Genomic DNA, 242567 nt, shown 5'->3' with positions numbered 1-242567 from the left:
TGGCGTAAGCATGGAAAAAAAAAACCCCAAGTTTGCTCTTTCCTTGGAAATTCATGCTGGCGCGGACGACGTGCGGTACCTGCAAACACCGAGCATTGCAGATCCCGTACGGCCGTGGGCGCTGCTCAGGGCAGGACAAGATCCAGCCTTCCCCCATGGAAAACCCTCCCAGGGTCGGCACGGCACCGAGGGGGACGAGGCAGGAGGGCAAAATCCAAACTGGGATGCAGTCAGGTGGGCACTGGGAAGCACTGGGCACCTGGGACTTTTCGTGCTCCCATTTGCGGGGAGCTCCGCGTTGGGCAGGGAAATCTTTTCCAGAAAAAGTGGTTTTGGGTGGATGTCGCAGCTCTGAAGAAGGCAGCGAGGGTCCCGCTGCCTGCTGGGCCCGGCATCTGCCCTCAGGCTGGCGGGGCTGGGCGGGAAGGGGTTAAACAGATTGCCAAGCCCCTCTTTTAATTCCCATCAGGAAAAAAAAAAAAAAACAACAAAAAAAAAACCCAAAAACCAACCCCAACGACAAACCCAATGCAATAATCCAGGAGAACAAATCCATCGCACATAGACGTTCGGAGGCTGCCGAGCGCTTAAACCTGCCAGATGCACGGGAGGGATAAAGCTAAGCGGGGATTAAGGGGGCTCCCCTCGGCGGGACGGCGGCCGGCGGCAAAACCAACCCCCGGAATGGTGGAAAAAGGGTGGAAAAGGCACTAAAAAAAATTGGTTTGCAGCACAATAAAATGCTTCCCGGGCCTCTGTGCCCTGACAGAAACCCGTCCTACGCAACGGGGGTCTTACCCGCTTCTTTAAAACAGTTTTAATTAAACAGCTTTTGGTTGGTTTTTTTTTTTTTTGGGGGGGGGGTGTCCGGCTTTAAGCCACGGGGGTTCTTTGCCCCGCGAGGAAGGCGGCTCCGAGCCCCGCGGGGTTTCCAGGAGCTCTCTGCGTCCCTCCGGGCTCGGCCGGAGCCATTTTAGGTCAGCGATGCCCCAACGAATAAGTTCTGCCAGTAACTGGGGCGTCAGCACAATGGGCCCCGCTGTCGCCTGCGGGGACGGGGACGGGGACGGGGACGGGGACGAACCCCTTCCTGCTCCTGCAGCCGACCTGACGCGCGTTTCCCATACATCCCGCGGCCAGGGGCTGCGGTGCGGAGGGACGTATGGAGGGGATGTATGGAGGGGAGAGGAGGGCTGCGCCCGTGTTTTGTGTGTGAATGTGCGTGGTCGCATGCATGTATGCATGTATGTGTGCATGTATGCGTGCCTCTGTAATTGCACACGCGCCTGGGACTCTGTGTGCGTATGGTGCGCGCGTGTGCATGTGTGCATGCATGCACGTGCCCCAGTATGCCTGTGCATGTGTGTGTGCATGTATGTGTGCCATGTGGTTACACATGTGCATGGGACTGTGTGTATATAGTATGTGCATGTGTGCGTGCATGCCGACGTGCATGCGTCTGCCCGAGTATGCCATGTATGCGCATATGTACCTGTGTGTGCACATGCATCTGTATGCATATATGCTTGTGTCTACGTGTGCGGTGCATACGTACACCGGCACGTGTCCGCTTGTGCACGTGTGTGCATAAGCGTGCACGCACACATCTCTGTACGCCCGCGTGCATGCTCTGTGTGCGCGTGTGCACACGTCTCTACCTGCATGCACGCGTCTGTACCTGAACCCACCCGTCTGTACCTGCACGCACGCGTCTGCACACGCAGGCACCCGCCTGCACGGCCACACGCGTGCAGCTCTGCGGGGCCCGTGCCTGCGTGCGCGTGCCCGCCGACGAGCGGCCCCACGTGCGGCTGCGCGCCCGCCTGCCCGCGCCCGCCGCGGGCTCGCGCCCGCCCCGCCCTCCGCCCTCCCTTCGTCTCCCATTGGCCGGTGCGTCAGTCGGGGGGGCGTGGCCCGGCGGCGGGAGGGCGTGTCGCCCGGCGGTCGGGACGCTGCCATTGGCGGCGGGCGCCTTTGTGTGCCGGCGGAGCGGGCGGCCGCCACTCGCCGCCGCGTCGGAGGGGCCGGCGGGACCGGGCCGGGCCGCGCCGCGCCACAAAGGCCGCAGCATGGTCCTGGTGCACGTCGGCTACCTGGTGCTGCCCGTCTTCGGCTCCGTGCGCAACAGAGGTACCGCGCCGTGCGCGGGGGCCGCGGGTTCGCGTCCCGGGGCCGCTCCGCGCGGGGTTGGGGGGGGGTGTGTGGGCGGGCGGGGGCCGCGGCCGCGGCCGGGCGCGTATGGCTGCGCCCCGCCCGCCCGGCAGGCTCGGCCCGGCAGCAGGATGGCGCTCAGCGTGCCGTCAGGTCGGCGGTTGGGGCGAGCCCGCCTCGCTCCGCGGGCGCGCAGGGCTCCGCGCCCCCCCCTCAGCCCCCCCCCCTTCCCCCAGCAGTGCCCGTTGTGGGCCCCCCACCCCCCCCCTCCACCCCCGGGGCCGCCCCGGCGCCCGCCGCTTGCCCAGCTCCCGCCTGCACCTCCCGTCTGTGCTTCGGTAGATCCATTTTCCTTTTTTATGTTTTAAAATTTTATTTTTATTTTTTAATTTAAACCCACCCACCCACTCCCCCCCCCCCCCCCCGTCTCGCCGTGTAGCGTAGCCACCAGGCCATTTCAGCGTAGCTGTAGACGATAACAGCCATTTTTGTACCTTCATCCTGTTTAGCTGAGTACATTGCACTGTAAATTCCTGTTAAGTGGATTCATTTTGCTGTGGTCGTGGGGCGCAGAGTCTCCGGGGGGGCCAAACGCCCCCAAATTGCGGCCAAAACACCCCATTCTCCCCCCCCTCCCCCCAAAAAAAAATCGGGCAGGAGAAATCCAGGAAACGCAATTGGCCTTAATTCCAAAAATAAAATTGGAAAAGAGTTGGAGAGTAAGATCTGCGGTTAAACGGGGGCTAAAATAACCCCCAAAAGCTGCTGGCCGGCGCTGGCGAGAATCGCCCGCAAAGGGGTGCAGCATCCCTGTCCCCGGCGGCGGTGACACCGCAGCCGACAGCTGTCCCCCGTGGGCGCCCGCCCGCCCAGCCGCTCGCCCGGCCATCCCACGCTCCATCCCGCCCGTCCCATCAGCCACAAGTGTCCCATCCCATTTGCGCACCTCCGACGTGGCGAACAGCCCCCCCTCCCCAAATTTGATTGCGAAAAGAGACGACTGGCAAAATGGTTTTCCATTAAACAGGGATAACATTTTTTTCTGCTGTGCTAAATTACTTCCTGTTCTTATTTTGTGGGTAATTTTCTGTATCGAATATCCTTTGGTTGTGTATCTTCACCTTTTTCTTGTACTAAAACTAAAGCATGGTCTGTATTTTTTTACATTACCTAGTTTCTGATGTAAATCTCTCTGTAGAGACATACCCTGCTGAAATGTAATGTGCTGTAGCCTATACATCTGCTCAGTGTACGCTGCTTTTGTTCTGTTGCCCTTCCATAGCATGGTGGGCCTTGCCTTTTTGTATTGTGTGCATGATGACATTGTTACACACGATTCCACTAATACTAATATACGATCTCTCAATAAAGAAACTAGTTTTCCTATATTAACCTAGTGTGCTTTTTCTATTGCTGTTTTCCCATTTATTGTCGTATCCTGCTGTTTAGATTTTTTTCCTTGCTTTCCCCCATCGTGAGGTTTGAGTGAGTGGATTTTTTTCCCGTAGTGCAGATATGGGGGCTTTTTAATACATTTTTTTTTTTTTTCCTCCTATCCCATATCTACCCTCAGCATTAGTCTGTGTGTACATACTCCCTAGACGCACAGTCCGTATTACTGTTGTGCCGATGCAGAATCCTGTTTTACCGCAGAATAGCAAAAAAAAAAAAAAAGGTGTACAAATCCAAGCGCTCATTATTAATCAAAAAAAAAAAAAAGATATTTGATGAAGGGTCTGCCGCTTATTTCATTCTAGTTACAACATTACACATTCCTTACCAGACTGATACCAAAATGAGAGGGATGACCTCCGGATGGATGGGGGGAATTTTTTTTTTTTTTTTAAACTCTGATTGGGAAGAGGTAAATGAACCTGGAAAAAAAAAAGAAAAATCCCTCTAATCTATTAGCTGTATATTTAAACATATACATATATGCGAGCGCCCTGCCCACCATCTGCTAGGCGAGAAGTTGCTGTGCCTGGGTCCCGGGGCGACTGGCACGCTATAAATATCTTCACTAGACCCCTGCAAGGCAGGGCTCGTTAAACCGTCCCAGCTGCTAATGTTGTAACTACATTTTCCTGCTTGAAGCCTCCAGGCCCACCATCTTCTGAATAACCCCATTTGGTCAAAAGAGCAAACTATGGGGTTGGGAGAAAGTCACCGGGAACCTTAAAATATTGGAAGCAGGGAAGGATGGACAACCAAATTGCGGTCAGCGAGCAATTTTGCTGCAGCTGCAAAGCGATAATAATACCGGTCACCTCTCCTTATTCCTGGGCCAGACCTCCTTTCCCAGGTCTGCAAAATGGTCCTGTAAAACCTCCCAATTTTGGCTTGGATGCCACCAGAAACTGCGGGAAGTCAGGGGCTCCCGAAAGCAGGAGATGGGGCTGGGGCTGGGGTTGGTGGGGGGGGAGCATCTTGTCTTAATTGCATTTCCACAGAAGGTGGGGAGCCGCAGGATTGGTTATTTGTCTTTAATGAGAGGAAGACAAATTCAGCTAAAATTTCAAGAGGAGCCGCTAGCAAAAAAAAAAAACAAAAGCAAGTGGCTCCAGCAACCCGCCCTGCCTTACCCCAGCACCCCTCGAAGAGGCGCATCATTTTGCAAGGCCGTGCCTTTCCACCTCCCTCCTAGCTTTACCCTGAGTTTGGTTGGTTTTGGTTTGTTGTTTTGTTTTTTTTTTTTTTAAACATTTATTTATTATTTCCTTCTCCACATTTCCTCTTCCCGTGTGATCTCGATGACTGTTTGGCCATCCTCTCCCCCCTCCCCGGTATGAGCGCAAGCGGGTTGCCCCCCTGCTCCCCCCTGGATGTAGTGTATGCTGTGGCCCTTTGTTCTCGCTCCATCCTCGCCCCGGGCCAGCGCTGAGCTCCGTGCGTGACACTCGTCCCCGTACGCATCCCGAGGAGGGAGGCTGTGCTTCTCGCTTGCATGAAGGGAGACATGCATGCCTGTTGGGGCTGATCATTTTCCAATGTGATTTTTTTTTTCTTTTCCCCCCCTTCTTTTTTTTTTTTTTTTAATTCAATCCCCACGTCAGACAATGAGATTTGAGTTACGGCATGGAAAAAAAATGAATCCCACCCCCCTACCCCACCCCGAAACCCCGACACGGATAAACCCAGTCCCCTCCAAAACGTACCTCGCGCTACGGACACCTGCCGGCAGCTGCCCCTTTGTTCGGAGCGGCGGATTCACTGCAGCGGGTGTAATAACCCCTGCTCTTCTTCTGCACCTTAGCGCTGATACAGAGCAAAACCCTTTGGTCGATGTACTCTGAGGATACCTTGGTAATCTCATCATACGGAAAGCTGTTGGGTTAATGGCAACTCGTACTAAGCAATTTATCATCCGCATCGTATTTTGACCTTGTTAGAAACACATTTTTACGAGAGGAAACGTTTCCCTCCCCCCCCCTCCACCTCCCAGCCTTATTAGTCAGTAACCACCAGGCTTTCATAGCTCATAATCCATCAAATGCATCCACAATTTAATGACTTAATTCCTTTGACACTCCGAGTCTTGAAAAGCCACCTGGTACAAAGAAAATAATCTTTTTTGATTTTAGCATCGCGGCCTGAGGAAATCCAAGACGAGTCGCGGGCTGGTGGTGCTGCTGTGGGTGTGGAGGCACATGCAGTGACTTCTATAAAGCCTATACATCTCGCCAGCACCAACCCATGGTCCTGGGCTGCTTTAAATAACTTCTTTCAATAACAGGGAGACGGATAATCCCAAACACGAACAAAACGGAGATTCATTTATATAAGGGTTGTGTAAAGGTCTTATACACATCTGCGGGCATTTAGTGATGCCGAATGGGAGCTGGACCGGTCTGTCTCTCACACGGGGTTTGGGGTGTTGTGTCACAATTTCCATCGTTTTTAAGAAAAAGGTAAACAAATGGTGGTCACATTTTGCTCGTATTGGGAATTATCAGCAAAGCCTAATGAAAGCTGATCTGGATTTACCTTGCTTTGTGCGGATCCGGCCCCGTGGAAATGTGTTATTTAAGAACCGGTGAGTTGGTGCCCGAGCGAGAAAGCGAACGCGGCTGCGAAGCTGGGGAGGGCGGATTGGGGGGGTGTTTGCCACAAAACCCAGGAGCTGCCGTGGCCGGGGGGGAACGAGGCGGTGGGGACACGGTGGGGACACAGTCCGGCATCGCTCGGTGCGTCCCGGACCCCAGGACGCTGCCATAACCGCCTCGGGCCTCGCCGGGTCGCCGGTCTCGTGCCGAGTCCTCCTCCGTGAACCTCCTGGAAGGACTGTCCTAGAGTAAGTCTGAGCTTCCTTTTTTGTTGTTGTTGTTTTAAACCCTGCTCGTAATTTGGGGAGTGCCTCGTTAGCTGAAAGGGGAGGATGGAGCACTGCTGGGGCAGGCGCGGGAACCCCGTCCTCTCAAACCTGTAGGAGAACCCCCCCCACGTGCCACGGGGAGCATGTGTGACATCCGAGATCCGGCTCATCCCTCTCCACCGACCAGATGGGTGATGGTTGCAACTGCTGGAGGTGCAGGGGTGGCTGGAGAGGGGAGGATGGCTCTTTCGGGGTGCCTTGTGGGGCACGACACCCGGTAGCGAGGGCATGGGCATCCCCTCCAGCCCGTTTACATGCTGGTTTAAACCTAAACTGTGTGCTGGAGCTGCCTCGTGTCAAAACTGGAAGGTCCTTATCTCTAGAGGTGTTCAAAAAGGGACACAGCAGGTCAGCGGAGAAAAGCCCCACCTTACTCTGGGAACGCTCGTTTCGGGGAGCATTACATAAATATGCCAGAAATGCAAGGGGAGACTTTGCAGAAGGTCTTCTCCTACATCTAGATCATCTTCGATATCCGTAACCTCCAAAACCAGAGTTGGTTTTGCAATTGAGAGAGGTGTGATGGCACCAGCGAATGTCGTGTGACTCTTGGGCACCTCACGGTATTTGGGTGTTTCTGCATAAACCTGCAGCTCCTGGAGTCGGGCGATAGCACAAGGCTTTTCGATTGAAGGGTAGTGTATAAACGCTTCAAGGTGCTGCTCGTGGCAAACGTGGTGCTCAAAACTCGAAGGCAGCTGCAACACTCGGGAGGTTTTCTAGGCAACGCGGTGGTTTAGGAAGGAGAAGGGCAACGGTGGACCTGCAGGCGGGCAGCAAGAGTGGAGCTAAGACCCAGTGGAGAAAATGATAATTTTCTCTCTTTTTGGGTTCAATTTGGGGAGGCAGAGAGATTGGGGTTTCCCAAGCCGTGCCATGCCCGAGAGCAGCTCCGCACAGAATCCCATGGGAGACCCCCCCCGAATTTAATCTTTGCGTGGTCTTGTCTTACTCCTAAACCTTCTTAGGGAGAAACTCAGGTCTTTTGGGAGCGGCTAAATTCTTTAAAATAAAAAAAAAAAAGATCACTTTTCAGCCAGAGCAGCAGATCCTGGTCGTTGCAGGGACCGGGCTCCCATGCCGGAGAGCTGAGCTCGGCAGAGCCGGGACACAGGGAAAGCAAACCCATGTCTGCTCCGTGCCTCCCCACCGCCTTTACTTAACCCTTCCTGCTCCTCCTCTGCTCAGTTTTGCAGTCTCCTGGGACATTTTCTCACCTATTTTCCTGCCTGCTGGTCCTTTACATTTCCCAGCCCCAGCTGGGTTGGGCTGGTTGGCACGTGCTGTGGTGGATCCTTCTTGGTAAGTGTCCTTAACCACTCTCGTTCTCTCTCCCTCCCTTTAAAGGCTGTAAAATGTGCCTGCAGGACAGTTGCACATCTGTGGTTTGTAGGTCTTTAATGAAGATTATCGCTTTGGTTTGAGTGAAAAAGCCCAGCGGGGTCAGGAGCAAAGCAGATGCTGGAAGAAGTGAAGATGCAGGTTATGGGGAGAGGTGATAAGGGGCAGCTTGGTACCCATGGGCTGGGACCCTTCGAAGTGAGGACATGCCTGTGGGGAGATGTTCGGATGAGGATTTTGGTAGCTCGGAGAAGGACCTGGATGTCTCTGTCTCTCGCCCCGCATCCCTGTGCTCCTGGCTGCTCGCAGCGGCTGCCCTGCTTGGAGGTGACACCCCGAGGTGTCATCAGCTTAGACGGAGCCACTGGCCATTGCCGTTTTTCTCTGGGGGGCTCAAGTGATGCTGTGGAGCTGTTACCATGCGTGGCTCCTCCACCTCCTTCCCCAAATGGTACAAGGAGCAGCCGTTTCCCTAAACGAGGAGCAAGCTGAGCCATGGGTACCTTCTGGGACTTCTTTGAAGTCCTTGAGCAGGACTCTGATGGAGCTGGACAGCCTACCAGGCCAGATATCCAGGCACCCAATGCTGGGTTGGGTTAGGAGCTGCTCTAAAAACCTGCTCTCATCTTCTCCAGGCTTAGGGGGGTCTCTAAAAGACATTCAGAAACACAGTCCCTCAGGCACCTGCCATGCTGCGGCTGCTCCCCACGTTGGGTTCCTCCAGTGGAGGGTGGGATTGGGAAATGCCCCCATAGCAAATGTGCCCTCCCCAGCCATGCTTCGTGTTGTATCTCTGGGCTTTCTCATTCTCCTGGTGGCATCTGATTCTTCTTTTGGTCACACTGCTAGCTCAAGATCCTGATATATCCAAAGGGATCTTGGTTTTTTTGGAAGCTGTGGGTGCGTGAGGAGGCACCATTCGTAAGTACTCGCCCAACCAACCTGCTTCCATGATATGTCTGCTTGAAAACTGGGTGTCTACAGAGAAAAGGAAGCTTTCTCCTCTTTTTTTTTTTTTTGATAGCAGAGGAGGTGCCTGTTCTTAGGTAGCCCTGCAGCATTGGGTAGGATCTCATTTGTCTGTGCTCCTCGGGGCAGCTGAGGATGTTTGCCTGGTCCGTTCAAGGGCTGATCATCATCAGCTGGTGGGAGCTGAGACTTAAATAGACTCTCCTGTGAGCTCCAAACCTCAGTGAGGAGCAGCTGGAGTCAAAGTGAGCTGTGTGTTATGTGGTGAAGCTGCCTGGACGTGGGATCGGACACCAAGCTGGAAAGGTCTGAACTTGTTTGTATGTGACTAAATCCAAAATAAGTCCTCAACTTTTAAGAGTTGCTTGGTATTTATGCTGGGATGAGTAAGATGAGAATCTACTTTTTTTTTTATAAAAAGAAGTAATGGGCAGCAAACTGACCACAGTCTAAAGGTATTTTCTTTGCATGAGGGTTTGATGATGCAGTCATCTTTGCAAGACTATCAGCATATTTTCAGCCCTGCTGTGGCATATGCTGGCAACTTTGAGCTTTTTTTTTTTTTTTTTTTTTTTAAAAATCTCAGGCAGGGTCTAAAGGTAATGGGGGTGCTAATGCTTCAGGAGAGGTGTCCGTCAAGCCTGGCAGTTTCCACATCCTCCAGGTGGAAAATACCATGTCTGTAATTTGCCCGGCAGGAAGGGAGCTGTAAATCTCATGCAGATTACCGCCCTTGTTGTTGTGGTTTGCTAAATCCACATTTCTCTTTCTTGTAGCCTGGCCTTTAATATTAATATCTTTAATTTCATTTATAAATTCACTTATCGGCTTTCATTAGTCATCCTGTTAATGATCCCAGGCAAGAAATTTGTCATTTGACGTCAAAAGGCAGATTAAGGGACTTGTAGAGCCTTGGGAAACGGCTTCACGCGGCATTATAGCGGTTGGCATAGGAGGCTAATACTATGTATAATTTGCATCTGCTGCTCAGGGGATGAGTGATTATTTTATACATTTAGAGGAAAACAAGAGCATTTCTTAATCATGAATGGTGTTACATTTCCCGCAAACTCTGCAGTATTATGAATCACTGGGCTATAAACATCTTGTTACCGGCGTGCCTGGTTTTGCATTACCACGGTGGTTAAGCCCTGGAGGGTCGGATCCTGACAGCTCACCTCCTCCTCGGGGGAGGGGGAGTTTACTGCACGAGTGGCTAATTGAAATTAAGATGTTCCCTCAACGCTAGGAGCTGGAAGGGACCGGGAGTGGATTCAGCTTTGCTTGGCCAAAATTGAGCGTCTTTGGTCTCTGCTCTTTCTGGTGGGAGGGTGTTGGTAGGGTTTGGAGATGGACATCTAAGGTGTGAGAACAGGGAGGGGAAAAAAAAAAACCACAATGTTTGCTCAAAACATCTGGAAAAGAGCAGGGTTGGACTGAAAATGGATGAGATGTAGCATCCCCAGGCACCGGTCCATTCAGGCCCGTCACGATGGGGTGTTATAGATGTTAGGAGCAACCAGTGTGTTGGAAGAAGCCTTATCTTGTCCAGCCGTTATTTGTGATATCCCACAAATCTCTGGGGGCTGAGATAAGGAATGAGGAGGCTTTCCACAGAGAGATAAGCGTGACATGAGTGGGCTTGGGGCTTCGAGGCTTTTTTTTTTTGATAGTGAATGTCTCGGTTGCATGCGACCCTATAAAAAAGGATGCCCTCCCACGCTGGCCACCTGCAAAGCCCATCAGCAGCCCTCAACTCCCTCTTCTGGGCAGGGCTTCCTTTGAGATCGATGGGCTGCAGGCAGCTCTCCTTGAGGCTGAACGGAGAAAATCTTCTCCGTCATGTACCAAAAGCACTTACCGAGCTGGTTTTGCTCAGCCCTCCTTGGCCTGAGTGGGAAACGTCTACATGAACCTGAGATAACGGTTGTATCATGTGTCAAGTGCAGCTCTGGAGGTAAGCAACAAACCTGGCCGGGGGCTGCAGATTGACCTACGCCGCCTGGCGTTTTGATTACCGGTGCGTGAATCTGGCCTGGGTGGGAAATGATGGCATGGGTGAATGTGGGTGGGCGGGAGGCAGCCAGAGGTTGCGGGGACGTGGAGCCCCTCAACATCCCATCTGCAAGGGCTGAAGGGTGACCCACAGCCCAGGGAGTGAAATACCTTCTCGCTCTTATCAAAGCACCAGCAAACCCCATTGTCCATCCTTAATCTGTTGCTCAGCTCTCTGCCTGACTCTTTCCTGTGTTAAATTAAGGAGTGGTGGCCAGACTCTTGTCTCTGAGGTCGCTCCTTGAAGCTGTGAGCTGAAAAAAACAACTTATTTGTGACGTAGAGGAATATTGCAGGGAATTGGGCCCCAGAGCGAGGGATGTTGTGTCCCGGCGGCAGCGGGGGGGGATGCACGGGTGAGCGGTGGGTGGTGGACCAGCAGCTCAGCTGATGGCACTTCTATTGACCCGAGCTGCTGGGGACTAGAGCTGCGTGAAAATAAAGATATCTGGTTTTGATGATGATGATTATTTTCTGGTTCACTGGCTGAAAATTTATTTTCCTAGTTTCATATTGTCTTTGAGTTTTTCAGCAAAATGAGAAAGGGGGGGGGGGGGAGGGGGAAGGCTTTTAAATGGTTCATTTGAAGTGAGATGAAATATGCCACAACCCCAGAAGTGAAACGCTATCCTACGGCAGAAAATGAAACAGCATCAACTGGATGCAGCGAATAAAACCAATTCATCATAATCTTTCAGTTGGGGTTTTGGTACAGAAACCTTTCACCTAGATGTAATTTTTTTTCATATCCGAGAGGTGGATTCAGTGTTTTGTACTCACTTGGAAAGCATGCAATGGTCAGGAATAGGCTGTCCCAGTCCTGCCTCTTCTTGTACCGTGAAACCACGTTGTGACTTTAGTGTGTGCAGGAATGGGATTTATTTAATCACCAGAAAATGCTTTAATGCCCGAGATGAGTCTTGGAGAAGCAAAGGTTGTGTTCCCGGTGCGGTAAATGTAGTTGGTCCTTTACCAAATGAGGGAGGTCATGTCAGCCCCTGCCTCTCCTTCCTTCTCACCTCTGTGGGCAACGAGGGTGGGTTTCCAGGCTTGTGAGGACCGGAGGTGGTTTCCAAAATGAAAAGGAGAGCTGAGGTCTCGAATGGGATGTGCAGCCACTGCTTTGCTCCTCACTGGGCTCGTCCACCTGGGTTACTTCAGCCTGCAGGGACAAATAATAACTTCTCCATGGCCTTGTTTGATTTGAGTAGGAAAATCTGCCTGGCACGTGTGATTACAAACTTGCCGGTGGAAATCCTGGGTATTTTGCCAAAGGAGACCATAGAAGTACCCTGGAGATAAGGATGTATCATCTTGCCCTGGGTCATCTGCAAGGAGAGTCCTGCATTGCCAGATCCAGGTGGTGATACCATCCAGGTGCTTCTTCTACAGGGTGCAGGGGTGTCCTGGGGAAGGAAAACATTATCAGGAGGCAGTTACAAGCTTAGAAAAATAGGACATGGACCAAGGGGAAGGGAGGCAAGGTAAATCCCCCTCGTCCCTTGGACAGAAAGGAGTTCCTCTTGAAAGGAGTTGGGGTGCTGTTAGGGAAGCCCAAGCATGTTTGTTAGTGTCCAGTGGGACTCTGTTCTTCCTGCAACAAGCAATTTTGAGCCCCATTAACGAAATCAAGGGCCAGACCTCAACAACATCCAGAAAGCTCATAGCAGTTTTGGGGATATGTTACACTGGTTCCTGCATTCATCCAGACCGTGTGGGACCAGCTGTGCTGAACCCGTCTCCTTGTGCTAGGATTCCTTGTCCTAGGATTCCTTATCCACAGCCCAGCATCTCTCATTGGACCTTTTTCTTTTGGAAACTAAGCAATGAGAGGAAGTCTTATTGGCCTGGGCTGACCCCGATGCTGGCAGACCCAGGCTTAGACCCATCCTCTGGCTCTCTGCAGAGACACAACATTTGCTGCTCTTCAGCCAATGCATGGTGAGGCTGGTTATATGCCAGATGAGAAGTTCTCCTGACCAGCGCTGCTGTTGGTATTACCTACGCTTGATTTCTTCACCTCTCTCTTTTCCCACCATGTTTTTAAATATCTGCTATGTTTTCCCCCATGGGTGTGATGGGTTTGTCCAAATTGCTCCTTCCTTGCACTCGTTCCCCATGCACCAAAGTCTTCCTCGGGGCTGGTGCTGGCTCCGGGGCTCAAACCTGCTGGAAACACTTGAGATGCTCAAGCACCCTGGCCTGATGTGTATTGGTGGAGGGGAGGGTAAGGCACTGCTGTCCATGTGATAGTGTGTCCAGAAGATGAAGGACCTCCTTGGGAGCTCTGTGTGGGCTGAAGGGATGAGGAGGCTGAAGAACAAGTGGTGTCCTCTGGCCGTTTCATCGGGAGCTGGCTGTGATTGATGCTGTAATAACTGGTGTTGGGAACGCAGTGATGGGGAAGTCTAGCTCATAACCGGAGTACTAGCTTTAAAGCATGGTCACATTGGTCATTGGGCCGGGGGAAAGGAGCATCATGGTGTGGTGCTGAGTGGGCTCTCAGTGGACATCCCTCATCTGGCTTCACTTCTAGAAAATATAGCTTTTAGAGGCAGGGGTGGTTTTGATGGATGCTTTGCAGAAAATACCTGTGCAAAAGTGCTACTGCTCTTTCATCACGTTGAAGAGGGAGCACTGGTGCCTCTCCTCTCCCCCATCTCCTGTTTTTGGTGCACCGGCACAACTGGTTGCAGCTTTCTGGGCCCATGATGGGAATGGAGAGGCAGCAAGGGTCCCTTCCCAGTGCCCTGCAATTCAAATAGGAAACGGGGAGATGGACGTGCTTTGTAGAAACCCAACTCACCGGCAGCGTCCCTTGGGGGGAGGTGACATCCCAGCCAGCACGAGAGCCAAAGGGCATCAAAGAGGTGATGGGACCCTCCCGTGAGCCAGGTCCGGGCAGGCGGATGGTGCAGGGGAGGAGTGATGTACCAGGGCACCCAACAACTAACCCTGCTCGGAGCTGCCACCTCTGCAGAGGACTTTGGGGAGTCCCCTTTGAAAGCAGCCCGTTGGAGGTAAGTTTAACAGAGCAAGTTGGCCCCCTGTCCGCTGAACCGAAACGCTCCTCTCCAGCCCATGAATAGACCCAGCTCCTGGTTGCTTTTCTTTTTTTTCAGCATAAAGAACAAGTCCATTCCTAGTGATGCCGTGACGCACGCACTTTCGCATCACGCCAGGGAGCTGGAGCTTTGAGAAAGCCAACAAATACAATGAGACTTTATGATAAAAAAAAAAAAAAAAAAAAAAAAAAGGATAAAAGCCCAGAACACAACAGTAACATGAAAATGCAAAGTGTTTGCCAAGGTACAGACACCAAAAAGCCAGTGAAAAGGTGCTTTGTTCTTATCGATGCCTACCATGAGGGATCTGCCCCCCACATCTCCTGGGGTTTGGGATTGGCTGTGGTGCAGTCCTAAGCTGTAGGAGTTGCTTTCCCTGTGTGTCCATGTGCATACCACCTTCCATGGTGGCTTTCACCTCTGGTGTCCTGCTCTAACCAAAGAGCAGGACTTAAAATTCCTGGCAAATTTGCACCTGTGGGAGAGGTTTTTGTTGAGCTCTGGTGTGGAAGCGCTGGGTGATGGTGAAGGAGGGAGGGCAACACGCAGCGGGAAGCCTGGGAGGCTCTCAGGGCCACGGGTGATGGACCAGAAAGTCAAGGAAAAGCAGCAACGCACAGAGAGATCCCACACCATGGGTTGGGGATGCTCGTCAGTGCGGCTTGGTAACGGTTAGGAGAACTGTGGGTCTCCACTGCATCCAAGCTGGGGATTGGGGGTGGCCGTTGACTGGTTTCCACAAGATTAAGAGAAAAGGAGACCTTTGTCAAGCAAGCTGAGCTGCTCTGAAGGGCTGGGCGCTTTGGTTGAATGAGCCACCGCTTGCCGTTGAGAAAATGGGGCATTTGGGAGTGTGGCAACTCTGCCAAGCTGCACCTGGAAAACCAGGGCATCTCTGCATTTAAAACTACAAGCAGGATAACGCAAGTGGGGCTTTACGCTACCCCGAAACACAGAGAGCAGAAATCCATATACTCCGTTAGAGCAGAAGAATAAATGATGGGATCCCAGGATGAAGTTTGCCGTCCGTACAGCTTTTGTTGTTTCTCTAAGAAAAAATAAGAATGATCCCACTGTAAAATGTCAGAAATCGAGATTCACCCATCCAGCTTTGTGTGTGAGGGTATTCGGGGCTTGGGGACTCCCTGCAGACACCTCTTTGGGGCTAGATGTTTGCAGATCTACCAAATCTTGGGCAACTTCTGAGCCAGCCAGCACCTCCTAATGGGGCTCGGTTTGATTTGCTTGGTCAAAATGCTGCTTCTGAATGGAGGAACAGGATTAGGTGCTTTGTAGTCTGTTTCTCAAAAAGACGGGAGAAATTTTAGAAAAAGCAGCGTGCAGCTCTGCTGGTGTTCTAGAGGCACCAGGCTTTAATTAGCATCACTGAGAACTTCAGATGCCAACTTTAATTCCTTTTTGTTTGTAACTGGGAGCTCTGAGGAGTCAACAGATTTTGTGGTTTGAACAGATGTTCTTTTTTTTTTTTTTTCTTTTTCCCCAGAGCTGGGTTGAATCTGAAATACACCTTTATAATTGCTGCTTTCATCTCTTCTACTTGATATCTGCCAGAACCACTGACCAATGGACATTACATGGGTTAGTGTTATTCATGCTGTATTATTTCAACTCAGGCAGAAGTCTTCTCCTGAATTCAGCGGTTAACGCTGTGAAAAAATCTTGTAATCTTTTTCTGCTTTCTCTAAAGCTTCAGTTACGCTGTGAACTGACAATATAAATGGAAAATGCACATCCAGGATTATTTTCATTCCAGTTTTTGTGTGACGTCTGTGCTCCTCGTGATGCAGAACCGCTCTGCGCTGCACCACTCTGTGCATGTGTGTGCACTTACAAGCACACCCCTTGCAAGGGGAGAGGAGACTTTTCCATGTTCTTGGTGCTTTCAGAGCTGTAATGTGAAGGTGCGTACCCAGCTACCCCAGAAGATGCTCTTTTTTTTTTTCAAGAGCATCTTCCACTGGCTGATAGAGTTGCAGAATAATTCAGCTGGGAAGGGACCTCTGGAGGTCTCCAGCCAAGTCTCCTGCTCAGGGCAGGGCTACCTTCACAGTTATTGAGTGTTGTCTTGCTCAGCCAATCTGGGGTATATTCAAGGATGGAGATGACAGCACCTTGGAGGTGCCTGCTCTCTGGTCAGCAGTCCCTGGGGGTACATCTGCTCCCAGGGCTGTGTGGGCAGGGGTGCAGATGTGCTCTCCCTTGCCATAAAATTCAACATTGGACACTTTGTGTTCATTCTGCACCGGGGTTTTCCCCTCCGAACAAGGGGACTTTCCATGGGCAGGGAGATCCACAGGCACATCTGCATGGGGAAGATCCCAAACCATCATGGATCTGGTCCAAGGCCAAGCAGCTGGGTTATGTCCAACACCCGGAGCAGAACCCGGCTCTCCCCAAAGTGCTGGACATGCTCCTGCTTGCTTAAACGGCACACGTGGGTCTGGGTGGGCAGCGGGCACAACATACTGACCCCCAGCTCCATGGATCCCTGCTCAGACCCTCTGGCCTTCCCTGAGGTTGAGTAAGTGCTTTTGGTCTCCCACCTTCATTTCTCCACCTGTACAATGCAGCAGTGCCCACCCCGCAGGCCACTGGGTATAAAATTCAGGGAACAAGGAAAATGTGGATGATTCTGCTCCTCTGTAGGAGCAGAATCCTGTAAAATTCCTGGGAAAATGTAAATGTGGATGGGGAAAAGTGGATTTCTGGTTTTCATCCTCCTTTCTGTGGTCACTATTGAGGAAATGTATTACAGGAGATGTCTGAAGAATTGTATTTAGCCATAAAAACTTGGTCAGATGCCTCTGCTTTCTTCAGGAAATAGATTTAGAAATTAAACAGAAAGCTGACAAAGCTGAGATTTTTTGGATGAAAATTTAAAACCCTCAACTCTTAGTGCCATAAGAACTATTTGAAGTTGGTTTTAACATTATTTTGTTTTAATCCAGGTGGAGGCTTTTTCTAAGGTCACCCACTGCAGTAGTGGGAAGAGTGACTCAGGCCCCATTTCCTCTATGAAATCTGCTTAAAAATAATGATCTGGGGGAAAACCTGGCTGCTGATGCTAACCGAACGACTTCCTTATCTAGCTGCTCTGATCAATAGGTTTGCTTTCCCCATGTAGCTGATAGATCTTGACTTTTTGAGTCCGACAGCGACTTTTTGCAACGCCAGCTGATACAGGGCCATGGAGACTTGTGGCCACTTCTCAATAGCAAGGGATTTGTCGAAGTAAATCAGATCTGGAGTCGCTGAGAGGGAATTAATGTGAAATGCCTTGATGTTAGTTTTACAGTCGCTTTAATAGGCATAACTACACTATTAAACTGATCTGCCTGTATTTAACTCTTATTTGTACTTGAGTGGAATAAATGTTTTCCTCTAGGAAGGATGAATTTTACAGAGTAAAAGAGCTATTATAAAACTCCCAAATGCCTCAGCAATAACGACCTGACAGCTTGCAGCTTGAAACCCAGACTCCTCATGCTGTGGTAGTGCCTTAAAGTCCTATTTCATCTCCTTCCCCACCTTCTCTTCTCCCTCACCCCAAATACATTCCCAAAATGTCTCTGAAACGACGGTGTTGGGCACACAGCTGGTTAGACCTTGGGTAGTCACACACAACTAAAATCATCATCTTGCTTCAGCAGAGCAACTGACTTCAGTCCAAGTCAGCTTCTTCTCCATGTTGTTGGTTTATGTGGTGGAGAACATCCTCACCTTGATACCCAAATGGGACTTTGATAAATTAAAGCTCTACAAGAAGTTGCAGCTTGTGCTGGTCCGGTGTGGCCATGAGCTGGTTGTGTCCTCAGATTTGGGTTAATTGTGCTAAAGAGTAGGAAAAGTGTTTTCTGAGGTGGTTTGGTTTTTTTAGTGGTAGGTCCCCCTTTGCCCATGGGTGACAGTAGCTATACCACTTTGTTGTAGAAGCAGGGAGAGAAACTGCAAGTGAAATGGGCCACCAGCCGTGGGGCCGTGCCACGAGGGTATGGGCAGATGATGGGGTGGGCACCTACATTGCTTATTTCCCTGCTGTGTTGACCACCAGCTCCTCAAAGCTGCTTCCCAGCTGGGCACAGAGACCAAGGGAGGGCCCAGTGTTGGTGGCTGTTGAGCTGTGAAAAGCAGAAGAAGGGATAGACCCAACAGACTGGGGTGAGCTTATCCAGATCCAATGTCCATGAGTCTAACAGCAGGATCTTGTAACATCTTTAAATCCTCCATTTGTGGCAGGCAGTGGGGTGAAAAAACTTGAATCTTGCTCATAAAGTGAGAGGTGGAAACTGAGACAGAACAACCCTGTTGAAATCTTTCTTGCTTTTGGTGTTTTTTTTTCTTTTCTTTTTTTTTTTCCTCTTCTTGGCTCTATCTTTCAACTGAAGCTTGTGCAGATTTGTCACAGGACAGAAAAACTTAAGCCGTGATTTGTAGAAGATGAATGGGCTTTTAAAATCAATTTTGTGGTCCCCGGTGTCAGTGGGGTGCCAATCATTCTGTGCCGGTGCTGCCCGGTTCCTCTGCCGGTATCATTAGGAGGTGTGGGCAGCATTCGTTACGGGGAGGCTGAGTCTCGCTGCCTGTTAATGGAATTGAGCTGCCTGACCTTAATGTGTGACTGATATTTAATTTGAAGTTTCTCTGGACACCAGCAGGCTGTAACGGAAACAATACAGGCCCAGCGACGCAAAGCCTTAGCCCTGAGAAGAGAGGAAAATAAATTAAATTTAGTAATTAGTAAAAATCCTTGGGGCCTAGAGGTCACACGTGGAACTAAAAAAAGTGTCTTTTTTTTTTTTTTCCACTTTGCAACTGCACGGGTTCCTGGTAATCTCATGTGCCGTGGGGGAGAGCGTGGTATACGGTGTATTTGCCCTGGACTGGTGGGAAATGTTGAGATGGCCCCATTCAGATGGGTGCATCTCCAGCCCCATAGCCATCATCATCACCACCCTCCTGTGCTTCGCTGGGATGCACAGGCCCTGTACCCGCCCAAGACCCTCATCCATGGGGTCTCTCCTGATGCACCCATCGCCCCATTCGGTCCCTCCTTGCAGGTGTGTTACCTGCAGCAATTGGGCTCCCTACAGTCCTTGGGGATGGTCACCTGCTAAAAATCCATCTGGGTGCCCAGAGTGGACGTGATCAGCCCCCATCATGGTGCTCAGTTGCAGTCCTTGCTATGGTGGGAAGTGCGGGCAGCAGGTTGAGAACATCTGTGCAGCTGGGTCACAAGCTGGACCGGGCAGGGGCTGTTTTTCTCCCATCCCACAGGATTTTCAAGGCTGTGGGCGAGGTACAGGCAGGGGGTTCCCAGCATGAGGCTCTTGCAGGAAACACTAAAATTGGAGAACGAGCCCACCATCCCAGCTGTTTGGCAGGGAAAAGCGTGGTCCTTCCATAGTCTGGAGCAGATGAAGATGTCTCTCTGGAGCCATTGATGTCTCAATGGATGGACAATCATTTTGAAAGATGAGTTTCTGGGGGTGGAGGAAAGCTTGAGCCAGTCTGAGATCAATTAACTACTTGTTTAGGACCCCAACGAGGTGGGAAGGCTCAGTCCTGTCGGGCTATGGTCTGCTGTGTGGTTGCATCTGCTCAGCCATTTCTGGATGTCCATTAGGTACATCACCACGTCCTGTATTTGTTTGAAAATCTGGTCTTTTAAAGGCTTCATCTGACATAAAAGTTGCCCAGATGTCTCTCTGGGCCGGTGCAGTGCCAGCTAAAAGGTCAAACTACAATTTCCTAAATGCCTCCTCTAGGGCCATGATGTTGTGAAAGGTGCTCTGTCATCCTTTGGGATGGAAAGGTCTCCACTCCCTAAGATGCAGGATAGACATAGCCAAAGCTGAGCTATCTTACTGTCTGTAAATCTGCTGCCCACCTCCCTGGGGCTGATCCACTGCCCTCCGGGATGAGTCTTCCTGCTCTTGGTCATCTGTGTCTATAGTTTGCAGGACAGAAAATAGCCTGCTGCTGGGGAAAAATGGTTCATGTAAGGCAAAAAAGGGCTATCTAGGGTAGAAACTCAGCCCTGTTGTTGTTCTTTGGTTCATCTTACTGGCAATGGTAACACACTAATAGACGTGGGAGCCCTGGATGGGATCTGTAAATGCCCTGCAAGCATGGGGTGATGTAGGAGACCTTGGGTGGTTGTAGGGGAAAAGGTGGCTTCAGTCCCTGAAGCATCACCAAGGGGCAGTGGGGAAGGGAACGGCATGGCAGCAACCTGCGGTTGTACAAACACCTTTTCATGGGAGATACGCTGAGGAGAGGATCTAGTCCTGGGTCCACCATCCACCACTTCTGCTGCCCAGGACAGCTGTGTCCTCTGCCCAGCTCTCATCTCCTCCTCTGTAAAACAGGGTGCATTAACCAGCCTGGTTCTCACTGCGCTGGGTAAGTGTCCCCCCCGTGCCGTTTAAGTACAGAAACAGCTAATTTGGGTGTACCGTGATTCACCATGGCACGAAAAGTCGGTTTGAAAGCATTGCAGAGGAACCGAAATCAAACAAATTTCAGCTGGTCTCACAAATGAAGCTGAAAGGTCATAACAATATCAAGCAGGAGGTCGTGTACAGCACTGCAAGCCTCTGCTAAATATCAGCCAAAGATTAGTCCATCCTCTCCGAAAGGCCAACAGCTATAAAGGCTCCGAGTTCCTTCTGCTGCACGTTCAAACTCATGGCATCTAAAAATGGCACAAGCTCCCTATGAAAGAGAGATGCAACTTCAGGAACAGCAAATTCAAGGGAAAATGTCAGGCTGGTGAGGTATCCAAAAATGAATTTGGAAAATTCTTAGATTTTTTTTTAAAGCCCAAAGGGACTTGTAGATCATGTGGCTAGTGCTAATTAATTTGGTGTTTTGCCAAACAGCGTCATCCCAGTTTAATCAGCAGCTGTGAAACAGCGTTATCCGTCTGCCAGCCTCCTGTCCTGGCTTCTGGGGATGGCCTCAATGGATGGACAATCATTTTGAAAGATGAGTTTCTGGGACTGGAGGAAAGCTTGAGCCAGTCTGAGATCGATTAACTACTTGTTTAGGCCCCCAACGAGGTGGGAAGGCTCAGTCCTGTTCGGCTATGGTCTGCTGTATGGTTGCATCTGCTCAGCCATTTCTGGATGTCCATTAGGTACATCACCATGTCCTGTATTTGTTTGAAAATCTGGTCTTTTAAAGGCTTCATCCAACAAAAAAGTTGCCTGAGCAGGAATTGTACTAGAGACTAATTTAATCTGGGAATTGCTGAGTCAAAGCATCAGTTTAACCAGGGGGTTAGAGTCTTGTAGAAAGAGCTCAACAAGGCTGCAGGCTTTTCCCTAAGGCCACCAACCTTCTCCTAATAGTATTGTGCTAATTAACTGGCAGATTTCTTGGCTCTTGTGCTGGCATGGGTGGCTGGTCTAACTGGGTCCAGTAATTCTCTCTAGACCAATTTCTGGTGTCTGACACCAGGTCTCCCACAACCTCCAGAGGTCCAAGAGCAGGAGTTTGAGGAGCAGCTGAACCTCACACCCATTAAAACCACTAAAAACCTATACGAGACACCCTGCAAACATGAAATAACCCATCAGCATGAGAGAAATCTCCCCTCATATGTGGCAGGCCGTGACTGATCCTGAAAACATGTAGGTGGATGCATCAGTTAAGCTAAAAAGTGCCTGGTGTGCAGAAAGCCCTGGGGACACATGCTTTCCCTGCCACAGCATCCCCCCTTTCCTCCCTACAGCTGACAGCTCACCTGACTTTGGTCATTGCCACTATTTGTATTTATGGGGTACTTCACCAGCCCTATAAACAACAATTTACAGGTTATTCTGTAACCAAAAACCTCTTCTTTATTTTGTTGTTTCTGTTAAGAGCAGCACCCGCAGCCCCGGGAGCTGAATTCCCTCTGAATACCACTTTTGTTTCTCAACAGCAAGGTTGGCTTTGGAAAGCGAGATAACGGTGGCAGCCTGGTGCTGCTAATGGGCTTCTCCAAGGGGGTCCAGCGGGGCTGAGGGTTGCGTAGCGTCCCCGTACCGGCTGTGCTTGCTGGTTATGCTGAATGGCAGCGTGTAGGTTTCCAAGGTAGATGTAATAAAAACAACATCCACGTGAGAGAGGAGAAATGTTTCTGTCTGAGCGGGCTTGGCAAAACAACTGTCAGGAATGCTAAAAGTCATAACGGGAGGTCAGCTCGGGTCCCAGCCGGGTGGTTTGCTCCTGCGCGTGATGGGAGGAGGCAATTCTTTGAAAGAAAATGGTGAAGGGAGATAAACCCAACTGCCATTGCCTTTGTAACCCTCCCTTCGGGTGTCTTCGGTTTGGCTTGTCCCCTGCTGAGAAGCACTTTCTTCTCCCAGCAGCTCCCCCAGGTCCCTGGTGTTCTCCATCCCACGAGGTGCCCATCATGTCCAACCAAGGGGTTGATGTGGTGTGAGGACTCCAGACCCAGCCCAATTTCCCACCCTGCGATGCTCAGTTTAGCCCTGCCTGAACTAATTTGATGGGGAGCAGACTGCTGGAGGTTGTGTTTTGCTCGAAGGAGAGAGCAGGCTTTGCTGCCGGGGTCTCTCTCCTCCTCCCCTGCATCCTCCTCATCTGCTCAAGCCCCTCATTCCTCCCGCGGCAGCTGGAGAAGACACGAAATCAGGGGTTGCAGGTTTGCATATGGGCCTCCCTTATCACCTGGCTTAGTTAATTCTGGATTTGTTGGTAGTTTCTAGGTCTTTAATATTTACATGGCTTAATCTTTTGGTTCTGCAACAGCTTTTCTGTTTGAGGTAACTGGGATTGCTTCTTTAAACTAGTTTAATTACTGGCACCTTGTTGCCTTTCAATCTAAAAGAAAAAAACGAGCCGTCTATCAACGGCAAGCACAGGGAGCACAGACCCACCACTGCCGTCTTTCCTGCAGACAGATTGGAGCCTGTGTGTTTGCAGTAGACACAACTGGCACCGACCTGATGTTGAGCAAATGCTTCCCAACCATGGACCATGCCTGGTGTTTTCTCCAGAGACCCAGCTGTAGGATTACACCTACAGAGGTGAAAGAGAGGTGGGAAGAGCTTGCTGTGGTTGGAGGTAGCTTTGGATGCAGTGTTGTAATTTATCCGTCAAAAAATTCCTGCAATGACCTCATTGCAGCAGGAGGATGCTTCTGCCGTGGGTGCAATTGCTATGCCATGTCAGAGTAGTTTCACGAGTGACTTCTTGCTGTGACATCTTCTACGTGCTTTATAATGTGGCTTGTGTTGCTCAAGGACAGATGGCCCAAAGTGTACCTGTATATTTGAGAGTTTTTCTTCCGATTCACCACTCCCTCATTCAGCGAGTCACCTGGATCCTGTGCAAATCCATACCATATGTGGGCTATCCCATTCCTGCTGGAGACTGCACATATGCAGGGCTGGTGGCAGGCTGGGACCTTCTGGGACAAGGGGTGGGCTCTGCAGCACAAGCCTCCTGCCTTGCTTCCAGCCAGCAAATTCCCCATATCTGTCTTGCAAGTAATTCTTTGCTGAGTCTGCTGGGATTTAGGGAGGCTGAGATGTGGGACAAGCACGTGGGGAGGATCTGTGCATGCTGTTGGGTTGAAGCCCGGTGCTGAAATGGAGAACTTGGTGGGAGGCTATTTTGGGGGAAAATTTCCAACCCTGTAGTGTTGCCTTCAATCCTCCCTCCCAGCAAATGGGGATGTGGCTCAGTAGGGACGACGGGTGGATCCCCACCACAAGGAAAGGACATTTTCCTAAAGTAACATCTGCATAGTCCTCCTTGGGCCACCTTGCATGACCCTGACCCAACATCAGCCCAGCTCCCCATACCAGTGCAATGTTCCCATACCCAGCAGCCCCCCGCTGCCTCCTGCAAAAAATCCCAGCCCTGCCGATAACGAAGCGTTCAGATAACGGCACCAGCTGGACAGTAGCCCAGCGTCCCACCAGGGACCCTCTGATGACTGGAGCTGACCATATGAACAAAATCACTACTATTTCTCTGCTCCAGCCGAGGTGGACTTCTGAAGGGCGGCCAAGCCCTCAGGCTGGGGGCTTGGGGCGTCTCCTTGGTTTTTGGCCACTGAAAAGTAGCTGGCCTCGATAGAGCAAACTCTATTGAGTTTGGGGTAAATCTGAAAGTGCTAAATCCCAGCGGATAGCTGATAAAAATCAACGCTTGCCCAGGGGCTGGTTAGATAGTGCTGGGCTGCAATAACTGCCTGAATTCTGGAGAAGTGGGATGTCACGGAGGCTGCAATTAAAACAGCAATCCATCCTCAAAATGTTACTGACATTGATTAAAGGGCTTGGGGAATTTTGCTGTGTTTTAGCTCTTGCTGAACATCAGGCTTAATGTGCTAAAGATCGAATAATCCAGGGTTGCGAGTCACCCCCGGAAATCTCGGGCTGCAATGCTGGGTGAAGGACATTGATCCTGTTGAAGAGCGGATATTAAAAAGGCGAGATATTTGAGAAATGGCATTGTGGACTGTTTGTATCTGAAAAAAAACCTGCCGTTATTCAGTATAAAGTGCTTTTCCAAAATTATCGGAAGGTAGGAAAAAAAATCCCACATATTTTTCTTTTCCCATTTCACATGTTTAAGCCAAAAAAAAAAAAAAGCTTATGAGATTTAAGCTATTTATTACCAAATAAAACTGCATCTGGGCTGTGTGCTTCTGTGCCAAGTTTTGGTCTCACGAGAGCACAAACATAGTGAGTTATGAGCCCCTCGAAAGTGAGGTTGATGACGGAAACATTGACTTAGTCTGAATTCTCTCAGGGATGCCAGATGCTTGTTGAGCTATTTCAGAAGCTGGCTGCAGGGAAATGAGATGCTGCCTGCGATGCGGAGCCATACCTGCAGCATCCTACCTGCTTGCTGCTGGGCCACCTGCAGCCCTGCGGGATATTCTTGATGGAATAAGCAGGAACCTGATTTCCTATTCCCATTGTGGTGGAAAAGCGAGTTCCTTGCAATCAGCCTCCTTTGACTTCAGCGGGAGGGGAAAATACCCACAAGCGGGTGGGTTTTCATGCTGGAAGGGACAGCTGTTGTCACCTTTCCATCCCACATCCCAAAATTAATTCTTGCCCAAGTAAGGGGACATCCTTTAGGAAACCATCCAGCCTGGGCTTTATCAGCCCTGGTGCTGAGGAGGGGATTTCGGCTGTGGGTACGTGCTGCCCGGTGTTTCAGCCTATGTTGGCTGCAGGTCAGTCTCGGCCGATGGGTTTTGTCAGGCTCGTTACCAGGTTGATGAGCCTCATCCTGCCCAACCAGTGCAAGGTACCATTTTAGGCTGTGCTCAACCACGGGTTCATCTTTGCTCTTTCTGATGTGGAGATGCAGGTCTCCTCCCTCCGGGGTACGTGCATGGCACCCTTGGGCTCCTCTCCAAGCCTCCTTCTTGGCTTTGGCATCAATATAAGGGGCTTATTGCTCCCAAGTGACCCCACCCCCTGCTTTTTATATAGCAAAGACTTGTGCCTTCAGATGCTGCTGGGGTTCTGGGAGCTCATGGTTTGCTGATTACAAAAAATCACTTTCCCCTCGGATAGCCTGCCACCTGCAAATAGGACCTGTATGGTTATTCTTAGATGGATGACTTTACATTTAGCCCTATAAAATACATATTTCTTGCTGTCTGGGTAGAGTTTTCCCTTATATGTTATTACAGCAGGGCTTAGCAGCACCAACTCATGCCAGGACCTCATGCAGAAATGTAAAGAAAGAGCTATTTCCACATCAAGAAACTGTTTTACTTGTACTTTAAACGCAACTTGCTCTCTCCTGGAGTGACACATCCCTATAAAGTTTGGGATATTAAGTTTAATAGGGAACAGGCTTCCGGGATCTTTGATTTTTTTAGCTACGGACTTTGTATTCATGGAGCATAAAAGGGGAATTGCCAGGATGCGGAGCGTCAGGACTCGAGGTAGCTGGGGTTTTCCCAGACCTGAGTTCAAGTCACTTCAACATAAAGAGCTGCTGAGCTGCCCTGATCCGTGCCACCTTGCTGCTGGCACCCACCACATCTCACGTGGCTTCTCTTCAGCCTTGGTCCTTGGGATGGACCGCGGCCCCGGCCGCTGCCGCGGTGCTGGGAGTGCAAACAGGTCCCTGCACGGCACCTCCGACCAGTGCACAGTGACAGTCTAACCTCCAAAGTCCTTTAGGTTAATTAAATGAAGAGGTCCAGTGGGGACTGGGAACTTGCAGGAGCTCCACATGTGCAAGCCCCCATGCTGAGGGCGGCTCTTGGACCAGGTGGTGAGCTCGTGGGCTCAGGATAGGACCTTATAGTGTTGTACGGGGGACTTGCTAACCTTGTTGCATTCACTACATCCCATGGACCCATCTACCAGGAGTGTTTTTTCTCTCTTTTAAGAGATAATCTTCATTTTTTTTGTACCCTAGCATTTGTAAGACGTTCCCGTCTTCTCTATATTGTCACTTGGAAGAAGTGCCAGCTGCTGAACGGCTTCTGCCTTGTAGGGTGAGGAGGGGCATTTTTTTGGTGTGTTTTTTGAGCTGTCTCTAAAAAAATCAAGAGGGACCCTAGAGTATATTGGCCTCCCTGGGTGGCAGGTACCACACATGCTGCAGTGTTGCCCTCCTGGCCCCGCTGAGGGTCTCGTGCAGCCTGGTGAATGCTATGCACGGCACCTGGCATGTCTCCGCAAGGTTTAGGATGAAATCCAGAAGGTGACCTGCAACATGGGATCAACCGATCCCTTTGCAAGCAGATGTCCCGTGTCCTGATTCTCATCCTTGCCTCCCACGGCTACGAACTCTATTAGCCTTCAGCATTAATAGCGGCACTAACGACACACCCAGCACTTGCCACCTCCCTTTCTTTAATAGCCGGCCTGACTTCTTGTTGCTCCCCAGGGCTGCACTCTCTCCATGAGGCCAGACAGCTGGTTTTGGTGGCACATTTCTGCAGATGCTAGGAGAAACACAACTCGGAACTGTGCTCCGCTGTCAAAAAGTTCTGGCTTTTGGGCTGATTTGCCAGAAAGCCAGCAATGAAGAAAGGCTGGACTGTTTACAGTTGGATTTGATGATCTTAAAGGTCTTTTCTAACCTAAATGATTCTACAACTGTAAAAACGTCCCCCATCTAACCTGATGTGCTGTTCCCAGAAATGGTGAAACACTCCACCCGTTTCCCAAACCCGCCCCCCAAATCCCTGCCACTCTGGAGCTGTGCGGATGTGTTGGGTGGGATCTCCCACCTCTGGGCTTAAGCTGCAGATAAATAAATCAAGCAGGAAAACCCGGCTGGTGATCACAGCCCCATTTGAAACGGGGTAGGGGGAAAATCAATGCATGTAAAATGGAGATGGATGGGATTGATGCAAGGAAACCCCCTCCCCAAACAGCCTCCTCTATGTTTTTAGGACAGGTTTCAAATGCTGCTCTGATCTCTCCCTAGCAGGGAGGTTTAAAGCAGGTCAGATAAACCGTGTCCCAAAAAGCATCTCTCCCCCTTTTGATGATAAGGGGAGAGCAGGATGGAAATCTTGGCTGGAAATCCCTATGGATAGCGGAGACAAGGTATGCGGAGAGGAGAGGGCTGGCACCAACGCCGCTGGTCCTCACCCAAAAGCTGCCGAGGAGGGAGGGGGTGCTGGGTCTGGCACAGGATCGGGGTGCTGTCGCTGCATCCCCACAGCAAGGGGCAGAGCAGTCCCATCCCCTGGGTCTGTGGATAAGCCCTGGCTCCTGCGTGCCCACGGGGTACGGGCGTACCGAAGGGCTCGTCTCCTGTCCGAGCTGCTGCGGCGTGGCATGGGTTGGTGCTGAGCAGATGCAGGTTTGAGATCAGGTGGGGTCATGAAGCCTTTTGCTTAAACAGGGACAAGAGATGAGAGTGTTGGCTCTTCCCATTAATGTCCTCTCCGGAGAAGGGTTAAAGTTGCATTTGGATTTCAGACCCACCAGATCTGGCAGCATTTAGGTGGAGGGTTTCGGTTTGGGCTGTCGCAGAATTAAGAGGCTCGGTGAGCGATGCAGCGCAACGCTCAAGATCCTTCCAGGTCCTTGCAACGTCTAGTTGGGTTTTTCCCCCACGTTTTTGGCTTTTTGCCTGTTTCTGGATGTCCTGCGTATCATTACTGGTAGGAGGGAACTGCTGCAAGCCCTCCAGCCGGTCATTAAGAGCAGTTAAGAGTGTTTTAAGGTATGTGTTGAGCACTTCCAAATGCCTGGGGAGGGCTTTGGACACTGTGAAAGCAAGGAAACATTGGAAACCCAAGTATTGAATTTCCCTTTCCAAACAACTGGCTGCAGCACATCGCTGCCTGTCAAAGTCGAAGGCTCCTGCGTGCACAAGTCAGCACGTTTTTACATTCCCAAGGGCAGGGATAGGGCTCGCTCCAAGTGCTTCCCCGTTGCTCTCTGCAGGCAGAGCCAAGTAATAGACTGCTGTCACATCAGGATTTTTAATTTTTAAACTGAGTATGAATTCCTTCCCCTGGTTAATTTTCCCATTTTCAGGTTGAGGACTAATTCACGTGGATATAACACCCTGCTAGTGATGTATAACCACAAAAAGATGAGCTCTCTTGCCTCCTTTGACCAAAGGGGCCCCTGGCCCCCTCCAACTCCCTTTTCAACTTTTTTTTTTTTTAATTGGGCTAACAGTCCAAACCCTGGAGAAGAGCCGTCGAGCCCAGGCGCCTGCCAATAAACTAAGAAAAGCTCCGATTTTGTTTGCCTTCCCCACTGTAAGGCACGTAAAAGGGGCTTGGGTTACACACAGGAGCTGGCTGAGATGATGGTGAGGGAGAAGGGATGGGTGAGCAAATCAGGGTGCTGGCCCATGGCCAAAGCCCCAATAATTGCCTTGAAATTCAGGTACCGGCCAAACCCTCTCTTGCCCTTGGCAGCGTAGGGGTTTCGCTCGGGCATAAGCCCTGCAAACGGCCGAGCGGCCCAAAAATGTTGGTGAGACCTGAGATGCAACCCCTGCTTTTAGTGCAGGATTTGGGGGTAAGCGATTCTTCTCGGCCATTCATTCTCCATCCTTTCCAATGCCTTCAGACCGAACAGAAACGCAAAAAGTCGCAGAGGGGTTTTGCAACATCTCCAAAGCTGGGTTTCCTCCAGTGCCCTTTCCTGGCACACGCACAGAGCTGGGCTCAAAACCATGAGAAATGGGGTGGTTTGGGGAGAAAGAGCTGGGCTGGGTGGGAAACATCACGCCAGGCTGCTGGGGCCACCCATCCCTCCAGGCATGTGAGAGCCTGGGAGGGGAGGAGTGAAACTGGGACCATTAAATCTCAGAAAACATTTTCTTTCAGCACAGTTTGGTGGGTTGTTTTTTTTTTTTTTTGGTGTGACGATCCAAAAATCATAAATACACCCTCGAATGCCATACATGAGAATAAAGCTATAATTAAAACATAGTGCGAAGTACAAAAGCAAAAAGACGGATTAAGTGTAGCAACGCTGCCGAAGTGTTTCTCCTTCCTCCTCGGAAAATATTGCTGAATTCAACACGTTCCTGTGAAACATCATCTTCGACAAAACTTTTTTTTTCCCCCTGAAGCTAGTGGAAAAGAGTTGCAGGCAAAAAACCCTCAGCCAGCACTGTATAAACAGCCGTCTTTCTCCTGTGATGGGTCCAGGCTGCCCGGCTGTATCCCATCACTGGCTCTCACTGCTCCCCATTCCCACCGCTCAGCTTTGCTTCAGCCCTGACGTAAATATGCTGAGAAACGCTAGTTATATAGTTGTAAGGTTTTTTTTTTGTTGTTGCTGAATGCTGAGTCTAGGCTCTGGAAGGAGTCCCACCTCGGCTTTTTTTGAGTGTATCAGGGCTGGACGTGGTTTCACCCTGTGGCGTGCGGGAGAGGAGATGCTCTGCTCAGTGTTAGGGACCACGGGTGTGTGTACGAGCCTGTGCTCCAGCCACGCCAGCTCGTGTCATTCTGCAATTAATGAGAGGTTTGAATGGGGATCGTGCAATGGGGATTCCAGGGGCAATCTGCAGTCTCCGAGGTCTGTGTTTATGTGTTTTTTGAGCTGAGCTGTGTTTTGCTGTGCCTGCACAGAGGTCCATAGAGGCAGCATGCAAAAAGAGCTGTTGGGTGGCAGTGACCATCAAACCATTAAACGGCGATGGGGGAGCTCATCTCAGCCCTGATCCCCTAAACCCCTTTGCAGCCCTTTTCCATCAAATGTGCAAGACACTGAGAAGGAGGATGATAAACCTCCAAAACCTCATGTTTCTACCCAACCATGCTCCGCCAACCCCCACAGACCAGCTCTTTCCCGCTGCAAGGGCTCCATCCTGACTCGGTTCCTGGCGCTGTACAGCCTGGCCAAGCAAATTAGGCAAATGAAAATGCTCTTTATCCATCATTAACGTGTGCCGGGGCTGCTCCTTGCCCAGGAGCAAGGGGTCTGCTACCCGTTGCATGGCACTAGACATGTGGGACGGCAGGCTGCACCCTGGGCTGGATTTGAGCTGGCTGCCTATTATTTTTGGCACGGTTCTTGCCATTTGCTAAATGAAATGAGAAAGCTGTTGGCGAAGGTGCTGAAAGTGAGACAGATTCCTTCCTGTCTGATAAATTTTTGTGAAATTCTTTCCTCCTCCTCTTCCATCCTCCCTGCCCTGATCTCCTCGCCCTGCAGTTTGCTATCCTAGAACGGGAATCAGACCGCATGATACCTCCCTCTGTGCAAGACCGCTAAATTTTTATGCAGCTGAATGTACGGTGGATTTGGTCTAAGAGTTTATTTTTTGCTTTTTTTATTTTCATTGTCACCCCTCATTTCCTACTAGTAAGTCAATTTAACTCGTTTAATAAGAGTATATTCACAAATAATTCGCAAAGGGTTAACACGTGGCTGACAGCGCCAGGCAATTAGTAGCTTGTTTGTAAGCGCAGTCCTTCTCGGTGTGCCACATGAAGCTGGAGCTGCTCCCACAATTTTAGCCTTTACTTGCTGTATACCATTGGGATGGATCCTAACTTCCCACTGCGTTCCTATCTCCAAGGGGAATTTTAATGCACGTCTAGGGAAATAAGCTGCAGGCGCCTGGGCTATTAAAAGCTTGGCAGGCTCCCTGCAGAGTCCGGTGCGCAGAGAGGCACCTCGGATGGCTCTGGTTTATGGGGTTTATCTGCCATCCCAGGGCAGGAGGAGGGGTTGTGGGGGCTCTAATTAGGGCAAAACGGCCGAGACGGAGCAGCTCCGGCCCCCGGTTCAGCCAATTGCAAGGGGCAGATCTTCCGCGGCCGTAAAATCTGTCAGTGAGTGAAACCAGGGCTCTCCAGGAGCTGCCATCTCCCTCTCCGCCGCGATGGGATGGAGATGTATAAATAGCCCCAGCCTCCCTTCCCACCCCCCCGGCCCCCTCACGCTCGCACGCGGACCGCGAATGCCTCGACAAGCCGGCCAGGTTGCCTTACCCAGGGGAAAAATTCACAGGCATCGCAGGCAGCTTAACAGCATAAGACAGATTTTGTTTTCCTTTCGGAGGCGGCTGTGCTCCCTGGGCTGCAGCTGTCTGCTCGAGATACCTATCCCCAGCACCGGCTCTGGGCCTCATCCTGCATCCCTTACCACTAGCCCGATCGCTTCAAAAATATTGCTGCCACGAGGAAAGGAGGCAGAAATAAATTGGTTTTGTTTTCTGGGTTTTTGTTTTCATACAGCCCATAGCATCCTCTGTCTCTCTGCAGGGTTTACCCAAAGGCTTTGCATCTCTGAGATGGGTCAGTGCTTAATGAGCACACGGATCTCTTGAGCCTTTCTGGGTGAAATATTGGTGGATAGATAAATTTGCATGTGCATATGCATAGTCAAATCCTGACTGATGCTAAAGGAGAATCCCTGGTGACAGAAATCGCCAGTGTCAGACCAGTAAATTTCTGTGACTCAATGTCACATACCAACTTGCAAAAATATATGAACTTGTCATTTATGGGGGCGCGAAGGAATTGGGGACCATTTCTTTTCATGAAAAAAGTCCAGGCTGCTTCAGATAATGTATAGAAACAATAAATATAACTGTAGAACTGAGGTAAAAAAAAAAAAAGAAAAAGCCATGGAAGTGAGAAAGCGGTGGCGAGAGGATGCGATGAGTTTCCCTGCGGGTTTCCGCCGCGTTCGGACCCTGCGTGAGCGAAGGGTGGAAACGGCGCGATGGCGAGCAGCCGAACAGGTTGAGCTATCCACGTGCCTGCATCATCTGTTGGCTTTCTAAAAATGAATTTATACCTCCTCGGTTTGAGACTGCAGCTTGTAACGCCATCTTCCAGCTAAGGGTTTTGCGTAAATAGCTGTTAAGCCATCTTCCCCGCAGGTTTTTTAGCTGAAGATCATCTTCATGGGGCAGGTAGGGAGATGGGGCCACGACATTGCTGAGCTGCGTAGCTGTGGGCGATACAGCAGACCCTCGGCATCACGGCGTGAAGCCGCAGCATCTGTTGCGGTAGCAGAGGTGAGCCAGACCGGTTGGGGCAGCTACTGATCTGCACTCGTATTCTGGCAGCGGCAGGAATTAATGAAGCACCAATTCCCCCACCCCCTGATCCTTGGTGCTGACCTTGGCTTCGGGACGTGATGGAAGAAGTCGAGGGGGAGTAGATGTAGCAGCTATCAGAGCATCACACAAGTCAGGGAGATGTTGCTGGTGCTCACCCAAAGGCACAAGGTGGATGGGGTACCCATGGCCACATGGTCCTACACCATCATGTCATGCTGTAGCTTCTTTTGGGCCAGGCTTGGCCCCAGGCATGTCAGAAGACCATGTAGCTCCTGTTTCCTACCCCACAGATAGCCTGGCTTGCCCAAGACCTGATTCACGTCTCCACAGGATCCCACCTTTGCCTCCATGTGTTAGGGCAAACCTTTAGACTTTTGCAGGGCATTTTTTAGACCTGGATTAGCTGGGCTCGGACATTAGCTGCCTTTGTGGCTTAGCTGAGGCCAGAGGGGTGTAAGGCAACAAGGGTTGTCCAACCTGGGAACTTGGGTGGGTGGGCCGGCTGAGAAAGATAGCAGAGCTTGCAAATGTGTTTGGTCAACAGAAGAGCATGAGGAACTAATATGGAGAGGGAGAGGAAAGGCAAAGAAGGGGGGGAAAAATACCCCCCTGCTCTGCTAAGAAATAAATCAGGTTAGATGCTTGCATTGAGACAGAAGTCTGATCTCAATAACATTTGGCCTGAACCAGTTAATGGGAGACTACACAAAACTGGAGTAAGTTGTCTGCTTTGCTGACACAGACGTGACGTATTCCTCATCTCAGAGCTGCTGATCTGTTGTTGCTCTGAGCTGTCATCATCTGCCACAGCAACAGCATTTAAATGAAAGGAAGAAGCAACAGGGCAAGGAAAGGATTTCTGGCTGGTGGGCAGCCTGACAGTGAGCCTGGAGACATCAGTCCTCCACGGCTCCAGATATGAGCAGCTGGAGCTACTCATGCCACCAGGAGGAGCACATCAATGAGCCTCACACAGCAGGGTGGACATGGGGACACGTGTTTCTAGGTTGGCCTCAGGTCAAAAGCCTCTCAAGGCTGGTGAGGATTGCATTGCCTCTGCAGCAAGGAGACTGGGCTTCCCCCTCCATCTTCAGTTGGAGGAGACAAGTGTTTGCAGCAAAGTCCATTGAAGCTGATGAACTTGTTAGGTGCCTTTGGGGTAGGCCATAGAAAAACATCCAAGATCTGGTTGACCCTTCTTCCTGCAAAATCGAAGTATCCCAATGGAGAAGGATAATCCTGCTGTAGGATGAGGACCAAAACTCTGGAGCCCATTGACTGGGGAGAGGGTCTCTGCCTTGCCAATCCCAGAGCAACATTGCCTTCCTGCAGCCACCACTGAGGCAGGCGGTGGAGAACGTGGCTCATGGAGAATACAATTAGTGGCTTTGGAGCTTGATAGGCACAGCTTCCAACCTCATCATCTTTGCTGCAGTAATGTCCTCAGAGCTTGGCTAATGAAAATGTCAGGCCCTCCCTTGTTCTGGAGAGTAAAAACAAAAGCTGGAGTGGGGTATCTGGACTGGCTTTTACTCATGGATTGCTCTCCACTGTGGCTGACATTACTGTCCAGGCAAAAAGCAGATTAAATCCATGAATCAAATTCTCTTGAAGCATTTTATGGGCAATGCTTGTCGGTTCCAATGCAAATGTGATCTAGGACCAAACTGTGGCTTGGGAAAGAGAAGGAAGATGTGCTAATGGAGTAATCATTAATAGACACCGCTAACGTGGGATCCTCCATTACGTTGAATAGGGGTGAGTGCCTGCGAGCCAGATTCTGGTGTTGGTCATGGTGAGTTATCTGGAGTAAGGCTGCTCAGCTGGTGTCAGCAGGGTGACACTGGATTTACCTTGTGTATGCAAGATCAACACGTGGACTTGGAAAGCAGTCTCCACCAAGGTCCCTTGCGGCTAGGTACGATGAACAGAAGAGGGTAAACTTGAAAATAGATAACTCAGGGATGAAATGTTTTGTTGTGCACTGTTATTTGTTTGCCAGGGCTTTCTGGGGTCCACCAGTACCATGCTTGGCAAGGACTGGCTCTTTGTTGTGCAAGCTGGTGCGGTTATGCCAGCTGTATGATTTGATGACTGCTAATAAGCATAGATTTGCTGAAGTATTCCCCAAAGCCTTTGCTTTGCTGACAAAATCCTCATCAGCAATTGGATTAGTTGTAGGGAATGAACAATTACAACACAAGATAGTGAATTATGTTAAGACAAATTGATGGGTTTTATTTAATCATATGGTCTTGGTCACATCTTGATAGTATTTTTCCTATGGAGGGAAATGCATCATTGCACCAGTAGGTACCAGAAAAAATACTAAAAATTGCTTGTTTTAATTGACTAGTGCCTAAAAATAAGGCAAATTAACTCTCTTTACCAAAAAAAAAGGGTTAGGTTATGTTAGCTCTGCATGGGCCCTGCATGCCTTCCTGTCCAGATATCAGAGATAAAGTTTGCACTTTCTGGACCACAGGGAAGTGTATGACCAAGTTCCTCACAAGGACTGTCTTGGTCTGGGAGGAAAAATTAAAGTCAAAAGCTCCGACAAGGAGATCTGCCCACCCTGTCCTCTCTAGTTCATCATGGCTCTGGCATCAAAGGTCCTGCAGATGTTTCAATAAATCAGACTAAGGCCTCCCAAGATACAGCAAAAGGCTGGAAATTCTTGGCTAAGGCAGCACCGGGCATCAAGAGATGAGAGGGACGCAGAGGATGAGAGACTGGCTTTTTCTGCTGTACTTATGCGCTACAAAATTTGTTCCAGTAAATGTGGGGGAATATCATTAAGCTTCATTGTCCTGTGTCCTCCTAAGCCAGTTTTGTCTGAAATACAACCAAACTGCTGCCCGGTGGCACAGGCAGGTGTGTTTGGGTGTGCAGAGCGATTAGCACTTTAACCTGCTCTAGCACCTTGTCTTCAGGTGCCGTGAAGACCTGGAGGGGTAAAATGGCTCACCCGTGACTTGCCGTAGCTGTTTTCTATTGGGAGGACCCATGGCCATTAGAGGTTGAGCAATTCACCACCAGTCGCTCTGCATGTACCCAGCAAACACAGCAGTTAGGAGGCATCTCCCCACGATTGCGGTGTTGCTCAGCTTGAGCAACGGGCCAGGGCAACACAGGAACCCCATTTCCTTACCCAGCCTTTACCTGTCAGTGGGGTACGGTGAATTGGGGCCAAGCCAACGGCAGCAGATATAACGTGCAGTACCGGGGGACAGGGTACATGGATGGCTCATGGGTCTTGGTTTGCAGCTCCATCGTTGGGGAACAGTGGGTCTGATCCCACCTCCGCTGGTTTTAATTAATAGGGGAGCCGAATCATGCTGTTATCTGACAGGATGAGAAATTATCACCTTAAGAAGTTCTGCTGCTGGTGGCACACGCATTTGTTACCCGCTGCCTCTCTCAGAGGGGTGCTGCAGAGGATTAGTTTGTATTTAAGAGATGCTGTGTGTAATTACTTATGCACTGTTTTGCAAACCATTTGTTTCTGTTAGGTCCTCTCCTATTGTTTCTCTGGCTTTCTTTGTGCATCTCCCATTTCCATACGGACGTGAACAGAAAGCGCTCGGGGCTCCCTGAGCTGCTGTGATGGACTGGCCCTGCTTGCCTGCAGAAGGGAGATGTGAGCAGAAGGGATCTGGGTGAAGAAGGCATCATGGGCACATCTTGCCTGTGTCTTGGGATGACACTCAGTGTCTCTTGGTGCTGTTGATCCTGGATAAAAAAAAAAAAAGAGAGGAGTTTTTAGGAAGATGAGGTGTTCAAAAGACTGCGTATAAGGGTAGGTGTCCTATCCTGGGGCTGGTCCTCAGCAAAGAGGCATCTCTAATAGTCTCACTCAAGTCTCATCTTTCACCTCTGCCTCTCTCCCTAGTTTAAGAGCCAAAATTTTGCTGTGATGCCTGTAAATGTTCCAGGAATGTAGGAATTAACATGCCGGATTGGGCCAAGGGCCCATCCAAGCAAGGATCTTGAGGGAGGTGCAAGCCAGTGCCAGATGTTTTGCAAAAAGCCTCTGCTACGGATATCTTTCACACCTCATTTCTTCCTCATTCCCATCAGTTTCATGGCTGGTCTTATAGCAGTCCGTGTTGTGTTTCCTGCAGCCGCTCTCTCCCTGCATGCAGCTCACGAGGACGGGCTATCGAAGGGTCTCAGCAAATACGTACGGTCTTAATCCCGGCTCTCGGAGGTGGAAGGGGTCTCATTTTCTCACTTGCCTATGAGACCTTTTTAGACAGGCAGAGAAATACCTTGAATTTCATGGAAAGTCAGCAAGCTTTGAAAACTTTGGTGAGCTCATAACCCATGAAAACATATTTTAGAAAACAGATTTTTTTTTTTTTTCCTTTTCTAAAATGTTGAGGTTTTTTCATAGTATCATAGAATGGTTTGGGTTGGAAGGGACCTTTAAAGGCCATCTAGTCCAACCCCCCTGCCGTGGACAGGGACATCTTCAACCAGATCAGGTTGCTCAGAGCCCCGTCCAACCTGACCTTGAATGTTTCCAGGGATGGGGCATCTACCACCTCTCTGGGCAACCTGTGCCAGGGTTTCACCACCCTCACTGTAAACAATTTCTTCCTTGTATCCAGTCTGAATCTCCCCTCTTTTAGTTTAAAACCATTCCCCTTTGTCCTGTCGCTACAGGCCCTGTTAAAACTTTTGTTCTTTTTCTCTTTAAGACAGGCAAACGAAAACAAGCTGAAGCAGTTTTCATCAGTATACACTTCAGTTTGGAGCCAAAAAGTCACTTTGAACTCAAACCCATGTTTTGGTTCCAATGTTTTTTGGAGGAGAAAAACTATTAGTCAAAATCAACATTTTTTCCACGTAATCAGCGTTAACTGACCTGTTCTCTTTTTTTAATCCTTTTGGCAGAGGAGAGAAACATCTGTTTGCCCAATTCTTCCCCTGGATGGGCAACCACTGGGCTGGGGTGCCCCGGCCAGCACTGGCCCCCGTGACAGCCATGCTCTTCTCTTCCAGGTGCTCCTTTTCAAAGATCTCAGCATCCCCATGCTACCTCCTGCCGGCACTTCCACCTGGGTCCCCAGCCTCAGCTCTCCGCCGACTTCACCCTGCCTCACGCGGTGCAGCCCCAGCCGGGGCTGACCCCCCACATGGCCCCCGCGCACCAGCACAGCGGCCCCCTGCACCAGCCCCTGGCGCCGGTGCCAGCCCTGCCCTTCCAGGACGTGGCCGGACCCTCCTTCCTACCTCAGGCGCTTCACCAGCAATACCTCCTCCAGCAGCAGCTCCTCGAGGCACAGCACCGCCGGCTCATGCCCCACCCCAGGTAAGGGGGGCTCACTCTTCCTGAAGGATGCCGAGAAGCTACATCAGCCTCACTTCAGCAAAGTGGCTTCTGCAAAGCCCTGGCAGTACGTGCTAGTAACGTTGGGTTTTCTTCACAAGTTCACCTGTGTACCCCTAGAATGCATCCACCAGAAGGGAAGCTGCAGGGCAGGTTGCACCTGCAGGTGTACCTTTCCCATGGGGATCCACACCATTGCTCATCTAGTATGTCCCAAGGTCACCTATTATTGTCACTCGTAGGAGAATCATGGTGGTAACACCTTGGGGTTGCAGTGAACCTGTCCTGCACAGCAGAGAGAGTGATAGACTGCGTGCACAAGCTACCTCCTCGTAGCTGCTGTTTCAAAACCATGTGAGAGATTGTCCCCACCTGTCCCATCAGGTTTTGCACGTGAAGAGCTTGCTCCTCTGGGTCTATGTAGGCTTCCCAGATCAATGAGGGAATGATGCCGTTGACCTGCAGCACATTCAGTCACGGAAAGCAGCCTAAATTCAGACTGGGCTGACGTCTGCAGAGAGAATTACTGTAACTCAGCAGAGGTGGAAATGGAAGCTTGGCCTTGTCCTGATTGTGTTTCTTGAGAGAGGGGTTTAGATAGCACGTAGGAGAGCAGTGCTTTTTCTGGAAACATATGGAAGCTATTTGTGGGTTGTACCCACGGATCAAGAATCAGAGGATGAGTCTTTGCGATAATGCTTCATTTGGAAAGAATGCTACAGACGGAAAACACTTTCTTTCCATACCCTTTCTGTCTGAAAATTGTGTGTTCTTCTCATCGTCGTTTTGTTTTGCATAAGCTGGATTTTAGGTGGATTTAATGATTAGTTAATAATTGGGTAGCAAATATGTGCGAGGCTGAGGCACTGATGATACAAGTGTTTATCTCTTAGTCATAAGCTGAATTCAAATAAAAGCACAGAGCACAATTCCACGCAGAAGCTGCTTTGGTAAATGCTGTCAGTGTTCCATTTGCAAGTGGGTTGTGGTGTGGAAAAGGGCAGGAACCCCATGCCCGGTCCCACAGCCTGTTTCTGAAAGCACAGCTGCATCAGAGGAGGGTGTCAGAAACCTTACAGATGTGGGGCATGAGGTCCCAGTAATGGGATTCTGGGTCGTGCCTTTAAAAATGAAGCCTCTGAGCTGTGGCTGCATGAAAAATTCTTTATCTAGCAGTTCCCTGCTCCATTTGCTCTAGTGTTTTCCTGTAGATTTACTTTGCGTTGGCTCCACTGGTAAGCAGGGAGCAAGGGGTATGAGTCTGTCTGTAATGCAAATCCTGCTTGTGCATCCACCTTGTCTCTCTCCAAACGTGGACACTGATCAAGCAGCACATGCTCTTCCCCTGAGTAGTTCAAATAAGCAATAATCAGGAGAAGAGACTCAAATCCCTAGAAAAAAACTGGTTATATCTTCTCCCACTTTCCTTTCCCTGCCTGCAAAGGCAGCAGAGCTGGGGAGGAAGGAGCTGGATCCCAGCCTGACTTGTCCATCATCCAGGGACATGTTGGCAAAGGTCAGCAAGGATAAATTCTGCTTTCAGTTACTCCTGAGTGATCCTGTTATGAATGAGGTTCCTCAGGAGTTTATGAACTGCAAGGGAAGGCGAGACAACCTGCAGCTTCTTTATGATGATGGATAACGGCTGAAGCAGGGATAAGTTTTATCTTGTGTCTTGTTTATGGGGCTGACGGTGGAGAAAAAGAAAATAGTGCAAATGGCACAAAACTGCTAAGGAAGAAGTTGTTTGGTTTCCTCTTTTTCTCTCAGTGTTGCCACCAAATAGCATCTCTTGTAAACTGAGTGTATGTGGATGCCGTAGGGGGTGAGAGTGGCGGTCTGCGTTATGTCCGTGGTGACCACGAGTAAATGACATAGCTCTGGATTCCTCTTCCCATCACCCCTGACACCTGCCTGGACTCTTTTCTCTTGGACACATATTCACAAGCCCAAGAGTTTGAGTTATCCCCCAATTTATGGACACGGGCTCGGAGCAGAAGCCATATATAGGCAGTGCCGGCTGCATGGCTAACTCGCTTGCTGGTCTTCTCCTCCTCGCAGGCGGGCTCAAGAGCGCATGTCTGTTCAGCCTCACCGTCTACACCCCAGCTTTGACTTCAGCCACCAACTGCAAACTCCACAACCCATGGGGCCCCAGCCCAGGTATTTAGCCGAAGGCACGGACTGGTAAGTCTTCCATATTTCACTTGCGCGTTGAATGAAGTGTTTAAAAAGTCCTGGGGAGGCTGCAAGGGTTTGGTGAATGTCACCGTGGATCAATGCTTTCATGAAAGCTAATGGTGCAGCTCAACAGATACAATGTGGAGAGTGTGCAATGGGAAAACTCATTTCTGGGAGGGCCATGAGTGCATGCTAAAGCCTTTATGCATGTATATGATAACCTCGAGGCATCAATATTGCCCATAACTCTCCATCCATGGATGTAGAGTGCAGCCAAGCACTTCCAGGGGCTTTTCCTGCTGCAGGGCACAGCCAGGGGCTTTTTCCTGTAGACCAACGTCTCTGCCTGAACTAGATCTTCTGCTGTCCACCAGGCACTCAAAAAACAGCGGCCACAACTTTTTTTGTGGTCTAAATCAGGGAACACGGTGCTGCTTTGCCCGGCAGGATGGAGAGAATGAATTAATAGTTGTTAATCGTTCTCCCTCTGTAGTGTTCGATACCCTGGAAAAGCCAAGCAGGGAGTTGATGGTTTTGTTTTCAGAGCAGGTTTTGAGCTTTTGCACAGTTAATAAGATATGGGGCCCTACTTGGAAGAATAAGAAAATAAAAACATACTTCTGAGTAGCTGATGTTAGCTGAGCAAAGTCCATTCTGTGCACTGAATGGAAAAAAATAGCATGTGAACATGTAATTAGAGACAATCACAATGTATATGCACAAGGGGCCTGAAATAAAATGTTACAGGAAATCTTAATTATGGCATTTCCTAACATCTCAGCGCTTTGCTCTGCAAATGGAGAGTCCTTTCAACACAGGGAGGGGTGTTTTCCCCTCTGGGGTAATAATATACAACCTAAAACATGGCCAGATCCTTCTGCCATTCTCTTCTCAGGTGTTCCCATTACTGGCCCCACTGTGAGCTGAATTTGGCCAGAATGACATTGTTCAGATTAGTTTGCAAAGCCGTTCATGTACCATCTGGATAGAGCCATTCTTTCTGCCTCTCTTTCGGCACAGAGTGTTTAATTATAATCATTAGAAGGATCTGATAAAGCATCACTTTATGTTCCCCTCCTCCTCCCTCCTTTTCCCCCTGGTGTTTCTCCATAGCCTTAAAAAACCCAAGGAGTGGGGATGACAGAAACCATATACCGTGTATATATATTTGGGTGACTCACTTCCCCTTGGGGCGCATGTACCGTTTTGCCCAGCGACAGATATAAAAACTTTCCTCTAATGCGTTACCACCGCATGAGCAGCAGCGACGCTTGCTCGGAGGCAGCGGGTAGTAGGCACTGTCGCGGGAAATAGGGATGGAAGGAAGATCTGAAGGTGATCCGTCATCTCGGACAGCCTGACCTCGATTAAAATGTTCTGGTGGAAAAGAAATAAACTCCCATTTGGTTCCTTAAATCATCTTCTGCATCCGCATTTAGTGACGACCATCCAACCTGTTATCTGGGTCCTTATCTTTCACTTTTTGGTTGTTGGCAGCCTGTGTACCATAGACATCATAGCTCTTGAACCTCGCATCTGAGCATCAAGATGCTGTACAGTTGTCCATGTAGCACAGGCTAGAAGGTGACGGTTGGTTTTGGTTTTCTTCAGCTAATGTGCTCTGCTTATTCACCCACAAACCCTGAGAAAACACCGTTCCATGCAGTATTCTGCTTTGGGCCCTTCTGTAGACCCACAGCATCACTTCAGGAGCCTCAATATCTGATGTTAAGCATCTAGACGCGCCGGTGCAGAAACAGTTCAGCAGTGCTGTTATTGCAATTACTTGTGCAAGTTAATAATGGTCGTTCATCTTTGAGCGATCTCTTCAGTCCTTGATCTCAAAGCACTCTATGGATTATCGCATCTATTTTGTAGAGAGGGAACATGAGAAGGCAAAGAGGAACTGGTCAAGGTCATGTTATCAGGTCAGTGACAGGGCTGGGAATGGACCCAAAGGCTCCCCATTTCCACTTGAGTCTTCCACCCACCTGGGAACAGTCTTCAGCAATTGGATAAATCTCCAAAATTGAAACACGGGAACTGGAAATGCTCGGTCCTGCAGATCTCATCCTGGTTGTGTTCCTGCCGGTCACTTGCTGTGTTTCATCCTCTGCCAGTGGATAGGCAGAGGAGGTGGCTAGCACAGGGCCAGCAAAGATAGTCCTCTCTTTGCTTCAGCTTGCTGAGGGAGGACTTATTGGGGAGTCCTAAAACACTGGAGCTGCTGCCTGGTACATAGGCTGTTCTGGGTAGAGGGTTTCTGCATTTACTGTCCCCTCACGTCCATTATCTGCTGTTGGGTGAACGCAGTTTCACAGCTGCTGGAGAACACGTCCGGGTTGCTCCTAACAAGCCGTGGCACTCGCTGCCGCTGTCCTCCGTGGGGGGGAAGAGAAGTTCGAGGATGAAATGGGAAGCCACCCCTATGCTCTAATTAGCTTAGCTTTGCCAAATGTGAAGACAATGGTTATTAGAGCTCCGGCTTTTGTAATTATGATAAAGTGAATGACGTTCAAAGCACTTGTTTGCTGAGAGACTCTGGCTGGAGAGACAAGGGATCAGCTAATTGGATTATAGATGGAGATGCTGCGTTAGGTCTCCTCCCATCCCCTCCATGCACCATAGGCATGGGGTTGGCAGTTTGTCTCTGCACGTTTGGATTGGGCAGAGCTGCGGCGTTTGCCGGGATTTTGGTCATGTCAAGTCCCGGGATTGAGCTGGGTTGTTTTTCTGGAAGGACAAAGTGCCCAAACTCACCAAGCTGAGCCCCAGCCTGGGTGAAGATCCCACTTTGCTTGCCCGGGCCAGGCTGCGTGCAGGCGAGTGGAGCCATCGGGGATGTCCTGCTTCGTTGGCATTGGCCAGCTGATAGTGTGACACAGTTTTCTACAGCAGTCTCATCCAGAAATTTCTTAAAACCATTATATTTTCTGCACAAACAGCAGTTCTGGGGTTCCCTGCAGCCAGGTTTGGGTGAGGTGCAGTCTCTCCTGTCTCCCTAGGTCCTCCTGTGGCCTGGGCTGGGAGACCTCCAAGGAGAGCACAGGCACGTCAAAAGCCTCCAGTCGGTGCCTAGCTGGCTGCTAGCAACTACCCAGTTCATAGGTGTGTGCACAAGACATTTAGCTGTATTCCTGCAAAATACTCAAGGCAAAATGTAATTGTTTGCAGTGAAGGCAGCACAGGGAGGACCTGGTCTGGCCAGGTTGAGTTACTGAGCCTGGGGATCGATTGGAGCCACCAAAATGTTCTTGCTCTGAAATTAGCAGACTTGACCCCAGCTAAGACACAAACACTAACTGGCATAAAAACAACCCCTCAATCCTTCGTGCTGGCCTGGTGGGCAATTGCCCAAATTGGAGGAACCTCCCTTCCAAGCAGTAGCATCACCCCAGGTTGAGGCACCCACAGCAGCCCAGAGCCCACCTGTGGAAGTTGCCCCATGAGCACGATTTGACTTGCTGTAGACCATGCAGTCAAAGCTGTATCTTCATCCTCGTGCCCACAGGGACCTCAGTGTCGATGCGGGACTGACTCACGCCCAGTTCCAGGTCCGGCCGGTCCCTCAGCCCTATCAGCATTACTTAGCTACACCTCGGATGCACCATTTCCCCAGAAGCACATCCTCGACACAGATGGTAAGTGAAATGCTTTTACCGAGAAATGTTTTATGCATTGTCTGCCAGAAGGCAGTCAAAATAAAGGCTGCTATCTTTCTATCACCTGTCTTCTGCAAATCCCACTTATCTCCGGCCGTGGGAGGGAGTGTCTGAAAGGATAATGTTGCATCATTGCACTCTGGATTAGAGAGAGGAAAGAAGAGCTCAGCTGCTCTGGAAAGATTCGGTCCATCGCATGCAGCACCACGCTCACAAGCTGGTCTGCAAAACCTGGGCAGGTCGTGAGAGACTCGGCAGTTATTACTAATAATATTATTAATACTGGAACAAATTATGGGCTCCCTGCCGTTGGCAGTAGATGACTCCCTTCCCCTGGCTCAGCCTCGAGGACCATCCCTCCTCACAGCATTGCTCTCTACATCTATAAAGGTTTTGCATGACCTGTTGCACGGTGGGGATGGTGTTTGACAAGAAGATGGGCTGACTGGGGTCATTTGCTGGCCCTTCTCCTAGCAGGGTGCTGCATTTGGAGCTGAGCCTTGCTGAGCCACGCTAATCCTTAAAGCATCCTCAGAAATCCCACAAGAGTGTTTTTTCCTCGTGCCCCTGGCACCTGCATACTACAGCAAGGCTTAAAAAAACCAAAGCTTGGATGAAGAGAAACCCACCCATTTAAGAAAAAAAAAAAAAAATCTCTTTTTCAGCTAATCCATGTTGAGAGTTTGGAACTGCAATGTTATAGATGCAACATGAATTATTATAACAGTTTATTCAGAAGAAATGCTAGTTTTTAGTTATCATTTATAGGAGATCTATTTAATTAAACCTTTTTTTTTGGTTATTAAAAGGCTTCCATTGGGGAAGGTGTCGGTCTGCTCTTTCATTTTGAATTTTTAAAGCACTAAATGTAAATCGGGGTACACGAGGGATTTCTATGTACAGGTGGCTTTATTTTTCTCCCTCACTTCTCACAGGTTGTTCACGAAATCAGAAATTACCCTTACCCTCAGCTTCAGTTACTTGCTCTTCAGGGACTGAACCCGAGCAGGCACACATCCGCGGTGCGGGAGAGCTATGAAGTACGTATCTCGAGGACTGGAATTATTATTAAATTTTTAAGTGCTAGGAATCTGTGCAAGCTCTGGCATAAACTTGTAAGACTGTTTTGTGGCATGATGGTTGCGTTGAGTCTTGTAGCAATTTTAGTAATAACTGGAAGGCGAAGGGGTTGAGTGGGTTTGGTAAAAGATGGTTTAGTCCAGGGTACCTGGGCCTGGCTCGGGTTGACTCTGGCTCAATTCATGTCTGTGAACAAAGCGCTCCAGTTCTGCAGGCTTTTGTTTCCCGTCAAACACAGCTTAAATTCCACCCTAATTTCTGAAATATTGGATATCTAGCTGTTTGCCTTGAGCCCTTAGTTACTAGCCCAAGAGCCAGGGCTCAGATTCATCATTAAAGCATGGCTGATTTGGGTTCAATGGACATTTCCACCAAGGAAAAGGCAGGAGGGAGCCTTGGTCCCCAGCAGGTGGGGTGGGATGGTGGGACCTCCTGCTCCAGGAGCAATGCTGATGGTGCTTTGCTGCTGTTCCTGCGCCGCAGGAGCTGCTGCAGCTGGAGGACAGGCTGGGCAGCGTGAGCCGAGGTGCCGTCCAGAACACCATCGAGAGGTTCACCTTCCCCCACAAGTACAAGAAGGTGAGCGCCCCAAAACCACGGCACGGCTGCCAGCCCCTCTCAGTTGGCCAAGGGTTGTGGGCACGGAGCGGACAGAAGGAAGGACTTTGGTGGGTCGCAATCCTCAGGGTTGGCAAACCGGCGCTGTCAATATTCCCCAAAATGGGGGAGGAATGTAAAATCCAGAATTGGTGCTTTAATATCTTGTGGGGCTCCCGGGCTGAAGCGGTGGTGTAGCTCAGCTGGCTGTTTCTCACTTCTAGGCTAGGAAGCTGCGGGCCAAATTTTCAAAAGGGTCTCAACCTTCTCCCACCCAGCGGGTGCAATTTCCCCCCTGTCCGCACCTGGTAAGAAAGTGCACACACCAAGGGGGCTTCGTGCATGCCAACCCACCCCATTCTGCATGCAAGCGGCGCTGCCCGCGCGCCCTGCCGTGAGGGCGCTGGCTCCATGGCGTGGGGGACCTTGTCCTCCCCTCGTTCTGCAAGAGGTGTCTCCTCTGTTGGAGCTGATCTCCTGCCCATAAGGAAATGGGTGCCATGTTTTTGGGTCGTGCTGAATAGAAAATGGGAAAAGTGCTTGTTTGCGTAGTAATTTCACATGTTAGTCATTCCCGGCTGGGCAGTAACAAGTAGGGACGTTACATTGCCCAAGTTGGAAGTGAGTCAACTCCTGCTGCGCTTATCTTTGACCGCATCTCCAATAGATCCAGAAAAATGATATTAATAGGAATTGATGGGCGGGGGAAGAGAAAAGGGGAGAGCTGACAGGCTAAGCACTGCCCCATGGCGCAGCGTGGGGCTGGGCCAGTGGCCAAGCTGGCATGGGGCACAGTGGTTGCCCTTCCTGGCAGTGGTGGCCCCACATGCTTTGGGGTCTCCAGGAGAAGAGTCCAGCAAAGGAGACTATGGGGCCATCCCCACTGCAAGGAGGATGACGAGGTGGTGGGGGGGCTGTGTTACGGCAGCAGAGGACAGGCTGCTCCTTGGGGCACTACCACCAGCCCCACTGCCACCAGCCCCAGGAGGAGATGTGCCAACCAACAGCATGTTGGTGGCATCCTCCCCTCACTGGTTATTTTGGCTGGGCTGGCTGCCCCAAGCTGGAGGATCTGGCTGAGAGACGAAGCTCTTTTTATTTGCCTTCCTGCAACTACCCAGGCTTGGGAGAGCATTAGAAAGTCAAGTCGTAACCAAATTATATCCTTGACCTTGCTGCAGAGAAGACCGCAGGAGGGCAAAGCTGAGCAAGAGGATGGAGAGGAGTCGGACACCGACGAGAAATGCACAATCTGTCTGTCCATGCTTGAAGACGGAGAAGACGTCAGGTATGATCCTTCCATCTGCTCCTCTGCCTCTCGATGCCATCTGAGTTGCGTTTATTGGGATTAATGCTGCCATGCGCTGGTGGGGTTGTCCCTGTTCTTGTCCTGGCAAACTCACTTGGACTGTTGCAGGATCTGGGAAACCAAATGCTATTTAGATGGACATCGGTATGGGCTGTAGGTAGGAAGAGCTCTGCAGCAGCAAGAGGGCCAAGATTTTATAGTATCTCCTGGGTTTGAATCACTTGCTTCAAGGCTGTGCCAATGGGCCAAGTGGCAAGTATCAGAGAAGGATGGGTCCCAAGTCTCACACAGCTATCTGGGGCTCGGGGATGTCAACTACCGAGCTTAACAGATGACCAAAGTACGATAAAAGGGTGTATAGGTGTGATGTCCAGGGGAGTTTAGTTTGTGGCCGGGACGGAGCTGCTTTATTGTAGAATAAGTGAGATTACTCAGCCCGCACGGTCACAGGGAGATGTCCTGAGCCAACAACAAAGCCCCAATTATCCCTCACGGATGTCCCCAGGCCCTTGGCTGGGTCAAACCTCTGCTTGTGACCGAGGATGGGGACAAGCAATTGCAAGGGGCTGAGCTACCTCGGCTGAAGGAGCTGCAGGTGGGAAGTGCAGCTGCACTACCTGGTCCTGCTCCTCACCCTTTAACTGCCTTAAACTATCAAGAAAAACTCTGATCCTCTTGCTGTGCGTCCTTGTGGTTCAGGGTCCCTCTGGCTTGCAAGGGTGAGTGAAGAGGTGACAAAGGTGATGTAGGTGAAAAGCAACCACGTTCCCTGGGCACACCAGACACCCACATAGGAGCGGTGGGGACCCACCTGACTGCTAACGAGTTACAATGATGAAGAACCAAGAGGCTCTGGAGTATAACCTAATATTCCTGAAAGGTTAAAAAGCAGCAGCCAGGGCAATTAATAACTGGAACAGCCCAATTCAGGAGGGTGTGGGGTTTTCTAAAAGGCTTTTATCCAGGGACACCATCTCTGACCTACTGCCCTATGTGAGCTGGCATGGCTGGGGAAGGGTGTAGGACCTAGGCAGCACTGGTGTCACTCCATCAGTGCTTCCCCGTGTTTGAAGCAGCCCCAGCTGCTGCTTTCTGGCTCTTCTTGGTCCCCTGGACCTCCTTCATCCTGACGGGGTGGTACTTCTCTCTCTGCAGGCGGTTGCCCTGTATGCATCTCTTCCACCAAGTGTGCGTGGACCAGTGGTTGGCCACCAGCAAGAAGTGCCCGATCTGCAGGGTGGACATTGAAACACAGCTCGGCTCGGACAGCTGAAAGGACTGGCTGGACACACCATTTTCCTTACCAGGTCGTATGGCCATAAACCCTTGCAGCAAAATTTTTGCCTTCTGAGCCATTTGATTGAGAGGAAAAGTCTGCAGGCACGTTAGTGAGGAGGAGGAGGAGGAGGAGGCGGTACAATATCTAGCGGTAGGAGATATTGCACATACGCAGGGTACGGGCCCGGTGAAAGGGAGCTGGCATTCCCGGAGCTCAGAGACCCCGTGCTGCAGAAGATTTAGTATTGAACATGAAGGAACTAGTTGTGGTAGTCTGGCCTGTCAATCCTGCATTTCATGAGGATTGTATATATACCTCTCGAATACGTAGAAACATGTTAGGGGTCCTTTAGCTATTTCTATGGATGGCAGCTGGAGCATGTTAGCTTAAGAAATGTTGTGTTTGATGCCCTACTCATCTTGTGGTGGACATGTTGCTGTTACCTAATTTGCACCAAATATTTTTTCATAGATTCCTTATTTTGGTGCCTGATTAATATATTGCAGAGGGGGAATAAAGAGGTCAAACTTTCCCACCCTTTGGAGGGGAAGAGGCGAAAAAGCAAAATCCTGTTTACAGTCAGAAGGGTTGCGCTCTTTGCCTCAGCCGCGTGTGCTTCCTTTCCTTGCGTTTACAGTGTGTTGCAAATTTAGAGAAGCTTAAAAAAAATAAAAATTGGGAGTGAAATTAATGAAGCAATAGGGAGAAGCTTCGTTCCTGCTTATCTGCTGGTGCTGGACTCTTTCTGTAGGGGCACAACATCGGAGTAGATTCTGTTTCTTTGCTTTCTGTATCTTAACAAATCAGCTTGGCATATCGAAATCCAAGGAAGGGCTGTCTTCATGATTGCCGTTGTCCATGATGCTTTCTCCTGTGTGCTGTGAGGCCGGTTGGCTTTAGCAGCCACAGCCAGCACTGGTCCAAAATGATGGTTACTGGAGTCGGTGCCTATAGCTGTGCTTTGGAGTATAATAGCGCTGGAGAGGTGCTGGGAGATGTACGCTGCCGACTCCTCTCCCGTGCAAAAGCATCTCTGATAACAGGAAGGGAGAAAACTCGGCACTGCTGAGGCCATGAGGGTTTCGGCGCGGGAGGGGAAGGCCGGTTGGAAGGGGGGTTTGCTGCTTTCTGGAGGGGTTGGGTTGTAACCCTGCCTTCAAGCACGGGCACCCGCACCGGCGAGCGTTTGTATGCAAGTTTCAGGCTGTATCCGTACGGAGAATGGAGTGGTTGTTCAAATGAAACCTAATTGCATTAATGCTCAAAATAGAATTAGGAGGTAGTCCCCAAAGGAGTGAGCTGTTGCGATCCAAGCTCCCCCTGAAATAAAGACCTCAGCACACCAACCATAGGGACCGAGCTGAAAACCCTCTGGGGAACCGGCATTCACAACCAAAAACACTTTTTTTCTTTTTTTTTTTTTAAATACTTTTTCTTTTGCATACTAGGGGAGCAAAAGAAAGATGCCAAGGAGCAAGGGGAATTAGTCAGGAACATTATATATTGAAAATGCTGATATGGTGGGGATGATTTCTGGCTCCCCTGAGCATCGGTTTCGCTGGAGCCAAGCGATGCTCTCCAAGTAGAAACAATGATAAATTACCGTCGGAGAGATCGTGGGATTCCCTTGAGCTGTAATTGGAAAACACCAACCTCAGAGGTACGCCAGGGATATATTTTTTTTTTTTCCCAACTGGAGAGGGGAGGGGAAGAGAGGAGCCCCTCAGGGTGCAAGGATGCAGGAGCCCCTCTCCTGCTGTGCCCATGCAGGTAGGAGGGAGTGGAGGGGGACACATGGTGGCATATAAAGAAGATAGAAGGAAGAAATGTTTTACGGTGAGGGTGGTGAAACGCTGGCACAGGTTGCCCAGAGAGGTGGTAGATGCCCCATCCCTGGAAACATTCAAGGTCAGGTTGGACGGGGCTCTGAGCAACCTGATCTAGTTGAAGATGTCCCTGCTCATGGCAGGGGGGTTGGACGAGATGGCCTTTAAAGGTCCCTTCCAACCCAAACTATTCCATGATTTTATGATATATTTGCCACCCAGCGCAAGCGATGGCTTCTTAAGGGATGTAGCGGTCCCAGCCCCGACCGGAGGGCTGCGGATTCCTTGGGTCGAGGAGTGGTCCATCAATAGCTATGGGGCTTGCTCCAGCAGCAGCAGATTGAAGCAGCATTAAAAATAATACTAATATTACTAATTATATGGACAAGCAAAGCAAGACTTTGCTGGTAAAATACACTGTAAGCCGGTCTGGTCTGTCCAGGCGTGAGCTGGGGGCGAAGCAGGGGGAGGAACGGGGCGATTGGGACCCTGGCTGGGCGGGAAGGGAAGGAGGAGCGCTTCCGAACCGCGCGTTTTCTTAAAGCCTATGCGAAAGTATTACTATTTGCCTAATGAACAAGCACAGTTTTTAAAAAAAACAAAACAAAACAAAAAAAACCTTGGTGAAGAAAAGCACCAAACTCCCGTGGTTTTGTGTGAGTGACTGATCCCGAGGTGCGTGCGAATTTACAGCGTCTGGAGTTGCATCGGTGTGTCAGGTTCCTTTGCGTTTAAATAATTTGTACGAGTAGGTTGCGATAATAGGGTGAGTCTAAAAACAAAATGAAACAAACAACAAAAAATCTCTAGGAACAAAACATTGATAGTTTACAGGGTTTTGTGAGTTTAAATGCCTTATATTTAACAATCATAATTTATGACTAACTTGTAGATATTGTGGGTTCTTATTTAATTATTTTTATAGTTGTTTTTTGCATTTTTAATTATAATTTATTTATTTAGAAATTAATACTAATTTTTTTTATTACTCCTATTACCTCATTTTTGCATTGTTTCTGGGAATGGAATGCTTTGCATGCGTCGGTACTTTAAAAAAAAAAAATTAAACATGGGATGTGGGGGGTAATGCTTATCTTGTCGAAAAAAAAAAAGAGAAAAAAATCAGGGTGTGTGATTACAAACTGTATTACTGTGGTGCTGTTACCTTGGATACATTCCATAAAAATGCAAACCTTTGATTCTGTATGCTGTGACATAGTGGAAAACTGCAATATAGTGACTGTGTTTAGCACATATATATGAATATTATTTGCACTCATAATCAAACTCTGGTGATCCTTTCACTTGTGTCCTTGCGCGTTGAAGGCGATTAACGGCGCTCTGCAAAACCAAAACGTTTCGGTCGATTCCTGCTACCGCCCTGTCCCCGATGCCACCGGTGATGCTACTGCTCTTGCTGCATGTGTTACCCTGCAATAACGCCCGGCGGGCCCCCGCTACAAGGCTGTGCTTGGGGCAATGCATGCATTTAGCACAAGACTCTGCCAACTGCTTCAAAAGCCGAGGAAGGAAGCCCAGGCATGGTGGCTTTCAATTTTTGGTGCCTATCGGTGCTCGGTCTGGCTCTTTTCACCCTCTGTGCATGCACCCAGCTGGCCGCTGCAGGGAGGATGGAGGAGGCAATCGATTGAGCCTGAGCTTGGAGGCAACAAAACCAAGGGGTTCATTGCAATTTATAAGGGTTGACCCCTGGTCTAGCTGAGAGGGACTGGGATGGACGTGGGAGCGATTTGGGATCCCTTTGTAATGCCTGGCCACGAGCATTTGCTATAACCCAGCTGTAAAACATGCACAGGGCGGAACCCTCTTCCTGAAAACCTTCTAGATAGTTTTGTCCCCCCTGTAGAGGTGGGACCTGCACCAGAGCCCTCCTTTCCCTAAGGAGGGAGTCAGCCCCAAGCTGACGTCCCGCTCCTGCAGCGGTGGCCAAGCATCTCCATCCCCATCCCCATCTCCATCCCCATCCCCAGCCACTCTCGCAACGCACTGCCCTTTCCCAAAAGGCTCCTGAATATCAAGTGCTCGAGCCTCGCAAGAGGGTTAGAGCACCTTTGATAATATTTTAAGCTTTAAGCCATAACCGCTCTTGGTCAGCGCAGATGCTTGGCCGTGTATGGACAGAAGTGGGGTTCGATGCATGTGCTCAGCCAGTAGCCGTTTTGGATGCAATTCTCTTTTGGGTTAGAAAGGCACAAAATGACTGTACCTTAATTTTTTTTCTCTTTGTCCCTTCAGGGTGCTGCTCTGCTTTGTTGACTTTGCCTTACCCTGGGTTTAAAACCTGTCTGTGTTTTTTTCCTTGCTGCTCTGTAACACTCCTCCCCTGTAGCCTGGAGCTGCGGTTTTGAGCCGTGCAGGGACAGGGGGTCGGTTGTTCCCCCCCTGCCCCACTGTAAGAGGGATAAGTAAAACAAGGAGCGAGCGAACAAAAATCCCTTCTCCTTTAATGACCCGGGCTGGTGAAAGGATCACCCACATTTTTGTACTCCTACTGCTGTTCTGTTGTGCTGTGCAACATTTTGCTACATAGACTATTTTATAGAAGAAAGCTAGAAAAATATTTATTATTAATATTAAAGCAATAGTGCATTGAAGAAATGAAAAGACATTAGAAATTGTGTAAATGCTTAGATTCACTTTTGGTGGATTTTTTGTACTTTATTTATAACTAATAAAACGAACTGCATTGCTAACTATAAACCTGTGCCACACAGAAGTCACCTGGCAGGGCGATCGCTTGGTCTTTTTTTACCGCTCGTTTCTTGTTTCTTTGGGTGGGAGTCAATTCTTCTTTCGCTGCTTATGCCTTTGGAATTTGATGTGCAAAAGAGACGCTGCTGGGGTATAAAATACTCTGCCCAGAGGCTGTTGGTGCTTGAGCTCCGTGGCAGAGGCGAAGTGAGGCTCTCCACACCGGGCACACCACCGTGCGTGATGTCCCATGGCACCAGTTTTGTGATTAGGTACCAAAATCACTTTCTAGAACCAGGCTGGAAATTGCCTGTTAAAAAGAGATTTCTCCTCTAAACACATCCCACGGTGCCTGTAGGATATCTCTAGCAAGTCCTGCAGAGATAGCGACAGGTCCTCCATCCTCCTGGTGGAGAAGAATCTCCCTGCTGATGGGTCTCCTGTTTAATAACTAAGGAAAAAGAAACTTATTGGGGAAAAAAAAACAACTCCTCCAAACTAATACAGATATATTTAAGGGTATTTTCAATCTTTCTGTTACCTGTTGGAGAATCCAATGGGCCGTACACCCGACTTTGCATCCCACACAGCTCACTTCATAGGTCCTCTTGCACTTTTATTTTTTCCCACATTGAATGGTGCCAGTCTCTCCTCCTACCTACTCTCGATTCAGCTGTTCCTCCTCATGCGTTTCATGTAGAAAGGCTGAGACCGGTCCCCAGCTTTGACTGTGTGATTAGACTAAATAAGCCTTGGAGACAGGCAGCTGCTGATCGTAGAGATTTGGTTCCCATAGCCGAGGGGAATTGCCGGCTCCTCCAGCATCCAACAAAGGCCGCATATGGGATGCACCATATTCAGGCAATATGAAGTTCCCATTACAGGAAGCTTTTACAAATTCAAAAAACAATTTAAAAATGACCTGCTGGTCCAGCTGGGGAAAATCTCAGTTGCTCACTGAGATCTTGCTGATGTCCTTCGAAATGGTAACGGTGCTGAGAGGATTGCTTGAGATGGCAATCAGTTTTCCTTCAAAGCTGCCGCAGCAAACACGCCGCCGCGATCTGATAACAGCCCTGCCGAGCGCGGCGAGCAATAACCGCCGGCTGTGATGGGGAAGGAGAGAGGGGTTGTGCCCACGAAGGTCTAACGCACGGGCCAAGATGCAACATCTTTATTCACTGCGAGTATTCGCTCTCGCAGCAGCTGCCCGGGGTCGGGAAGCTTAGCCCTTATTTGTGTTTAGTAGTATCTAAATCCTCAGCTGGCTCACAGGTTGCAGCTCAGAGCTGTACAACCCCATCAGTAAATATCAATTTTTTGGTGTTTTTTTTTTTTTTAGCGAGGCTTTTTTCTATGTCAAAATGGGCCTCTACACAGAACGATGGGGCCTGGGAGATTATAAGATGGATACTTCACCGTTACTCCGCCTTCATGCGTGTAAGGTCGGTGTAAGTATATGATGCTATTAAAAATGTCTCACCACAATTTCATAGAGATTTTCAAATAATTCTCTGTGTCCTGCAGCAAGAGACAACCAGTGCCCTCTTTAGCATCCAACGCTGCAAAGGGCCCCTTGGTGATACTTGTTTTCACTGGCAGCTTTCATAAACGCAGCACTTCATTGGGCTCCTAAAACGATGGGGACCACGGAGGCGATGGGGTAGCCTGGTTTTGAAGACTCCTGCTGGGTGTCACCATCCTTGTCCTTTGCTCTTGCTTCTCACCTACATTAATGGTTTTGGCTGAAGGCGCGTGCACTAAAACCACACCGATTAAGAAACAAAGAGCAAATAAAAAAGGTAGAGAGTGGCAGGGGATGCAAGAGCTGTGCGTCTGCCCAACAGCTTTGGGGAGCTCTGCCCCAGCAGGCAGATTGCCTGAGCCATGCAAAAGGCACAGCCCTAGGACAATTTTGGCTTTTCTCCTCCTCAGTTCTCTGCTTGGCCAAGAACGTGTTGGTTTTAGCAGCTTAATGCAAATCCAGCCCTTGGAAAAACTCCACTCTTGCTTTATTACTTTTGTAGCATTAGTTGTTGTAGCAACAGAACGACTCCCCAGAGCCAGGGTGGAGTTGAGTTTTGCACAAACAAGGGGCATTTTTGAAGTCTTTTGAAGAAAAAAGCAGAGTTTTTTCATACTTTGCCAACATTGCTTTCCTGGGAGGCAGTGAGGTTGCTGACCCCATATCAGCAAACTCCCTTTTGGTTTTTTTTAGGGCAGCATTGCCTGCAGGTCAGCACAGCTTTTGTGTTGAACATGCCCGTCCAGGGATGGCAGGTGGTTTTGATGGCAACCCAGGTATCTGCAATCCCATCTTTCACCTACGCAGTGATTTGGTGACCCCGAAGATGTTCATTCCTGCTTCAACAGGACCTCAATCCATGGCTGTAGCCGCTTGCTACTTGTGATTACTCCCAGATGTGAGCACAGCTCATATGCAAGGTAACGATTGCTCTTTCCTCCTTGTCCCATGCAGGGATGGCGTGTGGATCGGGAGCTGCCCCGCTGCTCCAGAGGGCTGGAAGCATGGAGCAGTACAGGTCCCACGTGTGTCATGGTGAATTTGCTCAGGGTCTGGCAGGGGTTAAACCGCTGCGATGCAGCGATGCTACAAAACCAGCATCTCTGGCATCTCCGCACCAAGTGGGTGCTGACTGGAGCCAACTGGAAATGCTGGGACTACAGCATTTTAATGGGAAAAACTCCTATTTCACTGCAGCACACATTTGTCTAAAAATGGGACAAATCTATTGACAGGGAGGGTTTTTTCCTAGCCCTAGTAGACTGGGGTGGGAGGGAAAGCAGAGAGATCAAAAGCCTGACCCTTTTATTTTTGTTTCAAAACACCCACGGGGAAAGCGCTGCTTTGCAACGACACTGCACAAGCACAGCAAATGCAAATGCTCCAGACTCTGCTCGTGGGACCCCCTGGATGTCTGGGGAGCCCGAGCCCCATCCCAGCAGGGTCCCAGGGTTACAACACGCCTGCTGACCCCAGCACCCGCTTTCAGCTCTCCTGAGGTCTGTTCTGCTCCTCCTGTGAGCTCCCAGCCCCCGCTCAGTCCTTGCTCAGAGCTCGGTAGCACCAGTCTGGAGTGAGGAGGGAGAAGACAACCAGTAAAGGCTGCTATTATTATTCCCATCAATGAGTAGTTGATCTTTGATGAGGTTGATTACTGGGCTCATTTAAGCAACTTGCTCAGCTCCAAAACCATCAGTTACCATAAAGGTTTCTAAAATGAATTAGTCTGAGCTATTATTTGCGAGCTGGCACAGACAGCCCTGAATAAGCTCAAGTCTCTTTGATGGTGCCTGCTGCGGAAAATAAAGATGCAGCACTTCCCTGGTGTGGCTTTGGTGGGATGCAGCAGTTTCAAACATCCAGGAGCAATCCACAGCACCTGCAATAAGCCCCTAACTCCTGTCTCAGCATCACTAGCCTTTGCTGGGGCCTCCTTTGCCCATGACCAGGCAGGGATTCAGCAGTGGGACAGTCCTGCCTTGTGGGCAGGCACATCCAGGTCACGTCCCAGCAGAAGAGTGCCTCGTCCCAACCCAGGGACTGATGGGGTGGGTGGGCTCTGCTAGTTTAACCCACTCTTAACCCATTTGATTCCCATTTGCACAAAACGCTTGTTTAAAACCAGCTTCTGGAGGCGGAACAACCTCTCCTAGGACACGGGTGGGCCGGGAGGAAGGTCTTCTTCTCATGGCAGCTCAGAGGATGTGTCCTGCTGCTTTGCTCCCTGGGGAGGGAGACAGGGCTCCAGAAGTAATGACTTGCAAACAATTTTTCTGGTTGGTGCCTGTAGCGATGCCAGGAGCTGGGAAGAGCTCATCTACAGGAGCACTGGCTCTTATTGGGGCCGGGAAATCCCTTCTTCACCACAGAAAAAATCAAACCAGCAATCCTTATTAAAAGAAAAAAATTAAAATGAATGGCAGCTGCTCTGAAACAGAGTTGGTATTCAGGCCATATAGGGTAAGATTATCCTGAGACAGCTTTGAATATAGTTAGCACAGCTTCCTCACAGTGGAATTGATTATCTGGTAGGTCTTTTGCTCCGGCTGCTGTAACTGTAGATCTCAGCTCTGGGCAGACCGGATGAATTCAGCCCAAGAGCTGGGTCTGGCTTGTGGGGGGAAAGCCCATGGGTGGAAAACGCCACCCAGATCCCACCCCCTGAGACCTGGCCGGGTGGATAACGGGTCGTTCCCAACCTCCCTGCGGAAAGCCCTGCTGTGCCCACTGCTTTCGATGCGGTGCCTTCTGGAGGTGTGCGCGCGTGTGTAGGGACATGCAGCATTCACAGTTGTCAGAGGTGGGAAAAACTGGGATCTCCAAGCTCAATTTTCTTAAATATATTGGCTCAATTCTCTTATCCTCTTTACTCATCTAAAAGGGGAGCCCATCAGTGGTGGAGGTCAGAGGGCTTTCCCAGCCCTGGCAGGGCAGAGCACTGAAAGCAGAAGATGGCATCTGAGCTGTTAAAGGATAGTTTATGGCTCTGCTAGTTGTGACTTTTAATCATAAATAAGCGAGAAATGTATTCATTCACAATTTTATACGCGCTTTAAAAAAAGCAGTATTACTTTTACAAAATGTTAACCCAGCAAGTACCTCTTGCTACTAAAAATCTTTCAATATAAAAGGCAACGTTTTAAAAAGTAAAATGCAATATAAAACGATTTAATAAGAAAAATGCGCATGCAGAAGGGACATGGTGTAGTGGGCATGGTGGTGTTGGGTTGACGGTTGGACTCGATGATCTTAGAGGTCTTTTCCAACCTTAATGATTCTATGATTCTATAAAACCCTCCTGCAGCCCTGCCCTCCTCAGTACCTAGGAAAAAGCTCCCTCCAGATTAACCCATCGCCCCGGTTTTCATCCAGCCACTTCCCGCAGGGAAATATGGTGGTCACGCCGGTCGCCGAGTTGGTGATCTCCACCCGTTCCACCAGCCAGCCCGGGGCCAGACCGCTGTTGTCGTGCTCAATCCGGACTTTTTTTAGCTCCCCCATGTCCAGGGTTTCCAGGTAAAACCTGTTGGTTTTCCCCCGCTCAAAGAGATTCCGGAACTTTTGCTTCAGCGCTCGCTTTCCCGAGTCCCCGTTCAACCCGAAGATGGTGATGAACACGTTGGCATCGGTCCCCGCGCCCTTTTCAAAGCCTGTGACCACGATGGTCTCGTATTTGACTGGCACCAAGCTCCGGGCTTTGCTGGCGAAGCTCTCGGTGACCTTGGCACACTCAAAGACTTTGTAGTCCCGTCTCTTGTAACGCAGAGGGATTTTCACATTGCACCTGAAAAAGTATCTGCCGAAGGAAAATTAGCAGCATGTATCGTATGGATCTGCCCATTTATTGGGCAAATGTTATGGACTGGGCATGCTACTAAATTACCCAATATTAATGCTGTTTCAGTACTTTTCCATATATGCGCTAGCCCTAGAGTTTCTCTCTAGAAAGACGGCCGTGATTGAACATTGCAACTGCAACTGGAAAACCCAACATCTCCCTAGACAGCCACAGACACCCTGAACATGGGAGGGCTGGTGTGGGAACTTGTCACCTCTTTTGCCTGCGCAATGGCATGTCCATTTACAGACCCACCGAGGCAGGACGAGCAATCAGCCCCAGCGCTGCTGAGTATAACTGGTCTGAGAGCAGGGAGGTCTGCAATTATCCCCACTGATGGTACGGGTAAGGTTGGGCTAGGAACTAGGAAAAAGGGAATGGGAAAGATGGGGGGAGGAGGAGGTTTAAATCCGCCCCCCCCTTCCCTCATCTAGATCATCCAGCTCATCCTTAACAAGCAAAAAAAAAAAAAAAAAGCATCGAGCAGAGAAATGATGGGTACCAGATGCCGAAAGCCCTTGGCTCTGCAGTGCTGCCTCTGGTGATGTGCAGGGAGCACATATAGCACATCCATAAATTACCGCATACCTGGCACCCGGCCAGAGGCTGGAGCACTCTGCTTTTAATGATGTATTTCATTTCCAATGATGCAGATCATTTCCAAATGAGTTTTTTTTCCCCCTTCTCTGCCTTCACCAAACTGCAGCAGGTTCTCTTGGAGGGAGCGTAGCTGGATTGCCGTGCGTACGCGTAAAATAAACACCTGGAGGAAGGGTTACTGCGATTCCGGCCAGTACAGTGCTTCTTAAGCACTTCCAACACTTTCGACATTTTCTGCAGCCAAAGTAAAGCACTCCTTTCTCTGGAAAGAAGCTTTGTAAATGAGAAATTCTGGTGGTAGCAAAATTTTAGGCTCAGGGACAGAAAAACTGCATGAGAGTGGGGTGGAGGGGTTGCCTGATGCTGCAGTTTTATTTCCTGGGATACGTAATATCTCATGGTGTGGAATTATAACTCCACGAGGGGCAAGAAGAAAAAAGATGACCTTTCCAGCCCTTGGATTTGCAAGAAAAAGCTTCTAAATACAGCCCTTTCACATACTAAGATCTACTACTAAAAGGCAAAAATCCCAGTATAATTCAAAACACTGCAGCAATCTCATAACTCTTTTAATTTGGTCTTTGGCTTGACTGGGTGGGGTTTTTTGGATGTTTGGGATCGGGAATACCTGAAGCAAAAGCTTGCTTTCACGGTGCAATCTGCTGCAGTTGATCGTTTGCAGATCAAACACCCCTGTGAAGTGCTGCGTCTGCAGAGCTGGAGCCCTGCTTCAGTGCAACGACAGGCTGCAGGCTTTACTGGTATCTCCTGGCTGCTCTTTTTAATTTAAAACAACTTTTAAAAACCTGGGGCTTTATGAGAAGATCTTTGGCTCGCTCAAAATGTACTGTTTGAGCAGTTTCAACATGCTCCCAATGAGTTTAGTGCATGGATTTGATTGCACAGCTGGACTCTAAGGGTCCCAGGTTTTTCCCCACCAGGAGAAAAGAACATGTTTTAGTATGTAATTGACTGAGTTTTCATTCAGCAAATATCATTGTGGCTCTTCTACTGGCTGATTAATTTGCTAGGAGAGACTCTTAGCTTCTCTAAAAAAAAAACACTTCAAGGATTTCTTCTTAAACACTCAATTGTCTCAGTTGGAACAAACTCCTTATAGTTAAATTCTTTAGCAGCAATGGAAATATCATGGAGGAGAAAAGAAATCCACAATTAACATTGTGGATATTTTCTCTGAAGAGCAGTTTGTTCTGCAAATGGACAATCTTCTTGGGTTCCTGCATAGTCCCTGTGCTATCTGCTCACTGAGTCGTGAACATCACCCCTTTGGCCTCAGACCAAAGCATGTAGGACCTGACGTGCTCAGGGCTCTTCAGACACGTTCATTTTTTGGCCATGGCAAATTTCAGTCATATTCAAATCAGAGTAGCTGTGCTGCATGACTGCAACCTCTCCAGTGGGCCTTTTGGACCATACCAGAAGGATCTGTCATCCAAACTGGTCTGAATCAGAGGCTCAGGTTTTGTCTTACTCTCAACTTTTTTCTAGGAGATCTTTTTACAAGACCTAAAGGCCGGACTGTGCAGAGCATCCTACAAACCCCTTAAATTTCAGTCAGTCTGAGTATTTTCCACAAGCTGAGACATTAATTTGTCATAGCTGCGAGATTCACCCAAGCCAACTTGTTTGTAAACTTATCTGCACATGCAAAAACCTTCTCTAACAACTCAGAAATTGCACAGGCAAGTCAGGCAGGGACATTCTGTACCCGACACACCAAACAGCTTGTCCTTAGCTTTCAGAAAGGGATTAAGATTTGGGAAGACTTTCCGCTATTGCTTAAGTCTGAAATGTTTCAGGAGGACACATGCAGAGCTGCTCAGCTTCCCCATGCCCTCCTCCCTCAGCTCCTTGCAGATGAGAAGGCACTTACTTGTTGCAAAGCTCCATCTCCGTTATGATAATCTCTTGGACATGCCAGAAGACATCAGCTTTTGCAGATGACTTCTTCCCATCTTTTGGGCAGTGACCAACACAGATGGCTGCGATATCCCCAACGTTCTTTGAAGAAAACTGAAATGTGTCTGTTGCTCCCCTACAAGAAACGGGGAACAGTTTCAGTTAGTACCTTGAAGGATGGCAGTGACTTGTCTCATATGGACATTAAGTAATTTGCACATGGCTACCGAAGATAAGCATTCATTTAAAGACATTTCATTTAACCTACAATCATTCAAGACAAAGTATAATTTCCATATTTAAATTTAGTATTTTCTCTGATCAGGGGTGACACTGTAAATTGTTGCTACTAGGACTTTCCAGGATAAACTTGAGCTGTTCCACATACAAAATCAATTTGCCTCATTACAGATAAAGCTAAAGAATGACTAATTTCCCCTCCGGCACTTATTCATTCATTCTTGACAGATAGTGTATCTGTTACACATCTATCCACCATAGCTGTTTTAAATTTGCTAGTTCAGCCACCCTTCCTGAAGCTCAGCTTGAAAACAGTTTAGAGAAACAACAGGTCTCTGTCAAACCCTTGGCTGGCTCCCTGTCATGTTCTCTGCATATCTGTTAGGTTTATCTCCTTGGACTGGTCCTTATTCCAACCTGCCTCCAAGGATGGACTGTGAGTAATGCTTTGGAGAGCGGTGTCTTTAACTCCACTGTAGACACCATCAGCTGAAGGTCAGGAGAAAGCTCCTCCCGATCTTTCATGTTTCACATGAAATCTCAACCATTCATACTGTCTACGTCATCTGTAATTTCACCTTCCTTTACAGAGCCGCAAGAAAAACCTTTCCTCCCTGCAAAGCAACCGAGCATCAGCAGTCGGTGGCTTTGAAGAGGTTCCAGTCTCCTAAGGGCGTGCTGTGTCCTTAAACAAAGCAGAAAACCCATCTCACATCTGGAGCACTTTGGTCCTACATGGGAAAAGGAATCTGCTCCGCGTTACATAGATGTGCCTCCAGCTCGTCTGCTCACGAGGCTGATTTTCGTCTTTCCTCATGCGACAGTGATCTTTCAGCCTTACCCCCCAGATTCATCTGGAAAGTCAAATCTGAGCAGCTCTGACATTTAGCCTCCAACTATTTTTACTTTCTCTCTGATTCCCACTGCCAGTAAGATGCTGTAAAAGGAACTAAAAACACCTCCAGCTTCCTTCTGCTCCTCCCAGCTCAAAAATACACAGCCTCCTCGGGGGCTGTCCAGAAGCCCATTTGTATGTACTAATACAAAAGGACACACACGCGCACACGCACCATCTACATTTCCTTTTACCAAACGCCTTTTTCTTATCATTTTTAAATGATAAGAAGCCATTAGACTTTTTGGAAAGGGGATGAGGAACAGCATGGCACAAACGCAACTCTGTAGACCATCCTGGAGAAGAGGTGGCATTTGTGGAAGACACACAGCTAGTGGGGAGTTCCTCTAGCCCATCATCCAGTCCCACTACCTTTCAAATTTCCTTTTCTTGGAGGAGTTTTCCATAAGGAATTCTTTCGAGCGGCCCAGCTTTCCTTCTAAGATGATCCAGATGTTTTCCTTTGTTTCTGCATCCTCTCTGTCGCTTGTTACTGTGACAATCTCATAGGCTTTAAAGCATAATTAACACACGCGTTAAAAAGAAAAGGAAGAGCAGATGGCCAGAAAGATCTCTTCATTTGGCTGTCACTTTGCTTAAAAACTCTCTTCCTAATATTTATCACAGCACACAAGAAAGCATTTGCAAAATAATGATGGAACCACACCGAAATCTGTGGGACTTGACTTCTACGTGCTTTGGATTTCATGCAGGGATAGAGTACCTGAAAAATATGAGTACTGCTCAATCAGCTAGCAAGAGTAGACGAAGCTGCTCTTGAACAAGCTGTGTCCAGCTCCCTGCTGTGCTAAGCACTCCCTTTTTAACACAGCCCAAATCCTACAGTTTTTGTGCCACCTTTCCTAACAGAGACAGTGAGGGTATCCAGGTACCCAACAGGATGTGCTGGGATGCTGTGGTGGTATGAAAGTACCCAAAATGGCAATCACAAGACTGATTTTTTTGCAGGGGCAGAGTGAAATCACACTGAAGTAATGTGATTATTGACTCTCCAGGACTCTCCTGAAGAAGAGCACTGCGGTGCAGGAGTTCTTGAGATGCACTTTGCATATCATCAGTGCAGTTAAATAACTCTTGCTCGCTCACTCGCTCACCACATTAGACACCAGTATAATTACTTCGGACCCAGAGGAATTACCAAGAGCAGACCCAGGGCTATGGGGCGTTAAGCTCAGCTGTCATGTTCAGCCGGGATACTTGAGCTAGTAGCCCAGAAGATGTTAAGGAGGAAGCTGGAGCAATGTTACTTACAAAACTTTAAGGATTGGACTTATTTTCACCCCAAAGCCTCAAGCACATTACTGCTAATGAGACCATAACCATGTGTCCTTATGGCTTACTGCTGGATTGAACCGCTGCAGATGGGCAGTTTCAACCCAGAATGAGATCTTTTTCTTCCTCATAAATCCTGATTTGTTTCTTTCTTCTCACAGCATTTCACTTTTGAACTAAAGAGTACCTTAAGTAATTCAACCTTTAAAGCCTGCAAATACAAATGCCTGTTGCATGGGAACCCTCAGTGGAGCAGCTTGCAGGAGATGTGGTCCTATGGCCTCTGAGGTCCCTCAGCAAATGCCACAGGTCAACTCTAAACTTACCAGTCCGTTCCTTCAGTTCCAGGATGTCATTATTGGCACAAGCCAGTTCCCTTATGAGCTGCCCATCGTCTTCACCTTTAGCCAGCCAGCGATCACACTGGAAGCGAAACGTCTTGTCCATGGCAGAGTCCTTCACGTCAATATATTCCAAGTGCCAACCTGGTGCGATTCCTAGTAAAACAACAAAATAAAAAAGATTTGGATATTTTCACATAGCTTGGGTAAGGAGGTGAGATACCTCGCCTTGGGAACACTCTGCAGGTACTAGAAATGATCTATATTTGCTTTAAATAATGTCAGCAGTGAACGTGACGTTGTTCTGATACCAAAAACAATGATGACCTGCTCAAGACCATAATCTGATCCCCCTTCTAGAGTCAGGCCATGCTTTTAAGGGAGTCACTGGCTTTTGATCAAATTTAAGGGTGTTGGAGCATGGTCCTGGATAAGCTAGATTTCAAGCTCTCTGGGCAAGGGGCCATCTCTTGTCCTTGCCCAGCACTTTGGACGAGACAGGGCTTCTGCAATACCAGTAGCAGCAGCAGTGAAGAGGGAGAGCCGGGGCCGGCGTGCCCCCTGTCAACACACCAACACAGGAACCGTCCCAGGAAGAAGCACAACTGTGGCTTAGGGACAACAAACCCTTACAAAGCCCCAGGGAAACCAGGGCCCTGCGGAACTGTTTGCCAGAGCCAGAACCATGAAACTTCTTGGAAATCAGAGGGTTTGGGGGCAAAAGTTAATGGAGCAGCTTCTGTCACAGAAACCGCTGCTGATTTTTCCTTCCATTTTAAAGGAAACTTGAAGCCTGAAAGCCAAAAGAAAGATACGAGTTCCTGTTCCACCCAACCCTCATCCTTCCACCACGCATGTCCGTCGTTATTAAAAAAGACATAGCAGTGTGTGGATGGTTTGTGGGGATCCCTTCACGTTTTGGGAGTGTTAGTTGGCCACAAGCTGTAGGGTTTAGTGTCTTTCTCTATGGTCCCCACACCTTTCATGTTTGGATTTGAAGGTCGGAAGGTAGATTACAACTTGCTCCTTTGACCCTGCCAGCTAGCACGTGCAAGGAAATTACCCATGCTCTCCTGATCTTGCCAAGCAACCAGGGAGAATTCACTAATGCTGTGACTGGATATGAACATAGGACAGACTAAAGTGATGGATGCTCCGCCAGGGACCACCAAATCACCTAACTTTTGCCTTGGGGTCTTCAGAGAAGTCATAGCTCCCTTTTAGTCTTCTACTTCCTTTTTTTTCAGTGGAAAAAAAACTTGAAAATGAGTAAAAGGGCATTTGGGAACATTTTCCTGATTTCTTTGTTGAAATAGAAGAAGCCCTTGTTGAGCTTGAGGGGACGGGAGATTCTGACAGTTCTACTTACAAGTCCTGTTATTAGTTAGACAAAGAAAGGTTAAGTTCATGATGAGAGATCTCTGCTGACTTATTATTTACATCCCAGAGACATTAAAAAGCTCTTGCTCTTCCAAGAACTCACTGCCATGTGCCTATTTCCTTAGTTTGCAAATATTAATCTTCTTTAGCCCTGAAAAGAAAATGATGGCACCTTTTTGAGTTATGTCAAGAAGTCACCCTGCTCCTGTGGACTGTGATCGCTCCACACCATGTGTTGGCTCTACCAGCCTCACAGCCATTCCTGTTTTGTACTTTGTCTTCCTGAACCTTCTTCAAGCTAGGAAATCACCCGCTACAAAGCACAGATCTCAACCAAAGACACCATTTGCTCCTTAAATTTAGGGGGCACAGAACTGCAGAATCATTGTGGCTGGAAGGGAGCTCTGGAGAACGTTTAGTCCAACCTCCTGCTTAGAGCAAGGGCAGCTAAAGCAGGTTGCTCAGGACTTGTCCGATTGGGTTTTGTATATCTCCAAGGATGGAGACTCCACAAAGTCTGTGGGCAACCTGTGCCAGTGTTTGATTACCTGCACAGAGAAAAAAGCTTTTTTCTTATGTTTAAATTGGAATTTCCTGTATTTTAATTTGTGCCCATTGCCTCTTGTCCTGTCACTGGGCGCTGCTGAGAAGAATCTGGCTCCATCTTCTTTACTCCCCCATCAGATATTTGTACACATTGATAAAATCCTCCAGAGCCTCATCTTCTCCAGGCTGAACAGTCCCAGCTCTCTCAGCCTCTCCTCATACAACAGACGCTCCAATTCCTCAATCATCTTTGTGGCCCTTCACTGGACTCTCTCCAGTATGTCCACATCTCTCGTGCACTGGGAGGACAGTTGCATGTGCCAGCCACAGGACCTGTGCAAATACCACGGGTGCAGCACCCAGGCAGGGGGGTTGGATGCAGCACCCAGGCAGGGGGGTTGGATGCAGCACCCAAACACGCATGACCTCCTCCAGGCTCCAGCAGCAGAACAAGGGTATGAAGGGGGTTTGGGGGTGTGCTGCGATACCCTCACCAGTTTACTGCCTCCTGGGCAGATCTTATCAAGTTCCCCAGGGCTCCCGTCGTGCTCTAACTGGAGCAACTTGCTCTTTGGGGCTGTTTGGAAATTTATTCTAAACATGTTGGCAGTGTCAGCCGTTAATCTTTTTGGCAGGCTCATTTCCATTTAAGTTCAAATGAACGTCTCTGCAGCATATTCAGGAGGCTGCTCTGCTTCCATCAAAACTTTAGTTAAAACAGTACAGGATGAAAGAAAGAAAACATCCTATCCTTCTCCAGCGAGAGGGATCAATGACTGCAGACCGGGATAGAATAAATTGGTGGTCTTAGTCCTGTTGCCAGCAGTGAACATGATTGGGACAGGATCAGTGCTAAGCAGCGGTACCAGGAGAGAGACTGAATGAGATGCACATACCCTCCTCCCTCTTCTCCAGCCTGGTCCCAGCAGCCCCTCACCAAGAGAGCTGCAACAAAAACCTGCTCTTTTATCACAGGGAGAGAGGGGCCAGACCTGACTTTCCAGCACGTATTGGAGTTGAGGGCAAAGGAAGCACAAAGTGCAGCTTTTCCTGTTGTTCCCTGTGAAAAATGCATTTATCAGCTCTGGGCTATTTAAAGAGCAAGCTCTGGGCTCTCTCAGGGGATCGACACTGAAAAGCAAATACCAACAGGGTGTCCCTTACAGCACGAGGGTACCTCAAATCAAGGATCTGGCTGGTCACTTAGAAAAATTGTGCTACGGCCTCAAAGCCTCCTCCTGTCTGCTTTAAGGAAAAAATATTTCTTTTCCCTCTCACTAGAATTGGTCTTTCCTTTTTGCTGTTTTCCTTCCCGATGGTTAGCAACTTAAATTCGATTAGGAGACCTGGAAGCTGTAGAAGTATTCTACATTGCTTTTCATTTCTCAAGAGAAATAATTCACTCCAGGTGAATGCTGTACTGGCTATGTCCAGAGCAGCACAACTTCCCACCTTGTCCATGTCCCCTGGTGCAAGGAGTGGTGTCACATCAAGGGTTTCACTGCCACAGCATTAAACCCCATTTAAAAGCTGATAGGGCAATGGAAGGATTGATTCGGGGTTGAAGAAATTATTCTGTTTTAGCCAGAAAAAGAATTGGTTTTCTCTTGTTTCAGACTGGGAAACATTTAATTTCTTTTTGCATTGATATAGAAAAAACCCCACGAAGTCCAGTTATGCAGAGTCTAAATGTGGGACTTTCCCTCTGCTGAGCTGGGTCTGCATGCCAGGGGGCACATCAGTGGAAGGAGAAGAAACCATGTTTGCAGAACCACGTTTCGGGTCATGAAATCCTGATTTCAGGATATTGTCCTGTTTCCACCTTCTATTTCTGTGCAGCTTTTGCAGAGCAATGAGCTCAGGAAAGGGAACTACATCCCATATGGGTGTAATCCTGGAGGCATCAAATCCTCAGCATAAGCTGGTTTATGGAGTGGGCATCAGTGAGGGAGTGAGGAAGAGGAGCCAGAAAAGTGGTGTGGACGTAGCAGGGTGGAAGGACTTTCCTAGATCCTGGCCACTGCTCACACAGCCTGGCCATGCAGGAGAAACTGGAGGATCTCTGCAGCGATGGCTGATCAGCCTTTTCCCTGGGTGCCAGGATACCATTGGATGGTGGATCTTGACCCACCACGAAAGCCACAGCTGCTCCATCACTCAACCTTCAGTGTTTGCAGAAGAGCCAGAGCAGATCTGTTTGTATCCCTTTAGCAACTCGACCAACAGTACCAGGAGAACACGGGCTCAACTGCACGAATGCCTTGGAGAGCATCGTGGGCTTTTCTGTAGTGACCCCAGTACAAACCAGCACCACTACGTTGTCTCCATTACTGCTTTGGGGCAGAAGGGAAGAAATAGCACATAGTTCCTGTTTGATTATGCAGGTCTCGGTCTTTAAAATGGTTTGGCCACCACTGTGCCTTTGTAGAAGATCCCCTATCACCATAACAAGTATTCAATGTTTGTAACAAAAGGTACTTCACTCCAGGTCTGTTTTGCTGCCGTTGAAATCCCCAGCAGCAAACCTGCCCTAACAAAACCCGTGGCTGTGCCATGTAGGCTCTTTAATGGTCCGCAGCTGGAAGTGACATTTTCAATAGCATGCAAAACATTTCAAATGTAATTAGAGGAGGAGAAGAGCTTTGGGGAAAACAGAATCACTTTGCTTGCTTGAATCTGGCAGTTGTATAATTTATTGTCATGTAGGAAAATGTATTCTCTTCCCCAAGTGTCTTTATCCAAAAGAGCAGTTTTTTGTCCCATTCATCCTCCTTTCCAAAAGGGCTCAAGCTGACAACCAGGTGATGCTGGGCAAGGACCCTTTGCGTACGTCTGCAAGGTCTTCACAGGACCATTTTGCCTTTTTCCCAGGCTATTCTAAAAGTCTGTGCTTTCCTGACGTTGGACAGACAGGTTGGATTGTAAGCTCCTCGTCATACATTTCTGCAGTGATTAGCGCAATCGAGTCAGACTTTAGAAGTAGTAGATGTAACACAGATAATGAAGTTAGCACTTCATTTAACTAAAACCGCAACTTTCAGCACCAGAAATTTCCTTAGCTCTTGGGAACAGCCACCACTTGCCCCAGCCTATATTCACCCCTAAAATATTAAGCTGTTCTGACACATGCAGAAACATGGGAGGATGGGAGAAAAAGAGTGAGAATGAATCGAGTCTGGTGGGTTCACCACTCACCAGGCACCTGGTCCCTGACCTTGCTTTAGTGAATATTCACTATTCATAGAATCATAGAGTCATAGAATCATAGAATCATAGAATCATCAAGGTTGGAAAAGACCTCTAAGATCATCGAGTCCAACCATCAACCCAACACCACCATGCCCACTAAACCATGTCCCTTGCAAAGTGAGAGCTGGTGGGATCAAACCTGTGCTGGCAGAACCAGACCCAGGCTTGGATGAGCACATGTCCATCGAAGTTAAACTATCTCCACTCTTTGCAGCCATATTAATTGATTTTTCTCTCTATCCCTTGTCTATCTGTAGCAGATCTTCTTTGGTTTGGTTTTGAAAGCAGTTGATGCCTAATCAAGGATAATAGTTGTCATTACTGGTGCTTATGTTCCCATAGGAGTAAAGGAAAAATCCTGCTCGGGACATTGGCTGCTTAGGGACCAGTGAAGAATTGCTGCTGCCCAACCATCCACAACCATCAACCAGCGCTGCTCAGCTCCCTAATTGCATTTTTTTTTTCTTTTCACACGTTCTAGAACATAAAGTAATGACCATTGCAAAGAGAGTTCATCAGCCTTGTGTCCTCTGACATTATCCCCTGCCTGGTTAGATGACCATCCATCCCTAAACCCCGCCACATGAGACATCACCCAGAAAGTGGTGGGAGTTTTGATAGCTGCGTCAGATCACTAGAAATGCAGCGTTAATTGTGAGGTGTTAAAATCATAGCATCTAGCTTTGCACCAGTACATCTCAAAACACTTTAAGAAGGTGAATAATTTTTATCCCTAATTTACATAATTGAAAATGAGGTACAGGGATGTGATTTACGCAAGGTCATTCAGCAAGCCAGTGGCAGAATAAAAATAGATCTATTTTGTATATCTCTCCTTTAGGATCGTATTCGTTCACACCACAACATTTCTCATCAGAGCAGACAGGTAATGTAAAACCTCTCACAACCTTCGACAAAGCAAAAGCTTAACACTTGGGACAGTTTTAGAAAATAGGTCCCCTGCCCCTCCCTCCTCTGTTGTCTATGCAACTTGTTCAGTCCAGGATTTGACTCAGGTCAAAACCACCCCTAAATTACTCTCCGACAACCGCCCCTCACATCTTACAGATAAACTACTCCTGTGCAAAAACACTTAACAGCTCAGAGTGAAGATATAACAGTTTCTCAGATGATATTCTTGCGATTGAAGCATATTTTGTGTTTTATTGAGGCATACTTGATGCAAAAGCATTTAACAAGGGTGCAGGATAATTTGTCCCCAAGAGGAGAAAAGGAGGCATGTAGAAAAGAGAAGCTTTTACAAAATTGATAATTCTACAGCTATACCTGGCCTTTTGGGCTCTTTTCACTCTGTCGTGAAGGGTTCTGCAGTTACAGAAGATTGGGAAGAAATGATGAATGACTGCGCAAGGTCAACACTGAAGTCTTCGCCTTTTCTCCGAGTCTGCTGTTTTATTTGCTTACATCTTTTTTTTTCTACTTTATGTCAACTCTGGACTGTGAGATCTTTGCAGTGTCTTTTATTTGCGCTATAATGCCTGTAGCACATCTTTGTGATAGGACTGTTGAGCGTAAGGAAAAAACCTACCATTGAAGAGAGAGAAAGGTGCATGGCATGTGAGGAGGGCTCTGTAGGTCGGTGCTGGGGTCTCCCAAGGGGCTGATGCCAGATTTGGGCAATCTGAAGGACTAAGCAGCCACGGCACAGTTGCTGGTGTGCTACACAGGTCTGCAGCTTGCACGTCCATTTGTGCCTCGTCCGAGGTGTTGACTTCAATCCATCCAGAAAGACGCAGGAGTTGACGTTGTCTTCCTCTACACTGAGCCATCAACAAAACAGGGGGGATGGTGGACTCTCCTCTCCTTGGGCAGTTTTACACATCTATTTCTCTTCCTCTCAGTTTTTATTTAAAGCAGAAACTATTCAACAAATCTGCCGCATGGATCAACAGAGTTTATGAGGCAACAGTCAAGCGCTGAGAAGGCTTAGAAAAGCCCTTCTCAAGTCTGATAGCTGAGCAAATCCTTACAAAGGGCTAAAAAGGCAGATCTTTAGGTTTCGTTTAATAATTTATGGCCTACAAGTGCCTGGAAGGCTTGGAATCATGTCCGTGAATTGCAGAAACATATCTCTGGAAAAGCCGTGTGCTGCAAGTTCAAGGCCTGGGCAATTTAAGATCTGATCCAAGATACTGCTCCTTAAAAAGGTAGTTCCTTCAGAGAAAGAAAAGGAAAAACAAGGGTATACTAATGTTTTTGACTTGGGTCTAGATCAAGAAAGGGGAATAAGATACTTTCTCCATTAGAAGAGCCACCCAAAAGGAGTCACTGGGGCAGTTAGGCTGTTTAAAACTCAATTAGACAATGTCATAGCAGTTGGTATAATTGAGAGAATTGCCCTGTTGAGGCAAAGAAGAAGTTGGGCTGCTTAACCTTGTTATTTACTTCTTCTTTGCTCCTATAATAACACAGAGAAGTCTGGTTTATCCATAATTAGACTCTTCCTGGCTCCCCTTGGCTGATGGCAACTGAGATAATCAAGAATTAGAAATTAATGTCTTTAGAAAGACTGCTTATCATCTGGGTTCCAATCTACTCAGGCAGATGAGGGAGCTAAATCCAGATTTCCCATATCTCCTTCTTGCAAGGAGAAAAAGGCGACCAAAAAAAAAGGGAAAAAGAAGGATTTTTCTAGGTAAATAATTCCATTACTGAGATACTGAGAAACTTTAAGCCATCCTTCCAGAATGGTGATTTAGTCCTTAAACCAGAGAAAAAATTGAGGCCTATATTTAGAAAGCCAGCATTTCTACAGACCTTCAGATACTGATCTTGCATAAATGTAGAAGTAAATGAACTGAGATATGAGAAAATACATAGTGCCTATCTGAGATCAGGAGATGGGGAGTCTGGAAACTATTAAATTTGCTCAGGGAGTCTAAATATATTAGGTCGAACATCAGTATCTCGAAGTAAACAGGGGCAAGATAAAAAGACGTGGAGCAAAATTTAAAACTAAATTTCATTCACAGCAGTTAATTGTTACCAGACTTTCGCAGGTGAGCTCTAAACATCTAAAAAATCAGGAACAAGTTCCTTGAAATTGCAGTTGCGAAGTCTCTAAACTGCCTGTTTTCAAATGAGCGCCGACTTCCTCCCTAATCAATTTTACTGAAGTCAGAGGAATTAGATGGGGGCTTCATTCCTCCTTCCTATCTCATACAGAGATGCCTCTCAGCAGTTTTTGTGGGGAAAACGGCGTTTAAAAGCATTAAAGTGGGACCATAAAACTGACATGTTTTTCCAGAGGAGGCAAACGCAGTGTTTGCAATTTAAAGACCTTCTGACAGTCCTTGCCGTTGCAATTACTGTCTCTTCAACTCTGAACACCCCACTGCAGTCAAATTTCCATGAAAGGATAAACAAAAGTGGGATGTGAACTGGGAGCAAAGCCACTGCAGCAAAACTTCACCGATGGGGAGGGATGCTGAGCTGGGCTTCGTGGCAAAGTAGCCACCTTGGACAAGCCATTTAAATGTATTTTATCCTAAAATGGGGGCAGGTTGGTTGACTTCTTGCTGGGACCAGGTGATGTCTGAAAGAAAAAGAAGCCTTGTGACGGTTAGTCGTTTCCTTGACTAGCCCATAGGTGCTAAAGGCACCTAATGGGAGTCAAAACAGGCTGATGTTGTCATTGAGGCTGATTATTAAGAAAATTAGGAAAAGAACATCAACCATATTCCAAGTATTCAGCATGTGAGGAGCAATGGGGTAGGCCAGTGTGAGGCTGAGTCTTCCACAGACCATTGGCAAAGAATCGTTTAGTCCAAAGAAAGAAAAAAAGAAACCTCCTAAGGAAAGAATGATCAACATCTAATGCCTCAAAGTAATGGTAAATACAAGCACATTTTTATTTAATACCCAAAGTCCCCCAAGCATCTGACAAAAAACATACGTGACCCTTGACCCCTGACCCCACTACTCCTTTCCAAAAAATAGAGCCAGGAATTTCTAACCAGTGGCACAGCCAATTTATATAAATTATATAGAGAGAGCGGGAATATATGCAAAGGATAGCTACAGCCTGGGACCCCAGCAGTAATAAATACTCTACCCACCCAAAAAACTGTCATGCTGCATTGTGTGAAGTTTTAGATAGGATATGCCTTTCACATGACTAATGCAAGAACAATGAAGACAACATATGTTATGATTTAAACTACAGTTGTCCTTCTTTGTGGGGGGAAAAACAAGTACATTTTTGCTGAACAAAACCTGAGCATGTTGTTTGTCCAAGGTTTAACCCTGCAGTCAGCTAGTCTGGTAAAAGCCCTGTTAACTATTATTTATACATGGAAACCAGTGATATGAGAGAAATAAGGAAAGAGAATATGAGGTTGCAATGTGTATTTATATTCATAAATACGAAGTATTTTTTTAGGTTCTGGACACATGGTTTACTATTTTAGCTGACTTGTGGTGGCTATCTGGGTACATGTTCTTAGCCCACAGCAAATTTCAACTAATTAAGCCTATTTACTGCTTAGCCTAAGGCTAAACTCTCTTACTTCCCTTTGCCACTAACCAAGAGCGTGCAGATAGCAATTACCATAGCTCAGCTGCATTGTGGTAATGCCCCAACCTGTATCAACAACATCAGCAGTGGCAGGGACAAGGTGAATCGTGATCACTTGTGCGAGAAGGAAAAGGCAGCAAAACTGCCTAGATTCACAGGATTCGCTTGTCACGCAGCAGAGAGCAGACCCGTGGGTCTCATTGCCACGGGATGCTGTGGGTGCTAAATGTCTCCTGGAGAGGCTGGACAAGCATTTGAATGAGAAAATTCACTGAAAGTTACTTAACGGACAAAAATGCTGTCCAGTTCAGGAGGTGCTCTGAGCTACGCATAGAAAGATGCAGAGGATAGGGGAAGGGTTACACATGCTCGCTCGGTTCCTCCTCTTCCTCAGGCACCCAACGATGCTGCTGTTGGAAACAGCTGCTGGGCTTGACAGACCCTCGGTCTGACCCAGTTCTTATCTTCCTACATCCCAGCCTGTTCGCGTGCCTGAGCCCTAAGGATCAGCTCTGATCTGGTGGGTGTATTTCATTCTGTTAGCACGACCGATCACTGGGGACCCACAATGCCTCTTAAGGAAAATGTTCTCTTTGTAGACGTTTTAGCTGGTAATATATTTGGAAATGAACCTGCAAGTCCATATTGATTTCTTGCTGCTCTCCGAAGGACATGCAAACCACCCTTGCAACTGCAGAGATGCCTGTTTGCCAAACTAAAACTCCAGCGGATATTTTGATAGCCCTTTCCGTTTCAGCATCTAAACTGCAGATTCAAGGAATGAGTGTTTTGGCAACTAAATTCAGGTAAAATGTTCTCCCTTACTGCATTCAGCACCAGCTATATAACATGATGTTACAGAGCTTAAACAACTAAATTGTCCTGTGTTGTGGGAGTGATAAATAGGAGCCTGAAGCTTGCAGTGGCTGGGAATAAACAATTATGAAGCCAGATTACATGGATGGTCCTATTTCCCATATTTCACAATAGATTTCTCTTTCTTTTTTTTTTTTTTTTTGAATAACAATACTGAGGCAAACTTACAGTGGAAGAATCTGATCCAGAAGTAGCATTTTTTATTAATATTGCATGAGATGCAGCCTTCCCCGACTGCCACAACTTGGAGAAGTCAAGAAGATGATGGCCAGGACAAGCCCATACTGGCGTATAACCCCAGCCCAGCCATAAACCAACTGCCTCAGTACAACAGGGTAACGACTGGGTAGTCCTGCTGCCATTTCTCCCAGGACTTCGACAAAAACTACTGCCCAAACAGCCTTGTGAATACTATGGGTCTATGGGAACCATCAAGCTTCACCTTTGGGCTGCAGCAAGGGCCTGCCATTAGCAAGCAGGTCATTGTTAATGCAAGATCGTTTCTTTTAGATGAAGATGGGATGGGATGAGATGTCATCGCAGCAGCGTGAGTGATGCATTTGTTACAAGATGCTTCTTGGTACCTGAATAACCACGCAAATGACTACGACAGCGCTGCTCTGCTGTTTGTGAAACAGGGTGTCCAGCGGCAGGGAAATGTCAGAATCTGTCTCAGCAGGGCACTGTACACTCACCATCTGATGTAGTGATTTTAATAAAGATAGACACAGATCTTTATTTCTGTCTTCTAAAGCTCACTATGTTACGCCAGGCTGTGTTACCCCGTGTGTCGGTGTCAGGCTGATAGCATTAAATTGCTGGGAAAGTGCCATACTAACCAGTGAAAAAGGTATTGCATTAATAGGGCTGGTGTGTTGGAAAACAGGCTTTGCTTTGGAGGAGCTGTCATTATCTGGGCTGCAGCGGTGGCTCTAAGCTCTGACTGAAGCTGGGGACCCATTAGAGCAGATACTACACCAGCACGCGGGGAAACGGTCTCCTGCATGAAGGGGGTATGTCTAGACAGGCAAGCTGGGATGCAGGAGCCAGGTAAAATCCTTGAGATTACCTAGCCTGCAGCAGAGCTGGGAACGGTGCCCTCAGCCTGCCCCACGTCCACGGAGGAGGATGTGTTTCCTCGAGTGAAAGCGTTGTCCCGACCTCTCCCACCCCCCAAGTCACTGCCCTGACCTTTGTTGTCGTGCCAGATCCGCACTTTGCAGAGATCTCCCAGGCTCAGCATGTCCGAGAAGTTGAATTCGTCCATCTGGTTCCTCTCAAACTTGTTAGACTTGTTGGACTCCTTCAGAGCCAGGGTCCCGCTGTCTCCGTTCTCCCCAAACAGGATCAAGGACACGTTGGCGTCGGTGCCTGCTCCTGGAAGGAGAGAGCAAGGCACATCACCATGAGCTCGCCTGCCGCGTAGGGCTGACACCCAGCCTCCAACTGCATGGAAACGGAGGCAGCAAAGGCAGGCTGGAAGAGGCTGCAGTGATGATCAGGTTTCTCCGGGCACAGCCAACAAATTTCAGTGAATTTGTGCAGGATCCTGCAAGGAGGATGTCCCATGGTAGCTAACAAGCCAGCCCTTCCAGCCCACCCCCAAAATACAGCTGGAACGCTTCACCCTTGCATACAAGGTATGGTGACCATGAGGATAGCAGTACTGAGAAGAAGGAAGAGTATCTGCTCTGGATGGAGCACTGTGCATCGCATTGCCTTGCAAAGGATGTCAGTGTCGTGACTCCCATTTTTCCCAGGTGGCTTGGGAGGCAAAGTGACTTACCCAGCAACATCCAGCAATCTATGGAAGACCATTAAAGAACATATTTTAACTTTTCTAGCTACAGTCAAAGTATTAGTACACATCGTCCTGGGCTTCCCGCTGGGCCACAGTCCCTTTTCCACACCGTGGTCTCCTTCTGCAGTCCCACAACCTCCTCCAAGCCGTCCTGTGGCTCCCAGGACACTTCAGCTGGGGTCTGTCTCATGCTGCTCTCCCTGTGTTGTACGGCACAGGGATTTGAAGGAAAAGTGCACGTCATCAACCAAACCACTATGGCATCTTGTGGACCACTTTCCCCTCCCATAAGTCTTCTCTCTATATTCCTGTTTCTCAAAATGTTGTCCACGCTGCATTAATGGAAAAAGCCCCAGTTTCTTATACAACAGTTTGCCCCACCAACTCCCACCTTTTCTTATGCATATGTTAGGAAAAGAATAATTTCTAAGATTATTTTTATTACCTGATATTGAACTTCATATGCCCATGATGGCCCATATTTTGCTGCAGAAATTTTCCTGACTTTTGGAGAGTCCAAGGCCAAACCACCACCTGCAGTGACCTTACGAACATTTTAGCTGAAGGTCTTACAACAATTTTACCTGGCACTATTTACAATTTTACCAAAATTATTGCTTTTTATTTTTGATGCCGTAATAAAAAAAGAGATTCATAGAAAGAAATTTGATTCCGCTTGGGCAGACATTCATTGCTGTGTCAGAACCAAAGCCCTTGAATTTTGGAAAATGAAAATGAGATCATCAAACCCAAATCTGTCTTACAAAGAAACTCAGCATCTGCTGCCCTCGGTTAGATAGCCCAGCTTTGAAAACTTTAACCGCCTGCCAACCCATTTCTTACACAAGAGGATCATAAATCCACTTTGGACCACACGGACAGTATTTCCCACAGCTCCATTCACAACACAATGCAGAGACAAAGTCGGGGGGACTGAAAACTTTTTGAGAAAGCTACCACTTCTTTGGGATAATTACTTGAATACAGAAATTAGGAAGAAATCACAACTCTTCTTATGGAAGGACTGAAAAAAATATTAAAAGAAGGAAAAAAAGAGGAGAAAAAGAGTCATGCAGAAAAAAGGCAAAACAACATTTGGTGTCCACGTGAAAAATTGCCTATGTTAAATTGGGGCTAATTTTCAGCAGTTCCCTGGGAAGGACTTAAGAAGGAAGAGAAAGCATCAGGGATTCGGGCAGTTTATCTGGCAGTACCTTTTATGACCCTAAAGCTTGCTGAGGTGAGGAACAAAGCAAACTAAAGTCCATTTCCTTACAAGGAGCAGGCTCCCAATTAATGCAAGGTCTCAAAAAGCACAGAACCAACAGTTTCTTAGCAAAACCTTCCCCGCAGGAAGAAGCCTCATGCCGTGACATTTCCCTCACAAGCAATTAGCAGGAGATGGGAAAGAAAAGAATAGAAATAACTGAATCAATGTACATTTCACCTATTTGGGTCTCTCCTTGATTTTTTTTGTCGTTGTTGTTAATTCCAGGAAACTGTCAGGCACATTCAGGAACTGTAACAAATTTGATAAATGAAGAGATGAAGGTTACTGTGGTTGCACAAGTCTTAACCGGTAATGAGTGCAATAGCTCACGTGTCGATACTGGGGGTCTGCAGCACTGAACTTCGTCATCAACACCCTAAACAATGACAGAGTGCATCCTCAGCAGATTTCCAGATAACAGTAAATTTGGGGGAGTGACTGACACGCTGAATGGCAGAATTCCAACCCAGATGGACCTTGAGAAACAAGCAGAAATCCCATGAAGTTCAGCAAGGAGAACTTTGCATTTCTCCTTTGCAAAGTTCTCCGTCTGGGGTGGAATAAACCCTGCACATGTATGTGCTGGGGAGTTGAAGAAGACCCCGAGGTTGTAGCAGTAACGTTCATATTCAGGTTGAATCCGAGCTAACAGCAAGTTCTCAGTGTTCAATGCAAACTGCATACTGGGCTACATGAGGAGGAGCGTGGCCAGCAGCTGAAGGCAAGATCTTATCTCCTTTGCTTAGCACTTATGCCATGCTGCCAGTTTGAATCCTTGGGTCATGTCGAGACACTGAGGAGGCTCAGGAGATGGTTGCCAAGAGGGACAGGACCTGGGGCACACGACTGTGAGGAAAGGCCAAGGGAGATGACCTGGGGTAGGTGAACAAGGGCCCCCGTGATCACATGGAGGGAAAGTGATAACGATGACAGGGTCATGTGCTGTGGAGACGTCAGACCATATACCTCAAGGAGCCACAGCCGCAAATTGCTGGGGAGGTTCAGGTTCGGCACCAGGAAAAAAATATTTCTTAGGAAAATGGTACAGGTCTGGATCAGGTACCTGGGGAGGTGGTGGCATCACCATCCCTGGAGGTGTCAAACACTCGGCTGGGCAGAGCCTTGGCTGATCTGACCTAGTGCTGGCAATAGTCCTTTGAGCAGGAAGATGGATGAAATAACCTCCAGAGGCTCTTTCCAACCAAAGTGTCTATGATTTTATGATTCTTATTGAGCAGCTGCATCATTTTTAAACAAACTATGGGCTTGAGTCACAGAGTTCTGAGGCCAAAGAATGTCCTTCTTTTGACTTAACAGAGACTTGGATAAGGCACTAGGAACTGACACCAACTGTCTTAAATTATGTAATTTGTAGGCTGTAGCTGAGCTGACAACATATTAATTAATCTTATAACAGCAGAAATAAAAACCTCCTGCTTCGTTAATGTTTGGAAAATGAGAAAGCAGCATTTATTCTTTCTCTATCTTTATTGCATTACCATGTATATGATGCCTGCATACAGAATACGGAAAGTCTGTGTAAATCAAAATTAACAGGCAAGGACATTTTTGTGCCACAGAAAGAGCCATCAGGGGGTCTGGCTCTATTGCAGCCGTGTCTGTAGGTCATACCTTGAAGAAAATGAGATGGTGTGTTACTTCTCTTATAAGATCAAAAGTAACACAAGATCTTGGCTTTAACCAAAGATTTCCCATCTGACTTGAGACGTGTCTGCTGTAACAACCTCTTCTCCCCTTATCTGCGTGTACTCCGAGAGCTGCCATCTGAGGTACTTCTGGTGGTCTATGGATTTGACCTTTGAAAGAGAGGAGATTTGACCTTGGCAAAAGAGGAGTCTTTCCCTGATGCAATCTCTGTATGTTACATCATCATCCAAGTTAATGACTTCTGGAAAGCCAAACTGTAACTCAAAGGTTTCTTTGAGGAAAAAGTAAAAGAGGACTGCTGTTAAATGTGTGTGTATGGTGGGGAGGAAATGGCTGATGCTTTCTAGTTCGCTGCAGGACATGTTTTGAGGGATTCATTTTCCCTAACTTTAGCCATCTAGCCTAACTTAATTTTGCTGGCTCTGTCTGAATCTGATGAAGAGAGAGTGACAGAGACCCTCGGGAGGATGATCCAGACCACTGATTAAGATGCCTCTCCCAGATGAATTGACCAGACTAGACCAAAAGGAACTAAGACCAGAAGTATAATTTTTTGGAGAGTGAGAAATAGGTGAGATGAATTTTCTTTTTTTTTCATTTTCTTTTTTTTCTCAGTGCCTCTGATGCACTGGAAAGTTGAAAGCTATAGCAGAGAAAAACTTTATACCTAGAAATAAACACATCTGATTCTATTCATTGTGGAGCATTTCTGTCCCTAGACAATGTCAGTGTGGCAGGAGATGATATAACATCTAGAATAAAATGTCTTTCTTCCTGAATTGGTCCAACCAGGAGTAATTGTGGAATACATAATGATCAAAGAGGGGAGATGGTTCATGACTTGTACCCTCTTTAGATAAGCTGGATAAAGTTCAGCATTATGTCAGTGCGCTGTGTGATCTAATCATAAACAGACTCTCTGAAACCTCTCTGTAATCTGCTCTTTCCTACTGGTTGTCGCTGTTCATAATGAAATAAAATGTTCCATCATTAATACCCTTCATCCTTCATTCAACGGGAAGGGCAGATCTGTCTGCTGTTGCTGTCATCTTCTATTCTCCTCTCGTTTCTATTTCCATCGCCTTTGTGAGTTAGGGCTGGATTTCACAAAAAGGTCACAGAAAGATCTACCGTTATACTAGATGGATTGCCAGATACATAAACAAATCTTCCTCTCTGTCTTTTGTTTTTCTTATTTCTCTACATGTTTTTCAGACAAGCAGCAGGCAGAGCAGATAGAAAATGGTGAGATGGCACGAAGACACTCTGCCAGGGGAATTTTGATATTCTCAGATCAAACTTCACAAGCTGAATAATTTACCACTGGAAAATCCAGGAAAAAAAAAAAAAAGAAAAAAAGAAAAAAGAAGGAGAGGTAGAGCTCAGGAGGTGATTACGTGCAGTGGTGTGGCAGAATCCCCTTTGAGGGTCAACCTTTCAAACAAGGTGTCTGCAAGATAACGTCTAACTTGCCCCATTTTGGCACAAGGCAGCTTGTATGTGGTTGCAGCTTTCATTCAGCAGCCTGACAGAAGTTCTCATGAAAAGAGGCAGTGATCCCAGGAAATGACATAGAAATCCCATTTCTTGGCTCTTGAAGCACTGCAGCTTTCTTTATACTTTGTTCCACCTCTTCTATCTGGTGTGCATTTAGGGATATTTTTTCATGGCCTGAGATAAATGGTCTCAAAACACTTTGAAAAGGAGGGTGAATTATTGCTCCTCTCTTTGGCCAAAGCAAATAGTGTTGACTGAAAACCTGGAGCCCACCAGCTTTGACCGTAGCCTTTTTTTCCGTCCTACATGGATGGACCTGACCTAACTAAAAGAAAAAGGGGGCTCCTGACCATTGTAACATGGTCTGGCAATAGCTTCTGTTAAGGTGTCTTCAGAGGAAGCAGCAAGCAGTCAAATCTAGGCTTTGTGTCTAAATATTCTATGCCCAGCGCTCAGATGAGGATGAATCTCACAGCATAACAGTCATGATGAACAGCCAGGCAAAATGGAGGTGTTCCAGCATAGTAGGGCTAAATTATGCTTTTTTAAACACAATTTCAAATTAAGCAGGATATGTTTTCCATTGCTAAAAATCAAACTTCATACTAGAAAAGTCATAAAGTATCCACCATGGACTTGCCTCCAACATCACTGGTTTTAACCTGAAGAGTGTACGTCGTGTCCTCCATCATCTGCTCGTCATTTATCACAGCTGGCATCTCACACACAAGACTTCCCTTGGCATTTTTCAGCTTCGACAGCCATTCACCATAGGTAAATGTGGCCACTTCTTGATTAGTCAGGTTCTTCAGGATGATCTGTGAAGAGCCAAAATAAGGGAAAAAACTTCAATTAAACTTCAACTACCATTTGAACGAGGGCAAAGATCAAACCTATAAAGTGCACAGTGTGGTAGGACATTGGTAGAGCTTGGTCGTAGCTTCAAAATCTGTACTGAGCTCTTCTGGGCTAAACGGAGCTCTCTGCTATGGACAATATTTGCTGTGGTGACTTGTCCTGAGACATGGTCTTCATAATGTTGGAACTTTTCACGCATGGGTTAAAGCATAGGAAGAAATTTGCTCCTCTGACATAAGTTACAAAGCTCATCTCAAAGAGAGTCAGACCTTTCCTGGAAGCCAGTATGGAATTAAGTCTAAAGAAGAAGAACAGAGAGAAAACCTCACTACTTCTACTTGAAGTACATAGTATCTTTCTTTTGCCTGCCTTCTCTGTGCAAACACACAGCAATCATTGCAGAGATATGCAAACCAACCCCAAACAAGTTAAAGCAATGCACAAGATAAAATTAGGCCAGCAAAACTTAATGCTTCACACTCTTCTCCCTCTGAGAAAAGGTGACAGAACAAACAGTATGCAACAGATATTAGTCACACGGTCTAATGTGTCACGGGAAGGAGCTCAGATGTTGTGGTGATAAGAACAGAATAGGAACTTATTTAGAACAAACCAGTGAGTTACTCCAACAAACACCTAATAAAATACCCACCTTCATGTGTCCTGTTGAATGTGGGCTCAGTGGAGCATCAGTCTATTGGGAGAAAGATATTACACTTGCCTACAGCAAAAACCTAGCAGTAAATTCTCACTAAATTTGGGGAGTTGGAGGGAAAGGAGGAGACAGGGCTGCAGATTACCATTTTTGTTACCATCTAACAGAAACAGAGACCATACCTGACTGAAGCAGTGCATCAAGAAACGGTGTCTTGCAAGGCACATCTCTGCAAAGGCCATGGAAACATGAGCCCAGATGCATTGGAGAAGTGTGACATGATAGTAGGAAGAAAAAAATCATGGAGTCGTGGAAAATGTTAAGTTAAAAAAGACACCTGGAGGTGTCTCCCACCTCCTGCTCCAAGCAGGGCTAACTGCAAGGCCATATCCAACTGAGTTTTGAAAGTCTTCAAGGGTGGAGATTCCCCGAGCACTGTGGGCCTCCATCCTAGGGCTGCATCACTCTCATTGGGAAGATTTTTTTTCCTTATATCCGATCAGGATTTTCCTTATGGCAACTTGTTTCCATTGCCTCATGCCCTTTCACTGTTACCTCTGAGAAGAGACTGGATCGATGGTCCCTTTAAGCAGCAGAAGACTGCAATTATATTCCCCTTCAGCCTTTTCTTCTCAAGGCTTAAAAACTCCATTTACCTTAGCCTTTCCTCGTATGCCGTATGCTTCAGCCCCTTGACTATCTTAGTGACCTTCCGCTGCACTCTCATATATCAGCCTAAGAAACTTATAAAACTTATCTTGAGATAAAATGTGCTCAAATTCTGTCCTCAAACTGCATGTGTCCCAGTCCATGCACTTCTGTTGACCCCCACCAAGCTTTGCCGGAACCTTTAGCAGTTCAAAAGAACAACATTGCTCCAGGTTATAAAAAAGGATTTTAAAGAGGGCAGTAGCTACACCGAAGCTGAAGCAGCAGCCGTGCTATTTGTGCATTCTACTGCTCCTTGGTAGGACACTCATCTGGGGTTTTCTCTCTCCCTGATGCTAAACAGGGGTCTGTAACACATCATCTTCATCCCAGAGGTACAGGACATTTTGGGCTGTTGAAGCTGTCCCACTTTTCTAAAAAGCTGCTTATTCACAGCTGGTGACACTATTACTTTGTGGTCAGAAAGCTGCTCTGTGAGTCAAGAGATGTTGAATCAAATCCTTGCTTTGAGCCAAGCAGAAATCAGGTCTCCACCGCCCCAGCTGGTGCCCTCTCTGCTGGGGCACAGACCAGAAGGAAGGCTCCTCTCTCAAGGACGCGTGAACGATGTCTACATCCTCTTAGGAGTCCAACCTAGAAACTTTTCTTTGGCTAAAATTTGCAAATCTAAATCCTGAATAATCTCAGGTTGACTGAAAATGCCGTTTCCCCCCCCCTCCCCTTGGTGCATAAACTCTTTGCTGGAAAACCTTTAGCCAGCTCTACCTCTGCCCTGCTCGGGAATGACGGCGACACTGTCAGCAGCAAAATGTCCTGAGCAAAGCTTGCAGGGAAATGTCAGGAAGGCAGCGGGGGGTAGAAGCAGATTAGAGTTGCCAGCTGGAGTGCACTCACAGACAGAGAGATCAGACCTCTCACAAATAACCAGCCCGTGCCCAAGGCTCCAGATGCTGTCTGGGAAAAACGGTCTAAAACCGCCGGAGCAAAATGCCTTCTCTTTCCATCCCCAGCCCCTCACCCAGGGTGGGTGATTTCATCCATATGCAGCTTCATGTAAGCAGTTAGCACGGACAGAGCGAGCAGCCGCTGCTATCTCGTTCTGGGATGATGCTCCAGGGAGGAGCAGACAGGAGCAAGAGATTCATTTTACGAGCTTCGTTTGCTCCCGGGAGATCACAGCAAGGAAACCTGCAGCAGGCTGATTGCTCAGTCATCACAACGTGGGTACGTTGCCTCCCTTACCTAGCCTAAACACCGGGCATCCAGCCCAAGCACACCGTGTTGGCCCTCCCTGCGGTCTGTGGTCAGAGCTGGGTATCACCAGGGAAGCGACGCGTCCCACCCAAGCTGGGGGCAGGTAAACGGCCGTTCAAGGCATCTCTCCCTCTCCCACATCTATCTCTCTGCTGACTACAGAGGATGCCTGAATAGTTTGGTAGAAGAGGTGGAAGCTGAACGTAGCTTTTTCAATGACTAAAATAGCACGAAAGGAATCCCATCCTACAAGGGGATGTTTGTGGGTGATGCAGGATGATGCAGGATTTTGATTTGGATCAGGAGGGTCAAGAAAGTCATCTCAGGGAGCTGAGCTGAGGCTATTTTTATTTCCTGTCTGTTCCTCTCAGAAAAATTAGCTACCGCTTGGCAATGAGGCTGCTGCTTTGCATTGCATCTAAACTATTTTTTAGGATACCTAGAAATTGCTGCGTGCTTTTAAGCTCAAACGTTATCACTAATTATGCATAGGTTTTAACTGGGCTGTAGAACACCTAAAGAAATTAAAAGGATGCAGGAGCAGTACGTATGAAAATGTTGATAATTTGCTTTGGAGCCGAGCAAATATTGTAGTTGACAGGAACCTTAAACCAGCAACTTGAAATTAATTGTGCGCTGTATGCTGTAACAGAAAGGTTTGACACATCCAATCATTTGATTTACCTCAACCCAGCCTTCTCCCAGTTGCAGTGTAAAACACGCTCCGCAGGGGCCCACACCCCACTAACACCAAAATACATAGGTCCTGGATTTCATCTTCAAAGACTCAACCCCATTTTTTTTATGGTTCTGTTGCATGTCATTAGTCTTCGCTTAAAAACAGGGTCCTCTGATTGTAATGTTGCAAAGAACAACAGGCAGCTTCAGCTATAATGATTTGTCTCAAATTCTCTTAATCTTCTTTATATAAAGGAAAAAGAACTGAATAAAGACCAAATCCCATATTCAGGATTATTTGGAACGTTTGAATGCAATGCAATTAGTGCTTCATTAAGACAGCTTCTTATCTGCCTGGCTTTGACAGCATAAAGTAACATTAAAATTCTGAGGGAAGCAACTGCAGAATTCAACAGTCTTACAATTCCTGTTATTTTGCTCAGAGAGCTCTCATCCCTTCTTACTTCTAGCTTTTCAACTTCATATCTAAGACCCTGGGCCGCAGGTGAAATCATCATGTGGACTGAGGAACTGACTAGCCCAGGAGGAGGTTTCCAAAGCATGCATTTAGATAAGTTTCCCAATTAGAAGTCACAATTTTTTTACAATGAGGGTGGTGAAACCCTGGCACAGGTTGCCCAGAGAGGTGGTAGATGCCCCATCCCTGGGAACATTCAAGATCAGGTTGGACGGGGCTCTGAGCAACCTGATCTAGTTGAAGATGTCCCTGCCCACGGCAGGGGCGTTGGACTAGATGACCTTCAGAGGTCCCTTCCAACCCAAACCATTCTATGATTCTGTGATTCTATAATTCTGTGATTCTATTCTCTGATTTTTCAGAAACACAGAGCAGTGTCGTGGTAGCTTGATGTGGAAGAACATGAAGTTCAGCATTAGGTCAGAGGAAAATATCCAAACTCTGTCTCTCCAAGCAGTGGTGAGATCAGAAAGTGTTGCTCAGCTTTAGAGAGTTTTTGCTATGCCTTTCTGTGCACAGCAATAATCAATAATATTCATTCTGGCCCAACACATCACTAATCATATTTTGTTCCCTCTAGAGGATTAAGTGTCAGTGTTTAAATCTTATTGCCACTTTTGGTGCAGTCTGAATATTTGGCACCAAGTTCATTACTTTGCTGAGATTCTGAATGAAATTTCAATGTATTTTATCTAGACAGAAAGAAAAAAAAAGATTACTTCCCTGCTTGTAAATTGAATCTTTTGGCTGTGTACAACATCATTGATAATTCATGCATTTTAATTGGTATTTATGCACTTCTATTTCTGGTAAACTAAAAGCAGGATAAATTATGACCAGCAACATTCTACAAAAAGACCAAAGAGAATTAAAAAGATCATTTATTGTTTTTTTAACAGAACAAGAAAACTGAGAATATCTTGTAGATAAATGGAGCAACAAATGGTTATTTACGGGGTTGATGGCTTAATCTAGCTTCTCATTTCACTGTGCTAGTTAGCACTAACTGTGAACCATCTGTCTGAGAGTTTAGCACTACCCCCACAAGTATTTCATTATGCAGTTTTAATATGCACTTTTGACAGAAATGGAAATGGGCTCAGATCAGTTTTCATGTCACACCAGGCTACGTAAGTTTTCAAGGCTGGAATACAAATCAGAGAACACAAATCCTTCCTCCCCTCTTCCAGAGCGCTCCTGTCCTCACTCTCTGCCTGGGAATGCAAATGCTACATTTACCTTTGCAGGGAAGGTGGGAAAGAAAACTCATAAAGTTCTCTATGCATCACTGGAGCTAGAAGATCCTCCATGCTCTGTTTCTCTAAGAAAAATACAAACTACGGGTACCATTTTCAAAAGCTTCTGAAAGCCTGGTCTCAGAGAGTTGCGTGCATGGTCTGCCTATTGCTTCTGTAGAGCTATAAGAGGTATAATCCCATCGGATGAGAGTCCTTCTTGTCTACTTCTCTGGGAAAGCCTTGCTTTGGGTGGGATAGTCCAGCAGGCTGGACAACTGGACAGAGCTGGCAACAGGAACATGTGAAGGTACCACTAAAGATGCCGCTGTCCCTTGCCTTTGAGCTATTGCTAATTCACGCCTGCAAGACCTGGAATGTCTCCTGGATGAATAAGCTTTATTTGATTTCATTTTATATGAATATGATTTATAAAACTCGGGAAGGTATCGGGGAACTGGCAAAGGGAGTTTGACCGAGATAACTGAATCAAATCAGATAACAGATCGAGTTATTCCTTAGGCACAGAGAGAAAAATTGTGTGTCTGTGGCGTATATTCAGAAGATATATGCTGGAGATCTAACGCTTTGGAAAGCTGCACAAAAGTTGCTGAGAAAAAACTTAGAAGTGACAATGCTCAAGTGCAAAAAGGTACTGCACCACAGAAACGCTTTTTAGACCATGCTAATGGAGGTGAAGAGCAGTTCATCACCCCACTGGAAACTGGTGGCCACCTAGGACCAGTGTTCAGAAACACATTATTTATGGGAAAATGAAGGACAGCTTCAGACTAGTCGAAAAGGATAAAAGACCCAAAAAAACCAATCCTGCACTATTCTTTCTGAATATGGGTTAAACTATTGGGTCTTAACCTATTCTCATAAAAAAGTCAAGATACAGAAATCCAGCAGGATATCTGCTCCAGAAAAAGAATGCTAAATAAACATGGCAGAGACGTGTTCTTCCCTTAATGACATCTGATGGTGTGGAATCAGCACATCACTCCGTTGTTATCCTAGAAATATAATTATAGGGACCCATAATAAGCAAACTACATTCTATCACCCAAATATAAGTGATGTTTGCATGGGGCTGGTGGTTTGGTAGAAAAGATAAAGGCAAGCACTGTGCTTTTTTACAAGATAGGACACCAGGGAAAAATATAATCAACAGAAGCGGTGGGAACCGTTTTCATGCTGTATTCAAAATGCAAGAAGAAAACGACACCTCACTTGTACGAAGAAGAAAAGAAAGAAATCTGCCTGTGTGCTGGAAGGAGAAGGGAAGGGGAGAGATGTGATGCTTCACCTGAAAGGATGGATTATTTGGAAATGTCCCACCCAGCCCAGGCCCACGCTAGCTGTTCCTGCCTGGCAGAGGGGGAGCCACTCTCCCACGGGGTCAGAGCATGGCAGGGGTCTGCAGGAGCTGAGGGTACAGTGTGGCCACCAGAAAAGATTGCAGGTGCCCTGGTGGCAAGCCAAGGCTCTTTTGCAGGGAGGGAGAGCAAGATCTAACAGCAGAGACTGCGATAAAGCTTTACAGCACAGCTTTTGCCCTTGCTCTCTTCTTTTTTTGACTCAATTCCAGTAGGAAAAAAAACCATGAGAAACCAAATGGAAAAATGTAGGAAATGAATAAAAGCGAGTCACCCGCTGCCTTTCTCCTCTTTCTCAAGGGCTGAGAGGCTTCAGCACGAGGAGGTTGCAAAGAGACGCGCGATGTGAAGTGCATTACCCTTTCCAGGAACCAGTGCGGGCGAGTCCCCTTCCCGTCCGTCCGGATCCTCATCTTCCTGAGGGGTGCGATATCGGCGATCTCCATAATGAAAATGTCCTCTTGGCCTCGCTCAAACCTGGGGGGATTGAAAGACCAAAGAGGTTTCCCGTTGCTTTACAGCATCGTTGCCTCTCGATCCTCTGTCCATGCTACAACTCGCACCTTGCCAACAGCCTCAAATTACAAGTTTATGAGTGCACTTTATTGGACTTGAGCTTTTCTGTCCTGCAATCATTAGCTACTGTGTTTTTGGCAAGACACCTCAGTGCAGATTTGACAGGGATTCCTCCTCCCCTGGAAAATCAAGCCCATACGAGGCACCTGGAGTCGTTCCAGGCAGCCTGTAGCATACATTATCACTCTATCTGTAACCAGAACAATAGAGACTCACAGTCAGGTTCCTGCACATCGCCTTCCTCCTGGCATCTGCCCACGTGCCTGCCCTTAGCCCATCCCAGCTAGAAGGCAAAGCAATTTTGCTTAATCTTCTTTCTCAGCACATAACTTTGCATTTGCCGCGGTGATAGACAGTTGTTGCAGCTCCGCTAAATATGGCGACCTGTTTGCAAGTCGGAGTCCAACACCTAAGTTTAGTAAGCGCAGGCAAATTGTGTCAGAGAGGAGTCCAAACCGACCGTCCCGCACTCCCCTCCTGAATTTTGGGGTATATGGATTTGCAAACTAGCTCCGTCTTTGGTAAGAACCAGGGTGGGTTTGTGTAACATTGCATGAAAGAACTTACCCTATGCTTGGCTGCTGTATATAGGCACAAGGATGTGTAGGAACTGCTCATGCATAGCAATCAGCAGAAAGCAGGAAAAAGGGAAAAACAGCTAACATATGCTTCTTGAAGAAGATATTACACTGGCTAGGGCTGCAGCTACCTTACCTCCCTCTTAGCATCAACGATGTTAGGAAGAAAGCCTTGCTCCAGTGAAAGCTCTGCCTCAGGCTAAATATTACTCTGTTACAGCAAGAGTATCTTCTAGATTTGCCCCCAAAATACTCTGGCAGACCTGCTGTGGGCTTGGAGATGGAAATTCAACCCTTGCTGAGTAGAAGAGCAGCCAAATCCAGGGGGTCTACCAAGCACCACCATGACCACTCTGCTGTTGAGGTTCCTCCTTCATGCAAACTTCTTGTGAGTGAGTTACCTGAGTCTGCTGAGAGCTTTGGAGAGAGCTCTGTGGGCATTACCATAACATAGACAATCCATAATGATGATATCTCGTTCCTGGCAATGTACTCAGCCTCCTACAGCTGTGCAGTGCCAGGATACAGAGAAAAAACCCATTTCTTTACCAACCTCTGCTCAGATTACACCCTGCAGCAGGAATGTGATTATCCTCACACCATTATCTGAGCCTGCCTAGCTGCAGATGTTAGCAATAGCGATTGGCTCCAGCCTCTCAGTTTTCATCCAGGCATTGCTTTCCCTGCACTCCCAGAGGCATTTGGACAGGGCGTTTTGGTCCCAGTCCATTTCCAGTTATTAAGGGTTATGTCTGCTCTTTGAAAAACTCCCCTCTCGTGTTATTTGTCTTTCTGTGGTACCGAATACTAAGACAGCCTGTCTCACTGTGAAAAAGAGAATGTGCTTTTGTGCCTGGACTGGATTGATTTCCACTTCTATTTAAGAAAAAGGTGTGACGCTTCCAGCCTGAATTATCCCATGATTCTATGATCAGTTTTCACTACAATCACTATTACCTACAAAGCTTCATAGAAGTCTCTCACTCTGCTCCTTTCCAGGCTGAGCAACTCTAAGCTAAACAATCTATTAGCAAAATAAACCATTATTTATCTTCAGTAAATGCCCTGTTTACAGATTGTAAGGCTGATACTCACCTGCTACTTCCAAGAAGTCATTGTACTAGAGGGAAACCACTGCTAAAGTGACAAACTGGGTGACCCAGGAGCTCTTTTCTATCCCTAATTTATATGAACATGAACACAAGCCTGAAAAAAAATGAGAAAAGAAGAAGTACCCAGACAAGCTGACTGCCGCTATTCCTTTTCCAGGACGCTGAAGCATTTATCTAAGGGATTTCATTAAGCTTTCCTACCCATGCCTGCACTTATAAATATTTCTATTGCCCAGAGGTCTTGGCAATAACAGTAATGTATCTAAAATTGCCTTAAATCTGCTGTAGGTTAGACAGACGGTTCTTCGTAATGCACTAAGCTGCTGTGAGTGAATTGGCAGTGGATGGCCCCAATAAAGATGAAGTGCCTTTTGGTTGCAGTGGCTCTCACCCATCCCTCGCTGCTGGCGCAAAGGCTGGTGAGATTTCCACGCGAAAGAAGAGCCGGGGGAGCCTGTGTTGTTAACAGCTGGATGGAAACTGGTGGGAGTGGTGTGGAAATAGACGGTATTTGTATTTGGGGACACACACGTCCTCTGCAGAAGGTGCTAATGAGATGACGAGAGCTCTGTACAGTTGGAGGTGCGATACAGAGCGCCTCCAGCTAGCAGAGATGTGCCAGTACATCCCCAAAGAACAGCACAGCATCCTGGGGATATTAACGTATTAATAGTCGAGTTCTACACGTCCTTCTTCTTTATACAGCCCCAAGGAGTTTTCATCACCTTTTGCAGACCTTCTACCAACAGAAGACCACCCAAGCAACTAATAACATACAAACTGTGTGGCCCTCCTTTATTGCATTTTCATATCCGTATAGCAGAGGTTACCTATCCCGCCCATATAGACCAATGTGATGGTTTTTTATAGGCCACATCATTTAGGGATGTCATTTGCCTGGCCAGCCTGAGCGAACTGCAATCCCTCTCTTGAGGGGTTGGAGATGTCTTGGTTCCTTTTAGAGATTTTTGGCTGATGTACCCTGATGTGAATTTTGCTTTACTTTTAAATAGAAACAGTCGTGGTCCATTTTCCCACCTACTAGAATCGAATGTTGGGCTTAAAATAGTGGAAGACAGATCAATTTGGGATTGCCTGGGGTCTTGGAAGGAGGATGTCACCGATAGTCAGACACGGTGGTAACCCAGGTGCATTGCCCCGCACGTTGGATGTCTCTCTGTGATGGGGAGCAGGGCCAAGAGCTACGTCTTTCTGCGTGACTCAGCGGTGTTTCTCATGGAGAGTTTATTCAGCAGCACCTCTGCTACATTTTTTTTCAGAGCAAACAAGGCTCGTGCTTGTTACTAACTAAACACAGGAAGGTTTCAAGCTTAGCTGAACATGCTTGCCCAGACACCCACTCTGCTATGACAGCTGCAAGTAAAACATCCCCTGAGCAAAAACTTCTATGCAGGGAGCCTTATCTTCAATTATCCAGCCCACATGTGATACGCAAAGCTGCGGCGGAGGAATCGCATCGCCAGGAGGCTGGGGGAAGAGTCCAGCATCACCTCATAAGCTGAGCTCGAACCGCGCGACCAAATGCTCCAGCCCTCCTGACACTCTGCAGATGCTTTCTACAGATCAGTAGTAGTCAATTAATTAAATTTAAGGCTGGTGAAGCCCATCTCTAAAAGCCGGTTAGTGCCATGTTCATTCTTGCCAAAGCTTTCAGTACTGAGGGAGGTGCTAGAAAGGAACAGAAAAGCTTGAGGAAATGGATCAGTGGCATGTGGGGTTTTTTTGGCTTACAGAAATGCTGGCGTCAGACTAGGATTACAGTGTTTGTTAGCTGTCTCTGCTGAAGAAAACACAAGATTCCAGCTTTTTAGTAAAATCCAAGCACGCAGCGCAGCACTCGGCGCAGCTCACGGCCCGTTTCCATCTCTCTGCACCATAAGGCCACATCTGGGCAGACAGATGTCATCGCATGTCCCTTTTGTGCCAGCTGCAGAGAAGCCAGCTCCAGTGCCAAAACCGCCTGGTTACATTAGCGTGGCACCGAGCCCAAGCTAAGAAGCCCACTTCTCAGCAGGGCCCTCAGCTTACCAGCTCAGGCCCTGGCAGCCCTCACACCGCTTCTGGACCAAGCTGGCTGACATCTGGCCAGCAAAGTAAACGGGAGGAGAGTCAGCACCTTCCCATCACAGGAACTTCCCAAAGCAGGAATGTGCATCTTGGTTTGTCTTTCTTTGCAGTTACTAATGCATTTCCATTAAATCATATTTACGTTAAATCACTTATTTTTCCACAAACGATGCATTTTGCAGAAATTGCACCTGTGGTTTTCATGCAATGTCCCCAGTTCTTCTTGGAGTTGGTGCAAGACTTCACAATTCATATTTTTGTTCTTAATGCTTATCTCTAAAGCCACTGAGGAACAGGTTAAACAAAACTTCTACAAATGACAAAGGATGGTTTCCCTGGCTACACCGTGCTCTCCTTTCCTCTGCTCTGCTAAATACACAATAACATTTACAAGGGGCCCAGTTCCGAATCTGCAAAGTCAATGGGAGTTTATCTGTGTTTCAATGGGAGCATGATCAAAGCCCCAAGTGCTTCTTAACTTGACACCAGAATCTGTTATCACTCCACTTCTAACCATAAAAATGACAAAGTTACTGTACCTGTCTCCATTCTTTTCCAGCTGCATCTCCTCAGTGTTCCCGTTGGATCCAAAGACAGTCATGAAGATACTGGCGTCGGTACCGCCGCTTTCGATGTCTCCAGTCACAACCGTGACTTCGTAGAGGATCTGGTGAGGATTTGAAACAATCAGAAGGTCTCATTCAAACAGCTGCCCTTAACCCACGCAAAAGCCTGGGCAAAAGGCTAGACAGGCTCTGCAGATCTGCTCCTTTGCCAGAAATCATTACAACATGGCTTCTTGGTTTCTCTCCGCACTGTGGTTCCCAGAGGCAAAGTTAAAGATTGAAACTTGCTACTGGACCTTACCCTTTGCTTCATCTATGACTTTTTCTGCAGATTTTCTCAGCCTAGATCGACTCAGAGAGAGACAGATTCATTATGACGGACACATGCTTGGGGAATGATGAAGACCTGGTAAACTGTTTCCCCATGGGAGTCACAACCCTCACGTCGGTGTGTGGGTCTCCAGCCCTCTGCCACTGGCATCTCCTCCTGACCACCTCCCAGCACTCCAGACCCCTGTACAGCACCAAACTTTTGCCATTTTTAGAAAACAGCTCCCAAACACACAATTGTTTCTTTCCCTTGACTGCAAAACATTTCCCCCAAGTGTTTGGTGTCCATCTGGGCAACATTTAGTCCAACATCACCGATAGTTTTGAAGTCTATACATCCAAACGTTCTCTACAGCAGAAAAATGCAGCTACCCTATCTGCCAATGCGACGCACACTGCTGCATCGAACGCAGTGTTCCCAGATCTCGTACTTTAAAGGTATGCCAAGTTTGAAAACATGTTTTGCATCATTTTCACCTTATTAGCCTAACTTTGTTCTTTTCTCCTGACATGTGAATAATAAGATTCAGAATAAAATATTTCAAAAGCATGCAAGTCCCAGTGGCTGTCAGTGGCATTAAGACTTTTAGGCCACGTAGATGCTTTCAAGATCGTACCTATGATAACAAGACCTCTGGATTTAAGAGGTGGAAGTATTTCAAGAAACAGCCCCAACAAAACATATTTCAAATAGAGCACTGCTAGGCAAGTTTTATTGGCCTGAATTGTGATTGCCGCATAAATAAACAGTGCAAAGGAATAACATCATAAAAAAATTTTCATGTTCGTTCAGTCTTGAGTAACCTGTCCATCACATATTCATCCACACACATTTTAAATCATAGCAAAACGTCATATTTGCTATACGTAGGAGAAGAAAAACTCTTTTACCAATGCATTAAGGTTTTTAATGACTGTAGTGGACATAGACTAGTTTCGCTATGTATGGGAAGGCAAATACTCCATTTGAAGCACAAAGAGGGAATATCAAGCCAAGAAGAAAATTAAATTGAAATGGGCACGTATGATTGTGCAAGAGTCAAGCAAAAGCAAAACAAAAAAACGTTAACTTTCCCAAAGACATTAAACGTATTAGTCGACTTTGAACTTTAAAAAAAAAATTAAACTCAGTTTCTAACTACAGCTATTTATGAGGGAACAGTCCCAAATTCCCTCAACTAGGAGACTGATCAGAAAGTCAAATGCATACTTCTGATTTCATGTCTCAAGCATCTCCTCTGATTTCCTTCAAACCTTTCAGCAAGTTTCTGGCCCAACATCATAGAAAAAAATTTAGTTAGATGTGTCTATTTTTGGCATGCTTATGAAAATAAATATTCAGAATTGGGTTTTTAAAGGAAGACTGAACATAAGTCTTCATTAACATCCACTTCAATCTACGGGCAAACCATCAGCTCACCGATAGGAGTTTGGAAACCTTATCCAGGAGGTTAAACAACTGATGGGAAGTTTTAAAGAGATTAGGTTTTAACCTTGACATTCAGTCAGTCATTTTAACCTTGGCATTCAGGAAGGATTTTTTCCCTCTTAGGTGAATTCTACCACTGAAACCTGCATTGAGTTGTTGAATCCTTCAGAGATGCTAAAAATGTTATCACGCTTTCGTGTGTCTGGGGAACAAGAAAGATTTCAGGAGAATATCTTTAGCTTGGGAATCAAGAGCAGCATAAAGAAAAATTAATGTACTATGAAAGTGTAACCTCACTGTAAATAGAAACACATCTATAGAGATTTTAAATTGCCATACAGGTATTAAAACAGTATTATTGTCCCATTCATCCAGACTGTTATTTCTGTTATAAATCTTACAACAAAAATCAGCATAGCTCAGCTTTCCAATTTGTAGTTGGTTGAAATATGGCATAGCACACATTACTTCAAATTTCATATATATGGATGAAGAGTCTATATAGTTTTTTCCTTGCTTATTAAACTTTAATCAGTTATTCATTTCAAAGATCAAGCTTACAAATGTCTCCATGTTTCAACAACTTCCAATTCTTATTAGTTTCTAACTGAATTCCGTTTCCCTATCCTGTGTTAGAAAAGCTGATATGTAGCCACACTATGCAGAGATTAAAATCCCTCCACTACTCTAAATTGATGAGTTGGAAGTATCTGCTCAAACAAAACACGATGGAGTTAGATTGCACCAAGGTGTTCACCTTGCAGCTGCCCCCAGTCTATGGTACCAGGTGATGCAGTGGGGGCTCCAGGTGCGGTGACAACATGAGGACATGCTGCTGAACTGTGTCCTACCTGCTCTGCCCTACCCTGTCCTTCTGCCCGTGCCATGACTGCATCTAGCCAGCATTACTGAACAGGGCTCTATGTGGTAATGATGCTAAACCATTCCTAAAGATTTTGCTAAAGAAATAACAAAGAAAACCCCTGCAAATAAAAGGCTCAAACCACAGGCAGAAGTCAAAGTACAAGAACTGCTGACACACAACCTATATCAGCACAGGTCCATGCAACAGCTAAAGATACAGGATGAGCCCAGAGCCTACCTTGAGGCCAATGTTAACACAGTCTGCATCCAGGATATTGAGGATTCGTGAGGTGAGTCCATCACCTTTGTCTCTGGCCAGCCAGCACTTACAGACAAAGTTATACATGACGCCTTTGGTGGGCACGACGATGGTAAGCTCTTCCACCAGCCAGCAGCTCTCAGGGGTAGCACCATCGTGGCCCACCTGTGAGAATCAGTGAGAAAACACCTGCTGGTTAAAGGGGATTTCTCTGGAGGAGAGACCCGGATTGGGTGTTTTAAACAGTGATGAAGGACTCAGAGTGTTGACTATATAAAGCATCACACAAACCACTTCCACAGTGGAATGGAGCGAGCTGTGAAATTGTTCGTGCCGTTGCTGCCCAACAGGCAAGACATCAGTGTACATGGTAGCTGATGTAGGCAAGAAAGCTCAGGTCATCTCCTGCTGAGCATGAGGGAAGGCAGGACACTGCCAGTCCTAAAAGTAAGCAAGGGGAACATGAAATAGGTAGACTGCACTGACCTACGTGAAAACATGTCCACTCTCTTGCTACTCTACCCCTGCTCCATTGACTTCTACCTGCTCGTTTGCTGATTTCTGCAGACCCATTTCTCCATCTTTCCCAGCCTTTCCACTGCTGTTGCAACACTCAGACGTGACTGTCCAAAGCTTCATAGCCAAGTTGAAAGACGCAGCTAGGCAAACACCCACATGCATTATTCAAGCTCTCCTTCCCTCACCAATCCACGTCTAAGTCAACTATATGTATCAGGCTGTTTCTCTTCTTCCCATCCTTAAACTGCAAAAGCTCTGTGTTTGTGTAGGAGCCAACAGATGGAGCTTACATCTGTAGCTGGTTGATTTTCAAGGATCACCTCCTCCAAGCTCAAGAATGGTGCACCCTGAAGAGCAGGAAGTCACACAAGACTGGCAGGAAGCCTCCCTGGATGAGCAAGGGGCTCCTGATAAAACTTAAATTGAAAAAGGAAGAATACTAGAGGTGGCAGCAGGGACAGGGGACCTGGAGAAATACCCAGGTATGCAGGGATGAGGCTAGGAAAGCCAAAGCCCACCTGGAGCTGAGTCTGGCCATGAAGAACAACAAGCAATGTTCCTATATGTATATCAGCAGCAAAGGGATGCTGATGGTGCAAACTTTTCTAGAAACTGCATGTGTCCTTCTTAAAGACTGTAGGCAATTCATCCCAGGGCAGACTTATAAGCATGATTATGTATCCCAGCTGATGTACGAACCTCAGTCAGCCAGCCATTCCAATGAGCTATACGTACATAAAAAGTTGAATAAAAGAGCTACCTACAGTTCATTATTTTCAGAGTGAGTGTTGTTTGTGTCATTACTAGGAAAATGAGGTCCTTAGCTCTCTCTGTTTTTGTTTTTAAATTATTAGGATATTTAGGGTTGCTCAGAAAATAATTTTTAATAACAGGTTCATCTAGGATGATATATCTGTCGTATCTTTTTTTCCCCTCAAACAAGTGATCTTTTTTATCTGTCTCAGCCATCACTGCTATTAGGAGTATTATTACTATACTGATGTCTGTGCAGCTGCAGAAAATTAGAGTTAACCACTAGGGAAATTCAAGTCTACAATAGATGCATTAATTCTCAGATTCCTGGGGTGTGAGGTGGATGGAATCATACTTGCCTTCCCATTCCCTCTCTGCCAGTTTGGCTGCCCTTCTCCAAACCCAAAGCTCCTCTGAGAGTCTGCACGCAGCCTCTCGAGACCTGTTGCAGGATGGTGCAGATGAGGCGGCGGGGAAAGTTCAGGGCAATGGTGAAGCAGGGACAGAGCAGCCGGAGGGAAAACCCCAATGAACTTATTAAAGACTGCTGCTCTTTTGGGTTCATTACAGCCACCTCCTAAAGCATCATTCCAAGACATGGCTAGGTACCAGATTTTCACAGCAATCTTCAACTCCTTTGGTATCAGTGACTGGCCAGAAGAAAGCATCCTGCACATCCAACTGCCTTGAAGAACCTGCTCACAAGCAGATTTCCAAGGGCTCCAAGAACAATGTTATAAAGTCTGGGACAAACACATCCAGTGCTGAGTCTTCCTTATGGCTGGTCTTTTAGAGCAGAGCACTGGGATTTGTCTTTCAATTCCAAGCAAATCTTTAGATCGACCATGCCAATACAGTGAAGGATCCAAAGCCATGGCCACACCAGCAGCGTAGCCTGGACGTGCATGCCAACATCATGACAAGTTTTTGGGCTGAGATGTTTGAACTAAGTTAGAATGACAGAATTGCAAAGGCAGCTAGTTCCTTGGGCTGTTTGAAAATCTTTGTAACTCATTCCCATTGTCCTTGAGGGACTGCTAAGTACTTCACATCACCAAGATTAAGATGCACAATTTGCACTGGGCAGCTCACAATGACATTGAAACCAAATGCAACAGCAGGGGAAAATGGGAGAGAATTTCAGTGGTAGGTAGAAGGAAAAGATGCCAAAAAATGGTATTTCTTGTTTATTCTGGAAGGTGCAGAGAATATTAGAGAGACCTGAGGGTCTTCAGGATCAAGTCCCTAGTCAGCGAGGGACTGGACTTGCAACACTTTACACTCCATCACACTTAACTCTGTGCTTGCGATGGAGAAAGGCTCTGAACCAGAAGTGGTTTAGAAATGCAGACCGATATGGGACTCTTCTGATCATACCTGTGTCTCTCTGCAGCAACAGCAATCTAGGAATAGAGATACTTTCATTCATTAGAAGAAGAAATATTAAAATTTGTTTTAAGAACACAGTATAAAATACCTATGCCCAATAATTTGTATTATTTATTTTCATGTCAGTGTGTCTATTAAAGTACACCAGTAGTAAATACTATATCTGTAGGCTTACAAGACAGGTATAAATGGGTCCCTTTAAAATTACTTCATGTTCCACTGTTTATGCTTTCAGTATAGTATACTTGCAGCAGGACAATAATACCAAAGTAAAAGTAGCATCACGCTGCAAATCTTACGATCCTACTAAATCCTGCAGTCTGCTGCCCGGGTTATACAGAGGGTTTCTGGAAACTTAATCCCCATGCTATGCTATTTTCACATGGTAACTCATATTCAGAACTTCTTGCCTTCTTCCAGAAGCAGCCAAATGCCAAATCTGAGAACGAACTGTTCCTCACTTTTCCCAAGTAGATAACTAGCAATTTTCTGCAATGTCCCTGAACACTGCAATTTTCTATGAGGAAAATATGGACTGATTCCATGGCAACCATGGCAGACTGGCACATCAATGTCATCACTGGGACATGGATCAACAAGAAGACATCTTCCAAGCAGAGAGCACTGCATGAAGGAAGGCAGAAGGCCAGGAGCAGATGGCTCCTCCAGCCACGAGCTGGGGGATCACAAACTAAAAGGGAAAAATGAGCAAGAGCTGAGGCAGCAGACTGGCGAGATTACTGAGAACAGGGGTGAAAGAGTGCAGAAGAACATCACCCAGCTTGAAAGCTGTATGTTATTTCTTTTTCTAACTCTCTGCGTTTCATTTGCAACCTTTTCTCTTCTTTCCCATTTGTAACCCTTTTCAAATTATTGCTTTTCCTTGCTTCCCTCTGTTTCCAAGTGTCTGCTCCTACTTTCTCCTATTCTCTGCCCCTTCCTCACCCTACTCACTGTCTTTTTTCCAGCACCCCTTTCTATTTCTGTCTTCATCCAGCTTTTTCTGTCTCTCTGACACTGAGGGGTTTTACTGGTTTTTTCCTCCCCCTCTGGCCCAGCCCATGGCTGTTCCCACGTGCACTCTCTGGAAGAGAAGGATTTATGTACTTGCTTCTCCTTCAAAGTTTGACCTAGAGATGGCTAGATAGAAAGTGCCACTAATACTCATAATAACCAGGCACTTGGAGCGCATTAAGAAAATGGCTTGATAATAAACTCAAATCTAGTACGGAGACTTCTCAAGGTGTCAGAATCCATTGCTTGGGTGAAAGCTAATGGGAGGGCTTCAGTCTATCAGCTGCTACAACAGGACGTACAACTGTAAAGATTTTTTAATTAGTTAGGATTTCTCTCTTTATATTTTTTTCACTCATCTCCCTCCAAATACACAAGCACGCCCATCAGCAGGTAGGTTTACTGCAACACAGGGCATGGGGTAAAAATAAAATTAAACAGGCTCTTGAAGTCCTGAGTTGCTGTGGGTTTCAGCACTCGGGGGGCTGGAGCAGGCTTTCAGGAGATGGAACTGCCATATGAAACAAGAATGATGTACACAAACACGCTGGAAGATTCATGTGAAGTTTAAGCTCAATGATGGAAAGTCTATGCAAATTCTGTCTCCCTGAGCCACAGCAGAAAAAATGGCTCCTGTACCAAAATCTATTTGTGCACGTTACTTTTGAACAATGATTAATTTTCTTCTCTAAGCCGGGGTCCTCCAAGCTGTGAAAACAATTTTCATGTTTAGCTAGAAAATTATACAAGATGTGTTTCTCACTGCAGGCACAATTTATGAAACGCAACTGGAAGTAGTGTAAAAATCAACTAGGAAAAAGCCTGATGGAGGATTGCATCCTGGGAACCTTCACTGCATCTGTCAATGACAAGGCTTGACTAGGAAAAAACGGTGCCAGAGACGGGACAAAACTGGGACATGTTACAACTTCCTTATAATTCAAAATTATCTTCTGCCTCCCAAGGATCTTGGTTTTGTGAGATGTAAAGCATACTTATTTTCAGGTTCAGACACATGTGAAATCTCATTAGCACATTCCTGTTTACATTCCTTTTAGACCCAAGTGCCTTTTCTTTACTGCTAAGAATAACAGGAACACGTGCTTTCTTTGGCCACGTATTTCATATGCCTCCAGTACTCGCGCTGCGTTCACAAAGTACCTCCACTTTTTTGATCTCCCCAACATCTAGGCCCCAAACAGAGAATTTCTCTACAGAGCCATCTGCAAACTCGTCTTTTCCTTCTGGGAGATCCAGCCACAGCCTCTCCGTCTGCACTTTCTGAGGACCCATGATGATGATGTACACTCGGCTGTCAGTGCTGGAGTCATATTCTGTGCCCGTCGTGACGGTGATGTGGTACGGGATCACTGCAACAAATAGAGGTTTAGTCATCAGAAAACCCACACGCATATGCATTTACACGAGATTTCAGAAAACCAGGGACTCATCCCATCAGAGGGAGCAGTTGCGCACGCTAAGTAGGTTCACATCCCATCAAACTCATTCGGAGAAGGGATAACACCATGCTGCGTTGGGTTACAAGTGTGCCTGGGAGACTACTTTCCCATACACGCTTGAGACTGAATTCTGTAAGGGTTAATTTCCCCAGACAACCCTACTGGCTGCAAGGAGCTTATAAGTCCAGATTTCTCCCTAACAGATGACAGAACAGCAAAGGGCTTGAACCGTTATTTACACCAAGAGACCTTCCTGAAGATGGGCCTGAGCACCTAAATCTTAAATAGGCTATTAGACCGAAACAATCTTATGCTCTCCGTTCAATAAAGGCAAATAAATCTATGCTGACTCCAAGGTAAACCATCGCTGACTGAATGTCCCAGTACAACTGCAAATGTTCTCCTTTGTGCTTCATTCAAGGATTGCTGTGATCTATGGGGCAGCTCAGGGTTCCAGCATCCCTTTGCAAATCCAGGCAGACTATGAATAATCCTTGTATTAAAGTAGGTCACTCAATAACTTTATACATTGAGTAATAATATTGGTTAGGGGAAAAACCTTCAGGCCAAGGCTTGGGACTTAGCAGGTTTTTCTGTGGTTTTCAGAAATTTCAGTTCGGGTGTTAAAAGGGAGGAAGTGCCAGACTGCTTTTCAAGTGCTTTCCAAAAGCTCATTTGGGTAAGCCGAGCGGGCGGTGCAGAATTAGACGCTGAATACTCATTTGATTTCTCAGAACATTCATGCAGGGCTGTTCAAACCATTCTGACAAGACTCAGAGCTCTGAAACTTGCCTTGTCACAGGCTCGAAACTCAGCCTGGCTTCATCATCGCTTTTTCGATTTTAAAAAAAAAGGTTTATAAACCTTGACAAAAAACTTGGTTGGCTTTCAAATCATCCGGGATTGACATTTAATTTTGCTTTATGATGACTAACAACATTTTTGGGATGGGGGTTGTACTAGAAACTCCCATCAAGCTCAGAATATGTGTGCAATATCAGGGAAGGCATGAATTCATGCTGACCAAATCTGTTCTTACCTCTGAACAGAGTAGAACCCAAAAAGATTCATTCAGCCCCAGTTTGGGGGTTTTGTGTACCAACACAAAATGAACTGATGATTAGGCAAGACTTATTCTCCCCTTTATGGTGTCATTTACATTTCAGTGTGCACATCAGCATAATGATATGCAATGCATTCTTCACAAAATAACCATTGGAGCTGCTGGTATTAACAGGAGAAAGGCAAGACAGATTTTATAAGAATATGTGGAGGGGTCATGTTTAGAACAGCTCCAGACTCCTCTTTTAAATAAAGTATATTTTGAATAGGGACAAAATTTTCTGTTATACAGTTTTTACCCTGTTCTCCTGTGACAAAGTTCACAGAACTACCAGCATTTCCAACTGATGTTGGAAAAAGCATCCTCAAGCCAAAGTACTTGAAACACCTATATAAAAAATGAGAACTAAGAGAAATTGTTATCATTTCCCACTTTAAAGAATGGATTCAGAGACATAGAGTAGATTGCTACCAGAGAGCAGGAAACACTGTTTGCTGTTCTTTCCTTTAAAAACTAGAAAAGTGATCCTTTAATTTGTTTATCTGCCCTCTCCATTGTCTCCCTCTTTCTCTGGGACTCCATCATTCTACTTCTTCAAACATGGGAGAATGCAAAACCTGAGGTACAAGGCCACAGCAGGACACCACAGGTGCTCCAGCCCATCTCCCCTTGCCCCCAGCTTCCTTGAGTCTCTGCCCAGAGTTCAGGCTGTTGGAGGGCGCGTGTCCCCCTCACAGGGGGTTGGGTTTCATTAGGGATGTAGACCACACCATCTCCAGCACTGCCTAGCATGGAGCAGGGTTCCCGGTTCAGGCTCAAGCAGGTTCCTAGTCAACAGGACCTTTCTCTGTGCTCCATCCTCACATCACCTCCTGCTCCTCAAAGGTATTCACCATCTTGAGCATGAGAGAGTCAAAACTGGGTTGCTCAAATTGTCACTCCTTTTCCCAGGCAACTCCCAATACCACTTCCCCTAATCAAGTAATTAACAGCTGGCTTTTTATCCAGCTCAGGAGGTGGCTGTCTGTCTCACACAGTCCATCTTATCTGACATTCCTTCAAGATGCAGTTTCCTTAATAAGGTCATGTCACTGCAACAGAGATAGTGGTGATGACAAGCTCCAGGACTCAGAGAAGAAAGACCACCCTGGCACAATGGGGATGATGGGAACTATCCTAGCTCTGCTGGAGATGGGTTCTCATGGGAGATGCTGATGTTTTACTCATTATTTGTGAAACTACATGGAATGCCAGCATGGCAGATGTTATCCATTGTCTCACCACAGAAGTAATATCAGAAGGAACATGGGAATCGCTTATTTTTCGTTTGAGCACAATATGGGATTATAAAAGAAGGGTTGCCCCAAGACACATGGGTTGTAGACCAGGTTAAGCAATGTGCAGCATTATGTCGGCTTCACAGCTTAAAGGCTTGGGACATGCAACCCAGGTACCACATTACAACAAGCTACTAGGAATCAGCTGAGCTGCAGTAACCATTTGTGTGAGTTCTCTTGGACCATGTCAGTGAAACCTATCTTAAACTCCTAAGCCAAATGACATCATTTTACACTTGGCTTACCATGGAAGTTTAAGATAAGTTGAATTATTTTGCACTTGCTGTGGACTAAGAGCCCATATACAGACAGTAACGGTGACTCAACTGCTGCCCAGTTACTTGTTACTACACTACGCAGGATCTTAACTATGCACCTAAAATCTTAATCTAAAGCTAAAAGACCCGATACAGAATGACAACGAACTGTAGGTGCAATGGACGACAGTGAACTGTAGGTGCAATTTAGATGAAAAGTCAATGGCCTGCAACACAGAGGTAGTTAATCAAAAGGTACATAAATACAGAGAAAAAAAGCCTGTGTGGTAATGAAGTTATAAAGAAATAGCGATGGACTGGGGAAGTTTTCCCCAGAGGTTAACATCAGCTGGTGGACACTGATCTTCCAGGCTTCCTTCACAGCCAGGACAGAAATAAAACCTGCGCAACTTTCCCACTTTGTATCAGAGGCAGCCAAGGAAGACGAGCCTCCCTGCATGAAAGCTGGCCTTTGCACAGTCCAGCATATTTCACTTTCTATAAGTTGCAATCCGGAAACAAATTTTTCTTTTATATTCAGCTTTGCTTTGTCTCAGGAACCATAGCCTAAAGACGAAAATCTACACTAGAGCTATCAATTGTTTCCATCAGGTATTTGAGCAGGAACCTCAGTCCAGGCTTCATGGACTCCCTGTCTTTCAGTGACAGCGTTTGCAGACCCTCCTCCTCTGCCCAATTATAAGACAATCCACCTTCTAGAAAAGAACAAACTCGCCTGAGCACTCCCAGTCAAAGTTTGTTTTCTGAGAGCCGAGAAACTTACCTGCGCTCTTGCTGAGCTTCCCGTATCCCACTCCCCTCCCAACCCAATACCTTACACTGTTGTAAGGAAAAAACCTGAAGGGTTCTAAAATAAATCACATTTAAATTCATATTAAACAAACATCCTCGGTGATGAGGCACTACTAGCCTGATCATGAAAAGGGGAGATGGCTTAAACGTGGCAAATAATGTCTCAAGAAATTCAAAGCCGCCTTTGGTAATTCAGATCTAATATGCTACATGAAACATCATCTTGAGTAGGTCAAAGAGATATAGAAGGAAAAAAAAAGCTGATATCAGCAACAAGAGCTACTTTAAGGAATCACGTGGAAAAGAGCCTCTGATAGTCCAAGGGAGGCTCTTTCGGTGATAACGTCTAACTTGCCTACTGTCCCTCTCACTGCAAAGAGCTTTGGATCCTTTGAAAGACACTTCAGACAAAATTATACAAAACTAGCATTAATTCTTCCCTTAACTCTATCAGACCCCGCTGTTCAGAGGGTAGTGCCACTTCTCCCCACCTCTGAAGTGCTGTCTGCAATGAAGTTGATGGTGGAGGAGGAGGAAGAGGGAGAATGATTCGTCAGGTCAGTGAGTTTCTTTCTGAAGAGGCCCTGTGGATGTTGTTGACTAGCCCCTTTTCCCCATTTGGTGGTGTGGATGGATTCACCTAACTTTGGGCATCTAAGGGACATAATTTGTTACTGCAGTTGCCCGTAGAGGTCCCCTGTGCCTTTTAGCTCACGGTGACAGAAAACAGCGTACCCTTGAATAACCACCTACCTAATGATATTGTCACACTGTCCAACACACCGCACTGTTTGGAGAACTTATATCTCCTGGCAATGGAGAAGTTAATTCTGACAAGCTACAGCATCACAAATTTCCACAGGAGAGAAAGAAGAGCGTTGGAAACACTGACGTTCCTGTGAACTTCATGGCTTATTGCACTGTTAGGGTCAGAGAGGAATAAGAAAAGCAGCAAACACAGAAACACAGCACTGATCCAGCCTTTCCCAAAGCATTCGCAACACAAGGTGCAGAGAAACAATTTGCTGTTCTGCCTCTCCTTGCTCTTCACCAGGACGAACGCAACCTCTCAAGCACTGAAAGCCAAGAACGCATGCATGCATGCAATCAAACACGGAGCTTGCTCACGTGCTCCTTCTTCTGCTGCCTTGACCAAGCTGGATTTTTTCTTCTCCTTCAGGTTGGCATTGCTATCCTGACTCGACAGGCTGAGAGAGGAGCCATCCAGGCTGTTTCGCTCGCCGTCATAGCTCTAGTTGGAAGGCATGTACGGGAGGGTAATGAGGTTGAGTGCTCAAGTGTTGTCAGCTGTTCCCTTGTGCCTCCAAGAACAACATGAGAAGAAATCCCTGTAGTTCCCCAGGTAGCTTTTTGCTCAGTGTAGCTTAAATAAATGTGACTTGTAATTTACTGCGGGTCATTCATTTACTTCGTTGGTAACCTTGACAGGCCATTTTGGATGTGTGTTATAATAAAAGAAAATATAACGGACCTACCAGACTTTAATGGTGTGTTGTGACTTTTCTCTGCTACCTGTGTGAGCAATAGCCACAGAAAATTCAGATGGATGGAATGGTACCGGATTTGCTTATCAGGACACACACTCTGGTGTCAGACTAATTTACCTGGTACAGCTCAAAGAGCATAAGAGGGAGAGTACTGCAAAGTTGAATGATACGAAACGTCTATTGTATTTGAAGAGTTACTGCAGATGCGTTCATTGTCCGATAAATGTGAGGTTCTTACCACACAGTCACATAATTAAAAAAAAAAAGTGATTAGTTTTCCCTCATTATGAATTAATATGAGCAACAGGGTAAGTGTGACCACAAGAATTCATAGCATTGTCTGTTGCAATTTTATGAGGGAGCATACGGCAATACTCATCCATGGTTTAACTCTTCCTACATCCATTCTGTATGTACTCAGGATGAGTCTGGCACAATTTAATTGATGATAATTTTAGTGGTAACTGTCAATTAAAATGTCACTGTATTTTGCAAAGTGGACTCCTTAAATACAATCAGCTGCTTTATTATGCCTTACTGTATAGAAACAAGAGAGGTCTATTAATCTTGTTTGCTAATTTTAATTAGTGTATGTACCTCAAATTCCAATTAGCTATATTAGCCTGATAAAGCAACAGAGAACTTGCAAGTAGAAAGGGCATTTCACTAACAACCGTTCAGTGCTTTGAGCTGTAGCAAAGAAACTAGATTTTTTATTTTTCGCATTGGCAGAAGAAGTTGCTGAAATGTTAAACCCATCCAGTCCCATGAGGATGAAGTCAAAGGACCCAATATTTTGGCCTGAGGACTTTGAATAGTGAGCCCCATAACTAACTTTATGAGCACAGCAAGGAAAGCAGCAGGGAAATATACTCATCAGCAATGTACTTTGACTCTCAGCTGAAAAGTTTCACTTAGAGTCCTTGATTTTTCTGTTGAAATTGCAAATTACAGAGCCAGTGATACTGGGCTGAGAGTGGCCGTACTTTCAGCACTTGTCTGAAAATCACAAATTCATTTTGGACACCTAAAAAACATAAGTTCCTAATGATCTGTCTCGGACTTCAACCAGATATTCAATCATTTTATTTTTGTTAGTAGCTGTGGGTTAGGATCACAGCTTTGAGCCATAACCGTACCTGCTCATAAAGCGTACGCTCTGTCTTTTTGTCCTCTTTCTTCTTAGAGAGCCAGCGTTCACACAGGAAAACGAATGATTCCTCTGTGGTCTCATCCAGGATCTCTACTTTTTCCAGGAACCAGTCAGGACTGAACATGCTATTGTCATGACGAATTTTGATCTTGTACAAAATGCCAAGGTCCACAGCCTGTATAGTAAACGTATCCTCCTGCAGAGTGTTCAATAGCAGTTGCTTCTGTTAACGAGCTCTCAACAGGTCATCTACCGGACAAAAGCAAACGAAGACTACAGAGCACAATATGTGTTTAAATTCCATCTCACGTGACGGTGTTTGGTTAAAAGCTTTGCAGCAGTCTATAGAGGCACCTCTGTATGCTAAAACTGTTCTGCAGGGAAGCGTTTTGAAGCCTGCTTCTGCTATGATGGAAGCTGCACAAAATGTCACTTTTATAACCAATTACAATATTGAATTCCTGGAATTTGACATCCTGATTTTTAAGTCTAAGTAGGACTTCTCTTTCTAATCCAGTTAGATTTGTATCGACAATCCAGATAAGACAATCTTTGCCATCATTAGATCTGAGTATCTCCATACAAGGCTGTGAATATCACTCGTGAACTAACCACAGAGTACCACTTTTGGAGTTATTTTGTCAAACACAGCCACAGTTTAGGTCCCATCAATTTATCATGCTCTGAGGTCAATTACAATGTATACTATGTACGTGCAAACCAGTTGCACAGAGGCTATGGGAATGAGAGACCTCGGGTTTTGTGTGCTCTCAAATCTGCAGCTAACCATTCAAGCCAGTTTGTAGGGACCAAGCTCATAATTTGTCTATCAGTGACTTCACAGAAACATCTACCCATTTGCTGCAGTGCCTGTCAGTCATAATACCCAGCTGACAATCCATATAAAGCATTTTAAGAGGTAATGTACATGGTAAAAGGAATCAATCAATTCATCCCTCATAGGAAAACTCATCCTATAAAGACAGTCATGGACTTGTTCGGTTCAAGACTGTGAAATAGAAAATGTTATTAACCCATTGCATTTGTACCTGTCCTCTTTCAAACTTGTTGAAGTTCGTTTCAGATTTGCTGAGTTTTCTCTCTCCTGTGTCCCCCAGATCTCCGTAGATATTTAGGAAAACATTAGCATCTGTCCCAGCACCATAGATATCTCCAGTGAACACGCTAATCTTGTACGTGTGAACTGCAGAAAGAAATGGAGACGTGATTTCTGGCCAGGTGAATTATCAAGGTCTACCTTAGATACTGAATTTACCTAAGAAAATGGTCCCAAAACTTTCTGCTCATCACTCAGTTCTTGGAGGTTTAAAATCCCATATCCTTCCAGGCTTCTGATAATGATCCAAAGGTTGGGGAATCACTGGGCTGAAATTTGCTGACTTTCCTTTTTCTCATCTAATCAATGCCTGTGTATTGCTTTGATCACATAAAAATGCAAAGAATCATTATGGTTATTACTGGATGCGAAGTCGATAGAGGTGAGGGAACTCGGCACCTTTTCATACCGAGGCTCAAGGGACCTACATCTGAGAACAAGATTCAGTCTTGTGAATTCTTAATACTCCGTCTTCCATAAACAAACTCCAGGGATTCAGATGTGCAATTACTACCAGAGTTAATGGCATGTATCTCTATAAATTCCCCAAACAGAAAGAGAACAGGTTTCTGGGTCCTTTCGCTGAGACAGTATTTAATTAAGGAAGTGTTGGAGCTTTACTGTTTAAATACCCTTTCTCTTTAGCTTGCTCAATGATGATCCAATAAAACCTCATCAAATCTTTAGTAATGTGCTTTACTAAACCTGTTAAATACTCCTATTTTTATTTTGCTACTCTTTTCCCAATTACACAGGGAAAACAAACAGTTACTGAAAGCATCCTCACCAGGAAAACAATTAGGAACGGTACGAGTCCCTGATTACCCTGGTGGCATACGAGCCTTGGAGAATGCCTCCTTGCAAATCCCAGGGCAATACAAATGAGGAAGAGGCACAAAGTCTTAGTTAGTATTCTTCTTTGTGCATTAACAGCATCAAAGAAAATATCTATGTTGTCTTTTTCTTCTGTACCTAGCTTTCCCAGTAAAACAGGGCCTATTCTGCTTCATAGTCCATGAAAGATTCCCATCGATTTCTCTAAGAAATGGATCATGACCATTATCAGGCTAGGTGCAATGCCAGGTTTTCTGCTTTGCCTCTTCACATTGTGTCCGACAGATTTACAGCTTCGTATTTGTGAGACTACTGCTACGTTAGTAATGAAGGAAGCAACGCATGCAGTCTAATTAGTCAATTCATCCCTCTTTGGGTTTTGCTTGCCAGTTCTGGAGACCTTCAGGACTGAAATGCAGTCTCCTATATAAAAGATGATCTTCAGAATACCACAAGCTGATTTTCCATTGCTGTCATTTACACTGCATCAGTGCCCAAGATGTATGAGGACTCATAGAGATGCAGAAGATATAATTCCCATCCCAGACATTTTATATCTAAAGCAGAAGTTCCCAAACTTAGCCCTAGCTCCCAGCCAAAAGAAATCTTCAGCCATCCAAAAATCCTATTCCATAGATCGTAAAACTTGTTTTGAGGCTTTGCCTTTAGAAGGAAAAAATGAGTCACCTAGGTTAGTTAAGACATGGTAACTAATGCAAGGTAAAGCAACAGAAGTTAGTAAGTTAAAGAAAATGCCATGCAGGCATCTAGCAGTCATGCCACTTACTAATTGATATTAAAACTGTCTTTGCCTCCGCAGGAAAAGAATCTCCCATGAACCATCACGTAGTTCCTAACAGGGGAAGAAGTACACCTGTCTCGTCTAAAGGCACAGTGCAAAGGCTCCAGCCTTCCTTACAGCAAGACACCTCTTCCCTTGGCAATGGAAAACGCTTACAATCCATATAAATTCCGCCCTGACAATGATGTATTGTAAATGCAAATCACTCTCAGAAAAAAAAGAAACAGGGAGAGGAATGATTTTCTCTGTTGAATCATCTTGTTGCCAGATGCAAGAACGAAAATGGCAGCTGAATTCAGTTTGCTCTGCTCAGGGTGTAGGAAGGTTCACAACTTCTCTCAAGGGCAGAAGGAGCTCTGGTTGGGAAAAGGAGGTCCTAGAGGAAAAAAAGTTAGGAACAGCTGGGCATAGAGAGAAACAACGAGTTTAGGATGAAACTTCAGTTCTTGTTCTGTTGCTTCAGCTACCAGAAGGACCAAATGCTGAATGTGAACACTTTATTGTCCTCCCCAGAGGCACTTTAATGAAGTGAGGGTGGCTTCCCAAAGCCAAATTTTTAGAGGGTATCCATACGTGCCTGAAAAGCAGCAGGAAAAACAACTTTGGGAGGAAAGGGGAGCATAAATCAGACTGGTAGGGTAGGAGGGAAGGGGCAGAGTGCACAAGACAGGTGAAGTTGGGCAAACAAGTAAAGATGTTTGCAGAGCCTGGAAGAGAAGGACAAGATGGAGGAAATTTGTTAGCCATCAGAGGAGACGTGCAAACTACGCCTGTGTGAAAGGGTGTCTGTGACAGGTTTATAAATGCCCTACAGGAAAATAATGGTATTATTGCACAGAAGTGCTTCAGGTGTAAGAGAGGCCAGAGCACAGGAAGGGAAAGAAATGTGAATGGTTGTACCAGCGTTGCATTTGCTTGAACCACACATTCAAATGTTTTGTTCCAAAAAATCAGATGAATAGGTCCCTACCTACTCCTAGGGTTATGTTACCTTCTAACGGGTCTTCAACTTCTTCCTCTATCTGCTTGAGTGTCCCGTCCTTCATGAGTTTTTCAGTAAAAATATCAGAGGGTACCAGTTCTCTGACAATCTCACCGTCATCTTCAGATTTTGCAAGCCATCTTTCACATGGAAATGTGACAGTTTCCGAGCCCTGAAGTAAACACGACAGAGAATCTCTTCAAAACAAAGTGAACACGTGTTAGCATTTCCCCTTTGAAAATACTCAGCCATGCAAGCAAGGATTTTCAACTCATGCGTGAATGCATGTGTATGTAGATGCAGACCTGAAATAGTACATAGAAACATATTTCCTCCAGAAAGAGGACATCTGAGGGCTCTGAGAAGAAGCACTGAACGTGTGGCAGCAATAGTGTTCCCAATGGCTGCGTGAGACTGGCTGTATGATCCAGTAGATCTCTGCCCTTCCCAGTTTTTGATCTTGCAAATTCCTAATCAGGACTGCACCATTCCTGCTGAAGCCGTGTTTTACTGAGACTCTGCAATCCCTCTTCGATCCTTATTCAGGCAGCATTCTCTTTGAAGTCAGTAGGGGTTTTTTTCTGAGTCAATACTTCAAGATTTTGCCCTATAATTCTCTGACTCAAGCTGGTTTCCAGGCAATTCCCATACGTGCATTAAGAGGAGAAAAATAGTGATTTAATTTTTGATCTTTTGTTTTGACTTCACGTTGGTGGAAACAAATATGATTTCTATCATCAAACAAACAAAAACAATAGAACATGTGTTTTCCACTTGGTAAACAAAATCAATCCCAGACCACTCATTAAGAACAGACTCCTGTAAGGCCTCCAAGATGGTAAGAGGCAGGCAGCTTTCTGTGTGCTGGGCACCCCAGGCTATGTCTCCATAAAGAAAGGGGCATGAGCCATCATGCAACTTGCAGAGCCCACAAGTCTGAACAGAAAAAAAATAAGTTTTAATCTCACAGTAACTAAATAAAGAAAGAAAAATCCGCCCTTTCCTTACTGACAACTTCAGCGTTTCTCTTCTAAGTAACACAGGGGCTTTCTGCTGTTTGCAGTACTCTGTGTGCCACCACTTTCCTGTATAACATACGTATGAATATTGTCCACCTTAATTACTCTCATGTAATTATTTATCAAACCGACAGAGAGTCCTTTCTTTGCTCTTTTAACTATTTAAACACTTGTCCTGGGTTTGGCTCGGATGGAGTTGATTTTCTTCCTATTAACTGGTATAGTGCTGTGTTTTGGATGTAGTGTGAGAATAGTGTTGATGACACGCTGATGTTTTGGTTGTTGCTAGGTAATGTTTACGCTAGTCAAGGACTTTTCATCTTCCCATGCCCTGCCAGGTGCACAGGGGGCTGGGAGGGAGCATGGCCAGGACGGCTGGCCCAGCTGGCCAATGGGCTATTCCATACCATATGACGTCATGCTCAGCATGTAAGGCTGGGCAAAGAAGAAGGAAGGGGGGGACGTTCGGGGTGATGGCGTTTGTCTTCCCAAGTACCCGCTACGCGTGATGGAGCCCTGCTTTCCTGGGGATGGCTGAACCCCTGCCCGCCGATGGGAAGTGGTGAAGGAATTCCTTGTTTTGCTTTGCTTGCGTGCGCGGCTTTTGCTTTCCCTATTAAACTGTCTTTGTCTCAACCCACGAGTTCTCTCACTTTTACCCTTCTGATTCTCTCCCCCATCCCACCCGGGGGGGTGAGCGAGCGGCTGCGTGGTGCTCAGTTGCCGGCTGGGGTTAAATCATGACAACACTAAAAAATTAATATATAGTAAAAGAAGGGAATAGCTCTCACTGTAATGATATTGAATATTGTTATCACTGTGTACTACTGCACTGTACTGCCTTGGGCTGCCGGATCCTGCCCTCCCTGACACAGTCACTGGGAGGAATAGGTTGTGCACCTAAGACCAGAAACCCACTCCAGTTACTGGTAAACTGGTATGAACAGGTCATCTGTGCACAGATGCCAGACAAGTTGATCTGCAGGAGCTGAACCCTTCCAAGGGGCTTCTGTGATCGAGTGTCTTGAGTCTACAGCAGAACCATCCTTTGAACCCACACGGCCCAAACCTTCTGCTGTCAATAAAACACCGTTTCTCCTGCCCTCTGCCGCTCCCCGCAGTGCTGCTCTTTAACCCCAGGCTTGCAATGCTTAACTCCATAAGGCAGTTTGGAGCATGACTTGTACAAAATGGTGTCAAACAAAACTGGCAGCACTTTATGTGATTTCAAATATTTTACTTTCAAGCGTTATTTGTGCTGTATTTTGCCTATAACCTGTATTATCTCACATAACCTGTATTCAGACAGGTACCTGAATAACCTGTATTATCTCACTGTACGCTGAGCCGATGAACAGCGCTTATCTCCCCACCTACAGACTGGGAAGAGAGGGCTTTCCAGAACGATGCTTCAGTGCTGAAACTCTCTCCTCCCGGTAGAGATCCCACTTCAGTCATGTCTCTCGCAGAAGCTTTTAACTGCTCCTAAACATTCATAATGTTGGCTGTACGTGCCATTGATATGAATACTGTTTATTTGGTAATAGGATATCTAGGACTTGAGTGCCTGCACAGTGGGGCATAATGTGCAGTTACTGCAAAAGTTAATTGTATCATTATTGTTAATCACCATGTCATTGCCACAGTTTTTATTGGAGTTTCCTTGTTAGTGATTGCATTAATATTTAAGTGACGTAAAGTGCACTGTTTTATGCTGCCCATGGTAAAATACTCATGCAGCTCTGAACAGAATTTGTTTCATTAGAGCCTGAGTCTGGCCCTAAGCTAGAAGCAGGGTATGATAGTGTGCTAAAAGTCAGTGCTTTGCCTTTCTCCAAGTTGTAACAAATGAAATATAATTATCAGATATAATTGGCATGCCAAGACAGAGCTTTATTGGCATGCAACAATCCTAGTTTCCTACCCAAGTGCTTTCAATTTAATCTGAAAAGTTACTGACCTCATTTTTCTTTTGCAGCATTACAGATACATCTAGACACATCTTAGCAGTCTAATCAGGTAGCACAGCTTTTAGAAGCGTTGGCAGCATATTGCTATCTTGTGGCAGGTCATAATATCCTGCAGCTGATCAGCGGCATCATGCAGTGCTCTGCTTTCTTCTTATTTCCCATGCCATAATCAAAAGATCAGCAGAATTGTAAATCTCTCCATTTTTAAGTTGTTCATGGTTTTCCTCTCTTCCTCCACCTTCCCAGGTTTCTCACCATCTGTCCTTCAAAGCTGCTCTAGTGACTGCAGAGCTGCGCAGCCCCGGGACCCTTTCTGGGCTAATGGAAGAGTACCCAACATGGAGCTCTCGGAAGCTTCCCAAATGCTCAGTTAATGGTAGGTGCAGAAAGAGGCAGCCCAGGAACCTCTTTTCCCTTTGTTTCCATACCTTCATGCATCCCCGTCTTCATCTTCCCTAGCCTATGACCAATAACAATATCTCCAAAAACACGTCATGTTGTTCATGAACCTAATGAAGCTGTACAAGGCGAGGGGTAGTCAATACACAGATAGAGGGTCTGATAATAACAGACTGGCAAAATGGTGACCATGAGAAACAATCAAAGGGTTTTGGCTTGTGAAGAAGCTTGTACAGGTGGATACAGGCTTGAGCATGATGGGGAAGATTCAAGGCAGACCTTTGAGTCGATCGTGAGGCAAAGAGAGTAAAACATATCCTGGAAATGTTGAAGGAGGAAGCAAGATGAGAAGTAGGTTCACCATGACCAAGCAAGCCATGTTTACACCAACACTTGATATTAGAAGTCACTTCAGGAGGGGGCAGACCTGACCATTGAGGTGGAGGTGAAAGCTGACATACCTTTGGAATAAGGGGAGAAAGGACAAGACAGAAGAGAGAGCCCAGGTGTTCCCAAACACAGCTACTGCTCCAATTCTGAACTGGTCCTGAAGAGGTGATTTTCTTCTGAACTTCCCTGCAGTCAAATTCATTCCTGTTCCTACAGCCAGCATCTGAAAGCAGGGCTGAGGAACAGTTTCTTATTTGGACAAGATCAAGATGACCAATCTGACTGCACTGCCTTCCTATTGACATGAGCAACCAAAAGTCCTGGGACCTAACTTGATGGTTTTTATATGAGTGATTCAGGGACTTGCACTGACAGACATTTTGCTTGTTTTAATTGTACTGGTTCCCTGCATTTATTCTTCCGGAATTAAGGGACTGATGAAATTATTTCTTGTCCATGTTTAGCAACAATACTTTTCTTCCCACTTCTTTCCCTATGATTGTTCAAAACAAAACTACACATGAAAATATGGAGCTTTGGCCTCTCATGTCATCCAAACTCACCACTACCTAAGTTAACCTTGGGTACTCTGGGGTGTCCAGCGACAGTGATGCAGTGCAGCACAGGGACATCTGCTCAGCTCTGTAATTCTTTAGCTGTATTTGCACAGCAATGGGTACAAACTCCGGATTCTCCCTTCTCAGTCCAGCAGGCAAGTCATGATAACGTTGCCTCCAAACTCAGCAGGCAGGTCGCTCCTTCACACAAAAGGTAAAGAGTAGTGAAGACCTCCAAAAGGTTGAGGAGCAACATCACTGCTTTGCTCCCACCCACTGCCAGGAGGAAATAACTCTATTCTAGTCAAAAGGTAGGAGAACAGTGTTTTTAAAAAGCAATGATTGCAGAGTCTTATAATCAACATTTGAAGAATAAAACATGGTAATACATATTTGTTGTCCCCAGATCCTCAAGCTCTAGCAAGTTCGTTGGTGTGCATTGTTGTTAAGGAAGTCATTTTTCACTGTTAATCACCCTTTGTATACAGAAGATGCATTCTGGAAATGGAAAGTGGCTGCTAATGGAAACATATTGCAGAGTGCTGGGATTCGCAGCCTACCTTTCCATTTGGCAACAGTCTCCGAATTGCCACACGGTCCAAATGCCATCCAGAGTTCAGTCCTCCACCCTTGTGTCCTATGCGAATCTTTTCAATAACGTCACCAACATCCTCCAGCTACAGAAAAAAAGAAAAAAAAAAAAGAGAAAGATTATGGCATGAACAACAGGTGACTTTTGAGACACTACTTCTTTAGCTTATTCCTATTTTTCCAGTCTGTATGAACTCCCAGGGGAGTTTATGCCAATTATGCCCTAACTTGCATTTTAGCTAAAGGGTTTCCCTGAACTTCTGTTCTAAAAATGGACAGAATCTTGCTCTACACAAATCACTCGCTGTATGAGATAGGTGTGGTTGCACAGCAGCAATCCTGCATCTGAAGCTTCTCTGTATGAGTGGGAATTAAGGTAATTTTTTAGAATTTACAATGCTGCTGCATCTTAAATTGTTCCTTTTACATCCCTTTCCTTTTTAAACACTTATGTGCACTCCTATAACACTGGAAGAATAGCTTTGAGGTCAAAGTACAATATTAACAGCCTGGCATTTTATATTATCTCTCTCCTGTTCCGCCACAGAATCCTAATGCCATTCTGAACAAGCCAACAGGATGACTATCTTATGAAGTGGCTACTGGATTTTTATGCCTCACCTTATCACTTGAGTCATTTTTTACTTGTTCATTACACTTAAGTCACCTCCCTTCCAAAGGCTTGAACAGGAAAAACGATATTTGCTCCTAAGTAATAGCTTTTGGTTATTTCAGTGCAAGCTTTTGTATAGTTGGCCTTTAAAAAAACAAGGCTGGCTGCAAACCTCCTTTGCACGTAGGAGAAGCCCACTGAGCTGTCTTTTTGTCCATAGGGACTTGGAGTCTTTTTTTTCTTGGAAACATGAGAAAACTGAACATCTCAATTTGCACCACTGGAGACTACTCCCTTCTTCTCTTCCCAGCTGACAGAATTGCCCCACACTGAGGAAAAGACATCAGTAATTTTAGGAGACCCCTTGACTCAATAAGACTGACTGCACTACTCAAGGAGTTCACACTCCAAACAAACTGGATTTGACTTCACCAGCCCTGCCCTGACTTTAAACAGCATAAGCGTCAATTGCAAAATAATTAAATGATCCAAACTCATTTCGAAAACTCATGCACACAAGTATGCACTAGAGGAAAATTATTTTCTTTTTCCTTTGTCCTGTCCAAATACTCAACTTTCAATGAGGCTTTTAATCAATACATAGCAATAAAGTGATGCTTGACCAGTAAAGATTCATGTCAAAGAAGAAGTGGTCTTTAGTCTGCTCCATGCATCTCCAACAAATCATCACTTGGGAGCATAGCTGAGACCAGTCTCTAATCTTTTTTGCCTCTTTTGCAAAATACAAAATGGTAGGGGCAGTTAAAAAAATCTCAAACAAATGGGCAATTCTCAGTTTGTGTTTCCTGAGATCCCCGAATTGTTTTTAAGGTCTCCAAATTATGGCTCTACACAAGTAGGTGAAAGAAAAATATATTTTGCCTCATCCCCATCTCCTGCAGCAAGAGGAACTGGTGAAGAGAGAATGAAGTTTGGGGACAGGTTAATACGATGTTATAAATCTGGAGAACAAACTGCATTTTCACTCACTTAATCTAAGAAAAGTACTGATGTTTCAGATTCTACCAAACCTAAAATAAATCTTATGGAATAAAGAAAGAACAATAACACTCAGTTTAAGATTTATACCTATGGATTAATGCCACCTCTATTATGAAAAACTGTGTGGAAACTCCACCGAAATAAGTCTCATTCTTTGTTTTTAAGGAATCACACTGGGGATTTATTTTATGATTCATGCCATATAACAACAATGTGGGCTGGAAGCATTTAAACTTGTTAAAACGTTTGGTTTAAGGTTTGCCTTCAATTATTTTACAAAAACAAACCAAACTCAAAACACAGAGAGGTTGTGGGGTCCTCTACAAAGTCAGTGTTGGTGTTACATCCAGGGAGGGAAGGTGAGGACATGAAGCAGTACCAAAAGGATAAGCCAGAGCAGGACTGCCTATATTTTTGCCTCTCACAAATTCTCAGCAATAACAATATATTATGAATAGGAATTGCTGAATACTGTAGATGTAAATGAGCTCACGCATTTACGTGCACTGGTTTAGTATCTGCATACAGTTGTGCAAACACTTAGGAAATATTTGATAAGATCTTTCAAAAAGTTAGCCTCGGGTATTCAAAAATCACGGTGTCTGCAGCAAAGCAACAATCTCGCTGTCCAAGGATACAGAGAAACAGAGGATGATGCTTAGGTTGCCATAGAGTTAGAAAAAATGAGCAGACCGTTCACCCCGAACAAAGTGCTACGTAAGCAGTGAGCACCATGGACCAGACCCTTCAACATAATCTGCTGAAACAGGAAGATGAAAGGATGCATAAGGACCTTAAACGCAAGGCAGCTAGTTTCAGCGATACTGCAAGCATTTGTTTCCTGTTAACCTTTCAAAGTATTTCAAACTGCAAGAGAAAGCAAATATGCAAGCAAATAAGAGGGATAAGGAGAGGTACACATATTAGATTCGGTATGCATGGAGACTGATACTCTCTCTTTACCAAGTATGGCCTAGGAAATGGAAGATGTAAAGACCTTCCAAAGTGGCTCTCAACTTTACCCAGAAGAGCAAGCCTCCGTATCCATGTATTGGTACATCTCAGCTCCATGATGAAATTGCACCAGCCTTTACAAGGCTTGACATGGCATTAGGCCACAGGGACACTACATGTTGATACCTTTGAGTTGCTACTAACTGGAGGTCATGAGAAAATATTTGGTCCAGTACACAGTAAGTCTGTTGCAGAACAGAGTTTTGAGCGCACATTCTTCAAGTAAAAGAGCTGAATAGCTTTCCCTAAAAGAGGAAAATTTCCCACTTCACTCTATTTTCTCTTCTCAATCCCCTTAGGGCAACCTAAGATGAAAGTGAACATCTTTGATCTTACCTCCACAATGAACTGATTCACCGAGTTCCTTTCAAAATACATCCTTTGCTCTCTCTTGTTGAGGCACAGGGATTTCTGCTGAGTGCAGATCCCATCGCTCCCATAGAGAACAACGAAGACATCTGCATCCGTGCCAGCTCCAAAGATGTCACTGGTGTAGACCGTGATCTCGTAAGGAACAACTGATTTAGGAAATGGCAGAAAATTCAGTCAACAGAAGTTAGTAAGCAGTATTCCAATGCTCCTAAGAACATTTTAATGAAACAAAATCTGGATTAGAAAACTCAGCAGTTAAAGAGGACAGGGTAGGAATCACACATTTGTGGTCGTTTAGTTATCAAGCTGGTCAATACTACGAGAATCCAGAGGAATTTCCATTAACCCTAAAAGGCCAATTGACCTTGATGCATGTACCTTTACTGAGATTTTGGGGTTAATCACATGATCAGAAAGCACTCAGTATATTTATACCTGCCATCTAAAGCTATTGAAACAGAATTTACTTCAATAGCTCAAGACTTAAAGCAAAACATGAATTCACAAATTTTTGAGCAACTAGGCAGTTGGATGATGTTAAGCCAACTGCAGGCAGTATATAAATACTCAAGATAGCCTTATTGATAAAAAATCTCCTATTATTTTCATTACTAAACAAGTGACAAAAATCAATCATAAGGAAAAGAAATAAAACCCTCTGCTGTCCTCTGATCTCGTTTTCTGTTAGTACCACCTTCTCCTTTATACCAAGGCAAAAAGGTTAAATTACTACCAGATCAATGGTGAATGCAGAACAGTAAGGACCAAGCCCCTAAATACTTCCTTATTCTGTTCCCTTGGTTTCTCCAGAATGCTCCATGATCTGATGCCTCCTTTTGTCCTTTTCTATCTTCACAGCTTCTGTCCTGAGTCCTGCTGGAACATGACTCGGACTTGCTCAGGAATAAGACTGACCCAGGAATAAGACTGGGGCTCTGTTCTTGGCTCTGGTACGGATTTGCTGAATATCCTTAGTCAAGTCACTTCCCACCTCAGTTTCCAAGCTGAGATGCTGTTTAGCTCACAGAGTAAGAGACCTATGTTCAGATGTCTGCACGTCAAATAGGTGTGTACATCTCCAGGTGTAATCACTAAAGTCAGTGGAGTTTGGAGAAAGAGTCAGACAAGCGAATGCAGGCATCTTCCTCAGGGTCAGCTGAATCATTCTCCAAATCCACCATCTGTGAATGACCAAACATCTATTGATGATAACGGGAAATCAGACCCTCCACTGTCGTGAGGACGTGTAAATTCAGGTGTGCCATCTGGCAAACTGAATCCCATCCCTACCTCTTTTAAATCCTTTCTGAAATCTATAGATGAAAAATGCCAGGTAAGACTTGGGCACCACTGATTAGCTGCAGGGACTTCTCCTGCCGCAAGCAGACACAACCCCCGTAGTCCACGTCGCTACCCATAAGCACAGCCTTTGACACCCAGCGCTATCACCAGGATCCACTCCTGGCCATCCCCCTCCCACACACCTCCTACCCAGCTTCCACCCTTTCCCATCCCTCACTACAATCTTCTCAGCTTCTTGTCATCTGCATCCTCCTACGCTGCGTCGACTTCAGTCATCTTTGCTATTTAAACCACATACTTTGTGCTGTATTTCAGATTCAGCATCTCTGTTAGGGTAGAGAGAAGGTTTCTGGCACCATATCTGTTACTGTTGGAGGAACTCTGATTATGCGTATCGGAGACTAATCATTCATTAAAAACCCAGGCTCTCTAAATATGGCTCTCAGGAGAACAGAGATGAAAAAGTTTTCTTTTACAGAGAGTCAGCCTGGAGGTACTTAATATTCTTTCTGCCCAACTCAATGAAATCTGCTCTGCTGTGCTGCAGGTAAACTGGAATAGTTTCTGCAATATGTAAGAGGGGGGAAAAAAAAAAAACAACTGGAGACCAAAAATCACATGCTACGCATTATGAATTAAAAATTATCTTCTCTGCTGAAGTCCGTGGCGCTTGCTCTTGTTGTTTGAATATTAACATCAGCTTAGAACTGAATCAGCAAAGCGGCACTGTAACAAGGTCACTAGCAGCACAACTTTCAGCTGTCAGACTCCCAATTCATTTACATGGCACTTTTAAAGTTGTATCCCCACAGGCATAATTTTAATTGGACTGCCAGTGACGTGTTTTTCATCGTTTGTTCGGTGTGGAACAATTCTGGCACAAGTCATCATAAAACAAATCACACCGTTTGAGTTACCTCTGGCAAACTGAAACCCTCGGGTGAATAGTTAGGAAACCAGAATGCAGTAAATAGCACAGTGGGAACGGTTTAAATGGTGAAAGAGCCTAAACTGACACCGAGTCTGGTGCAACCTTTTTGCCAAGGAGGCCTGACTATTTTCAAAGGCTGAATGTGGATGGCTGATAAAAATCAGGTTTACACGACCTATGTACTCAAAGGCATGGTAGGCCAGAAATTCTTACATCATTGTAATGTATGGGGACATTATTAAATTATATAGTCAACATCTGCATCAAAATATGTATCGACTGGGATAAAATGGAAAAAAATGATGAGAAGCACATACAAGGTCTCTTGTATTCACTCCTATGAACGTATTCATTATATCTATTTACAAATTTATTTTTTCAAACATAAGGACTGTTATGTCTTCCAGTTGATTGACAAAAGGAAGGGAGCAAAGAGTATCCATTCCTCTGCTCCAGACAGTTTAGGTAAAGAAAGCAAGACATGAGAAATAAAAAATAGCTTGGTCAAAGCATGGGGGAGGCACAAAGAGATGACATTGGCAGGTCCTCTGAGAAGAAAGACAATTTTAGCTTACAGGCTGCAGGATATGAGGATCTGGACATTGGAGGGGAGGCCAGCCAGTGTGAAAGAGACCTTTAACACGAACCACGGTATTGACAGTAAAAAAGAAGGAGCCAAAGCAGCTGAGTGTCTTCTGTGTGGTTATTCTCACAACTACTTGTGAAGGAGGCAGAAAAAGAGAGATTGGGCAGCTCTAACTTTTGATGTCTGAATAAGGAACTGCAGGAGGTAAGGCTTTTTATACCATCAATGCGTACAATGAGGGGTGCAACGAGATAGGAGACATCTTTGGTGTGAAAAGCTTATCACTTGTCCAGAGTGACCTAGGAAGCACCCGGCAGGGCATGGGGCGGAAATCAACTCTCAGGTTCCAGAGCTCATCCTTCATCATTGTGGCATCCAACCTAATGAAGGAAAAAGGCAATTTTGATAGTCCCCTGAAGGTGGGCCAGGAAATATTTGTCGACAACTTGAAATGAGGCAGATCAGGGAGGGACAAGTCAAATAAAGTCCCAGGGCTGTGAGTTCCCTGCACACAGTCAAGGATGCACACGTGAAAAGGGAAAGAGAGAGCTACAAAATAAGCAAAATAATGTTTCCGGCCATTTATTTCAAGAAAGCCATGTTATCTGATTCTCAGTGTTCTGGAGATAGGAAAAGAAGTTGCCTGAATAGAAGAGTTTGAGGTATCATAGCAGATTTGAAAATTATAAGCTTAGTACTCAGAAGGAGCTCCCAAAAGACATTGAGTTTACCCCAAACATTAATTTAGAGGGGAGTGAAGTGAAGAGTAAGTAAAAATTGGAGAACGCCAAAAGAGGCAGACTGCTACAACACTATCAGAAAAGCACCACACTGAAGAAGCTCTGGAAGAGGGTTTTTCAGCAAGAGAGGGGTGTGCAATTCCAAAGGCACTGGGGGAACCAAGGCTTGGAAGCAAGACCAAAGTGTCCGCTTTGACAATAGAAACAGCAATATTAGAATGGAACAAGATCAAAGGGAAACTGGAAACAAGGAAGGCAGCTTGGAGTGGGCTGAGGACTTGGAGACGAAAGGGCAAGAGAGAGCAAAAAGACAATCATACACAGCCACATAGCTTCTAATGACCCTCTGATCCGGGAAATACAGGAAATGTTAATCTAGAGCACCCAGAGGAACCTTCTTGTAGTAATTGGAATTGTTGGCATGTGATGTATTTATAAATTTTTCAAAGCCAATTCAAGGGAGGGGCCAAGCCTATAAAACTGCATGAGCTAGTGAGATTTTATCTTCGGTAATGATGGGTGTATCCTAGGGAAATGGCATTCTGCTCACATGGGATATATTCTGTTGTCTGCAGTTCTGCAGGGAAGATAATTCTCTCAATGGCTCCATCATCCTCCGATTTATCCAGCCAACGGCCACAAGGGAACTTGAGGCACTGTCCCAGTGATGGAGCATCAATCTCCACCCATTCCAGAAACCAGCCAGTTGAATTACCTGTGGTTGGAGAGATAACAGTGAATAACCCACAAAGGCTTTACCGACAACAGCAAATGAATCATTGCATTCCAGACCTCTGAGAAATAAATCTTCCTCTCTTTCGTCAATGGAAAAATAGAATAGATACCATGAAGATCATTGCAAGCAATTGTCCAGGTTTGAGCTAATGTGCTTTATATTCCTATATGCCTCAGGTTAAAGATGTGCACGTGGTAGTGCTAATTACTCCATCGATTGGATTAATTTGCCGTTGTAAAAAGACAGAGGAGTTATCAACAAATATGTCCCTTGGTGCCCCATAAGGAAGGAATCCATGTGTCTTTCCACTGCTTCCCTGGTTTTAAGTAGAGTCACATCTATGTCTAAGAAGCAGCTAGGACTTGATGTTGAAAACAACAAAAATATTGATAAAAGAAATGAGACAAGTCTATAGGTCCCATATGGAACAAGGAAAACTACCAGGTTTTGTGATATATGAGAAATCTCATTAAAGATGTGGCTGTAAAACTAAAGAGCCTCTTACAGAGAGAGAGGTTGCAAAGGTACCTGCAAGTTGCCACCACTGTGCTTTTATTGCCACAGCCGTGGGAACGGTATTAGCAGCAAAGATAGCAGCAGCAACAGCCAAAGTGACAGCAAGGATCTGTCACTAAAAGGTAAATTACGTTTGGGGTCTTGGAAGCAGGTTATTTTATACAGCAACGTGCCTAACGCACTAGAAATACTACATTACAAAGCAGATTATCTTACCTTTATTGTCATGGCCTATCTTGATTTTTTTCAGGTCTCCAATGTCCACGGACTCCACTGTAAACTCATCTACCTTCCCACGCTCAAATTTGTTCTTGTTAATCTTTGAGGCCTTTAGGCTGACTATCCCTGTTGTGGTGATGCAAAAGGACATTGTTCAGCATGTGAAACAAATCCTCTGGGAATGTCAACAGTGGAACAGGGGAAGTGGCTAAAACGTAAAAAATGGCTTTTCATCTCGAGATCTGAGCTTTGTCCCTCCCTCCCTCTGAACCCAGATCTGTATCAACACCTAAAATATACGATAATTCCTTTCTTGAGTGATCCTCTGGCAGTGCCGCAGGGACGATGCTGTTGTGCTGTGTTCACGGCTAAAGAAATTGGTCCTACCCATCGGTTCCCTGTCACTCTCACAGGCATCCGAGTCACTGCACACACAGCTCGGCTCCTTCCAAGAGGATTTGCTCATCAGCTGATTAAATACTTCTGGGCCTCTCGAAGAGGGAGAGGAGAGCTGGATTTCAGGAGCATGCTGATTCATTGCTGAGGAAAGCAAATCATTCACCGCATTCACTACTCAGTAATGTAGTCCCAGTCAACTGTGCTGTTTCTATAATTGAAATTAAAGCCTTTAGATCGGCAGCTGGTGCAAATCAGCATCGCAAAGTTCGACAGTGATTTACAGCAGCTGGTGGTACGCTCCCAGCTATCACGATGTACGCCGAGACAGCGAGAACATGAAGTTGTGTTAAAAAGGAGTGAGGAATGGGTATTGAGGAAACAAAAGGAAACCATGACCTGTCTTTTTAGGTATCCGGCAGTGAGGTGCCATCCTGTTCCATCACGTGAAGCCATACCTGTATCGTCTTTACTTCCATAGAGAGTGATGAAGACGTTGGCATCAGTCCCAGCATTCTTCTTGTCCCCGGTTTTCACTTTCACAGTGTAGGTTGTTGATTTAGCTGTTAGAGAAAATATCTTAATTTAAGAGTGTGAAGTCTGAGCAGGAATTAACTTTACTTTTCATCGCATATGTGTGTTTGGTTTGAGGTTTATTTTGACCGATTACAGCCATGTTGTAATTTCTAATTCCTGTTGTATGCTATGGTAGCTCCTGGGGTGAGCTGGGCTATCTGGTTGCAGAGTCTTCTACTGCTCCAGTCATTCAGTACATTGTCTGCATATCTACAGATAAGAAACGTGCTCAAGCCTTCCCATTTGCTTCCTGGGAATCCATAAGGCTTTTCAAATCTGCTTCTGCCTATAATGCTATTTCATTTAAAAAACCACACAACACCCTCTCCCCCCGCACCCTTTATTCTAATAGCACCAAATAATATATATGCATGTAACACATAGCAGAAAGTACGTGCACGTTGACATATACAGTTCATATTCATGAACAAACCCTTCACAATAGCATCATTAGGGAGGTTTCTATTGCCCCATCATCCAGCAAGAGCAGTAAACTCCTAAAAATTGTGGAAAAGTCTAATATAGTTTTCACTGCGCTGCAAAAACCTGCTCAAGATTTCCATACCGGCACCTTTCTTCCATAGACACATGTTTCCAAGATGCTGCTCAGCCAGAAGGTCCTCCTGAACCAAAGGGCTATCCAATTTGTGGAAATTTGTTGGCTGTACAATTTATGGAAATTATTTATGTATTCGAAAGCATCTGAGGGGGCAGCTTAAGACCTTACACTGGCAGTGAAGCCAATGAAAGTGCTGGGCACTCAGCATCTTTCAGCATCAGACCCAGGAGTGCGTTGTTGCTCTGTGGTTACTGTGCAAAATTATGTACAAGAAAGACAAAGTTATTTTGGAGGACAATGGACACAAGCAGCAAGATGGAAAATGAGACAAATTTAGGTCCCTTCCCTTTCTCTGGTCATGTTTGCTCTCTGCATGGTTTCATGTTGAAATGTTTAACCGTTCCAGTCCATGATGTGAAACGGCTGGGATTTATGCCTTAGATATTCGCAACAAATGTGCATTTCGGTTGGGAGATGATGACTGAACATGTTATCCATCTTCCTAGCTTTCTCACTTTGGGTCCAATTTTGCAAGATGATTAAATCACCTAAAAATGAGGAGCGTCCACTCCTCGCTAGCTGACACTTCATTCACACTTCATTCACACCTGAAAACTTCATGGTCGGGGCAGAATTACTCACAGCCCAGTGAACGCTAACTGCTAATGCCCTCAGCGCTGCTAATAACTTGGTTCCTTTTCAACCCCACACTGGAAGAAATACAAGGCTAACATAAACCTTTCTGTTCCAGGCCCAGCGTTGCAAGAGACTGGCCATCATTTTCCGAATCTTTCTTTACAAATGCTTCATCCACTGGGACCAGCTCCCTGACAATCTGACCGTCATCTTCCTCAACTGCTAACCACCGCTGGCATGGAAAATAATACCTACAAGAATGACAGCAGCACCCAGCACTTACACCAGACTTCACAGGCTTTAATAACATAAACAAGCACAGATCAGAGGCTACTTAAAAGAACAAGATTACTCAAAGCTGAACAATACATCTGTTTTCATCCTTGAGCTCTGGCATTGTTTGTGGAAACTAAATCCATAAATAGGTGAGCACTTACTGAAAAGTGCTGTTTCTGAGCTGTCCATCCCATATGATTGATTCCTTTTAGTTTTCACTCCCAGAAAAAGTTAAATAACTCAAGGGAACCTCCAGGCATTTTATGTTTATGAAGAGTGGACCCATCTTGACGTCCTTATAAGCAGTCCCACCCACCAGAGCATTGCACAATGCTCAAAGGCAAGCCTGTATTTCAGGTTTTTAACAGCCTAAGCTTTGCTCATCCAGCTGTCTGTGAAAATCATGGGAGTTTGCTTAGATCAGGACTTGGTTTTGGCCCAGATCTTTGCATTAGGTACAAAAGACAAATGAAACGTGAGGTCAGGGACTTCCAGAGTGGAGCCTTGAAAGGAAGCACATGAGTGCAGGCTCTACACGGGGACCTCTTCAGGAGGGAGAGTCCCTCCCAGAAGAAACAGAGAAAAGCTGAGGTTTCCTTCCAAACACTGCTGGTTCCCAAACTGCAGAGATGCTGGGACAGCAAAACCCCACGCAGAGGTACCCCAGAATGGCCCCACACTCAGTATAACAGCACAATCATCACAAGGCTCCCAAAGGATGCCTGCTCCCTGCGAGTTGGTGAGGAGCTACGATGGCCTTCTTGCATCTCCTCCGCCTTCCCGCGGTTCTGCAGGCTCCTGAGAACGTGCCCCCTTTTCTGACTGTATGAAAAGGGTGCGACAGGCTGCTCACGTGGTGCTCTCCTTGAGGTCAACAATCTCTACCCTCTCCAGGAACCAGCTTGGGCTAGCACCAGAGTTATCGTGGCGGATCCGCAGCTTCTTCAGCTCACCCAGATCAATGGCTTTGATGGTGAACACATCCACCTGCACAGGAGGCAAGAGGTAAATGACCGTGTTTCCCAGAAAGAGGGAAAGAGAGGCAGTAACTGGGCCAGAGTAATTTTTTTCGCATTAAAACAAAAGGTGTTTGTAAGTCTCCCTTGTATTCTTAGGGTAGAAGTAGTAAAATAACTACGGAGCTGTGAGCTCTCCCATTACACTCATGCTTGGTTCCTACAAGGCAGTAACAGCCACGGAGCTGCACAACCCTTCGCTCCTTTCTTTAACTCATCCCCATTTCGGCTTCCTCTAGGTTTAACTCATCTCTGCTAAATCTCATTCATTTCAGGCTTAGCATTTACCCCCAGATTGAATCTGGAACTGGACATAAATGTATTGACTCCACAGAAACTCTCCTGTGCACCTCCATGTGCTTTATTTCAAACCACAGAATTTTTTCCTTTTGTCATTTATTACAACCATGAGGTTCATTTATTAGCTGTATTAGTGTGACAGGATGGACCTTGTTATCATAATACTTTAAACATCTTAACGTGATTAACTTGTTGGTAGACGTGGGGTTTCTGCTCCCAAGAGAAGGGCACGTTACACTTGCAGCTTGGAGCTCTTCCCGCTGAATAAAGAACCATGTGCAGGTTGCAGTTTCACCGGTGCGAAGCTCATAAATCACAGCTAACAGCTTATTTAACGACCTTAGGCTCTTTTTTTCCGATTTCAGGTTTTCCACAGCTGTTTATTGTTTCCGTAATTTTTCGTTATTCAAAATTATTCCTTCTACAATTCCTGGCTATAATAGTAGCTTGCGAATTGTTCATAAACATTTTTATGGCAAATATTCAATCTACAAGAGATGTTGTTTAATTGGATTAGACTATAATGTAATTATAGCACACCATGTGATATTGCTTTTATTCCCTGACTGGTGGAGTAGAACATTTAGAATTGTATTTGCAATCTAAATACTGACATACTTGAACTGCCTCACAAATGCTCTCCAATATTAATTCGAAGTTTGTGGTTTTCAAGTATTCCTGGCAGGAAACATTATTACCAGAATGCTTACAGGAAGCAGATGCAAAAGGTGACTCCAAAGTAGAATTGGTGTTCAGCTTATTATTGAAATTAATTAATTAATTATTGAAATTCATGTTTTAAGACATTTTGCTTTAAATAATATATTTAAGAAATAAAACACATCTGAGCTTTAAGCTGAAAGAAGGCGGCAAGCCTTGCAGAGAAGAGACTGTAATGAATGGCCAGCATAACTGAGAGAGCTCGGCCAGCCTTCTGCTCGCTTGAGTTCATGCATTACCTGGCCCTTTTCAAACTTGTTGAGGTTATTCGACCTTTTCAGCTGTCGCTCACCCGTGTCTCCTCTTCCTACACCATAGATGCTCAAGAAGACATTAGAATCCGTCCCAGCCCCCCACACATTCCCAGTGAGAACATGGACTTCGTAAGTATTCTCTGTAAGTAAAATTGCAAAGGGAGATCAGGAAGAGCCCCAAAATAGCCATATTTCATCAGATCTGTGGCTCACCATGAAAGCAGGTAGCCCAAAAATGCCGCCACAGTCAGCTTTAAGAAAGGTTTTGTCTGGAGTTTGTTAAATTGCTTGCATGTGTCTTAAAACATGAGGGACTTCATCTTTCTCTAGCCCTTGTCATTAACCAAATAAATAGTTAAAGCTTGTTAAACTCCTAGCCACAGTGGTAACTTGTGGGACTCGCAACCCAAGTTCTCCAGACAAGCCTTGGAGAATCCTATAGCAGTCCTTTAGGATACTCTCATTCCAGGCTGTCTCCTCCACCTTTTGCCTGAGTTTAACCACTGTCCTCTTCCTCCCCAGAGCTGGTCAACCAACTCACAGTGTAACCTACACTGTGGGCCTGGGGCAACGGGATGGCTGGGGGGCCATGAACGGTCCTGCAAAGCACCACAGTGTGGTTATCGTCCTTCATGCAACTGCTGTATCCACACACACATGCAGATTCCCTCTGATATTTACCCTCCAGGGCAGATTCTCCATCAGGCACCAGTTCCACCACAAGCTCCTTATCTCCTTCGTCTTTAGCCAACCAGCGGTGTGCCATAAACGTATAGACATCCATTATTTCTTCCACCTTGGTTTCCTCTTCTTCCTCCTCATCAGACGACTTCTTTTTCTTCTTCTTCTTTTTATCAGACTCCTTTGTCTTCGTGGCAAGCCGCTTCAGCGTGACACTTTCCAGGAACCAGCCATCCCCAATGCCTTTCCCATCATGGCCTATGCGAATCTTATAAATCTTGCCAACATCTGCAGCCTCTCTCTGCCACCAAGGGAAAGTCAGCACCCAGGAGGATATAAGACATCTTAACTTCATAAAGTGCATTCTTAAAAATGAGGAGCATCGCCTCTATCACCCAAAACAATCCACACAAGGATAAGATCATTTTTTTATGCAAGTTTACCTTTACTTTTTCCTTCCTGTTTTATTCTTTCATAATTGCCGTCACCAAATCTCATCTGAACAGACTGAGCTGAAGACATTCAGAACAACCATGGCAAGGATAGGAGCTGAATTCATATTTACTGGGCTCCCTACTTCTCCATTTCTTGCTTCACCAGTATCGTCTCTATGTTGGCATTAAAGGTGAATATGCCAAAATACCATACTAGTTTATCAGATTCTCAGTACCTGAGTTCTTTTTTAAATGAGGAGGACTACAAGGATGCCGTGAGAAAATTAGGACAGCCAAAGTCCAACTAGAACTTAATCTGGCTACTGCCATACAAGAGAATAAAAAATGTTTCTATAAATAATTAGCAACAAAAAAAGGGCTAAGGAGAATCTCCATCCTTTATTGGATGTAGGGGGGAAACATAGTGACAAAGGATGAGGAAAAGACTGAGCTACTTAATGCCTTCTTTGCCTCAGTCTTTAACAGTAAGACCAGTTGTTCTCCGGGTACCCAGCCCCCTGAGCTAGAAGACAGGGACAGGGAGCAGAATGAAGCCCCATAATCCAAGGGGAAATGGTTAGCGACCTGCTACCCCACTTAGACCCACACAAGTCTATGGGGCCAGATGAGATCCACCCGAGGGTACAGAGGGAACTGACGGAAGTGCTCACCAAGCCACTATCAATCATTTATCAGCAGTCCTGGCTAACCGGGGAGGTCCCAGTTGACTGGAGGTTAGCAAATGTGACATCTACATCTACAAGAAGGGTGAGAAGGAGGATCCTGGGAACTACAGGCCTGTCAGTCTGACCTCGGTGCCAGGGAAGGTTATGGAGCAGATCATCTTGAGTGCCATCATGTGTCACATACAGGACAACCAGGTCATCAGGCCCAGTCAGCATGGGTTTATGAAAGGCAGGTCCTGCTTGACTAACCCAATCTCCTTCTATGACAAGGTGATCTGCTTAGTGGATGAGGGAAAGGATGTGGATTTTGTCTACCTAGACTTTAGTAAAGTCTTTGACACTGTTTCCCACAGCATTCTCCTGGAGAAACTGGCTGCTCATGGCCTAGATGGGTGTACTCTTCATTGGGTAAAAAACTGGCTGGATGGCCGGGCCCGAAGACTTGTGGTGAATGGAATTAAATCCAGTTGGCAGCCGGTCACAAGTGGTGTTCCCCAGGGCTTACCACAAGTGGTGTTTAATGTCTTTATCAATGATGTGGACAAGGGAATCAAATGCATCCTCAATAAGTTTGCAGACGACACCAAGCTGGGCAGGAGTGTTGATCTGCTTGAGGGTAGGAAGGTTCTATAGAGGAATCTGGACAAGCTGAATCGATGGGCCAAGGCCAACTGTATGAGATTCAACAAGGCTCAGTGTTGGGTCACAACAACCCCATGCAACACTACAGGCTTGGGGACGAGTGGCTGGAAAGCTGCCCAGAAGAAAAGGATCTGGGGATGCTGGTTGACAGCCGGCAGTGTGCCCAAGTGGCCAAAAAGGCCAACTGCATCCTGGCCTGTATCAGAAATGGTGTGGCCAGCAGGAGCAGGGAGGGGATCGTGCCCCTGTACTCGGCACTGGTGAGGCCGCACCTCGAATACTGTGTTCAGTTTTTGGCCCCTCACTACAAGAAGGACATGGAGGTGCTGGAGCGTGTCCAGAGAAGGGCAACGAAGCTGGTGAAGGGCCTGGAGCACAAGTCTGATGAGGAGCGGCTGAGGGAACTGGGACTGTTTAGCCTGGAGAAGAGGAGGCTGAGGGGAGACCTCATCGTGCTCTACAACTACCTGAAAGGAGGTAGTAGTGAGGTGGGGGTTGGTCTCTTCTCCCAAATAACTAGTGATAGGACGAGAGGAAATGGCCTCAAGTTGCACCAGGGGAAGTTTAGATTGGACATTAGGAAAAATTTCTTCACTGAAAGGGTTGTCAAGCATTGGAACAGGCTGCCCAGGGAAGTGGTTGAGTCCCCATCCCTGGAGGTATTTAAAAGACGTATAGATGTGGTGCTTTGGGACATGGTTTAGTGGTGGACTTGGCAGTGCTAGGTAAACGGTTGGACTTAATGATCTTAAGGGTCTTTTCCAGCCTAAACGATTCCATGATTCTATGATTCTAAATGAATAAGATACATTTAATGCTTAGCACGAGACATGAACCAAGCAAGAAGCAATAATGGCATAGTGAAAAGGCAGTAAACTCGGACTCAGATAACCTGATCTCTGACACAGACCATGGGCTTGGACTGCCCTTCTCCTTACTTCTCATCTGGAAAATTAGAAGAGTATCTTCTCACTTCGCTAGTGAGCAGAGAGGATCATTAGTGATTACAATACATCAGTGGCAGAAGGCTGTATCAGTAAGATTTCCATCTCTCTAGTCAATACAGCAGATACAAAACTTTGTTGGTTTAGGTTATTTGTGTGGATTACTACCTAAGGAAGTTGGATAGAAGGTTTTACTCCGTGCAATCTTTCAACAACCAATGTCTTGTTTCTGATGATTGCTTATGCTGTTAGGCAGTGTTTATATTATAAAACTTGCAAACATTTGCTTCAGGCTGAAATCTGGCAACTTGGCATGTAAGGGTTCAGTCTAGAAACATTTTTCTCTATAGTAGATTAAAACAAAATCAATTGCACACAAGATGCTTATCAGAAAACTAAAATTGATCCAGCTGTCCTGGCATAAAAAATGTGTCTTTCCTTATACTGCCTTACCCTTAGATTTGCTATAATCATCCTGCATGCCCTGTCTATTACTGATGGCATTTCCTATTAGCATGTAGCTCACACAATCTTATTCTTGCCCATATCTTTCTGTAAATATTCATATTATGAAAGAGATAGAGGATCTGTCTATTAATGCTTCAGAGCTTCTGCCTTGTATGCTTATAAAAAAAAAACCCACAGAAAATGGGCAGGACTTAAAGTCTGGCAATAAACATCTGAGAGAGGATATAAACATGGCTGTGTAAAGAGAACACTGTACATATGGCTTCATTATAAATCTGATATTGGCTAATAGCTTTTACTCATAAATTTTGGAAAGCTTATTTCCTTTAAAATCAGAGAAACCTAATCTTAAAATTATAGAGTCTTAAAAAAGCAAGAGTTTATAAGGTGCTAGTAATCTTAAATCCCAAAGAACTCATTAAAAATGGATAAACCTCACTAACTCCATTCTATAAAGCAAGAAACGGATGCAGGAGGAGGTGAACTGATCTGAAAAATACACATTACACAACTGTGGTAAAGCTGTGGATAAAGGCATCTCCATTTGGCCAGTGACAATGGGAAGTCCCCAGTCTTGATGATTCAGGGGGCATTACACGACTAGCTCCAAATAGGTGCTTAACTGTGATGAGATGGATCCCACCTCTGTCAGACTGCAAATTTACAAGGAGACCTAGGCACCACCGTGCTGAACCTTGTGCTGTGAACGCATACAACAGATGTGCCTTAAAACCCGCTTCCATCTGAACTCTGTTCTTTACTGTCCAGATGTTGGTGTCTCCTGAGTTACTTCAATACAGAAGGATATGGCTCTGACATGCCCTGACATGTCCTCTCCTTGCTCTAACCCCACAACAGGGCAAGAACTAAGACCATTCCTTTCCCCCAGACCTTCGTTTCTCTGGGCAGAAAACCCAAGCAAGCAAGCCAGAAAAGGACGGCGGTCCAACGTAGCCAGGTCCCACTCAGGAGAGGATGCCCAACTACGCTGTGGTGCACACCCGGTGCTCAGCCTTGCCAGCCCAGGACCTCTTGCTGCATTAGCCAGGTCCTGGCTCACACACCTGAGTTATGCCAGAAGCTTTTCATCCCTGCAAATACTCTGCTCACTGTTGGGTTGCTCAGAAAGAGGTGTGGACTCTGCAGCATAAACCTAGATGCTGGTCACACCGATAGCCGGAGGAGTGTGCTGTACACCTTGAGTGCCGTGACTGTGCAGTGCTTGCTGGACTAGTGCTACAGGCAGTAAAATCCATGGGGCACTCACACGTTCACAGAAATTACAGCAGCAAACCTCTGCAGGGTTGAGCTGACAACGTACCAGTGGCAAAAGGCGTGTGTGACCACAGGCAAAGCCAGGATTCCTTATATTCTCTATGGGGTTTCTTTTTCCCCAACTAGATAAAGAAAAGGGACAATAACACGTGGTCAGGCCCGAAATATAAGTTTAAGGTCTTTTGAGATCTAACATGAGTACCTCCTTTTGAAAGTAAAGGTAAACAAATGCTGCTATTAGACCATCTTCTTCCATGAGCATGACCATGACTGAGGGACCTTTGCTACCAGTCCCTCAGAAGATGAAAGTCGCTCCACGAAACACAAAACCTCCCAAAAGAAATAGAAAATCTCCCAAAAATATGGATAGAGGACAACGGATACCAACAGACCTGGCAACTTTGTTAAAAAGTCAATTGTTTTGTATGATTGGGCCAATTAACCTGTTGATGTCTCAGTTTTGGTTGACCATTTCTTTCCCCTCATAGAAGCGGCAATGACTGCCTTCATCATACCTTGAAGATATCTGTGGCTCCCCGTTCAAAGTTGTTCGATCTGTTTTCTAAGATGATTACTTCAGTTTTGCCAGTCTCGCCATAAATCTGCATGAAGACTTTGGCATTGGTGCCTGCGGCCCGCACGTCTCCAGTAACTACAGACACCTCGTAGTTTATCACTAGTCCAAAAATAAAGCAATTAAATCAGCAGAGAAGCTCAGATAACAACATTTCCGAGGGCTCAGGTTCAAAATTAAATTACCTTGTCTTAACAAATGACCACGTAGCCGACCATTTGCTCTTATCCAAACCGAATGTGGGATAACGCAACTCTTCACTGAGGAGTAACCTAATAGTTTTCCCTTTTACAAGTATAAAGCCAGTGTCAGAGGGGTGCAAAATAGAGCCTTGAACGGGAATTTCATTTCAGTATTAACTATAGAGTGGTTAAATGATCTTCTTAATATAATACAAGGGAGGGAGTTACACAGAGCAGAGAAAAACCACATCTTTTCTCAGGATCCCAAGGCAAATTTTAACCGTAGCCTTAAAAGAAAACAAATCTACTGATAAAAGTCAAATAGACAGTAGGGATTTGGTCCTTATTTATCAAACAGCCTCTCTCTTCCAGGCAATAGGGTAATACAAGCAGGACGGGGCGTGTGCTTGGCGCAGTTAAATGTGAAAAAAGCAGAACCCACTGATATTGTAATGAAGAATCACAGCTCCTTGTGCTGTGTTACACTGCCCAGGACGTAAATGTTTCATACGATCTCGGGAAATTAAGATGGAAAACTCAGTAATGTTTTTCCAACTGTTTTAGAAAAAAAACCAAACAGCAGAATAATTTACTTTCCTCACCAACATAAGCTCTTTGGGACAGGGACTTTCTGGTTTTGGTGTCTAACACAGTGGTGTCCTGGTCCTTTAAGAATGCTAGTAATACAAATTTAATCCTAGCTCTAAAAAAGCACACATTTCTCAATGTGTTTTATCTCACATTTCTCAATAGGCACAATCTCACTTGGGTAGACCTCCACCTCCACCCTGCCATCAGCCTCATCTTTGTCGAGCCATCGGTTGCAGGGGAACATGTACTGCCTTCCCTGGACTGGAACCGTGATCTGGATACTGGCCAGGAACCACCCAGACCGGAGACCCACGTTATCATGTCCGATCAGTATTCGGTTAATCTATAAAAAAGCAAACAAAAACCAAGAGGGCAGAAAAAAAAACCCAACACAACAGAATTTACTTAATATATAAAAATCTCCTTCCCCTGCCACCCTGTTCTTACACCATGTTCATGTATATCATTTATATATGTATTTAACTAGAAACTTAAAACACACTCTTTGCATGCCAGCATGTACGCTAGATTGCTAGATGTAATGGTCTATAGAAAAAGAAAATGTGTTTCTTAATCTCCAATGCAAAGGTCAGAGGTTCTTACATCACATTCAATCCTTAGCTATATATTGATTCTGAATTTAGCAGCTTGCACAAAGCACAGAGCCACCTGCGATTAATTCTTACCTTCCCAATATCCATCGTATCTAGAGTAAACTCATCCACTCGACCACGTTCAAAATAATTGCCTAGATCGTTATCAGAGACTAAGAGAGGCTCTTTGCTGGAGTCTGCTTTTTCACCGTAGAGTTTGATGAAAACTTTGGAATCTGAGCTGGCACCTGGGATATCTCCCGTCTTCACGCTGATGTGATAACTAACGTCTAAAGTGAGATCAATGTACAAAATACAGACACGTGAGTGGCATTTCCAGTGCTCAGCCAGGCAATTGGTTCCAAGAGATATAGGGGAGGGGGGGGTCCAGCTACAGAGAAAGGACTTTGCTCCTCCATTCATGCATCCAGCATCTTAGGGTCACTCTGGATAAGCTGTCACACCTTGGAGTTATTCACCAAAACATAAGAGATGCAACAGTTACATTAATAAACAGAAAATATTCTGTACTCCTCCCTCTCACTGTTAGATGATTACCAAGCCATAAAAATGAGCTTAGGCAAGTGAAGTGATTTCACTTTTTTTGTACTTACAATTTAATTCAATAGCTTTGACTTTTTTTTTCTAAAACAAAACAAAAAGCATCTCAACCTGAGCTCTGTAAGCACTGTTTTCTAAAGAAAATTACAGTATTGGAGCCCTGGTTCTCCAGAGAAGGACAATGTAATCTTTTTGGTGATTTTCTTCTGGGAATACAATATTATTCAATGGAATTTACTCTACTAAAGCAGTAGCAATTCAAGATCCTTCAGAGAAAGCTATACAAGAAAGCAATTCTTAAATCACAACATTAAAAATCAAAGTTTCTTTCTACATATATAATGCTGCAATTATTCTCTTTTATGCAAATTAATCCCATTCATAAACTAGGATTTAAAGGTCAGAGGCATTTCCCCCCAAGTGACCTACTGCAGCTTCTTGCATAAGAATGGCAAAAAAAGCCCAGTAGATTTACTGTGAGCTGACATGAATAATTAAGTAGAATAAAGCAAGTATATAGGTGCATACACAGCTCAAACCCAGACCTTTTTTTTTCCCAAGCTAAACTTACTTTTTAGCATTGGTGACTCCCCAGCGGGCACTAATTCTCGGACAATCTGACCATCATCCTCATTTTTGTCAAGCCATCTGGTTTACAAACAGAAGCAAGTTATCTTTGAATAATTAGGACCTATTAGACCTTTCAAAATCTAGGCTGGCTCCCCACATAGTAAAAATCCACACCATAGTCAAAAAGATATTTTCACAGGGCTCTATATCCCTGTTAACTTTGCAGGAGCTTGACCAGACCCTATGGCAGTCACACTTTAAACCTCCATTTTTCCAAGAAGAGAGATCATGAGAGCCCTGCTCGCCGTAGATAAGCATCCGTTGTGGTGTCCATCTGGAAAGCACAAACTCCATAGCCACAAGTTATTCCTGTAAATGGAGTCTCAGTCTCTTGAAAGCATTAACCTTCATTGACGAGACATACTTGCAGCCTTTATTACTAGCCACCTTGATTACACCTTTTATAGCATCTAAGTTACTAAAACACCCTTTTTTTTTAGTGTTTGCTAGTTTATCGTCACTTTTCCCTTCTTTACAGAAAATATATAACCCTTTTTTCTCCATCAGGACCGGGATGAATTATGTTGTTCCCATTTTCAGGGCTGGGTATGTGGAGGCAGCTGGCACCAGCAAAAGGAAGGATTTCCTTTGTTTCTCAACATTAATCTAATGATCCAATTAGACTAATTAGGAAGAAGAGCTGGGCACAAAGGAAAATGTAGCATGATCTCAAGGAAAAAAAAGTCTAAAAGGAAAATGGAAGGCAACCAATTGTTAATCTGGTAATTTTTACAGCTGCTCCTTCAGCCTCCGGGATGAAGGAATTACAGCCCCAACCCCATACAGCAACCGTTGCACGACAACAGCTAGGGCCCTGGCAGAGGTTTCTCACTTTCCACTTCAAACCCAGACTGCTGCGGCACTCAAGATATTCCTGTAGGCATCTGCTTAAGCTCAGGTTTCCCACAGCGGTGCACTGGGGCCATTTCAGTCCCCGAACATCACGTCGTGAGAGCAGGCGCAGTTCCCAGAAAGCCCGTTGTTCCCAGGTACACAGCTATCTGCAGCAGCATCTTTTGCAGTTAAAAATACTGCTTAGAACCAGCGGGGGTGAACAAAGGACAAGTGATTAAGCTCTGGCAGGTCACGCAGGGTATTTAAATTGCTATAATAATTCCCAGAACTAGAAAGAGAAAAACAAATCCCCAGAAACTGTTTCTTTTTAAAGGCGGCCACACAACTATGTGAATGACACCAGACCACAGAAGACCTGCTTCTGCACAGACACATGCGGCGCAGATGTACTGCAAGCTTCCCGCGACGTCCCCGTGCCACGCGCGTTCTCCTTGGCTGACCCTCACACCAAAAAGGAGGGGAGCTCACTTCTCATTTAAGTTTCCACCTTTGATTATGCTGATGAGGCAACACACATGGAAACCAGCAAACGACCCTCATAACAGGAATTTGGGGACATGAAACAATGCCCGCTGAGAACCGGATCAAGGAAGGTTATCTTTTTAGTCTCCTCTCCCTTCCCACGCACAAGAAAACAATAAGCACAAAGAAACCATGCAGAAACCCAGCACTGGGAGAGAAATCCAAACATAAGCAAGAGCCTGCCGGTCCCAGAAGCACTAGCAGCAAAGTCCCCATGCAAAAGAGGTGCATGCAGCCCCACCACAAAGACACACATCTCCACTCGCAGCTCCCCTCTAAGCTTTGGTGGGTTGTCGGGTATGCAGTCTACCCCGTATTCTTCCCTTTCACTCTGTAAAGCAGGTGGCCATCTGCAGGTGGCTGGAAAAGGGCTGAAAGCTAAGGGGGTCAGCATGATGGCGACGAACACGTGAACATGTGATGATCACACAAACACCGTGTGAGGGCATCAGGTGCGGTGTTGTGCCTCAGTGGAGGCTGAGAGTTGTAGTGGGGATAGAGGAGCAGAAAGATCTGTGGGGAAGACCATGAAATTGGTGTCAAGAACTGAGCAAGGGTGGAGTGCAAGAGGGGCGGAAGAGGAGCATGCCAAGACATCATGTTGTCTTAAGAAAGGAAGCCTTTATTGATGTTTTGGGGTTGGGGGATTTTTTTACCTGTTGGAACTGGTCCTTAATACCTTTGTATCATGTAGTTCTTGATGCTGGCTGAGAATTCACGTCCTTGGACAGGTATCCAATGGCTAGGGGATCACATCATCCCAAAAGTCAAGATGCTTCTGCGTACATGGATGTTAACTGGGAGGACCCACAAAATTCGAGCCTGAACTCCACCACCCCAGGACCACTGAATTCAGCACAGCCTTCAGGAAGGCAGAAGCTCACAAGGTAGACACATTTCTGCTCTCCTGCTGCTGTTTTTTGTGTCCTGCAAGCTGCTGTTTATGCTGCCAGTGTACATACTGTTGTTTTCTGTCACTTTTGCCATTGCTGAGGTTTTAGGGAATCGTGGGATGAATCTGGGTGAACCGCTTCTGCGCCAAGGTGGCAGGATGAAAATACATCCCATAAGAAACAGATCTCTCTGTGCAGCATGGAAAATGCTAACTGCTTCAGCAGTGAGGATGGACAAGAAAAATTAATCCCAAAAAAGAGGACACACCCCTCGATAAAGAAATTCCCTCTACCAATGTTGGTAGCTCCTGATGGCAAGAGGAGTATGTCTTGGACTGGAAGAGGAAGAGGGAGGTTTATCAGCAGCAGTGGACTAAGGCTCCTTATTTTGTTTCAGCCAAGAGAATAGCCAGAAGTGGCAGAAGCACTATTTTCTCAAGAAGATGACTTTAACTACTGACAGAGGAAATATTTGGATGAGCAACGTCCTTGTGTTCCTTCCCTTCAGCACATATGCTGCAATATCCTAATTTTACTTCAATGTAATTCCAATAATCACTGAGCAGCAGATTGCAACCAGGGGTTTATAGTCTTATACTGAACAGGAATGGATTGGCACATTATAAACACATCAGGCTGCAGAAAATAGAAATTTTCAGTATAGCGCCATCATATTCCTAGTACAAAAGACCTGTCAAAATCTTTTATTTTACCGGAGCTTCCATACGATTTCAGTCCACGTAATTCACACACCACTGGGTTTTGCAAGCGTGTAATCGTGTCCTGTATCATATACTTAGTTCTAAAGAGATATTGTATGTCCAATAACCCAAAGCAGACACAAATACGACATGAAAGCCACTTCAGAGAGAATTTCTAGAGGATCAGAGAGTCAGGGAAGCACTGGAAAAAAATACGGTATGACATCATATATAACATTTGAAATCCAGTAGATGATAGCCTGCGTGCAGTTAGAATGACTAGCACATCCATTAGATTCAGAGATACATATGTATTTGTGTGTGTCTTTAAATATAACCTATATATAAAAATATGTGTAAAATAGATAGACATTTCAGTCTATTTTTAGGCAACAAAAGGAGGTTTCTCTGGATCCTTTGTATAATGAACACTTTTGGCATTTGATTGAATAAATGTTCTTTCACAGGAGCCTCCTAGTGCATCATCCCATTCATGGTCTGTCTGTTGTTCTTCAGAGAATTAATGATGTTCCCTTATGCTTGTGCTGGAGAAAAATTAGGATGGTGCAGTCCATATGCTTAGAAAAAAATATTAGGAAGTATCATTGAAGATTTCAGTGGAGCTGTAACGATTTATAGCATATAAAATTCTATCCTATCACGAACTCACGACTTTGCCTGATTGAAAATTCATTTCTGTCTGGGATATAAATATTATGAAAAATAGGCTATTTTAGAGAATGTCAGCTAGTCCATTCCTGGACCTCCACAGAGCTTTGAGGAGAAAATGAAATCTGAAGAACTCAGTTCTGAGCTTCAAAAAGCTTTGGCTCCAGTTCTGGGGCGAAAGTTGAACTCCTTAATTTTGAACTTTCTAGTGGTATTCACAATCACAATACCTAAACCACATCAAGTATGGTAAGGTATAAATTTTTCAGCTGTGCCACTGAATGATTCAGCGTTCAGTCCCTAAAAGCATGGATATCATAATGTTGTGTGGTCGTAAGGGAGGTATAATACTGCAATGCATACAAGCGGTGTACTAGTAATTCTGCAAATAACGCTTGGAAAAGTTACTTGCATTTACTTCTTGCAAGCACAGATCAAATGACCGGTTTAAAAATCACTGAATCTAAGAAGAGCTACAAGCTTTTCCCTTTACAGCCAACTGTTTTAAGAGTTGAAAGCACAGGCCTGGGAGTCATTATTTCTCGATGCTCTTCCTGAATCTGACACAAAGTCACAATTAATCCACTTAGCTTCCCTTTATCTCTGCTGGCTGCCTTGTACAACTAAGACAGTTCTTCTCATAAAGCTCTTGTGACTATTAGGTAATAGATGTTCATATAAAGTCATAAAAAAGCTTTCAAATTAAAAGGCAAAACATAGCCATGTATATGAATATGTAAATAACAAGAACAGAGACTTCAATGAGTTATATGCAATGAAGATCTATAAAGATCTCCTACAGACATTAGCTGTAGTGGAAGCTGGTCAGCCAGCTCTTTGCTATAATATCTGCTCTCCACATGCTGGTACAGCCTAGTTTTTACAGGTGAGAAGCCTGTGAAGCTTTCTGCTCAGGTGAGATGTGTTTCTGCTGGAAGGCATTTTGTCCTCTAGCTGTCTCACAGCAGCAGCTTAAGCGGCAGAAAGCCAATGGAGTAGCTTTCAATAAGGACACAGCAGCAGCAGTTGTTTTCTCCAGACCATGCAATTGTGCTGTGTAGAAGAGTGGAAGTTAATCAGGTCTTGGAGATGAAGGCAATGAGAACATCAGCATGTCCACTGGCTGGCCACAGACTGGCCAAGCAGAAACGGAAGCTTCCCTGGTGTCCCCCGGATGGAGTCACTAACTAATCTCGCTCGCATTCGTTCACTAAAAGAAGACGCTCTTCTTCTTGGCCAAGTCTTCTTCCACACCTTGGCTCTGAAGAAGCAGCTGAAGCAGGCCTCCCTGAGCACCTGCCCAAGCAGCGAGGACATAAGCTGTCCTTGGCCCACAGGACTGGAGGGGAACATCCAAACGCTGCAGGTCATGGAGACGTTTGTCCCTCACATGGAGGATGCAGTGGGTGAGCACCTTCGCCCTCAGATATCTCCAGACTCCATGACGACACCCGTATACTGCGATGATGCCCCAGTCTCTCGAGAGACACAGGCACCAAAGATAGTGAGAGGGAGCAGCTGTCCCTGTGTTTGGAGGTGATCAGTCATGTTACCTTCTCAATCTGAGAGGAAGAGATAATGCTGGTGCAAGGACAGCAAACAAAGCTGCACGAACAACACTGATACCACTTGGAAAAAAGAGACATTAAGAAAGGCAAGAAGAGTGGAATTCCATCACTTGTGACTTGAAGCCTGAACGCATCCCATTAATATTTTGGGGGTAAGGTCTTGGGGGGTTTTCTCCCTCCTTTTTCAGTCCCTGGTCTGAGGGGAAGCCCCGTGGACTCTGATGCTTCTGACCCCCAGGTGTAAACCTCAGGGGAAGGGGGTCATCACTCCAAGCTGAGGGAAGACACCCAGTTATACAGTCAAGTAAGGAGACAATTCAAAAGGAAATCTTTAAAATGAGCCAGCTGCATAGTGCAGTTAGACACCGAAATATCTCTAAGGAGTCTGAGCAAAACAGCTCTTCACGTGGACACTTCACGTCCAAGTGAAAACCTGTCTCGCTTGCCTGCTTAACTCAGTAAAACATATGGTTGTTCAATATGTATCAAAAGGCAGCAATGACAACATGGTGGTTTGTTCTTTGAAAAGGGAGAGGCTGGCTTGCTTTTCACAACCAAGATGACATTGCATCTGCTGCTCCGTGCTGTCTCCCCGGTGAGTTTGCTCTCTGATGTGACGTGGCTTTAGCAACGCAGAGAGGCTGGGGCTGGCTCCCGTTTTGTATTTGGCTGACTCCACTCGTTATAGCGGAGTTCTTTCTGATTTACAGTGACAAGAGACAAGTAACCAGCTTAGCGGTTTTACCTTTGTTTGCAATTTAAAAAGAATTGCGTTTGCTTTTTACAATTCCCCTTGTCCCCCAGAAGGTGACTTTCTATAACGGGTACTTGATGTTGTTAAGTGGAGCTCAGTGGACTTCCACCTTACAGGGTGAACATCCTGAGAGGGACACTGAACTACGCTGAAGTTAGTCTCTTATGTTTTCACCCAGTTCTCTCTGGTTTGTGCTGTAATGCTGAGGCAGACCCTAGTTAGTGCCGGGACAGATGGTGCCTCTCTTTCCCCATGGGTAGCCTCAGCACAGCACATTTCTTTTGGCCACTTGATTGTCTAGGAAAGAGAAGAATACATTTATAACCCAGCCATAGGGGTAAGTTACAGCCCTCTGCTCTACCACTATCTCTGTCTGCATGATATGCATTTCCCTTCATGCAAGGAGCTCTCAAGTTGGCAGCATAACAATTTTGCATTCTCCCAACACAAAAATAGCATCCCATTGCTCCTGGAAAGATGGGATGTGCATGTGAGGGACCAGAACCTCGTCCTACACATGCAATAAAACTAGCAGATTGCAGCGGATTGCAGAGCGTGTTTCTGCAGCAGGCAATTGCAGCGACACTGGATGTGGTACTGGAAGGTTGCATTTTACCTTTTGGAAATTCTCTATTACTGAGTTAATTCCTGAGAAGTTCACAATTCAGATTGCTGTGGCAAGGGGAGTTAACCGTATCTTAAACCTCCCAATCCACACTCTTTGCTTTCAGGCTTAGCAAAAATAAATGAATGAATAAATAGGATTAAGCTGTGTTCAGAAAATTCCAGTCTTGGAAGAACAGCTAGGCTCTTCAAAGTCTGGCAAATGCGTAGATGAAGGCATAATTTGCAAACGTTGTTTCCAGTACCTGTAGCAGGGGAATTCCACAGCCTCACTTTCTGGCTGTCCTTCTTCCCTCACTATCACTTTGGCAAGGTACCAGCCACTGCTTCCTCCTTTGCCATCATGCCCTATCCTCACCCTCCTCACCTGCTTCAGCGTCACTGCTTCAACGAAGAATTCATCAGCCTTTGAGAAGGAAAAGAAAAAAAGTAAGGCAACATTTCTCCTTAAAAACAAACAACCCAAATTTATTATTGCAATCAAACTAACATCATCAGCATGCTGCAAGATAATTCTTCACAAGATGGAGGAGAAAGTAGGAATTAATTTACCGAAGAATGAAAGCTTGAATATTTGTACTAGATGTATAACATTAGATTTACAAATATATGATCTGCCAGCATTTTAAATCTCCCACATCATCGCATGCCCTCCACAACTGTAAAAAAGAAAAGTAACCTGATTATTAAGAAGTTCATACAGAGAAGCAGGAAATCCAAGTTCAAACCCCTGCTCAGATATCAGCTTTCTGGGAAACCTGGGGCAGGTCACTTCAGGCCAAATCCACAGAGGTATTTAGAGGTACAGTTCAAAGACGTTAAATTCAGACAACGTGGACTACTGAGCCCAATTTAACCCCAAGCATTGGGCATGGCTGCACAGGGATATTTCCAGCTGCTCCATGAGTTGTGTTCAGAGGTTGGTGTGAACCTAACCCAGCAGCTAAATACCCTTAATACCCTACAAGAGACACGACCTTTATGTCTTTTTTTCTTTTTTTTTTCCTGGAAGAGCTCAAATCACCAACCTACAGATTAGCCCAAGTGATGGCCCCTCAAAACCAGAGCTCTGTTACCCAAGAGCGTACTGGGAGCAGCAGTTCCCGATGGCTGAAGGAAGGGAGATGTATTAAAAAAGCGAGTTACTCCTCTGGGAATCAGGCCAGACAAGTATCTATGGTACATGTACAGACGCACACACACGTATGGTAAATACTGTGTGTAAACACACAGCATATCTGAAGCATATAGCCCAACAAACAGACATGACTGCTGTGGTTACCATCTGGCTGAGATGCCTCGCTAGGCAAGAGAAAGCTAACCAAACACTGCGACTCGTTCGCTCCTCATCTCCCAAAAGCCCCTGAAGCACATATGGTGGTAGCACATATCCAGCTAGCTCCCAGAAGGCGTGGTGGCGAGGCAATATTTGTTTAAATATTTAAATTTATTAAAACAATCATAATTTTTCCATCATCCAGGACTCCAAACTGACCTTTAAGGTAAAGATAACTGAACATATTAACACTGTTTTAAATGTTGGGCTTACGTACATGAACAAGTGTTACTTACATACTCAAAACTGCTGAATTGGGGATTTCAGGTGTCAAAACCTCACTGAGTCTGTCTAAGTCAATGAAGTCTAATTCATTAGACCTGATGTTCATCTTACTTATTAAAGGCTGATATAAATTAATGAGTAAGTAACTAACTGGAACCACAGCAGGGCAAACACCTAATTTAGAGGCATCTTAAAATTTTACCTTCTATACAGGCTGCTAGTTTGCATCTGCAAGCAAACTTTTCAAGTTAAATTGGTAATCAAGCTACTATTGGTTTAAGTGGCTGTAGATTAGAGACCGCATTGACTTAGCTACATTTCTTTTTAGCAGGGTATCTGAGTTAATCAGTGTAAATATACTCATTCAGTCTCTTGAATATACGAGCTCTAACTTTGTCAGGATCAATCTTTAAATAGCTTCCAATTCATTCACCAGCTTTCAGCTCCTCATGCTAAGCAAGCGGTTTTCCATTAGCAGATTCCAGCTTGGTTTATATCATCTGGATACTATTAATCACATGAATTGATTTCCAAAATTATTTTTCCTTTTTTTTTTTTGTCCCTTCATGCAAGTTACCCTATCACTCATTTTTGGGAGTAAAAATAAAATAGTCATCATCTGTGTTTAAAATATTTGTATCTTCTGTACACCAAGCATCTTTCTTTAGAACTCCATTGAAACAGTGTTCAAACTACCACTAAAACATAGCTCATTTTGCTACCATTTTGACAAAGCTGCCAAATGCCAAAATGCTGTCCTTTACAGCTTGGACCTACCTTTTAAAAATAAAAAATGTAAGTGCATAGGCAAAAATATGATGTTTGCAATGTCCACGTCTGCAAACCTTTGTATCGTTTAGAAGCAGAACAAACTTTCACACTATGTAAATGACAGGTCTTACAGGCACAAGATGAAAGTTCTTTTAAAGTCTAAAAAGTCAGTTATTTCAGTGAAGAATTGGAAATTCTGGACACTCAAAGGCAAATCCAATATGTTAATGCATATTTCATAAGCCTAAATTCAATGATCAATTTTGAAAACATGACCTCCATTTATCCGCATTTTCTTTCATTCCAAATCTTCAATCTGCAAAGTTCTGCGATCAGATTCTCAAAATCTCCTCCAGGAGATACTGATTATATTTTACCAGTCTAAGTTGGACCGTAGAGATCCAAAATGTGCCTCATAATTGAATACATATTAAGTAGGTTGACCCCATAGATCAGATCAGCACACTAGTTGCTTGTTAATGCTGCAAGGGCTTTAACTACAGTTTGACCTCTTCATTATCTCCAGCTTTCCAGGGAACAAGCTCTGTCTTCAGTTCAGGTCATTTCCACCCCTCTCCATTCAGGACACAGGCATACAAAAACATGTTGAAAACCAGTGTTGAGAACCAGATTGAAAATAAGACACAAAAATTGAGTGTGGCATGGTTGAAGGGAGACTGCAGGAAATATAAAGGAAACACATTAGGCTTTCGGTTCTGATTTTCACATTAAATAAGATGCTTTTTCTTCCTTTGCCCCAGAAGCCAAAGTTTTGCCATATTAGATGGAGGAGGAAAGGCTCCCTCTTGTTCTTGGAAGATTGACAGATGTCCTGGAAGCCTTCCCCAATCTGAAGATGCAATTTCCACAGTCGGTACTTAGTTGGGGAGCAAACCAGGAGACTCTTTTATGAACATAGCGATGTCAAGCAAGGGCACACTGTCCCTGACCTAAACCTCCCTCCAACTGCAACCTGTTACGATGCTCTGTGGACATGATTTATTTCTCCCTATTGCCCTAGCCCAAACTGGCAAGGAAATCAGCCAAGTTTACAAATACACATCTCGGAAAAAAACCTACACACACATTAAAACCCGTCTTAAGAAGCTGCCGTGTGAACTTACGTTGCCTTTTTCAAATTTATTGACAGTGTTGATGCAGTTGTAGAGAACGCGCTCTCCCGTGTCTCCCTGGTCGCCGATGAGGCAGACAAAGACGTTGGCATCTGTGCCGCTCCCACTTACCGTCCCGGTGCAAACCGTCACCCGGTATTTTATCACTGTGGAGACATAAATTAATAAAACAATTTCAGCAACACGATTAATTGTCATTTAAATTTACTGCATTTTCCACAGACTTGCAATTAATTTTAAGTGCTCATACTTCCAGTTAGTACTTCTGCTGATGTATTGACTTTTACACTTCCATATGATCACTAGGAAAAAAAAAAAAAACCAAAATAGGAAGGCCTGCAATGTTAAGAAAACCCATAAAACCCCTCCAAAGAAGGACACAGAAATGCCGTCCCTTTCAGGCAAAACCTCAGGAATTGGAGTGCATAGCTGCCTCGGGGCCCTCCTCCCTTCCCGAGAGGATCCTGGTGATAGGAGGCCTTGTAACAACGTGTTTGGGGAAAACATCGTTTTCAGCATCCAGGGGCATGGCAGGCAGACAAAAAAAGTTAAAAAGGGTCGAGTGCTCAGGGACCTGAGGAACGGGCTCTTCATCTTGGCTTTATGGGGCAGGACAAGCCCAGTTGGCCCCATGTCCTTGGGATCCTCATAGTGCAGGAGGTCGGATTGTGTCTTGCCTCTTTGTCACCTTTGAGATCTTTATTTAGGATTTTGTTGGATGGATTTTGAGCTGCTACCTTCCTCCCCCCACCCTGCCCTCATCTCTGCCCTCCCATCCCATTGGGTGAAGGATTTCCAGAAGAAATTTCACAACGAAGAACCAGTCCACAGACCAACCTTCAAGAGAGAGAGATCTTTTTCTCCAGCATCGGGAAGAGACAAGAACCAATGCTCCCACCCTCCCTCCAAAACCCGCCTGCAAGCCCAATACACGGGTGCTGCATCTCGCCTCTGCTCGGCACAACTGCTCCTCACGGGGAAGTGCCTGTATTTGAACTCAAGCAGCCCTCTCCACAGTTGATTAAAAATACATTTCAAAACCAGGTTTATTTACATTTTAATAACATCTGCAATTACAATTACTCTTCCTCTTCTGAGGAACTGCTCAGCTGCATACAGATCACTGAGTTCATCGGAAATTTCAGAAAACAGGGGACTCGTGGTCTACAGAGTGTGGGGCCCCATTGAGTGCTTTGATGGAAATCAGAGAAATCCCAATGGCCACCTTGAGATATTCTGCTCTCCAAAATTCTCCCTCCAAGTACATTTTAGTTCTGGTGACACAAGGTCAAGGCAGAAGTGGCCACTTCAGGAAGCCAATGCAAAGTTCTGCAGCTTTCCTTAATTAAATCTCCAGTTCAAGCATAGTTAACCCAATAAATAGTTCAGATTGCTCACACATACTAAAAGGTGCCTATGCTCTTGCACAACTGTTCTGTGCAACTTCCTATACATTTATACATACACTTGCATAAATGTGCATGCAATTAAATAAAACTTTAAAGCCCAAAAGTGATTGTTAAATTTTAGATTGCATTTCAGCTAAGCTTGCTTTCCATGAACATTCCTTCAAACCTGGCATTTCACATTTTGAGGGAGACTGGAAACAATACAAGTTTGGAAAAAAAAAAAAAAATAGCTCTGGAAACAATTGTGCTGTGGCCAAATCTCTCCCATCTCCCACCACAGAGAAATCTGCTCAGAATAAGAGCCTGGGATTTCTGAGGCTTCATGCAGCTAATGATGCACACAGAAAATACTGCAGAGAGAAAGTGCCAGAAAGAGAAGATAATTGAATTGCATCGGCCTGCCTGTGCATCCCTTACACAAAGAGGGTTTCTTTCTATTCAGGTCCTAAGCGAGCCCCTGCACAGAGCCCGTGGCTCTCACCTGGCATGACTTCAGTCACTAGAGATCCCTCCGCAGGGAGCTCCCGCACGATCTCATTGTCCTCTTCATTTATATCTAGCCAGCGGCCGCAGTTGAATGAGTATTTTTCTTTTGTCAGCGTTTTCAACAGAGTTACCTTCATTAAACCAAAACACAGCGTGAGTTCAGAGGCTTAAAGACAAAAAAGCAACAAGCTCCTGACAGGTTTCTTGCCTGAGAAGCAAGAGTAGGTAGCAGCAGAGAAATAACACACATTAATAACCAGACCGTCATTCGGATTCGCACACCGCAGCGATGCACGGAGCAAAGACCGTCAGAGCTGATGGCTTTTCATTCCTCCTTTCTCCAATCGCTCCACGGTGTTGTGAAAGTTTTGATGGATACCGTGGTTCTTAGTAATTGCTCATCGTATGCCACTGTATAAATCCACAGAGCAAATCATGGATGGCGCTTGCACTGCTGGTCCCCGCAGCTCCAAACCAGTGCATGGCACATTTAGAAAACACCCAGAAAATGGCAACAAGAATGATCAAAGATCTGCAGTAGCTTCCAAAGGAGTAATGAGCAAATAAGGTGGGGCTCTGCAGATGGCTGGAGAAGCGGGTGAAGGGAGGATGTGATGAAGGTCTACAAAATCACAGGTGGCATGGAGAAGGCAGAGGGGGGTCAACTATTCACCCTTCTGCTAGAAGAAATACAGGGCATCAAATGATGCTTGTAGAATAAAGTTCAAAGCAAACAAAAGGACACAATCAACCTGTGAAGTCCTTGCCAAACGCCATCATGGTCGCTAAAAGTTTAATTGTTCAAGGGGAAACTGGAACTTTTAAACAAATAAATGGAAGAGAAACCTACTAAATGCTTCCTATTTAGTAGATCTGTTCAGGAAGTCTCCGACTGGAAATAGTTGAAAGCTGGAGGAATATTAGGGGAAAGTATCATAAATCCTTGTCCTTTTCTTACTGTTCTCTAATTGTGCACTTATGTGACACAGGAGAGAGGATGTTGGGCTAGATGGACTTTTGGCCTGACGGCATGGCTGTTCCTGTAATAGAAAAAGGAAACCTGCCCTGACATGAAGTAAGCCTGGCATGAAATGTGTGAGGACTGGAACAGACCGTCGTTAAGGCATCATCTGAGTTCCTAGATGCTGAAATGGGTGCACCAGTGGTGGGATTCATGTGCCATGAACCTGATGCATCCAGAAAACATCAGACTGGCTGTATAAGGGCAGATTGATTTCATGCATCTTCACCAGGTTTGCTTAGACAGTTTGGTCCAAAGTGAATCCTAGACGCACTGTCAGATCCCTCTTGTCCTCCCTGACCACAATTTCTGTGGAGGAAAAGAGGATACCCCAGGGAAATGTATAGCTATGGAAGGTCTAAGCGTTCTTGCTCATCTTCTGTGAACAACCTAGTAGAGACGATTGCAGGGGCCCAAAGTCTGATCAGAACTTTCTTTTTGATAAAGACCACAGCCAGACACCTTCTCCCACCATATGGTGAACACAGCAGTAGGACTGGATGCTCTCTCCCCACTGGAGAGGTGTTTGGCTGCGTATGCTTTCGCAGCTCACTGGCAATTGCAGGAGGGCAGAATCTGTCAAAGCACATTAGAGGCACGCGAGAAAAATCTCGCAGCGGTAAATTGTGATTTATCATCACAGTTATTTAGGGCTGCACAGCAAAGTATTTGTTTTGTTAAGTGCAGAGAATGTCTTCCAAGCTCTGCAGGAATATGGGTGAAGCTCGGAGATGAACTTGCTGCCTTGCGGACCCAGGTGAGGGCTAACAGCACGGTAATCGCTGCTGGTGGAACAAAGGACGTGTGACTGAAGACTCAGCAGATCACCCTTTTTATTTCCCAGACAGCACAGTGTTGCTCTCTCCTGCAAAGTCTCCACATGCTCCTCCAGTTTGCAAGTGTCCACCTCCTGCAACGGGGCTGTCGGCATTTCAGGGCAGGTTGTGCTCCACTGTACCATAAGTCTCTACCAAAATCAGGTTTTTGTTATGAGCAGCCTCAATAGAATCATAGAATCATAGAATCATAGAATCATACAGGTTGGAAAAGACCTCTAAGATCATCGTGTCCAACCGTCAACCCAACACCACCATGCCCACTACACCATGTCCCTAAGGGCCTCATCTACACATCTTTTAAATACCTCCAGGGATGGTGACTCCACCACTTCCCTGGGCAGCCTGTTCCAAGGCCTGACCACTCTTTCAGTAAAGAAATTTTTCCTCATGTCCAATCTAAACCTCCCTTGGTGCAACTTGAGGCCATTTCCTCTTGTCCTATCGCTTGTTACTTGGGAGAAGAGACCAACCCCCACCTCGCTACAACCTCCTTTCAGGTAGTTGTAGAGCGCGATGAGGTCTCCCCTCAGCCTCCTCTTCTCCAGGCTAAACACCCCGAGTTCCCTCAGCCGCTCCTCATCAGACTTGTGCTCCAGGCCCTTCACCAGCTTCGTTGCCCTCCTCTGGACACACTCCAGCACCTCAATGTCCTTCTTGTAGTGAGGGGCCCAAAACTGAACACAGGATTCGAGGTGCGGCCTCACCAGTGCCGAGTACAGGGGCACGATCACCTCCCTGCTCCTGCTGGCCACACTAGTTCTGATACAGGCCAGGATGCCGTTGGCCTTCTTGGCCACCTGGGCACACTGCCGGCTCATGTTCAGCCGGCTGTCAACCAGCACCCCCAGGTCCTTTTCCTCTGGGCAGCTTTCCAGCCACTCTTCCCCAAGCCTGTAACGTTGCCTGGGGTTGTTGTGGCCGAAGTGCAGGACCCGGCACTTGGCCTTGTTGAATCTCATACAGTTGGCCACAGAAGGAGTGGGTTTGCCTCTCCGTGTGGTAATGATGTCGAAGAGTAGGAAGCTTTCTGAAGAGCATGGGAAAACCTGCCCTGGCAGCAATGAGGGGGGACTACAGAGGTCTGACGCTGGCAGGACGGGGAAAAGTGCTTTTCACCATCGATCTGGGCTGTTGGCAGCTGCCGTTTCCCATTGCTCTCGTTTCCCATACATAGCTGGCCTGAACTGGGAGGGACAGAAAGGAGAAGGAATTCCCTCCAAAAAACACACAACGAATCCTTCTCGCCCCACATATTTTTGCAAACTCTACAATGTGCTCTCTTCACACCCCGTTTTCATGCAGGATTTCCACTTCCACCCCTCACCAGCACCATCTGTGAAGGGAGGCACCTCTGACCGCTGCACATCAAACTCAGCTGCCAGCTGGGGAACGCAGTGGCCCAGGACTGTGACCAATCTGGCTTTTCAGGTCTACCTTCCCTTGCCCTCCCCTCACCTTATTCAGATGCCAGCCAGCAAAGGGATTTCTTTTCTCGTGCCATATCCGAAGTTTATAAAATGTGCCCAGATCAGGGAGCTCAATCTATAGAAGGGAAAAGAAGTGTATTATCCGTTTCCGTACGTCAGCAAAATATGCACACAAAGGACAACCCTGAACATCTTTTAAGAGCCAAATCAGAGAGGAGTCAAAAACTAAAATTAAAAAAAAATGATGTTCCTTAAAAGTAATAAACCCTACTCCTCAAAGATAGCTTGATGCCTCTCTTTTCAGGGGAGGAGAACATATAAGTTGAATCCATACACTTTTGATCATGAGAGCTCCTTGAAACCATTCCTCCCAGCAAGAACTAAGGCCAGTTCTCAAGGTTCAGCTCTTTCTCAAACAGGGTCTGCAAAGCACAGCCACGCTTCTTCCAAAGGCATCTACGGCTGCTGGTGCAAAGGGGGTAAATGTTTTGGCTACAGCCATGCATCAATCCTTTGTTTCTCAATATTTCTCTGACCAGTCGACTTCTAAACATATTTGTTCCTAAACACAAGAAGACCCTCCCCAGCCTCCAAACTCAACACGCTGTTGAGCTCAGCCCCAAACATTCATGGAAGCTCACGTCCAAGGAGGCTGAAGACCAGATCACCGAGGAGAGGAAACACCACTGTTAATTCTCCTGTAAATAGCTAACGGCCAATTAAGCACTGAGAGAAAAATAGATAAATTATTAGCTTTAGAGAGGCATGGGCTAAATGGGTGGAGCAGTTTATAACATGAGGGGCTGTGCCTGAACGGGGAGACTACCTGCTTCAGGAGCCCCAGAGGAGATGATGTGGTACTTAGTACCACTATGACTTGAAGTCATCACCACCCGAGCACCCAGGAACACCAGCCTAAGCCCTGTTTGGAGAAGAGAAGCCATATCCATAAGTGGGGAAATCATCTGCATCACCACCAATCTGAATGACTTCACCTCCACTTCAGAAGGATCTATTGAGGTAAAGATCTGATGCTGCTGATTTTCTGTACAGGGCTGAAGCTAATGCCCTGGAAAAAAAAAGCATGCCAAATTTATCACTAGCACGAGATTCATACCATGAACTTATCAATCTGTCCAGTTTCAAAGTTGTCTGAATTGTTGTCCAGCTTCATCTCGTCCGACTTCCCCTTGTCTCCATAAATCTGGAAGAAGATGGTGGCGTCCGTCCCTGCATTCTTAATGTCACTTGTCCAGATCCACAGAGACCAGGGGCTTTCTACAAAGAAAGGTTCAAGACATTTTGTTTAAAAAGTAATTTTTAAAGATGTCCTGGTAAAAAACGTAATTCTCACTTTCAGCTGGGTGGTAGAGAGGGCAGGATGGTATGAAAGAAGACCGGGACATATTATCCTTTTCTGCACAAACATAATCAGCTGCTACATGACATATTGGAATCAGATTGCTTGGAAATATAATTCTGTGTTTCCCTTTAAAATAAAATGAGGTAAACCATAAATCACCACTTTCCGGGTGAACTATATTCTTCTATGTCATACTTTACTAACAGGGTAATCCAGGGATGTGCTCCATCTCTGTAGTTTCAGTATACTTCTCCAACACCTACAACTTTAGCTTCAAAGACCATTTTAAAGCCAGGGAAATACTGTCAGCTTTCTTTTTGTCAATGAGAAAGAGTCTCCTGTTACTTGTATACGGTGCAATGCAGCTCCAGGTAGCTCCTAAAAGCTCCAGATGATCCGTGTCTGAACAAGGAGGAGTATGGATACAGCCATGTATCACTTCATCCTGAGCTAATGAGCCTTCCTGAGACTGGACCAATTACCCCAGATGTGCCTTTTGCAGGACGGGCTGGCTCGGAGCCCATTCGGGTATCTCTAGCCAGGCTGCATCATGTGGGGCAAACATGCTCAGAACAATGTAAAGATATTGGACATTAGGAGAAATGTCTTTACTGAAAGAGTGGTCAGGCCTTGGAACAGGCTGCCCAGGGAAGTGATTGAGTCACCATCCCTGGAGGTATAGATGACGTGTAGATGAGGCGCTTAGGGACATGGTTTAGTGGGCATGGTGGTGTTGGGTTGATGGCTGGAATCGATGATCTTAGAGGTCTTTTCCAACCTTAATGATTCTATGATCCTATGATTCTATATTTCTCAAAAGTTTTTAAATTATTTAAATGCCTAAATCCCACCCGACTTCAGTTAGCACTTGCGTTACTCTAAGTGACATGCCCAAAGATTGTGGCAAAGCTACAAAATTTTCATCTCTTAAGCTACAAAATTTTTATCTCTTAAGTCTTCACCCAGCATTTTAACTGTAAGAGTAGTCCACCTACAGCAACTTTACATTGGTTTTCACGCCAGAGGATGGTGGCACGTATAAAGGTGACTTTATTTCCTCCAAAGAGCCCCTCATCTGTATTCTTTATTGATAATAATGTGTTTCACTTCTGCAGGCCTTGCAGCACCTACAGGAGAGGGAACAGGTTTCTTTCCTGACTCAGACATCAGCTGAATTATTAACAAATCCTAATGAAAGAATTGCTAACCCTTTCGGTATGCCTGAGCCCACATGAGCACGGCTCGACCTTCAGAGCCCAGAATGGAATATAAAAATATGATGACATGCATATAAATTAGATTTTTACTGATCTACTCGGCATTTGACTGTAAAAAAGAGGTGACAGCTACTCAAAAAACGAAGAGGGAACTCTCTTTTAGAAAAAGTTTTGCCTTTATTTTAATAATATGCAAAATGTTGATGGCCACTCCCTTCTGAAAAGCACCAGCAAGTTTCATCCGAGCAGAAATGAAGCTGAGGCAAGTTTGCGTATGGCACGTGATAGAGCAGCCTGCTCTCCCTGGGGAAAAGAGCAAGGGCGATTCAGACACCGGAGACTTCTCTCATCCGTCTGGTTTGGCCTCCCTGACCTCTTGCTGAAGGAAAGGAGAAGTGATGCATGCAGGGAGGGGGAAAAGGGAACTTGTACCAGAATTAAATGCTGATAGAGGGCTGTCAGGCAGAAACCACACAGGGAGAGACGTGGGTGAGCTAGGTCTGCAGCTGCCGGAGGGGACCAGGCATTTCCCCAAATACCCATCATCATCCTCCCAGGGCTCGCTGGGCACGTTCCCCTGTTTCCTATCCCTTCACATCAAGGGATCCAGGCGGTTTGGAAATTCTCGGAGCCAGAGCAGATATTCCCCAGGGCACAAACACCAGGGAGGGCTAGACCTGACACAACAGTTTCCAGGATAACATTCAAGATAAGGGGGGGGAAATAAAAAAAGACTGAGAATAAATACAAGCTACACGTCGAGCTGCAATTCACGGGGGGAACAGCTTGCGAACGCTGCGCAGGGAGCCATTTCACCATGGATACCCAAAGTAAGGTTGAACCAAGCTTTGATCAGCTCTACAGAAAGGGACAGTCCTATATGCACAGGGAGATAGGCGAGATGACATAATAGGTCTTTTCTAACTCCAAGTCTTACGCTTCTATAATCTGGCAGCTAAAGGTCACAGATTTCTCAAGGCTAATGCTCTCTGTCTATCTCCTGCACTGCGGCAGCGGGGGAATTAGCCTGTCAATAACAATCAGAGCTGATAATAGAGGGTTAAAGGTTGCAGAAGCTTTAGTTAAATGGACCGAGTCAGAGGCGCAATGTGGTTATAACACTGACTAACATTTAGATAAAGCTTATTTAAATGAACTGCTGTTTAAGCAGGAGCCCACCCGAAGCATTCGGATTAAACTGTATCTATTATCCTAATTAAAACATTCTGCTTACACATACGCGCTGGCGCAGGCGAGACTGCAGCGATCGGTTTCGCTTGGCGCAAAACCAGCCAGCGAGGCCGGGCGCTGGAGCCGCGCGCGGATGGATGAAGGTGCCGGTACGCTGCCCTGCGCCGCACGGAGCAGCACCTCCCAGCAAACCTGTGCCATTGCCTCCCTCTAGAGAAGAGGCTTCAAATGCAGCGCTCGTCTGCCTCGGGAGGCACGTTTGGCAGCTGGACGGGACTAAGAGCTGGTTTTTCTCTTAGGCCAAGAGTAAAAAAGTTGAAGTTAGTGGGAAGAGTTTGGGTTTTTTTCCTGTTTTCCCCCAGGTTCGTCTTTTTGTTACATTTAGGTTTTGTTTCCATTTGGAACAGGAAAGCTTTGCTTTTGTAGTGATAAGAAATGTAGCCTGGCTTGTCTGCAAAGGTGAGATGGTGGCTGAGGCAGCCCTAAGCCCAGTGAACTTAGGAGGGCTGCCAGGTCCAGTTTCTTCCCTTAAGAAAATGAGTGCAATTCTTCAAAATATTTTAAAAGTTTCATTTTAAACTCCCCAAACCAGGATGTTCAAAGCTGAAACTCATGCAGGACTCAATTCACTTGAGCCTCTACTTGACCATGGGTCTACCCATGTCACATTGCATGGGTGATATTCAGGGTGCTGTTGCATGGGGGGGTCAAAGGAGGCTCCTGGGCACTTGGACCTACTTTTCAGTCTTCTCTGGCGCAGGGAGACCATTTCGTAGAGCTCCCGCTCTATGAGACCATCTCCTTCATCTTCATCCAGCCATTTCCCACAAGGGAAGGTTTGCTCAATACCAGTGAATGGGCAGTAAACCACCACCTAGGAAAAGAGACTGGAAAAGTGAGTTTGAATATTCTGCTACCGGCAGCCTTGATACTGAAAACTTAAGTAACTGAAGCAAAGACAGGGATGGTCTCAAAATCAGGTTTTCTGGACCAACATGAACTGGACTGGTTGCACAATTCCCAATTTGGAGTATAGCTAGGATCCATCTGTCCTGTTATTCCCACTTTTCCAGAAGCACATCAAAATGAGTCAACCAAGAAGAGGTAAAACACCACAAGGGGAAGGCAACGGGAACAGGCAGCGTGGCTGCAGGAGTCGGCGTCGTGTGAGCATGCAGCACATGCCCTGCATCCCACCAGTGCGCAGCAGGGTTTTGCAGGAAACACAAGATACAAAAAGCCTTCAAACACATCCTAAACTGATTTGGCTTTCCAGGAAAACTGCTTTTCCTCCCAGCCTTAGGGTAGGCGGCTCTCTCCCTCTCCATTCTCCCATTAGCTCCTGCTGATCTTGTACACCATCTCACATCACATATTGCTCCACTACCTCCCAGTAACAGCTGTGGTCAGCCACTTTTTTTTTTCTGAGCTCCAAAGCAGCATCTAAAAACTTCAGGAAAGTCTGAGTATAGATGATAACTTTGAAACGCTCAGCGCAACCCAAGATTGCATTTCTGTCTGGCCCCTTGGGCGAACATTTGAAGGTGCTTTTGGCACTGAGCAAACAATAATCTCTATCTTTGTGACTGCAAAGGGGCAATCAACCCAATTAGCGAGTGATTGACTTATGCATCTAATGTGCCTTTGAGGCAATCAGCTACTACCATGCATTATGTATAATATTGACTTGCTAAACCGGGGATATTGTCATCCAAATAATGGATTTTTTTTTTTTTTAAACTGTGTTTGGTTGTTGGGATCAGGTTATGAATAGGAAACAGTCTGACAGCTGGCTACAGACAAACAGCTTAGTCTCACCTTCTCACAAAACCAGCCAGAACTGACGCCGCAATTATCATGCCCAATGGTGACTCTGCTGAGAGGGCTGAGAAGAGCAGCTATCTCCACGTTAAAGAGATCTGTCCTGGCACGCTCAAATTCACCTCCTTCCAAGAAAATCTTCCCACTGTTCTTTAAGCCTTTGGAGCCGTGGAGGATTACGTGGATCTTGGAGTTTGTGCCAGCTCCTCTGATATCTCCTGTCACTACAGCAACGTTGTACACAATACCTGAAGGAATCAGGAATTCGGTTAGGAAGAAAAGAAGGGGAGAAAAAAGAGAGTAATAATTTTTGATTAGATTTACATTGGGCTCTACTGGTTTCCCAATGGTCTTTTTAGCTTTCGACTTACACGCAGTGCAATGCTTCATTTGTTTTCATTCCACACATACTCACTGCTACCTTCAAACTGTCCAAGCAAAACAGGTTTGTGGCAACAAATTCACTCAAAAAAAGCATGGGCTTTTTATCACCATGTGATGATTAGGTGAAGACAGGCAAAAAATTGAATTGGCAACTAAATCAGTCACTTGATTTTGAGAGGTACCAAGCACCAGACGCGTCAGAGGATGGTTAGAGGATGGATGCTTTAAACAGTGGTGGCAACATCTGCAGCATCACAAAACTCTGAAAACATAGGGTCAGCAGCCTCTGATGCTGCTGAAGCCAGAAGGACCCTCACTGCCACTCTGAGATCCTAAAGATCTCAGCAAAGCAAGGCTTGGGAGAGGTATTAGCCCAGCTGGAAGAAAGAAAAATATTTCTGAAAAGAAGTCTATATGCATAAAAGTTCACTTGTTTTTTCTAGCTCTAAATGTTGGTCGAAGAAAGGTAACACTTCTTCCTACAAGCCTTACTTCTCAGGAGGCTTATGGACAGACATATCTCGGGACTGTGTCGTGGCATCAAATAAGGAGACACCTCTGTAACTATAACAGCGTTTTAGGGACCACATATAAAATAGTTGAGGTCTAGGCTAAGTTCTTCCTTTGCTTAAATCACCCAGAAATTTCAATAGGGACTTTGGACAAAGTAGAAACCTGAGAACTCCCTCTCTTATAAACAATCCTCTCTTTCTTTAAAGTTTACATTAAAAATTGTATTCAGGCATGTTTTACTGTGTGTATGGAATACCTTCAACAAAACTCATGAAAGCAGGAAAAAAATGCACAGTCATGAATAGTATAAGAATAGGAGAAGCTTTTAGTAAATGAATTGCATTTTTTTTAGATTTTATTTCCCCTGTCTTCCCCTAATTTTTCCCAACATGCATCCTGCAGTCAGGACTCTGCACCCAGACCGCTTCACCTGCACACATGCAGGGAGGAGTATGAGGACTGCAGATGTTGAAGACCATAAAGTAAAGAACAGCTGTTATCTACATAGTCAAAGTGTTTACCTTCATGCTAATGAATAAATACAGGCAGAACGCTATCCAAATTGTCTTCTGCCTCGCAGTAATTCGTTTTATTGACTTTACATCCAGGTTTCTTTTAACAGAGACATAACTTTTGGTTGTCTCTGCTCTAACCATGTTGGATAATCAAAAAACCCCTTTTAGGGCTCGGCACTGCCTTTCTTGTTTTGTAAAAGGATGCATAGCTCCCCAGCCAAGAACCTGAAGTACAATATGCACTTCTGTGTGGCACATTGGTAACTGTGGAAATATTAATCCACTTTCTGAAGGCTGGTGAGCGACTTGCTGAAGTACAAGTCCATTCTTTCACCCTTTGCCCATCAGCCCCTTATCTAGGTGCAGCAGGTGCCAAATCAGCATGTAGGTCCTACACAGCTTCACCACTGAGATGTGGAGGTGGGAAATGTGATGGTAGTTCAGGGACCCTCACACAAAACTACCTGTCACCAGCAGATGGTCCTCTGCAGGTCTCCCTGAGCACAATCTTCTACAGAAAACACGGCTAGAGTATTAACTAGGCCTTGTATCTTCGCTTTTCCCACCATGGATTCAGCCCATGACTTTACCTGTGGCTTCAGTGCCCCCAACAAGTATGTCCCTCTGGATTTTTCCATCATCTTCATCTAAAGCAAACCAGCGTCCAACTGGGAATTGGTACACACATTTGTTGCCAATGTCTTCAATGATCACCTAAGAGAAAAGAAACAGCACTTTGCAAAATACACGTGGAAAAAGCAAAGGTGTTACATGAGGGGATGACAGAAGAGCAGAAGTTAATGCACACACTCTCACCTGATATTTAATATATTCAACACTCAAGCAGATCCCTCTCCACTCCCTAATTAGTACTGATAGAATTTCAGACAATCAGTGAGTAAAAACCAGGCTTTTTTCTTTTCTTTTTTTTATCCCGTGAACTCAATCTGCGTCTCTCGCAGTGTACGAGACCAGATGTCTCTGCTAGCAAGACCAGCTGGCTGGCCTGTCCTCCTTCTCTCCAGAGCCCTTTTGCTGGCTACTCTTCTTCATCAGCTGAACGGCAGCTCTTTGTTCTGCTTTGGGAACAGGCCGTCTTCTTTCTTTCTCAGTTTTAAAGCCTTGTTATAAAATAATATCAAGGAATTTTAGGACAACCCAAGATTGTCGGATCAGCATGTGTGACCTAGTAATATCGTGTTAAACTTACTCAGTTACTCCAGGATGGAACCATTGCAAAGATAGCCATGAAACCTTGTGGTAGGAATAGTTTCTAATTTGGAAGGATTTGGCTCTTGGCCCTAGTCTAGAGATGTATTTGACTGACACAAGCCCGGGAACAATCTTCACCTTTAAGCCAGTGTTACCCACTTGAAGTTTCTTGCACCTCCTGCTGAGGCATTTCTTACCACCATCATCTTCTGGGTTCCTGAAGCTTGGCCATAAAGTTACTGCAGTATTTTAAATAAGCAGTGAAGAGTACTGAAGTTTTTCAGCCAGAAAAGAAGAAATGCAAATCCCTACTCACCTGCATGGCTTATATCTCAGAGAAAGAAAATTCATTATTAGAGATAGAAAGTCATTGCCACTCTTCTCTGCCCTCACAGCAAACAGGGAGAATCTGAAATCTGTCCTTTCTGATAGATTCCTGAAACCATTCTTTGTGAACCAGAACTTCCCCTCCTGTCACTCATCCCACACTGTGCTGTTGCCTGTAGCATTACCAATTCTCATTGTACCTCCATAGACATGGACAGCCGTGTCTGCCAGGGCTGGGATTGTCAGCACGAGAGAGCAGTGCTGTGCTGGAACCTTAGAGACTAAAATATATGAGGTTCGGGAGAAATATCCACACTCAAATTCCCCTCTGATCCCCTTTGGGTTCCTGTTAATATCTTTATTCATATATTTAGAGGTAGAAAACCAGCTCTGAGTATAAACCACACTGAAAACCCTGGAAACATGAGAAGAACTTCTAAAGATACTTTGCAGGTTCATCCAGGAGTGACAACGCTAGAGTCCCCAAATATTGGAGCAAATTAGAGAAAAACCTCTACCGACAGTAGAAGATAACTGGGCTACGGTTTAGCTCATTTCTCCAAGCTTCCAGATGAACTTGCAAGGCAAAAGTTGCCTTTTACTTAATCACAAACATCTCGGCGGTTCCTGTGGTGGAACATAGGATTAATGTGTTGGCTGCAACTAGTCACTGCTTCAGGCTTTGGGACTTAGGCAACCTCACCAACACCAAAAATTATGTCATGCAGGCTTCATCTGTAATGTGCGAATGAGGTTCCTTTTCTGTGGGTTTTTTCCCCCTATTTATTACAGGGAGGACAACAGTTCTGTTTTTCACCTTCTGCATTTTTCATGGACAACCAACATAATAACTTTTAGTGCAGTGTATGGTGACGGTGGAAAAGCATGTGCTAATATTTGCATTTGTAATACATCAAACCACCCTGTTATCTAGGATTTACAAATCTGGGGTCAGATCTTCAGCGGATTAAAGCCAACTGTGTTAAACTACACTAGCAGAGGAAAGAAAATGAGATTAGAGGAAAGAGTCATAGCTTTCTCCTTTTAAAATAGTCCTTCAATCATTTCACTAGAAGCTGCAATACCTTCACGCCTTAGAGCAGGAGATTAAAATGACGAGGAAAGTGAGAGTGGAAGAAAAGGATCTTTGTGGCAGGTATATCTTTTTTGCTGTGCTGATGATAAATCACTTAAATTTGGCCAAGCTATAAGTCTTTGCAAATTTCCAGTGTGAACAGCTATTACTTAGACTCTGGTATCTTTACCGTCTTGGTCATGAGTTAAGTCAACAGAATGAGAGGGGGGCTCAGAGGCCCCAGCTTGGAGAATTCTCCCTCATCTGTCAAAGAAACTGCAGTGACTGAGACAGGAGAAATACTATTAGAGCAGGCAAATTCAAGTCTTAACAACTGGATTTTCTCACTGCCGCAAAGTCCCCTGAGATGCTCGACAATTTACCTAAACCCAGATTGTCCCTCATTTTCTAACTACCCAACCTGAATCTGCTGCACCTGATTTAGATGCACCACACTGGCATGCACCAGGCTGCTGACAGAGCTTCATCGGCCCCCCTTTGCTCTGCAGAAAAAGCGAGAGGATACTTCTGGAAAGGTGAAAACTTGATTTGTGCCTTTCTCAGTAACCAGGAACCTGTATCGCCACCTGACATCCTTCCATTTCTTGGCATCAGACCACCGAAAGGGTAAAAAGCGAGACATTTTGATCCCATAACATGCTTATATTAAACATCTTGGGAGTAACTAACCTTTGCGAGGAACCAGCCAGCAGAGCCACCCTTGTTATTATGACCTATATTAATTTTCCTTAACCTTCCCAAATTCGGAGCATCCAGTGTGAACTTGTCCTCTGCTCCCTTTTCAAAGTTGTCTTTGTCATTGTCCAGTTTCCTCACACCTGAGAAAAAATAAATATAGAAGAACCAAGGAGGAAAGGGTTACTGGCACATGCGTATTTGTAAGTGAGGAAATATTTAGGAATGTCACCACTGACTGAATCAAATATTCTCCAGGTACCAGCTCTCTGCAACCAGGATTGAAGGTAAAGGCAGAGGAATTTAAATTCTAATAAAAAAGGTACCTTTTTTTAAGCACACAAAAGACCAGAATTTTTACTCTAATGTCACAGTTACTTACAGCTCTCAGAGTTTTCAGAAATGTGTATCCAGATGGCTCTTGCATCTTTTTTTCATACCACCACATTTCCCTTTTATTTTTAATGTCTTTAAAAATCTCCAAACTGTTTAAAAAAGACTTTGGTCACAAGCTGCAGATTTTGACATTTCAGGACATAGGATTCTTTGCTGCATCACACAGGAAGGATTTATTTTCAAATTAAGACCCAGCCAGGAGATATTGGCTTTTCCTGATCTCACAGGAGCTTGCCTTTATGAAAAGTATTAAAGCGCTGACCCCAGTTGCAACCAACGCTGTTCCTGCGTTCGAACGATGCTGCGAGTGGGATTGAAGCTGCCCACGGCACCAGTGCAGGGAAAGGTGTCAGAGGGCAATTCATCCCACTTACCTTAGAAAGGGATGAATCATTTTCTAGGGGTGTTATTCCTCTGAGTAGATACGACAGAGTGCCTGGACAACCGGCTTAGATTTAGACTCCCACTTTCAGATGTCTCCAGTGAGATCAGATGAATCCCCTTGTAAGAGTCTGGAGAATTAATCAAGGATGAGACCTATCCACTAGGTTTCATAATCTGTTCAAGGACACTTGGCAGACATCATGTCATTTTTTCTTGAATTTTTCCGGATAGGTGCAGTATAGAAGAGAGAGAATATTTGCTAGCTGGGTCTCCAGGAATTTCCGCCCACTCTTCTCCATGGCATGACCCAGAGAGCTTGGTGTGGGCACATCTTTTAGTATTATTCAGTTAAAAGTATTTTTAAAAAAATAAATTCAGGTTCCTAGACCACTGTTGTAGTACAATCTACATTAAAAAAAAAAAGCTACCACCGTTAATTAAAAGCCAGGTAACATAAACCTTGGTTAGATTGTCTTTCTGAATGGCCAGGCAGGCTCAGCCACAGCCTGTGCCACACTGAAAGGACAGCATTGTCCATCCAGGGCCACAGAAAGATGGGACATCTCACTCAGATGCAGGTCTCACTGCACGCACTGTAAATACACATTGGTGTTGGATCCCTCAGCGGGCTGGCACCTATTGCACTGGTTTATGCTGGTGGTTCATGCTGCATTTGCCCAGGGTTGGGGTTTTTTGGTGGGAGGTAACTTCAGTCATGCTCGCAGCCCAGCTACGGGTGCTGCTTTGCAGACGCAGCTTCCAGGAGCTGTGGATGTGAGAAACCCCAGAGCTAACAACACCACTTGTTGTGCCTTTCACTCAGCCAAATCATTCTGCATTTGCCAGATTGCTGCTGTGTGTTGTTCAGATCGCAGGCCTGCAGAGCAGGAAGAAATATTTTAGGAAATGATTTGCATTTGAATACCTGTGTCTCCTTTCTCACCGAAGATATTAATGAAGACGTCCGCATCTGTTCCACTGCCGCTAACTTCACCAGTAAAAACTCGGACCACGTATTTGTTGACTGCAAGGAGAGAGGCAGAAATCTCAATACATTAATAACTCGATGATTTGATAAAAAAGATGATAGTATAAACCAACTCAGCCTGTGCTGATGCTATCTTGAAAGCAATGTCTGGACCTCGGCTCTTGGATCCTATACGCTGACACTTTCCTCCACAAGAGGAATAAAATCCATAGGCAGAGCTCTGACTCTTGCCCACTGCCCTGGGTAAGAGGAAAAGATGATTCGGTTCCTGGCCTTGTCATTGAAAGCTGAAATAGATGAGAAGAAGGTGCCAATTTTGATGTTGATACATGGCCATTAAATGGACCTACACACCAGCCTTGCTTTTTCAAAACATCAATTACAGAGCCAGCCATCTGTCCCAGCTCAGACCTGACCCCTCTGGTCTGAATGCTATCCTAGAGCTATTTTTGCAGCTTAGCTTGTATTAAGCCGGGCTGGTGACAAGAAGTATTTTGAGGAAAGGTCAGTCACGCTGCATGAACACAAAAATTTGAAGGTAACGACTCTGCTACTCTGTCCAGTTTAAAAAAAAATAATCCAGTTCTTTCCATTTAATGGAGAAACAGGAGTAAAGCCCAGGAGCTACATCACGTGTGGCACCAAGCAATGCAAAAATCACGTGGGTGAGCCACACCATGAACATTTCACACATGTTAGTGAGTTTGAGAAGCAAGTTCTTCAGAGGGATCAGGATGGGTCTAACTTGGCTCCAAAGGATAGCAAGGGTGAGCTCAGCTTCTTCTGAAATCAATAAGAAAACTCCCATGGCCTTCACTGTGTCTGTATTTGGGGAAAACATGAGCAACTTCCAAAATCTACCGCCAAAGTCTACCTGACTACCTTGTTCCTCCAAGCAAAATCAGCCAGCCCTGACAGATGTCTAGTGCCGTATCCTCTGTGCAAAACCAGTGCTGGAGACAGACAGCAAGACACACAAAAAAACCTGATAAAGATTAATGCAAAATCTACTACTGAACAGTACGTGACATCATAGAAGCCCTCAAGCTGGACATGAGCCAGCAAGGTGCGCTGGCAGCCCAGAAGGCCAACCCTGTCCTGGGCTGCATCCAAAGCAGCGTGGCCAGCAGGTTGAGGGAGGGGATTCTGCTCTGCTCTGGTGAGACCCCCCTGCAGTGCTGCTTCCAGCTCTGGGGTCCTCAGCACAAGAAGGACATGGACCTGTTGGAGGGGGTCCAGAGGAGGCCACGAAAATGATCAGGGATGGAACACCTCTGCTATGAAGAAAGGCTGAGAGAGTTGGGGTTGTTCAGCCTGGAGAAGAGAAGGCTCCGGGGGAGACCTTATTGTGGCCTTTCAGTACTTAAAGGGGGCTTAGAAGAAAGATGGGGACAGACTTTTTAGTAGGACCTGTAGCGACAGGACAAGGGGGAATGGTTTTAAACTAAAAGAGAGGAGATTCAGACTGGATATAAGGAAGAAATGTTTTATGATGAGGGTGGTGAGACACTGGCACAGGTTGCTCAGAGAGGTGGTAGATGCCCCATCCCTGGAAACATTCAAGGTCAGGTTGGATGGGGCTCTGAGCAACCTGATCTAGTTGAAGATGTCCCTGTTCGTTGCAGGGGGGTTGGACAAGCTCTGCGCTACATCACCTCTTTATTTCTGAGTCCTGGGCATGCTGCTTCTGCAACAGGGACAAATGCACAGGCCACAACACGCATAACTCCCTCGCAAAAATAAAACTCTTTGCACCATGATTGATGGTGAGCAACTTTTTCCCTTTGGCAGGTGCAAAATTAGGGGAGAAACTTGTCCGGGCTTCCCAGCCAACACCAGAAATTAATTACCTCAGGAGCTAGGGACCATGACAAACCCTGGGTTACCACTCCCAGGTCACCTGCCTCCTCCACCGTAATCAGTGTATATTAAAAATTATTCTAAAAGACAGCAGACACTTTGGTGCACTTGCTCCCCCTGAGGCAGAGGATGTGAGAGCAAGAGTACGAGAAGCGGTTGTTGGACCATCCCATGAATTATAAAGACGCGTTCAGCTCCCAGGGTGAGGAGCACAAGGGCAGAGCCCAAACAGAAGGGAAAATCACCTGTCACGGTTTAATGAACATGCTCTGAAAAGGCTAAAAATCGAGCTGACGTTCCTCGTGCCCCATCGCAAAACATGCCATAACAAATAAAATAATAATTACAAAAGTGCAATAAATACTAAATAACAAGAAAGAGGAGGACAGAGCCAGGCTCAGACAAGGGAGAAAATGCCTTAATGTTTCTCTTTAACTCTTTTGCTTCAGTTCCTAGAGCTCTAACAACCTGCTAGAGAGATAGGCCAACACCAAAGGATTTCATTTGCATTAACCAAGGATAGAGATGGTGCAGTTTACAGCTCCCATTTGGCCACTAAGCTGCTCTAACTAAAAGTGACCCATTGTGCATTGGGATCTTTAATCACAGACCACATTTTTCAAGAAGCTTTGCTCCTTGCACCTCCTCTAGAATATTTATTCTGATGTCGGTGATTAATTTTCCACTCCACTTTTCAGGGGTCAGAAGAACCTGATGGGATAAAAGGATCCACAAAAGGACAAGCATCAGTGACTGAACTTCAATTACCCTTGTAGGATCAGGCTTTATTCCTCTGAAGTACAGACCAGAAGGATGCCTGAACACATGCCGAGCACCAAGGAGGACATGTAGAGAACAAGAGCAATCAGCAGCAGTGACCAAAATCCGGGCAGGAAGGGCACCTTTACAGCTTCTGCAGAAATACGTCTGGTCAGCAAGAAAAACGCTGGTAAAATTATTTGCCAGATCCAACACCTTGAAAGGTTTCTCAGCATCGCTATATTTCAAATCTAAGGTTTACAATGACATCATTTGACAACCTGCTCAGAACACCCCAGCGCTCCCAAGGGCTCTCTACACACACGATGTTGCTGTCAGAGTGTCGGCACGGAGACCCCATAGACGGAGCTGATTCCTGAGCCCGCAGAGATGGGCAAATGCCTTGGGTCGTCATTTTAGGCTAGTGGCAATCACAGGGCACTGTGCTGCAAGGGTTTTATGTTGTCCCCTAAAACATAAGGAAAGCTGGGGTGCACGGCATGTGCTCAAATGCCTCTTTTGCGTGCTCCTTGCAGATGTATTTCTGCAGGTGAAGCTACTCCAGGAGCATTAATGGTCCTTGGCTTCGGTCATAGCACATCCCTGCTTCACAGAGCACAGGATCACGCCTAGCGTGTGCTCACCAGGTTTTCCCCTTAATTTTTTTCATACGTTCCCAATTCTGAAACTGTGTGCACTCCAGCCAGTCCCCGTACCTGCCCCACTCAGCTCTGCGTACAGGACAGTTTTAGTTCCTTCATCTTCAGGAAGCAAACGGGATGAATCCTGAGGGGTACTGAATTTTTGCCAACGCTCTCTCCCTCTCTAAGCAATTCGACACTCAGCTGCAGCAGAGAGAGTAGCTCTTCATTCTGCTCAGGGGTCCTTCTGTGCTTCATACATCAGCACATCTCACAGAATGACAGGGTGGATGTGCAAATGCAAATAGAAAGGGATGCTGCATCTCAAAAAGACAGCGAGGATTCAGCTGCTAGAAGCCTGCAGGAAAAGGCTCTCATTGCAGCCAGGCAGAGATCTGGCTGAAGTCAAGCACTCTTCATTTTAAGCATGGGTGGATGTTGTTCCCTCTTAAGCCCTTAATCATGTATTATTTAAAACAGCAACATCATCTTTTCAAAAATACCCACTTGGCTTTTTTTAATCTCAATACATGGCTCTGAGTTCATCTGCAAAACAGAGATCAAGATGTTGCCTGGATATTTTTTTTCTGAATGCTTCTCCTAGCACCGGGAACATGCAAAACGCTAACGTACGGCTGGTAAAAGCTGTGACTCCATCTAGCAGTGCAGGCTCGCTGCAGCACAGGCTCGGAGAGGGGAGCTTTCCTAGAAGCAAAATTAGCAGCTTCGGAGGCACGAACTGCAAGATGCCGAGAGCAGAACAGCTAACAAAAACTCAGTAGCGAGAGCAGTAACTATTTTCTGCTGTCTTTCCTCTCCCCATTGCAACACACAAGCGCAAATGTCCTGTATGGTTACAGCACCTTCCTTTTCTTTACAGCTGGGTGCCTGCTCCGTTAGAGACAATCCAGCTCCCCCTGGCATCTCTCATCCAACACACTGACACACCAAGCTGTCCCAAGAAGGCATGCGGAGACGTTGCCAGGATGCCATCTCAGGGAAGCAGTGGGGGTGGCACTAACTGATATGACCCCACCGCGTTAATTTAGCAGAGGTGTGACAGTCAAGCAGCTTGTCTGTTGCTAATCAACTCAGCCACGGCTTTCAACAGCTAAGAGGGAGGATTAATATTGCACCGTGGGCTAGAGACAGGCTCTTTCCACTGAGAAGAGGGTTTATATTGGTGAAGGGCTGTGATGCCACAGGCACTCCCAGCACTGCTGCCAGGAGATGATGGGCATGGGGGTGCAGCCCTCCGACCCCCTCATATATCCCTTCTGGGCTGGCTCCACTGCCATCTCCATCCCAAGGAGCCAGGGTGCAGCATTTAGCCCAACACCTTGCCCAGGATCTTTTTATCCAGCCCCAGCACCCCTGGGTGCTCTCGTGCAACCTCTCTCCTGCCTCCAACCATGGAAAATGCAGGGACACATCCCAGCCAAATCCCTCCACCTGCAAGCTGCAGCTGACTGCTCAGCCACCTGATATTCATCTGTTAATGCCATTTATTTAGCAATATGTTATCATGGTCACCTGAAACACCATAGGATGGAATTGCCTAAAGAAATCTTGCAGCTAATATTATTTGGGGCATTAGATAGGGCATTTACGCACAAGCTGCTGAGTTTGTAGCAGCAGGAGCACCAGATTTAGGCAGGGAAACAGAGTCAACCGTGCTTCATTACCTAGAGTTATCACCTCCTGCAGGGCACAGTGAATTCCCTGCTAGACATCCCTGCCTACCTCCCTTGCGCGTGACCTGCCGCGGAGCAGGGCAGCAGCACAGCATCCAACAACTAAGAAATGTCACAGCCTTCAGAAGCCAAACATGCTGCATTAAAAGCAGGGAGCTAAGTCGTAGGCAGCGATGGATTCTTCTCATAAGGCAACTTTTAGCAATTATCCTTCTGTTTTCACAGTGCTCCCAAGGGTGGCAATGTTTAAGATCCATCCTGTACTGCTCAGCACTGAGCAGGCAGATTTCAGAAGAGGTGGAGGGGGAATTGCTAGGGAAGAGGCAACGCTACTGTCTTTGAATTGCTGCTGGCAAAGAAATACATTTGTGGTTAGAATGAAAAGTGAAAAGAATTGTTGCTAGAGGCAGAGGCAGGGGGCTGGATCTGCAGGCAAGGCGCAGTTTCAACCTGAGCCTGCCACAGCCTTTTTGCATGCGCTCAGGAAGGTGCTTTAACGTCCATATGCCTTGGTTCCTGGCTGTCAGATCAAGTCAGTCATTCCAGCCCACCAGAAATTGCCTGACAAAATCTCTTCTTGATGGAAAGCACTGACTTGTCAAAATGGAAGCTCCTTTATACCACTTCTGACAGCATGTTCCTCAGTGACAGCTAGAATTCTTGGTCAGAGCAATCTTAAAAGATCAGACAGCCTATGTTTAGGGCACAAAGCTGGGATCTGGCATCCCAACACACTTGATTCAGAGCAAGCATTTGAATTTAATTCTGGTCTGGGAAAGAGCCCATCCCACCAGGCTAACACCACATCTTCCTAGATCAGCTTCTCCTGACCTTCTGGTGGAGATGCCTTACTGCATTTTCACACAACACAGCATTATCTCTGGAGTCTCTGCAAACACTGCAGAGAAGAAAACTCGCCCAGCCCTAATCATTACACCTATCTCTGCTGCAGTAGCAGGGACCCTGGAGATAGCTACTCAGAGCAAGACATGATGAGAACCTAAAGCAAACCCTGTACAAACGCAGGAGCCCTGCTGAGTTCACCAGGAGCTATCTCTGTCTCAAAAGCATGGCCTGCTCTTGCACAAAGCAATTGCACGCAGTTAAGGAAGACTTTTTTCCCCCCATCCAGGAAAGGGTTGAATTCAAAGGGTTGCTTTAGAGCTTGAGAATAATTAATCTCTGTCAAGAGTAATTGACGACTATCTTTCTTAATGAGCTGCACCTTCAGAGGTAGTGAACAGCTCCTTAAACCAAGGGTTCAAACTGGAAATGCAGATTACAAGCACACCTGGAGTTCAGGGGATGCTGATGAAGAAAGAGCTGCGCATTGCTTTTGGCCATGAGCACCCCTGCCAAAACACGGTGTTAGTGGGGGAGAAAGGCTGAAGAGCCTTTGCATGGATTTGGGGTGCACGTTGCCAGAGGCAGCACCAAGGATGCAAGGTTGGTGCCACTCCGGATTAGTATTTCATTAATCTCAGAAGACCTCTCTAAAAGTGTGTTCTTAAGAAAGAGATATTCTTGCTGCCACCCAAGGAGGCATAAGACATGGGGAAAGGAAACAATTATGTTTTCTCTGCTGAATGTTGCATTATCCTCAACCGCTGCTTCGTGCCCCTCCTGTAATGAACTCAGCCGCTTAGTCTCCCCATCCAGCCCAGAGACCACGATACTCATCCTCATTTTGCGCTGCTCTTACGTGAAATCAAAGTATGCATCAAAACAGTTAATATATCAGGATTCAGCCCAGATCATCCCTCTGCAAATCTACCACATGCAGGAGTCTTTGCTTGTAGGATATGCTAAACTGATGTTCCTACTGCAACTTCAAAGCGATGATGACATTTTGAAGTGAGGTTTAAACGACCTTGCTCAAGAGACAATAGCGGTTCTGTTGCAGAGGCGTGGAGCTTAGCACAGGGCAACCCACCTCGTGACAGCAGCACGGAAATCCTCGTTCATCTAATTCTCCAAGATTTCTCATTATTTTTCATTAGTTCAGTCCCAGGGTGGGAACCCATGAAAAAAAAAAGGGCAGACATTTCACAAAAGAAATATCCGCTTCCTGCTTTCCCCAGATCTGCTACTATCAAAATTGGGGAAGACACTGAAAATAATCTCTTGCATAAAATATTTTTTCTCAGAATGAAGAATGAAACAATTTTACAGTATTATTTAAAATCATATTATTATCACTGTACTTCAGTCTTGCTTTGGATAAATAATATATTTAAATAAAGTTACTTTATTTCAAAACTGATAGTTGAAATAATTACAATATCTAGACATAATTGGTCAAAATTATCTCCCATCTTCACAAACGTGCTGTGCTATCTGCTTTGTGATGGATACATATAGATCTATATCCCAGCCACACATAGAGAAGTCTCATGCCTCTCCAAAATATTTCCTCTTGAAACATGAGGTCCTTTATATGAATTACGAATCTCCATTTCCACCCCATTTCTGAGCTCTGTGCATCTTGTCTTCCTTGTGGTTTACAAGTCACCAGTGTTTCTTTTTATTCCTCCATTTCAATTTCTCATTTCCCTTACCCATCTTTAGAGACAAAACAACAGGAAAAAAATACATTATGAGCAAAATGTCCATAGCTGACTTGTTTTAGACATGGTAATATAAGATGGGCAAAGTTTGCAGGGAGAGTAAAATCCTTATTAGACCAACTGAAGGTTTTTTTTTTGGGGGGGAGGGAGGGGAAAAAGACATTTTTGGATACTCAGTGTGCCAGGTAGGTTTTTTCCAGTGTTATCTATTGGGTAGTAAGATATATTACTGCTGCAAGGCCTCATGCTTAATACAGGGGGTATTCACCATTATTCAAAAGTAAACAACCCATATTTATTTCATAAATATATTTAGCTGCATTTTCCTGTGCTGATTATACACTTCCAGTTCTCAGTGTAAATAAAGATGAGTTTTAATGAGCAGGCAACACCTATTAATATTTCATTCCCCCCCCCCCTTTCTACATCCTCAGAAATAATCTTTTTAGTTTTTCTGATCATGAAAGTTTCCAAAATGTAACACCTCATTTTGAATCATGACCCAGGGGAGACAGGAGAGGGACCCAGTCCCACTCTCCAGGCCTGGCGCTTTGTAAAATGAGGCTGTAAAGCCCACAGGGCATCATCGACCGGTACCTCGCACCCAAAACCCTGCTCCTTATCAGAGCTTCTAGCGCCAGTACCTTATTGAGAAATATTGGCCACAGCTTCACTTCAGACCCAGTCCAGCCCTTAGGGACACGCGTATCCCGTCGGGACAGGAAGGATTTAGCTACTTACTCAAAGTCGAGCATGTGCATCAATACCTGCTGCCCCAAGTGTTTCCTCAAGCCACGGCCAGGTCAGTGCCTCATAAGTCTTAAGTCAGCCAACATTAAAACTCTGGACAACGAACTGTGAAGTCTTAATGCAAACCTCCTTCGCAGAGGAAAGAAATAACACAGCTCACATTCCCAGCTCAAATATATGAGTTTTAGGTCCTAGTGGATCTAAAAACCTCGGAGAGTATCTAGGGCATGTTAACCCTACGTGTGCTTGCCCAGATGCTCTCAAAAGCACACCAGGCAGAGAAGTCCAGCACAGGCTCCTTCACTGCGTGCAGAGATTGCCTTCGTAACGTCTGGAAGAACTGCCTTTCCTGCCTTTGAAGCTCTCTCTGCCTGTGGTCTTCTCCTCTGACCCACCATGAACACAAACTGTCCAAGTCTCCTCGGGTGATCTCATTAACTCTGCCCCAGACGAGGACAGACCAATAATTCAAAGCAACTTGTGAAAGACTAATGGATTGAGCCTGACCTGCAACTTGATCGGCTGAACTTCTCTCATTTGTAATTATAATAAATATTGTTCTCATTTTTTAAAGGCGAGACTACCCTCTGCATGCACGAGCACACGGGCACGTTTCACCACTCATCTGCCTTTACAGGAATCCGGTTCCCAATTGCTCAGTGTGACCTTACAGCCATTAGCCCTTAGGACATAGCCATGCAAACTCTCAGATGCACCACCATATATCAACCCCAAATCAGGCCAGAATTGACACAACCATCAAACTTCCAGTTCAAAGCTGGTTCTTGTCTCAGCAAGGCAGAAAACTTAGGTCTGCCTGCAAAAGACCAGGCAGACTCGGCCCTAGATATAGCACAGCTACACCTAATCTGGTCTTGCAATCCATTCCTGAGAGAATACTAATAATAACAAAAAACAATAGATGACCAACACCCGGCACTTTTAAGTATGGAAAAAATAAAGGCAACGCAATTGTGTTGGGTGCTCTCATCCTCAAGGTCTGGGTGTGCCACGCATTGTGACTTCCCTGCTCCTCAGTACTGTGCTGCGTAACGCACCCGTTGTAAACACATTCGTTATTAATAGACCAAATTAGACTAAACTTTACCCAGAAAAAGTAGAGAATGAAGGAGTTTTATAGTTTGAGGTCATACACACGGTTCTGTCCTACTGTGAACACACAGCCTTGAAACAGTTTGACGTGAGCTGCTGTCCCGTGCACATTTATAGCCCATCGTGTCCAACCTTAAAAAATTTCAGGGTGCTGATGGCCAAAGAGCCAGCTGGAAATCAGTCCTTGGCTCTAAGCCTCGTTTGCAACAGGCAGGTTGGCAAGAATTGACCAAAATTTGACAGGTTAGCATAAATTGCAATTGTACAGAAGTCTGAATTAATTTTCAGGTACCTGTGCTCTTGAACATGGTTTTAAGGACGAAGTGAGTAAAGGCCCCCTTTGCAAATGAATATTCCTGCTTTCTCTCAATAAAAGAGCGAGTACAGATAATTGTTTTGATTAGGGAGAGATTTCAAGGGTAATTAAGAACAATCAATATGTGTTGGTGATAACCCAACTTTTTCCCTCGTTCTGAGGAAAACTGGACGTCACACTGCGGAGACTAACCTGAACCAGCTAGATACTGGTAACAGCTTATTGTTACCCTAGGGAGAAGATGGCCCGTGGATAATTAACATATCACCCGACCAAACCTCAGCTTCTTTTATGAATGAGGACAAAATGTATCCTTGCAAAAATATTCCCCTATGATGTCTTGAGACACCCTTCAACCCACCTGAAGACCAAATCTCAGGACTCCTTGCTTTACAGCTGGGTGATAAAAGCTCTACCCATTACACACACAGGGATGGAGAAAGACATGGCCCTGGTGTCCCACCTTCAGCAGGTTCCCATGGGCAGTGCCGTGCCCGGCTCCAAGAGATGTCTTTCAGCCCCACCATAGCGCTCATGCCACGTACTGGGCTCAGACTGGGGCTGCAGAGCAGCTCTGGGGCTGCAAACTGCCAGGGAAAGCAGGGTGAAGTCCAACCAAATGAGAGTCACCATGAGATGGGAGACACAAGGGTCTGTCCACAGAGTGACACAAGTGATTCATGACCACTCTGAAGATATCAAACAACAGGCTGAAAACCCGCTCCCAAATTTCATTTGCTTTTGTGTCTCCGTTGGGTCAGTAGTTCTTATTAGTGCAGCTACAAGCTTTATGAATTCTCTCCTCCCCCACCGCTTTGGTAGGACATCAGACACCCTCAGAGTGATCCAAAACCTGCAGCACTCAAAGGAAAACCATCTCCTGACTTCAGCTTTGAGCTGGTCCCTTGTATAAAGGCTCAGCCGCAGTCACACAATCCTAAGGCTTCATAAACTCAAGCCAAGCAGCATAAGGCCGAACAATAGCCCTTCCTTGTAATTAATACCTGTAATGTAAATTAATCCAGGCTGCCAATAGCACCTGCTGGGTAAATAAGAATCTGTGGCACTGTCACTGTCAAAGGGCCATGGGCATATGATGTCGTGGACGTGAATACAGGGAATAGAGGATCATTCAAGCAGGAACACTTAAAATGTAACCTGTTCTCCTTCAGAAATGTGTGGCATTCAACAGGGAACCTGACAGGTTTTATTCAGAGAAGTAAATGCAATCACTCAGGCACCTGCAATCACTACGTATTCCTGCCATCCTTGGTAACTCTATTTGGATCATGAAAAGAACTCTCGTTTTGTGTGTGTGTCCAATTTTTCAGTTATATGTTGACTATTTTTTGGAACATACTCTTTCCTGCATTTTTTAATAATGCCTCTGGTTTTTTTTCCTCTAAATGAACCTCTTCAAAGCTCACAGCTCTGCTGGGATTCTCTGGCTGGCCTGTGCTCCTCACCAAGAAAGAGGCTGAGTCTCCCCATAGCTTGGTAGGTTTTGATCAAAGCACCAACCATCCCCTTCAAATATGCTTCAAATGCCTCTACAGAGCTTCAACAAGGCAAAAATATGACAAAAGATAACTTAATTTTTCTCCAGTCCACATCCCACACATATCGCAGAGAAGATGGACATCCCAGCAGTGACCTCCAGTTCAAGAGAGAAAGGTAAATCCTCATGACAAAGATGAGAAAGCTCTCCAGGAGAAGATCAAAAGCTGAAGATGTTGCAGCAGAGAGAACGTGGAGGAAACTTGTTTGGTTACCTCCAAAAACGTACCAGACTGTGGCAGCAAATGGAGCATGAAAGCAAAGCACGAGACTAAGGTCTGTAACAACAGTGCCCAGGTGGTTTATAAAGAAGAACTACAGAAAAAAGGGGAACAGTGATTGAAGAGACATGACCAAAAACGAGAAGAGTACGGCACTGAACACTTAAGAGGGAGTAACTAATGTTTCTTTACAGGCACATAAAATCACCAAACCACATAATTATTCATTTGTCTAGTAGCCTAGAAAATATTAATACTCAGGAGTAAACACCACTGTTTAATCCATTTGAAAGAAAAAAAAAAAAAAAAAACAAAAAAACAACGACATTTAGGGCAAATGACTTGTATGTACAAAGAAAATCATATCACAATCTCGTTTCAGACCCTTGCGGATCCAGAGGGAGCCAAATGAATTCAGATAAATTTACATTTGCAGTTGACAGTTCACCTCAGCAGCCTGGGAATGTTTATCTTTCATTAATTATGGTTCAAGGGGAACTGCAACCTGAGATAGCTGAGCTAACCCTCTCCTCTTACAGATTCAGACCTGCCGCCTGGAAGGCATCCAACCCTTCACCCACGCTTCTGGCCTCAGCCCAGCTCCCTGCATTTATATGGACAGCCACAGAGCATCCAGCCTGTGCCACTCAAAAGTGGGCTTTTCTGTCTGATATAGGCGATGAGAACAGATGCATTTCTGACAAATGCCAGGTTAAATCTCTTCTTTCGTACTCTTAAGGCAGGAGACAATCTTATTCGTATTTGTCCTGGACCAAGTGCATGGTGAGGAGTTGGTCTATAACCCAAAACCACTTCTCCAGAAGAGCGAGGGCTCAGGACTAGCTTTTCGGCTGGTGAAATGCAAAGTAGCTCCAGCAATTTCATTGGAGCTGCACTGATTTTTACAGGCTGAGGGTTTAGCCCACAAATCTTTTCCTGCTAAGAGACAGGTGTTGAACAGGATGGAGGAAATCACGTGCATTCCTTTGAATCAGCTCTCCCAGGCAGGAGCAATAATAAATTCAGATAAACTGTTGTGTCATTTATAGATCTATTAAGATTGAATGGTTGACTTTCTCCTCGAGGGAACCTCTCGTTAATTGTGTATTGCTTTGACTCATCCACTACCTTCTCCAGACCCCTCCTGCCCCCTCGAGTGTCCTTAACTTTTCCATTTCACAAACTGAATGGATAAAAGAGCAGCAAAGGACTTTGGCACACACAGGCCCAGCAATAACTGGGTGGGGTTTTGGCAGAGCGTCTCCAGACGTTATCTCATTCCCCTGTAGCAGCCACCCTGGAGAGGTCTGCATTTATACAATGCTCCCACATACTTTTCTTGTCAATGGATATTATTTGTGCATGCTAACTCACATGCAGTATCCTTTAATACTTATATCATCAACATACTGGAACTGTTTTAGGAGGTCGTATCTTAACAGAGCAAAATTATTCAATTCAGGAAAAAACTGTCATGGTGTACTGTTTCACTGCTAACTTCAAACAGGATCTCAATAAAAATAACAATACTTTGCCCTCTGGAGCATCTATCAATGCTCAAAGCACTGTATTAATGTTGGTAATAAACTGTTTTTACCAAAAAAATGCTCCTAAGTGGTCATGTCAACACTAGTGCAAGAAATCTACTACTTATTCTCAAAAAGATGTGATACTAGCAAAAACAGAAGTTTCCCCTCTTGTGCACCAAAATATACCTCTCCTTTCCCTCAGACCTGTGACTAGTGGTGGGTGTACTTCACTTTCCATGCTCAAAATTAAGCTCCCAGAAAGGAGCGGTGCAATGGTGAGGTCATCGGGAAAACACAACTCGGTTTCCTCATTAGCACTTGCAGATAAACTGTTCACATACCACCTGAGGCTGGTTTGCTGGCTCCACTTTCACATCTCGATCATCTTCCCACTCACGTTACACGCACTATACATCAACACATGGCCTACACGCTGATATCAATTTGGGAGTACATGTCTGGTTTGCAAGCTGTCCTGGCTTCGTTTCAACATCATTAGCTTAAAACCACTCTGAAAAACAGGCACCAGTTCAATATGGATATCATATACATACAGTAAACTGGCGTAGAATTACAGCGAGAGGGTTGGCTTGTTTATGGAAATTTCCTGCAGGTCGTCACCAGAGCCTGAAGACACTCGACTTTATACACAGGACTGCAACCACATTGCCTCTTCTGATAGCACACAACGATACCGGCTACACCTTCTGGGATGGGATGCCTCTCATCTATGTGTAGCCATTTAATCTAATTTAAAGTAGTCATCACGGATCCTTCACTCAACCAATGAGCAGAGCTTCTCCAAATAGTGATTTATCCCACCCTAAGATGTCACGTCTAACACTGGAAGAAGGAATTACCTTCTGGAGGCACCTTGCATCTTCCTATTTTCCCTCCACTGACTACAAAGAAAACTCAAATTAGACTACACGATCACTTTTAATATGGCTGAAGTAATCTGAAAGCAACCCCGTCCTTTCTGACAAGGCACCAGAAAGCCAAGCTTTTTGGAAAACCCTTACTTTTGGGCACATCCATGGGATTCAGGCTGCCGATGAGGTCTCTGACGTACAGTCCATCCCCGTCCTCTTTGCTCAGCCAGTTGTTGCAGGGGAAGTAAAACCGGAGGTGAGGTCTGTTCATGTCGGTCACGATCACGCGGTCGAGGAACCAGCCCGCGTTCAGTCCGGTGTTATCGTGCTCAATCCTAGAGGAAGAACAACCCTGGATTTGATATTTTGATTACGACTGGCCACTAGCACTGTAATTTTGTGGAATATTTTATATTAGGCAAAGCTAGAGCAACTATACACAAAATGCCTGCTTATACCTGGCTATCCAAAGTGTTTCATAGGCGATTCGAGACAGCCAGCATGGCTTCACCAAGGACAAGTCCCGCCTGACCAACCTAATGGCCTTCTATGGAGTGACTACATCAGTGGACATGGGAAGGGCTACCGATGTCATCTATCTGGACCTCTGTAAGGCCTTTGACATGGTCCCCCACAACATCCTTCTCTCTAAACTGGAGAGGTATGGATTTGATGGGTGGACTGTCTGGTGGGTGAGGAATTGGTTGGATGGACGGGGCTCTGAGCAACCTGATCTAGTTGAAGATGTCCCTGCCCACGGCAGAGGGATTGGACTAGATGACCTTTAATGGTCCCTTCCAAGCCAAACTATTCTATGATTCTATGATTTATGGGCTTTTACAGGGTATTTTGTAAATAACAACATTCCTATATATATGTATGTGTGTGCAGATACCATAGGTGATATGTGGGCTACTGCCTGCAAGGGAATGCACACAAACACACACGCACCTGCATCTTCATTCAACATACGCATTCATTCACCTTACACTGCATATCTAAAATATAAGTGACTCTCGTCATGCTCCGTATCCCTTCCGCTCTTTTCTCTTCTTACTTTGTTTTATCCACCTCTTCCCATTTTCCCAGCTTTCTTTGTACTATTTACTAATTTTTAATTTTATATAGGTCAGTCAGATGGTGGTTAAACATAATAATTATCACTTACATTACACTAATTTAGCAAAAGAGGATAGAGTACCCCATTTACCTCTGTCAGGACATAAAAACCATCCTAAACACCTTCCCCTGTGATTGCGTATGACAGAAATACAATTCTTGGTGGGGAGCATGGATAGTTATAAGTAATACCATAGGTGATTTCACGCTTCAGTTAAAATCTTAGGCAGTAAACAACCTTTTACCACCCCTTAACTTCACCTTGATAAGACCACGTTAACGAATAATGAATAAAACATGGCAACGCTAAAGCCTCTGCAGCCTGTCATTCATTAGCAGCTTGCGGAGCAGGTACCGTGGTAGTAACGTTGCGCGAGTACCTTATTTTCTTTATTTGTCCGACGTTGTTGGTTTTTACTCGGAACACATCTGTTTTGCTCCTCTCAAAGGCCGTGCTGCTCCTGTAATACACATGGTAAGAAAATAGCAACCTTATCAGCAAGCACACCTCATGGCCTGACAGAGCTCTAGTATTTAAGGATGAAGAAATGTCATTTCTAGCACTGGATACTTTTCAATGTCCTCTTTCCCATGACAAGTTTCAGGTAGCTCTAAGTACCGACATTTAACAGGCTTTTTCCCTTCTCGAGCTCTAAGAGTCCTTCCAGAAACTGAGACGGAAGCTTTGGGGGAAATGCAATGCTGGCCCAAGCAGATGCAAACCTTGGATCACATTCCATATCGCCTCCAAGAATAAAACATGACAAAGGTTTTTCAAAATTCTCAGCTAAATTGCCCATAGAGGTAAGAGCTAGGGGAGCTTGTAAGACTTTCCCATCAGCAAGTTTTCAGAGGTGTCTGAAAATAATCTTTGGTGAAGATATTTCAAGGCGGTGCCAATGAAGCAAAAATTACATGAAGAACTCCGACTCTTTGGTAACACCTCATCTGTGGTTCCTCAACTCTGCTAGCCCACCCATCAGTTGCTAAAATATAGAAGTAACAGCAAAAAACATGGGATGTTTTCAGCTGCTCCCCTCCGGGGTGGCTGGAAAGTGCTTGTTAGGAATGGTCGAGTCAGAGCTTTGTTTTGCCCTTATCAACCAGCCCTTGTTGGCCAACCAACATAGAAGACCCTGGTGAATCTGGACCCCTGCAGATCCACCTCAGTTGCTTTACAGGGCCTCAATATGCTTTTCATCTCTGTTTCCCACTCCCAGATGTGTTCTCTCCTGCCATCCTCGCTCCCGGGAATCGAGTGGACCTGCTCTTGGTGATGGAGCAAAGGGGTTCCATAGCCCAGTGAGGTCCCTATGGAGCCACAGATCTGCCCAAAGCTCAGCCAGAGATAAAAGCATCCAACCACATCAAAGGTTTCTTTCCACACCCATCTTCAGACATTTTTTTAACAACCGCTGCAACTTCCTTTGCAGCTTTCTCCTACGATTTGTATCTCATTCAAAGCAAAACGACAGGGACTAGTTTGATTTTTTTGTAAAGCGTTAAGTGTGCAGTTTGTATTTCACAGGTGCAAGTGGAAGGCAACATAAAGTATATTGGGCCAGGTCAGGGGATGTAGAATTTAATTCCCAGTTCTGCCTCCAGCCTGTGGTGTGATCTTTGGCAAGCACCTCCATCTTTTTCAAACTTGTATTTTCCACAAAAACGCTATGAATAACATCAAGATAAAACCCATCCTTGCTCTGAAGACACAGCCTCTCCTACCTGCCCTCCCTGATGGACCCCATTTCACTTGGGCTGCTAAGCATTGCTACAGATGATTAAACACAGCAAAATTCAGAAGTCGTATTAAAACGAACAATGCACAACCACAGCACTTCAGCAGCATAAAGCCACAGTGACAAGCAGCTTGTACTCAGAAAGTTAATGAATATTAATAATCTGAGCAAGGGAGTTCGGTTTTGCTCAGCTCTCTTCTCCACATCATTGAAGGATCGGCATGCGCCTTTGTTTAAAGGTTATTTTGTGTGTTCTGCAAGTGCGTGCGCAACCCTCCTCCTCTTCCATTCTGCTATTTCAGATACCGCGCCAGGAGCATCGCCACTACATGAAAAGGCTAAAACGGTTAACCTTGCCGTGAAGACAAGAGACAATTAAATCCAGCCCAGCCTCCCCAACCTGGCTGTCGGAGAGAAAACAGTCAGCGACTGCGAGGCAATTAGTTTGTCAGGCTTGGGCGAGCATCGTAATGACAGCGGCTTCTCCCCACGTCGGCTCTGGAGATCGTCGCCGCGCTGCAGACTGCTGGAGAGATGGTACAAAAGTGTTAAGTGAGACTAATTAGCCCAAAGCTTTCAGCGCACCGGTCCTGGTGGCTACTGGTTTATGGCAGTCCCGCCACAGTGCTGGGCTGTTTCGATTGCTGGGATGGTGGGAGAGCGGTGGGGAGGAAACCTGGTGTTGGAGGAGCACCAAGTGGGTATCCAAAAATGCCCACCGAGGAGATGCTTCATGCATCTTGAAAGAGCTTGGGGAAGCACTGGGAAACATGACTGTGGTCCAGGAGTCAAACTCCTGGGAAGTCTTGCTGTCGAAAGGTAGGAAGAATTTGACAAGTCTTTTCCCTTGAGATGCATATGCAGCATCAACAGCACAAAAAAAAAGGAAAAATGCAATCCTTCCTTCTATCATTTTTCTAGCATTGTCAATTAAGTGGGAAAAGAGAGAGTGAGGGAATATCCCATGGTGAATGGCTATGCTGAAGTTTATCCAAAAAAAAGAAAGAGAGAGGGAGAAGGAGAAATTACAGCTGGGCTGTGTCAGAGTCTGGTCCAGGCTGGGGCCAGGGTAAGAAATTCATAGCCTCATTACCATAAGGAACTCGTTACACCGAACAATGCAGCACGCTGGCTTGCACAGCTCCGGTGACAAATAAAGGAGGGAAAAATTTGACTTGGAAATTGCAGCACTAAATTTTTAATGTTCAGGCTTGACTGGATTCAGACCCAGGGACTGGGCATGGCTAGCCATAAGCAAACACTTAAAGATCAGCAGAATTGCACTTGGAGCCCTATCGTTCGGCTGGGATATCAGGCTAGGGCAACTTCAGAAATATGTTTCGATCAGTTTTTTTATTTCACATATTTAATTGGCTTTAGCAGCTCTATTTTTTATAGCCCGTTGTAGTGTTTTCCCCAATTGCTTTGTAAGAAACATCCAAGAAACTTCACCAAAGATCAGTATATGAAATTCTCAAATATTTTTTGTATCTGAAGCCCTTTTCAGATTCTTTTGGCTGGATGATTGCCTGCAGGTTGCCCTGCTCGTGGTACTGCAAATGTCCAATGATTTAGAGCACTATGTCCCCTGGTTGGGTAAGTCTCATTGCTAAAAAGCACCACAAGAACTGGTGCATATTTGAGCGTAGTATTTATAAATCCCTGCCTGCATCTCTTCTTTTGGCACAGACCACAGAGCCAGTGCCATGAGAGTTTCGCTACTACTTGGTACGTTGACAAAAAGAAACTATCAATGATGCAATTTTAAATGCAAAAGTACGTAAAATAAATATTTGCACTAGTAAATCACCTTTTTTTTTTTTTAAATAAAGGGGAATTTACAAGAGATAATCCCACCACCTAAATGAAAGTCATATTTGAAATTGAAATTTTGAATATTTGTAGAAAATAGTCTTTACTTCTGATCAGCTAACAGCACCCTTTCCAGAGCTCTTAGGAACAGAGGGAAAACTGGGTACTGATCACAGCAGAGTCATAAAAATAATAACCACAACCTTTAGCAGTGATGGAGTAACCTGAACTAATTTAGCTTTGAATCACTGCATTAATGTTCATTTAAATTGCCTTTCTATTAGGCGTTTTATCCGACAATGCTTTGTACACACAGAACCGCCTGCAAAAGCACCAGAGATGAAGGGCTGCACAGAAGCGCAAAGTGCTACCATGGATGTCAGTTCGAACAAAATTTTAACGACGCTCCATTAAATCATCAGAAAGAGTCAGTTCTTGGTGGCATCTCCCTGCAACCCTGCCCGCAGATGCGCCTGCTCCTGCCACTGACATTTAGCAGCAGCGGGAGGGAGTTGGGTACCGGGGATGATTTCAGAAGGTCGCACAGCAAAAACCATCCTACAGCCTGTCACTCACTAGGCAAAAAATAATGTTGTTTGGATCACCTTGCTATCTCACGGGAGGCAAGTTTCTCATGGACTAGGGGTGGACTGCATAGTTTTGACGTATAGAGGTGGCAGGGATGAGCGCTGGTCTACCCCTATTGTTTTCCTGGCTTGAAAGTACAGACAGCTTTGCTCATCCTCAGATCATCCAATATACATTATAGGCTGGGTGAATCTGTGTTATCAGGCCTCTGGCTAAGACGGCAGTTTGCCACAAGATGCAAAAAGATATTGGAAAAATGCTTACAATGTGTTTGCCTCATTCTTCTGTTTCTCCCTACGCATCCACTATGGATCACTCCTGGAGAGACGGCACTGGCCTGGATGGACTTACAGACAGCCTAACTGCAAAAAAACCCCATATGTTCAAACCATATTTACTCTTAACAGCATCATTAACCTCCTTCTTGGAGCAAGGAATACTCCAGGGAGTTTGGTCTGCAAATATTTTGCCAAGAGTGTTGTCATGAAGCTGACAACATCAGTCAGTGGGCGGCTGGAAATACCGCGTAAGGCAGCGTGCGTCCAAAAATACACCAGATGGAAAAGAAACCAGCCAAAGAATACAGCAACTGCAAACCTCTCTGTACCAAGGACATTATTTTCTTTTTCTACCGATAACCTGACCAGCAGAAGGAATCCTGCTTAAATAAGCACAGAAGAATTAGTGAAAAAAATGATCCCACTTGAAAGGATTTTTAATTGAATGAGAGAAATTGCTCAGGGGTGTAACAGCGTGATGACCCCCAAGAGCCAAACACCAGCCCAAAACCATGAAAGCCCGTGTCTGAATTTACCCTGAAATTTCATAAAGTGCCATAGGGCACACTGAAACAGCCCCCGCCTTATCCATAAGCATTCCCAGCACAGATTTCAATAGCCCTAACAGCACACGTTGGAGATGTGCTCCTTCACTTTGTACTGCATGGAGCAGCAGCATCTTAATATCAGTTTTGAATCTTTGGTGGCATGCTTTACATAAAGAAAATATGTATTTAATTTAGATAATCTTAGCTATGCTTTATATCTTTGTTATCTGTAGTTTGGTTGTTATTTTCTGGAGAAATTGTCTACAAAGCAGATAGTGCCATCGATAACAGTTCAAAGGTTGCTCAGCATTTCCCGATATTAAATTACATTTTGAGTTGCATCTACTTTGCCAAATTTGGGGGCAAATTTTACTTTGCTGAAAATTTCTATCCCATTCCCATGGAGAAATATTTCTGAAAATTTTAATGAGAATGAGCTCAGACATTTTTAAGACTGAGATTAATGAGTTGGGGGTAGAGGCAGGATTTTGAGCAAGGCAGAAAGATTGAGTTTGTTCCAGGAAGGCACCTTATACTCATCCCATGGGAAAACTGGCCAGATTTTACAGTCTGAAAAATGCTTTTGGCACTTATCAGCAGGGACCTGGTCTAGCGGCTAAATTCCCTTAAAAGTCTGCTTGTTTTGAGTAAATTCCTGTTTCTCCCTCTAAGGCTTGACCTTCCTTGAAGTTGGTACCACCAGCTGCTACTTGCGGAGCTGCAGATGGGTTATAATTTATACATTCACCAAGTCTACCAGCTCTTATCTTTGGGTTCTTCAACACCCAACACTGTCTAAGCCCCCTCTCCGGTGGTTTTATTCCTGAAATGCTAGACACAGGCTAGCCGATAAGCCTGAGCAAGAGAGAGAAGAATTTTCCCACTTTGTTTCTTTTTCAGAAGCGAATATGGACTCCGAAGTGTGCTGTCACTTAATGCTGCCCCAGATTAAGCCTTCAGAGCGCGGTGTAAATGCTGCAGATTTGTACGGGCATAAATCAGAGTACGGTTAGATACATAAGCAGCTTTAAAATAGGAAACATCCCTTGGCATTAAAGGAAAGGTATTGCAACTCATCCCTGAAGAAGTGCTTCAGCAGCGATGCGAGAAGTCTTCCTCCACTGCACTTGGGGTTCGTTTGCTTCCTGAACAGTTCTATACCAACTTTCTAACACTTCCTAACTTATTATATTAACTATTCAGAGTAAATAAGCTTGCTTCCCTGTATTTGTTTATTTATTCCAGAGCAGTTAAACAACAAAATCAGATCTTCTGCAACTCGGTATGGTTTAGTTGTAGTAGAGCTACAAACATTAACATCTTCTAAAGACCATCACGTACATACTCTGCAATTCTTATGTATTTGCTGGCATTAGGAGCAGGAAAAGCTCTGTATAGTGACTCAAGACCAGGTAGAAGGGACTGCCAATTAAACGTATTTAGCAAAGGAAATAAAACAAAAATAAAATCCACTGCGCGGTCCTCAAATTCAGTAAGAAGCCAGCTGCCACTTACCAATTATTTCCTCTTTCTTTCAGATTGCTATAGCTGCTAAATCTTTTTTATCTCTTTTTTTTTTTTTTTAAGAAAAGGAAAAATCTCCCCATGAATATTTATCGCAGTTGTCACAAGCTGGACCAAGTAAGCATGACACTAAAAAGTGGAATCCTTTACACTAACAACAAATAAATATATTTGCTACTGAATTCTGTGAATGAGCTGGCAGCAGCGTTCCCGGCTGAGTTTTGCAATCGGTCCTCAGCCCCAGCGTGGTGGAAAGCACATGAGCAAGGAGAAATAAAACACTATGGAGGATCAGCACTGCTTGTTCAGCATTGGACCATGGAGAAGCAGCTCGTGCCTGCAAGAACAGTCTCAGCAACTGCCAAAATGCCACCAAGCAACGCCTTGGTGTCCACCCATGAGCCCGTGATGGAGCCCGTGGAAAGAACCTTATTTTTTCTAGTGCTTTTAGCTTCTGGCTGAGGTGTAGCTGGTGCAGGATGGCAGGGGGGATCTGGAGAGTTTTCTGAACTAGGTTTTTAAGCAGGATTTTGCTGGGACTGAGCAGCACTTTGCCAGCACCCATCCACCACCTCCGGCACTGGCAGGTAGGCATTACCGTCCCCCCAAACCTGCAGATTGCGACTGCAAAGGAGGATTTATTCCAGTCCCTCCCAACACAACTTGGCTAAACCTCCTGGCCTAAATAAATGCATCTTTTGGGACAGAATTTGGGTATTGCCACTTCCAGAACTGATGTTCCTCCTGACAAGTCATGATGAAGATTTGTGTCTGTTTTTCACAGTTACCTTATTGTTGGCAAATGTTATAAACACATGATATTTCATCAGCTTGCCATGTCTTCCTTTTTACCGTGCATGACAAAAAGATCTGAAATGTCATGTATTTCACTACCAGCACACAATCACAAAAGAAATAAGAAAAACCTATTCTAACCAGAAGCTGAAACGGTAGTACCATCTTTAGGCAATGCATGATATTTTAGCTTTCTGTCATATACTGGGAAATGTAAACCCCTATAAAATGTCATGCATTTGCAGTCATAAGTGAACTCGTGTAAACAATTAGTTGAAAGATGCATGAGATTCCATCCTTTTGCCATATTCACAAAGCTGCACAATCAATTTGACTATTTCATGGTTTGCTTCATATTTAGGAGACAAGACTATCAATTAAGCAGATCTGCAGGCACCCCTACACTCGGACTAGCTTTTCTCTCGTTGTTCCTCGATGGAGCACTGTAACGTGCCAGATTTTGCTTAGAGATGCAAAAATTTCACTGATATTTGGGAAACCCCCAGGGAAAAGCTATAGTTGCAGTTCCAACAGTCACTTCCTATGGGACCGGTTTTAAGAGCCCTGAACTGCAGAAGGTTGGCTTCCCGTGCCTTTCATCCTTGCTTACCAACACCTCAGCCATCTGCTCTCTGCAGCAACAGGGACCAAGCCCAAAATGCTAACCCAGGTCTGAACAAGCTCAGACTGCTGCTGCTGCAAGCTAAAGCCATCCCTGCGTGTCCCTTCTTTATTTCTTTCACAAGAAAAAGGTGATGAGTGCAGAAGGAAAGAGCAGGCATTCACCAGAGTGCCACCAAAGGTGACTTATACAACCGGTAGCTCGTTTAACGTCACAGCTGATTAAGAAATCTATTATGGAGATCTCCTGACTTCTTCTCTAAAGGACATACAGTATTTTTATTATTTTTTTTAGAATGTAATATTTGGATTCTTTCCATAGCCACATGCAGAAGAGCACTTTCACAATTAAATGGCTCTTTACGTAAATGCTGACCACAAGAAAACTCCCTGGAAAGCAGATGCAGCTTTGATGGCTTTGCCAAATACTACGAGGCAGGTTTTGGGTGCTAGAAGCTCTTCCCCCAGCAGAGCTGCTGCTGCTCCCAGCTCTGCCACTGGGGACCATGCTCCCAGCTCTGCTATGGGACCATGTCATCTTTTACCTCCTTGCCTCGGTTTCCTTCTTTGTTAAATGAAGAGAAATGGTATTCAGCTTTATAACTTCATTGGGATGTCTAGACGGAAATCACAGACGGAAAGCATTTTGTATAGATCTATCATATACAATCAGCAAGTTCTCCACAGTGTTCCTAGAGATGCTGGGGTAATAAAACGCCTTTGCCTAGCTCTGATTTCTGAATTTCAAATATGGCAAACAGGGCTGAAATTTCATGTATTTTCTTTACCATTCCCATATCATTTTCTTTACAGACTCTCATGTTTGAGTTGCTTCACTGGGAAGAGAAGCTCTTTTGAGGGTAAAATTTAAAATAGCTGCAGGTACCTCTTGTCGGTGCTGTAGAAACGGAGAAAATGTGAAGTTACCGTGTGACATTAGCACGTGTGACATTCTGAAGCACATTTTCAAGAAAACCAAAACAATAAGAACACCGAAAAACAGAGACACACAGCCTCTCCTAGACCCCATGGAGAAGGGATTTCTGATCTCTCTAAGTGCAATTGTCTGGCTAAGGGAAAATTACTACGTGCACAGCTGGGACTTTGTTAAGAGTCACCTTGCTTTCGTGGGAGCTGAGCACCTGCTGGCTCTGATGCTTACTTTTATTTTAAACAAAAAACGCTATTGAGAGAGTCAAAAGCCTCATAGTATGTTCTTACATGATAAAATACGGGTTCCGCTAAGTTCAACACAGCGATAAGAATTGAGAAGTTGCATCCAGAGGTTGGCATTAGCATCAGCTGGAGAAAAACAGAATAGTGCCACCACAACGGTGTGCAACCACAACGGTGTGCAACCAAGCACACAGCAGATAGGATGGAAACAGCCTAAATTGGGGAACAGCTGCAATTCTTCCATTTCTGCTTGCCTCAGATTACCTATGGCTGGGTGTGGGTGGTTATCCATCAACAACATTACTTCAAACCCACTGAGGTACTCTTCAGAAACATTCAAGGACGCTTATCTCCCTATACCTGACTTAGCAGGGAGACCTCAGTGGGATTTAGGCATGCGAACATGGTCCATCATGCCCACTCCAACAAGCGATGAATATTCTCAGCTCCTAAATTGGGAGGTTCTAATTTAAGCTTTTAGAAAAGCAAGTATCCCCACACCTTGCAAGTGTGAGCCTTACATAATACGGATCTGAACACACATTTCCACCTACAGAAAGGACTGCAGGTTTGCAAGGGATTTGGTAAGAAACATGCAACTGCAAAAATTCAGATTTCCCTGGAGATCTCAAAATACCTTTTAGATTTATCCCCTCAGCATCCATCAACACAATATTACATTTCATCAAAATGCAATAAAAGTTACTGAAGAAGAGGCCTCAAAGATACAGATTTCCTTCCAGATACTCACTTGCTTGTGAGATGAGTCTTGGGAGTAATCCCAAGCTCTCCAAAGAGAGTAACAAAGACATTGGCGTCGGTTCCTGCTCCCCGGACATCTCCTGTCACTGTCACCACCTCGTAAACTGTGGAAGGAGAAAAGAAAGATCAGGATAACAGGAGAAATCCCTAACCCTATACATTATAGGTCCAAGTCATCCTCAAACCTGAGCTGAAAAACAGACCCCAGAGACTGATCTCTGCACCCACCACCGAAAAACACCCAGCTCTTGGATAGATCATAGTCCCTGCTAAGGATCAACACAACTGGTGAAAACCATCACATCAAACTAAAACTGCTGCAGACACTTTACGTGGGCAGAGAGGGATTGAGTTAGGACAGATTTTGCTGAAAATAAAACAATTCTCTGTGAACACATCGCCTCCCCCACCATAATGCACGTGCATGTATTACATATAACAGATAAATTTATGCGAAGTGTTAAAGCTGTTGAGCCATTTTTCATTGATGCACACATTAACGTAATGTACGCTTTGCTGTTTGCTCTGATAATGTATTTGTATGAAGCTGAGAAATCACTACAGCCAGAAAGTTTGCATTTCTGCTGTTCTGGAGACTTCACCGAAGACTAAAATGGTAAATCATGATGAGAATAAGGTAGGAAAATGCTTAAATTAAAGTCTCAAAGCTCTATCAACTTATTTTTCCAAGTAGTAGATTGAGTGGTGACTTTATTACCACACACCAATATCTTCTCGGGAGACACACAAGTTAAAAACAGCCTTTTACTCAAGTGGACTAAGGCATGACAAGATCCAATGGCCAGAAGGTAAAGCTAGATAGATTTAAATCACGGTCAGACACATATTTCTTAACAGTGAAGTTAGAACAAGACTTAAGGCTTGAAAACAGGTTACCTTTCTGAAGGACAAGTCTTGCTTGGCTCAGTACAGGGAGGAGTTGGAAGAAATCATAAAACTTTGCCTATGGCCAGACCAACCATCCTGATGGCCCTTTTTTGGCCTTAGACCACGTGATGGTCATTAGCTAATAATGATATTTCAGGCTCAGACCTACAAGTTGGAGGAAAGGTTAAACTTTCATCATTTCATCTTGCACAGCCTGACTGCTAAGTATGTGATTTCTCAGAATTAATGCTGTAAAAATGTCCTTCTTCATGGGTGCATCAGAACGGTTAGGTATCTTGTTAGTGCCCATCTTTTCCTCGCTACATCACATATAAATTCAAGAGAGACAAAAACCGTATTGGGACTCTACTTTGAGCATCAAATGTTTTTTCCCCACTAACACTCTTACCTCAAAGCATCACGGAGAAGAAATTAAATCACCATTTTAACTGAAAAGCATGGAGACGGAGTGCTAGAGCAAAACCCAGGCCACTTACGTAAAACTGGTTAGAAACTACTCTTCATTTCCAGCAGCTCTTTTCATAGAATCATAGAATCATTAATGTTGGAAAAGACCTCTAAGATCATCGAGTCCAACCGTCAACCCACCACCATACCCACTACACCATGTCTTTTGCACTGAGACAGAAAAAACAACCATAATATTTTCCTAAACTCACATTTCCACGAATGTAAATAGGACAGAAAGGGGACTTTATTATAACAAACACAGTAAGTTATGATCTGTGCTCGGCTAAATTTTAAGAATCCCTTGGCTTGGCGTATTTCATTTATGGGCTCAAAGGAAGAGGAGATTTCTTTGCAAAAAAAAGAATATGAAATCCACAGTTTGCACATGAGTAATACGTACGAACAATGTTTTCATTTCACCTTCCTCCTGTTAGCATTCACACATGCCAACAGGAGATGTTTGGCATAGCGCGGAGAGACAGACGACGTCCTCGCATTAGCCATTAACAGGAGGAAGACTCATAATCCACCCTGCCCCAGTGATTCACCACCGATCGCTTCATGGTTTTCAGCGCTGTAGCTTTCTGCTTTGGAAACAGCGAGCTTACGTCATTAAGTTATAATATTGCTGCGCTCGTTTATAGCAGCCATTTAATTCTGGCCATCTCAAAGCGTACTGCAACTTATCTGTACCGTGGAAGTACTTATCACTGTCAGAGCATCCTATAGGCATTGCCAAAGTGGCGGTTACAGCTGAGCATCCCTCTGCAAGCTTTCATTCGGGAAAAGGGCCTTGAACGCATCGTGTCCCCTCTCCCCACAGAGGCTCAGCAAAATTTGGCCCTGTTCCTGTTTTCAGGGGGTGAGGTCAAGTTGTGCCCAGCTTCGTGCCGGCGGGCACATGGCTGAAGGCATTTTTTCCTGTTGAAAAGGGAGAAAAAAACATCATCACAACACTCTGTAATTTCCCAGAGACGTTTCAAAAGCTCAGGCAGGTTTTCTAGTGAGGTTTTTTTTACTGCTGGAGAAGTGCTAGGACTTACACGTTATATGTGGCAGGCAGAGTCTGTCATGTTACATCTGCCCATGTTACATCAAGTGAAACCCATTCCTGAACCGGTCTGCTGCACCTCTGCCGGTATTGACGTCACCTCATCTATACATCTAACCTTAATTTCCTTACAGAAGATGTAAGTCAGACTGATCTACTTTTCAACTCCTAACAAATGAGATGATGGGATACAAGGAAATTAAGTGTCTAAGACAACACCATCAACAAGCCACAATAATCCCTCCTTAAAAATCAAAACCCTTCTTTAATTCCCACAATGAGAGTCTCACAGTTGCAAGGAAACACAAGCCCTGAGCACGTACAAATTTGCGCTTTAGGTTCACAAGCCCAAATTCAGCCTCCACGTACCGCAGCGAGCAGGCAGCGCATGGGTGAGCAGTTTTTACTGGGACAGATGTGCTGAGCCCTGTCCGAGTAGCACAGGTCATTACTGAGCATACACTGTCGTTAGCACTGTTTTAATTAACTTTGCACAGAGGGACAAAAGGGGGGGCTGGGTAGGTGACACCAGCATGTCACCGCATTTGACACGTGCCACGGTGCACCCCCGGAAGAGGAAAAGAGCCCTGCTGCCCCTTCTTCAGCACTACAGCTGTGCGGCCAGCTGTGCAAGTAAATGATGTCACAGCTTTCCAGTGATGTCATGGACGCAGGATGCATGACTTCCTTTATAGGAAGAAAATAAAAGTCTAACAGTAATATTGATGCTAGCTTTTTCTGGAAAAGGCACTTGGAGACTAACACGGCTTATTTAGCGATTTCCTTCGAAGGCATGAAAGTTCAGCAGTCTGGATCCAGGATTGTTTCCTTTCTTTGCATTTCTTTTATTTTTGATCAAGCACTGACAGCTGATGGGTGTCACCTTTGCTGGGAGCATCTTTGCAGCCTGAGGACCCAGCAGGCAGAAAAGTATACAGTGCTGTGGGGGCAGCATTTTGTACCCCAGGCCCCTTCGCTGGGAACAGTGTCCGCGTGTCCTGGTTTCGGCTGGGATAGAGTTAAATTTCTTCCTGGTGCTGTGTTTTGGATTTAGTATGAGAAGAATGTTGATAACACACTGATGTTTTCAGTTGTTGCTAAGTGCCCTGCTAGTCAAGGACATTCAGCCTAAAAAAAACAAAAAACAAAAAACAAAAAACCAAAAAAAACCCACCACACAAAACAAAACAAGCATCAGGAGGGAGCATAGCTGGGACAGCTGGCCCAGCTGGCCAATGGGGTATTCCATACCATGTGACATCATGCTCAGTATATGAATGGTAGGCGTGTTCCAGGAAGTAGCGATCGCTACTTGGTTATTGGTCAGCGCGAGTGGTGAGCAATTGCATTGTGCATCACTCATTTTGTATATTCTATCATTATTATTATTATTCTCCCTTTTCTGTTCTATTAAACTGTCTTTATCTCAACCCATGACTTTTTCTCACTCTTACCCTTCCGATCCTCTCCCCGTCCCGCTGGGAGGGGTTTGGCTGCCTGCCAGGTTAAACCACGACACCGTGATATAAGACAAGAAGAACTGTAGACTAGTGACATTTCTTAACCATCCCAGGAGTTTGCTCCCGAATAACTGGACATTCTGGCTTTCAGAGAACATGTCCAACCTTAGCAAATCCCAAGCATTTATGATTTGGGACAATAAAGCCAAATTAGCTGAAAAGCTTGAAATTGGATTTCAATGGAAGTCACACTTCTAACCAAAGGTGGAATCTGGGCTAGAAAGATCAATTTTGCTACTTCAGTGCCCCATCTGTGAAGGGGAAGATTAAGAAAATACAGAAGTTAAATATCGCAAGTATCATATCTGTTTCATCATGCAAGCTAGGTCTTCCCTTCCCACCAAGTTCCTTTCTTTCTTCTTGGATGCTCTCACAGGATTTCCAATCTTCTCCTCATTTTGAGTCCCCATTTTTCAAACCCCTCTCCACCACTCAAGAGATCTGAATTGCCTACTAAGAATTCACCTCCGTCACTGCTGTAAATATTCTCAGGATCATGGGCTTTAATGCTCACCAAAGATTTGCCTCAATGGTGCAAAGATGCCAGCCCTTAAAACCCCTCCACTGGCAGAAAATATCTACCCATTCTCCAGAATCTCCCAATTCATTTTTAACAGGGGCAGTGTGTAAATAAGTTTGGCCACTTCTTTATTCGCTTTTCTTATCTTCCACCTGCATCAGTTTCACATGGAATATATGCTTATTATCAGGCAAAGTTAAAAAAAAAAAAGATAATCCATCTAGTTTATATTGTCAAATGGAAGGGTAAAAAAAAAAAAAAGAACAACCAACCTACAACAAATCTGCAATATTTCTTTGCAAAGTAATGAAATACAAAGATTGCTGTTTTCCCATCCTTTGACACTGATGCACATAGTCAGTTCAAGATTTCTTTCGGGGCTGTTGCTCGGTCCAACAGCTAAAGACAAATTATAGCAAAGTTTTTCAGGATAGAATGAGGTTTTGGTATAATCATTCCAGATTTGGCTGTATCTTACTATTTAGACTCCTCCTCCGTGGAAGCAATTACTGAATGAAAATAAAAAGAGCATCCACAGGGATTTTATGATTACCCTTGAAGTTTCCAAGTGCATCCATAAAGTCTCCCTCTTCCCTTAGTGATTTACGGGATGTCAGTATGTAGCGGCTTCGCTTTTAGCTGTCTGACATCATTGAGAGTTATAGTGGGGAACCTTTAAGCTCCTCAAAGAGATCTGCTCTCATAGTGGAGTTTGGGAGGGCTGGTTCAACCCCACTGACATCTCCTCCACAGAGTCAGCTGAGAGACCAGTCCTAAGGAGACACTGCAATAGTTTACCAGCTACACACCTCAAGAGTTTCTAGTTTTCCCCATCTTGGTCAGCAGGACTTGAAACATGAACTTTCTTCAGAGCTTTGCAATAACTTTTGGCTTCCATGATCTGATAAACAACTCCTTATATGTATTCCTGCTGGTCTTACACATCGAGATTTACTTTGGCACAGATCTCTTAGCCTCTCCATGGATAGATAGCTTTGCACCCACCATACTCCTATTTCCTTCTTGGTCAAACATAAGGTGCAAACCATGACATTCTCATGTCCCCGTGTCAAATATTGACGTTGGTCTTCTGCCTCCCTTCAAACATGGACAGGGTGCCCCAAATGTCCATGCCTCTTCACCCAAGCTGCTGCTCGGTCAGGGCATTAAGCCAGTGTTAAGATGCTCCTGCCCATCTGTGCTACTCCTTAGCGCTTTTCCTACCAGTGTTGGCTGAGTTCATCATGCACCATGGGTAGAGGAGCCCCAAAGAGACGTTGCAAAAGCAAAAGGGAGAGTACTGGATCCCAGTTTGAACATTGTCCTGCTGCATGGGACACTGCTCGCAGGAAGACACCTATATTTAGGTGCTTTTAATTGGTAAACAATCTCACCCCCAAGGTCAAGGTAAATCTATTCTGAGTGCCCAGAACATGGCCAAGTTACAGTAATCTACAGTGTTAGTATGGGAATGCTTGACCAGCACGGGTTCATGGAAGGCAGGTCCTGCTTGACCAACCTGATCTCCTTCTATGACCAGGTGACCCGCCTAGTGGATGAGGGAAAGGCAGTGGATGTGGTCTACTTGGACTTCAGTAAGGCCTTTGACACTGTCTCCCACAGCATTCTCCTAGAGAAGCTGGTGGCTCACGGCCTAGACAGGTACACTCTTCGCTGGGTAAAAAACTGGCTGGACGGCCGAGCCCAGAGAGTTGTGGTCAACGGAGTTAAATCCAGTTGGCGGCCGGTCACGAGCGGTGTTCCCCAGGGCTCAGTACTGGGGCCGGTCCTGTTCAATATCTTCATCAATGATCTGGACGAGGGGATCGAGTGCTCCCTCAGTAAGTTTGCAGACGACACCAAGTTGGGCGGGAGTGTTGATCTGCTGGAGGGTAGGAAGGCTCTGCAGAGGGACCTGGACAGGCTGGATCGATGGGCTGAGGCCAACTGTATGAGATTCAACAAGGCCAAGTGCCGGGTCCTGCACTTCGGCCACAACAACCCCAGGCAACGCTACAGGCTTGGGGAAGAGTGGCTGGAAAGCTGCCCAGAGGAAAAGGACCTGGGGGTACTGGTTGACAGCCGGCTGAACATGAGCCGGCAGTGTGCTCAGGCGGCCAAGAAGGCCAACGGCATCCTGGCCTGTATCAGAAATAGTGTGGCCAGCAGGAATAGGGAGGTGATCGTGCCCCTGTACTCGGCACTGGTGAGGCCGCACCTCGAATACTGTGTTCAGTTTTGGGCCCCTCACTACAAGAAAGACATGGAGGTGCTGGAGCGCGTCCAGAGGAGGGCAACGAAGCTGGTGAAGGGCCTGGAGCACAAGTCTTATGAGGAGCGGCTGAGGGAACTGGGGTTGTTTAGCCTGGAGAAGAGGAGGCTGAGGGGAGACCTCATCGTGCTCTACAACTACCTGAAAGGAGGTTGTAGCGAGGTGGGTGTTGGTCTCTTCTCCCAAGTAACTAGCGATAGGACAAGAGGAAATGGCTTCAAGTTGCGCCAAGGGAGGTTTAGATTGGACATTAGGAAAAATTTCTTTACTGAAAGAGTGGTTAGGCCTTGGAACAGGCTGCCCAGGGAAGTGGTGGAGTCCCCATCCCTGGACGTATTTAAAAGACGTGTAGATGAGGCCCTTAGGGACATGGTGTAGTGGGCATGGTGGTGTTGGGTTGACGGTTGGACACGATGATCTTAGAGGTCTTTTCCAACCTGTATGATTCTATGACTTTCAGGCCAGCCTCCACATCTTGCTTCTCTCCCAATGGGCTAGGCAGAGTCAATACAAAGCTTTTAATACAGCCACTGATACAGACTCTTTTGTTCCAAATATTATCTCAATCAAGTAGAATTCCGTTCACTTGAAGCCCCAGCTGACTCCACTGTTCAGCTATCCGGCATGAAGACTTCGGAAACCCGGGAAAGTTTCAGCAAGCTAAACAGAACTGATTTGCTATGGACTGCAAACCCATTACTGCTTTTCATGGGTGTATGCAAGCTCAATGAAGGAAATAATAGACACTAGTTTCTTTGCTGAAAATAAGCTGAAATGGTCATTTCAAGCGCAAGATACAGGCAGCATAAAATCAGTAACAGGTTACATTGCAGCGTCGCTGAAAGAACTTATATCCATTTCCCTGTCTGGCAGAAAGAGCTGATGCTATTAACCCATCCATTCAATGGCCAGAGTAGAGAAACACTTGCTTCAAAATGGTTGCTAAAATTATTGTAAATCTGTAAAGACTGACAGGCGAAGACTGAGATCCTCTAGCTAAGAGCGTGCAAAATTCCTTTAGCTCCACAAGGAAGGAATATCTTCAGATCAGAAGAGTGCTTTGGCTGATAAATTCATTTTTTTCTGACTCCAGCAACATGGGACTGCTTAGCACCAACTAGGGCAGTGACTGCAGAACCCTTCAGGTCATGTTCTTATACGGTGAGTATGGAGAACTGAGCTGGACCTCATGACAGCGCCTAACTGTTTTCTAGCAAGAGTGGCCCTTGGTAGAAAAAAACTAAGGGTTATGCCATAAGAACGATTAAACAGGTGGAATAAGACAGCAAAGCTAGCAAGGAGTCATCAAAGAGTTTGGGTAAGGAGGAGAGAAAGGAGAAACAAGAGCCGAGCCATGCTGTGAGCATGGGCAGGGAAAAAGAGGGGGTGAAAGCTCCAAAATGGCTGCAGACATGAAACATCCCAGCATGCACAGAAGCACCGGTGTCCTGGAGGCAGCCTGTGATGCACCACCACCCTCCAGCATCTCTGCCTTTTACTCTTCTCTGAGCTGATCTATCACAAACCTCACCTTCCTCATCACCGCCTGCTTCCTCAGAGATCCACAAACCCATACCTCCGGGCTGCATGCACAAGGTGAGCAAGAACTAAACCCTCCTACACCAAAGCAGCGGAAGAAAGCGGCAAGATGCTGTCTTCATCTTGAATATAAACCCAAACCAACACAAACTGTTTTGAAGCTGGGGCTATCAGAGCTACCTTCAGATGCATCCATTTAGCAGGATGCATTTACCTCAGCAGAGGTAATGGTTGTTTGCACTTCACCATATTTCCAGTTGGGAATTCACTGATTATTCTCAATATTCACTTAATGTTGATTCATGCAAAGCACCAATCACTCTGGCTCCTACCGAAGCACTTCAGCGTATGTTTGTCTTGGAGCACCTGAAGAGTACCTTGACATTTATGCAAAATACTTGGAAGTTTTTAAGGGTCTGTGCTGGCTGTTACAGGTTATGTCTGCCAAAATAATGCTCTATGCAAATGAACACACTCATTAAATACTACGGTTATAGTTTTATCAGGACCATCCTTTACCCACCGTGAAGATGGGCCTTTGAAATCAGCGCTTGTTTGTTTTTATCAAGCCACAGTTGGAGAAATAATCTTTTGTCATACACAAAATGAGTCAAATTCTTCTCTCATTCACTCTGGGGCAAATCCTGACTAACGCCATTGATTTGAGCACAATGACTTTGGAGTCATATTGGCGAGACTGTGAACAGATTTGGGCCTCACACACTACGAGAGATTGCTTGCCTTTTATATGCTTTAGCGAAAGCAGCTTTTGAGTCCGGCATGGATGCCAAATTAATTATTCAAAGCAAAAGAGAGGGATTTTTTCCACGAATATTTGGACTGTCTGCACACTGTTATATGTTTTGTTATTCATAGATTATATAAAGAATTTCAGAACTAATAGGATCTTGCATTTTGACACACTTCACCAACACGAATTAGGGAAGTTTGCTGCAAACTTACCACTAGTACACACAGATAGCATTATCTTGAGCTCTGAAACATCGTGTATCTCTTAAAATATAAATCCAAAGCTGAATACTGTCCCGTCTGTTCCCACAGGCAGAGTAGTTGTGGTTTAGAGTTTGGTTTACTTCATCAGCTATTGCAAAATCAACATTTCATTCTCATGCACCGTAGGAAGCCAAACTCGATTCATCTGGTGCTCCAGCTATCACTTAAAAGTACTTTTGCCTTAGCACCATCAGAAAAAACAGCAAAGTAGAATTAGCTTAGCAATCGACATCTTTGTTATTCGAGTTTAAATTGTGCTGGAGGAAAACACTGTGCCTCAGGAGAGAGAAACATTTTCGAGAAAAACCTGTTCCATTTCTTTCATTATCTTTTGGAGACAGGGAGGGCCTGCCAGGACACCGGGTGTCTCTGAATCACAACTGTGGACGACAACATCAGTCGTCACTGTCCAATGGGAAGTGTAAAATGCAGCCTGGGTAAAATATGAGGTATATTTTATTTGCAACATTGAGCAAGCAAAGTCTGCGGTAGAGCAATGTGTCTGCAGAATGCAACCACAAGTAATTCCCTGCTGTCTGTCACGTCATCCCAAGACCAGATTCAAATAAGAGCCCCTTCCTTCTAGTTGTCCAGGCAGCAGGACAACCAAGACCAAGGAAAGATGCTCTCCATGCTGCCAGCTCTGACCCCCAATACCCAGGTAGCGGGAAGAGCAATGTCACCAACGATCATTGTTTTTGCTGAACCCCCAGCGTCCTTGGTCTGGAGGCATTGCAGGTGTTGGATGCTGGATGTTCCCTGACATGAGCAGGGCGTTTCTCCCAGTTTGTTTCTGGGGAACGGCTGAGTTTTTGCAGAGAAAAACACACCGACAACAACGTGTTTCCAAACCGCTCGGCTCAAGGCAGTGAATCCGGCAGGGTCGTGTTCAACAGCTGGCAAAGCCACCGGCAGGTGAGGACCAGATGATGCTGCGAGCAGGGACAGTCGCCCCACGGCGGGCACACCGTCTGCAAGCCGGAAGGTGACGATGCGCCCTCGGCAGCTCTCGGCTGAGGAACCAGCACCTTTTTCCAGACCCGATTTCCAGCTGCATTTCAGGTTGATGCGTGGCATAAGCAGGGACCGATACTTGTCAGAAGCTTGTTATAAGTACAAGTTATGTGTTTTACCTATATTTACACACACGTTGTTAGATGTCATCGTGAATTAATTATAACTCCATGACTTAATCATTCACGACAGACAGCTACTACTATCCAACTAACACCTTAGAAAAGATTTTAAAAAAACCCCACCAACAAATATGAACAGAAACAAACTATGACCTTCCCACCTCCTACCTCTTCCTTCTTTGCAAATATCTCCTGATTAACAGTTGCAGCTCATCGAGCAAGTCTGATAGAGAAACCACTATGACACAGACGTCTATAAAATGGAAGACACCAAACTGATGTGGAAAAATACAGCAGATCTGAACATCAGGGGGTGAAGTGCCAAAAAGACCGAGAGTTTCTAACCAGCCACATCTGATTACAGCAATATGAACAACTACTTTGTGATATGTGTCCAGCGAGTCTTGCAATGCATATAAATCCATCAACAAAAGCCACAATTATCACTTTCAGGTGGTTTTTAAATGTTGCCACTCAGGTGTTTGTGACATTGTGTTGCACAACTGTGTCCAGCAAGAAAGAAAAACCAAAGGCAGAAGAAAAACCCCTCTGACAATGCCTGGGGAAATATCTGCACCCCCAAGGCACTGAGAATAAACAAATATTTATTGTAGCAGCAAGAAGAGGCCTTAAACAGACAAAAAGTATGTTGTGAGGTCATCTGGAAGTAACATCTAACGTCCTGGTTGCATCCTCAACAGAAACCCCCAGTAAATCATAGCATCCCAGCAGCAGTCAGAGGTTCTTGACACCAACCCTACTGCAAGTTTTTGCTTTCCTGGGGCATCCAGGTTTATCCTGGATGGATAAACCACCTCACCTGAGGCTGTGGGAATTGACCTAAGCTGGAATAAAAAACTGGTCTGCCCTGGTTCCTTCTCTGTCCCTTAAAGCTCAGTACGATTTTCTGCCCAGGCTTTCCATCCAGATGGAGGCAATTCTGCTGTTTTGATGGACCAGTATTAGATGCTTGTCGAGATACCCAGGGACATGATGATAAGCTTCATGGAGAGCCTGGAAGATGTATATTTAGCACAGTATAAATGGGAACAAAACTCATGATCCTTAAAATACCAATGCAGTCCTGAAAAATGGGAATTTGATGCACCAGAGGAGAAACCTGCCGTACCTGTGAGCAAAAGCAGCTCCTCAGTTTTCTTTCTGCAACCAGAGAATGAAAAAACTACCCAGGAAAATCTTGGATTTTCTAAAAACACAGGAATCTCACTTAGTTTCTTAAGGGTTTTAAAAAAAAAAAAAAAAAGAGGAAAAGAAAAAGAAAAAAAAACCCAAATCTTCTTGAATTATTCCAAAGTGGTCGAGTTCTAGTCCTGCATCCTCTAAAGGTCACCTTCCTCAGAAAGGACAACTTGCCCTCCACCTCAGATGTTACAGATCATGAAATCCAGGCTGATGGGACACATGGGTTGGGGGGAACACATCTAGAATTGAATAGATTAACCTGCATTAAACATCTGCTTCTCAGGGAAATCTTGTTCCGTTTCTCCTCAGGAACTCTCAGATATTTTCTTTTAAAGTCCAAAACCCAAACGCTCAGTCTAAAAAGTAGCCACAGACAATTAAGGATATAAAACTGAAATTGTCATTCCGTTCAGATTTAACTATTTTGGGTGTGAGGAGAGCAGCGATGCTGGAAAACCGCAGCCCTCACGCGCGTGGGTTTTGCAGGCATCAGCCGGCACATCAGCTGCGCCCTGCGTTTGGCAGCCTGGCGCCTACAGCTGTTCCTCGATGCTGTTTTTGGTGCTGCCAGCTGGGCTGAGCCATCCCGAAAGGATCGTGTGTGCGTAACAAGGACGGCTTCTGCATATGTTTGAGGCTGCTGGGTCCTGCCCGGGGAGAGGGAGCGGTGGGGAGTGCACAAGGGCTCACTCCCCCCACATAACACATAAGCTCTGCGCTTGCTGAGCACATCTGCAAACGAAAGGAGAAATCTTCAAGGGCCTAAACCTTCAGATACCAGCGAGGGCTTGCTCTGAAAGGTTTATTTGCACTCATCTGCTTTACGATCCTGATTTTCCATACCAGCGACTAACAGCAGCCCTGCTGCGGGTCAACGGCCGACCACGGAGGTCAAAGACGAAGAGCCACTGTGACTCCTTGCAAAGCCCCATCCGCAGCATTTCAATCGCTCATTTCCAATCTGTAAGGCCCCATTTCAGCGTGACACCTCCAGGCAACTTTAACTCTTCAGTGGGACTACACAGGTGTGTAGCCGGGGGTGTCGGATAGCCAGGCCAAAGATTTCTTGGTGCCTACATAAAAATATTAGCAAGTGCTCCTGCAACTTAATCAACACTTTAAGATCACAGTTAGTTTAAGTGTTGGCTTGTTCTGTCACACAAGCTGATAGTTCCCGGGTACACTCATCTAACAAACTCTAAAAGTGATCTAAACTTTTCAAAATTCATATTTCATGTGGCAATTTGTAACTATGGAAAATGCTGAGATGCAACCAAGTGTGATCCATCACATCTCCAAGGCAGGTGCAGCACCACCTTCTCTCAGTAGCATGCTTCGCATGTCCCACTGGATCACAAGACATAAAATTGCCGCTGGTACAGAACTCTTCTTTGAATGTTTTATGCTTAAAACCAAAGCTCATTTTAGCAGTAAGGAGAAAAAATATCTGTCTTCCAAAGAGGAGTCCTTGTTCCTTCCGATCTGGAATATTAATCAAAGCCTCGGTTCGGGAAGATCAGTGGGTGCAGGGCGCAGATGAGGTGATTTTGCAACTGATGATCATCTATCATAAAAGTATGTGATACGTCTCTCCAGTTCTGTATTTAGCACAGGGAGAGAGCTGGCGACCACACGGTACTTGCTCTCCTCCTCCATTCCGCTGCTAAAGTACATTAAACAGAATTTAGCAATAAACTCGGCGTGTCCTGAATGCTTTTTCTGGGTAACCCTTTGCTGCGGTTGCGAAAGGAACATGATGTGATAAATGTAACGCAATAAAACGTGTGCCGCGCATCTATTTACAGATCAACAGCGGCCATTTCCCTCCTCCCATCATCATTTGAGACAATGGGTTAATAAAACCATGCATTTCTTGAGTAGCTTTCTTCCTTTTATAATTATTACCGGCACTGCCAAGATCGCTGAAGTCCAGCTTCACCCTTTGCGCAATATGGATGACCCAGCAGTGTTTCATACAAAGTGCTCAGCATCTGTCCCTGGAAGAGACGACTGCAGCCTCCAAGCACTGCATCTCCTGGGAGCTAATCCAAGCTTTGCTCCCTTGCATGGGAGTGTACGTTTCCCATGGACCTCTATGGTGACTTTATCACCACGAGTCACCTAAGCTTTCCTAGGCATTTACTGTCACGCAGACCTGCCATTTAAGAGATTGCAGGTATGGAAGTGCCTTATCCTTCGTCCTCTGTGAAACAGTCCTGGAAACCTTGGCCCTGGAGATGGTGACCAAGTGAGCATGGTGCGGCAGGTCTGACTATATGCTACAGTAAAACTTCCAAGAGACAAGGAAAACCCACTAGAAGATTTGGTTCTCTTTAAAGGAAAGATACCCACTTCTTAACATCCAGATCTGAAACTCAGCAGGAAAAAAAGAGGGGAGAACATTTTAAAAAGAGGATTTTATCATCAATAGGACCCAAAAAAGATTGTTTTCCTCTGAAATGAGATATGCCTCTTGGTAAGCTATAGCTATGCAAAGAGGGAAGCCCCAAGATCTCCTGAGTCAGCAGCACTTTACTGTGACACAGTACAGGAGGGACCTTTCCACCATCTGCCACAGCCCATGGATGTCTCCGGGCTGGAGTCACCAAGCCAGCAGCTACCAGCTCAGCCAGAGGGAAGACTCAGTTAATGACATAAATGCAAGTTTGGAGAAGGAAACTTTTTCTTTCTTCCTACCAACCCAGAGATATCCGTGGCTTTGGCAGAAGTGATCCAGAAAAGAGATAGTGTCACTTGGTCCCTTCCTTCATGGTTCTCTGACCCCAAACCTGAGCAGGAGGATAAATAACCGTGCCAGTCTCTCTCTTCCCTGTCACAGACAAGATTCAAGGTATCAAGAGAAAGATAAGGAGAAAGAAAGAGATGGAGTTCCTGCAAAGGGTTTATTTCAGGTCTCGGACATCCACTCTGAACCTCAAGTACCTATAGAAGCTTTAATGATGGTTTCGGCAGCCAGGGTGCTATATGAACAGTCTCTGGATACCTACTGGACTTTAAATCTACTGATTCCACAGATTAAGTTTACATTACAGAGTGTGCCCTGTTTGCACTATTATTGGCAATTCAGGATCATAGAATCATAGAATGGTTTGGGTTGGAAGGGACCTTTAAAGATCATCTAGTCCAACCCCTCTGCCATGGTCAGAGACATCTCTCACTAGATCAGGTTGCCCCGTCCAACCTGACCCTGAACACTTCCAGGGATGGGGCATCCACAGCTTCTCTGGGCAACCTGTTCCAGTGTTTCACCACCCTCATCATAAAACATTTCTTCCTTATGTCCAATCTAAACCTACTGTCTTTCAGTTTAAAACCATTGCCCCTTGCCACGTCACTACAGGCCTTGGTAAAAACTCTCTCTCCATCTTTCTTATAAGCCCCATTTAAGTATTGAAAGGCCCCAATAAGGTCTTCTCAGAGCCTTCTGTACTGTACTGTACAAGTAACTTTGCAAATACTTATTAATAAATAACTAATCTCATTATCACCAAGATCACAGGAATGGACAACAGCTGCAATTTAGTTAAAAGTGCCTGCTATCTCTGCTATAATTTTCTCAGATACGCTATCACCCAGCCACTTGATATCTTTTGTTTTCCTGTCCCCAGGAGCTGAATTTACCTTGTTCTTCAGTCATCGATTGAATGTGATGGGGGGGATCACTTCTCCTGTTTGCAAATACAATAAGATAAAGAAGACATCAGATGACACAGGCACCATCGACTCCCTGCTTATAAAACTTTTACAACGTCTTTCTTTTATTTTTATAGCAAAAGGAATCACAGCTTGTGGACTGAAATATCTCTTTATCGAATATTCACCAGTACCAAAGGCAGCTGACATCCCCAAAGCTTCTGGGAGGCTTTTTGCAGAGGTCACACATTTCTCAAAAGTGACCAACAACAGCCACTTCACTCAATGGTCCTTTGGAAGAAAAGCAGCAGTGGTCTCCGATTAAGTCACACAAAAAAATCTGCTGTTTTGAATCGAAATAGGAAAAGCAGCAGCACAGTGCACGGCAGAGGGAATAGCTGAAACTCAAGCAAAGAGCAGTTAGAGTTTGCTCCTGAGCTTTTGCTTTTTGGTACCAAATGGCCAGTAGCAGGTTTTCACTGGTGGAAAACCTCATTAATTGCATATGTCCTACCCAACGTCCTTCTCCTCTCCCTTGCCCTCTGTTTCTTCCCTCACATACGTCTGCACTTGCTTCCATAAATATCTGGAAATTGAAGGTGCAAAATACTGAGACACAGCTCAAGAAGGAGAGTCCACGATCCAAGGGAGCAACCAGTGGTTCACTCTTGGGGCTTTTGGCCACGTGACAAGTTTCTTGGAGCTCCTGGGGCTGTCAGGACAGTAAGTGTTGCAAGTTTTGGACCAAGTTTTTAAATTTCTGATAGGGACTATAAGAACCAAGTCCCTGCTTAATTCATTCCCCAATGTTTCAACCACAAGCTATTACCTTCCCTGCAGAAACTGTTGAGAAACGAAGCAGAAGACCGCATAGAGATTATTACGAACATTTGCTGGAACTTCTCTCTTTGAAAAGTGAAACCATTATTATTCCTCTACTATAAAAACAATTGTGGTATGGGGGGAGACAACCTCTCTCCCCCTAAAGAGCCATTGCAAATGAAGGAGGTTATGTGCATGGCCTAAATACAGTGTATATGGGAGGGCCTTGCTTCTCCTGCATCGGAGCAGTTGGATCATTTTTCTTTTCCCGTACAGCCATACGGCACCATCACAGAAGTCATCAGTTATAGTTAACCTATAACCACACCGCAAGCCTAAGATGCTTTACAAGATTCCTTAGGCACACTCGGTTCTCCAAATTGCCACATACGAGACGTGTTATTACTCTAATTAACTGATGGGGAAACCACAGTGCTGAGAGGTTAAGTGTCTTGCCCCGGTCATGCCAAGATCCAGTTGCACAGGTAATGGGTGGCCAGTGTCACCCCTCAGCAGTCCGTTACCTCCTTGCTGCCCACCTCTCCGATAAGGAGATAACCTCGCTGTGCTTGGGAGCATCCTCCTACATATCAAGGGCTTTTTTCTTTTAATCATGGAGCTACACCATGGGTCTTTGCTGCTCGCCTTGCAGTCTCCTCACTTCTCTGCTACAGCGCTGCAGGTTTGCTGGGGATGGGGTTACTAGCTGCCACCCAGCAGATAAAATGCTAAAGTACAATCTTTTTCCACAAGTTGTCTAGATGTTGCCAGGCTGATGGCTGCAATCCTTCTCCAGACCATGGTCTTCTAATGAAACTGAGTGCATTATCTAAAACCTTAAGCCACTGCATAGCTCACCATGCACTGAACTAAAGTACCCTGTGCATATAAAACGGGTGGACTATTTATTGTACCAACACAGTATTAAGGTTTAGAGACAACCAGCAATATTTCCCCAGCCTATTTGGTTACTTACAACAACCAGAGGGATGGTGTGCTGGACCTCCTGCTTCTACATCAATCCTAAACGGTCCTGCCTGCTCATCGGATTGCTGAAATCACCGGCAGGTTCCTGCTGCATGTGCTTGAGCAGGACTATGCATCTTTGCTATGTATCCTGCTTATACAAGGGGAGTTATCATAGAATTCCAGGTTGGAAGGGACCTCAAGGATCATCTGGTCAACCTTTCTTAGCAAAAGCACGGTCTAGACAAGATGGCCCAGCACCCTGTCCAGCCGAATCTTAAAAGTGTCCAATGTTGGGGAATCCACCACTTCCCTGGGGAGATTATTCCAATGACTGATTGTTCTCATTGTGAAAAATTTTCCTCTTATGTCCAATTGGAATCTCCCCAGGAGTACCCCTCGTCTTTTCCATGTGACTCCTTGTAAAAAGGGAGTCTCCATCTCCTTTGTAGCCACCCTTTAAACATTGGAACATGGTGACAAGGTCTCCCCTAAGCCTTCTTTTCTCAAGGCTGAACAAATCCTGTTCTCTCAGCCTTTCCTCATATGGCAGGCTTCCCAGTCCTTTGATCATCTTTGTGGCCCTTCTCTGGACCCTTTCCAGCCTGTCCACATCTGATGATTGCAGCTTCTGAATGGCACCACAATGCAAATATTAATTAGGAAAATGTAGTTACAGCAGTACCATGCACAGGGCAAAGTGACTTCATAAACGGAAAAGCTAATACAGACACAATCTGTCAGTGCCACCTCACATAGTAAAAATCCTTATTTAATTAGATATATTCCCCACACAGGAAAGACAAGTGCCTGCCCCCCCCAAGGAAGGGTCCCGAGATGGGCATCTGCAGGGCCAACAGCGTAACTGCCTGCTCAAGAGGGGAGATGAGAAACGATGGATCTGACCTTTTTTTTTGTTGTACTCATCTTCTGTCGCATTGGAGGAGTCCGAATGATAGTCCCGAAGCTCCTGTTCGTACATCTCCAAAAAATTCTCATCCGTCTTTCCTTTCTTGGACTTGTCACCTTTCTTCTTCTTCTTTTCTTTGCCTTTTTTGCCTTTTTTCTTCTTTTTCTTTCTGTGCTCATAGTCATCCTCATCCTCACTGCTATACTCTCTTCGCTTGGTTTTTTTCTTTTTCTTTTTCTTCACTTCCCCATCATTCTCTGAGTCCTCGGACTTTGATTTCTTTTTGCTTTTTTTCTCCTGGCTTTCATCTTCGCCATTTTCCTCAATTATCTCCTCAACTACCTCTTCCACTACCTCCTCTTCCTCTTCCTCCTCCTCTTCTACTTTGTTCTTTTTGGTCTTTTCTTTCATGTCATTTTTTTTCACCCCTACACTTTTAACGATGTTCTGTGATTGCCTTAACCTGATTTCTGCCACCCGCCCTGGCTCCTTTACCAATTGCCAAAGTCCTTTAGTTCTCCTCTCCCTGCCTAGGGCTGGGCTGCCCTCGTTTCGTAGTGTCCTTCCTCCTCCCCAGCTCAGCGTAGGTATGTCCTGGAGTCCCTTGTCCTTCTCAGCCCACAGGTGCCAACAGCCAACCTCCTTCTGACTCCTCCTGCCTTCCTTCACCTCCTTGACTAAGGCACCTTCCTCTCTCTTTTGTCTCTCCTGGTCTTTGGGTTTTCTCCTTTTCGTTATTATTATTTATTCATTGGTCTGTGCTGAGAACTTTCTCTTTTTTTCAGAGCTGCCTCAGCTCCCGCTCAGGGTCAGTTGACAATCTGGGTCTACAGTATCAAGAGGTGCCAATCAAGGTTGTAGCTCCCTGAAAAATCAGTCAGATGAGGGCACATGGTCAAGTCACTTCTTGTCCTTCACAAGCCAGTTCAGGACAGGATAAAACAGAGGCATTTCTCTGCCTCATAACATGTAGCAGCTTCAGAAACCTCATGAAAAATTACTTAGTGCTATCCAGTCATGTGGTTATAAGACAGATGGGCAGGTGAAAAAGGAGACCCACCAAGCAACCATATCGCACTGGTCTGCATTTCCTCTCCATTATTCATGGTGTCAGGATCACCTTACTGATAACAAAGGTCTCAACTTTACATGGAATTTTTTTTTTTTTGACCAGCCAGGCCAATGACCAGAAAAAACAAACACCTCCAGGATCTCTGTCTGGAGACCTCTGTAGCATCAGCAACACACTCCCACATCCAGCTCCTCCGTCCCCCAGTTACTCTGCTGCACCTCCAAGCAAATGAAAAATCAATGCTCAATAAATAAATACTACAATCAGAAGAAGACACTGTATGCGGTTTACACAAGGTGCCCTTACAACAGCCCACCTTGGCCAACCAAAGAAAAATAAAACTTAGATTAATAACTGAAAACAAACACAAATATACCCATCTGACAGCTCTTATGGACAAATATTGAGGTGAGATAGGTGGAGGATGGGAAAAATAAATGATGTAACATCACGGTTGGAAGGACACCACAGCATGAAGCATGCCCAGCACCCAGCTTGTGCCCAGGGATACCAGCATGGGGCTCACCTAACATCTAGTACGTGCAACAGCGGTTTCAATCCCGTGCCCAGAGGCAAATATGCCAGCTGGAGATAGGAAGGGACTGCGGGTCCTTCAACATCTCTCTTCCCACCTAAGCCACCACTGTAGCCGTGGTCCAAGCCCCACAACGGTGTAAGTGTACAGCCCCAACCGTTCAGCCTGGGTTGGCATGCAGAGGCTCTGGCAGGCTCTCGTGGCAGGTAAGGGAAGGACAAACACCATGAGACCAGGTCAATCTCAGCTGCAGTCAGGAGCAGATGATTTAAAGCCTGACTGTGAAGAGGAAGAGAAAAGAATCATAGAATCATTAAGGTTGGAAAAGACCTCTAAGATCATCGAGTCCAACCATCAACCCAACACCACCATGCCCACTAAACCATGTCCCTAAGCACCTCATCTACACGTCTTTTAAATACCTCCAGGGATGGTGACTCAACCACTTCCCTGGGCAGCCTGTTCCAAGGCCTGACCACTCTTTCAGTAAAGAAATTTCTCCTAATGTCCAATCTAAACCTCCCTTGGCGCAACTTGAGGCCATTTCCTCTCGTTCTAAAAAAAAAAAAAAATAAATTTATTTCTTCCTATTCAAAAGTGCTGTTATGGGTTTTGTCACAGAAAATGAAGTTTAATTAAAAATTGTGATATGGAAAACCACCCTGAACTTCTCTGGTGTAGCTCAAATGTACGTAAACCAAGCAGGACAGTCAGCCTGGCACTAAATCACACTAATGGAAGAAGCGAGAGCTGAATTTATGGCAGGGCTGTAGGATGATGATACAGAGCCTCCTGCTACCACCCGCCCTGCCTTGTGGGATAACTCAACCCACAGCTTCCTCAAATGATAAATTAAGTGCTATTTACTCGATGGTATGCTGCCCAAGTGAATGATACCGTAAGTATTGGTAAGTCAAAGGGTTTGGCCATGTTAAGTCTTTAATACACATCATTTAAAACTCTTCCTAGATAAATCTGGGGGTTTCCAGGAGGCAGCCTGGAAGGGAGGGATGGCATCGGCGGTGGGTTATCAGGAACACGAGGAACAGATGTTTTGATGGCAGGATGCACAGCCCGAGCAGGGTGGCAGCAGCATTACCCTGGGCAGGAGCAGATGGGGAGCACCAGGGTTGGTGGGGGTCTGTCTCACCCTCCTTAGCAGGTGTTTGGCACCAGTCTCCAACAATTTAATGTGAATAATAATTAAAAAAAAAAAGCACTGTATTTTTTATGGCCTCTGATGCTGAATGGAAATCTTTCAATTAAGCATCATAAAGTGAATTATTCAGGGACAGCTTCCAAGTAGGTCAAAGCACAGATTTGGGATGAAACACAAGAACTGCTTTTCCAAGATTTTCAAATCATTTCAAAAAAAAAAAATCACTGTCCTTCTTTATGATACAGCTCTCACTCGCCAAACTCCTGGGATATCAGCACCACAGGACCTGCTCCGTGCCTGAAATCCCCTGTTTACTTTCAGGTCTTTATTTTCTGGAAGGCGGCAGAAAGGCACATAGTACATCTCTGCATGGCACTTCTGGGAGCGAGCACGGGACGGTTGGCTCAGCAGGCACCAAGGGCACGCTGCTCCGAAGGCACCGACCGGGCACACGGATGCTGCCAGTCCCGAGGAACTCGGGGATCCTGCAGAGATATTCGATGAAGCAGCACATTTCCCCAGACAGATGCTTTGCAGCGCAGTGTATTCATAACTGTTACCTTTCCCCTCTCTGGGACAGCCATCAGCCCACAGCAGAAATCGCAGGCACAAACATTTCAGCTTAAAGCTGGGAGTTGGATTTAGGTTTTTGGCAGCAGAAAAGCCAGCCCTTTCCACCCAAAAAAAAAAAAAAAAAAATCCCATGGAACAGAACAAAAGCACGCCTTTAGAAAAAGAAAAATCATGGGATGTCTCAGAAAAGCAAAGCTCATAGTTTTCCTAATATCTGCTTACCCCCACCTCTGTAGTAAGTGACCTGCCTTTGACAGCAGAGCTGTCGGGGTAAAGAAATGCTTTTTCACCCCCCTGCACTGGGAGATTCAGTTTTAGGATGCTCAGGGCACGTCTCAGGCTGATGCAGCCCCAGCCAGGGCTGAGGCCATGCACTGGTCCCAGCTACACTTGCAGAGATACCCCAGTTAATGAGCCACGTGTCAGGAAGAAACATCCGAGGCACTAAAGGCACCAGTGGGATACTGGTAGTTGCCCCAGTGAGAATCACCCTTCCGAGCTACCTCTAGCCTTGCACTTTGCTTTCTCCTGGTGCAGCGGAGCAGGACCTCGGGTATAAGCCACAAAAAAAAAAAAACAAAACCACTCCTATCAAATGGGCTAAAATGATGGGGGAGAAGAGATATTTACCACGTCTCATTCAAACTTCGCTCCGTACACTTCCTTCGTCTGTTGTTTTAATTAAAAAGAAATGTGTCGAGAACGCTCCAGCTTCCTTTTGTTCTTTTTGTGAATAACAGCTGGGAGAAGAACAATGGGGTTTATTGGTGCATAAAGAACTACCGGGAAAGCAACCAAGCTATTGGTGAGAACCATTAGTTAAAACTGTCAACAGTATTTATATGGGTTTATATTCTTTCCATGCATTCAGCAGGAGATTCCCCCAAATCCTCCCTCCCAAAAAGACTCGGGCCAGAACCCACCAGAGCGCCGTGAGCCCCAGGTGACTTCTTGAATTATAAGAGATTTGGTGGAGTACAAGAGGTCAGAATGTGGCTCTTTGAGGTTCTAACTCACCTGTAACCTTTTTTTCCTGGGCTGCTAAAACCTGCACAATGCTTGACCTGGAATTATTCCATTGTTAGGTGATGGGATTATTATTATTAATTATTAGGTAGATATTAGGTAAGGCATGAACACACCTTTTCTTTAGTTCATTCCCTTCTGTGTCTTTCCTATTTTGCACTTATTATCATAAAATCCAGATGTCCTGTACAATGCAACACAGCTGACATATCCCAAAGGAACATTTGTTCTAGTCTCCTTCCCAAGGCAGATGCAGTGAAGCCTCTTGTTTCAGGAGAGGTTATTTTTCAACATATGCTGCTCTGCATTTATGCTTAGAGACATCATCCTCGTTGTACAGTCTGGGGGCAATTTAAAGAAAAAGTTGGTGTCTGCATGCATGGTCTGTATTTGGGTGCTCTTTTGGTGACCAACACACCCCATGGAGATGAGGGTAAAGAAACCAGTTGTGAAGGACAGACGGCAAAACATAAGTCAGATATAGGCAAAGCAGTTTTCCAGATGTTTTATGAACCAGCTGTTTGAGTCTACCTCCCCTACTGCTCCTGGGTTCAGGTTGGGGTATAATCCAGAAAAAAAGGGCATCCTTGAACTCCAGCTGAATTACCACAGGTAGCAGAGCTTCAGGGGGCTTTGAAGCCCCCGGGGCAGAGCAGGGCAGGCAGGGTTGGCAGCCACTGCCTCAGCTTTAGTACTGCAGGATTTCATATTTTTTTTTTTAATGCATCTCCTTGGCAGTAGGGCAGGGTCTACCCCCATCTCTGGATAGTTTCTTGAAAATACTCCCTGCAGCCCAGCACGCCATATACTTATAACGTATATACACACAGTCCATCTCCTTCAGAAAACAAATGTATTTAATGCCACAGGAACAAATATCAAAGGATTCCTTTAATGGAGCCATTTCATTTCTCTCCCATGTACGTGAGTAACGCACAAGATTACAGCAGGCTGGGCAGAGGAGGTGCTGGGGGAGCCGCTTGCCGGTGTTGCGGCACCAGTCATTACAGATTTAATCAGACCTCACGGTGCCTACTAAGAGCTTTGCTTTTTCTTTCAGCCCCAGTTGACTACTCATTACTTTTTTTTTCCGTTCTTTAACTCAAATAACAAAATCCGCATTTGCATTGCAATCCCATCAGCCCAACAGCTCAGCATGAGGCGGTTGGGGATACTGGGGTACAGAGTCCAATCCATCTCAAAGACAGGCTGGAAAGGTTTTAATATGTTTATGGGCTTCAGTGGGAGCTCGCTGCCTTCAAGCATATGGGCATGACGGCCTCTGCTGGTAAAATGGGGTTTAGCCAAGAGAAATATTTCCCTAGCAAATGCTATCAGATGGTAAGTGTCCCGCAAGGAGATGAGCAGCAGTCCCTGGTCCCCAGGAACTGCAGGCGTCCATCAGCAGGGACACGCGTATAGATCCTGAGCCCTCAAAAGCCTCAAAACAGCAGCTCCTGTAGCCATCTCAAACTCAGGACTGGGGAAACTGCTTTACCCAAGGCCACAAGAAAAAGTCTTGAAAAGAGGAATAAAGCATGAGGGCTCTTAACAGAATTTGCCTGGGGGAAAAAAAAAAAAAATATATATATACCAGCTCTTTCAAGAACAGATGATTGAAGTTGGAGGTCTCAAATCCACGTCAAGATAGGGATTTGTGTGACTCTTCCACAGTGCAGAACGAAGCCTCTCCCATTACCTGAACAAGCAGGCACCAGAGCACAGACCCCACCAGCATCCCTGGCACCTCCTGGAGCTCACCTGCACCTTCCTAGGACACAGCCAAGCAAGCATTAAACATTCCCTACCCAGCTTCAGGTGTCAAGAGGGGCTGCAGGAGCACAGAGCTCAATGTAAGTCCAACACCCAAGCATTTCCCAGAGGTTTTTACCCTGACGACGCTTCTGATTGAAATAAGGAGGTGCTGGGAGAGTGCAATGTCCTCGTCTACTTTTCCCTGGGGCTGTGGTACCTCTGATTTGAGGGCTTATCAGACACGTAGGATCTGCTCCAGATACCCACAGCTGCCAAGTTACGTGTGCAGTAATCCATTAAGATTTATTCACAGCCATAAGTTGTTTTAAAAGCCACAAGCCTGGGAAGAAATCTCAATCTTAATGCAGCTAGGATAAAACAGAGCTCTTACAAGAACAAGTGTGTAAGGCTGGTGAAAGAGGTGCTCTTCTTTTTTATCAATTTAATTCACAAGGTTTAAGCGCTGCTAAGAATTAATTAGCAACAATTAAAAATAGATTGAACTGTGATTATGGCTGTGATTAAGTGTCCTTAGAAAGTCAAGCTGAGCCTATGTGTACTCAGCAAATACAAGAAGCTCACAAAATCTCTATTTGCAGCTTTTTGCACTAACAGAGGGGCCTCAAAGCTGTGAAGTCAATCTCTGTCACCAAAGGAGCTGTGCAACATGGGTTTGGGAAGAAGGTAATCCAAGACTTCTTGTTCAAGGGAGTTTTGCAACAGCAGAAAACGGGGAAGGAGCTGATTGCATTTTCACCTGCTTCTCCAACTGCCTTTTCGCAAAGCAATAAGAAAATAAGACCCACAGAGATCAGGAATTTCAAGTGTACATAGATACACCCCAATGCAAAAGGGACTAGACTATCAGTTAAACAAATTAAAGGACATTATTTCTGTTTAAACCAGCTGTGCAGCCAGCCCTGATTAAGGCATTAGCTACAATTACTAGTATTGCGTGTGGTTTCCTATTGAAGAGACTTTTTCCTGAAAGACTAACAGTTTGAGTTTTGCTGATTCCAAGAGAATGAGAGCTTCAGCTCCAAGACTGTAATTCATCTATTCCTTTTGATCATAATATACATTAGCTCAACCACCAAAAGTGGGAAGAGGGATTCAGAGCAGCGGCCACTTCTGTACCAAGTACTAAGCATCCCCACAGATGATGAGGCTCCTTCATCATCTTGTACAGGAGTTATTTTAAGTTTCCCCCGGGAGGGATCAACCTACCTCCTTGCATCCTAAAACTTTTTGACATATCTGTTCTGCCAGAAGGCTATAAAACGCAACGTTTCTTAAAAAGGTTGTGACTCACATCAGCTTTCAGTATTTCAAAGGACACCGTTCTTTCCCCCCCCGATGAAGAAGAACACAGATCACAACGAGAGGCAGCAGCAGAAGAGACTAAGCGGCAGGGATACGAGGAGGAAAGCAGGCACTGCAGCAGGGGTAAAGAACCAAAAGGGTTCAGTTTTGCAAGGTATTGAGCATGGTGAGGTTTAAAGCATGCGGAGAAACACTGAAGGCAATGGGATCAATGGATGCTTGAAGCCCCACCTCAATCAGAGCAGATCCAAGCAAACCCGAGAGCTTTGCTTCCATCCCAGTGGCACAGAACATGTCACTGCTGCCTGCATCCACGTGGCTGCTTCTCCCTGCGGAGCCCAAGCACGGCTCTGCTTGCTCCCTGCCCAGCTCCCAGCCTCCACGGCTCAAGAAACCAGCTGCAACACCAGGTCCTACGTTCACTCAGCTTCTCCCTTGCCAAGGCACCGGGAAGGCTCAGGGGTGGGAATTTGAGCCCACGTCAAGTTATCCCATACCGCCCTGATGACCTACTGCCTGCAGCGGAGGCCAGGCACCACCCCAGCCCCGTGTACCCAACACCCCAAGCTTCCCCCTTCTCATTCCAGTACCATCTTCAACAAGGACAGATGGACAACGCAACCAACTCCGCGCCCATTGCCCTAGCCCTGGTCTTCTGCATCCCCAGTTCAGTCCATTTTTCTCCATCCAGAAGAGCAAAAGCCATCCCAAAAGTTGCCACTTCCACTGGGGAGAGGAGATTTAAAGAGGAAAAAAAGGGGTGGAGGGGTGTCAGATCCACACTTTCCTGTAAATTCCTACCGAAGGACCAGGCTGCATTTCCACCCATCTTCTAGCTGCATGATGAGCAGCACGTCTTTGCTACATTGGCTCATCATCTGCAGAGATAACCATCCTTTTCATTAACCTGGCTGCTCCTGGGACTAGATCTTCCCCTGAAAAAGTGCTATAAACCGAGTTACAAGCCAAAGGGCTTGTTTAGGGAGCACTGAGGTGGACAAGTCTTCTGCAAATCATTTCACTTGAACTTGCCTTCTCTTTTAAAGGCTGGAGGAGGACCCAAGAGCAAACGGTGACTGCGCTGTGTAGCTGCATTAACTTAAGATGCACAAAAAGAGGATTTTAAGGTTGGTTATGAGAAACAATAAGGTCAAGAGGGCAGAAACATCAACTGCCTGCTGTCCTCGCTACGGCAGAGGTTGCTCATAGCGGACTATGCAGAAGAAAAGGTGGGCAAAAGAAGGGGAATCAGTTAGCACTTTCCACCTCTACTTCACTGCGTATCTCTCACTTTCCCACATCCCCAGTCGGCATTTCCCTGGGGAATGGAGCCTCATGCACAAGCCTACAGGACATTGCGGAGCAGAGCCAACTGCCGAGGGACAGACCCGCTCCCGCGTGTGCAGACACCCTGCTCACGGGCGGGCCAAGGAAAGAGATTCTCCCACGGATTAAGAATAAAAACACCTCCTCCTTTGAAAAAACATATTAATTAATGGCATTCATTAGGGAGCTAGCCAGGAAAGTAGGTAATTTAATTTCTCAAGTACACAATGTCAGGAAAGATAATGGGCCAAAAGCCAGTGCTGCCAACAAGGTGAAGCCTCTTTCATTTATTATCTGAGAGGTGGGGAAGTCAAGCATGAACATCAGAGTGTCACTAGAGAAACCAGATACATTGAGCAAGTACTAAATTATCCAAATGAGTCCATTATATCTATTGCTGTCACGCACCATCCGAGGGAGATGGGAAAAGTCTCCCAGCTCACCGGCGATGCCACGGGCCAGCGCTCTCCTGCAGGTGAGAGGCTTTGCTGGGACTCACACAGAGCGAGTCAATAATTTTAGAGAGAGGAGAAAAAAAAAAAAAACAGAAAAACCTACCAGCCAGCAATTTGCCATGGGAAATCGTGAGCAAATAAAAATTCAAATAACATTCCTCTAGAAGATGTTGATACCCATGAAATGCTGATTTAACTAAGAGCTACAGAAATGATTTTAAATCCCCAGACTAGTTTGCAGTGTTAAATGCACAGGGAGGCTGGGTCAGTTGGCCCTGCCAAGAGATGCCCCATCTGGACCGTGTTTGGGGAAACAATGGAAGAATCAGGCCAGGTGGCTTTCTTGCCATCATCTGCGTAAAAAGTGATAGCAACAATCAAGCTTAGTCATTTTGCTGTGCATCTCTGGTTTTCTTCCAGATGTATCAGAGAACCTAAACACAAATCAATCCTTACAGCAAGTAGTCAAGCCAGAAAGCCCAGCCACCCTCCGAACAGGTAATTTGGGGCTTGGGGAGATAATGGATTTATTACAGCACTTGCCCAGGCTGATTTAGCAAAGCAGGGCTAGAGACATGAGCAAAGGAACCCAATCTCACCCCCTTCCTCAGCACAAGAGTTGAGCGTTTGCACCTTGGGCTGACGTAGCCTTCCCTTTCCAGGGACCAGGCAGGTAACTGCAAAGCACCAGATTCAGCAGAGGGAGGCACCCGGCCTGAACTAGGAGGCTTATTTTGACTTAGGAAGGCACGGTTTCATTTCCAGAAGTGTTTTATGGGAAGAGATTTTTAAAATTTTATTTATTTATTTTAAAATACAAACTTGGAAATGGCAAGAGACTACCAGCACAATCAGTCTAGGACACCACGACTCTTTAAAAAGACTTGAGACTCTGGGAGAGAAGAAAAAAAAACCATCGCCCCCTCCAGGTGTAGAAGGTGTAAAAACAGTATACGTACACCCATCTACTGGTTCCCAGCTCACCTTGAGGAGTCCAAGACAATGCTCTGGCAGCACGTCCTGCAGTGGTCAGTGGAAGCGAGACTGTCTCAAATCCAGCAAGTACAGGGCAGTTCCCATTCCTTTCCCACCCCTAGAGAAATGTAAACACTTTTTTTTTTCCCCCCCCCTTAAAGATCAGCCATGTCAGTACATTTTTTTTTTTTTTTTAATTAACAACATGACAGTGCACCATTAAATTCTCCCAATTCATAAAAAGGACTCACTATAACACTATATCCACCAGGGGAAATACATTCTTTCATTTAGGACAGGTTTGAAATTACTTTTGGATACATTTAACCCCTTTAAAATTGGAATTCAAGTAATTTCACTGAAACCCTGTTTGGTTTTTATACTCAGGAACAGAAACCCTATTCAATACATACCTCCGAGGGAAAACATTACCGTTATCCAAAATGGCATTAAGATTTAATACAAACAACACAGTAGTTCAGCCTTTTAAAATTCAATAATGGCTCCTCTGATTTGACACATAGTGAAGCTGATTGCAGAACTACCATTAACTTCAGTGATTTGGCTGCAAGCTTCCTGACAAATTCAAAATTACATCCAAATCACACAACACCATTTATTATGATGTAAGCTATTATGCAGTAAATTAAAAATCAAAGCTAACAGATGTTTCTACAGCTCTGTTTACTTAAAAGTTACACAACTAAAGAACACCATTTTTAATTTTTTATTTAAACCTATGCACAGGCTACTGAATCTAAGTGCATTTAATATTTAATGCAAACAGTATGATCCCTAAGAGAATTCAGGGCTGCCAGTGAAGCCAGTACCACTGTTGACATTAGATAGCAGGAGTAAGTGTTTGCAGAGTTCACACCCATAATTGATGTGACGACAGTAAATATGCAGACCCCGATGCACGTCCTCCAACTTCAACAGAGTTAAACTTCCAAGGGGCAAGCCGGAATTTCTCTATCAGATCCACGTATCAGAGACCAGAAGAGCAGCAATAATTAAGGCTTGTTGTTGAATTTGGGGACGTTTGCAGCAAACGTACCAATTCTGTAAGGTACCTTCGCCTCCCTCGCTAAAAGATAATGATCTAATTCAATAAACCCAGAAGGGCCCAAAAGCTCGGCTGCCAAATTGGCTCTGCAATGGTCATTGATTTCCTCTCCTGCACGCCCACAGCCTCCTCGAAGGCCGCGGCAGGGGCTGCCAAAACATCGCTCAGCATCCCTGCGCTGACCCTCCTGTCCTGGGGGATGGAGAAGCGGCGTGACCCAACTGCACCCACGCACGTACGCGGGCAGAAATTTCCTGGCAGCGATGCCCAGACACACCCGTGTTTTATACCTTAAATACCTTCCTGTGCTGCAAATGTTTTACCTTTTAAGACAGTCATTAGCAATGTAATCAGCACCAGAGAAGCCTCTGCGTACTCTGTTCCCAGATAATGGGGGAAAAATCGTTTTTATTTGTTATTTCGTATTTGCTCTGCAGTGACATGGGAGTTCCCAGCTGAGACGGGGTCCCTGCTGTGCTGAACGCTGCGATAACCACATCGAGAGGGAAAGTCCTTGCCCCAAAGGCTCTATATAGACAGGAGCTAATAGGAAAAGGGCAGGAGCACGGCCACGATGACCACAGCCAAGCTGGGGACACCTCCTGACTCCATTACCTGCCCTGCTCCAGTAATCACTGAGTCATCAGCAACAACATCCACCAAAAACCCAAAGTTTACTGTCTTCACATCTTCCTTGCTGCGTGCAGCCACCTGCACGTAGGGAAGCAGGCTTGGGGGGGGTAATAGATGCTCTTCACAAACAACTAAAGAACTATTCAAGCAGTGGTGGCTCGTGAACAAGGTGATCATGAGCAAGTTTAAGGTTTTCAACATCAGAGCAGGGAGGTTCTCGAACAGACCCCCAAAAACAGTAGTGGGCACAAACCCACAGCTGGATTCAGCAGCAGCTTGGGGCCTTCCTAGATTAAGTATTTCATGGGTTAAGCTGGAACTAGACTTGGTGATGGTGCCTTGCAACCCTGAATTCTCCAAAATAATCACTTTGTGAGCAGGTGACGTTACTGTGGCACGTCAAAAAATAAATGTTTCATCGATGGCCCAGAGCTCATCGTCCTGGCATTGACTTATCAGTATTGTCTGTCTTGATGGCACTTCACCATTCCCAGGGCCTGATCCAGAGATCCTTTACACCAATAACAATATAGCAGCACTTGCCCCACCAGTGGACTTGTCCCACCAATGTGTACCTGGTCACAGAATCATAGTCATAGAATGGTTTGGGTTGGAAGGGACTTTTAAAGGTCATAGAGTCCAACCCCCTGCAATAAGCAGGGACATCTTCAACTAGATCAGGTTGCTCAGAGCCCCGTCCAACCTGACCTTGAATGTTTCCCGGTGTCAGAGTCAGGCGCTCAGACAGAAGATCGCTGGCCCCAGCTCACCTACCATCAGCCAAAACCTTGCAGACAAACACTTTGATGCAAAGGCAGGTCCTTCACATCAGTAGCTCAGCTACCAAGCTACAAGTCATGCTCTTCCTGCAGGTCCAGCTGCTTCCCTGTGACATACATGCCCATACACCTGAACAGGGCTGCCCAGGTAGGGCTCATCTCACCTAAATGTGTGCTATAGGTATCCACACCCCAGCAACCCACCCCACACCTCTGCCAGGGCTGATGGATGACTGCTAAGATGAGGTGCCTCCATACATAGGGATGAATCCCATCCAAGAAAATGCAAGGGTGTCCCTGGCTTTTCCAAACCCAGGAGATGTAGAAGTGCTAATGAAGAAATTGTGATGCTGTGGTCACCTCCTGACCTTTCTGCCCGTCACACACCTTCACGCTGTTCTCCAACCTACAAGAGGTTTTCTGCTATTGCTATACAGATTGGCTCCTTTCTTCCTTTTTCTCATGGACAGGGTAATATCCCACCACCGATTCGAGGCAGGCAGCTTGCAGTAACAGCTCTGATCAGAGCCAGACACAGCTGTCAAACATATTCTATGAGGAAAGTCAAAAATCCTACAAATATTTTATATACAACTGTTAGCACCTGCTGGAGGACCCAGAGTGACAGAGCTACTTTCATCTTTAAATCCCAGAAAACATAATAACCAGCTCTTTGCAGACAGGGCCTCAGAGAGGGAAGGTCAAATGTCTTGCCAAAAGTCAAAGGGTCCTTTTTTCAGTGCATGACGCTTGTCTCAGCTGTTAAAAACAATCATTTCTTTGCACAGCACCTTGGAAGTGAAGCACACCAAATATCCGGCATCTTTTCTTTCAGATTTGGGTGTTCAGCACAATGCATCAGCCATTGATCGACCACAGCTGAAAATCCTGTGCCTTAACTCTGCTCTAGGAGAGATCAGAGAGGATGGAGAGCTGAGAACAGCTGCAAAACTGCTGGGGTTTTCTTTCCTTTTAAAATAAAAAAAATCAAAGCTTTGTTTTTGCAATCCTGTACAAACACGTGTGTTCTCTTCACCTTTTCACCCTTTCAAACACTAATCATCCCCAGGAAGTTTATGACGCAGGTAAAGGCTGGATTTCCAAGACCTGTTGTTAGGAAGCAACCAAAACAAGCCTTTTGCAGTGCTTTTCCAGACTGGAAATGCTATCGGTCCTACAAAACCTCATCCGAACAATGATATGGGATTTCAAGTGGTAATTGTGAGTCTGCTTACACACATGTGAGCTGAGTGGGTTTATTTCTTTCTTTTTATTCACACCAAATCTCTGAGTCACCCCGGTAGCATTGCCTACCTCTCATAATGCCATCCTCCTCCTCCCAAGGATCCTTATCTCGAAGAAGAACTGAGGCTTTGCACCACACAAACTACTCGAGACAGGCACTGAAAGAAAGTCAACTTTTGGCCAAAGTTTCTTCATTCAGATATTTTTTTCACCTCCATTCTTGTATCAGCGATAAACACATCACCAACAACAATTTTTTTGCTAAGAGAATTGGTTTAGAAGATTTCTGCCAAGGAGGATTAGAGACATTGTCACAAGCTGCCAAGAAACAAGAGTGCGAGTGTATATACATGTGTCTGGGAAAGGGTAAAAGTAAAATAATTGCAGCTGAACTTGCCCAGATAACACCAAATAAATACAAAACTTTCTATTAAGCTGACATACAAATAGAAAAGCTCTCAGGGTTACAGAGATCGAGAGCTAGCCCAAGAAATATTAATAGCCTTTTTCTGTCTGTGCCATGGATTTACTCTCAGGCTGTCAGTGTTGATCTAGTTATCTCCTGCAGGACTTGCTGCTTGCTATACCTTATCTGAATACGGCTATAAGTAGCTGTAAGCATGCAAATAAGCTTCTCCAAAATGCACTACACCGATTCCTTCCCCGAGCATCCTTTGGATTATTTGTGCATAGGTGACTCCATCCCAGCTGCACGAGTGGTCTCCATCCCATGATGGTGAACGAGATGCAAATGCTCAGGTCCACATGTAACGTTAGGGAACCAGATAACCAGCCTGTCCTGAACTTTATTTCTGAGCCTGATTGATTTCCTGCCCCCTCTGAAATCAAACCACCCTCCACCATTACAAATCTAATGATGGGCCATCCAGAGATAAAGCTCTGCTTCAAGACAAAACATGCTTGGCGACCTCCTGCCAGCAGAATGACCAATAAATTATATTACAGCACAGGTGAACAGCAATCCAAGTCCAACATCTATTTGCACTGACACTTTTTCCTCTCATGGTAAACAGCTGGATTTTGGATCCCAGGTCCTACTGCTCACGCAGCATTGAGACCACTCAGATTGGATGGCAACATTTATCCTGTAGTTAAACAGGGTTGTTTTTAAAAGCAAGGTTTCCAGTATTGGAGAATTCAGCGCAGTCACAATAATGGTTCATCATCTCCCCTGGTGAGTATCTCCCGTGTCTGACTTCAGCTTCCAACAACATCCTTTCTATTGATGCCTCCTGGATTGAAGCAAGACTGACTTTGGGTGCCCAGGAAGGCACCGGCACACAGAGACCATGCTGAGATCATAGAATCATAGATTCATTAAGGTTGGAAAAGACCTAATCATCGAGTCCAACCGTCAACCCAACACCACCATGCCCACTACACCATGTCCCTAAGCACCTCATCTACATGCCATCTATACCTCCAGGGATGGTGACTCCACCACTTCCCTGGGCAGCCTGTTCCAAGGCCTGACCCCTCTTTCAGTAAAGAAATTTTTCTTCATGTCCAATCTAAACCTCCCTTGGCGCAACTTGAGGCCATTTCCTCTCATCCTATCACTTGTTACTTGGGAGAAGAGACCAATCCCCACCTCACTACAACCTCCTTTCAGGTAGTTGTAGAGCGCAATGAGGTCTCCCCTCAGCCTCCTCTTCTCCAGGCTAAACAGTCCCAGTTCCCTCAGCCGCTCCCCATCAGACTTGTGCTCCAGGCCCTTCACCAGCTTCATTGCCCTTCTCTGGACACGCTCCAACACCTCCATGTCCTTCTTGTAGTGAGGGGCCCAAAACTGAACACAGTATTCGAGGTGCGGCCTCACCAGTGCCGAGTACAGGGGCACGATCACCTCCCTGCTCCTGCTGGCCACACTAGTTCTGATACAGGCCAGGATGCCGTTGGCCTTCTTGGCCACCTGAGCACACTGCCGGCTCATGTTCAGCTGTCAACCAGCACCCCCAGGTCCTTTTCCTCTGGGCAGCTTTCCAGCCACTCTTCCCCAAGCCTGCAGCGTTGCCTGGGGTTGTTGTGGCCAAAGTGCAGGACCCGGCACTTGGCCTTGTTGAACCTCATACAGTTGGCCTCGGCCCATCGATCCAGATAAACCAAGGTGCTTGACTTGTTAGTTTTCACATTTTCAAGCTTTTCACTATTCTCGTTTGAACACTCCGATATTTTGCACGTTTGACATTGGGACTATTGCAGGGCCGTTGTATCGGAGCCACCCAGAAAGGTGTTCCCACACAGGGACCCCTATTTCCACAGGGACGCTTCCCACTGCACTAGGAGTTCATGGTAAACCTGCTTTCATACCTGTGGACTTGTTTCATGTCACTACATGTATTGAAGATCAGCAGAGAGATGTTTCACCCCATAAAATGTAAATTAAGAGCCAACTGAGTGTCTGACTCAAAACACAACCCACTGAGCCTCCTGAGAAGGTTTTGCACCAGCCCTGGCATATTTTGCACGCAGAAGTACCTGGGCAGAAATCCCCACTGCTCTGTGTTGTAGTACCAGGTACACGGGTGTTAAGAAGCAAACAAGCAATGATTTTTTTTTTTTTCCATGCTATTAGCTTTGAAATTAGATACCTGGAAATACTGTTTTAAGCCCAAGCCCCAACATCCACCACAACAATCATAAATAAGCCTTGCGTTACTACACAGCTAAACTCCAGAAACAAGAGAATGACAGTTACTTGTATTTCCTATCTGCTAGGGGAAAGGGACAACATGGCAGGAGCAAAGAGAGCTTGTGTATATGCATATATATATATACGCACACATATATATACACACAGAGACTATACAAGCAACAAAAGCACATACACAAATAGAAAGGAGAGAGAAAAGTAACCCAGCCCAGCCAGCACGGTCTTTGCAATGGGCTACAGCACATGAAGGACAGACGTGCAAGAGCAAGGCAGATGTACGATATCAAACAGGTGACATAATCTGCTACCAAAAAAAAAAAACCGTAGAGGGCACCTTTACAATAAAAGATGGAGAGGGAAACGGTATTTACCGCACATCCCGGTGTGGGAGTCATAAGTAAGTCATAATCCACGCTGAGGTCGGCTCTGCCGACTAATTGAACTGAAAAGCCAACTGAAAGCAATCTCATTCCCAGCATTTTCTAGGGGGCAAAGGCTCAGTTCAGAAAGCACTTTTGCAGCTGATCAACTCCAAGCGTGCAGGGTAAAATCCTGGTCTTAGTGGCCAGCTCTTACTGAACCGGATTGAAGCAGGATTTTGCCTGTTGGACTTTATGAGTGCTTGGAGGCTTCCCTGAATCCAGACGGGAATTTCAGCCTTTTGCAGAGAAAGCATTTTGTGAAATTTCTTTCTATTCCCTTCACAAAGAAGTTGCACAAGGCCAAAATTTCCAAATCTTGGTGTCCTAAACTGAGGCATATTTTGCATTGTTTTCACCGGGGCTGGACAACTGCAGCTCCCACCTTCTCAGATCCATCCTGCCATAAGCCAGCACCTTGCAGCCAGGTACGGTTCCCAGCTTTAGCATCTCAGGGGTAGCTTTTTGTGACTTGGTTTGAGACTTAATTTCATCAATCCATCAAAATAATTTATTAGCTCCTTCACTGCAAACCTGAGAGCAGTCTCCCTGGAGCTAGGACACACCAAACTAAACAGCCCTTTAAGTGTTATGGTGGATGAAGTTCACTGCTGCCTCCTTCGTGGGGAGTGTGATGCTTTTTGCAGCACATAATAACATTGGATATGCAGCCACTTAATGCATTCAGCTGTTCAACCAGAAGACAAACAAATTTTTTCCCCCTTTGTGTAAATTCTTCAAGTCAGAAGGTTTTCTGGAAAAATTCCCCAGGACATGGCTGACGGATGTTTTCTTCAGACAAAGGCCACCAGTGCCTGCTCGTCTCACTAGAAGAGAGAGCTCCTGAAGGGCTCTGGGCAGAGCTGAGGACATACCTTCCCCTCATTATCCCTTACCACAACACGGAACAATCACCAAGATATTCAAAACCCATCAAAAATCCCTGCCTCGGAGGTGATAAGCAACATATGATATTTTGTGGAATTCTTAACGTTGAGCTATCAAAAAACCCTCATACTTCATTTTTGCAACACACTTAACCAAGAACCATCATCAAAGTATAACTTTAGCTAATCTAGATCATGGCACCCCACCCACCACTGAAGGTCAGTGATTAAGACTATGAAACATTGTGCCTTCTCCATCATCTGCTTGGGTTCCAGGCCAGCAGCACACCTGAGATGCGCTTAAAATTAACTCTCAGACCCCAGAGTCCAAATTAGGGATTTCAGTGGTGACATTAGAGCTGTTCAAAGAACAGGGCATTGCTCCAAAATTCAACAGTACATTGTCTCCAACACATAAAGGAGAAATCATGCCTTTATTTGAAAGGCACATCTTTTCATGAGAAGCTGCAAAGCAGAATAATTTAAATATACAGTTAATAAATGGCTTGTGAAAGTATAACTCTTCTCGGTCTTTTGACAGAGACTTTTAAGATTTACTAGCACACCACTTCATGTGCAAATAAAGAGAAATAAAGCAGAGAAAGCACAAAAAGGCTCCTCACCTTTTACCATTTCACCACCAAGATTTTCAGCACAGTTCAGCCCTCATTGCCAGAACCAGATCTTCAAGTCTGTATTAGCCTGCATTATTTCATTTAAGATATTAAATAATAAACCTCTTATTTCATACTAGCCTATGTACCCCCCCAATCATATGGATTTGGGGAAACTTATTATAATCATAAGCTATCAAGTCACCATGTAAGTTTTTATTTCCCTATTAACTTACGTAAATTCAGCTCCTTTGAGGGCAAAGCTGCAGCAGAGAAGTCAACAGGGCACTCTGCTACACTTTGCCCCAGTTTAGGCATATTCTTACAGATACCCTCCACCTGTGCTGAACAGCAGCACTCATTTTTGATCTCATCTGTCTTCTCCTGCAGAAGACGATGTGGTGAGACTTTAAAAAAATGGTGCCAGTTTAGGTTTTCTACCTGACTGCAAAATATTGGCATCAGGCTGAAGATAAACAGAAGCTGTTATGACATTCCTTTGCACGCCTCAAGACTTTTCATCTGCATATTTTAACCACTTTCTCCTTACAGAGATAAAAGATTCTTAAGGGTTTGGGTTTTTTTTTTCCCCTCTGTAATTATGGCAGAAAAAAAAAGGTCACATGATAAGTTTTGGATATATCTCAAATTGACACTGTCGTGGCTCACTTTCTGGAAGGAGGGGCAAAAGGAGTCTGTGTACATCTAGATTTTGGGGTATAAAAGACAGAAAGGTGAAAATCGTTACCCTACCAGCACACCCACCAGCAGACTGGAGATTCTTCCCCCACCACACGGTGACTGCTCTCATTCCAGAGGTCCTCAGCCGGTTCCCTTCTTCAGCTGCTGCTTGCAGATTGCTAAATGAAGCCACCTGGGAGAGAAAACGTTCTTTCTGAGGTCTCAGGTGTCCTCAGAAGATGAACTGGTCGAGGCAGCCAGGAGGGGAGTCGGGGTATTTACGTGCCCAAGGCAGTCAGCTGAAAGCCCCGTCAGAGTTAATGAGAGCTTTAAAAAAATATGAAGCCAGCAAGGACCTATCGACCTCTGAGAGATGGTGGGGAGATGGTAACATAAGGGGGGAAAAAAAAAAAAAGGAGGAATAACTAATTGCATATCAAGCAGATGTTCTGCCATTGCAGGCTTCACCCATAATTTCATTTCTGCTATTTAACTCACCTTGACTTTCTCCATATACTGTGGACTAGGTCCATTTTATCTTTTCGTACAAGGGAGGAAAAATCCTCCGGTTTCTGACTTTTAACATGAGTAAAAAGAACAGTAAAATCCCCTTCTCAAGGCACAGACCAGGTTTGTTTGATGGAGTCTATCCCATACAACTGAGAATATCTTCAGTCCTGAAGTTAAATAGACCTTAAGGTATTTTTTTGCTTTTCAGCATTCAGACTTGAGCACAGATTTCCTCCCTCTTTCCCAAGCATTTTCTACTTGGGCAAAGGAACAAAGGACGACTGGGGAGAGCTGTGCCCGATGGCCAGCTTCACCCGCACTCAACCAAAGGGCAGGTCACCACTGCTTTGCAATAGAAACAAAATTAGGTCAGTGCAGAAGCCTTAGGAAAATCTGATCCAAAAACCCTGGTTCGAAGACACCACCTGCAGTTCTTCCTCAGGTCACAACTCACCAGATGCGCTTTCTTTTGGAAAAGGAAAAGTTTTCACTGTATTTAAGATACTACATAAAGAATTACAGAGCTGGTTTCATGAAGATCCGGCCATTGCTGCAGGCCAACAGCAAATTAGAACAAGTGATGTTTCACAAAGTCTCTTTGGAAGAGCAACCTTTAAGGCTTAATATTAAGCTTGGAAGACATCAGACATATCGACCCTGCCACAGGGCTCTTCGGTGGGTGTTAAGGGAGTTTCTGCTCAAGCACTAGCTGGGATGGCTCTGCCAGCCTGCGGTGCAGCATGGACCAGCAGGTCCCAGCCAGGCATGTTCACCCTACAGCAGACCATACATCAGAGGGAAAATATTGAATTTAAGCCTTGTTTCTCTTTACTTATTATGATGGCAAAGCACTTTTCCACAAATGGTTGTTTATGAACATGCCCCAGTTTTCGGAGCTTGTGTATATGTGAGCACATATTGAAGTAGTCTTTACTTTATTGTCCTTTGTAAACTCAAAAAGACAAACCTCGAAACAAATAATGGAGTCAGTTAGTGAACTGAACTCCTTCAAAGAGCTAAAAGACCAAAGTTTGCAGGCAGCTGGGAAATTTTTTGAGTCAGAAGTTCAAAGCCTATTGTTTCAGATCTAAATAATAAGTAAAGGGGGTGATGGGAGACATATTCCAAAAGTCAGTCTGAGTTAGACTTTGGAGGTTAATAAAGAATAAGATATATTGCAACATGGATTTCTAAAGAGAGAGGATGCCTGACTAAACTGAATTCTCTCTCTGCTGACTATCTTTTAAGAAATGAAAATGTGCCAGCTCTCTTATATCTGCAAGTTTGTTATGGAATAAGTTGCAATGTGGAAAATAACTTAATTCAGCTACAGAAGGTGTGGACTGATTCAAGCATCATTGGGCAGTGAAGGGGAGACAAGGGGTTTTGCTGAAAAGGGCTCATGAAATGGAAACCCAGCGTGTGTGTGTGAATGAAAGACATGGACCTAATTAAAAAAAAAAATTACAGGAATCATCAATATGAAAGAAAAGTTCTTTTCATGCCTTTGGATGAAAGTATGCTCCAAGCTTATGGAGTAGCTCCAAGCACATGGGACCAGCGCCAGCCTGCCCACCTCATCCTTCTCACCTTGGGCTTCCTACCCGGCAGCTGACAACTGGGTTGGGTTCTTTTGCTTTTTTAGGTGTTTTTCATATCAGTCCCACTGAATGTGATAATGAGAGGAAAAATGCTACTCAGGTGCTGTGCTGCATTATTATCCTCATTGAATAATAAAATTTTTCCTTGAGAAAGTTTTAAATGTGGTTCATTTGGCATCCTTTTGATCTGGCAACAGTTACCCCTTCCAGACATATGTGCGTCACCGGAGAAAACTCCCAGAAAAAGAAAGAAATGTGGAAAAGCATGCAGACTACCCTCGCTCAAACCTGGGAGCAAGATAACGGTGGGGTGAAGGTGACGGTTCATCACACGACCAGCAAAGCCGTTGCAATCTTGAGCTGTTGAATTCAGCAAAGAGCAGAGGAACTGTGCTGCATCACCCTCATTTACACAGAGCACCCACCTAAATCCAAGCTGACTGGCTTGGAGACAATATCTTAGATATTTTGCCATTAAAACCAGACTTTCTGCATGGTTGTGAGCTAATGACCACGGGGAGCCAAGCTCTCTGCCTGCACAGCCAGGATGGGTGGCCCAGCACCACACTGATGGACCCACAAGTGCCGTGAGACTCAAAAAGTCTCACATACAGCCAGAATAGGGCTTTTTTGAGTAGCCTCCATCCGACACAAGCATCAGTTACCTCGAGCTATAATCAAACATCTCAAACAGTGATAGAGGTGATTGCCCCTGTGTGCCTCAGGGTTCCCTGAGTAGCACAGGTGGAGATACAGAATGGTGAAGGACATGTCCTTGGAAAGATAAAGGCAGGGAACACATGTTTAGAGCAAGGAAAACAATGCAACGGTGGTGAGCAGGGACACTATCAGCCTCAAACATGCACAGGGCAAATTACAAATGATGACCAGAAACATCTTTGCATGGCATTCTGCTGCTTTCCTTCCCTGGGCTGTTCTTTGCCCAGGCTGGCCCTGCCTCCTCTCGCCAAGGGAATGGAGAGCTTACTACATTGATATTTTGAGCTCCCGCGCTCCCCCCAGCCCATTCCAGTCTGTAATTTCACTTTGAAGAAAATCAGAGTAATCTAAAATCTCACACCAACGGTTTTCTTCAGGGTGATTTTATTATATATACAATTTCTGGACTGTGGATTGCAAAGGTATTAACCGACTCTAGTGAGAGTTTGAAGACTGACGTTGCCTCAGTCACCGTTGACCCAATCATCTCTGGTGTGCGTGTCCTGCTCTGTTTTCCCTTTCAAGCCCTTCTCCTGAAGAAACACCTAGGAAACATGTAAGACATATCTCTGTGTTATAAATAAAGCAGCAGCATTAATACTTTAAGTACTTAATAACCATCTATCAAGATATGGCAATAAAGTAAATCAATACTCCGAAGTTCTGATTTGGATCTCACTTGCATTGGTGTTACAGGACTAAATTTATTGGTTTCAGTTGGGTCATTTACAGTCGAATAACTGAGGTTAGCCTGACCTGGTGTTGCTCTAATAAATACATTATAGTAACAACAGATCTGGAATCAAAAGGAGTTTGCCGTTGGTTGCAACAGTAGCATAGTCTAAATAATACATGGATATTAGAAAAGCAATTACGTCCCAATATCAGGGCCCAGATCATGAGCACAGACTGCCCTGCAACACAAGCTGGCTCTGTTGGGATGAATGCCCTTTCTAAGTTACAGCGTTACAGGGTCAACAAGATATTCATTTGGTTTCTGTAGTTATGCAAAACAGGAGACTGCTCCAAGTTTAAGGTCAGCCTGATTTTTTTTTTTTTTTTTAAAATAGATCTCTTAAAGGACATGAGTTCATCTTTCATGTCCTCTAAAGGACATTGTTCATCAAACAAAACCTAACCTTGGCATTGGACAGGCGCAGGATGACGTCTCCATTTGACTCTAGTCCCGCCCTGATGCAGAGGAGGAAGAGGAAAGGCAGGACGAGGCGCGCTCAGAAAAACTGCTCTCAGTCTGATGCCATTTTGGAGGAACAAAACTAATACCTGGCCTAAGCTGGTAAATTTGGTGCATGTTTCTACAAACAGAGCCCTGGCAAGGAGCTCACCTGGAGGCTTTACTCTGGAGATGCCTAAAATTAGGAGAGATTAATTTCACGCTAAGTATTGTTGCTTTGTATTTGCAGGAGGTGCAGACTCAACATTTCTGTCTCTGTTTTTCCATCTATAAACTGAGAATATGAATAATATACAGCTAAATTCGTTAATGCTGTAGGAGATCAATGGCCAAAGAGACAAGACAAGTTCTCACCTCTTCATTTGTCAGGCTTTTATCATGTTGGGGTTGTGTCTCAAATGGTCAACAAGCAAGACCTTGATCCCAGCTTTGGACAAAGCCGTTTGCTACTTGGCAGAGATCTCATTTGCCACTCAAAAATGATGAAGCTTAACACGCTGAGATGAGCCACATCCAGTCTTCTTGTGCAAAGAGTATGATTAGGCTTAAAAAGAGACGGTCAAGGCTAACAACCCAACCAGACCCATCTAAGTCTCTGTGATTTATGGTTGGATTACTGGGAGACTTTAACACATGCCTGTCCTTTGTAGCAAGCCCCTTTAAATAGCCATAACCTTGGTATAAAATTATGCAGCAGAAAACAATAATTTTTTTTTCTCAAAATAATATTGGCTAGGATAAGGAGGCAGGGCCAAATTATTTTAACGTCTTCTGAAGCATCCACTGTAAAAACATATATTTGATTGCTCAGTGAATGCATCTTGTTTGCTTTTCCTGCTGGTTCTTAGTATAAAATTAACAAACAAAAGGCTAAGAGATGAAAAAGTTGTTAAGCTATAGGTTAATTAATCCCCAGAAATTAAATCTTTTGCTCATGCAGCTACAAAGTTTGCTAAGCATAAAAATACATTTTTCAAGTAAAAGCTTAGCAATACCTACTAAAAATTTGCGCTAGGGGTGGTCAAAAATACTCAGCAGAAGATGGAAATGAGCTGTGCCACAAAGACCCACAGCTGATGGGGTGCATTAAAGACCCTGCAGTCAGCATCTGGTGAGCTGGTTGAAAACTCACCCAAAAAACTTTAATACTAAAAGCTTATAAAGACACAAACGCTTGCTACTTTTCCAACCGCATCATCAAGTTACATTCGTATGTGTCTTATCAGCCTCTTCTCTGCGACAAACAGTTTAGCGTCAGCCTGGCAAAGTGTCTGCAAATTCACTGGGATAAAAAAATATTAGGATAGCAGAGCAGTTATCAGGCAAATATTTAATATTTTGGGGTCAATATTGCCAATTGTCAATCATGTTGACATGATTTGGTATAGAAAGGGTTGTGTAAGCCCCCTGCCAGCCCTTCCCTTCCGCCTTCCAACTCCTGTGCTAAATTTCAATCAAGGCTGAGAGTGAGTCAGTGCTCCCACAGACCGTCTCTTCCTAGATAGTTTATGGAATATTTTAGGGAAATAAAGAGCTATTGTGGATAGTGCACATATACTCGTGCTTTCATTATACTGCAGAACTTGCAAAGGGGAGAAATCCCAACTAAGGTGGCAGGTCTCCGGCGTCTAATATGGCAGAAAATCTGATTTAATCTCTTCTGTTCATGTAAGCATTTGTAACATCTCTGTGCCGGATCAGTCCTACAAGGTCTAAAATGGGATAAATATTAGATAAATACCACTGCTGCACTTATTTTAAAAAAATAATCTGCCCACCATGATCCATAAATCCAGAAGGTGATAATTTTCCTCAGCTCCACCGCTCACAAAACTGTTCTGGATGTATTTTAGATGTTTTCAGCTCGTGGACACGCATGGTTCCTCCTGCGGTGATGTGTAAACATTTAATTCTGCTAGCAGGCTAAATAAAGTGATGCCAGCAGGGTGTTTTTTATAGAATAAGAGGCCTGTGCAGACACAGAGTCAAGATCTGCTCTCTGGCGAATATTGTATACGTTGATTTTTACTAATCATTCCTTATTCAGGTGAGTGAGTCAATACGCTGATCAGATATAATCATATAAAGAGAAGCAGATAGTCTGTCTGTCTGTAACAGTCGATAAAGAAACACTGAAAGGCAAAAAGGTGTTTTCCTGCCAGTGATTTGAGATGAAACAACTCCAAATCTCCAATTAAAGCAGCTACTAGATATGAGTCGTTATGGTTGTCCTTCTCTATTCCTAAGAGTTTATAATAAATAAGAATGACAAATTAACATATAGCTCCAGGAGAAGTGAGTGGTTTGGGGAAATAAAGAGTGTTTATGCCTGGGTGAGCTGGAGGGTGGGTTGTACCCCTGCAGCCTACCTGTCTGCAGCGTGCAAGCGGACAACCCTGCATCTTCATTAGAAAAGAAGGTGGCTCGAACAAGACCAGGAACCTCCTGGGGTAGGTTGCAAAGGTGCCAGGCGAGATTGGCTTTTAAGTTTTTTCAGTGGCAGGCAGCAAGGCAGAAGATCAGACCATGTCTGGTTCTGGGGCTGGTCTGAGACTGGCGCAGAGTGATGGGCAGAGGCTCTGCGGCATCCTCCTGCCTCCCTTCTGCTGCTGGGAGAAAAGAAGCAGAGAAATCCCCCAGGCCATAAACAGCAGCCTGAAGATTGCTGTAGACCAAAATATTTCTAGGGTTATGTGGTCTGGCAGAACAAGGAGGGACCCCTCGCCACTTCGATATCATCTTGTAGAGAAAGCAAACAAGATTCCCAGAAAAAGGCAGGAGGAACAGTGAGACTCATCCCGCTTCAGCAAGGGAAGGGAGGTGGTGGGCAAAGGAGCTTGCACCACACTATGATATTCCTTTGAGGGGTTGGGACTGGACATGTCACCCATCCTAAATCTCAGCAGAAGAGAGGGCATGCACATATCAAACCACCGGGTTATGGGGGGCTCCACACACATGGGGTGGACAGGGGGGAAAAGCCATCATCACCTCCGGGGGTCTCCTCCCGCAGATGGTAAATCTGGGTCCCACCACTTGTGGGACCTTCAGTGGAAGTGAGCCGGTCATAAAATGGGCATGTCAGGTAAACAGAGAAGGATATTCAGCCAAATTCCCTCGCTGTTCCAGAGACATGCCTATCCTTTCTCCAAAACATGTTGACTTTAACCAGTTTTATCTATGGGAAACTTGGATCATCAGAATTGGAGGGGAAAAGACACCATCTCCTCTGGTTGCAAAGATAGCACCAGTTCTGCATAAGTAACTGATACTCCATAAAGGAGAAAGAGAAATATCTGATGGTGGTTATTTTTTATTCTCACCATCATTCAAAGAGCCTACTCAATCAGTTTTCCACGTAGTGCGGTACTGCAATCCATCACTGTTGCATAACCTTTCCCAAATGTTGCTATGTGAAGCAAAGTTTCTGAGAGCTTTATTAAAGCCGTGATTGAGGAGACACTTCTGAAACAAAAGAAACATTCTCAGTACACAGTACATCACGAAACACCTATACGGGAAGTCAAAAATGCCATTAATCTTTTCAAGTGAAAGGGACACATATTCCATATTTATCATCCCGCACCACATGCTCACGGAAACATCCGAAGAGCACGGCATTAGGGACTCAAACATTTTTATTTTATCGCCTGATGGCATTTGCATTGAGCAGCAAAGATGGCAAATTATTTGCAAAACTATCAGACTCCCTCGGTGCCTCAGCACTTCTCAAGGGAAATCACGTGCTTAGAAACACGGATGTTACCAAGATTAACTTCCACTGCCCGAAAGGCATTTGCCTGCCTGACCTGACTGCAGCCCACACTTTTATCAAATGCCGCTAAGTAAACAGGCAGTGAGATGAAAACGCTCCCGTGAAGCTCCAGCTCAGATGCCTCGATGGAATTTCATTCACCTTGTCTGGGAAAAGGATGAACTTCATTTTCCAAAAACTGACTCTAAGTCCAGCAAGGCAGAAAGACTGCTAAAACTGACAGTGTGACAGTCCTGGCTGTTAGAGCAGCTGACAAGATCTATCCCTTGCAAAAATAAACAAAAGATGCCCTGTGAAAGGGAAACAATGGATTTGAGTCCTTTTTTCTTTCCAAAGGTGCAAGGAAGCCCAGGGAAAGCTTATTTTTGTTGATGACTTTTATCATTCTCTATCAGACCAGTTAAACCCAGCCTGGCAGCAAACCTTGCATCTGGGAGATCCTTCATATATCAGCAAGTCTGGAGGTCTCAAAAGGCAGCACCGAATCACAGGAACCGGGATGGACAGGGGTCCAAGAGCCCCTTGTCCTTCCCCTGCAGGACCAGCTACCCCAACAGCAAGGACCTCCATACAACCTGATTTCTGACCCCCTGGTGACAGAGAATTCAGTGGCTCCCCAGGAAACATTTTCCAGTGCCAAACCCTTGTTATCCTTCTGGTAAGTCCCTGCCAGGTGCTGCCAGAGGAAGAGGGGTTGCAGGCAAGGGATGGAGCGGGCGAAGAGGTCTCCATGGGCCCCAAGGTGCTGGAGGATGCAGGTGGAGAGGGGTGAGCGCCTGGAGGGATGCTGTCAGCAAGGAGGGAGGACATTAGTGCCACGGTGGTTTTCTACAGCTTTGGACAGAAAAGAGCAGGCGAGGTTTTCTGGACTTCCAATTTCACCTCCAGGAGTTGTAATGAAAAAACAAAGCTGGTGATGACGAGCTGAAATAACTGCCCGTTGAATTTGCAGGTTTGTGAAATGATATCCGACACATCCAAAGAGAAAAAGACGGTGCCGGTGTACTGGGTAAAATTGTGGGCTTAGGTGATAAGAATAATTTGAGCGTGTTGGGGGATGCGTACATCATTTATTCAAAAGCAGAGCAAGAAAAGGATTATTTTGTTAACTATTTCAGAGTTCTGTTTTGCATCTCTGCCTTTCGACCTACAGATGACTACTTAGGGCTATCACTGTTGCTATCGAACACGTAGTGAGACACCCTCCCGTAGCATTTCTGTTCATTCAGTGGTAGGATTTGAGGTCCGTATCATTGTCTCTGAGGTCTACATAGCCATCTATTTTCTACGCCCCCACCTTCAACAAAATCCTCACGCTCCCAACTCTTGGTTAAGACCTGAACTTGCTAACTCAATAGTTTTCAAGTGTAGAAAAAAATTAGTGGGGTCTGAGTTTCTACACATAGGAAGCTTTGGCATTGACACCCTTGTAACCAGGGTGTCTTCTCCACCTGAAAAGGTGCCCAGGAGTTATACACACTTAATGCAGTATTCTCCCTCTCTGTGATGGATGAGAGCTTCTTTATGGATTTAAATGGTTTATTCCTCTAGTCAGACCCACTGGGATGGCTTAGAGATGACTGAAGCGTTAAAGCAAGAAAACAACTAAGTGATAAAAATTACCTGACAGCTAGCACTTCACCGCCCAGGAGTAGATTCTGCTTAGCAGTGCTCATCACAGCTCTAGAGCTTTTTTGGAAAAAAAAGGAAAAAAAAAAAAAGATAAATAGAGATTCATAAAGGTTTTCTTCCAAGAGGTGATGCCTGTGATGCCTGTGGTGGAAGAAGGGAGGTCAGTATCTCCCCTGGCTCCACCTAGCAGGTCCCACAACCCAAAGACATCTTGCTGGGTGCCCTTGGGAGAAAGGAGCAGCTCACAAAAGCAAAAGGAGTCACTTTGTCACAGAAGCACAGAGCTAAAATCTTGACAGTTGGTACCACACAGCATTGCTGAGGCCAAAAATAGGCACTGGCAATACCCGTTTGAGGGAATACCAGCAGAAGGGCCATTTATTACATTCCTTATTTCTTCCACTCTTTCCCTAAGTATCCACTCCAGGGCACTGTCAGAGACAGACTGTGGTGAAACATCTCTGTAATTCACTACGGCTTTTTATCCAGACTTTCTCAGAGGAAAGGCTGGAAACGCCACGAAGGAAAATGACGGATGCTGCAGTCTTTAGGAAATGAACCATTCTTTGATTGCTTGCTCAGCTGAGCAATTTGCAGTGTGATAGACAGCAATTATATCATCCAGTGTCAATTTGTCTATTCATTTTTCCCTCTCCACATGTTTCCTCTTCTTGATTGAATAATCACAAACAATAATCACAAGCAGCTGGGGGAAGGAAGTACATCCATCAGTTTTAATGTCAGCAAGAATGAGAACTGATTCCTCTAGCACTCACCACAGCTCTGCATCTTCAAAGTCATTTACGTTTTCCTTATACCAATGCTATTATCAAGATCGTATTATTTCTATTACCTACTCCTATTTCAGTTTATAATCTAGGAACAACAGAATGCCACAGGAAAATACCCAATTTCAAAAAATATATGGTTGTTTCATCTGCTATTCTGTATTCCCACAAATATTTCTACATTTATGTTTTAATTCTCCTGATGCTGAGAATATTGATGGAAGTGTAAGCTTGTAAGACTGCGGCTAGGTAAGATAGACCAGACCCGAGGAAGGTGAGTTTATGTAAAGGGTGAGGAGAGTAAGAGGCAGAACTGTTAGGAAGGTGTAAGTAGGCAAAACCCATGGATTGCAGAGGCTTTTCAAACTTGTCTGCATACAGACTGCTACTTCCAGTAATAAATTACCTTATTGTGCCCAAATATATTGTAGTCTACAATCCGGAATGTAACATTGAACGTCCAGTGATAAATTCTCAATTTATATCATCATATAGCCCTATATATACTTTTACATATCTGTATACATAGATGATGTTATATCATCATATAATTCTACAGTGGTATTCTCTAGTTATACGAACCAATTTCTATCAGCTGAGCTTCCAACTCTCTCTGTTCAGAGACACAGAACAGCAGAAAATACAAAATGAGTTTGAAGGCACAAAAAGTGGCCCAAAGATTGCCTTTCCCATAAAACTGTTAAAGTGGTTTATTCAGTAGAATTAAATCATCTTGCAAACACAGTGACACAGACCAAAAAAATACCCTGATTACTGTTTTAGTTATGGCTTACATCAATTGATAGGCTTTCTATTACAACCATAATACAGCTACAGAAACAATAAGCAAAAATTACAGGGTGGAAGGTTGAAAAAAGAAACGTGAGTCAATGGACACGAGGGATTAACATCAGCATGAAGCTACCATGACTCCGCTTGGATTTCTCCACCCCCACCATCACCGCCTTACAGAAATAACGAACATGAAACAAGGTTTATTTTTGTAATAGCCCAAGCTCCCCTAGCGTGAAGACACACAGTTTTGCTCCAATATTTCCAAACTAAGCATTTGTTTTCCACCAAGTGAAAACGGGGCACATATTCAACAGGCAGCAGCTGTTCAATACAATTTATATGGGCTGAACGCAGAGGTTTGATCAGGGACCTCACGGTTGACAATAAGGAGGACCCAGAAATGAAGCAAAATTCCCCATGTCCTGTCCCAGACGGAGCAGGGACAGGCAGTTTTCCTCGCCTCTAAAGGGACAGGCTCTAGTGTCACACATAAGTGTGTATCACTTGGACAACACAGGGTTAACAAACAGGGATTAATTCGATTCTGCTTGCTCCCCACTACTAAAACGGGTATAACCGGAGTCTTCATAAGCCGTATGGAGCATTGGAGATACTTCAGTGTCTTGGTCCATCAGACAGTTTCGGGTAGAACAGACATTTCAAGAACTGGCCAACACAGTATCTGATTTTGCTGGCTTAATTTGTCACCATTTTACACGCTAACACATCTTACAGTGGTTAGTACAGTTAAAAACGTACATCAACTTACCCAAAGATCAAACACCGAGAACATTTATGGCTTCTAAAAGGAAAGTCAGACATGTCGGTAACATATTTACAGCTTTCAATCCTTGAAGCGCTGAGGCAGATTTGTCTTTCTTTAAGTTTCCCACTATGGCCCAGTCCCACATTTCTGATGTTTCTCAGATGCTCAGGGCTTCGGGGAGCGTTGGAGATGCTGGGACTGAAGCTCTCTCACTCTAACGCCTAGCGTACATTTGGATTTCCCTTAAGTTTATTTTAAAAAGCACTTAAGTACAATTGCTTGTTGATTTTGAATACCATGCGAACAACACAGGGATGCCCAGCAGCCTCACCCACGTTAGACAGGATGATAAGAAGACATAAAATAGTCTGGGAGGGTTTTTTGGGAGATGCAGGTTATTGGCTTGACTTACAAGCATTGGACCCAATGTTTTTTTCTATTGAAGCCAAATATGAACGTTGTGCTGGCTTCAAAGGGAATGGGCTGAATCCTGCCTTGAACACATTCGTATCACTGATGAATTCCACGCTGGTATTTTAAAGCAAGCAGAAAAACACCTCTTTTCTCGAGGCATGTGATTCGCATACATACAGTTAGGTCCAGAGGGTTCATTTGTGATTTGACAGGGCGATTTACACTACCACGATGAAATGCTTTGCATAGATGAGTTTGAAAAGATGAAAAGTGCCAAAATCTGGAAGGGAGAGCGACAGTCACAACATTTCTGCTTCCAGATAAGTTTGTTATTTATGCACACCATTAAAAACACAGTATTGCTACTGCACCGTATCTACAATATTTTAAAAAATGTATCTGAAATCAAGTGAGTAAGAAACAAGAGGCTGCTCTTCCTGCCCATGATCGGGGCCTGTTTCTGGAGGCTTGCTCTGAAGTACATCAAACTTTCCACAGACTTCACTGGATTTTGGGAAAGGCCCTAAGCATAAACACCGACTCCTTTATTCCTAAAACCTCAGCTCACTCCAGTATTTCCCAGGGAATTTGGCCCTTAGGGATTGTGGAATTTTGCTATGTTTCCTTCTTCATATACATGTAAAAGCTCCAAAGTCCTCTGCATGCTCGGATGCAAGCAAGATGGGGGAAAGGACCATTTCAGAGGTCTCCATTTTCACTACCCAAGCTTGCGCTCTCTACAATCAGAGCTTTGCTGACAAGCCACCAGGCCTCAGAAGATTAAAAAGGACAGGTTCCCTCTCGCTCCACGTCTCAGTGTTTTATCCACTCCGCTTTCCCTTGCACGCAAACCAGAGGTTGCTCCTTCCTGCCATGTAAAGCCGAGCACGGGCAGTCCGCCCACGTAGCTGCGTCACCACCACTGTTTTTGCCTTCAAGGTCTGAGCAACATTTCTACTGATTCACCGAACCCCCACGGAGTGGACTATTCTTAGAGCTGATTTCCTTCCGTCTACTACATCTACCCATCCCGAGTGAACATCACCTTTAATTTATCATCAGTCGAGCCTGCATGGGGACAGCTTTTGTCAGGGACTAGGGGAGCTACTCCTGGCCGTTGCAAGCTGTGAAACTTCGTCTATCGTCATTATCATGTTACTCCACAGTGGTAAAGGCTCTGGACCAGACTGATGGTTGCAATCTCCCATATTCCCTTTACATCGCTTTTCCAGGCCATCATGGACCTACTCGCCATGGTGCCTCTCCTCCTCGAGATCACAGCAGGAGGAGCTGCCACGGCATGGCTCTCCCTTTGCAATTCATGAGCTGGCTTGACAACTCCATTGCAATCACAGAAATTATGCTAAAATATTATAATGGCCTTATCACCATTTAATCCATTCTGTCCAACAGCAAAGTTGGATTTCATAAATCAAAAGCAAGCGGCTAAATTATTCTGACTAAATACTTCCTTCCCTTTGACGAAAGCACTGGCAGATTGATAAGCCTCCTCTGTTGACCTGACAATACAGGAGAAGCAGTCCTAGTTATGTTTTTCCGACTGAATTTGCATTGCCAGTGTATGCAGATCTCAGGAACTTCTTAAGAGATTCTCCTAAATAATATGAGGAGCCAGTGATTAAACCATAATATTATAATTTTGTCTCTCCCTGTCTCAGATTTCATATCCTCAGCAACAGAGCTGGGATTACAGCCGGAGCTCAGGATGTGGCACCAGACAGCTGACAGCGTTTCTTGTTGGAGAGATCAGATTTTTGTATCAAGGGATTTCTCCGGGGCCTGCAGCCTTTTCTGTGGGAGAGCGTGACATGCTATGCACACCCTTTACTTGCCCTAACAGTGTGCAGCAAACACACCCGGCTTCCTGACAGTCACTTCTTATCACTCAGGTATCCCATTGTTCAAAGAAGGTTAAGATTGGATATTTGGAGCTTTGACCGCATGGGAGAAGGGAAAACAAAATAGCCTCAAACTCAGACAAATTCTTGATGTCAAAAGAATATTTTCTTATGCTCGGTACACAAAAGAATGATGGCAGAAAACAAGCAGGGTCCTTCTTTCTGCAACAGCCCTTCTTTTTGTCCATTTAAGCAGGACGGGCAGAAGCTCAGGCTGGTCAATGCTGGCTCACCCACCCCACAGTGTCATTGCACAGGTAGTGACCCCCGCGTAGCTAAAATCTCCTGGGCAGTATTTATTTGCTACCCACGGAGAACAGAGCAGCAGGTAGGGTCCATCCTCAGACCTTGCTCCTGCAAGCTCTCACCACGCCATTTCCACCCGGCCCCACCGACGCTGTGGTACGGCAGCAGGAATCTGATTTTCCAGCGCCCAGTGCAAGGTAAGGAAGCCAAAAAATATCTGAAAGCTTCTGCATATGGCATTTCTGACAAACGCTGTAGTTTTTCAATCATTTTTTGAGCAACACCTGAAAAATGAATCAGAAAGTAAACACGCTGCAACATGCATTTCATCTCAAGGACTATTTTATATATATTTCTTTAAGTATCTTTCTGGCTTGCAAATCACTCCTTCTATCTATCTATACACCTATGTACACCTTCACAGACATGTCTGGGCTTGTTTCTGCGGTCTCTACACAAATAAAATACCCATCCACTTGAATGGGAGCTCTTTTCAGATAAATGTGGCAAAATTGGGCCTTTGGTGCATATGTGCAAGTATCCTGCACACACATTTTAAAATCATTAAAAAAATATAGTAGCTATAGATTTATAACTGATCAAAATCTAAACACAGTAAAACTGCACTTATTACAGTATAGCCTACGTGAATTTACATTGCTCACTTATATGAAGCAAACAAAGGAAAGGAAATGTCTGTGACCCTGTAACTACAGGTTAACTGTAATTACAGTTTTGCTTATCCTTTTGGCTGTCTAAAAAGTCCAAAAGGATTTTTGCAACTAAAAAGAGGGATTTGCACCATTTCTTTCCAACATATGGATGCTTCTCAAGTGCTTTCCCATCTTTTTTTAAGTATCTTTCGCAACATATCAGACTCCTTTCAGTTGCTTTTGTTCACTTCAATCACGATAGTAAAGAAAAATCCCTTACTAAAGAAGGTAACCTTAGCAAAGCAGCAGCAGCAAAGCAATACTGAAGTCACTACTAGTCCCATACTCGGTCAGAATAAGGAGTAAGGGCTCTAGGTACAGCTTCAGCATCATTACTGTTATCATAAAGCTTAATGCACAGCAAGATGGCCAACCCACCGGGTCACATTGCTCTCTAAATAGCACTTTCATTACAGCACTTCATTATCAAAGCCCTTTGCACATAAATTTACAAAACACAGCAAAGACAAAGATCTCTTTTGCATATTAAATCAAGGAAACCATTTCATCTACAAGTTCATTCTTAGCGTGCTGCATATTTCACAGCTAGCCGATACGAGGTGGTGCTCACTAACACACGGTATAACTCTAAGACCAAAAGCACGACACCACAAATATATAAAGCTTAAGCACAGGTCCTTCACCTACCCCTGGCTGGTATTTCCCAAGTGACCTCTGACACCTTTATCAAGGATATGGGTTGCTTTTAAAGTAATCAGACCTCTGGAGTCTAGTGTAAAGTTAAGGAAATACACTCTCACATACCATCCAGGTCACTGCGGGTTAGTAGGGACTTTTGAAATGGTGACCATCGTGCTTCACTTGCTTTTTGATCATTTTATCTGAAGCATGAGCAACTTTCACAGCTCTCAGCAGAGCACAGAGGCTTTTAAAAGAAGCTTCGTGCATTCATGCATTACAAAATTAAAATCCAAGTCCAGATTTGGATTTAAACCCTCTCCCCCCCAAAAAAACCCCAGTATCCCTCATACAAAACTAGCACTTTAAACTCCAAATCCTTGATCAAATATCGTGTAACCTAAGTAAGACAAGACAAGGCACTGGACAACAGCCCAAGTGCTTCAGACTAAGAACTTATACGAGGAAACTCTGTTCATTTAACTATGCCAGCACAGCTGAAATGGCAAACCTCACCCTCCTGTGTACGCAGTCACACCAGTATAAAAGGGCATATACCAGCAGCCTACTACACCACGGTTCAGCAGCCAAAATAAACTCCAGCAATATGTGGCATCTTTTCTGCATCAGGATTTTGCCAATATAACTGTATCAGGTGAAAAATTAAGCTTGGCATAATTGACAGAGTTACATTGGTAACTTTTTAAAGAATACACCAGCCCTTTTACTATCCTAATTACATTCTCATCACACAAAAATGCCGTGTTAAGACATCTGACATCTTGAGGTGCATAAGTTTAAAATAAGCATCATAATCCAAGCCACAAAGTATCTTCACTGTATTTTAACTTCATTTCCTGCCAGTACTTATCACAGATACCTGACAGTATTTAACTCGACCTGCACAACAGTGAATCAACATTCAGACACTCTTACAAAGTCTTTAATAAAAATCAAAGCAAAAATGCCTTTTTCTATCTTATGCTGTGATATTTGAACCAAAACATCAACTCAGAAAATATAACTACGTAATCTCCTTGCTATTCAGCCCGAGAAAAGCTTGCAGAAGTGTGAAGGAGCATGTTTCTTCAATACGGACTCCAATCTGAAGCTGAGATGGTCACTGTAGGAGGAAGTACATACATTGCTCATGCGTTAGCTAGAAGGAGAAAGCATTACAGACTATGAGAAAGAAAACATGATCAGCAGAGGAGACCAGAAATGTAAGACACAAGAAGGAAGAAGAAAGAAGCTCTAAAACAATTGCACACCATGATCAACACAGTTACCTGTTGCTGTGAATGGGAGTTTAACATTCTCTTCTATCCTGGCTGAAAAATTTCCTAAAGTGATCTTGTTTATTCCTATCACATCTATCTGCTATTTTTCACCAATACTTTGTAACATTACAGAACAAAGACCTCAAGTTATATACTTCCCCTTAAAACTATAATGCTAAAGAGTATTTTCAAAAGCCCAAATGCCAGAGAACAGTGCTTTCAATAAAATCTGGCAATGCCCAAGGTACTCAATTCAGAAACCTATGTAAAGTCATACAGTCTCTGCTGAAATTCTCCACCACTGCTTTTCCTCAAAAGTTTGGTGCTTTTATTCATAGTGAAATGATAACTATATTAATGTGC

The 242567-nt window shown here is 45.4% G+C and overlaps 3 protein-coding genes across 3 annotated transcripts; 1 reads left to right on the top strand and 2 right to left on the bottom strand.

Moving 5' to 3' along the window:
- The first annotated feature begins 37533 nt into the window (after positions 1–37533).
- Positions 37534–50385, top strand: LOC142074816 (E3 ubiquitin-protein ligase ARK2C-like). The gene is made up of 7 exons (XM_075135694.1): positions 37534–37792; positions 39872–39997; positions 43503–43632; positions 44589–44693; positions 45217–45312; positions 46512–46618; positions 47795–50385. The coding sequence occupies exons 1-7, from the start codon at positions 37617–37619 to the stop codon at positions 47910–47912; spliced, it is 858 nt and encodes a 285-aa protein (XP_074991795.1). The 5' UTR covers positions 37534–37616; the 3' UTR covers positions 47913–50385.
- A 6911-nt stretch (positions 50386–57296) lies between these two features.
- LOC142074786 (lipoxygenase homology domain-containing protein 1-like) lies at positions 57297–134809 on the bottom strand. The gene is made up of 25 exons (XM_075135662.1): positions 134795–134809; positions 134259–134451; positions 133277–133437; positions 128313–128613; positions 127617–127771; positions 126195–126328; positions 125168–125316; positions 123753–123857; positions 122896–123024; positions 117833–118014; positions 114837–114953; positions 109951–110113; positions 107256–107410; positions 106193–106402; positions 104674–104797; positions 99777–99985; positions 94920–95105; positions 92032–92159; positions 87498–87615; positions 80573–80750; positions 74888–75073; positions 63094–63264; positions 61847–61985; positions 60314–60475; positions 57297–57777 (listed from the first exon to the last, which is right to left on the bottom strand). The coding sequence occupies exons 1-25, from the start codon at positions 134807–134809 to the stop codon at positions 57297–57299; spliced, it is 4251 nt and encodes a 1416-aa protein (XP_074991763.1).
- A 12576-nt stretch (positions 134810–147385) lies between these two features.
- Positions 147386–206086, bottom strand: LOC142074997 (lipoxygenase homology domain-containing protein 1-like). Its single transcript, XM_075135990.1, has 12 exons — positions 206011–206086; positions 188038–188152; positions 178586–178666; positions 177237–177421; positions 163145–163243; positions 161434–161582; positions 158720–158843; positions 156715–156965; positions 155635–155770; positions 152243–152403; positions 151154–151240; positions 147386–147969 (listed from the first exon to the last, which is right to left on the bottom strand). Exons 1-12 carry the CDS (start codon positions 206084–206086, stop codon positions 147787–147789), a joined length of 1647 nt encoding a protein of 548 aa, XP_074992091.1. The 3' UTR covers positions 147386–147786.
- Between the last annotated feature and the right edge of the window lie 36481 nt (positions 206087–242567).

The sequence above is a fragment of the Calonectris borealis genome, chromosome W (assembly GCF_964195595.1).
Source record: "Calonectris borealis chromosome W, bCalBor7.hap1.2, whole genome shotgun sequence".
Lineage (NCBI taxonomy): Eukaryota > Metazoa > Chordata > Aves > Procellariiformes > Procellariidae > Calonectris > Calonectris borealis.
The sequence above is the reverse complement of the archived record's forward strand: the minus strand, read 5'-3'. Positions and strand labels throughout refer to the sequence as shown.

Coding starts and splice junctions, on each gene's coding strand:
- LOC142074816 (XM_075135694.1), top strand. CDS start 37,617: ATGGCCCCCGCGCACCAGCACAGCGGCCCCCTGCACCAGCCCCTGGCG. Junction 39,998..43,502: donor TTAGCCGAAGGCACGGACTG/GTAAGTCTTCCA, acceptor TCGTGCCCACAG/GGACCTCAGTGTCGATGCGG. Junction 45,313..46,511: donor TCCCCCACAAGTACAAGAAG/GTGAGCGCCCCA, acceptor ACCTTGCTGCAG/AGAAGACCGCAGGAGGGCAA.
- LOC142074786 (XM_075135662.1), bottom strand. Junction 127,772..128,312: donor TGGAGAATCTGCCCTGGAGG/GTAAATATCAGA, acceptor TTTTACTTACAG/AGAATACTTACGAAGTCCAT. Junction 123,858..125,167: donor GCTGGGCCTGGAACAGAAAG/GTTTATGTTAGC, acceptor TTTCTCTAACAG/CTAAATCAACAACCTACACT.
- LOC142074997 (XM_075135990.1), bottom strand. CDS start 206,086: ATGTACGAACAGGAGCTTCGGGACTATCATTCGGACTCCTCCAATGCG. Junction 161,583..163,144: donor CGGTGAGAAAGGAGACACAG/GTATTCAAATGC, acceptor ATTTTTTCTCAG/GTGTGAGGAAACTGGACAAT. Junction 158,844..161,433: donor CTGGCTGGTTCCTCGCAAAG/GTTAGTTACTCC, acceptor CTTTTCTCTTAG/GTGATCATTGAAGACATTGG.